Source organism: Erinaceus europaeus, chromosome 1 (genome assembly GCF_950295315.1).
Source record: "Erinaceus europaeus chromosome 1, mEriEur2.1, whole genome shotgun sequence".
Taxonomy (NCBI): domain Eukaryota; kingdom Metazoa; phylum Chordata; class Mammalia; order Eulipotyphla; family Erinaceidae; genus Erinaceus; species Erinaceus europaeus.
The window spans coordinates 134,121,864-134,410,221 of NC_080162.1; the positions used below are offsets into that span (position 1 = coordinate 134,121,864).

At 39.5% G+C, this 288,358-nt stretch overlaps 3 protein-coding genes and 1 non-coding gene across 10 annotated transcripts in view; 2 read left to right on the forward strand and 2 right to left on the reverse strand.

The window, feature by feature from the left end:
- Window positions 1–76,941: 76,941 nt before the first annotated feature.
- Window positions 76,942–182,160, forward strand: SYBU (syntabulin). Of its 7 annotated transcripts, none has more exons than XM_060195800.1 (8): window positions 76,942–77,202; window positions 78,963–79,164; window positions 107,208–107,405; window positions 163,568–163,670; window positions 173,450–173,653; window positions 175,942–176,025; window positions 176,663–176,812; window positions 180,370–182,160. In XM_060195800.1, exons 1-8 carry the CDS (start codon window positions 77,179–77,181, stop codon window positions 181,448–181,450), a joined length of 2,046 nt encoding a protein of 681 aa, XP_060051783.1. In that variant the 5' UTR covers window positions 76,942–77,178; the 3' UTR covers window positions 181,451–182,160. The 7 variants fall into 7 exon arrangements, with proteins under 7 accessions (XP_060051783.1, XP_060051775.1, XP_060051811.1 ...); XM_060195792.1 differs by having other exon boundaries at window positions 76,943–77,202; window positions 78,960–79,164; XM_060195828.1 differs by lacking the exon at window positions 78,963–79,164 and having other exon boundaries at window positions 76,943–77,202.
- A 10,932-nt stretch (window positions 182,161–193,092) lies between these two features.
- On the reverse strand, window positions 193,093–220,068 carry EBAG9 (estrogen receptor binding site associated antigen 9). The gene is made up of 7 exons (XM_007524229.3): window positions 219,846–220,068; window positions 208,439–208,536; window positions 205,165–205,243; window positions 204,279–204,437; window positions 200,338–200,445; window positions 199,482–199,573; window positions 193,093–193,629 (listed from the first exon to the last, which is right to left on the reverse strand). The coding sequence occupies exons 2-7, from the start codon at window positions 208,519–208,521 to the stop codon at window positions 193,509–193,511; spliced, it is 642 nt and encodes a 213-aa protein (XP_007524291.1). The 5' UTR covers window positions 208,522–208,536; window positions 219,846–220,068; the 3' UTR covers window positions 193,093–193,508.
- On the forward strand, window positions 203,273–203,359 carry LOC132542870 (small nucleolar RNA SNORD35). The gene has a single exon (XR_009553840.1). It is a non-coding gene; the product is annotated as a small nucleolar RNA SNORD35 (small nucleolar RNA).
- Window positions 220,069–232,521: 12,453 nt separating the features above from the next.
- Window positions 232,522–288,358, reverse strand: part of PKHD1L1 (PKHD1 like 1) — a 214,825-nt gene continuing 158,988 nt past the window's right edge. Inside the window, exons 55-77 of the mRNA XM_060202102.1 lie at window positions 287,669–287,798; window positions 286,739–286,857; window positions 284,147–284,276; window positions 280,632–280,805; window positions 278,882–278,985; window positions 276,551–276,680; window positions 275,770–275,891; window positions 271,801–271,891; window positions 265,787–265,935; window positions 265,584–265,706; window positions 265,025–265,136; window positions 264,826–264,942; window positions 263,521–263,686; window positions 260,195–260,427; window positions 259,834–260,001; window positions 256,079–256,236; window positions 253,489–253,624; window positions 249,697–250,041; window positions 244,930–245,081; window positions 244,253–244,399; window positions 243,201–243,354; window positions 237,256–237,506; window positions 232,522–232,760 (exon numbers count right to left, since the gene is read on the reverse strand). Of these exons, the coding sequence (XP_060058085.1) occupies window positions 237,268–237,506; window positions 243,201–243,354; window positions 244,253–244,399; window positions 244,930–245,081; window positions 249,697–250,041; window positions 253,489–253,624; window positions 256,079–256,236; window positions 259,834–260,001; window positions 260,195–260,427; window positions 263,521–263,686; window positions 264,826–264,942; window positions 265,025–265,136; window positions 265,584–265,706; window positions 265,787–265,935; window positions 271,801–271,891; window positions 275,770–275,891; window positions 276,551–276,680; window positions 278,882–278,985; window positions 280,632–280,805; window positions 284,147–284,276; window positions 286,739–286,857; window positions 287,669–287,798 (3,399 nt within the window). The 3' untranslated portion in view covers window positions 232,522–232,760; window positions 237,256–237,267. The remainder of the gene's footprint in view (window positions 232,761–237,255; window positions 237,507–243,200; window positions 243,355–244,252; window positions 244,400–244,929; window positions 245,082–249,696; window positions 250,042–253,488; window positions 253,625–256,078; window positions 256,237–259,833; window positions 260,002–260,194; window positions 260,428–263,520; window positions 263,687–264,825; window positions 264,943–265,024; window positions 265,137–265,583; window positions 265,707–265,786; window positions 265,936–271,800; window positions 271,892–275,769; window positions 275,892–276,550; window positions 276,681–278,881; window positions 278,986–280,631; window positions 280,806–284,146; window positions 284,277–286,738; window positions 286,858–287,668; window positions 287,799–288,358) is intronic.

Consider the following 288,358-nt stretch of genomic DNA (forward strand, 5'->3'; position numbering starts at 1 on the left):
GGAGATGGTGCAATGGATATAGCATTGGACTCTTAAGCATGAGGCTCCTGAGTTCAATCCCCAGGCAGCACATGTACCACAGTGATGTCTAGCTCTATCTCTCTCTCCTCCTACCTTGCTAATAAATAAACAGAGAGAGAGAGTCACTTGCAGCCCTGCTTCACCACTTGTGCAGCTTTCCCCTTGCAGGTAGGGTCCAGGAATTTGAACCTAGGTCCTTGTACACTGTAATGTGTGCACTTAGCCAGGTACACCACTACCTGAGCCCAACAACTAATTTTCTTTAAAGTGCTTTTCAAATAAAGTCTTTTTCTATGATTCTGAGTCACACAAGAGAGTGTAAATTGATGTTGATTATCAGTTACATAACATAAAAAGACATGAATGAGGGAGTCAGGCAGTAGCAAAGAGGGTTAAGTGCGTGTGGCACAAAGCGCATGGACCAGTATAAGGATCCCAATTCAAGCCCCCGGCTCCCCACCTGCAGGGGGTCACTTCACCAGCAGTGAAGGAAATCTCTCTCCTCTACCTCACCCTCCTCTCTCAAGATCTCTCTGTCCTATCCAATAAAATGAAAAAAAAAAAATAGGGCCACCAGAAGCAGTGGATATCGCTGGTATAGAGCCCCAGCAATAAAGTAAAATTATATAAGTATTTCTTTACCAACTGCATACTGTATATGAATATTGCCTTGTATAATTTCTACACATTTTAAAATATAATCTAATGAAAATTGCATGATATATGATTCTATAAGCATTTATATACATTTTATAGAAGGCAATACAACTGATCACTAATGAATTTCAGAGTGAAGCAGAATTCATTAGGTCAATATTTTGTCAGAGGCATGAGTGTCCACGTGTTCAATAAGAAAACATGATTTTGCTGCAGTCCTGGGATTCGATGAGGAAAAAGTACTTAGTTTAAAGGAGAAGGTGTTTTGCAGACGCATATTATAGAAAAACAAGAGATCATACCTATGTGCTAACAGTTGTAAACCATTAACCCCTGCCCCAATAAAATGGAGAAAAAAGGGGGGGAGCACTTCAAAATATGTATATATGTATGTCATTTTCCATAAAGTGGAATTATAACTGATAGGAATATACTTTAGCTTGAATACTGATCTAGTTGATAAATGAGTATACCATGTTAGAGTGAACATTTGATTGCCACAACACAAAATGATAAATCATTGGCATCAGTCATCAATCATCACGGGGAAACATAGGTGTTCACAATACCTCACTAGGCCATGTTCAAATGAGAAACTGAGTGCTGTGGAGACAGTAGATTGGGTATATGCAAAATGTTTTAAATGTATGATGCTCTGATGAGAAACAGACCATTTAAATATGCTCATCTCTCCCAAATCTTTGCAACAATGGGCAAACCATTTCTGGAAAATGAAATGCAAACAGAGGGCACCACTAGACACTTCTAGGACAGTCTTCAAAAGGTGATGGCTTTTCCAACAAAAGATGTATGGCTGAGTAAGTTGTGATCTATATACATAATGGAATACTACTCAGCTACTAAAAATGGTGAATTCACCTTCTTCAACTCATCTTGGATGGAGTGTGAAGAAATCATGTGAAGTGAGGTCAGTCAGAAATAAAAGGATGAATATGGGATGATCTCACTCATAGACAGAAGTTGAAAAACAAGATCAGAAGGGAAATAGGAGTTGGTGTATTGCACCAAAGTAAAAGACTCTGGGGTGAGGGGAAGGGTTCAGGTCCTATAACATGATGGTAGAGGAGAACCTAGTGGGGGTTGTATTGTTATGTGGAAATGTTATGCATGTACAAATCATTGTATTTTACTGTCAACTGTAAACCATTAATACCCCAATAAAGAAATTTAAGGAAAAAAAAAGGGGCGGGCTTCAACTGGGATGCATCTCTTGCCTTTGTCCTTCACCCAGTCTCCTCCATTTTCTAGTCTAGGATACAGAAGTTATTTGAATAGGCAGAAGAACTAAATGAAAACTGGAGGCATAAATTATAATACTCATCTGACACCTTATTGTTCCCAGTCATGGTGGCATGCATATAAACTCTCCTCACTATGATGAGAACAAAGCAGTTATTCAGTAATGACAGAATACAAAAACTATCCTAAATTATTTACTTCTCAGAACAATCACACAAGGTACTATGAGAAACTTAACACTGATAAGAAACTCTGGGTTTGTGATGCTTAAGTGGTTTATCAGAGAACTCACAGTTAATAGGTGGCAGAACATGAAGTGGAATTCAAATTAATCCAAGTCTTTGTTTAGAGTGCCTTGAACCATATTGCTCCCTAATTGAACAATTCATATGGACTCAGTGGTAAGGCAGATGGAATTCAAACACACACATCCAAACACCTTTAGAACATTCAATTCAGTGATTCCAGTGTTCTCCAGAACAGAGATAAATCTACAAAAACTAAGCTGATCAAGGGTAAATCTGACAGCAGGGAGTGAAAGAAGGGGTGTGAGCCCTGGGTTCCTGAGATTGCTTGATTTCCATTCCCATTAACTGGTAGCATCTAACACATTATTTAGGATAATTAACTGAGTCTCAAAGGAATATGTCTACCCCTTCTCTTCTTTCTCTCTGATGGACATATAGACAAGTTTAGGAGAAATGACAAAAGATCTTTATGAAAATTAATCCCTCAGTCTGAGCTCCCACAATATAATCCATTTTTAATTTTTTTCCCCTCCCATCCTCCAACACCTTGATAATGTCATCCTTTTAATATGCTTTCTGAGCATAAAGAGCTCTGGATGAACTTGTATTAAGCGGTTACCCCAGGGACCAGCAAATACAAACCCATGATATTTACTTAAAATTCTCAATTCTGTGGGTATGTCAAGGTCTTTATAAACAGAACTGACTTTTTCAGGGTTGGCAAATTAACATCGTGTCCAGAATAATCATTTCCACAAGGGAAATGGCATGTCCTTTTTTCTATCCTTGCTCATTGGTGATAGAAACCATTTCAAAGAATTTGCAAAATAAATTCTGAAAATGTTATGGAAATAATGTCTAGGATCTTTCTCATGAGCTAAAATAGTGATTATGTGTCATTAATAATGAAAGAGAATGGAGTCTGTGGTACTTAACATTCAAGAGATATTATAAAGAAACTATTTTCTTTGATGAATTTTTTTGATTCCAAATATTTCCCAAGGTGAGAATATGAAAAAAGAACTTGTAGTTTTAAAAGCAGGTGATCACAGGGACCACACAAATAGATATTAGAAGAGTTAGAGTAACCACCAACTCTATCTTTCCACGAGAAAAATTTACCTGATGTTGAGTAAAGACACTAACTTTAGATTTTTTTTTTAATTTAAAAAGAGGAGATCTACCTAACAACTTCACTCCTAACTATAAATCCAAAATAATCAGGAGCTCAAACAAATATTTGTACACCAATGTTCTTAATAGCATCATTCACAGTAGCTATAAAGTATATGTCTTCCCAGTATTCGTTAATAGATGTCCAGATTGTAAAATATGGCATATATGCATAGCAGAATATTATTGAGTCATAAAAAGGAATGAAATTTTGACATATGGAGGGCTGGGTGGTGGCACACCTGCCTAAGTGCATATATCAGCAAGCACAAGGACCTGGGTTCAAGCCCTGGTACCTCACCTGCAGAAAGAACCAACCCTTCATGAAAGATGAAGCAGGTCTGCAGGTGTCTATCTTTCTCTCCTCTCTATATCTTCCCCTCCCCTCTCTCTGTCCAGTCAAACAAAAAGTAGAAAGAAAAAAAGGAGAAAAAAAAAGACATATATTATAATAAAGATGACTTTGAAAATAGCATGGTTACTGAGATAAGCCAGATACAAGATAAACATTTATGAATCCACTTATATAAGATATCTATAAGAGGTAAGTTCATAGTTAGAAAGTATAATAAAGCCTAATAAAGGTTAAGGAAAGAACAAAGCAAGACTTATCATTTAATGCCTCTAAAATTCTGGGAAAAAATTTTCTGGAAAAAAAATTTAAAAGTTGGGGGTCAGGGGGATTGTGCACTCAGTTGAGCTCACATGCTACACTGCTCAAGGACCCTGGTTCAAGCCACCAGTACCCACCTGCAGAAGGGAAGCTTCACAAGTGGTGAAACAAGTCTGCAGTTCTTTTTCTTTCTCCTTCCCTCTCTGTCTCTTCCTTCTATTTCAATCTCTGTGTGTGTGTGTTCAATAAATGAATAAATTAATATTTTAAAAATTTAATGAAAAAGTTTGGGTATAATGATGAGAGTTACACAGCACTGTAAATATATTTCATGGCACTGAATGATGTGCTTAAATACAGTTTAGACGATAAGCTATTCTATGTTTATTATACTATAATATAAAAAAAGAGGCCTACCAATTTTATCATTAAAATCATTTCACCTACATAATGTTAATGCAGAGTCTCTAGAACTATAAATTCCAGTAAAATGATGGGTTTCAAGAACAGTTTTCAACCTTTCAAAAAATTAGTGGACCTTGCAAATCTGGACCCTACTAAGCCTTCTTCCAAAAGGTAAAAACATTCTGAACTTGGGAGACAGGATTATATGGTACTCTGAAGTACCTTTCCCCTTAGACTTCTCTGAAAGAGCAATTGCATGAGTCTAAACAAAATCCCATAGCCAGTTCTAAGGGCTAGCAACTGGTTTTGGCTAAAGACACAGGGAATCTCACAGGCATGTGATCTACAGTACAGTTCTAAGTCCAGAGAAGCACGAAAATCACATTTGTAAGAACAGAACAAAAGGACAACCATTATCAGCCCCAAAGCTCATAGGCTCAGGAGTCTAATTTCAGCTCTGTCTAAATGCCTTCCTCACTGTAATATAATCAGCACAAAGGGAAATGAATGAAGCAGTATGATTTCATCATGTTAAAATCTAGAATCATGTTAATAAACTATAGCATTCATCTTTGGGCCCATTTCTGAGACCTCTCTGCACACAGCTGCTTTTATTTTTTTAAAGGAAAACTTAATAACATCTTTTCTAAATAAAAAAGAGATTTTTGTATCCGATTGTAATTTGAAAAGGGACAACTAAAATTATACATTTCGGAGTAATGTAGGAAATAAATACCCCTTCATTAATGGTCACATAGTTCTATTTTTATGCTACTAGCTAATGTTTACTATTCTCTGAAATTTCTAGAATTGGCAGTATTTTTATGTAGTTAGTAGAAATTGGTACTTTACATTTTTAGGATGAGAAGTGCAACAAATTTTAAAAGTTTAAATAATAATTTTCTTTGTCTCTAGCTCTCATCTTGTGAAATATTCAGCTTCTATATTGTCATACTCTTAACAAATCCAAATGATAAAGGCATTTATTACCATGCAAATTATTTACCCTGCATTTCTATTAACTGTACAAATCAGTGTCTAAAGATGAATAGAAAAAGAGAATCATAAAAGTTTATATTGTATGTTTTAAACTTTTAATAAAAATAACAATGAATTTGGAGATTTTTAAGGGCAGAATGCTGTAAAGTCTAGTCTAGAACTAACTCTTGGCTATTCCTAAATTTAAATATGATACTGTTTTAGTCTAAGGTCATATTCCTTCTATGATAAAGCATGACAAATTCAGCCCAGCAGAGTTTTTTTTTAATGATATCTTCCTCCTCCTGAGGTACAAACAACAACTCATTTTCATTGCCCTGGGGGCGGTCTCTTTTCTCTTTGTTTATATTAAATATTTTCTCTCCTGAACTAAGGCAAAGGCCATAGAAAAGATGAGCAGAGAAACACTCTTAAAGCTTCTCGTTATACTATGTCTAGAACTCAGTTTGTGGATAATCAACCAACACTTGCTCCATTTGCACAAAGTTAAAGTGAACATTGTATCAATAACTAAAAAAAGTGATTGGGACTCCGGCGGTAGCACAGTGGGTTAATCGCACATGGCGCAAAGAGCATGGACTGGTGTAAGGATCCCGAGCCCCTAGTTCCCCTCCTGCGTGAGAGAGGCTGTGGCTTCACAAACAGTGAAGCAGTTCTGCAGGTATCTTTCTCTCCCCCTCTCTGTCTTCCCCTCCTCTCTCCATTTCTCTCTGTCCTATCCAACAACAATGACATCAATAACTATAATAATAACCACAATATCGATAAAACAACAGGGATAACAAAAAGGGGGGGATAGCCTCTGGAAGCAGTGGACTCACGTTGCAGGCACCAAGCCCTGGAGGCAAAAAAAAAAAAAAAAAGTGATTGCAATATTTGGTTAAGCCCTTTTGCATTTTTTTAATAGGTTATAATTGCACAGTGGTCTGTTAGCCTTCAGGAAAAACAAATCTGTCTTTAAAAGTTTATCTCTGAATAATTTGATACTGATACGGAGTACAGCTGAGGAGTGCTTTCTAAAAGGGAACAAGTGCATCACTATAGATGGACAACATGACTTTATAAAGATGGAGCATAACTAGATTTCTTTTTTTTTTTTTTTTGGATGAGCTTCATTTTATCTCCTTATTCAGAGAAAATAATTACTTAAAAAAAGTACTGTAATTACTTAAAAAAAAAAGTAAAACAAAATACTTTCCAAATCCTAATCTTTACAAAAACCTAAAAAAAAAAAAATAAATAAATAAAAAACACGCACACACATTTTTAATACAGATGTTGAACTGGGTGCCACAAGGAAAATACCACCTTTAGTCACACTAAGACAGCTGAAACACTAGCACCCTGGTAGACTAGGAAGTAGCCTGATACTTTATAATAATAAATATGATTGAGTGATATACAAGAAAGACAAGAAATGTGAAGAACTGTCAAAGGAAAACTAACCATTATGTGAGGTAGAAAAATAAACATTTATGAAATAAATAATAAAAGCAAATGTTGCTGTGCATTTGCCTGATTATCAAATAAAAATACATTATGTGGTGGTTGTTTTTTTTCCCTTTAAAACTACCATAAAAAATTGAAATCATAAAGAAAAATCACAGGGCAGAAAGAAAACATAATATTTAAATAGTCAACAAAGACCTAAGCTCTGGATATTGAAACCACTCTCTGGAATCTGACATCAGGCCTGGACTCCAATTTGTCTGGCAGTGCTTATTTAGTGAAGATTTTTTTTCACTTATTTCATTACAGTCATTGAAAATTCTCTTACTTTCTCTTTCCTTGACTCCTCTGTAGTGACTACATCCCTTAAGCTTTTGTGGTTTTATAGATTATTATTTTCCCCAAACTTAACTCTTCATGCATAACTAGATTTCTCCAGCAGGTGTGTTTTATTGTCTGTCTTCTCATTTTTATTGCAAGTAACATTGCACCTTCTTTCCAGCGGCGATGCAAAATTTCCCTTGTGGATGGTTTTATTTAAATGAACAGTGGATATAGACAATGCTCCAAGGTAAATAAGACTACAGGTACATAGTTATAGCAGCAGGAGTTAGGAAAACAGTACAAAATAGGGACAGATGCTACATGCAGACACAAAGAAAGGGATAGTTAACTGTGCTTGAGTCTGGAATAATAAGCAGGAATGAGAAGAGAAAAGAACAGGCATTCCAGAGAAAGCAACTGTGTAGGAAGACTTAAAACATGTTAAGTGGGAGTTAATGTGGTCGGTAGAAAGCAAATGATGAACAAAGACTCAGAAAGGCAGCCCAGAGAACAGCTTGTAAAAAACTTTTTTTTTAAGACTTTTTAAAAATTGTGTTTATTTTCCCTTTTGTTGCCCTTATTGCCTTTTTATTGTTGCTGTAGTTGTTGTTGTTGTTGGATAGGACAGAGAGAAATGGAGAGAGGAGGGGAAGACAGAGAGGGGGAGAGAAAGATAGATACCTGCAGACCTGCTTCACCACCTGTGAAGCGACTCCCCTGCAGGTAGGGAGCCAGGGGCTCGAACTGGGATCTTTACGCCAGTCCTTGCGCTTCGTGCCACGTGCGCTTAACCCGCTGTGCTACCGCCCAATGTCCCGCAAAAGACTTTTGCCAAGCTAAAAACCAATGTATGTGAGGCCCTGGGTTTGATTTATGGCACTCATAAGATGACAGAATGGTGCTATGATTTCTGTTTCTGTCCTTGTGATACATCTCTTTTTAATTTTAATTCAGAACAGGTCTGACTTTCCCCAGGTAGACAATGGTAACCGATTGAAAAAAAAAAATTAGGCCTAAAGTAACAGGAGTAATCTGTGTTGTGAAAAGGTGACTCTGGATATCAGAGTCCAGAGGAAAAGTAAAAGAGACCGTGAGAAAGAGAATAGTTGGACAATGAAATGGACGCATACAGGGAAAAACCAGGCAGCTACATAAGACTACATCCGAAAGACTTCTGAATGCTCAAGTATAGTTAAAACGTAAATAACAGAGAAAAAGATAAATTTTACCACACATACACCAGCTCCCCAGATAAGATTCACGGCTTAAAATTTAAAAAGGTCGTCCAAGTCAAGATAGTATTAAATCCTAACTATATTTTCCTGAGAAATCTATACGAAAAGGCAATTTATCTAGCAAATAAATAAGAAAGAAAGATAAAAGAAAGGAAAAGAAAAGATTGGAGCCAGGCAGTGGCACACCTGGTTAAGTGCACACATTAGTGTCCAAGGTCCTAGGTTCAAGTCCCTGGTACCCATGTGTAGAAGGGAAGCTTCACAAGGGGTGAAGCAGGGCTACAGGTGTCTCTCTTTCCCTCTCTTTCTCCCTCTCCCCCCTCTCAATTTCTGCCCATCTCTACCTAATAATAAATAAATAAATAACAATAAGTAAAACATTAACAAATGTATACAACGTTTGAAGTTACTGCTAATCATTAAAAATGACTCTGAGGAAATGAAATACAACTGGATGCCCTAAGATTGTCAAACTTATAATATTTAAGGTTGACAAAACATGCACAAAATGATACTTTTACACCATGCTTGTGGAACAAATTGATAAAAACAAATATGCCTTGCAGGTGAATGACTTGTTTTAACTCAATCAATTTTTTTTCCAAATCTGGGTATGAGAAAGAAAAAACAGAGTTACTAATATATAATGCCTACAAATTGTATCTTATATCAGTGAAAAATGTTTATTTACTTATTTACTCACTTCCTCCTTCATAAAATAAAGAAATTCATTAGCTAACTTTATGTGTGGAAATAGTCTTAGAAATCACAGATGGGGGTCAGGTGGTGGCCCACCTGGTTGAGCACACATGTTACAATGTGCAAGAACCCAAGTTCAAGCCTTCAGTCCCCACCTGCAGGGGGAAAGCTTCACAAGTGGTGAAGCAGGGCTGCAGGTGTATCTCTGTCTCCATCCCTCTCTCCCTCCCCCTTCCTCTCCATTTCTGGCGGTCTCTATCTAATAAACAGAAAGAAATGGGGAAAAAACACTGGCAGGACCTGAGATATAGTTAGAAATAAAAAATTATAGAATTAAGTGACCTAGAAGGTAGAGAAGACTAGAGAAAAATATAGTACAGCTTCATCTTTGGCATATGATACCATTACCTTAGATAAGAAACATTAAAGGGGGGGAATTGGGTGGTAGCACAGAGGGTAAAGTACATGTGGCACAAAGCCCAAGGACCAGCGTAAGGATCCCAGTTCAAGCCCCCAGCTCCCCACCTGCAGGGGGGTCGCTTCACAAGCGGTGAAGCAGGTCTGCAAGTGTCTGTCTTTCTCTCCCCCTCTCTGCCTTCCCCTCCTCTCTCTATTTCTCTCTGTCCTATCTAACAACGATGACATCAATAACTACAATCAACAAGGCAACAAAAGGGAAAAATAAATATTTTTTAAAAAGAAACATTAACAAAGAGAAGAGGATGAAGACTAGCAAAATAACTCACTTGTTATTATGTGCATTCTACCAAGTGATCCATTGCCCAGCCCTGCAAATACTTCATTTGGATAGTGTGTAGATTTGCCAAGTCCATGACCCAGATTTGAGTCCAACCCCCCAACCACACTGAAGGAAACATCTGTGCCCCCCCCCCGTCTTTCTATTTTTATCTGGAAATAAATATATGCAAAGAATGAGAAAAACAAAGTAAGACATTTGAGAACAATGATAATTCATTTTGATACCTGATGATTTTGAGGAACCAGTAGTATTTGCAAATTTATTATGTTGATATAAAAAAATCCAACACAACACTGAATGTTTGAATTTGGAATTCAGGAGAAAGTGTGTTCTGCTTATATGTTTTTATAGGCATCAAAAAATTATGAAAAACCAGTCCTGTGGAGAAGCAATTCCAGAAGCCGGAACTCCCACCTTCTGTACCCCATAAAGAAATTTGGTCTGTACTCCCAGAGGGGGGAGAAATGTTAGGGGAAGATGGCTAGAGGGCTCTGAACTCCAACTCCATCAAGACCCAGAGAGAAAAGAGGAAAAAGGGAATATAAATATTCAGATAATATAACCTATAAGTCTCCTCTCCTATGTGAACACACAAGAGTGTTTGCTATGATTCCAACAGAACACAATCATGATGGCACCCTGGTCTAGAAGTTCCCAGCCTCCAGACAGTGAGAAATAAATTTCTATTAACTATAATCCTCCCAGTCTGTTATGTTGTCATAATAGCCCAGGCAGACCAAAGCACTCACCATTCAAGTGTTGGAAATCCAGGTGTACCCATGCCTGTATCCAAGGACAGAGGGAATTTCCTTCTCTCAGTTAAAGTCCCTGGAAACTCAGGTTTGATTCTGACACCTAATAGCCAGGTGGGAGCATAAGTCTGCACTAGCAAGAAAGCACCTCGTCCCTGCTTAAAAAAAAAAAAAAAAAAAGTAGGAGTCCAAGGATTCCTTGATAGAGCCCCAGATGATAGGGTGGCCTGGTATTGACCAATGACAGAGATTCAAAGGTCACACAGGCTCCTAAACAGGAATATATATGGCCCCTAGTTCAGATCGATGGGGTAAATATTCAATGGTATTTATATACTTTCCTCATGTTTGGGAGCTACTTTTTGCCCTAATCCAGTTTTCTAGCTCTATTCTCAACTCTGACACCATCTTCCCAGATAGTAATTTTAGTCAACCTGCAAGTTAGCTATCAATCAGGCTCAGGCAAAAACTACTTGGAATATACCTAAAATAGACTTCCTAGCTTCTTCCCACCCAAAGCCCCCCTAATTTTATCTGCTCTATTCTTTCCTTTGGGTTCTTGTTTATTCAACAATTTGTCTTGCTTTATATCTTTCAGCCACCAACTTGCTGACATTACTATGCAGGTGACCCCCCATCAATGTGTCCCAAAGCCTCACCTCTCCAGAGTCCTACCCAAGTAGGTAGATAGAAACAGGCTGGGGGTATGGATCCACCTGCCAATATCCATATCCAGTGGAGAATCAATTACAGAAACCAAACCTCTTACCTTCTGCACCCCATAAATAAAATTTTGGTCCATACTCCTAGAGGGATAAAGAATAGCAAAGTTTCCAATGGAAGGGATAGGACACATAACTCTAGTGGGAATCGCATGGAATTGTATCCCTGTTATCTTACAATCTTGTTAATCATTATTAAATCATTAATAAAAAGTTTTTAAAGAAAAAATTTTAAAGTATGAGGGCTGGAGTCTGGAGAGATAACTCAATTAGTACAGTTAAAGCACTGTACTTGCATGCTAGTGGCTCCAGAAGTCCCAGAGACTATTTTTAACACTGCCATATGTCAGATCTGCACAATGCTCTTCTCTCTCTCTCCCTCTCCCTCTCCCTCTCTCTCTCTCTCATAAAAGCAACTAAATCATTAAAACAAAATAAGAAGAGGAGGAGGAGAAGAGGAGCAAAGGAAGAAGTATGAATTAAGGTAAGCTAATCCATCAGTGTACCACCCTCTTTCCTAGACAAAGAAAGAGGATAATCCCTGAAAGTCATGGAATTAGTAGTACAGGTTCTTAGCCCACAGACACTTTTGCCTCCAAATTCTGATGCAAAGAAGCTGAGAGAATAGCCATCTCTCTTTTCTCATATATTATTTAACAAGCCATGCCTTTTTGCATACACACATACAAAAATAATCATATTAGTCCAATTGGATTAGCTCAATGCATATCATTTGTAAATCTCCCAGGGAAATATGGGGAAAACGTCTCTTTGTTTTTCAGAAAAATCTGATTGAAGCAGATCAAACATATGTTTACAAAGGATATAGAGCCAGATTAATGTAAATAGATAAAGCTACAGGCAGCATTAGTCACAGGCATCATTCATTAATTAAAGCTATCTGAAAAATTAGAATAAAGAATACTCAATGAATCATTTAGTAAAATAATGCTGATTTAAAACTTAACATGGTAAATCCCAAGATAAACTTATTTATAAAATCAATCCTATCTCTAATAGCTTTTCACTGTAAAGCCTAGGTAAATCTTGTTATAAAAATCAAGCACTAATGTTAGCAAAATTAGTAAACATTGAAATTTAAGTCTATTAAATATGGAATTGTAGAAGTGCTAGATATCAAATGATGTATTCTAGCCATCCCTTTGTACCTGTTTTTTACTATTCTTAAAAATAAAAACAATAAATATATATAATAACAAATTCTCTATTTGCTGTTGAGTTAAATGGCACCTAAAAACAAAAGTTGTAGCATTTGAATCACTGTATCTATATATACTAACTGGTCTCTTTTGACAAATTATAGTAAAAATAAACTATGAAATCTTGAATGTGCTGGTTCACTGGATCAGATTCTGAAATCTCTTATTACACAAAGATATGTATTATGACGTTACTATATGAGTTTCAGTTGTTCATAAAAATAATTTCTGAAACTTCCTACAATTATATTTCTTAAAGCAAGAAAATATAATATTGCTAAATTTCAAGAAGGGAAGGCAATGAATTTTTGTCTAAGCTGAATGACATTTAAAACCTCCAAGTCCTCTAGGCCTTCCAAATACACATGGCTCACACAATATGAAAGAAAAAAATAAGAAAAGAAATAAAGACTGAGGAGGAAAAAATAAAGGCCAGATGACAGGCTCATTAAAATGTGCAGAAAGCAGCTCCTACTCCCTCGAGGAAGCTGTTATCTTGAAATAATCACACTGATGAACATGGGAAGAGTGGACTCCGGCAGGGACCTTATATTGCACCCAAGAAGTTGGTGATTATATCGTGGAAATGTGACCCCATGAAAGCCCAGATGCTTTGTTGCTTAATAGAGTTCACAGAAAACGCTTGTCTCCAAAATGAGATTTCTCCCTATTCACTGTGCAGTGAATGTGCAGTGGGCAGGCGGCCATTTCTCCTAATGGCTGGGGAGGCGGGAACCCCTGTGAGGGAAGATTGTAAGCAATCACTTTCAACTCTTGCAAAGAAGAGCACTTGCCTTCAGTTGTCAAGTGGTCATAAAAGAAGGGATTGGGATAGAATTTTGTAGAAGTAAGGATAATGGGTCAGATGGTGCCATTTTTCTTAACAGTTATCCCATTTCCTTCTCTGAGGCTATGAGAAATATTCCTTTGTTGACTAAGAAGCCTATGTATGTAGATTGCTTAGTTCTTAATTGAAATTACTATAAGTTTTTTCATTTCCTCCAGCACACTGAGTCAAAAATCGTAGGTACACTGTTAAGACATAATTAAGACTCTCTAAATTGTTGCCCTGAGTGCAATGTTTTCCCCCATGTGGCAGCTGGACTCTGAGACAACAGGAAGGACAGTGAGGGAATGAAATAGGACCATCAAGTCTTCGAAAATGTCAGTTTGGGGTTTGTAAACAGGAACATTTTCATATTGTTTCTATTTTCAGTATAATTTCTATTTTCAAATGAAAATACAAATAGCAAAAACTGTATATTCTATGATTACATTAATACATGCTAATCTATATATATGTCAGTGTTCAAATTAAAAAACATCCTGGGAGTCGGGTGGTAGTGCAGTGGGTTAAGCACATGTGGCGCAAAGCACAAGGACCTGCGTAAGGAGGTCCAGGCTCCCCACCTGCAGGGGAGTCGCTTCACAGGCATGAAGACACTTCACTGGCAGTGAAGCAGGTCTGCAGGTGTCTATTTTTCTCTCCCCCTCTCTGTCTTCCCCTCCTCTCTCCATTTCTCTCTGTCCTATCTAACAATGATGACATCATCAACTACAACAATAACAACTGCAACAACAATGAAAAACAACAAAGGCAACAAAAGGGAAAAAATAAAAAATAAAATAAAATATATATATTAAAAATAAGATCCTTTGCTAGTACTGATGACAGCTTTTAAAATGTGATCAGTTATAATGGGATTAGAGACAGAAATGAAGGTGACTTGACATTCATCCCAAATAGTTATTAATTTTATGAAATATTTCCACAAGGGGCCAGGTGGTGGCGCACCTGGTTGAGTGTACATGTTACAGTGCAGAAGGGCTGGGGTTCAAGTCCCCAGTCCCTAACTGAAGGGGGAAAGCTTCAAGAACGGTGAAACAGGTCTGCAGGTATCTCTCTATCTCTCTTCCTCTTTATCTCCCTTTCCCCCTCAATACTTGGCTGTCTCTACCAAATAAATAAAGATAACAAAAAAATTTAAATATGAAATATTCCCACAAGACTATTCATGTATTTCCTGTATAGACTAATAATTATTTCTTATTTTATTTATTATTTTATAGGACAGAGAGACAAAGGAGACAGAGAGGGAGAGAAAGAGAGAAAGACATTGCAGTACCTGTTTACTGCTCATGAAACATCGCTCTCTGAATGTGGGAACCCAGACACACAACCTATGTACCACCACCCTTCATAATATTTTTAAAAAATGAGATTAGCCTATGATGGCATCTAGAAATAGTTGTGAAATAAAATGTTATTATAGATTCTAGGATTCCCAGACATAATTAGAATCAAATGAAATTGTGCAAAATGAACATTCTCAACAGGGAGGGTTCTGTAACAATTCAAATGGGTTCCATCAAAAGCTCTTTAAAGTACTTAAAAACCGGGGATCCGGCGGTAGCACAACGGGTTAAGCGCATGCGGTGCAAAGCGCAAGGACCAGCATGAGGATCCCGGTTTGAGCCCCTGGCTCCCCCACCTGCAGGGAAGTCGCCCCACAAGCTGTGAAGCAGGCCTGCAGGTGTCTATCTTTCTCTCCCCTCTGTGTCTTCCTCTCCTTTCTCCATTTCTCTCTGTCCTATCCAGCAACGAACCACAACAACAATAGTGACCGCAACAAAAGGAGGAAAATGGCCTCCAAAAGCAGTGGGTTCATGGTGCAGGCACTGAGCCCCAGCAATAACCCTGGAGTAAAAAAAAAAAAAGTGCTTAAAAACCACTTGCCTTGGATATCTATTTAGACAGTAACCTGTATACATATTGGAGATCCTTGGGGAATAATGTTTTTCCTGAACCTTCCCCAAATTATACTGAGGCAATATTAAAATAACTCTTTGAAGGAATTCTAACACTACATGTAACGTGACAACATCTAAAAATCTAGACTCAACCTTGATAGGCTGATTGAGTTACTGCCAGAATGGTGTGGTTTCTCTTTATAGTTATACACACTATGCATACAAGAAGTATAAGAAATAATTTGAGAAAACAAATGACTTCATCCAAAAATGGGGAGAGGACATGAACAGAATATTCAACACAGAAGAGATTCGAAAGGCTGAGAAAGACATGAAAAAATGCTCCAAGTCACTGATTGTCAGAGAAATGCAAAGAAAGACAATGAGATACTACTTCACTCCTGTGAGAATGTCACACACCAGAAAAGATAGCAGCAACAAATGCTGGAGAGGTTCAGGGGACAAAGGAACCCTCCTGCACTGCTGGTGGGAATGTAAATTGGTCCAGCCCCCATGGACAGCAGTCTGGAGAACTCTCAGAAGGCTAGAAATGGACCTACCCTATGACCCTGCAATTCCTCTCCTGGGGTTACATCCTAAGGAACCAAACACACCCATCCAAAAAGATTTGTGTACACCTATGTTCTTAGCAGCACAATTTGTAATAGCCAAAACTTGGAAGTAACCCAGGTGTCCTACCACACAGATGAGTGGCTGAGCAAGTTGTGGTATATATACATAATGGAATACTGTTCAGGTATGAAAAATGGTTCTTTCACTATTTTCAGTCCATCTTAGATGGAGCTTGAAGAAATCATGTTAAGTGAAATAAGTCAGAAATAGAAGGATGAATATGGGATATCACTCACAGGCAGAACTTGAAAAACAAGATATGAAGAGATAACACTGGGGCCGAGTGGTGGCGCACATGGTTGAGCACACATGTTACAATGTGCAAGGACCCAGGTTGGATCCCCTGGTCCCCACCTACTAGGGGAAAGCTTCACAAGTGGTGGAGCAAGGCTACAGGTGTCTCTCTCTCTCTCCCTCTGTATCACCCTCTTCCCTCTCAATTTCTACGTGTCTCTATCCAATAAATAAATGAAGATAATTTTTAAAATATTTAAAAAGAGAGAAAAAAGAACATTAAGCAGAACTTGGACTGGAGTTGGTGTATTGCACCAAAGTAAAAGACTCTGGGGTTGGGGTTGGGGGAGAGTTCAAGTCCTGGAACATAATGGCAGAGGACCTAGTGGGGGTTGTACTGTTATGTGGAAAACTGAGAAATATTATGCATGTACAAACTATTATATTTACTGTCAACTGTAAAACATTAACCCCTCAATAAATTTTTTAAAAAGAAATAACTTGAAAATGATGAGATTCTTTATCCCAAAAGTTTTACAATCCTAACCAAGTTCTGATAAAGGAGACATTGAACAGCTCAAGGTACACCCTCAGAATTCAGGTATAAATACACTTCCTAGCATAAGTTAAAAAAAAATCAATCTACAGGGCTGGGGAGATAGCATAATGGATATACAAGTCTTTCATGTCTGAGCTTCTGATATTCTGAGGTCCCAGGTTCAACCCCCAGCATCACCATAAGCCAGAGATACACAGTACTCTGCCAATCTTACTCTCCCTCTCTCCTTCCTTCTCAATCTTTCATTAGAAATAAATAAATAGGGGCCAGCTAGGTGGTGGTGCACCTGACTGAATACACATTTTATAACATATAAGGACTCAGATTCGAGCCCTCAGTCCCCACCTGCAGGGCTGCAGGTATCTCTTTGTCTCTTTCTCTCTCTACCTCCCCCTTCCCTCTCTACCCAGTAAATAAAAAATGATAATAAAAATAAATAAATAAAATGTTTTTAAAAAACTACCTAACATGTGGTCCGGGAGGTGGCGCAGTGGATAAAGCATTGGACTCTCAAGCATGAGGTCCTGAGTTCGATCCCCGGCAGCACATGTACCAGAGTAATATCTGGTTCTTTCTCTCTCCTCCTTTCTCATGAATAAATAAAAAAAAAAAAAAAACTACCTAACAGATTTCATATAACAGTAAGAAATGCAAGCTAAGAAGTCAAATGAAATTCTAACTGTAGGTGTTTTTAGTCTAAGAAGTAAACTCTGAATTTAGCACATCCTAGAGACAGTAGCTTCCTATAGGTATTCATTAGTTATAGGTAGGCCTGCCCTAAACATATCTAAATTATCAGTGTAGAATTAGGTAGGCAATGAGTCCAAAAATGCTAATAACTAGAACCCAACATCCAGCCATTCATGCTGTGTACTCTCTAATCTCAAGGGACAGGCTCATAGTATGCCAAATGCAGCATCTAGAATAGAAGGCCAAATTCACCCAAATGTCTAAAATCCTTTTAGCTGAGTCCATTATACTAATATCTGACAATTATGAACTAAGTCTCATTTAGCATGCGTGGAATCTCTCACTTAAAAGCAATAATTATGGACAAGAATGAGTTGTATAAACCTGTTTCCCAGTGTGGCGGTTGACAAGACACCCCACTGGTTCTAATGTAACCATCAGGCTGAGCTTTTTATATTTAATGCTGAACAAATTATCCTTTGCAAATGGCAGGTTGAGTAGTCTCACTGTCAATCTTGCTTTCCACTGAGCTTACATTTCCATTTCACAGGACATCTTGATTTTTGCTAACCCTAAAAATACAGAGAAAAAAAAATTAGAAGAAAGAATTTCTGTGCTAAAACAAGAAGAGAAAAAGTAGCCATTTGGTAACTGATCTTTGAATAAGTGAATTTCTACCTTTAAATCAGTAAGTCTCTGCATCTAGGGCATGTATGTCAAATGGGAAAAAAATGGGATTGGGAATATTTCACCTCCAGAGAAAGAATTAAATTTGTTCTCTTATCAAACGTCTTACATTGCAAATAATAATAATAATAGGTTTAGAAGCTGTGAGACACTGTAGGAGGCTAGCTAACCTGACCAACATTGGAAATTTCCATCCAAGTGGAAATTCAAATACTGTGTGATCACTCTAGTTTACTCCTTGTCTCCTGAAAGGAATCTCTGCATTGCTGGATAACTTTCTCCCTGAATTTTTTTTTTTTGCCTCCAGGGTTATTGCTGGGGCTCAGTGTCTCCACCATGAGTCCACTGCTTTTGATGGCCTTTTTTTTTTCCCATTGTTGTAGATGATGATGCTACTGTTGTTGTTGTTGTTGTATAGGACAATGAGAAACTGAGAGAGGAGGGGAAGACAGAGAGGGAGAAAGATAGACACCTACAGATCTGCTTCACCACTTGTGAGGTGACCCCACCTACAGGTAGGGAGCCAGAGGCTTGAACTGGGATCCTTGCACGGGTCCTTGTACTTTGTACTATGTGCACTTAGCCCAGTGCTCTACTGCAGGAACCCCATCTCCCCCAGATTTTTAATTTTTTTTTGTATATTTATTTTCCCTTTTGTTGCCCTTGTTGTTTTTTCATAGTTGTAGTTATTAGTGTTGTTGTTATTTATGTCATCGTTGTTAGGACAGAGAGAAATGGAGAGAGGAGGGGAAGACAGAGAGGAGGAGAGAAAGATAGACACCTGCAGACCTGCCTCACTGCTTGTGAAGTGACTCCCCTGCAGGTGGGGAGCCGCGGGCTCGAACAGGCGTCTTTATGCTTTGCTCCACGTGTGCTTAACCCACTGCGCTACTGCCTGACTCCCTCCCCCAGAGTTTTTAAAGATCACTCAATTGGGAGAAAATGTTAATATACTAAGATTGTCACCACAGGTGTACAGTTTCCCATCCTCCCATGGCAGATGTCAGAACATCACACCTTCTACCAGAGGATGCTGGGTCCTCCTTTGCCTTTTGAACCATCTCAGTCTTCAGAGTCTTTTTATTCCCTGCAATAAGCCAGAGCTTATTTAAAGCTTCTCTTCAGACTTACGTGATTCAAAACACGAGCCTTTCCATATCTAACATCCAGAGCAACATTCCCGCAACAGATTTTGGACCTATAAGCCTCTTCTGTTAAAACATAAAGTCCCATAGTTGCCCTTTAAAATGTTATACACCATGCCATTATCTTATGAGGAGTAAGTTAAGAAGTAATTTAAAATGCTGCTTTAATTTGTGCATAAGGACACTATTAAGTTCACATTATTTAAACTGTAAAAACAAAGTAAACATATAAAAATTTGGTCTGATCTAACAAACACTATAAATTGGTAGTTTTACTATAATCATGTGAGAAAATGCATTCCAATTATGGTGTATATAGTTTGGTGAAAAATGGACTTTTGTTTTGAGTGAACTAACTTACACACACACACACACACACGTATACATGGTGTGAAGCTATAACTTTGAAATCTCAGAGTTTTGTGAACCACTGTTACAATGTACATAAAAATTATAAAAAGGAGACTACTCTTTGGAGTTACATATATAAAAACATAATAGATAGATTCACTGCCCCTCCACACCCAGGCCTGGGTTTTAGTTCCTTGTTCAGGAATAAAGTGCTGGCACTGGGATCTTATCAGATCTATTCCAGGAGATGCTGCTGAACACCAGCTTAACATTACTGATAGGGAGTGCATGTGGAATGGATACAGGTTAGAGATATTCACACATTTCACTCAGATGGTGTATGTAAAGAGACAGAACAAATGAAGGAACTAACACAGAACAAAACAAATGGGTGAACTAAACCAAAGCAAAATTTGAGATAGTAAGAATTTAAAAAGTACCCTCATATACAAATATTTAACTTTTGACAAGGAGGCCCAAACAATTAAATAGAGAAAGGAGAGTCTCTTCAACAAATTGTGTTGGGAAAATTGAAACATATAGAAGAATGAAACTAAACCACTACATTTCATCACACACAAAAGTAAACTCCAAATGGATCAAGGATTTGGATGTTACCAGAAACTATTAAATACTTAGAGGAAAATATCAGAACTCTTTTCCATCTAAGTTTTCTAGGCATCTTCAATGACATAAGTCCAATTGCAAGGAAAACAAAAACATAAAAAAGTCAATGAGACTACATCAAATTGAAAACCTTCTGCACAGCAAAATAAATCATCACCCAAACAGGTCTAAGCAGGTGTCTGTCTATCTTTCTCTCCCTCTCTCTGTTTTCCCTCTCCTCTCTCCATTTCTCTGTCCTATATGACAACAATAATAACTACAACAATAAAACAACAAGGGCAACAAAAGGGAATAAATAAATAAAATAAATATTAAAAAACAGAAACTAGACTGTGGTGGAAATTTTAAGCAGTTTACATAGGTGCTCATTGAAAAACTGTACATATGAAACTTATATACTATAACCTACTATGTCAATAAAAATAAGATAAGGAAAATTATTCAGACCAGAGATGTTTACAATGCTTATGTCTGACACAGAACCCATACCTAGAATATTTGAAGATCTACAGAATTTTGTAAGTGACAAACCCCATTTACAACCATGAAAATGCTGGATAAATATTTCCAAAAAAAAAAAGAGATTATCTAAGATGCTAATTAAAGGACATAAGTCCTCATTCTTCTCAGTTACTGTAGGAATCCAAATTAAACACCCTGTATATTAATTAGTGTACACTCCCTACTTACAAGATTAACTAAAATGAAAAAGACACATACTGTCAATCTTTATCTAAGATGAGCAGACTGGAATTTTAATTTACTAGGTGATAGGAGTGAAAATAGGGTTAACATTTTTGGAAGATAATTTGGGAGCAGCAACAATGACAACAACAATAATAACTACAACAATAAAAAAACAAAGGCAACAAAAGGGAATAAATATTTTTAAAAGTTCACTGTATCTAAACCATATAGCAATTCCTTTGTTGGTAATAAAGGCAACAGAACTACATATTATATATGCATCTTCTCCATAAAAATCAGAAAATATATATTGTTATACTATTCACAGTAGTCAAAAACTAGAAAGCAAAAACTGAAATATATTCATATAAAGGGGTATTCTACAGCAATGAGAAAGAAATTAACTCTTGCCCCACCTAAAACACACATATCACATAAACTGAGTGTTGGACAGAAGAAGACACAAGAGTATGCTCTGCTGCTATCATTCAAAGAGAAGAACACAAGTGTTGGAAACAATATGTCAGAAAGAGAACTCTCATACAATGTTGGTAGGGATGAAAATTGGTGCAATCATTATGGAAAGCAATATGGAGACTGCTTAAAAATTAAAATTGATGAGGTTTACAGTCAACAATATTTATACACCTTTCTCATATCTGGGAGCTACTCTCTTCCCTGATCCAGTTTTCTGGTCCTTTTTCCAGCACTGACATCATCTCCCCAGACAATAACTTGGATCCATCTGCATATCGGATTTCAGGCTCAGGGAAAAAAAAAAAAAAAAAAAAACTAGTGTAGCCACAGGCCCTTTGGAATATAACTAAAATATGCCTACTAGCTATCTACAAAACGGAGGACCCCCCAACTCTTTATCTGCACTATTCCAGCCTTTGGGTTCATGATTGTTCAACAATTTGTTTGGCTTTATATGTTGACTCTCTTTTCAGCCACCAGGTTCCTGATGCTAGCATGATGCCAACCAGACTTCCCTGGACAGACGACCCCACCAATATACCCTGGAGCTCCGATTCCCCAGAGCTCCACCCCACTAAGGAAATAGAGAGGCAGGCCTGGAGTATGGATCGAGTTGTCAACATCCACATTCAGCGTGGAAGCAATTACAAAAGCCAGACCTTCAACCTTCTGCATTCCACAATGACCTTGGGTCTATGCTCCCAGAGGATTAAAGAATAGAAAAGCTATCAGAGGAGGGGGTGGGATACAGAGTTCCAGTGGTGGGAATTGTTCGAAGTTGTACTCTACGGTTTTGTCAGTGTTTCCTTTTTATAAATAAAAAAAATTAAAATAGAAATCCTGGATGACACAATTATCCCACTCTGGATATTAACCTGAAAAATACAAGAACACTGACGCAAAGAGATTGGTGCACTTTCTGGTTCATAGCAGCACTGTGTACAACATCCAAGAGCCAGAAAAAGCCTGTGTCTATCAACTAACAAATGAACAAAAAAGATGTAGTACCAGTAATGAGTATTTAACAAAATGGGATGCTATGTAGCAATCAAGAAAGATGAAATCCTGACTCTCTATCTCTCCCTTCGCTCTTGATTTCTAACTGTATAAAATGAATAAAAAATAATTAAAATTTAAAAGGAGGCTGAGCAGTAGTGAAGCAGTGCTGCAGGTGTCTCTCTGTCTCTCTTCCTATCTTCTTTCTGTCTCTGTTTAAATTACAAAGATAATTTGAAAAATTTAAAAAAGAGATGAAATCCTCCCATCTACAATATGGATGAAGTTAGAGGGCACTCTGCTAAGCAAATAACCAGACAGAGAAATGCCAGATTTTTTCTTTTTTTCTTTTTTGCCTCCAGGGTTATCGCTGGGTCTGGGTGCCTGCACTATAAATCAATCCACTGCTCTTGGAGGCCTTTTTTTTCTCTTTTTTCATTGTTGTTGCTGCTGCTGCGTTGTTGTTGGATAAGACAGAGAGGAATTAAGAGAGGAGGGGAAGACAGAGGGGGAGAGAAAGACACCTGCAGACCTGTTTCATCTCTTGCAAAGCGACATGCCTACAGGTAGGGAGCTGGGGCTCAAACGGGGATCTCGGCATGGGTCCTTGCGCTTCATACTACGTGCCCTTAGCCCAGTGTCCTACCTCCTGGCCCTCTAGATGATTTTATTTACACATAGGGCATAAAAGAAGAAACTTATGAACTAAAGAAAGCAATACTATATATGCACAACTTCCCCAACGAAGAATGGAGAAGGCTGTGGTAGGAACATAAATAAAGACAAAGGTGATGCGTGCATTGATATTCAATAAAGCAAAGCTAAAACTGTTCTAATGTACTTATACTTCCTTTTTTTAAGGCTTCCAGGTGCAATGGATACTTTTTTTAGAACTATTTTCTTTCTTATTTTATTTATTTTTATTTTTTCTTATTTTTATTTTTATTATCTTTATTTATTAGATAGAGACAACTAGAAATGAAGAGGTTAGGGGGTGATAGAGAGGAAGAAAGACAGAGAGACACCTGCAAGAATGCTTCACCACTTGCAAAGCTTACCCCTTGCAGGTGGGGACCAGGGGCTCGAACCTGGGTCCTTGTGCATTGTATCATGTGCACTCAACCAGATGTTCCACCACCTGGCCCCTTGTACTGATACTTCCAGTTTGTAAAAGTGTATTCAATAGTGACAGTAGAGAGAAACAGGAACATAACTGTTGTTCAAAGCAAATAATATTCACAGCCATGCCTGTAGCTGCAGGTGTTTCTAAGATCAGGAAAGCTAAGGCACATTCAGAGGAAGGCAACTAAGCGAGGTGATGAAACAACCACCAAAGGTTTACAATGAATAGTACTCCATAGTCAAACACAAAGGATTACAATGAATAGTACTCCATATTCAAACACAAAGGATTACAATGAATAGTACTCCATATTCAAACACAAAGGATTACAATGAATAGTACTCCATATTCAAACACAAAAATGAATCACAGGCCTAGATGATACTGTAAAGCAGAAACCAAACCCAGTGGAAAGGAAGCCTGGGTGCCTGCCTGGAAGGTCAGAACAAAAAGCAGCTTAAGTCAGAGACAAGAACAGATAAACCTAAGAGTCTCAAAACTGAATGACAGACAGATGATCAGAAGCCCATATATGTACCTCAGTAGGAACCAAGAGATCTGTAAGGAAGATGGGCAAAGGGATACCTAGCAGATACCAGCAAAGATCAACTTGGCTATCGTGCTAGGAAGATAGCATAATAGTTATGCAAAAAATGCTTTCATACCTCAGGCACCAAAGACCCCGGGTTCAATCCCCAGCACCATCATAAACCAGAGCTGAGCAGTGCTCTAGAAATAAGAAGCAAAAAGAAGTAAGAAGGAAAAGGCAAAAATTGATTCTAAGGCAATAATCAGTCCCTAGCAGGAAGTTTCTTAACTACTTCTTGCTGCAGTAGGAACCATCCTAGGCCTTTAGATAGAAGCAAGTAGATGCACACGTAACTGGAGGAGGTGGAGCTTAAGGGAGCATGAATAACATGAGATCTCTGGAAAAGAATGCTAGACAGCTACAAGATGACAATGACATTTATGTATTATATTACCAAAATATAAATTTACCTCCAAGAAACTCTGAAAATAAATCAGTAAAGAGATCTAAAAAGAAAAATGGGATGCAGAACATAAATTCATTTTTTCATTCATTCATTTATATAACACTGAAAGTCTTCAGTTTTCAAACCCCATGCTAGGCATGATGTGTGTTGAGATAAAAATAGTGTTCCTACCTTACTAGGTAAAGATAGAAATAGACTGGGGGTATGGATAGACCGGTCAATACTCATGTCCAGCGGAGAAGCAATTACCTCTCAGCTTCTGCACTCTGTAAAGATCTTTGGCCCATACTCCCAGAGGGATAAAGTATAGGGATGCTTCCAATGGAGGGGGTAAGATGTGAAACTGTGGTGAAAATTGTGTGGAATTGTACCACTCTTGTCCCACAGTCTTGTTGATCACTATTAAATCAATCAATCAATCAATCAATAAAATCAAGATGATAAAAAAGTATGTCTCCACTGGGGTCCTCAAGCATGAAGATGGTAAAGGATCCAGATTGGGGTCTTGTTGTACTTACATATCAGCAACTACACTGTAATCCATTAACACCCCCAATAAAGTGGAAAAGATTAAAATATAAAGAAAGCAGGGGCCAGGAAGTAGTGCACTGGGTTAAGCTCACATGGAGCGAAGCACAAGGACCAGCATAAGGATCCTGGTTCCAGCCCCCTGGCTTTCCACCTGCCGGGGGGGGGGGGGGGGGGCTCCTTCGCAAGCAGTGAAGCAAGTCTGTATTATCTTTCTCTCCTCCTCTCTGACTTCCCCTCCTCTCTTGATTTCTCTCTGTCCTATGCAACAGCAACAACAAGGGCAACAAGAGCAACAAGGGTAACAAAATGGGAAAATGGCCTCCAGGAGCAGTGGATTTGTAGTATAGGTACTAAACTCCAGCAATAACCCTGGAGGGGAGAGAGAGAGAGAGAGGGAGAGAGAGGGAGAGAACATCCTGAAGCATTTTAGAGAGAAAGGGAGAAAGAGAGACTATCCCAAAGCATTTTATTGTTTGGCAGAAAGAAAAGATGGAATTATTATAATCCATGCATGGAGTCCTGTGTTTACTTAAGATTAGTGTGGCAGAAACGACAACCCAAGGTGATGCCTTGAAGAAATCACAGGCATCTTCCCCGTGTAAACTTCCTTGAATGAATAGCATATGCAAAGACAAGATGGTGAGATATAACATGGTATGTCTGAGGGTTTAGGAATGATTCCATATGGGGAGTCGGGCGGTAGCGCAGTGGGTTGAGCGCACATGGCGCAAAGCCCAAGGACCAGTATAAGGATCCCATTTGAGCCCCAGGCTCCCCACCTGCAGGGGAGTCACTTCACAGGAGGTGAAGTAGGTCTGTAGGTATCTATCTTTCTTTCCCCCTCTATGTCTTCCTCTCCTCTCTCCATTTCTCTCTGTCCTATCCAACAACAACAACATCAATAACTACAACAATAAAACAACAAGGGCAACAAAAAGGAAAATTAAAAAAATAATAAATGATTCCATATGTATATGTTGTGAGGTTAAAAAAAAATGAAAAGTTGAAACTGCAGACTTCCGATGAAAGAGCATAATAAAATGCTTGGGTTTTTATCCAAATTGTAATTTTCTCTCACTTTAGATAATCTTAAGGAACATAGCCATGGATTTATAACATAAAACATAAGAGAAAATAGAAAGTCAAATAACATATAACAATTTTTTCATTAATAAAAAATTATAATAAGGATTCAAATTAAAAGCAAAGCAGTTTAGGAGTTGGGAGGCAGCATAATGGTTATACAAAAAGACTTTCATGCCTGAGGCTCTTAAATTTTAGTTTTAATCCCCAGCACCACCATAAACCAGGGCTGAGCAGGGCTCTGGTCTAAAGCTCTCTCTGTGCCTTTCTCTTTGTATCTCTTTCTCACTAAACAGTATATATATGTAAACTAGTTTAGATTCAGTCTGGAAAATACAGGGAAATCTACCTTTTGGGGGAGGTGAAAACAAGAGTTTCAAATGTTTACAGTAAATGTATTTAGTTAGTTGGTTATTTATTTTTATTGTTTTAGGACCAACTAATATCATAACATGTAACATTTTATTTCCTTTATTTTAAAATTTTAAATTATTATTTCTTTATTTATTATTGGATAGAGTCAGAGAGAAACTGAGATGGGAGGAGGAGATAGATAGGGAGACAGAGAGATACCTGCAACCCTGCTTCATCACTCACAAAGCTTTCTCTCTGCAGGTGGGGACGAGAAGTTTGAACCTGGGTCCTTATGTACTGTAACATGTCTGCTTAACCAGATGCACCACCACCCGGCCCTCATAAAGATAATTTTATGAGACACAGTTATCTTCATTCATTTTGCACATAATTAGCTGCTGTCACACCACAACGACGAATTCAGCAGAAACAGAAATTATATAGTCCACAAGTTCTAAGAATATTTTTAGTTTTAAGCTTTTTAAATATTATTTATTTATTTATTTATTTATTTTGGATAGAGACATAAATAAATTGAAATGTGCTGGAGAAATAGGGAAAAAGAGAGACACCTGCAGCACTGCTTTACTGCTCATGAAACTCCCCCCTTGTAAATGGGGACTGGGAGGTTGAACCTGGGTCTTTGTGCACTATAATGTGTGTGCTCAACCAAGTGTGCCACCAACCAGCAACAAATTACACAATTTTTATTTATTTTGGGTAGAGACTGAGAGAAGTTGAGAAGGGAGGGAGATAGAGAGAGGGAGAAAGAGAGACACCTGCAACACTGCTTCACCACTCATGAAGTTTCTTCCCTGCTGGTGGGGACTGGAGACTTAAACCTGGGTCCTTGCATACTGTAATGTGTGCACTCAACCAGGTGAAGCACCATCCTGAGACCTTTAAATATATTTATTTGTTTATTTACTTATTGTCAATTAACTAATTAATTTATTTAATAGGATGGAGAGAAATTGAGAAGGAAAGAGGATATTGAGAGGGAGAGAGAAGCAGATATCTGCTTCAAATCAGGAAACTTCCCAACTTGCTATCCCCCCACCACCGCCACCACCACCTACAGGGGGGACCAAGGGTTTGAAACTAAGTCCTTGCGCATGGCAATGTGTACACTCAACTAGGTATGCCACCACTTGGCCCGAAATTCTAAAATCTTTACTGACTTAAAGGAAAAAAGTTGGCAAACTTTTGGTTTATCCTATTGAGTTAGAATAATAAACAGCCATGCACTGCAGGAGCCTATACTTCAGTTGGGTATGCAAGTTATTAAAACACATGGTGAATGAAATGTACTTTGCTAGAAGCAATTAAATGCACTCAAACTGGATTGTGTGCCTTCTTTGCCATGTTCACAACCCAGGATCCCAAGCTACTGGATGGAATTTCACTACTATGGTGTCATTCCCTCTCTATCTGCCTGTCTCTCTATCTGAAAAAGTCAGCCCAGACAAGTGAAGTTCCAGAGAAACAACAGCAAGAAGATACTAGGGAACACTGAAACATTTCATCTAAGTTTAGGGAGTACAGGGATAGCTTATGTTTAGGCATATGGTTGAGATATTCCAAAGGTCTACTAGTCTTTCTAACTAAAGGATCTAAATTAAGATCTTATTTAATTATCATATCCAGTACATTGTAAAGCCAAATTATCCTAATCTTTCAGGCATGTTTCCTGCTACAAAGAGATAAGACTCCAGCTGGTGTCTTCCCATCCATAAAATAAAAACTGGCAGCAGAGCCTGGACCAGAGAAGCTGACAGCTAGAGGACATGCATGGTCTTTGTATTCCTCTTCCAACTCCTTTCAGGAGGTATTGCCAAGCCTAGCCTAACAGTAAGACTGTACTATTCTCTTTACTTTATACATACAAATATAATATTATCAATATTATATCACATATAATGCATTTCTTCATATATGCATATACAGTCCATATATATGGATATATATATATCCCACACATTCTTCACATGTGACAGGTAATTTCATATCTTTAAGATGTACATAACTCAAATATAATACATATACACATTCTTATATACAGATTTATCCCACAGCAGAGATAGCAAATAGGTTTCATTGAGAGGTTGAGAAAGGCTGTGAGGAGACCTCTGAGCTCATACATTATTTCTCTAACTTGAGAAATATAAAGTCTTAATGATGGTGGCATTGGATACCAGTGGCAACCTTTTCGGCATGGGTCAACTTATTTGCCATCCTGGTCACCTAAAATTCTCACACATTCACAAATTGCTTAAATATACTCGTTTCAAGCTTACCACAGCTAAGTGGACAATGAATGGTCCTCTCAAAAGCTTAGACAGGAGGAAACCTCTTGATGGGGATGACCTTAATGGGGAAGATAAAAATAATAATAATAATTTACATTTACAAAGCATTTTATTGATTTCAATGTATATATCTAAGGATATTATCTCATTAAATCTTGGTCATCTCCTTTAAAGGAAATCCCATTTTAACATAATACATATACCTATATGGATGTGTAAAAAGCACCTATTTCATGGGGCCAAGTGGTGGTGCACCTGGTTGAGCTCACGTTAGAATGCACAAGGAACCAGGTTCAAGACCCCAGTCTGCAGAGGGGAAGTTTCAGGAGTGGTGAAGCAGGATGGCAGGTATCTCTGTCTCTCTCCCTATCACCCCCTTCCTCTTGGTTTCTGGTGGTCTCTATCCAATAAATAATGATAAAAAAATTTAAATCCAGTCATAAAAAATTTTTTAAATCCATTCAAAAAAGAAATGGGTAGGGAAAATGTCACCTCAAAAAAATGACATGCTATGTGATGTTTATATATTTTTACATTTATCTACTTCCTTTTTTAAAGATTTTTTTATTTCTCTCTTTTTTCAATATATTTATAATTGGATAAAGACAGAGAGAAATTGAGAGGGGAGAGGGAAATATAGAAAGAGACAGAGAGATGCCTACAACCCTGTATCACCACTCATGAAGCTTTCCCCCTGCAAGTGGGGACCAGGGGCTAGAACCTATGATCTTTCCCACTGTGAAGTGTGCACGTAACCAGGTGCAATCACTACCACCTGGCCCCCATGTATCTACTTTCTAAATTTGTATTATGTATCAGTTTATGATCTAGAAAAGGTATTGTGAAGATGTCACCCTCTGCATATTTTGATTTTAAAGTCCTGGAGGGCTTTGGAGAGGTAGCGCTGTCTATTCAACCACCAATGAACATGCTTAGGACTCTGCTTCACCACTCCCTGGTACCACATTATGCTATTACAGAGCAGTGTCCTTTCTTTCTCTCTCTTCTCCCATCCTCTCATATTAAATAAATATATAAATCTTAAAGAAAAATAAATAGCAGAGTGCTGACCTAATACAGTGGCTCTGCATATAGACTGAGGCAGAAGAGCTCCAGGTTCAAACCTCACTCTCACCAGAAGCCAGAGGTTCACCCCTCTGGTATATAATAATAATAATAATAATAATAATAATAATAATAATAATAATAATAATTGCATTTCTGTCTGTCTCGGTCCAGTAAAATAAAGATACAAAAAAACATAAATATTAGTATTATTTATCTTTGAATGAGTGATGACAAATGATTTTTTTTCTTCTTGGATCTTTTCTTTATTTCTATAACATAACATGCTTGTAAATGTTCACCTATAAATAAAATATAAGAAAAATTCAGTAATCAGAAAGTATTCTTTGAAATCTGGATACTTGGGTACATTTGAGGGCCTAATTGCAAAATTTATCATGAGAAAAGCTATGACTAAAGTCAATTTTGACTTCTTTTTTCTTTTTCATTTTTTTTTCCCAGAGCTCTACTCAGCTTAGGGTGATGCTGGGGACAGAATCTGGGACTTAGGAACCTCAGGCAGGAGAGTCTCTTTGCGTAATCATTACGCTACCTACCTCTTCAAGTTAATCATCTCTCGCCCCATTATTTTCTCCTCTAAAAGAACTTTTAATGGAAAATGACTTAATTTGGGCACTATAGTAAGTGTTAGCATAGTATTAAGCAAAGATTATGATGAAAGCAATGCATGATAAATTCTCTAACACCCTGAAAATTAAAAGGTAAGCAAAAACAGGCTCTCAAGACAATTTTTCTAAGAAAATCTAGTTTGATTGATGGATTTACATATATATATTGTTAAATGGTATTATGAACTTATTATCATCTAAGTTCAACACAGAAGGCAGTTATTCAAACATATAATAAAACATATTTAGACCCTCAAAGAAATTAACAGCAAGATTGTGAGCACTTTCAGTTTTAAAAGGCCTCTAAATGAGAAAATATTTCCTTTGCCCTTTGCCAAAACACTGTTGCTATGGAGACAATCGGCTAACCTGTGGACCAGCAGTTTTCAGAGGCCTTCATTTTCCTGTTTGTTGTTTGGTTTTTGTTTTAAAGAGGGAACAAGCCTTGGACTTGAATCATACTATTTATATAGCTGCTTGACCAAAGAAAACCCTTACATTCACTAATTATCCACTTCCCCATCTGCAGGGGTGAAGTTTCACAACTGGTAAAGCAGGTCTGCAGTTATTTATCTTTCTCCCTCTCTATATCCCCTTCCCTCTCAACTTCTACCTGATCTAACTAAAAAAAAAAAAAAAAAAAGTGGTGGTGGTGGGGAATTGTCCACTTAAGAAAAAATATCTTGTAAAGTATCTATATGACGATGACTCAGACCTTTGTTCCTAATTAGGACCTCTCTTCTGAGCTACAAACGTCTGCTCCAGAGTTCCATTTAGATGCCTGATTATTATTTTGACATTTCACATGGCCAAAACAGAGCCAGTCATTTCTCCCACCTCCACCATAGTCATCAACACAACCGCTTGCAGCAATATTGAAGTGAAATAACCCACTCAGTTATTCAAACTAATAACAGGCATCACTGTTTTATGCCTATTTTGCCATCTTAAAAATCACTTCCCAGTGCGTGAAATAGCCTTGTTCATTCACACAAATTCTATTAGGTCTTATAGCTGAAATGCTATTGTTGTGTTAACACACTATGCTCCACAATCTAAAAGCAATGCCTTGGGGTTCGGGCGGTAGTGCAGCGGGTTAAGCACACATGGCACAAAGCACAAGGACCGGCTCAAGGATCCCAGTTCGAGCCCCTGGCTCCCCACCTGCAGGGGGGTTGCTTCATGAGCAGTGAGGCAGGTTTGCAGGTGTCTTTCTCTCCCTCTCTCTGCCTTCCCCTCCTCTCTCGATTTCTTTCTATCCTATCCAACAACAATGACATTATCAACAACAACAATAATAATAATAACCATAACAATGATAAAACAACCAGGGCAACAAAAGGAAAAAGAAAAAAGCCTCCAGGAGCAGTGGATTCGTGGTGCAGGCACTGAGCCCCAGCAATAACCCTGGATAAAAAAATTAAAAAAAAAAAAAGCAATGCCTGATGGTGAGTGAGGAGAGAGCTCAACAGGTAGAGAAAATAGTTTCTATTCCCAGTACCATCTAGTAATGCCGTGAACATCATCAGAGAGATCTTCATGAATAACAAAGCCTTGCTTTCGTGTCTCCCTCTTTCTTTTCTCCCTCTCCTTCTCTCTTTCTCCTTCTTCTCCTTCTTCTTTTCTCTCTCTTTCTTTGCATATAGAATTTTAAAATGGGACCAGGACTGATTCTTGGCTATATCAGGCATGTTAGAGGTCCTTAGTTCATTACTTGGCATCACATAAAAATAAAGAAACGAATCAAGGCCTGTCACATGGTAGGTGCTAGGTATTTATTGACTGACATTGCCTATTCCTATGGTATCACGTTTTATTTTAATGTTTTCAACATCTTTTTTTTTCTTCTTTCCTATTTTATTGGTGGGGGGAGGTTAATGGTGTAAAGTACAGCTGTTGATATATGGGGGTAATCCATCTCTGTGTGATGGGTATCAGCAAAATATTCTTACCCCCAATTTAGGATCCCAAAGCACTGCCCCTTCCTGTCTGTCTCTCTCTTCCACTCTCACCCCAGAATTCTTTGCTTTAGGGCAGTCCAAGTTTTATGTTCAACAACATTTGTAAGTATGTGATGTGACTGTAGACAATTTACTTTCTCGAGATTTTATTTTTTAATTTAGAAAATGAAAATTAAATAATCTACAAAATTCCCATTTGTGCTAGAAGACTCATGATTCCGGGATAGGATGCTGTGATGTAACTGAATCATGATGCTCTTTGTCCACTCAATTCACTATGTGATCTCCATTTAACTCGTTTCTTCTTGCCACATGCAATGAAGCAATGTAGTGATAGTTCTCAAAGTCCTTTTGTGTCCTTTATTTCTTTTGACACCTCAAACTCCTACAGATTATGTTTATTGCTTCTCTGTTCCAGTCTCTTGGAAACAGAGTTGGCAGTCAGCTGAGGTAAAGAACAAACACCTCATCACAGACCCCTGCAAGCGTCAACCCGGCTTTGACCTAGCACGTTATGATTGGGCCCTCCTCAATCGCTATCGAACAGGCCATGGCCGGTGCGCCGCTATGTTCCATCGCTGGGGAGCCAGAGACGACCCAAACTGCCCCTGCGGCTACAGACAGACTATGACCCACATAGTCAATGACTGCCACCTCTCCAGATTCAAAGGAGGTCTCGAAACTTTACATCAGGCTCAACCTGACGCTGTTGGCTGGCTACGGAAGAAGGGCAAACACTAGAAAAGGAAGAAGAAATTGCTTCTCTAGTACAGATAAGGAAATAAAGGCTCATTAAGAATTCCTCACACAGTGCATTTCACTAGCTCAGTCTACTGTCAATAAAGGTTGCTGGCATCGTTGACACTTTAAATGTCTTTATAGTTACAGGGTATACCCAGGAATGACTGTGTTGTCAGAAAAGTCATGACACATTTTTGCATAGAAAAAAAATTCCATGACTGTCCCAATAACCCAATATAATATGCAGTCCTCCTTTAAAATATTAACAAATATTTTTCATCATCTCTGTGGTTTAAGGCAGTCTAACATGGTTTTTCTAAGGATTTTAATACCTCTAGAAATTTTGATAAGAAGATAGAAAGCTATTGGCATATTTGAGTTAATTGGACAAAAAAAAAATTCCATTCCGATTCCCTGTCCATCTGGTAATGGCCTCAAATATTTCTCTCATTTGACTTGCAATTTAAGTTCCAGAAAGTCCTTGCACAGAATAACAATACAAAATAATCAGATATACTTGGGTTCCGATCTCCTAGTCCACAATTTGTTGACTTTGTCACTGCAAATAAGTCATGAATCCTATTATCAGAAGCAGGAGAAGGGTAGCCAAATAAAAGTAAATTGGGAAAACAACAAAATCTATCGCCAGTTTAACATGGGCCAAGTAATGTGAGGTTGATGGATTTCTATGTTACCAACATTGCACAGCAAAGCTAAGTGTAAGGTATAAACTCTCAGAAATCTGGTGAGAAGAGGAGTTCTTGCTTGGCAAGGAGATGGGGAATCCAGGAAAGGTCAGAGATGCCAGAATGTAGCTAAGTAGCAACTTCCGGCTCCACTCAGACTGTCTCCCACATACACTCTGGGGAGCCCACCCTTGGCTTATCTTAGGCCAGAGACTCCAGAAGCAGTCTCCTTCACAGAAACTTCCCTTCAGGGATGAATAGGAAGATTAAGTTGAGAGTAGTCAAATAGTATAACAGCAAACACACCTGGTGTCTGCCTTTAACTGTGGTAGGAAAGAAGAGTATGACCAGTTTCACCAGGAAGTTTTCTAGTAAAATTCCAAGTTCTTAGTGGGGCTACCTGAGACTCTGGAAATTCTCTTTAAACCCTACCTCCCTAGAAAAGCAAGTAATGGCTATGCATTGGCATGGCATTTGGACTAACAAATTGTTGAGGGACAGGAGAGTACTGCTCAGAAAATGGAAGTGGTGACACATGTGGCTTAGAAAGGTGGAGGTGAGGCTTGGGTGTTAAAAGCTAAACCTGTGGGCTACTCTCTATCTTGGTCATCATGTGAGTACTAGCTCTGTGCTCGCCATCTCTCCATATCTCTCTCTCTCTCTCTCTCTCTCTCTCTCTCTCTCATATCCTAACATGTGAATGTTCTCAATTTTCCCAAATAAAATTTAAAATTCCTGAAAATCATATTCTCTCCTCAACTCCTTTTTAAATTTTTTCATTATCTTTATTTATTTATTGAATAGACAGACAGACTATGACCCACATAGTCAACGACTGCCACCTCTCCAGATTCAAAGGAGGTCTCGAAACTTTACATCAGGCTCAACCTGACGCTGTTGACTGGCTACGGAAGAAGGGCAAACGCTAGAAGAAGAAGAAGATTGAATAGAGACAGCCAGAAATCAAGAAAGAGGGAAAGGGAAGATGGGGAGAGAGACAGAGAGACACCTGCAGCCCTGCTTCACCACTCATGAAGCCTTCCCCATGCAGGTGAATAGCAAGTGTTTAAACTTGGGTCCTTGTGCCCTGTAACATGTGCGCTCAACCAGGTGTGCCACCACCCCAGCACCCTCTCCCCAATTCTTTGTTGAGATAATGCCTGACAAATATTTTAAATGTTGGAGAAACACACGCCTTTTCTCCCAATACAAAATCAAAACATTTTCTTCCAGATCCTAAGATTTCCAGTAGCATGAGCTATAGTCAATTTAAATGAAAGCTAGATTGTACTTCACACTAAGAGTTCTGCAGCTTTTTGGGTGTTTTTTTTTCCATAACAAAACTGCCTTGACCTCCTAGAGAGTGAAATGCCGCTTTTCTCCCCAGAATCAAGGAATTTCAGACAGAGACACCTTTTTTAGATACCCAAGGTCACAGCAAGACCAGAAGATGGCAGGTAAGTTTTTCTGCCAGTGTTTGGGGGCCCTATCGCCTTAGCTGCCCACCACCCGCCCCACCCCACCCAGCTCCCCCCAACAACCCTAGCTGGCTGTGGTCTCAAAAAGGAATTTTCCCAGGGTTTGCCTTAAAGGTCACCCCAGCTCCATGCTGAGGATTTCAGTGGTTTGCATCTGCAGCATAAGGTCAGGGTGAGTAAAGGCCAAAAGGTAGACTCCCTTGGGCCTCAAGGAAGCAGCAATCCCAGAAGAGATCCAGGTGATGCAAAACAGACTCTCCCGCCCACAATCAGAGCTTCTTCAATTGAAGAACCCTGAGACTCTGTCTGCAGTGCGCTGCAAGTCCCTGCCCTTGCTTAGGGAATCAGAGCCTGCAGCGCAGATTCCTGGGAAGCTTGCAGGGCGAGCCCCAGAAGCGAGGGCGCCTCTAGCTGCGCCCACGTTGCTGCACCTCCACCTACCGGTACTGGCCCTCTGGTCCCCGGCCCTTCTACCCACTGCTTCGCAGACATCTCGTGACACAACAGGCTTCAGAGGTTTAGGGGCCCGGGGACCCCACTGCGCTGGCAGTTAGGCTAGAGCACCATGTATTCCGCTAGGCTGGCGTGGGCGGAAAGGGCCAGGTTCTGCACCCAGCGCTGGAGCGCAAGCCCTCCGGGTCCCGCCCCCACCCCCTCCCCGACCCAGCAGGCTCCTGGGCTTCTGGGCTCCTGGGCTCCTGGGACCCTGAGCCCTGAGACCATGGGCTCGTTGATACCTGTTCCTGGACGGCAGCGCAATGGAGCTCCAGGAGCAGAAAGGTAAGAATATCCACTCTGTGGTGGGCTCTTCTGTCAGTGCCTGTGCTCACTGGAAGAAGTCTGCTCCCCTTTGGTCCAGTCAGGGAGCAGATGGGTGCTGGAGACTCCTGGACCTCCCCTTCCAGAGCTGGGTGTTTATGGTGCAGAGGATGCTGTTCAGAAGGAGGTGAGAGTGGAAATGCAATTAAGGGAGCTGCAGTAAATAAAGTCTTGGTGGTAACTGAGGCAATTCCGCTGACCAGGAAGTTTGGGATCTTTCTTTTTCCTAGTGGTCCTCTGGAGTGGGTTGTGGATAATGGGGCCTTTGGATAAGGAAGGTTCAGGAAAAATTGATGGTGTCAAAAAAAAAAAAGCGAGTCTGCCTAGTAAAGTGTAGTCATACAAATCACTAGTTAATTAATATGAGAGGGGGGAAATTAATTGTATGCCTCGAAGTTTTTAAAACACAGACTGAGTCTTTTAAATATATATGCTGTGTATTTGATATGCGGACTCTCTCAAAAGCCTAGACCAAGTAGATCAGAAGCAACCAATAGCACAGCTATATACAAGATACTGGGTACTATACAGCAAACCCCAAAAAAGGACTTTTCAAAGTTAACCCAATTACCAAATAATGTGATGATAACATTAACTATCATTGTCTTTTTGAAACCTAAGACAGCAGGAACCTCACATCTCCACTATAGAGCCTATATTTCCCTCAGTCCTGGAACCTTAGGATAGGGCCCACTTTCCCACATGCCTCTCCTAATCCATATCAAATAATATTGCATCAGCCTATCGCCACCTGATCAACGCAACAATTGCCACCTCAACATGCTTCAGCTCAGACTGTCCAGAGACTTCACGTGTGGAATGACAACCCTTCAGCTTCATTAATCTGGTGAGACCTTTCCTTTCATAGTATTCTCTAATTCCATCCCAGGTGGATTACTTTCTAACAAAGTCCCAAAACCTAGATATAGACCAGGTTCTGTGAAAGAGAGCATATGTTCACACGTATCCATAAACTACTGCAAAATGTATACCTGAAAGCAGAAGTAGACTAGAGTTTGCAGTGAGTACCCCCCCCCCAACACTTCCTCTCCACTATTCCAACCTTTGGGTCCATGATTGCTCAACAATTTGTTTGGCTTTGTATGTTAACTCTCTTTTCAACTACCAGGTTCCAGATGCCATCAGGATGCCGGCCAGGCTTCCCTAGACTGAAGACCCCACCAATGTGTCCCGAAGCTCTGCTTCCCCAAAGACCCACCCTACTAGGGAAAGAGAGAGGCAGACTGGGAGTATGGACTGACCAGTCAATGCCCATGTTCAGCGGCGAAGCAATTACAGAAGCCAGACCTTCCACCTTCTGCAACCCACAAAGACCCTGGGTCCATGCTCCCAGAGGGATAGAGAATGGGAAAGCTATCAGGGGAGGGGATGGGATATGGAGATTGGGTGGTGGGAATTGTGTGGAGTTGTACCCCTCCTACCCTATGGTTTTGTTAATTAATCCTTTCTTAAATAAAAAATAAATTAAAAAAAAAGAAATTAAAAAAAAAAACGAGTCTGGTTAAATTTCTCCAAAGACGTGACTGATCCAAAGTCTCCAGTGGAAACTAGCCAAGTTCTGCTTCCTTGGATACTTTTCATGTAGATTACTGGAGGTAAGAAGGAATGATGCATTTGGTTTTGGTTTTGGTTTGTTTTAACCAACATGTTGTAAGTGGGCTCAGTTGGTGAACTCAAAATGACCTCATGCTGTGTGGTACCAACAGGTTTAAGTTTAAAATTAATAAATTGTAGAAAGGAAGAGAAATAGCTACAATAAAAACATATTGGAGACTGGGAATGGAATCACCTGAGAGGGAGGGTTGGGCAAGGTGATTTTCTGTTGTTTTTATCTTATTCTCCCATGTCCAACAAGTAGTGACGTCAATAATCTCATTGAACTCCACTAGGTTCTTTGCAGTTTCTCCAGATCTGTGCAGAACAGAGCAAACTTCCAGCATCTGAATCTGCTTTCTCAAGAGACGGGCCACATTTGAACCTCCATTGTTCAATATTTTCAAGGTAAAACTTCTACGGCAACAGTGCCGGCAGCTATCTGTCAGACACATGTTAGGCATGTTTGCTTCTTCATTCTCAGAGGTGCCCATAGCACCAAAGGGAGTCAAGGAATAGTGGTGCCAATTTTTCTCCACTTGTACATTTGGGAGAATAGTAGCATTTGTTCCCCTGAGAGATAGATCCAAGCAAGTTCATGTTTTTTTACATGCTTTCCTCTTTTTCTTAGCAAGATTTTTTCTGAGTTTCAGATCTTTAAATAGATAACACAAGCAGAAGTGACAAGAGAAGTTGCTTCTTACAAAAGAATTAATGGTCAAAAAGAAGAAATCAAAGAAAAGGAAAAATAAAATAAATAATAAGATGAAAAATAGTGTAAATTAAGTGAATTACAATATCTGGAAAATGTGTCAAATGAATGAAAAGTCTTTTGTGAATTATTTTTACAAAGAAGTCCATTGTGAATTATTTTTAAAGTTACTTTCATCAAATTCTGGCTTTTCTTCTGTATGGGTGATTGCCCTTCAATGACAGTAGCTCAGAATACCAGAATAAATAGAGATTTAGAGTATCTTCAAAATATTTGGAGGAAACAGAAATAAAAGCTTTGGTTGTTTTATAGACTGAGGTCCTAGTTAAATTCTGACAAAGCAAAGAAAAGAAATATTCTTACATGTGCAGTACTGCAAAAAAAAAAAAAAAAAGAAAGAAAGAAAAGAAAAGAAATACAGAAAGAAAGCCTTTCTCCACAGAGAAAAGTATTACTTTCAGAACTTAATGTATTCTGGAATACTTCATAATTTTTGCCACCTCCAAATGCAAGTCACATTATTATTGATGTTATATTTCCATTTAAATTGATATGCTGTTACTTTTCACTTAGCCACAATCAGTGAGGCAGGCAAGCCTTAGCTCCCCAGAGCAGCTTGTCATCAGTGAAAGGGAGAACTAGGTCACCCCTGCCTAGTAGTCACTTGGGAAATGACCTATTGTAATTCTTCTAGAAAAATGAAATCAGTTTTCATCAATAAATTATAAAATATTCCTTAAATTACTTTCATACTTTGTCAGAGTATGATATCTTGTCAACTACCCTTAGCTCCAGAGGAACTAAAAGCTATATTTAGTTGTTATTTCTGTAATTTATCGTAATGGCAGTTCAAGCTGTCTCCCAGGCTTAATCCTCAAGGCGTATGTATTTAGACCGTTTGAGTGTCTCTTCTCAAGAGCATATTAACTCAAGTTTTCTTAGACTACATGGCCTTTTGCTTGACATGGAAAGTCATTTGAAACTGTTTCATGAACGATTGCCCTGCAGGTAGCACCATGAAAGAGTACAGAATTTGCCAGTGTGAAGTCCTGAATTTTTTTGTTTGTTTGTTTTGTTTTTTATTGATTTAATAATGACTGACAAGGCCATTGGATAAGAGGGGTACAATTCCACACAATTCCCACTAACAGAGTTCCGCATCCCATCCCCTCCATTGAAGGCTTTCCTCTTCTTTATCCCTCTAGGATTATGAACCCAAGATCATTATGGGGTGCAGAAGGTGGGAGGTCTGGTTTCTGTAATTGCTTCTTCACTGGGCATGGGCATTGGCAGATGAATCCATACTCCCAGCCTATGTCTATCTTTCCCTATTGAGGCATGGGTCTGGAGAGGTGGGGTTCTAGGGTTGTTTTTTCCAAGTCATTCTATACCACACAAGTGCTATACCCACAAATGTGTTATACTACTGCTCAGTTGGTTCCCAGGGCCAATTTTCTCCTTCTTATATTTAAAGAGAAGCGGAGTGAGAGGAGAGGTACTGCTATAGCACTGTTCCTGCATCTAGAGAGCTCCCCAGGTGCTGTCCATGTTTTTCCGTATGTGCTGGGACTAGACAGAATTCAGGGACATGCACACAACACGTTTCATGTCCCACTTGGTAAGCCCAGCTCCCTGCTTCAAAGTAAATTTTAAAATGTATGAGAAATTCCCCACCTGCAGGGGAGTTGCTTCACAGGCGGTGAAACAGGTCTGCAGGTGTCTATCTTTCTCTCCCCATCTCTATCTTCCCCTCCTCTCTCTATTGCTCTCTGTCCTATCCCCCTCCCCAAATGTATGAGAAATTAACAGGTAGAAGAATATAAACCATGGTGACAGCATTTCTAAACACATTTTTAAGGTATTTACCTCACTGTGCTGCTTTTTCAAAAAATAAGTTTTTATGACAAATTTCATTAAGAACATTCCCTCATCAGAAAGAGAGAAAAAAAAAACATTTTTTTTCCTACACTGTTGTGTAAATAATAAATGGTTCTTCAGGGCCATGACTACTTAAATAACCCCTTTTCCAGCATGAAAATAATCTACTGGCTAGTGTTTAGCTTTGCATCTCAGGAAAAATAAACATGTGCTGTTGGACAATTAAAAATATCTTCGTGTGGCTATGAAGGATCAACTAGTTAAAGCAATAAAAATAAAAAAATAACCATGAAAACTCACCAAAATACAACCAGGATTTCTTGAGAAACTCACTAAGCCATTTATGAAGTTTTAGTCTTTTCACTGACTTATTTTTAGAGAGCTGCGACTATGTATAAATGACTGCTATGTTCCTCTTTGTCATTCAGATACAGTGGCAGAGAGGAAGAGATATGGCACCACGGCAGCTTCCTCCAGCACCATAGAACCTCCTGTGTGGTGCCAGGCTTAAACCTGGGTTGCACACAAGGCAAAACATATTCTGTATCTGGTCAGGTGATCTGTCTCTTTCCACTTAAATCTTTTCCTTAAGAGAAAAAGAAAGGACAAAGTCCTGTCTTCATCAGTACTAAGTGAAATGCACCAAGTTGTGAGCTTATACTATACTTTTCTTTCTCTTATTCTAAAGGTTGATTAAAATAAATCTTTTAATTATTCTTTTTTAAATATTTATTTATTTATTCCCTTTTGTTGCCCTTGTTGTTTTATTGTTGTAATTATTACTGTTGTTGTCGTTGTTGGATAGGACAGAGAGAAATGGAGAGAGGAAGGGAGACAGAGAGGGGGAGAGAAAGATAGACACTTGCAGACCTGCTTCACTGCCTGTGACGTGACTCCACTGCAGTTGGGGAGCCGGGGGCTTGAACTGGGATCCATAGGCTGGTCCTTGTGTTTTGCTCCACCTGCACTTAATCTGTTGCCCTACCGCCTGACTCCCCAATCTTTTAATTATTCTTAACATTTCTGCAGTTATAGTTAAAAATTAGATTGCTTTCTTCGTGATAATTTTGTGACAGTTTTGTTCTGTGAAATGTTTCTGAGGCCAGAAGCTACGCTTTTCAATTTTTCATTTTTAATAGTAACAGTCTTTATCATAATATTTAACTCAAGAGTTTAAACTGATGGAACAACTACTTTGTGTAGTTCATACTGATAATGTGTGAAAGATAATTCAAAATAAGAATATGCTGAATTATCCTCTAAGTTGTACCTGAGAGAATAAAGAGAGGAGGAATTGAGAATTTATCTATTTCTCTGAAACAATAGAATAAAATAAAAATCTAATCTTACAAGGACACATATTTTCTTATCCCCTGGAGACAGCCTTAAACCTTTGGTGACCCAACCAGACAGTCATCTGAGTATAAAGTCATAAAAATCAATTTAAGCTCTACTTTATACGAGTGAGCATGTCTTTCCCATGGGCAGAGCTGACCTCTCTCTTATTCCTTGCTTTAACCTGTACTCAAGGAAACTCAATTTATAATTTCATCCATTTCCCACCACTAATGTACATTGAATTAACCTTAAAAGGTATATAATAATAGTCTGAGTGAGTAGCAACTATTAAACCCAATGGCACGTAACTACATTCATCATGGTGATACATGCCTTTAGAAGGACCACTGTGTTTTTCCATAAAATAGAAGGGGTTTGAAGATGTAAACTTTAGATTACCCATCTTAACATTCTTTACTATTCATTTGGTCCGTAAGACAAAAGAAAAAGAGGCATTATAAAATTATTTCTTACTTTTAACCTAAGGAAAACATTCTCTGTTGTTTTCAAGAGATGAGTGCTTTGGATGCTTTGTCCATGGTACTGAAACCAACTCCTCAGTGTTCTTTCTACAGGGTCAGATAGAAAAGGGGGGTTGGGGGGGGAGGTCAGTACTTCTTCCATTTAAAGACTTAAAAGAATAAAAATGTTCATTTACAAATCACTCTATAGTTCATCTTTATAATCAGCATAGCTAGAAAGTGTGTAGAAGAGCAAATTTGTTTGAGTAATATGCAACATTGAAGTTGATTCTGCAACTATTTGCTTTTTAACCTGTTGAAAGCACAGCTTGGGAATTTTCATCATTTTGTTGCTGTTATTCATTAAAATAGGCCACTAATAATACTATCTAATAATTGTCGCTTTATGTTTATTTTTCCAAGACCTTTACATTATGGATTTTCTTGAATCCATATTCTTTCTTTGACTTTAATCATATGACATGCTTTGGTCATTTTTCATGTAATTGCCAATTATAAAAAAAAAGTTTCTTCAAATAATGTACTGATATTTTGATTATATGTTATACTGAGAACATTAATTATCAGATAAAGTCACAAATACGTAGCACATTTAATTATGAGTATCACAGAGTTTTGATGATGGTTATTGCCCTTGAAGAACCTAAAATTGACTAAATTCTACATGTACATATAATTTATAGTAATATAAAATAGTATGTGTCACCATAATATAAAATATACAATATGTCATATATATCATTTTGTATAATAATATAAAATAATATGTCTCATACATGAGTATGTATCACTCACTGAAGAACCAGATCTTTTTTTTTAATATCTTTATTGGGGAATTAATATTTTACATTCAACAGTAAATACAATTTTGTTTGTACATTTCCCAGTTTTCCATATAGGAATACAATCCCCACTAGGTCCTCTGCCATCCTTCTTGGACCAGTATTCTCCTGACTCCAACCCACCCCAGAGTCTTTTACCTGGTGCAATACACCAATTCCAGTTCAGGTTCTACTCCTGTTTTCTCTTCTGATCTTGTTTTTCAACTTCTGCCTAAGAGTGAGATCATCCCATATTCATCCTTTAACTTAACATGAATTTTTCAAGGTCCCTCCAAGATCAGCTGAAAATGGGGAAGTCATCATTTTTATAGCTGATTAGTATTCCATTATATATATCACAACTTGCTCAGCCACTCATCTGTTGTTGGACATCTGGGTTGCTTCCAGGTTTTGGCTATTATAAATTGTGCTGCTAAGAATATAAGTGTACACAGATCTTTTTGGATAGGTGTGTTGGGTTCCTTAGAATATATTCCCAGGAGAGGAATTGCAAGATCATAGGGTAGGTCCATTTCTAGCCTTCTGAGAATTCTCTAGACTGTTCTCCACAAGGGTTGGACCAATTGACATTCCAGTGCATTGACAGTGAAGGAGGGTTCTTTTGAGCACACAACCTCTCCAGCATTTGCTGCTTTTACCTTTTCTGATGTATGACATTCTCACAGGAGTGAAGTGGTATCTCATTGTTGTCTTTATTTGCATTTCTCTGACAATCAGAGACTTGGAGCATTTTTTCATGTGTTTCTCAGCCTTTTGGATCTCTTCTGTGGTGAATATTCTGTCCATGTCCTCTACCTATTTTTGGATGGGTTTTTTTTTTAATTTGTTTGTTTGTTTGTTTGTTTTCTTGTCGAGTTTGGCAAGCTCTTTATATATTCTGGTTATTAGCCTCTTGTCTGATGTATGGCATGTAAAAATCTTCTCCCATTCTGTCAGGGGTCTCTTGGTTTGGGTAGTGGTTTCTTTTGCTGTGCAGAAGCTTTTTAATTTGATGTAGTCCCATAGGTTTATGCTTGCCTTACTCTTCTTTGTAATTGGATTTGTTTCATTGAAGATGTCTTTAAAATTTATGCGGAAAAGAGTTCTGCCAATATTTTCGTCTAAGTATCAAATAGTTTCTGGTCTAACATCCAAGTCCTTGATCTATCTGGAATTTACTTTTGTATTTGGTGGAATGTAGTGGCTCAGTTTCGTTCTTCTGCATGTTTCAACCCAAAGAAATTAACAGCAAGGCAGGAGTCTATAGAAAATACAAGTTTCAGAGCCAGGTCGCTGAGCACCTGGTTAAGCATACACATTACAGTGAGCAAGGACTCAGGTTCAAGCCTCTGGCCCCCACTTTCAGGGGGAAATTTCCACAAGTAGTGACAAACAAGGCTGCAGGTACTTCTGTCTTTATCCCAATCCCCCTCTCCCCTCTCAATTTCTTTCTATCTCTATCTAATAACAAAGAAAAATATTTTTAAAAAGAAAATACAAGTTTCAAAATGAACATTTTAAATTGTGGAGTTTATACAAGTTATAAGAAATTAACCATAACTTGTCATTTTAATAAAATACAGCTATTTTTAGTATATCAAGTCATACACAACTTTCTGTTTTCTTAACGATGAGTGTCTCTGGTTTAGTTGACAAGGAGAGAAATGCTAACTACAGTGGCATGTTGCCATTCCTTCACTTGCCAGCTAATTAACACTTGAGTGAGTTTCTAGCCAGAGTTTATTCCTATCTCAACTATTTCATTCTGCAGGCATTGCTTTAGAATGTCAGGGAGAAATAATACTTTGGGTCTGAAAAACACATTAGTAAACTCATTTGAATGTGATCTGCTAGTTGTTTTGAGGTTGTACTGCTTGGAATCTACATAGCCTAAAGAGTTCATGTATGCTATGCTGGTTGGGAGCTGTCAGAGATTCGGGTTAAAGTGTGGAGACTAAGCAGAAGTTGGACTGGAGTTGGAGTATTGCACCAATGTAAAAGACTCTGGGGTGGGGCAGGGGAGGGTCCTGGTCCTGTAACATGATGGCAGAGGAGGACCTAGTGGGGGTTGAATTGTTATGTGGAAAACTAGGGAATGTTATGCATGTACAAACTATTGTATTTTACTGTTGACTGTAAACTATTAATCCCCTGATGAAGAAATTTAAAAGAAAGAAAGAAAGCCTGTTTAAAAAAAAATAAAGTGTGGAGACAAGAGACATGGCTCTGCCCATAAAAGCATAGGATTTATGTGACTAAAGTCCTAGGTTCAATTCCCAGCACCTCACATATGCCAAAGCAATACTCTAATCTTTCTCTCTTTTCTTCTCTCTGTATTTCACATAAAATAAATAGTTCTGAACAACAACAATAAAAAAAACATAGATGCTGTTAAATAGAAGGGCTACATTATTTGTTGCTAAACTATCTAGCGTACAACTTTCCAAAATAACAACCAGGAGTCTGATTGTCTGGCTTTTCACTTGATGGCAAATTTCCAATGAAACTGGATTTCTACATAGTTGATACCTTGTCCATTTCTGTCCCAATGGAATTAAGTAGATACCTATTAAGTTCCTATCTCTGCAGAGGGAGACATGTTGGCTACTCCCCTAAACAGCGATTTCTCTGGCAAGATTGTCATGTTTCTGTAGAAGTTCAGAAATATAACCTGAAGTAATTTCTTAGGCATTTGACAGTTAGCTAGCTCATTTGACATCATAATTAGGTTTTTCTGGTTATATTTTTTTAATTTTATTATCTTTAATTATTGGATAGAGATAGCCAGAATCAAGAGGGAAGGGAGTGATAGAGAGGGAGAGACAGAGAGACAACTGCAATGTGGCTTCACCATTTGCAAGCTTACCCTCTACAGGTGGGGACTAGAGGCTCAAACCCAGGTCCTGCCACACTGTAACATGTGTGCTCAACAAGGTGCGCCACCACCTGGTCCCCATAAGTGAGTTTTTCAAAAAGGTTTACACTAGTCACTTTTTAACTCAAGTTGGAAAGAAACATGCCAGCCTCATGTCTTAAGACATATTAACTGACTCATGAGATCATACAGCTATACATTCTTTTAAGGATCATAAATCCAATATATACAAGTAAACAAAGAAATACAACAAAATTAATTAGACATTGTTTTAGTTGCATATATGAGAAAAATAATATTTCTGAAACACATTGAACAAAACTAATTTGAAACTTTTCTAACAATTGCCTCTAATTTATTTTTGGACAGAGTTCTCTTAGTCTAATTCTAAGGATCAGAAATTGAATTCCAGTGGGGCTTGAAATCCACTGGAGCAGAACTCTATGACTATATCTGAGGAAGGTTATTTGCTATGTTCACCAAGCCTTTCTTTGAGCTTTAGGTTGAGTGTACTGCTCAGAGAATACATCTCTGATGACTTCTATCTCTGAGAATATGAATAATGAATTAGAAGCTTATGAAATATGCACCTACACAGTTGTCTCCTTTTCAGAAAATGCTATGCCACACCCATAATAAGGAGAAAATCTGAGAATGTGTGCCTTGCATTGAAGAACAGAGAGAAGGGTTTTCTACATGTAAATATAACATTCTGAAAATCAAGAAGTGGGAGAAGAAACAGCACAACACATTTTCACAAGTTGAGAATTCATACTGCATGACTATACTACAAATTGTAGATAACAAATAACTTTCATTTGGAAGATTTGCATTTTTGAGAGTTGTCTCATTTAATCCTATTTTTCTTTTTAATTTTATAGGGTGGGGGTTAATGAATTATAGTACATCTGGTTACACATGTGGATGTTTCCCTGTTCTGCATAACAGGTATCTGCTGCACACTTTTATCTCCCCCCAGTCAGGGGCCTCCAACCCTCTCTTCCCACCACCACCACTGCCTCCTTTTCCTTTCCCTCCCAGAATTCCTTGCTTTGCTGTGGTATCTTTAAAAAGTACCTGTATTCCCCACACCTATGGACATCTAATCTTTGATAAGGGGGCCCAAAACATTAAATGGAAGAAGGAGGCTCTCTTCAATAAATGGTGCGGGAAAACTGGGTTGTAACATGCAGAAGAATGAAATTGAACCACTTTATCTCAACAGAAACAAAAATCAACTCCAAATGGATCAAAGACCTAGATGTCAGACCAGAAACAATCAAATACTTAGAGGAAAAGATTGGTAAAACACTTTCCCACCTACACCTCAAAGACATCTTTGATGAAATAAACCCAATTGCAATAAAGACTAAAGCAGAAACAAACCAATGGGATTACGTCAAATTGAAAAGCTTCTGCACAGCCAAAGAAACTATTAAACAAACAAAGAGACCCCTCACAGAATGGGAGAATATCTTCACATGCCATACATCAGACAAGAAACTAATCACCAAAATATATAAAGAGCTCAGCAAACTTAGCACCAAAAAAGTAAATGACCCCATCCAAAAATGGGCAGAGGATATGAACAAAACATTCACTACAGAGGAGATCCAAAAGGCTCACAAACATATGAAAAACTGCTCCAGGTCACTGATTGTCAGAGAAATGCAAATTAAGACAACATTGAGATACCACCTCACTCCTGTAAGAATGGCATACATCAAAAAGGACAGCAGCAACAAATGCTGGAGAGGCTGTGGGGACAGAGGAACCCTTTTACACTGCTGGTGGGAATGTAAATTGGTCCAGCCTCTGTGCAGAGCAGTCTGGAAAACTCTCAGAAGGCTAGACATGGACCTTCCATATGATCCAGTAATTCCTCTCCTGGGGTTATACCCCAAGGACTCCATAACACCCATCCAAAAAGAGGTGTGTACTCCTATGTACATAGCAGCACAATTCATAATAGCTAAAACCTGGAAGCAACCCAGGTGCCCAACAACAGATGAGTGGCTGAGAAAGCTGTGGTATATATACACAATGAAATACTATGCAGCTATCAAGAACAATGAACCCACCTTCACTGACCCATCTTGGACAGAGCGAGAAGGAATTATGTTAAGTGAGCTAAGTGAGAAAGATAAAGATGAGTATGGGATGATCCCACTCATCAACAGAAGTTGAGAAAGACGATCTGAAAAGGAAACTAAAAGCAGAATCTGACTAAATTGATAGTAGGGCACCTAAGTAAAAACCCTGTAGTGAGGGGTAGACATGCAGCTTCCTGGGCCAGTGGGGGGGTGGGGGTGGGTGGGTGGTATGGGACACAGTCTTTTGGTGGTGGGAATGGTGTTTATGTACACTCCTAGTAAAATGTAGTCATATAAAATACTAGTTAATTAATATGAGAGGGGGACAATTAATTGTATGTCTCGAAGTTTTTAAAACACAGACTGAGTCTTTTAAATATATAGGCTGTGTATTTGATATGCGGACTCTCTCAAAAGCCTAGACCAAGTAGATCAGAGGCAACCAGTATATAAGCACAGCTATATACAAGATACTGGGTACTATACAGCAAAGCCTAACAAAAGGACTTTTCAAAGTTAATCCAATTACCAAATAATGTGATGATAACATTAATTATCGATTGTCTTTTTGAACCCTAAGACAGCAGGAACCTCACATCTCCACTATAGAGCCTATATTTCCCCCAGTCCTGGAACCTTAGGATAGGGCCCACTTTCCCGCATGCCTCTCCTAATCCATATCAAATAATATTGCATCCGCCGATCACAACCTAACCAACACAACGATTGCCACCTCAACATGCTTCGCATCAGACTGTGTCCAGAGACTTCACGTGTGGAATGACAACCCTTCAGCTTCATTACTCGGGTGAGACCTTTCCTTTCATAGCATTCTCTAATTCCATCCCAGGTGGATCACTTTCTAACAAAGTCCCAAAACCTATATCAACCAGGTTCTGTGAGAGAGAGCATATGTTCACACGTATCCATAAACTACTGCAAAATGTATACCTGAAAGCAGAAGTAGACTAGAGTTTGCAGTGAGTACCCCCCCCCCAACACTTCCTCTCCACTATTCCAAGCTTTGGGTCCATGATTGCTCAATAATTTGTTTGGCTTTGTATGTTAACTCTCTTTTCGGTCACCAGGTTCCAGATGTCATCAGGATGCCAGCCAGGCTTCCCTGGACTGAAGACCCCACCAATGTGTCCTGGAGCTCAGCTTCCCCAGAGACCCACCCTACTAGGGAAAGAGAGAGGCAGACTGGGAGTATGGACCTACCAGTCAACGTCCATGTTCAGCAGGGAAGCAATTATAGAAGCCAGACCTTCCACCTTCTGCAACCCACAATGACCCTGGGTCCATGCTCCCAGAGGGATAGAGAATGGGAAAGCTATCAGGGGAGGGGGTGGGATATGGAGATTGGGTGGTGGGAATTGTGTGGAGTTGTACCCCTCCTACCCTATGGTTTTGTTAATTAATCCTTTCTTAAATAAAAAATAAGAAGAGTATTAAAAAAAAAGTACCTGTATTGTAAGTATTTTACCCATTGAATACAAAGAGAAGAATTCTATGCTAACATTCCATTCAATGACTACATATTGCAAACTATGTCTTCTTTGTTCTACCCCCTCTTCTTTTCTTTAGAGAGAATAATTATATTATATCCCTAGAACGTAGAATGAGGGAAAGAAATAAAGGAAAGGATCAGGCTTGTGTGAGAAAAAGAAACTGATAACACAGCAAAGAGTAGGTAGCTCTCCTTATATTTGAAATACTATTTAAAGGTATTTAAGCATGCATGATAAAAGTGAGCTAACAGTTATATCTTTATTCAGTGATACAGAAAACAAAAAACAAAAAATAACTACACAATAGGTTCACAAAAGTAAAATAGGGTGTTGGGGAGACAACATAATGGTTATGCAAAAGATTATCATTCATGCCTGAGGCTTTGAGGTTCCAGGTTCAATCCCCAGTTCTACCATCAGCCAGAGATCAGCAGTGCTTTGGTCTCTCTGTGTATCTCTCTTTCATTAAAATAAGTATTTTAAAAAATAGTAATATAGGAAAAAACAGGGAAAGGAGCCTGCATTTCTATTACCTGGTAAATTTTTTCTGCTTTCAATGTCTTTCCGTTTGTAAGCACTCAGATATTTGACATGTGGATGAATTTCAGTTCATGTGTTCCTAGACTCTAGCATAACTGAGACACACATGTTTATTTATCTGCACAAAATACACATCGTATAGTTAAGAGGCTCAATATTTTTCAATGTGACTCTTTTGGAGAACTATCTAGCTTGATAATAAAACCTTTATCAGGGCTGGCCGAGTAATGGCGCACCTGGTTGAGTGCAGATGTTACAGTGCACAAGGCCCTGGGTTCAAGAGCCCAGTCCCCACCTATGGGGGGAAGCTTTGGGAGTGGTGAAGCAGGCCTGCACGTGTCTCTCTGTCTTCCTCTCGGTCTACCCCTTTCCCTCTCAATTTCTGTCTGTCTCTATCGAATAAATAAGATAGTTAAGAAGTGGAAATAAATCAATAAAACATTTGTCATTCAGTATTCCTCTAGCTAGATAGGAATAGTATTCATCTTGATAATCTCTTGAATATGGTCATCTTGGTTAATGGTCTTTTTAAAAAAAGATGTTATTTGGGGCCAGGTGGTGGCACACCTGGTTGAGCGCACATGTTACAGTGCACAGGGACCCAGGTTTGAGCCCCCGGTCCCCACCTACAAGGGGAAAGCTTCATGAGTGGTGAAGCGGGGCTGCAGGTATCTCTCTGTCTCTCTTCACCTCTATTTCCCCCTTCCCTCTCAATTCCTGGCTGTCTCTATCCAATAAATAATAAAGATAATCATAAAAATTTTTTAAAAGATGTCACTTTGTTATTTTTAAATAATGTGAGAAATTGCATTTTGGATTTCATTTAAGTTATTGGAAAATTTTGAAGTCCTATCCCTCTAAAAATCCCTGCTTATCCTCTGTCCTCTTAGCACAGGTACAGTTGTACAAAGGTAAATGAATCATGTTGCATTCTGGATTTAGGTCTTAAAGAAAGTATACAAATTAAGTAATAATGAAAACAATATGCTCACATGATTTTCTGAAAATATGCTTTTATTTATTATTGGATAGAGACAAAGAAAAAACTGAGAGGGGACAGAGAGATAGACAGGGAGAGAGACAGAGAGATATCTGCAGATCTGCAGCTGGGGGACCAGGAGCTTGAACTTGGGTCCTTGCGCACCCTAACATGTGCTTAACCAGGTGTACCACTGCCTGCCCCATGAAAATTCTTTAAATATTCTAATAAACTCACTGTTTAGCCATTTTCCTCCTAACATCAGATAGTCTCTCTTTGTCAAATACCAGATAAATTTGTGAGTTTATAATTAAAACTCTCAAATCAAAGTATTTATATCATTGAGTTGGCAAGATAGCTCACCTGAACTTCATAACTTTGTCATGTGTGTGACCCAGATTCAAAAACTATGACCACACTAGAAGAAGCTTCCATTCTGGTTGTCTCCCTCTCTATCTCTCTCTGTCTCTCCCATTCTCTTTCTGTCTATAAAAGTCAGCCCAGAGCAAGAAAGCCCCAACAACAAAATGTAGTCATATTTGAAAATTATTTGTATCTTGAAACCTTAGAAACAGACAGTTACATGAAATGTGAGAACTGAATCAGTAAACATATTCACATCTCTAACTTCACTAAAACTCCAAGGCCTTAGTTGGATAATGCCTACCCTGTTAAAAGCCTCATCTCCCCACTCCCCAGTCATTCTTGTCTTCTCTCTCTCTCTCTCCCTCAGACTGAATTGTTGAATTTGATTAATTTAAATGAGAATATGACAAGACTCCACTGTTTTGCCAAAAAGTCTATTAGCCTCCAGGAAGCAAGCCAGCACTCATTAAGAGCTGCCCAGGAAGCAGTAAAGCACACAGAGCAAACTTGAGGCTTGCAATGAAAAGGTATGGATTTGAGCGTCATTTCTACAGATACAGCAGTTTGAACAAGTTATTTCCAAGTTATTTTGAGCTTCAGTTCTTTCTTTATCAAGTGTGGGTTCTAATACCCACTTCAAGCAACTGTCAAATGTTAAATGAAAGAATGTTCATGAAATGTACTCTATAGTGCTTTCCAATAAGTTACAGCTGCCAGTATTATCAGTAATCAGAATAAATGTTAAGACATTTTTCTTCATTTTAATATTTCTTATTTATTTTGGGTAGAGATAGAGAGAGATTGAGAGGGAAGTGGGAGAGAGATATTTGCAGTACTGTTTCACCACTCATGAAGCTTCCCTACCTCCTGGGGTTTGAACCCAGGTCCTTGCATACTGTAATGTGTGCTCTATCGGGCCCCTAAAACATTGTTTCGAATTTACTTTGTAAAAAAAAGAAAGGAAAAGAGGCTGAGTGATGGAGCACCTGGTTGGGTGTACATGTTACAGTGCACAAGGAGCCAGGTTCAAACCCCTGGTCCCCACCTACAGAAGGAAAGCTTTGAGAGGGGTGAAGCAGGGCTGTAGGTGTCTCTCTGTCTCCCTCCTTCTCTGTATTCCCATTCCCTCTCAATTTCTGGCTGTCTCTATCCAATAAATAAATAAATAAATAAAATTAAAAAGAAGAAGAAAGAAAAGAAACATCAGAGGGTAGTAGAGAGCAAATACATTGTACCCTTCCTTCCAAGTAGCCATAAAATCACCATGTTCCTTTTCCTCATAATACAGCTATTGAGCAGCTATGTCATTACTGAATAAACCTATAAGCTTAAAAATACAGAATGTGCTTTACTGATATAACTTCACCAAATTTTACATATCAGAAAGACTAGACTATACTAGATATGAGACTTTATTTGGGGTTCTGTTTTGAAGTATCAGTTGAAGTATCAATTTTACTTTTTTTTTTTAAGAAAGGATTAATTAACAAAACCATAGGGTAGGAGGGGTACAATTCCACACAATTCCAACGACCCAATCTCCATTACCCACCCCCTCCCCTGATAGCTTTCCCATTCTCTATCCCTCTGGGAACATGGACCCAGGGTCATTGTGGGTTGCAGAAGGTAGAAGGTCTGGCTTCTGTAATTGCTTCCCCGCTGAACATGGGCGTTGACTGGTCGGTCCATACTCCCAGTCTGCCTCTCTCTTTCCCTAGTAGGGTGGGTCTCTGGGGAAGCTGAGCTCCAGGACACATTGGTGGGGTCTTCAGTCTAGGGAAGCCTGGCCGGCATCCTGATGACATCTGGAACCTGGTGACCGAAAAGAGAGTTAACATACGAAGCCAAACAAATTGTTGAGCAATCATGGATCCAAAGCTTGGAATAGAAGGGAGGAAGTGTTAGGGGGGTACTCACTGCAAACTCCAGTGCACTTCTGCTTTCAGGCATATGTTTTGCAGTAGATTACAGATACGTGTGAACATATGCTCTCTCACACAGAAACTGGTGTATATCTAGGTTTTGGGACTTTGTTAGAAAGTGAACTACCTGAGATGAAATTAGAGTATACTATGAAAGGAAAGGTCTCACCCGAGTAATGAAGTTGAAGGGTTGTCATTCCACACATGAAGTCTCTGGACACAATCTGATGCGAAGCATGTTGAGGTGGCAATCGTTGTGTTGGTTAGGTTGTGATCGGCAGATGCAATATTATTTGATATGGATTGGGAGAGGCATGCGGGAAAGTGGGCCCTATCCAAGGGTTCCAGGACTGGGGGAAGTAGAGGCTCCATAGTGGAGATGTGAGGTTCCTGCTGTCTTAGGGTTCAAAAAGACAATGGATAGTTAATGTTATCATCACATTATTTGGTAATTGGGTTAACTTTGAAAAGTCCTTTTGTTAGGGTTTGCTGTACAGTACCCAGTATCTTGTATATAGCTGTGCTATTGGTTGCTTCTGATCTACTTGGTCTAGGCTTTTGAGAGAGTCTGCATATCAATTACACAGCCTATATATTGAAAAGATTCAGTTTGTGTTTTGAAAAACTTCGAGACATACAATTAATTTTCCCCCCTCTCGTATTTATTAACTAGTGATTTATATGACTACACTTTACTAGGAGTGTACATAAACACCATTCCCACCACCAAAAGACTGTGACCCATCCCTTCCACCCACTCCCACCCCCCCACTGTCCCAGGAAGCTGCATGTCTACTCCTCACCACAGGGTCTTTACTTTGGTGCCCTACTTACAATTTGGTCAGGTCCTGCTTTTAGCCTCCCTCTCAGATCTTCTTACTCAACTTCTGTTGATGAGTGGGATCATCCCATACTCATCTTTATCTTTCTCACTTAGCTCACTTAACATAATTCCTTCTCGCTCTGTCCAAGATGGGTCAGTGAAGGTGGGTTCATTGTTCTTGATAGCTGCATAGTATTCCATTGTGTATATATACCACAGCTTTCTCAGCCACTCATCTGTTGTTGGGCACCTGGGTTGCTTCCAGGTTTTAGCTATTATGAATTGTGCTGCTATGAACATAGGAGTATAGTATTTTATTCATGCTTCATTTTCTTGTGGCTGGAGATATTTTAAGTACTATTGAATTTTGGTGTGAATTTTGGCATCTTCTTTGTGGTACGACTGAAACATATCATATTCTTAATAATGAGGTTTCAATGCCCTTCTTGTTTACTGAGACATTTACTTTGTCCTAAGAGAACAGGTCAATATAAAAACAACTTCAATAAGGTTGGTGAAATAGCTTGCTTGGATAGTATGCTACTTTGTCATGTGCATGACCCAGGTTCAAGCACTGCCCCTATACATTGTAGGAACCATTGGTGCTGTGATCATCATCTCTATCTATCTATCTATCTATCTATCTATCTATCTATCTATCTATCTATCTTATCTATCTGCCTGCCTGTCTGTCTGTCTGTCTGTCTGTCTCTGTCTCTCAGCTTTTCTGTCTCTATCTTTAACAATAATAATGGGATTGGACATTGATGCACCTGATAGAGTACCTACATTACCACCCACAAAGTCTGAGTTCAAGCCCCTGGTCCCTACTGACGGGTAAGTTTCACAGATGGTGAAGCAGTGCTGCAAGTTTCTCTCCCCCCCTGCCTCTCCCCCTCTCTCTCTTTCTCTCTTCTCTCTCTCCCTCCCTCTCCTCTCAATTTATCTCTGTAACTATCAAAAAAAAAAAAAAGGAAAGAAAAGCTCGCTTTAAGCAGTGGGTTTGTTGTGTAGCCATCAACCCTCAGCATAACACTGGTGATATATATATATATGGAGAGAGAGGGGGGGGAGGAGAGAGATAGCTATATATAGTAACCACCCTTGACATTTATCTAAAGAGGTTTAAATTGTTACATCTTTTCATACTCTGTTGTTTGTAATAGCTGATTGTGTATGAAAGTCAGCATTATTGTCACCTACCATTCTAAATAACAATCAGATGGTATATTTAAATTTGAGGACAAACTAAGAAGATAATTATGACTGAGAAGGAGAGATAAAAAAGGATATGTGACTCTAATCTATTTTCCACAAATTATGAGATTATAGGAAATAATGATTATTAATTATAATAAGTTTATATACTGAAACTACAGTTTATACTTTAAATACCTTATTTTTTAGACTTAGAATTGTGTAATGGTACTTATTCAGAGGCATTTTTGCCCCGAGTGACATTTGACATTGATTGGAGACATTTTTGATTTGTCAAGATCTGGGATGGCAAGGAGGAGTTCCTTGGCATCCAGTGTACAGAAGCTAGAGCTACTGCCAAATACCATGCTAAAGACAGTATCCCCTTAACAAAGAATTCTCTGGCCCAATGCATCAATAGTACTGATGTTCAGAAGTCCTGGAATAAAGCCATAAACTTTGAAAGGCCATGTTGTGTATTCACTGGTTTCCATTCCAATTCTTTGCCCATATGGATGGATCCTTGAGAATAGAGCTTTCCACTCAGAAGCACAGTAAATGTCGTGGTGTCCATCTTTCATTTTTTTAGAACAACAGACTTTTCCAAGTTTTCATTTGAAGAGTGTGCTGTGTTCACTCATTTTCTGACGGGTATTCAATGTATTTTGGAAACTTTGCAAGTAATGTGTAAGCTCTCAGTATAAAGAATATGTACAAAACAAAAACAGAACAGCGGGTTTCTAGATTTTCATTGCTCAAAATGGATTTAGTGAATGTGAGAGAGGAAGAGAGGTATGTGACTAGAACTACATTGTATTATAAGTAGTAGCACTTGGACATACTGATACAATGCCTCAGAACATTAAATTATCAGTTTTCATGATCACTTACTTAGAAATATGATGAAGTGTGAAGAAATTGCAGCAGCAGGAAGAGTCACTTAAAATTTCAAAAACCCAGAAAATTGTTTCACAGAGCAACTATATGGTTATAAATCAGCAGGCATATGTGGTAGATCTTTGTATTTAATTGTCATAAATGCACTGACTTTCCCTAACTATTAATAGTAACAGAGAAAAAATTATTTACATTAATTAGATGATTTTATGGAAAATGAATCTTTTTGCTTTAATCTATAATTATTCAACATTTACTTATTTTAAATCCAGCCAAAAAAATAAAACATAAATTTTAAAAACTAGTCATGCAAATTTGTCTTACCCATTTAATCTTTAAGAGTGTAAACTTTTTTAAAAAAACACTTTGTTTATTTATGAGAAAGATAGGAGTAGAGAGAAAGAACCAGACATCATTCTGGTACATGTGCTGCCGGGGATCGAACTCAGGACCTCATGCTTGAGAGTCCAAAGCTTTATCACTGCACCACCTCCTGGACCACAAGAGTATAAACTTTAAGATACTAGATACAGGCTAGGACCTAAGGTATTGGGTGCAGGTGTGCATGTATCCATAAGCAAGTTCAATTATAGAACTCAAAGTAAAAGAGCTTAATAGTTCTCCATGATTAGACTTAGACCTAATAAGCCTGGGGTCTAGTAGAATGGCCTAAAGAAGGCATCATAAATTCTCTAACCAACCAGACTTAGAGCAAATAAACTTGGCAGTCTAGTAGAAAGTTCCAAAGAAGGCAGACCCCCATAAACTTAATAATTGTTTGGATACAACAAATGACACCAAACACTCTGAACAACAAGGAGAAAGTCTAAGACCATCAGATAAAGAATGACAACAAAAGCTGGATAAGAGCAAGGAAATTGCTCACTTAATGATGGCCTTATTTGGTTAATACCAGCCCAGCCCATCATCTAGGGGCCTAGTCATGGAATCCTTAGATTCCCACACAGATATGATGGGCCTAGACCTCTGATAGATCCCTCTCTCCACCATCACTGGTCACTTCCATCAGTAACATCATCATAAGCCCTCTTGTGGGCCACTCCAGGAACTTGTCCTCACTATAAAGTAACAATGGTAAGGATTGTCTCACTCTTTGAAGGGAGGCTGGGTCATCCTACCCTGCCATTCAAGGAATACTAGTCCTGGAATGAGTTCACTCAAAAATGTTTCAAACTGTTACCTGGACTGGGAGCTCAGACGGATGGGGACTCAGAGGTTATATGCTAAATATGAAAATATATGGGCCCTGGGTCTAGTTGATGGAGTAAACAGTTATTTTATTTACAGATTTCTTCAAGCTTGGGAGCTACTTTCTGCTTTAATCAACTTCCTAGTCCTATTCTCAACTCTGGCACCATCAATATTTTTGTCCCCTTTGTGTTAGTGATCAAACTCAAGCAAAAGCTATGAAAGTCATGGATCCCTAGGAACATACTACAAATAGACATTCCTAGCTTCTTTTTACTCTTAGATACCTATTTTCATCTGCTCTATTCCTACTTTTTTGTTCCTGGTCATTAATCATTTTGCCCTGCTTTATATCTTGCTGCATTTCAGTGATCAAGTTGCTGATGCTACCATGATTCCATCCTGACTTCCCTGGGTAGGTGACCTCACCAGTTTGTCCTGGAACCTCACCTCTCCTGAGCCCTATAGGGAAAGATAGAAACAGGCTGGGGGTATGAATTCACTTGCCAATGCCCATGTCCAGAAGAGAAGCAATTACAGAATGCAGAACTCCCACTTTCTTCACCCCATAAAGAATTTTGGCCCATACTCCCAGAGGGGGAGAAATGACAAGGGAAGATAACCAGAGAGCTCTGAACTCCCAACTCCATCAGCACCTTTAAATCATTGCTCCTTTTTGAATTTACTTTTTTCATGGTGATATGTGATAGTCCTATTTCATTCTTCTCTATATGGTCATTTTCCCAGCACCATTTATTCAAGAGAATTGCATCTCTATGTATTTTAAGTTTTGGGTCGCTTTGTCATAGATTGACTGTCCATAAATGTGATGACGTATTTCTGAACTTTCAATTCTATTCTATTGATTTGAGTGTACCACTTGGTTTTGATTTCTATGGCCCTGAAATATCTTTGTTAGTCAAGGAATGCAATGTTTCCTTTCTTATTCTTATTTCTCAAGATTGCTTTGGCTATTTTCAGTCCAGATAAACTTCTCTTTTTATTTCTTTATTGGGGAATTAATGTTGTACATTCAACAGTAAATACAATAGTTTGTACATGCATAACATTCCTCAGTTTCCCATATAACAATACAACCCCCACTAGGTCCTCTGTCATCCTTCTTGGACCTGTAGGGGGGAGAATACAGGTCCAGATAAACTTCTTTTTTTTTTTTATTTAAGAAAGGAGACATTAACAAAACCATGGAATAAGAGGGGTACAATTCCACACAATTCCCATAACCCAATCTCATATCCCATCCCCTCCCCTGATAGCCTTCCCATTCTCTATCTCTCTGTGAGTATGGATCCAGGGTCGTTGTGGGTTGCAGAGGGTGGGAGGTCTGGCTTTTGTAATTGCTTCCCCGCTGAACATGGGTGTTGAATGGTCAATCCATACTCCCACTCTGCCTCTCTCTTTCCCTAGTAGGGTGTGGCTCTGAGGAAGCGGAGCTCCAGTACACATTCTATAGCATTTGATCTAATCCACTGAAGAGGCTGACAGGGATTTTGACAGGAACTGTCTTGAATTGGTATATTGTGTTTGGCAATATAGCCATTTTAATTATATGACTTCTTCCAACCCACAAGCATGGGAAATAGCCAACAGGAGCTGTGGGTTCAACATGCTGGAGAGATAGTCTGGTGGCAATGAAAAATTAAATAAATAAATAACAGTCCTAGCATATGACCCAGAAATTCCTCTCTTATACCTATATCCAAAGAACACATAAATACATATATTAAATGATCTATGCACACCTATGTGCATGGTCATGCTATTTGTAATTAACATTTGGGAACAGCCTGTGCCCAGCGATAGATGAATGGTTAAAGAAGTTGTGGTATAAATAATGTGATGATAACATTAACTATCCATTGTCTTTTTGAACCCTAAGACAGCAGGAACCTCACATCTCCACTAGAGCCCCTACTTCCCCCAGTCCTGGAACCCTTGGATAGCCCTTGGATAGGGCCCACTTTCCCGTATGCCTCTCCCAATCCATATCAAATAATATTGCATCCGCCGACCACAACCTAACCAACACGATTGCCACCTCAATATGCTTCACCTCAAACTGTGTCCAGAGACTTCACGTGTGGAATGACAACCCTTCAGCTTCATTACTCAGGTGAGACCTTTCCTTTTATAGTACACTCTAATTTCATCTCAGGTGGTTCACTTTTTAACAAAGTCCCAAAACCTAGATATACACCAGTTTCTGTGAGAGAGAGCTTATGTTAACACATATCCATAAACTACTGCAAAATATATACCTGAAAGCAGAAGTACACTAGAGTTTGCAGTGAGTACCCCCCTCCCCCAATACTTCCTCTCCACTATTCCAACCTTTGGGTCCATGATTGCTCAACAATTTGTTTGGCTTTGTATATTAACTCTCTTTTCAATCACCAGGTTCCAGATGCCATCAGGATGCCAACCAGGCTTCCCTGGATTGAAGACCCCACCAACGTGTCCTGGAGCTCAGCTTCCCCAGAGACCCACCCTACTAGGGAAAGAGAGAGGCAGACTGGGAGCATGGACCTACCAGTCAACGCCCATGTTCAGCGGGGAAGCAATTACAGAAGCCAGACCTTCTACCTTCTGCAACCCTCAATGAACCTGGGTCCATGCTCCCAGAGGGATAGAGAACGGGAAAGCTATCGGGGGATGGGGTGGGATATGGAGATTAGGTGGTGGGAATTGTGTGGAGTTGTACCCCTCCTACCCTATGGTTTTGTTAATTAATCCTTTCTTAAATAAAAAAAAAATTAAAAAAAAGAAGTTATGGTATATATACACAGTGGAGTACTACACAGCTGTAAATAAAGGTTGCATATCTTCTTTTGCTACAGGATGGATGAAACTAGAGAGAATCATGTTGATAAGCTAAATCAGAAAAGAAGGACAAATATCATTGATTTTACTCTAGGATGGGATCAAGAAACAAAGCAAAGAACAATCTAGTGGGAATCCCTAGTGGACTGCATTCTGTTGCAGCAGATTTGGTAATTCCGAAGTGGTAAGGGAGAAACACTAGGGGAGACAGGGGACTTAGGGTCTTATAGGGGGAAAAGATGATTGGTTGAAGGTGCAAAGGATTGATGTCTATTCTAGGGAAATATGGAAATATGACATAAGTGATCCTGTAAGTCAACATATATTATATGTTTCTTTACTTTTTCTTATTTTGCATAGCTAAGACTTCTCACAGGCATGATGTCATTGTTGTTAAGCTACTTTTATTCAGAGAGAGAGAGAAAAAAAAAGAGAGAGAGATCGATCTACATCAGTTTCCACAGTGTCATGGTACTCCTTGCTTTTCCTGGGCTCAAACATGAGTGTTGTGCATGGCCTGACAGCTACATTACCAAACTAGCTATCTCTTTAGCCCAGGATGCTTATGTTTTGATAGATAAATTAAAATATATGGTTCTGGTTTTATTTTAAATTTGAAATCAATGTCAGAGTATGTCTTTCTACATATTTCTAATTTAAATAACTAGAACCAAATTGTTACTACCAGAAGAAGGTTCAGAGTTGAGCAGTTTTTAAAGTTTATTATCTTTACTTATTAGATAGACAGCCAGAAATTGAGAGGAAGGGGGGGATATAGAGAGGGAGAGAGACAGTGAATCACCACTTATGAAGTTTTCCCCTTGCAGGTGAGGACAGATCCCTGAATTGGGTTTTTTTTTTTAGAGTCAGAGATATATGGCTGTGACTTTTCCTCAGAATTTATCTTCAAATGGCTCAATCATCAGAGCTATCTGGCTAACTGTGTATTTTATTCATAAGCATGCAAGTTGATATAGAAATAAAATGTTTTTGCCTTTTGTCATGCAGCTTTTATAGTTTCATGACACAAGTGTTATCAGCACAATTTTCTAAAACAGGACTGAGACAAAAATACCTCCTCCATTTCTAAAATTAATGAATAGGGGCCAGCTAGTTGTACACATAGTACAGTGCACATGCTATCATGTACAAAGACCTAAGTTCAAGCCTATAGTCCCTCCCTGCAGGAGAGAAGCTTCATAAGTAGTGGATGATTGTTACAGGTGTCTCTCTTTCTCCCTTCCACCCCCCATTCTCTCCCTTTCTATTTCTGTTTCTATCATAAAGAGAAATAAAAAAGTGTGAAGAGAATTAGAATGTTAGGCAGAGATGCAGAGCGCCTGTGAGTCTGATATGAGGTTGCAGTTGTTAACATTTATCATTAACTATGTACATAAGAAAAAACTCGGGGGCTGGATGGTGGTGCACTTGGTTGAGCATACACTTTACATGTGCAAGGACCCAGGTTCAAGCCCCCAGTCCCCACCTGCAGGGGGAAAGCTTCACAAGTAGTGAAGCAGGGCTGCAGGTGTCTCTCTGTCTCTCTCCTTTTCAATATCCCCTTTCCTCTCAATTTCTGGCTATCTCTATCCAATAAATAAAGATATTTAAAGGAAAAAAAAAGAAGAAACATAGACCAGGCCATTATGAAATACAATTTTGCTTTTGCCATCAACATCCACAGGATCCTCATTAGGAAAGGACAATGTAAATAAGTACTTGGTAAAATGCAACAAATAACTTTGGAAGATTCCCTACCTCTGTAACATTTCAGATCTCTAACATGCCAATCTTGAATAGACTTTTTATAGGTACTGGGCCAAACGAAAAGCAGTTGATTGTGAAACTGTTACTGTTTATATAATAGCCAAACTGTTCATTATCTTGACTAACTTTCTTACATTGTCAGAATAGAGGTTCACCATGTAGCAGTCCTGAGTGAGGTAAGACTACTTTTCTGAAAGTAAGTATAAGGCTCAAACCCATCATTGGAAGAATCATCAGACATGGTTTAAGTGTAAATGTTTAGCAAGATTTCACCAAAGTGAATTACTGTGGGTAAGAAGGGGAATAGAGGGGTTGGAGAGGGTGTTGGGGTCCTGGTGCATGATCCTAAACTGGAAAATAACCTAAATTGGGGGTCAAAGTATTTTGCAGACACCTATCACAGAAAGATGAGAAATTAGATCCATGTGCCGATAACTGTACTATAAGTCAGTATCTATAAATAAAATTAGTTTGTAAAAATACACGGAAATATAATAATAATAATGATAATTATCTAGCAAACCTAGTACTTTTCCAGTATTTAGTAATGGATCTGAAAACACAAATGCTAGTGATCCAAAATGATACATGGATAAAGCTTGCTTTGCCAAAGGATAACATATTGAATTTAAAAGTAGTCAAGAACTGGGGGCTGGGTGGTAGCGCGATGGGTTAAGTGCACATGGCACAAAGCACAAGGAGTGGCATAAGGATCCTGATTTGAGCCCCCCTGGCTTCCCATCTGCAGGGGGGTCACTTCACAAGGGGTGAAGCAAGTCTGCAGGTGTCTATCTTTCTTTCATCATTTGTGTTTTTCCCTTCTCTCTCGATTTCTCTCTGTCCTATCCAACAACAACAGATATAACAACTACAACAAGGGAAACAAAATGGGAAGAATGGCCTCCAGGAGCAGTGGATTCATAGTGCAAGCACCAAGCTCCAGCAATAACCTTGGAGGCAAAAAAAAAAAAAAAAAAAAAAAAAGCCAAGACCTATCATCATAATGGTTAAACAGAAAAGACTGTCATGCTTATGACACCAGTGGTCCCAGACTTAATCTCCAATACCCACATAAGCCAGCAATGCTCTATTAAAAAGTACTACTTGATTAATTAGTTAATTAATTAAAAGAAGTCAATCAGGTAAATGCAGACAGTATGAAGGTTACCATTATTAATACAGTCTTAGAGCTTGTAGTAGGTATAAGTAACATGCATAGGGTGCAGTGATAAAAACTGACAGCTTTAGCTCTACCCCCCCAAAGAAAGAAAGAAGTGTCTATGATGGGCCTAGACCTCAAATAAATCCCTCTCTCCATTGTTACCAGTCATCTCTATCAGGAACAACAAAATAGACCCCTTTGGGGGCCCCCCATAGGATCTTGCCCTCAACTTGGATCAACAACGATAGAGAAGTTCCATCCTTCCTTCGGAGGATGGACAACATACTCTATGCTACACCTGAGGAAGATGAGTTGATATTGGGACATCTTGGAACATTCCTACTTATGAACACAGAATGTGAGCTCAGATCTACAGGGATGCAGAGGTCACATAGGCTCCCAAGCTGAATATGGGCCCCAGACCACATCAAATTGATGGGGTTTACTGCCGCAGGCGCCGCAATGCAAGCTGCTTGACATGGTACCAGCTTTGCAGGAAGTTCAGCATGACTGGACTCTCCAGGCCAAACTGAAACCATCTTGCCTTTTACCATGTATAGGGCTTGGGATTAAGCTCTGTGTAGTCTTAATATTTACCTGTGGCCAGGCTCAGAGCCTGATCAATGACAAAAATAATGACAAAAGCTGTACTGCACTCTGTAAAATTGATCATAATGGAACAAGCAATATCAGTAATGCAGAATTTTTCAAGAGGCTCCAATAGGAGAAAATGTTTCCCCCTTTATCTACACCACTTCCTTTAGTATTCCCCCTAAAATATAGAGAAAGATTGGTGGTTCCCACAGTGGAGGGGCCACCTTACATAGTATAATTAATAAACGGAAAGTTATGGTACCTGCCTAGATACAATGGGCCTTTTAATCTACCACCCACAAGTATGCTCCCACTTCCTTATACAGGAATAGTACACGAGATCCTGGGTCACATAGTGAGCATACACAGAAGATGGATTCTAGCTAGAGAGCTTAACTTTATGGAGAGGCTGGCCAGGTCAGCACCACCTTGGTGCCTTCTCAGTAAGGAACAAAACAAAACTCCTTGATCAAACAGTGGAACTGATTTTATGAAAAATGGGCTGCTCAAATTGTTTAAGGCCCCTAGAAACATAACAAGCTTGAACTTTCTATGAACCATTGGCTTCTTATACATAGGGGCAAGAGTATGGCATAAACATACAGGTAGAATATTAATCTTAATCAATAGGACATCTGCCTAGCACACAGGTACAGGAATAACAAAAGATATAGAAACCGTGATGTGATCTCTAGGGAGAAAAGTGCCCCTGGAATGTGAATGTTCCAGAAAGCAGAAGGTATTCTCTACCTGTGCTGTTCTTACATGGTGAGTTTTGTTTAAATAATCAAAGCCTTGGTGATTTTTGTATTAGTGACCAAATCCTTGGTGATTTTTGTTTTAATAATCTACACCTTGGTGATTTTTGTTTTAATGATCTAAGCCTTATGAGACTATAAAAAAAAAAGTTCTGCTTAAGTATGACAGAGATGTCTTCTTGAGCTTAATTCAGCATCAACTCACTCGTCTCTCATTCATTCTTTGCCAACACCCCTCCTCCTCCAGGATACCCTAATAACCTGCTGGGGCTGGCCTCCAGCAGTTTACAGTCAACAATATTTACACCCCTTTCCCATATTAGGGAGCTACTCTCTCTTTTGATCCAGCTTTCTGTTCCTTTTCCAGCCATGACATTATTTCCCCAGACAATAACTTGGATCCACCTACATATCAGACTTCAAGCTCAGGGAAAAAAAAAAAACTAGTATAGCCACAGGCCCTTTGGAATATAACTAAAATATGTCTACTAGCTATCTACAAAATGGAGGATGCCCCAACTCTTCATCTGCACTATTCCAGACTTTGGGTTCATGATTGTTCAACAATTTGTTTGGCTTTGTATGTTAACTCTCTTTTCGGTCACCAGGTTTCAGATGCTAGCATGATGCCAACCAGACTTCCCTGGACAGAGGACCCCACCAATGTGTCCTGAAGTCCCACTTCCCCAGAGCTACACCCCACTAGGGAAAGAGAGAGACAGGCTGGGAGTATGGATCAGCCAGTCAATGCCTATGTTCAGTGGGGAAGCAATTACAGAAGACAGACCTTCCACCTTCTGCATTCCACAATGACCTTGGGTCCATGCTTCCAGAGAGTTAAAGAATAGGAAAGCTATCAGGGGAGGAGATGGGATATGGAGATCCGGTGGTGGGAATTGTGTGGAGTTGTACCCCTCTTATCCTATGGTTTTGTCAAAATTTCCGTCAAATAAATAAATAAATAAATAAATAAATAAATAAATAAATAGAAGTGTCTACTTTCTCAAGCAGGAAAATCCCTTCCAACTATTTTCCCTGCATTCTGAGATCTCTCACATGCACAACTTCACTTCTCCCAGCTGATATTTTCAAACAGAGAGACAGTGGAGGGAGGATAGAGAGTGGTCGAAGACAGGATTTAGACATGTTAGGTTCTGAGTTCGATCTTTTCACTGGGTGTGCCAGAGTCCACTCCACTCAGCACTCTCACCCTCTAGGTTTTTTCTTCCTCTCGATTTCTCCCTTATAAATTAACAAATATTCATGGAATTAAGTAAAGATTAATTAAATGATGCATACAGTGATTTAGTATTGAAAGCAGAAGACACAAAGGTAGCATCTGTCTCTCAGATAAATCAGGCTAAATGGTAAATAAAACTGTGAGTTATAAGTCGAGGCAAAGCCCTCATTTATAATAATGCTGTTTAAAGCTGCGTGCATCACATTTTTGGCTCTCTAAAAAGATGCATCCTGGCATTTTAAATGATTGGATATGAAAATAAAATCAACAAAGGAGCAAGTCTTGGGAGAAGATGTAGGCAAAGAACTGTAAATGTTTATTAGTTCCTTTGAAGAGATGCTACAATTGGCCAGAGAATGGAATTGCTCAAAGATTTCACATTGAAAAGCTTCACAGCCTTCTAGGCAAGAAACTTGGCAGTGGTGCTGACAAAAACTACAAAGAAATTCCCAAATATTTATCATATGATTTGTATTCCACAGCCATTGCTAGTCTCAGTGCTAACAGTGGCTAGGAAAGGATGAAGTCAGGTTACAAGAATAGAATGTTTGCGAAAGGGCTTGAATATTTAATGCACATGCTGTGGAAGGTCCAACACCAGAAATATGTAACTCTAGCTTTGCTGCTTGTCTTTTTCTACCAAAGCTCACTAGAGCAAACAAATTGCAGTATGGCCAAAGAGTATCTGAAAAAAACTCAATTTTGAAGGTGACCTACGCTGCTTCAGATAATACAAACAGAATTTTCTGTCCAAATTCCCTCTATACGTCATCATTAACTCTAGCTATATTTGTTAATTATGAAAAAAGTATTGGTCTACAGCAAAGATTAGTGATGTAGTGTGGCAAAATAAAATGAATACCTGTGTGGGTAGGTAGGCATAATGGTTATGCATAGAGACTCTCATGCCTGGGGCTCCAAAGTCCCAGGTTCAATCCCTGGCACCACCATAAGCCAGAGCTGAGCAGTCCGCTGGTAAAAAAAAAAATAAATAAATAAAGTGTAATATAATATGATATGATATAATTAATATAATATATTTGCTTCCATTTCCTATCAGCAGAGAACTGTGTGCCCATTTCATATTTAATGTTTATAGGAATAGCAGCATTCTGAAAAAAGGAATTCCAGAGATTCAGCCGAGAGAAAAAAAGACTTGTTTGATTTGCGACTGAATACATTTCTCAATTACAAAGAAAAAATACAGTATGTGTTCTGTATTAAAAATGGGGCTATTTTGTTATGCACATGTATGTTTTCTTGTTTTATCTCTAGTATAGATTACAGCTAGGAAACAATGTATCTGCATGAAGTGCATCATGTCATTATCCTGTAAATAAAGCAATCATTTAATTTTAATTTTATATTATCTTTATTTATTGGGTAGAGGCAGCCAGAACAAAAATAGGCACACAGACCAGTGGAACAGAATTGAAAGCCCAGAAGTAAATCCCAACACCTATGGGCATCTAATCTTTGATAAGGGGGCCCAAAGGATTAAATGGAAAAAGGAGGCTCTCTTCAATAAATGGTGCTGGGAAAACTTTAGGAGAAAATAGAAATAAAAATATAACAAGGAATCAAGGGAATACGTTTTCAAAGAGAGTTCTTTGAATTCTCACTCAAAAGAAATGAATTTATTAAAATAATGAAGCTAAAATTAATATTTCATAATAAACAGAATGAAATGTATATATTTTCTCTGGCAGGAGCCTTTCAACTTATCCTAATTTGGAAGTAATTATTCCACTTGATCACAAATTTTCTTGTGATTTGTTCTTCTACTGAGGTTAGTTATATGCCTAAAAGCAAGCGTAGTTTCTTATCTCTTTATCTCTCCAAATACTAATATATACTCATGCAGTGCCCTGAGATAGCATTTTCAAAACGAGAAATTATTCTTATTTCAAAGATGTGGGGGTGGCTCAGTGTTAGTACATAAAACACATGGTGGAACTTTGGGGTTGATCTCCCACACTGAACTAAATAAAAAAGAGATGACTGTAACTACTGGCTGACTTTGCTCATATGTAAAATAGAAATAATCAAAGCACATGAACTGGCAAAATAAAAGCAAACAAACTGCTTCTCAGACTTTGGCACAGAACTCTGCTGGTGGCCACAGTGTGAAACTATACCCCTGAAATCTCACAACTTTGTAAACCAGTACCAAAACACTATATATAAACACTATATATATACATAGATATATATATACGCTATTGAAAATAGTAAATCCCCCTTCTTTACCTCATCTTGGAAGGAACTTGAAGGAATCATGTTAAATGAGATAAGTTAGAAAGAGAAGGATAGAAAAGGATGAATATGGAGTGATCTCACAGACAGAAGTTGAAAAATAAGAACAGAAGGGAAAAAACAAAGCAGAACTTGGACTGGAGTTGGTCTATTGCACCAAAGGAAAAGATTCTGAGGTGGAGGGAAGGGTTCAGGTCCTGGAAACATGATGGCAGAGGAGGACCTAGAGGGGGTTGGATTATTATGTGGAAAACTGGGAAATGTTACACATGTACAAACTACTGCATTTTACTGTTGACAATAGACCATTAATCTCCCCCAAGAAAGAAAAAAAAAGAATACAAAATCAGACTAGTTTGTCTACAGTGGTTCAGCAGACAAGGAAAGAAGAGTCTGAACACATTGTCTATAAGGTCACAATTTGATTATTATCCTGAGGAATATTGATTCTGTTCATTGATTTTCAATGATGAGAAACCTTAAAATTAGTTTTGTGAAAGTCTGAATAAAGGTACTCTTAACCTGCAAAGTTGCAAATCAAGACTGTACCTGTCAGGAGAATAATTCACTAAGGAAACAATAGGTGGCAGTATAACAATGTTGTAAAATTTTAATGTAAAAATTGCTAATCAACTATAGATTGAGGCACCAGATACTATGTTTGGTGCTATGCTAGTTGATTTACATTATGAGACAAAATCCATTTCTTCCAGAAAGTTACAGTTCAGAGAGTAAAGATTTCAAGGGGAGACCCAGCACCTCTTTGATCAGTCCACTGGGACTGTTTATTGAGGGCAAAAGTCCTTCAACCAGAAAAAAATAGTGGGAAAGAGGGCAAGAAAGGGAAAGGGAGAGAAACAGACAGAAAGAAAGAAGAAACTGACGTAAAGAGGAAAGAACAACAAAGGAGTAAAATAATAATAATAATAATAAAGTCTACTCATCTTCCAACATTCATCTCAAAACTCCCCTGGTAAGTCTGACATTCCAGTCTAGTTCAAATGCTGCTAAGTCCTCAGTGCTTTCATCTCTCTGGGTCCTGACACAATGGATAGTGGAACTATGATGGCCATGCCCCCCATCTCTGTTGGACTCACAACTGATGGCCATGACCCCCATCTCTGTTGGACTGTAAAATAATGGAAGACTGAAAACACTCTACATCATGAAGTAGTCCTGACAGTGCTTGAGCCAGTACCTGGCTCAAAATAAGAGTGAAATAAACATTAATGGATAGGTGAGTGAAGGACAGAACAAATACTAGATAGCAGACCCTTATAACAGCATGTACATTTTGGGGCCAGGCGGTGGTGCACCTGGTTAAGCACACACATTACAGTGCTCAAGGACCCAGGTTCAAGCCCCTGGTCACCACCTGCAGGGGGAAGCTTCACAAGTGGTGAGGCAGGGCTGCAGGTGTCTCTCTGTCTCCCTTTCTACCTCCCCTCCCCTCTCAATTTCTCTTTGTCTCTATACAATAATAAATAAATAGGTAAAACAAAAAAAATATTTTAAAAAACCCATGTACATTTAAAATCTATTTTTGAGGAAAATTAGTTATGTGGGCATCTTTTCTAATAAGAAATTCAGTTCCGTCACTACTCACAAGGTATCTGGAAGAAAATCTGTTACCTTTTGTGAAAAGTTAAAATAACAATCTTCGGAACATGAAAGCAGGAGATTATGTTTGATCTCAAGGGAGAGAGGATATGTATTAAGTCCTTACCATGTACCAGCTAAGTGATAGGCTTTGCAGATCTAATCCTTGTAACAGAATCATGAACTAATTACTGTTATTAAGCCCATTTTATAGGTGAGAAAATGAAGACCAGACAATTTACCCAAATACATTAGCTGGTGCAGTCTGATCTTCCTTCTTTCTTCCTTACATTCCTTCCCACTTTTTATTTTTCTTTTATTTAAACTAACATGTACTTAACACATCCAAGTCCTGGAGAAATTAAACAACTTGCCCAAAGTCATACAATCAGAAAGAGGCAAAGAATGACTTAAATGCAAGCCAGTGGAACTTGAGAATGTGTATCCTTTATTAAACCACATTTTTATCACTGATTTTTTTTTTCCACCAGGGTTATCGTTTGGGGCTCAGTGCCAGCATTACAAATCCACTGCTCCTAGCAGCCATTCCCCCCCCCCATTTTACTGGATAGGACAGAGAGAGACTGAGAGGAGGGGGAGATAGAGAGGGAGAGAGGAAGAAACATGCAGACCTGCTTTGCCACTTCTGAAGTATCCTCCTTGCAGGTGGAGAGCAGGGATTCAAACCTGGGTCTTTGCATGAGACCTTGCACTTAGCATTATATGCACTTAACTGGCCTGGCACCCTGTCATGCATCTTTCCACACTTTAGGGAACCCATTTCACTTTCCTGCTCTCCCTTGAGTTAGCAGTTCATTATAGCAAGTTCAATTTAATAGTAAGGGGTACGGATGTTTTTCTGTTGGCCTCTAAGTTAAGTCTTTTACCCAATCTTGGATTTGTTATTTCTCTACCATTGACAGTGCTGTCTGATACTTCTGACTGGGATTAGTTGCTACCAGGGACAGGGAATGGGGAAGCCATCCCTGTAATTTTCTCTTCTAGCAGCAATCCAGCTGTTTGTCAACAGAAGGATTGAAAGACTCTGATCTCAGACTAATGCTCAGAGGACAGAGGTGACTAAGTTTGTGGAAAGACAACAGACATGGAATTCTGCCTATCTTAAGACTCTGTAACTAGATGTGAAGACATCAATGGACCCAAAATGCCATATATCATTTGACGTGCCATTCACCTTTTAATAGTGCTGGTTTTTTAGGCACAAGAGACAAGCGAAAAAGCAGATACACTGAAAACATTAACAGGAGGAATATGGATCATGATGTAAAGAAAATGAAATGATGAGTAAATTTTTTCTTTCATTTTCCAAAATGTTGATGACGTGGTTGTAATTCCTCTAAAGATGTTAGGTTTTTTTATTTAACTTTCTTCTTTGAATAAACAACATTGTAAAAATAGCCATATTCATCAGATAGACAAAGAAAATAGCATAGGCTGGATTCTCACGTTCTGAATTTATTTTCCTGAAGGGTTTTCTCCACTACATTGGAGAGAAGCGCTATAATGGCATAGGAAGGGCTAAGTTTACTCATTAGGCCTCAAGATTTCAGACAGGAGGGGAAAATGATTCACAGAAATAGCTTGGGAAGTGGAAATAAAGCAGCAGTAAAAACTGTTCTCAGCTCTAGTTTCAGAAATACCCCTCTCCATCCCCCCATGCCCCTTCCCCCTTAGGCTGACTTCCTGTGGTGCTTCCCTGTGCTTCTATAGCTGCCATTTTAGTAAGTGGCCTCTAGGGGCGCTCCATTTTGCAATGTTGCTCTTTTCCCCACCCCAGCCCATACCAAAATATATCTCCCCCATCTTTTAGCAGAAATAAAGGCAGAATTTTTTAATTGCAAAGATGTTTACTAGAAAGTGGGGGGGGAAAGTGTAAGATCATGAAAACAGATGATGTAAAGAACAATATTTTTCTTATCTTACTATCACTCAAATCTAGCCTCAGGTATGCTTTCTGAGAAAAACAAGTTATCCTTTTTTTTTCCCCCTAAGCCTCGATTTCTGTGTATGATGAACGTATTCCTAAGAGCCTCTAACTTGGGGTACCTTGGTCTGACCTTGCCACTTGTTATCTTCTCTCTAGGTAGCTACCCTACTGGGTTCTGGGAGCTTTTCCCTGTTTTGTGTATCCCTTCTTGCTTCTTGGTCTTTTGGGAAACTAAGATGCTTTTCTTTAGATGGAGGTCTTCCTATGCCTACCTTGCAGATAACTTTTCTTTGCTCTTCCTGTAAGTTTGTTCAAACCCACATACCTTTCCCTAACCAGGCGCCTGACACATTTCAGTAAAAAACATGCCAAGACTCAGTTCTCTGATATGGATGGCAGTCTGCATATTCATACCTCCCAAAGCATCTTAACATCCATCATTCTTATCCATTCCCCATTCTGTATAAACCTACTTTTCCAACCAGGTGTGTCCTATTTGCTTAACACAATCACTGTACCTCTGTCTTTAGCTAGCATCTCCCCTTTTGTCAGATGTGGACAAAAGGTCATAAACAGCAGAAGCATTTTGAGGGAGTTACCTTGTTTCTGCTCCCCCCTCAGGACAGCAGGAAACTGTCCTCAGTACCCTTCAAAGCCCCCAACCCTCAACCTCTGCTTTCTCACCTTTCTCACTTCCTTTAACTCCTGGCCTGCATCTGAGAGATCTCTCTGAGTAAAAACTCTTCTGCAGAGCAGAGATCATTGACATACTCTGAACCCAATGAATGTTCAAGCTGGCCTTCCCTCAGAGGCTTCACTCCCCTATGCTGCCCCAGGTAGCCTCTGGGCCCCTTCCTCAGGGGAGTGACCTGATGGAATTCTACTCATTACAGTTTTATAGCATCAAAATCCTTTAACCATATAGTAACAACAACACAGGTACAATAAGAGGAGGGTTGATCACTCACACATGTTCTTACAGGATAACAGGCAGCTTTCTCCCTGGTAAGACAAATATGGGTCTCCACCCCATCACAAAAAAAAAAAAAAAGAAAAAAAGAAAAAAAATCCCAGAATGCCCCAGAATGCAGTTTCTTTTCTTCATGACGTGTTGTACAACACGTCAGCTGCTCCTTGTTGCTGTGCAGATCACCCAACATCGGGTCACTGAGACAGAAAGCAGCTCTTCTTCGCACAGCTGATAGGATTAGGAGGTGGTGCTTTGTCAGCCCTGAGTCCAAGAAAACCCCAGAATACCATACACAGGTGAGGAGTGAGGAAGAGTGGATGTGGGGGACCGAGATGTGTCCGGGTGTCTGATGCAAGCATTTTTCTATTTGGCAATGCATCTGTATTGTCTTTTCTGTAAAGTTTATAGTCTGGGGTGGAGGTTCCTATCAATAAAAACCTGCCCTTTTTATCACTTATGTGATTTCTGTGATGGTTACATATATCTAACAAGATTTTTTTTATTAGACTCAAATAATTCTATAGATGTGAAAGAGCTCTGAGGGGGGAAAATGGTTTTTTTTTTTTCTAATGAAAGCCATGAATCATTAAACTACAAACTACATATTTAAAAACCTCAAATAACTAGTCCACATTTGGGGGACAGAATTGTATAAACACATTCCTTTCATGCCAGTATAGAATAGTCTATCTCTCCTGTTACTTCCCTGGCCTTCTGAGAAGAGATACTATTTATAATCATTGGAGTGAATATTTTCTGAAAATCAGCAACCTTTTTTTAATTTTTTTAAAGGAAAATCCACAAAATGACAATACCAGACGATTAGATAAGTACTTTAAGTCAGAGATGAAAATGATGCACGAGAATATTTTCAAGCAGATGAAAGATGAATCTAATATATAATATTAGATTAAATCTCTTTGATAGTATAGTCCAGATGACGTTATAAAACATTTCTCTTAATGACATGAGAAGCACTTGAATGAAATTAAAGGCAGCATAGATATTATCATTTGTAAAACTTGCCTTATAGAACAGCAGAAAAACGGGCTTGGGTTCCAAAAGTACAGAGCTAAGAGAGGTTTGCTCACTAAATCACCAGCCTTTACCCAGGCAGGGTTGCTATGGTGACAGCAGGACTACTGCACAGCCTCTCAGTGCCTGCACTTCTGCAGTAAAAGCTTTCACTGAACACATGTTGGATTTTTTAGGCACACAACCTATCATCAAATACAAAAGACATACTGAAGACAGCTTTATCTGAGTCATTTTGAAAACTCAACTTGTGCTAATGCATTTCATCCCAACTCATGGCTCTCTCATGAAGGTTATAGAATTCAGCCATTTATTTGACTTGCATATTAAGCACCTACTGTGTAACAGGACCTGTACCAAGCACAGCCAAAGCAATAGGGGATTCTGATACAAGACAGTAACAGTTCTCCTCGGGTAAATTAAGTACAAGTGTCTAGGAAGGACGGCAGAGAAGGAACCTGAGGCTTCTTGTAGGGTGTTGGCCAGAGGAGGTTTCCTGGAAGAAGCTGTCTACAATGATATTCAATGTGCCTTTAATAGTTGAGGAGGATAGGTGTATAAAGTGTAAGGTGTACTCTAGACAAAGAGATCAGTATGTGTAACAGACTAAAAAGAGAGCACGATACCTCTAAAGAAGTGAAAGCTTTATAACTGAGGGGGGCGGCATTTCTATGTAGATAATGGCAGGAGTGAGGCAGGAGGTGATGGGGCAGTGGAGGGGAGATCAGAACAAGAGGAGTGTCAAGGAAAGAGGTGAGCAAGAGCAGATCATTGAAAGGAAATTTGCACTAAGAAGTATGAATATTACTCAGAGAACAACTGGGAAGTCATTAATAGATTTTAAGGAAGAAGCATGGCTTGCTTTGACCTTTAACTGACAGGAAAAGAATGAACCAAATTGACTTTATTTGGACCATCATTGGAATAATTCAAGATGTTTGTGGTTTAGACTTAAAAATAAAGAGGATGAACAGTGGAAAGAAGTAATCATATTTTGCCAGGTAGGCTTCCCTGGACTGAAGACCCCACCAATGTGCCCTGGAGCTCCACTTCCTCAGAGACCCACCCTACTAGGCAAAGAGAGAGGCAGACTGGGAGTATGGACCGACCAGTCAACGCCCATGTTCCACGGGGTAGCAATTACAGAAGCCAGACCTTCTACCTTCTACAACCCACAATGACCCTGGGTCCATGCTCCCAGAGGGATAGAGAGTGGGAAAGCTATCAGGGGTGGGGGTGGGATATGGAGATTGGGTGGTGGGAATTGTGTGGAGTTGTACCCCTCCTACCCTATGGTTTTGTTAATTTATCCTTTCTTAAATAAAAAAAAGATAATAATAAAAAAAGAAGTAATCATATTCAAGATATTAATACTCACTCAGTTAACATGGTGCTTTCTGCTATATGAGCATATGGAGGCCATTCCAGAGAGGAGTCAAGAATGACTCTTAGGGTCCAACTTGAATAGCTCAACAGAGATTTTTTTTTTTTACACATAGAGATGTACATGAGGTGGGGTGAGGGAGGGAGGGAGGGATATATAGAGAGACCACAGCACTGCAACTTTCTCCAGTGAGGTGGGAGTTGCGCTTGAACCTGGTTTTTGCACATGGCAAAGCAGTGCATTATCCAAATGAGCTAATACATAGGTCCACAAAGGGTTTATTTATTATCATTATTTTGCCATGTATTCTCAAGTTCAGTTCTCAGCTCTCACTACAGGAACTTGAAAAGACTCTTTGACCATAATGGTTCCCATAATATATAACTTCTCACTCATAATTTTGTAAAGAATAGACTATGAATCATTCTGGATCATCATTTTCCTGAAGTCCATATCTGAAAGAGTTGTGGATGTAGATGTGTACCCTCCAAATAAAGAACCCCAAATTTGCCTAGATGTATGTAACAAAATCTCCTAGGGAGTCCAGGGGAAAAAATGCAGCTTGATTTCACTAATCCTCTGATTTCAATCTCTCTAGACTAACTACACATACACTCCTAGACTTAATTGTTGAGAACTCAAACAAAAATGTTGAGGACTCAGAAAAAGGACTGCTTGGAGGGCAGACTGCTTAAAAGGGATAGTGGAGGTTCCAATACAACATCCAGGGAGTATTATTGTCTCATATACTGTCCTTGGGTGCAAGGGTGAAATGGTTCCACATCTCACATACTATTGAGAATATTCTCCAGTTCTGAATAAAGGATATATATTTGTACATATGTATACACACACACACATATATATACATTCCACATTCCATCTCCAAATAAGATTTAAGTACAGTAAGCAGAATAAATCAAGGCTCATGACCTAGCTGATGGTTCCCATCCTAAATTCTCAGACAAGTTTCTTGAACTTTTGTAAGCAAATGTGTCTGCTGTACAAATCCTTTTTCGACCTCTTCTGTTTGAGGCCTCAGCAAATACTGAATGGACAACCAGGAAGATGACTTAAGTGCCCTTTGGGAAAAAATTCTGTTCACATATTTAGTTTACCTTCCCTTATCCTCACAATATACTCTTGAGGTAGGTGTTATTATAGAGTACCCCTCAATTTAAGAAGGATAAACTAGAAAAGTCAAACACTTAAAGCATAAAAACGAGTAGTTTGAAGGGAGTGGTGTACCTTCCTGAACCGGGTTTTGAGTTCCCATGTTGGGTCCTTCTCAAAGCGGTGTGCCTGAGGCTCATTCCTGGAAGCCTGAGAGGTTGAGCTGGAGAGAAAAGAAAGCACTGGCCCTGGTCAGCCTCATCACCCTGTTTTGCGGGAATCGGCCTGGCCTACTATTCCTGCAGCGCTGCGCTGCCAAACCCAGGGCCCATCTTTGGGTTGCATATCCTCCGAGGAATCACAGCTTTGGAGATGCCAGGAGTTGCTGTGTCAGTTCTGCAGCATTGGCTTGACTGGGGGCCGGGTGGAGAGAAGCCCGCCCCATCTCTGTGTCTCTGAGGAGGTAATTGCAGGGGAAGCTGAATGTGGACTTAAAGCCAAGAGGAGCAGGGAATTGGGGGGCGGGAGGGGACGAGGGGGGGAAAAACTCCCCCCCCTCCATTTCGGTTCTCGGTGAGGTCGCAGCTTTCTCTTGTTCTTTCCCCCCCTCCACGTATCCCTTCCAAATCCGGGATACCAGGAGCCCCGAAGTTCGGGGGAGGCGTCCGGACACCTCCTCGGGAACTGGAGATCTGTGGAGCCTCCGCCCGTCCCTTTGAGTCTCGAGCTGCAGCGCCACCTGCGCAGCCAAGCGGGCGGGGCGAGTAGGGGAGCCGCCCCCCAGGGCTGGCAGGTGAGGGAGGCGGGGGTAGGGGTGCACCCCGGGATACGCTGCGGGCGGGCGGCGGCCGCACCACGTGTCCGGCAGGGGCGGAGCGGGGCGGCCGGGCGCGCCCTCCCAGCTGAGCTCGGTGCGCCGCCGCGGTGGCCACGCTCTGGCTCCCAGGGCAGCAGTAGCCGAGGCGCCGGCGGAGGGCGCAGCACGCGCGGGCTGAGCGCAGTCTCCGGCCTCCGGTGCCTGCAGGTCTCCGGCGCCAGCAGTTCTCGAGGGCCCGCAGGTGCCACTTCCTAGACGGCGGTGCAAGGGCTGGACCTGCAGCTACGCGATGGGGCCGCTCCGCCAAACTAAGGTAAGGAGCTCACTCTGTTCGGTCTTGGAGGGGGTTCAGGCAGTGGCCTTCCGAGGGGGGGTACTGCATGAAGGGTGGCCTTCAGAGTCCTGTGAAACGAGGACAGGGACGTGGCAGGGAAAGGCATGGGGGGACTTACTCTAGTGATGAGAACCGGGAGCCAGGGAGGTGGCCCTGGAAGAGACTTGGAAGGGGTGACAGGAGAATTAAAAAAGACTGACACTAAGGGTGAATCCTCTTTTCTGAAACTGGAGATTTGGGGATCTAACTCTGAAGAGATGCCTGATGTGCATAAAAGAGATTTTGTTGTGATTGTTGATGCTAGAGAGATGAAGATTTCATGCATGTCAGTGACCTGGCGGCGTTAGTTCAGGGTCTGCAGTGTACCCAGAGGGATGGCTGACTGGATACTTGCTGGGTGAGCGATGTGTAGAATAAACCCAGAGGCTGGGTGCGGCTTTCGCTCCCCCCTCCACCATGGGTGGATTCCTGAGGAACCTCAAGAGTTCCCCAAACTGGGGCTTTTCCCTTCCCTTCCTGCACTGTGCCAGCCGTCCAGAGGTGTTTACTTTGGCACTGACCCTTCCTGGTAAACTGTGTGGAAATGAACAGGAGGTCTTGTTTCAAAATAGTGTTTGTTACCTAATCCAAAGCCCTTTTCAACTGCAGAGGTTTGTTTGAGGGAGCATAGTGCGTGTGTGTGTGTGTGTGTGTGTGTGTATGTGTATGTGTGTGTAGGGGCTCCTCCTAGGAATCCATTTTAATGAGACAGAGTGGTGGTGACAAAAAAGAAACACCAGGCTCCAGGAGATTTCTGCTTCTAGGTGGATGTGCTGTGTTGGCTATGCTTGAGCTTTTTCAGCCTCAGTTACCACATCTGTAAATAGGAACACAAATTAGCATCCTCTCATGGGTGGGTTATAAAGATCAGACGAAATGGTTGGGAAATCGCTTTTAAAAAAACTGAAAAATAAAGAGCTAAAAGATCACTTACTATGCATTAAAAAAAAGACCCTCTCGTGTTGTGTTGCCAAGGAGAGAGAAAAAAAATATCTTCTCAGTGGTGTGCTTTAAAAAATAGAAATGCCTAGCATGATATAAAAGGTGGAGCCATTTTACCGAGTATTGGATTTTTGTTTGCTTCTCTGTTGGCAACAAGCCTTGTATACCAGGATACTAATGAATAATTAAGATCCTGGCCAGGAGATGAGGGATTTGAAAGACACTGCTGCATGGTCTATCAGAAAAAGATTGTTCCAGGTAGAGGTGTCTACTTTGTGAGGAGACAGGAAAACAGAAGTTAGATAGTCACAGCTAATTCAAGAAAAGCAAAATGGGTGTCTAGAGAAAATCAGGTAATAGCTAGAGTATGTTCTGAGAAATACTGAACCTTTGAGAGAGCCAAAATTTTGGATGTGATAGGAAAAAAGAGTAGGAAGGTAAGTTAAGAGCCAAGTGGAAGTATGGAATGAACTTCCTTCCTAATAAGTGGAACAGTGTGCATGTTTGTATATGTGTGTGCACATGTGCACATAGGTGTGGGCATATCTTCACTCTAGTGTGTGCTTTTTAGTAGATTAGAAAAGATAACTCAGTGGAATTGTTTTCAAACCTATCTCATTAATTGAGATAAGGACTGTTTTGTAAAGAGTCAGTGTTCAGAAATGTGATTTCTTAGCAACTGAGCCCAGGAGGAACAGACAAATGAGAAAGAGAACGAGTTTTCTTTTGTGTTCTTTCTCATCCCCAATTTGGAGAAGGAGCAAAGAGTGCAGCATCATGAAAAGGAGATTGCCAGAAGTCGAATTCCCCGCTTGATTCTGCGGCCCCATCTGCCCCAACAACAACACAAAGTGTCCCCAGCCTCTGAGTCTCCCTTCTCTGAGGAAGAGAGCAAAGACTTCAACCCCAGCAGCTCTGGGCACTCAGCAAGAACCATTAGCAGCAACAGCTTCTGCTCAGGTACAGTATCCATGGAAAGCCACACCCAGAATGACTATGTGCATGACTGTGCCTTGTGAATAGACCGAGGTTGGACCTCTCAAAGCCTAGACCTAGGTCTCTATTATTATTGATAGAGTGAATGCTTTTTCTTTTCTATTTTTGTTGTTGTTGTTTTTGAATGCTTTTTGTTTTCTGTTTTGCCTCACAAATACAACAGTTTCATATGGTTCAAATTAATGGAATCTCATACCTGTTTTTCATGTCATTCTAGTTTCTAGTTTAGCAGATGAATTTAACTTCTTGTTTATGTGTTGAAAGAAAGTGTATTCTATCATTAAATCTGGACAGTGGTGCTGGGTGATGGTGCAGCTGGCTGAGTGCACATGTCATAGTGCACAAGGACCTGGGTTCGAGTCTCCAGTCCCCACCTGCAGGGGGAAAGTTTTGCCAGTAGTGAGGAAGGTCTGCAGGTATCTCTCTGTCTCTCTGCCTCTCTATCTCCCCTTCCTCTCAATTTCTGACTATCTCTGTCCAATAAATAAAGATAATAAAAGAGTTAAAGCTGTACAATATGCTAACCTGTGTTTCACACTAGCAACTTGTCCAAGCCCTATGTACTTCTGATCATGGATTCCCTATGAGATAAAGCAGCTTCTAATTAATGAGGTTGAGGTGAAGGATGTACACATACAGGGACTGATTTACCTGAAAGTTGAGAGCAGAAGATCACAGATTTTGTAATCTGTCAGGCCTGATCTGGAATCTCTCAGATTTTCTCTTTTTACAAGCCATGTGACCTTGGACTTGTAACCCTAAGTTGCTTCACTTCCTAGAATCTCACTTGTAACATCTACAAGATGGAAGATAATACCTACTGGTAAAGTAGCTATAAGGTTGAATGTGACCACATACCTAAATGTACCCCCAGCACAGCACCTTGCTTATAGAAATGCTTAATGAATGATGGTTTTGAGTACAGACAACAGTAAATGTTACTTTTGGTCCAGGATTAAGGAAGCTTCCTTAAATAGTGAATTCATTTAGTAAAGAAACAAAATTCTTGATAGCACCTGAAGGTGTCACCTCTTAACAGAACCTCATACCCACTGAAGCTCCTGATATAGAAGGACTTTTATTTTTCAAGAAATATTAGGAATTTGTATAAAATTTAAAGGACTCACTTTTACATGTATGAGGTTTAAAGCTCAGTCCTCTAATCAAATATGCCAGAGTGTTGCTGTGGTGCAAGTGCGCGTGCAAATGTGTGTGTCTGACTCTGTGTATCCGTCTCTCACTCTGTCCCTTTATATTGGGGAATAAACAAAATAAATCTTAAAAAAAATAAAAATAAAGGAGGGTCTTTTATGATTAGTGCATAGGATGTCATAGTGACCAATTTTTATAACTTATTTAGGTGAAATGTAATGTATGAGTACATGTGAGAAGTCAAGTACATGTGAATCAAGATGCTAGGATGGATGCTATAATTTAACTGGATAAAATATTCCATTAATACAGCAACTTACATTTTGCAGAGTGCTTTTTTCAAAGTATAGTTCTGGGTTTGTTACATCATTTCAAAAACTAACTCCATCTTAAAGTGTATATCAGAATTTTTGTTCTCTGAAAAGAAAGGCTCAGATTCTCTGCTTGGTGCTGAATAAATATTACATATATATTTGCCTCCACGGCTATTGCTGGAGCTCAGTGCCTACACCATGAATCCACTGCTCCTGGAGGCTATTTTTCCCCCTTTTGTTGCCATGGTTTGTTTTATCATTGTTGTAATTATTATTATTGTTTTTATTGCTGTCGTTGTTGGATAGAACAGAGAGGAATGGAGAGAGGCAGGGAAGACAGAAAGTGGGAGAGAAAGATAGACACCTGCAGACCTGCTTCACTGCCTGTGAAGTGACTTCCCTACAGGTGGGGAACCGTGGGCTCGAACTGGGATCCTTATGCTGGTTCTTGCTCTTTGTGCCACCTGCTCTTAATCTGTTGCCCTACCGCCTGACTCCCTAAATTTATATTTTTAAATCTATTCATTGCACTTAAGTTGTAAGTATCAAGTTCAAATGGAGACCCACTGAGGGATTGCATATTCTCCCATGGGTGAAAAACCAAAGAATTTTTGACAGAGAGCAAGCAGTTAAGAGTCCAAGAACCTAGTCTTATTTGCAATATGTAATACTGTTTATTTGAACTCCATTATGGAATGCAGGGATCACCCTGGTTGAGTATGGATGAGCCCAGGGGATATCATTTCAAACTGACACATTGTCATACATAATTCACATCTATATTTATTCCCAATATTCTCTTATAATCACTTCCTCTGTGACTGAATGTTCGGAGTGAGTAGTAGTATCAGGAAAAAGAAGAAATGGTTAGTTGGACAAAAGAAGAAAAAAACTCCAAATGTCATTTAGAAAATACATGTGAAAAGTCAATAAAATTATTAATTTGGGGTTATAAATTATTCTCTGCAGGACCCATTTCCTGAATCATACCTTCTTCCCAGGAGGCCTGTCTCCCACTAAGGTCATAATGCTGTACATGAAAAATTGAAAGCAGATATTGATCCTTCTGCCATTAACTAGCTGAGAATTGAGTGCCAGAAGCATGGAATGATGGGTGTCTATAAACCTTTATATCTTTAGCATTGCATCTGGTCTCCAGATAGAAGTTCCATCTTTCCCAGGCCTCATCTTCCTGTGTTGGTTATTCCCCAAGGTTTGGATTGGTATCTTTTCTTTCTCTGCTTGCCTCTCTGGAGCATTGCTAAGCCCCAAGATGGGTTTTGAGTGCTGCACTGACTAGAATTGACAGGATCAAGGCCTTTGGGGGCATGTTAATTATGTTTTAGGAGGTCAGTTGGTGAATGTGAAATGAATGGATTTGGTTCTATGGGGAACATTAAGGCTGCAGGCAGTGAGGTAGAGAATGTAAAATGCATCCAACTGGTTTTAAACTAGCCACTTTTTAACACAGGCTGGGATATATGTTGGCTTCTTTTTTATATTTATTTATTTATTTTTTAATTTAAGAAAGGATTAATTAACAAAACCATAAGGTAGGAGGGGTACAACTCCACACAATTCCCACCACCCAATCTCCATAACCCACCCCCTCCCCTGATAGCTTTCCCAGTCTCTATCCCTCTGGGAGCATGGACCCAGGGTCATTGAGGGTTGCAGAAGGTAGAAGGTCTGTCTTCTATAATTGCTTCCCCTATTTATTTATTTTTTATTTGCCCTTTTGTTGCCCTTGTTTTTTATTGTTGTTATTGATGTCGTTGTTGTTAGATAGGACAGAGAGAAATGGAGAGAAGAGAGGAAGACAGAGAGGGGGTGAGAAAGATAGACACCTGCAGACCTGCTTCACTGCCTGTGAAGTGACCCCCCTGCAGGTGGGGAGCTGAGGGCTCGAACCTGGATCCTTAAGCCGCTCCTTGCGCTTCGCGCCACGTGCGGTGCACTTAACCAGATGCACTACTGCCTGACTCCCTATATGTTGATTTCTTAATCATGACAGTTAAGTCAGAGTTCACGGTACCTACACATATTTGAAATGCCATTCTCAGCTAGGACTAGACTTAAATAGTTTTAGAGATGTTACATAACCTTACCAGTGATTAGTATGCATTGGCTTGTCTTCTGTTTGTCAAGATTGCCCATAGTGTGAAAGGTAACATTCAGAGTTAGGTGGGTCTTATGGTCTGGCAGTGAAATTATAGAGGAAGATATTATTCAAACACATTATGCTGTCTGAACAATATACTTTCCGAACTGTAAACTAGAGACCTCCCAATCTGGCTTCAAATGCATTAATTATGAAGAGTGTCATATGTTTTACGGTATTCTTTCAAAATGAGAATGTAGTTCATTCTCACAGAATCAGATTTACTTAATATAAGGGATATGTTTTGAGAGTCTGACTTTCCTGTCATTTGTGTTAAGACAACACAGTCTACCTTCAGTGTCAAAAAGTAATTACAAATATTGTGAGTTATACTTCAGTGAAATAAATGGCAGTTGTATGTTGTGTCCTCCATGCTCACTCTGATGCTTTTCTCATGATTTTATTGACCCCATGATTCAAAAGACTAGAGTCGAGTTTCCAAGCAACTTATCCATTCTCACTTGCCTTCTCTAGTCCTTCCTGTACTCCACCGTCTCTTCTTTTCTTCCCATGAAAGCACTGACTAGGAACATTTAATGATTAGATATTCGGTATGCTAATTTGTATGTGGTAGCTATCTCATTTCAGAATTTTGCAATTCATTTGGGGTGTGTCCCCAAAGACTCTACTCCTAATAGCTTTTTATTAGCAGAGTTTCTTTGAAGATATACATGTGTCCCGTTTTTCATCAGTGCATGTGTTTTGGGTCATGGACACATTAAAACAGTCTGTTTCTTACAATTTATATTGAGTATTTATCACCATGACCTTATCTGAACCCAGTTAAGTTCATACTATTTTGAAGACAAGGCTCTATCTTATGTGCGTGGCATGGAAAACACTGAACAGTCTTAGTAAATGGTAAATCGTACTTTCTTCGTCTTCTCCTCCTCCTCCTGTTCTTTTCCCTCCTATTCCCCTTATTTTTCCAATCCCTCTTCCTCTTTTCCTTTGCCTTTCCCCCCTCCTCCTCTCCTTCTCTTTCCACCTCCTCCTTCTTTCCTTACCCATCTCCTCCTCTTTCTTCCCAGGGACTTACAGCTGCACAATTATGGGTGGATGGTTTTTCCTGTCCATATCAGATAGAGAAGGGAAAAGAAGAATGAGAGACACCACCACAGCATCACACCCCATGCATGGAGTTTCCCTTTGGTGTTTTATATGGTACTCGCATGTGGTGGCCAAGAACTTGAACCCAGATCCTCCCACACAGAAAATTGGCCATTCTACCACCTACACTATCTCTTGGCCTAATGCTTTCTTAAAGAACAGTACAGCTAGCAGTATACATGCATAGAAACTACACCCCTGCTTTTCTAGCCTTTTTTTTGCACTGTGGTATCAGAACCTCACACATGTACCATACCACATTCCCTGGCCACTGTTTTCATTATTTTTATTTCAGAAAGAGAGAATGACACCACTACTACTAGAGAATGACACCAACAGTACTCCATCTATGGAGTTTCCAATGATGCTGTAGCGTTTCAGTGTGGTACTGAGGTTGGAACCCAGGGCCCAGTACATGGCAGGATATTGTGACCTACCAGGTGGGCTATATTTACTTTAGATAGAGACAGAGAGAAATTCAGAGGAGAGGGGAAGACAGAGAGGGAGAGAGACAGAGAGACACCTGCGGCCATACTTCACCACTGCTGAAGCTTCCCCCATGGAGCCTGGGGGCTTGAACCCGGGTCCCTGAGCACTGTAATGTGGATGACCAACTAGGTGCACAACCACCTGTCCCCTCCCCAGGTGGGATATATCCTGGCCCCCATGTTCCTTCTTTTTATTATTATTATCTTTATTTATTGGATAGAGACAGCCAGAAATCAAGAGGGAAGGGAGAGAGATTGAAAAACACCTGCAGCCCTGCTTCACCACTCGTGAAGCTTTCCCCATGCAGGTGGGGACTGGGGGCTTGAACCTGGGTCCTTGTGCATTATAACCTGTGCGCTTAACCAGGTGTGCCACTGTCCAGCCCCCCATGTTCCTTCTTTAACACAGATTTTTTTTTTGCAAATAATGAACACTTATTATTTTCATGACATTGATCTTATAGTCACAAACATATGCCCCAAACTTAGTAGTAAAGACTTGAAATGTGTATGGTTTATTGCATGTCAGTTATACCTCAATATGATTTTTTGAACAAAAACACCTAAAATGATTAACACTACTTTCTGAGTCACCGATGAGTTCAACAAATCTTTATTTATTATTTTTTTTGAAGGGGGAAGGGAGACAGCGTAGTCCATGAGAGATAAGAAAATGATGTAATAGTGTATGGGAAAATCTGGATGGGAAAAATATCCTTTATTATAAGAAAAGACAAGAATGGAGATGGGGAAAAAAGTCAAGGATCATGTCACCTTAAAACATCAAGCTACAGATGCTGCCATGACTCCATCCCGACTTCTCTGGGCAGACAACCTTACCAACATATCCTGGACCCTTGCATCTACAGAGCTTTGGCCCTCTAGGGAGAGATAGAAACAGGCTGGGGTATGAATCGACCTGTCAATGCCCACGCTCAGCAGATAAGCACCTACAGAACTACCACTTTCTGCTCCCCTAAAACAACCTTACTTACTTGTTGATCCATACTCCCAGAGGGGGAGAAGTGATGGGATGAAGAAGATAAGAGGGCTCTGAACTCCAGCTCCATCAGCACCCAGAGAGAGAGAAGGAAAAGACGAGGGACATATGGAGGTAGTTATGTTGTCATAAGTGGCTTGGAGGGGAAGAGAGGATTGAATCAGGAAATAAGGGGACAATTATGTATAAATATGGTCACATAGTTGTAGAGATGATGGTTGACCCATATCTACCACCTTAGGGGAACAGTGGGTTGAAGTGGGGAGACTGAAGATTCAGAACTCTGGTGGTGGCAGTGGTATGGATTCAAACCCCTGTTGATGTATAATTCTGTAATATAAAAATAAATAAATTTTAGAGAGGGGGAAAAAAGTCAAGGAAAATAAAATAGGACCATAGAAATACACACTAACACACCAGCTATAATAAGCTAAATTCTACAGTTCAAACTACATGATAACAAAAATCCCATGATATGATCAATTAAAGCTATTTCCTTGAAGAAACATAGCTACAACGAATTCATCGAATTATTTGAAATGCAAAGATTGAAAAAAACAAAGAAGGGATTAGGTGGTGTTGCACATGGTTGAACGAATCGAATACATTACAGTGTGCAAAGACCCAGGTTCGAGACCTCAGTCCCCACCTGCAGGGGGCAGCTTTGTGAGTGATGAAGCATTGCTGCAGCTGTCTCTGTCTCCCTTCCTCACAATCGATCACCCCCTTCCCTCTTGATTTCTGGCTGTCTCTATCCAATAAATAAATAAATAATAATAAATGTTTAAAAATAAAACAGACGTTAATTCAGTTCTTAATTATTACAGAGGAAAAAAACTGATAGAGGATTAAATTTCCCAAGAAAGAATAATGTTTAGACTTGTGGCACAATTTAAAACATATGAAGTAGAACATATCTATAATATGAAATGATAAGTAAAAACTATAATAAAACAATTTAAAAGACTTCTTTTAGCAATCAATCTCTTTAAATGAACATGCACCAATTTTTTAAAAATTTTACTCATTTAGCTAATGAAAGAGCTAACAAGAAGTTACAGCCAGGCTGTCCCAAGTTTTTTTTTAACCTTTTTATTATTATTTCTATATACTTACTAGGTAGAGACAGAGAGAAATTGAGAGGGAAGGGAGAGGTAGAGAAGGAAAGAGACACAGGCACCTGCAGCCCTTCTTCACCACTTGTGAAGCTTTTTCCATGCAGGTGGGGACCCGGGGCTAGAACCTGGGTCCTTGTACACTGTAATATGAGCAATTAACCAGGTGAACCACCACCTGTGCTGCCTCACCCATTTTTTTTTCTTTTCTTTTTGTGTAACTGATGTTTTGACAAAAGAAAAAAAAAAAGTTTCTCTATCCTTCTCCCTCCCACCTCCATGTCCTGGACTTTTTGTTCTAATATGCCCATGAGAAGTGTAAAAGCCCACGATTGTGATATATATTCTGGTAAAACCCACAGAATCTAGGCCTCTGTCCATTTTCTTCCTTGTTGTTGTTGTTGTTGGTAGTGGATTGTACTCAACATTGTATGGTGACTCCAGCCACTAGTAGAAAAGCTGATGATGATTTGGGTAAGTCATACACCTCTGTCAGTCACCTGACCTGGTTAACAGCGTGCTCTGCATTCCTCTTGGCTTAACTGAGGCAGTAATTACCTGTAAGAACTGAGAAGCAAATGAATTCCTAGGGCTGGAGCTACTCCTTTTGAGGGTGCTTTGTAAACATAGCAGGTGGAATAATTGTGTATGTAGAACACTGATCATTTCATGGGAGAATAGTGACTTATCTCACTATTTCCATGTGTGTAATGTGCAGATACTGAGACATGGGCAACTTTATGTCCTAACTCATTAAACATGGTTAACAGGTAGAGAAACTAAACAGCCAATATATAAAATGCTTTGCAATCTAATCCTGAGTAAAGTTTTTATTTATTTATTTTTTTACAAAAAGTCTTGGGTTTTCACCGTGGGGATGAAGATCCTCTTTTCTGAGTGTCAGTCACCTAGAGGTAACATTGGTGCCAATTGTGGGAAGCACAATTAAGGTGAATTACAACCTGACTGAAGCTCCACTGTAGCATGACAGTGCCTCCAAGAATTTGCCATGCCTTGCCAAACAGGATTCTGCTGCTTCTTGTCCAGTTGAATAGACTTACTTGGTGTTAAGATTGGGTTAGCCTTTGAACACAATAATCAGAACTGAGATGACCCACTTAAAATGAATGAAGTGAGCTCCAAGGCCCAATGTGAATGTGGTAACTACAACTAGGAGAGTAAGAAAACTCTCTGTGCTATTTAGCAGTAAGAATAAAAATTACTTAGCAGTGAAGACTGTGAAAGGTAATCATGAAAGAAGTGGATATGCCCAACAGCATGATATTTTGCTTCAGGGGAATATCAGTGATACTGGGGTCAGGCGGTGGCATACTCGGTAGTGTACAATGCTCAAGAACCCAGGGTCAAGCCCCCAGTCCCCACCTGCAGGGGGAATGCTTCCTGAGTGCTGAAGCAGTACTACAGGTGTCTCTCTGTCTGTCTTTCTATATCCCTTTTCCTCGTGATATCTCTATGTTGCTATCTAAAATAAATAGAAAGAAAGGAAGAAAGATTGTTGTTTCTTCATTTCAAAATCTAGAGTCCTCAGAAAATTTGTTTATAATGCAAATGCCCTGACTCCTAAGCTGTCATCCCAGAGTGGGAGTACCCAGGAATCTGTTTTCCCAGGCTTTTCTGATGACTCTTATGCTGACTGGAGTCTGAGTCTATTGCTTTGTAGTCTGTTTTTGTTTGGGAATTTCATATGAGGGATGTGAGGGGTATGCCCAAAGTTATGTCACAAGATGATCAAGGGTCCAAGATGGTAGTGACCAGCCAAGCTGTTTAAAATCTATGGCATGGGGCAGGAAAATGCCTCCACACTCCATGAAATTAAAGCTTCTCTCTATGTATTTATACTCTCCTCTCCATGTCATTAATCTTAGCAATAAGATTATAATTAGTAATGTGTTTAGGTTTAAATGATAGGAAGTGAAAGGAGAGGAGAAAACATTTTCTTCCTTTATTTTCCTTCCTTTTCTCTCTCTCTCTCTCTCTCTCTCTCTCTCTCTCCTTCTCTCCTGTTTCTCACCAGAGCACTGCTCAGCTCTCGTTTATGGTGATGTGGGGAATTAAACTTGGGACTTTGGAGCTACAGGCATGAGAGTCTGTTTACATAGCTATTATGCTATCTATCCCCGTCCCTCTTTTACTCTTTCTAAATGTATTTTTATTCTCTTGCATTTTCTTTTGCTAGTGTTATAATGATTTGAAGTTCACAGACAGTGGAGGTGCTAAGTACGCTATATGAACCCAGTAGGAACACAAAGGGAGATTGAAACAGGAAACTGGGCCTAAGAATAGCAAGATATACTTTATAGCCTCTACAAAAACATACTGGCCAATAAGCATTAAAATTTTTTATTAGTGATTTAACAATAGTTAAGATTATAAGGTAACAGGGGTACAATTACACACAGTTCCTACTACCAGAGTTCTGTGTCCCATTCGCTTCATAGGAAGCTTCCCTATTCTTTTAAAAAATTTTTATTATCTTTATTTATTAGATAGAGACAGCCAGAAATCAAGAGGGAAGGGGGTGACAGAGAGAGACAGAGACACCTGCAGCACTGCTTCGCCACTCAAAGCTTTCCCCTGCAGGTGAGGACCAGAGGCTTGAACCCAGGTCCTTGCACATTGTAATATGTGCCCTCAACCAGGTGTGCCACCATTCGGCACCCTGCTTCCCTACCTATTCTTTATCCCTCTGGGAGTATGGAACAAAATTCTTTTTGAAGTGCAGAAGGTGGGAGGCCTGACTTCTATAATTGTTTCTCCACTGAACATGGACATTGGCAGGTCAATCCATACTCCCTGTCTGTTTCTTTTTCCCTAGTGGAATAGGACTCTGGAGAGGTGAGGTGATCTGTCCAGGGGAGTCAGGATGGAATCCTAGAGGCATCTGCAACTTGGTGGCTGAAAGACAGTAAGATATAAAGCAGAACAAATTTTTCCATAAATAACCCAAAAGTAGGAATAGAACAGATGAAACTAGGGGTCTTTGTGTGGGAAGAACCTAGGAGATTTAGGTATGTTCCAAGGGGCCCATGATTTTACTAATTTTTGCCTGAGCCCAACAGCTAACATGCAGGTGGGCTAAAAGTATTGTCTGGGAAGATGGTGTCAGAGTTGAGAACAGGAATAGATAGCTAGATTAGGGCAGAGAATAGCTCCCAAATGTATCAATAAGCATTTGTTAAAATCCTGCTAAATACCTGGAATTTTGCTAAGGATACAAAGAAAAATAAAACAGGATTAGAAAATTTATGTATTTACTGGACTAGCCCTGGTACCCAAATAAATAGGGGAACAAATCTGTGGGTGTTATTCCCACAAGATTACCCTTACTCACTTATTTCCCTGTATCTTTTACTGACAGACCCCTTCCTTGTAATTTGAGTTTGTTGATCCATTTATTATCTATATTGGCCTCTCACATTTCATAAGCTCAGTGATTCAAAGCAGTAACTGTAATTACTTGGGTTCAATAGATAAATATGAGCCTTGGTACCAGGAGACCTGTGTTAAAAGCATGCAATGAGATTAGAAAAGTGAGCTGGGCTAGACCAGGAAAGGCTTTGTATGCCTTGCTAAAAACTTGGTCATTGATATCAAGGATTCATCCAGGTACTAGCTCAGTAACATGAAGAGTGAAGCTTCCTAAACAGTCAGCAACAGAGTGGATTCTAGAACTGGGCAGTATTGTCCTTTATCATAGAATTCAGAATTTTTAAGAAAGGACTTTTTTTAGCTAACTCAGTAGATCAAAAGGTGTACAGAATTAGTTGGATATGCCTGATGGATTATCATTTTGAAACTCCTAAAAATCTTGCAGAGCTTAGTGAAGGATTTTCAGCAAGGAAGAGTAGTGGTCAGATTTATAATTTAGAAAAATATTTCTGATTACATGCTGGACAGTAAAAGGAAGGAAGGAAGGCATCATGGTGAGGGAACTGCATAACTTAAAGGTCATTGTCATGGTTTAAACTGAAGACTGATAAGATGACATGTATAAAAAATGGGGACTGGATCAAATGGTTCTTAGCCAACAAGTAGAGATGGCAAAAAATGATTATGCCTAAATTTCTGTTGAGTAAATACAAATGGAGACTCAGAATTGGAGAGGATAATGAATCAGATTAATGAGTTCAAATCTGGCTTTGTTGTCCTTAGAAGGTAAAGGTCTTGAATTCTGAAGACCAGTCAGAGATGTTGGTACATGCAGTCAAAAGAGTTGACATTGTTTAAAAAATTATTTCTAAAACAGAAAATATTGACAAAACTAGAGGATAAGAGGGACAAAATCCGACACATTTCCAACCACCAGGGTTCCTTATCCGATTCCCTCCACTGGAAGCTTTCCTATTCTTTGTCTCTCTGGGAGTATGGACCCCAAATCACGGGGTGTAGAAGGTAGAAGGTCTGGCTTCTGTGATTGCAGGGGTTGACATTTTTACCTAAGGGGAGAGAGTACATGGAAGAAGATTAGGGGACCATTTTATGAACTGGAAGATAAAGCTAAGGTAAGCATAAAAAAAAGGGGGGGAATCAGGACAGCTGAAAAGGAATTTTCAGAGAGGAGGAAAAGAAAGTGGCAGTATCAGTACCTCTTCTTCTTCTAGCATTTGCCCTTCTTCCATAGCCAGTCAGCAGCGTCAGGTTGAGCCTGATGTAAAGTTTCGAGACCTCCTTTGAATCTGGAGAGGTGGCAGTCGTTGACTATGTGGGTCATAGTCTGTCTGTAGCCGCAGGGGCAGTTCGGGTCGTCTCTGGCTCCCCAGCGATGGAACATAGCGGCGCACCGGCCGTGGCCTGTTCGATAGCGATTGAGGAGAGCCCAATCATAACGTGCTAGGTCAAAGCCGGGTTGATGCTTGCAGGGGTCTGTGATGAGGTGTTTGTTCTTGACGTCAGCTGACTGCCAACTCTGTTTCCAAGAGTCTGGAACAGAGAAGTTCAGTGTAGGCGTAGGAGACCAGATTGGATGACGAGACGTCAAGCGTTGAACAGAGAGATTTTCAAGAAGAAGGTAGTAGATCTGCTCAGATGTTGCATGAAATTAAGTTAAATATGCACTAAAAGTGCTGGGTGGCGGGGGGTGAGGGGGTGGTGGCTAGGGCAGGAGTTGGTCAATGATCTCAGGCAAAAAACAAACAAAAAGCCTCATAAAATTGTGGGGATGAATTCTAAATTACTGAGATGTGATGGGAGATAGCAAATAGAGCATAGACAGCTTGAAAAAAAAAATTGAACTGGGGCACGAGTCAGGGCGGTGGCGCCCCCAGCTAAGCATACAGAATACTAAGTGCAAGGATCTGGGTTTGAGTCCGCCAGGAGCAGTGGATTCATAGTGCTGGCACTTCTTCTTCTTCTAGCGTTTGCCCTTCTTCCGTAGCCAGTCAACAGCGTCAGGTTGAGCCTGATGTAAAGTTTCGAGACCTCCTTTGAATCTGGAGAGGTGGCAGTCGTTGACTATGTGGGTCATTGTCTGTAGCCACAGGGGCAGTTCGGGTCGTCTCTGGCTCCCCAGCGATGGAACATAGCAGCGCACCGGCCATGGCCTGTTCGATAGCGATTGAGGAGAGTCCAATCATAATGTGCTAGGTCAAAGCCGGGTTGATGCTTGCAGGGGTCTGTGATGAGGTGAGTGCTGGCACTGAGCCCCAGCGATAACCCTGGAGGCAATGAATGAATGAATGAATGAATGAATGAATGAATGAGCAAACTTACCTTCCTTGTATGTGGGTTGATTGCTTTCTTTTTATGGAAGCCATAAAATTGGAGAGCACTGAGTATATACCATCTAGCACTCATTCTTAGTTCCATCCAGAGAAACACATCCTTTGCCTTTGTCCTACTCATATCAGATGTTCCAGAGAGACTTTCTGTACTAGTTGACTCATTCATTTGCTGTTCTTTTACTGGCAGAAAGGATTCCTGTCTGAATCCATTTTAGAGACCACATGGCCTCTTACTCTCTTTACTTTTTCTATGTAATCTGAGAGGTTGGTGAGGCTTTTTTTGTTGTTGTTGTTGTTGTTAAGCTAATTATTATGTTTTTTGAAATCAGAAGCAATAAAAAATATACAGACACATAGGTCAGTGTGGTTATAATCACATTCATGGGGGTCATTTTATTTTTGCCTCAGTGGGGACCATGTTCTATTTACCTGTGATCCTTTTTGATCTTTTGTGAAGTAAATTTTTATTGAGCACCTATTGTGGGCAGTGTACCATCTTGGTAGCTGGACTAATGTGATGAGCGGTGCTGACAAGTCTGCTGTCCTTAAGGATTGTGTTCTTGTCATTACTTGTCAGCCCAAAGATGTCTCCCTCATCCATGTTAATTACAGCCTGCTCTCCATTCTACTGAAAATCTTTCTTTATTCTGTAGTTCATTTCATCAATGAGACTTTCAAAATGCAGCAGTTTATTTTATGAAAGTAATTTAGATTAGTTTATCCTTGTTGTCTTTCTTTCTCCCTTCCATTCTCTCTCCCTCCCTCCCTCCCTTTCTTTCTTTCTTTCTTTTTTTCTCTCCCACCAGGGTTATCTATGGGGCTCAGTGTCTGCAGGATGAATTCACTGCTACCAGCAGTAATTTTTATTTCCCCTCTTTCTTTCTTTTCCTTTTTTTTTTGTTTTTTTCTTCTTTTTTTGACAGGGCAGAGAGAAGTTGAGAGGGCAGGGGAGCTAGAAGGAGAGAGAAAGACACCTGTAGACATGCTTCAGAACTTGTGAAGCGACCTCCCTGCAAGTGGGAAGCCGAAGCTAGAACCTGGGTCCTTGCACATAATGATATGTAAGCGTAACCTGGTGCTCCACCACCTAGCCCCCTTGTTTTCTAAATGAAGTAAATATCATCTGCATATATTACCCAAACCATTTTTTCCAAAAAAACCCCACAAAAACCAGAGGTAGCAATTGCTTAAACCATCAAAATAAAGAAGCGCTGTCTTTTCCCATACCTTTCAATTTTCTTCCCTTATTCTATCTTCACCACCACTATGTCCAGGTTTCCATGTGAGAACAAGAAAAAAATTAAAGGAGATGGGAAATATTGACATTGCTAGACGACAGCTAATTCAGGTGTCTGTAGACTTAGTTGCTGTGTTTGTTTGCATACTTGTCTTTATCATCCTTGGGGCTTCACTGCATCAGGCTGATTTTTTTCAGATAGAAGCAAAGACAGAGGAGGAAAGCAAAGCATAAAAACTGTGTCCAATTTGCTGGGGTCCAGGCTTGAGCCTGAGTTACGAGCATGGCAGAGCAGGTGCATAGCCAGGTGAGCTACTTGGCCAGGCCCATTTGATGTTATCTTGTAAGATTTTCAATAGAGCATGAAACAGCTTCTTGGTTTCTGTCTCTCTTGCTTCCTTCCCACCTTATTAGCTCTCCTCCTTTCTTCTCTCTTTTCCCCTCATCTGTCCCCCCACACCAAGAAACCTTAAAATAACTGGACCTTTACCAAGCATGATTTAGAAACTGCAAATAAGCTCAAATTGCTAAGGAAAGAGATCAGAAGTATTAGTAACATGCCCATTGTGCAAGTCCTACAATTTACTTGTGTCTGTTTTGCTTGGATTTTGTTGTTGTTTTGGCAACTTCATGTAAATTAGATCTCTGGCTCCACATATGAGTGAAATCATCTGGTAGTTGTCTTTCATCTCTTGACTTATTTCACTAAGCATCATCACCTCCAGTTCCATCCATTTTGTCCCAGTGAACACAGTATCATCTTCTTTAATTGCAGAGTAGTAACATGCCTCTGAAGGGATTCACTGGCTCCCTTGGTCTGGGCTCACTAGTTTTCTGCAGGGTTAGAGCCTGCCTGCTTCCTGACACAGCACTGGCTTCTCCATCACCAAAATCCCTAGACTGATGTGTTACTCACACCCTGTTAAATATTTGATCCAGGACCCTTTCCTTCCCACGTTCCTTCCCCTGTGGCTGCCAGTGCAAAAATCAAACAGCTTGGCACTTGGTAGGAAACCAAGTGGAGACTCTTGATTCTGAGAGAGCACAAGTGCCCGCGAAGAACAGGCAACAGCTTTCTCTCCCTTCCTGTCCTCCTGTTCTGCAGAGGGCTGATCACAGTAACTTCCACAGAGTATGGAAACTGCAAAATAGCTCAGTGATCCCGGGAATGTTTACATGTGAAATGATTATTTTTGTCTCCAAGAAACCAGGGATATGCTAATTAAATACTCTCTCAGCTGGATTTTTATAGACGTAGGGCAACAGGTTTGAGTGTGTGGTGCTTCATTTGAATTACTTTTACAAGCTCATTTCTATCAACATATACATCCTTAAACAAGGTGGTGTGTGTGTGTGTGTGTGTGTGTGTGCGCGCTTAACCCACTGGTCTTGCAATTGCTATTTAATTTGGTTTCCTCTCGGCGGAACCCCTCTAGATTTTAACTCGCTATATAACCCCTCCAGATCTTAAGTTATCCTTGTCATGTCTGTGAGTTACTACATTGAGAATACCAAAATTCTTTTGTCTGTCCTCACTTTTTCTTTTTTTATAGAGACAGAGAAATTGACAGGGGTGGAGGAGTTAGAGAGGGAAGAAAGAGACAGAGAGACACCCGCAGCCCTGCTTCACCACTCATGAAGCTTTCCCCCCTGCAAGTGTAGACTGGGGGCTTGAACCCAGGTCCTTGCTCAACTATAATGTATATGCTTAACCATCTGGCCCTGTCTTTAATTTTTCTTAATTTCTTAGTAACACTGGATACTTGAACACTGCAGGGAAAATATCTCTTAGTAAAGAATTCCTTTTATAGTTTATATGGTCCGTTTCTCTGAGTAGTTAGTGTTCTTGCTTCTCAAGCTAGTCGTCAGTTCCTTTTGTTGGCTCAAGCTCCCATAGTCTGTATAAGTACCGCGTGCTTATTGATTGTACCACTGGAGCTGGAGCTCGAAGCTCCCATGGTCTAATGTCTCTCAGTCCTCTGCTTTCTTTTACTCAGCCTAAGAACTGGCATCTTTAAGCCCTCACCTCTGGAAAGGTCATGCTTCACCAATACTTCAGACTCACATACCCTACTGTCTTCTTGATTTCTTCAATGTCAGTGATTAAGCTGTGCTTCAAATTGTACATGTCAAAACCATGTTCACATTTTTTTTCCAATACAAAAATTAGTTCATTTGTGAATTGAAAAAAAAAAAAAAAAGGGAGGGGGGTTCCTTGACAGCTTACTTATTTTTCTTTTCTTTTTTTTGTTTTTTGTTTTTGTTTTGTTTTGTTCTTGTTTTTTGTTTTTTGCCTCCAGGGTTATCGCTGGGGCTCAGTGCCAGCACTACAAATCCACTGTTCCTGTGGACAGTTTTTCTATTTTTATTGACTAGGACAGAAAGAAACTGAGACAGGAAAGGGAGATAGAAAGGGAGAAAGACGGCACACCTGGTTAGGCACACATGTTACAGTGTGCAAGGACCCAGGTTCAAGCCCCTGGCCCCCACCTGCAGGTGGAAAGCTTCACAAGGGGTGAGGCAGGGCTGCAGGTGTCTCTCTTGTCTCTTTCCCTCTGTATCTCCTCCACCTCTCTCAAATTCTGTCTCTGCTCAATAATAAATAATAAAATAATTTTTAAAAAAAATTTAAAAAAGAAAGGGAGAAAGTGGAGTCAGGCAGAAGCGCAGCAGGTTAAGCACACATGGCATAAAGCACAAGAACTGGCCTCAGGATCCCGGTTCGAGTCCCTGGCTCCCCACCTGCAGGGGAATCGCTTCTCAGGCAGTGAAGCAGGTCTGCAGGTGTCTATCTGTCTCTCCCCCTCTCTGTCTTCCTCTCCTCTCTCCATTTCTCTATGTCCTAGCCAACAATGATGACATCAATAATAACTACAACAACAATAACAAAAAACAAGGGCAACAAAAGGGAAAATAAATGAAATTTTTTAAAAAGGGAGAGAGACAGATACCTGCAAACCTGCTTCACCACATGTGAGGCAACCTCCCTGCAGGTGGGAAGCCAGGGGCTCAAACCTGAATCCTTGCACGGGTTATTGCACTTAGTACTATGTGTGCTTAACCCGGTGTGCCACCGCCCCCTTGACAGCTTACTTATTACAGTATCTTCCCACCTTTCACCTGGTTGATCTGTTGTAACAGGTCATGGTTAGTTTCCTAACCAGATCATTATAATTCAGATATCTTCCATATGCATTTGTCACTTGTTTAGTAACTCTCTCCACCATTCATACTGAACTGTTTGAGAATGAGGAGCCTCGAACTTCATCACACTCCTAATAACTAGGAAATACCTGACACACAATAATAGAAGTTAGTAATCATAAAAAGAATGAAGGATGGATGGGTGAATGGATTAATAATATTCTTATATATCTAACATTTGCAATTAGGCAGTGTCATCTTGTGTAATGCTATAGCAAAAAAAAATAGTGTAGAGTGCTGTGGACTTGTGAATTCTCACTCCAGAAAGGTGCATTGACTAGGCAAAGGAATAGAAATTTGAAGTTTGCTGTTTAAATCCTAGAATGAAGAACTAAGTGCCAAACGCTATATAGTTATTGGTGTTGAAGCAAGGATATTAGAGAAATGAGAACATGTAGAAAGTTCTCCTGCCTCAAAGTTTTATGGCCTGTTTTTTACAGGATGACTTCATTCTATCAGCTTTTTTTTTTTCCTGTTTTTAATTTGGACCTTCTCAGAATTACTGCTGTCTCCTTTTGGAACAAACATAAGTTTGAAAAAATAGAAAACAGCTATCTTGTCATGGTGAGAAAAAAAATAAACTTTAATTTTACAGTTAAACTTTTCTGAATTTGAATGCTGCCTCACTAATTAACTATGGAATCCTTAGCCTTAGTTACCTCAGTTTTCACAGCCTACAAAATAATATACTATTAAAATTATATATTAATAGTAGAGTACTTGTCACATGAATACTGTCTAATAGTTGTTACTTTGCTCGCGATGAGACCTGTCTTTGTCTAAAACATAGGGGGGGGGGCAGGTGGTAGTGCAGTAGGTCAAGTACACATGGTGCGAAGTGCAGGGACTAGCAAGGGGATCCCGGTTCGAGCCCCCCAGCTCCCCACCTGCAAGCCTGGGTTGCTTCACAGTCGGTGAAGCAGTTCTGCAGGTGTCTTTCTCTCCGCCTCTCTCTCTTCCCCTCCTCTCTCAATTTCTCTCTGTCCTATCCAACAAGGACAGCAATAACAACAATAATAGTGACAATGGCAATGATAAACAACAAGGGCCCCCAAAATAGCCTCCAGGAGCAGTGGATTCATAGTGCAGGCACTGAGCCCAGCCATAAACCTGGAGGCAAAAAAACAAAACAAAACAAACAAACAAACAAACAAAAACATGGATGGAGCTGGAGGGGCTGAGGCTAAGGGAAATAAACCTGAAGAAGAAAGACAAATGCTGGATGAACTCACCCATATCTACGTTTTGAAAAATGAAGCCAGGGAATGCACAAGGTGAAATATTAGCAGCTGATCTTTACCTGCAGCTGAGGTTACCTGTGAGGGTGGGGGTAAGGTAGAGGTGACTAAAATAACAACAGGAAACAGTGAACTACAGTGGAGACTCAGAGAAACTTTGATGGAGGGTGAGGTATACTAACACATATTAAGGGGAGAGGAATGGGAAACTCTACTTCCAAGACAACACATCCTTGTAAACTTGCATTTTTGTAGATAGGTAGCTGCTACTTTTCTTACCTTACTCATAACCTTTCATAATTATCTGTGGTAGGAATGTCACAGAGATCATCAGATTCATCGTGAGTTTTAAGCTGTAATGTTTTAAGTCTCTATCCTTAGGTTATGCTGTCTTCAAAAAGTCATTTGCTAGACCATAGAATAATAACACCTATAGCAATGTTTGGAACCTAGTAGGGTTTTAGCAAATACATTTTAGAAAGGAAAAATATGCCATTTGTAAAGATTTCTGTAACTCATGAGGTAACTAGATTTTCATAGAGTTTAAAGTCACATTTTCTCAAAATCAGTAATTTTCCCTCTAAATTAGGCAGCATTGAACAATGTCAAACCATAACTGAATGGTTCAAGACATTATAGCATAAAAACTATGTTTTGTTCTGCCTGATGTTATTTTTAAGTATGTCTTCTGGAATTGTTTAGTTCAGTGTTTTGGAAAAGCAATTGAGGTCACAGATCTAAATTAAAAAAATGAATGAAAACATGTAGCGATGTTTCTTGAACTTTGAAGAAATGTTTTACTAGTAATCCTACAGATTTTTGCTTTTATTCATGGATGTCCTGTGTGCAAGGATGTTGAAGTGAAGACTTAGTTATCCTAATGCCATCTGTGTGTTTGATGGTTGTTAACCACTTTAGTTAAATATCAAGAAATAACTTAACACACACATACATTTTGGTCTATTATAGTATTTATTTTATTTATTTATTTATTTTAAATTTTATGATTTTTATTGGATAGAGTCAGAAATCAAGAGGGAGATAGGGAGAGAGAAAAACACCTGCAGCCCTGCTTCACCACTTGCAAAGCTTTCCTCCTGCAGGTGGGGACCAGGGGCTTGAACCTGGGTCCTTGTGCATTGTAACATGTGCACTCAACCAGGTGCGCCACCACCTGTGTGTGTGTGTGTGTGTGTGTGTGTGTGTGTGTCTGCATTTGTGCTCTCTGTTTAAATATATACTTGGCAAAAACCATTACTTTCAAAATTTCATAAGAGAACCATTGCAAAACAATGTAGAAAGGGTAGTTTTTCTCAAAATAGAAATAATATCAGTATAGTTGATATCTAATCTCACACTACATTTTAAAATTAATCCCAGAAGTTTTGTTTATTTTAAAAGAATTAAATTTTTATATTATATTATATTTATTTATTTATTTACTGGATAGAGACCATCAGAAATAGAGAGGAAAGGGGAAGATAGAGTGAAGAGAAACAGAGAGACACCTGCAGCACTGCTTCACTACCTCAGAAGCTTCCACCCTCCAGGTGGGGACTGGGGTCTTGAACCCAGGTCCTTTCACATTATAATATGTACACTCAACCAGATGTGCCACCACCAGAAGTATTTAATTTAAATTTAAAAAGTTAACATTAAAAAAAGGGTCAGGGTGGTGGTGCACCTGGTTGAGCACACATGTTACAATGCTCAAGGACCCAGGTTTGAGTCCCTGGACCCCACCTGCAGGTAAAGAAAGCTTTGTGAGTGTTGAAGCAGTACTGCAGGTCTCTCTCTCTCTCTCTTCCTCACTATCTCTCCCTCCCCTCTCAATTTCTGGCCATCTCTATCCAATAAATAAATAAAGATAATAAAAAAATTTAAAAAACAGAAATACATAGGTAACTATGTTGTTCATTTGATAGTAAAGAAATGCATTCTAAGCATTTCTAACATTGGAGGGAATAAAGAGACATATGGAAAGATATAATAGAAAAATATGAATATGGGAGTCGGTCGGTGGCACAGCAGGTTAAGCGCACATGGCACGCTGAGCGCAAGGACCAGCGGAAGGATCCCGGTTCAAGCCTCCAGCTCCCCACCTGTAGGAGAGTAGTTTCATAGGCGGTGAGGCTGGTCTGCAGGTGTCTGTCTTTCTCTCCCCCTTTCTGTCTTCCCCTCCTCTCTCCATTTCTCTCTGTCCTATCCAATAATGACATCAGTAACAACAACAATACGAACTACAACAATAAAACAAGGGCAACAAAAGGGAAAATAAGTAATATTTTAAAATTTGTAATTTTCATTACAAAATGTAATTCATTACTTGGCAAAGATGCAAACAAAAGAGTATTCTGTGCTGGCAAGAATTTTAAAAGTGGGATACTCCTATTCAGGAAGCAACATACAAGTTATTTCAGACACTTAGACAGCTTAATGATTCTACTCTTAGAGATACCTTCCATGAGTATATCAAATTTTTAACTAAATATTTGTATATTTTTCTTTCTACACAACAGAGAGAATTGAGAGAGGAGGGGAAGACAGACGGGGAGAGAAAGACACTTGCAGACCTGCTTCACTGCTTGTGGAGGGACCCCACTTGCAGGTGGGGAGACAAGGGCTCAAAACCAGATCCTTGCACAGTTCTCTGTGCCATAGTTCTGTGTGCACTTAACTGGGTGCACCACTGCCAGCCCCCCCTAAATATTTATATGTAAAGTGTTCTTTAAGCAATTTTAGTGATACTGAGAAAGCTGGAAACAATCTAAAATATTCTACAAGAGGGAATTTGCTTTTTAAACAGTGTGTTAATATCTGCCCAAAATAATCATTTAAATTGCTTTTTGAGTAAAAGATTTTGAAACTTTAAAAACATATGTGTGAACCATGAACCCAGTGTGCTGCTTGTTCATCATGTTCAGTTAAGTAGCTTAAGTTTGTTATATTTGCTTACATCTATCACCTTTCTTTCTTTTTCTTTCTTACTTCCTTTCTCTCACACTCACTCTTGCTCTTTATTTTCCCTCCCTCCTCTCTTCCCTCTTTCTTTCTTTCTCTCCCTCTTTCTCTCTCTCTTTCTTTCTTTTCTGAAGCCTTTGAAAGCAAATTCCCACACATCATGTCATTTTATCTCTACATACATACTTCAGCCTGTATTAAAGTGGACGTTTTCTTGTATAATCATACTATCACTTTCATTACAAATACAATTAGCTGTAATTCCTTATTATGACAGAATAGTGATATAGCCTCAATTATTTTAAAAGTATCTGTTCCCACCCTCAAGGTATGATTTAAGCTAAAGGCAAGAAAACTTTTTCATAAAGGATCAAATAGTAAATCTTTTCAACTTTGCTTGCTAGGTGATCTCTGGTGCAGTGATTCAGGGCTACCATTGACACTTAAGGGCCACAGTGAACAGTAACAGGGAAAGAGTGGCTAGCTTCCAAGAGCGTTTTACTGATGTTTACAAAAGCATTCCATTGAATTGGAAATGAAAGGAAATTTTCTCTCTTTAATTTTATGGTTTTATATACCCAATAATTACCAGTCAGTTGTATTTATTATTTTTTATTTCATCTTTTGTCAGTGGAGACCTTTTTGAGTTGATGCCTATTATTCTTTTACTTGATGGTATTGTTTGTTTGCTTTTCCATAACATATACTAGGGAGAAATTCAGCAAGTAAACCACGTACATAAAAAAAATAAATAAGGAATAGGGACATTACTTTTTTTTTCTGGACACTACAGTTATAGGAAAATATGACCCTTTTGTTTTTTCCTTTCTTTGTATTCTTTTTTAAATATTTACTTATTTATTTATTCACTTTTGTTGCCCTTGCTGTTTTATTGTTGTAGTTATTATTGTTATTGATGTCATCATTGTTAGGGTGTGAAGAACACAGCCCAGGTTTGAGTCCTAGCATCATATGGAATAGTTATGGAGGCACCAGTGGAATCTCTGGTGCTATGCTGTCTCTCCCTGCCTTCTTTTTTTTATTTTATTATTTTTTATTTTATTTATTTATTTTTATTTTTTTATTTTTTTATTTATTTTTATTATTTTTTATATATTATTTTCTCCCTGCCTTCTATATGAATGAAATAGTCAATCAGGAGCTATGAAAATCATTTATGTGTAAGGCCCTGGTGCAAAAAAAAAAAAAAAAGTCAACCCCAGCAGAAAGTCACTCTATTTTCAAGTGAATATTACTAATTGTGTGAAGCAAGAAACCCTGTGTGTGTGTGTGTGTGTGTGTGTGTGTGTTTTAGTGACTTTTAGAACTAAGACTCTTCTGCTAATATCCTTCTACATCACCTTCTCTTTATTTTTTCATTGGGGGGGGGATTAAGGACTTACAGTAAAAACAGTTGTTGGTACATATGTACAATTTCTCAGTTTTCTGCAAAATACTTAGTCTTGTTAATAATCATTATTAAATCACTAATAAAAAATTAAAAAGGCGGGGGCCAAGTGGTGGCTCACCTGGTTGAATGCACATGTTACAGTGAGCCCCCAGTCCCCACCTGCAGGGCGAAAGCTCACAAGTAGTGAAGCAGTGCTGCAGGTGTCTCTCTGTCTCTCTCCCTCTCTATCACCCCCTTTCCCTCCCGATTCCTGGCTGTCTCTATCCAATAAATAAAGATGAAAGAAAAAAAAACAGTAATTAAAGAGCCTACAAACACTTCTTCAATACTGAACAGAGGAAAATGCCTCAGGGCCCACAGATATACAAAGCTTGTTCTGTTACTTTTACTTGGATTTTTACAGACCTTAAAGTGAATCCTCCACAGTAGGAAAATTAATGGGCCTGACCTTTTCCAAAATGAGATTTCTTTGTTAGTATCAGTCCCATTAGACAAAACAAGCAAACTAACAGGTTTTCCTGAGAACTAACAGGTTTTTCTGAAGGACAGATCTGCCTTAACAGACTTGCGAATTTATAGGAACTATAGAATATTTACCCAGCTCCTCTTATTTATAAGCTCCATTAGTATACAGAGACTGGAGATACTGACTGCTAGTTCTGTGGCTTGATTCAGGGCCAAAACTTGATACATTCTTGTTTAACCACTGAAAAATATTGACATATTCCTGTTCTTTCTCTCTTGATATGAAACTCTGTACTGTAGTTACTTAGTGCTGAAGACTGTTAATATATCGATTCATACCTAATATGAGCTAACTAAAGGTAAAGATTTAGCCCCCAAAGATATTGGCAGTAAATACTGATGACAAGCAAAGCACGTTCTTTGGGTGCTACGTTGGTTGGTAGTCTTCCCATAACTGCTACCTAGATAACTACAGTTCCCAACTCTCTAAGACCCTAGTATGTATTCCTAGAAATTACCTGTATACCTGTAAGGATATGGTATGTACTTAGTTTTTCTTATTTAACTTATCGAAATAATAATAGCGCCAAATAAAAATACATCTGGTTTCCACTTTAAAATGTAATTTTGACAATGTTTCTCAATACTGGAATTGTTTGATTTTTGTCTCTTCGAGTCTGAGTAATTAAAAAAAAAAGTTGCTTTTTTAGGGTAGATGACCTGAAGCAAGGATTTTTATTGTTCCTGGCCATCTCACTTTCAAAAGCCATGATTTATGAAACTGGTTCAAACAGGAATAGTTTTAAAGATTATCAGTAGTTTTAAATGGTTAGATTTCATTGCTTTGGGCCTATCTGCTTTAAGATAGGGGACTTTCCTGAGGTAGTGTGCAGGCCTGTTGACACCTTGCCAAAGTACTGGAATCTAAAGTAATTAGCAGCTTTGAGCCTTCAAAGAAGAACTTGGATCTCTTTGGACTATAATTTGGGACATGCAATTGCAAGAGAAAGGCAGGAACAGTAAGTGATGAAATAGTTGGGCAATAGCTGTCAAGAAAGGTTCTAATCATTCTGTACTTCCCAGCCAAAGTGTCTTAAGGAGTTTAAAGAGCGTAGCACATTCCAAAGAGCAGCAAAGATGGAAAACATAAACATGCACAGAAATTTAACTATTTCCAGGAATGGATCAGTGAGGTTCTCTGTCTACTAGTCCAAAAGTAAACAAATATCATAGAAACAAATCATTTTACCAGTGTCGTGTTCACTTTGTTCTAGAGACAGGGAAATTTCATTAATAAAATAAAAGCCAAAAATGAACTAATGACAATTCTTTTGTAGGTGAATTTTAGTCATTAGGCCTTGTTTTGTTTCTGTATTCAACCCACAGAGTTTTCTGAGAGCTTTTTACAGATTACAAATCATTTTAGCTCTTTTAGCGGTCATAAAATACAGTAGTCCTCAAAGTTATTAGTATCAAATGTCTTTAATCATTTGTGTATAATTAGTTTCTAAAATAACTCTTTTTTTTTTCTTTTTTTTTTTTTCTTTTCCTCCTCCAGGGTTATTGCTGGGCTCGGTGCCTGCACCATGAATCCACCGCTCCTGGAGGCCATTTTCCCCCCCTTTTGTTGCCCTTGTTGTAGCTTCGTTGTGGTTATTATTATTATTGCCCTTGTTGACGCAATTCGTTGTTGGATAGGACAGAGAGAAATGGAGAGAGGAGGGGAAGACAGAGAAGGGGAGAGAAAGATAGACACCTGCAGACCTGCTTCACCGCCTGTGAAGCGACTCCCCTGCAGGTGGGGAGCCGGGGGCTCGAACCGGGATCCTTACGCCGGTCCCCGCGCTTTGCACCACATGCGCTTACCCCACTGCGCCACCGCCCGACCCCCCCTAAAATAACTCAACATCAAAATAGTTCCATATAACAAAGGATTTCTAGTAATGAAAATTGTTTTGATGTGGCCAGGCAGTAGAGAACCTGGTTAAGTGCTCACATTATAGTGCACAAGGACCTGGGTTCAAGCCCCTGGTTCCTACCTGCAGGAGGAAAGCTTTGAAAGTGGTGAAGCAGGCCTGCAGGTGTCTCTCTGTCTCCCTCTATCTCTCCCACTCCTCTCAATTTTTCTCTGTCTCTATCCAATAATAAATAAATAAATAATTTTTAAAAAGGAAAAATATTTACTTTTTTAAATTATTTTGAGTAGACATACTTTTTATTTAACTTTTTATTTATTTTCCCTTTTGTTATCCTTGCTTTTTTTTCTACTGTTGTTGTAGTTATTGTTGTTGTTATTGATATCATCATTGTTGGATAGGACAGAGAGAAATGGAGAGAGGAGGGGAAGACAAAGAGGAGGAGAGAAAGATAGACACCTGCAGACCTGCTTCACTGTCTGTGAAACGACTCCCCTATAGGTGGGGAACAGGGCTTAAACCAGGATCCTTATCCCAGTCCTTGCGCTTTGCACCACCTGTGCTTAACCCGCTGCACTACCATCCGATTCCCCCAGGTAGACATACTTTTAAACAATATGATTTGCTTTAAATTGATTTTAAGTTCACATGAATTATCCAGTCTTCATGCATATTTAAAAACTATGCAAATAGTTTCTGGGGTCCAGTAGTCTGATTTTCTTATTTGCTTAGTAGGCATCTATACAGGTTGATTTTTTTTTTTTTTTGCCTCCAGTGTTATCCCTGGGGCTCAGTGCCTGCACTATGAATCCACTGCTCCTGGAGGATATTTTTCCCATTTTGTTGCCTTTGTTGTAGTTGTTAATGTTGTCATAGCTGTTGTTATTGTTGGATAGGACAGAGAGAAATGGAGAGAGGAGAGGAAGACAGAGAGGGGGAGAGAAAAATAGACACCTGCAGACCTGCTTCCCCGCCTGTGAAGTGACTCCCCTGCAGGTGGGAAGCCAGGGGCTCAAACCAGGATCCTTATGCCAGGTCCAGTTCTTGAGCTTTGCATCATGTGCACTTAACCCTCTGAGCTACTGCCTGACTCCCTACAGGTTACTTCTTGTCATGCATAACTGGTAGTAGTGACTATGGTTAAAAAAAGAAAATTTTCACTTGAAAATTAACAAGCATTTCTATTTTGAACATCAGCTTAGATTGACTAGTTTACCCCAGACAGCAAAAGCCTTGATTTCTTTTTTCTTTTCTTTTCTTTTCTTTTCTTTTCTTTTCTTTTCTTTTCTTTTCTTTTGTGTGTGTATAATAAAAAATGATTATTTCTTTCTGCTTCCTTGAATTAATGCCTGGTCTCTTTCTTTCCCTCTCTAATGTGAAACTGAGCAATGAACTTAGGTCCTCACATATGTATGGTACCTCCACACAGCCTCCCAGACCCAATTTCTACATTTTTCTTCTGTAGAGAGGGGAGGGGAGGGGCGACCCCTGCAGCAACAACTCACCCAAGGTGCTGTCCATAGTGTTCCCATGTCATACCAAGGCTCAAACCCAGGGCCTGATGGAGAGAAAGGCACATGTCTGACCCATTGAGGCCCTCCGACACCTTATTTCCTTATTCAGTAGTTTTTTTTTTCTCCAAACACAAACAACTATTAAGTGTTCACATTAGTACATTAGTAATCTAATGAATTATTTAAAATTACTAATGCCATCAAATGTCTGTGAACAGTTTGATCTACGTAAAATATGAAACTACATAAAATATTAAAATAGGGCCAATAGATATCTTGGGGTGGATCACACAACAGGCCTGAGGCCTAGAGTTCAAGTCCTAGCAACACATGGGGGTACCAGGAATAACAGCTGAGGAAATACCATGAATAGTGGAGCAGTGCTTTGGTGTCTCTACTTGTGTCTCCTCTGCTAGTCTGTCTCTCTGTCTCCTTTTCAAGATAAAGCATAGATAAATTAGGTGGGACAGATTGCTCAGCAGTACTATGCATGCATGAAGTCCTCAGTTCATTTCCTGGCATGGCATAACAAAATATTAAAGCAGACACTTAAATTTTTGACAACCTATCAGAAAAATATGAATGATCCTTAAAAAAGGACTTTTGTAAGGACTTAATTATCTATTTGTCATGGTCAGCCTTCTCCTTGTTAATGTGATTGGTCAAAGCATGAAAAACAAAATGACTCTTTTTTTATGGGAATTCACTGGGTTGGGGGGTGGGGATGGGTTGTCAAAAGCAGAGGCCATGCATGTGAGTCCACACACACGTGGGACTCATCCATGGCTTCTTTCTGCATCATTAGTTTCCTCCTCCTCATTATACACTGATATTTTTCATTTTTCCAGTTTTATTAAGAAATAATTGACATACGTCATTGTGTCAGTTAAGGCATGCTGCATGATGTTTCATATGCATGTATTGTGGGTTTGGCCAGCATCCCTCTTCTCATTAAACGCTTATTGATTTCTGTCTTTCAGATGACACAGGCTGTCCCAGTAGCCAGTCAGTGTCACCTGTGAAGACACCTTCAGATGCCGGAAACAGTCCTGTGGGCTTTTGCCCTGGAAGTGATGAAGACTTTACCAGAAAGAAATGCACAGTTGGAATGGTCAGTGAAGGAAATATCCAGTCAGCCCGATATAAGAAGGAGCCAAGGTCAGGCCTTGTAAAGCCAGGTAAGTACACTTACTCTTCATAGTTTTGTCCCACCAAAATGACTGGAGCAACTTTGCATTTGAAATGAAGGACCTGCATTTCAAGACAGAACACTCATACTGTACTCAGAATATCAAGATGCCTTTCTTTTTAGTGTTGGACTGTAGTGTCAGATATATTCTGTAGTGGTTATAAATAATTGGGTGAGTGCAGTGATGTGCCTGCCCCTTCTAAAAGCACTGAAAGAAAGAAACAAAATTAAAGAAACGTGAAGTAGGTGTCCTAAGAAACATTTAAACTGTGGTCTGGGAGGTGGCACAGTGGATAAAGCATAGGACTCTCAGACATGAGGTCCTGAGTTCAATCCCCGGCAGCACATGTGCCAGAGTGATGTCTGGCTCTTTCTCTCTCCTCCTGTGTTTCTCATTAATAAATAAATAAAATCTTTTTTTTTTTTAAAAAAGAAACATTTAAACTGTGTAATTATTCAGTAACAAGTTATACTATTAATTGGTACCGTGCTGGTTAGACTGGCTAAGCTACTTACTTTGTTTGCTTTTAAATATTTAAACATGAATATTATTCTATAGTTAGGTAGATAGTCAACAATTGCAAAATATTAAAAACTCTAAGACAAAGTGGAGATTATTAATTGTAATAGATAAGATGCCATGTATAACTTTATATGATTAGAGCTAAGGCTTGGTCCTGTATGCTTTTTTATCTTATACTATTTTTGTTCTTCCTGAATAATTGATAGTCACAGCATATCTTAAAGGCTTATTCTTTATCTTGCTCTTGGTCAACCAAATACAGTACGTTTAAGAGCAAAACCTAAGCTATGAAGAAGTTCCCGTATCTTCTTAATAGTTCCTCATACATATTAGTCATGATGAAATTAGCATTAGTCCTGTGGAAATAATGTTTTTTAAAAGGGAATAATACAACGGGAAAGACATCATATAGTGAGAAAAGTAAATATTATAGTAAGGGTAATATTGGGCACCCTCAATTCTTAAGAAAGAGATAGTTTTAAAGTGTCATGTGATTATAACCAAGAAATTAAGTGATTGTTCTTGTATGTCTAAGGACTAGAAATACCATCCACCCCCAGTCAATTGAAATATAATATATATAAAATATAAATATAATTCACATGCCATAAACCCCCCTTTTTGAACAGTACAATTTAGTGGGTTTTGATATATTCAAAAGACTCTGCAAAATCCACTGTTATTTAATTCCAGAGCATTGTTATCACTCCTTAGAAGAAGCCTTCTACCATTTAGAAATCATTTTTCTCTTTCCTTTTCCCCCAGCCTCTGGCAACACCTAATTCTCTATCTCTATGGAGATGCTGATTCTGAACATATCGTATACTTGGGATTACATAATATGTGGCCTTTTGTGTTTTAACTTCTTTCACTTAACTTGAAATTCTCAAGGTTCATCAATATAGCATGTATAAGTACTTTATTATCTTTATGACCTTTTACTCCACACAGCCCACCTTATTACACACTTTACAGATGGGACAACTCACATAAACACTAAAACAAGTGACACGTTTTTGGTGCAGCAACAACAAACCAACAAAGTATTTCACATATGGAGAGAATACATTTTTAAGTATATTTTTTAAATTATTGCTATTGGATAGAGACAGAGAGAAATGGAGAGGGAAGATAGAGAGGGAGAGAGATAGAGAGACACCTACAGCCTTACTTCACTACTTGTGAATCTATTGTTTATGCAGGTGAGGACCAGGGGCTTGAACCTGGATCCGTGTGTACTATAATGTGTGCACTTAACCAGGTGTGCTACTACCTGCCCCCAACTTTTTTTTTGCCTCCAGGGTTATTGCTGGGGTTTGGTGCATGCACTGCAAATCCACTGCTCCGGGAGGCCATTTTTTCCCATTTTGTTGCCCTTGTTATTATTATTATTGTCATTGCTGTTGTTGTTGGATAAGACAGAGAGAAATCAAGAGAGAGCGGGGGAGAGAAAGACAGACACCTTCAGATCTGTTTCATCGCCCGAGTACAAGGCAACTACGTTTAACTATTTGAGGAACTACCAAATTGTTTTCCCAATGGTGACATCATTTTATATGCCCACCAGTAAAATGTGAGTGATCCAACTTCTCTGCATCCTTGTTGGCAGTTGCTATTTCATGTTATTATAACCATTCTCAGAGTATAAAGTGCTATGTTGTGCTTTTGATTTACATTCCAGCGATAGCTAATGATGATGATCGTCATCTTTTTGTGTGCTTAACTGGTCACTTGTATGTCATTTATGGAGAAGGGTTCTTAATTTTCTTTTAACCTGGGAGTCATCAGCAATGGAAAGTGTTCCTCTAATATACGAGATATAGGACAGAAACCTTATAACCTCTTTATGTATCACTAGGCCACAGGTCTGATGCCTAAAAGAAAGTACTCTGTTGACATTTGTTGATCCAAACAGCAAGGGCAGGGTATGTGATTGAGGAGATGAAATGATACAAGAGAGAATGCCAGCTTCCTGGACGACATAGAAAAAGTCCTTGCTATTGTGATGGTATTGTAGTATTCGGATGCAACCAGAAGCTGCTTTGTTTCTATTACTCACCTTTAGCACCACATTCCACAAACTTGTTATAGAGGTGACAGTTGAAATAAGCACTGAAACTAGAAACAAATGTGTTTGGTGCACTGGAAACAAAGTAAGGTTAAATGGGTGTTAAAATAAATAACAATTATTCAACAATTATAATAAGAATAGTCATAAGACTCATGTGTGACATGGGGAAGTAGCACAGCAGTTGAAGCAGAAAACTTTCATGTCTGAGGCACCAGAGCACCGGACTTGCATGCCTCTCAGAAATCCCAAGTTCTCTCTCCTCACCACATGTACCGGGGTGGTGTTCTGCTTTGTCTCTCTGTTTATTTCTATTTCATGTGAAATTTTCTCTCTCTTCCTCTCCCCCCCTCCTTCACACACACACACACACACACACACACACACACACACACAAAACTTAAAAACAAAACTGCATAGGCATATTCACAAAATTTACACTGAGCAAGCTCATAGGTCTATAGAAAGTATTAATTTAAGATGTTAAGACTTGAGAAAATGTGGGCCAACCCCCCCAAAAAATTTTTATTTTTAAAAGACACCCAGGGAGTTGGGCAGTAGTGCAGCGGGTTAAGCGCAGGTGGCGCAAAACGCAAGGACCAGCCTAAGGATTCCAGTTCCAGCCCCCAGCTCTCCACCTGCAGGGGCGTCCCTTCACAGGCAGTAAAGCAGGTCTGCAGGTGTCTATCTTTCTCTCCCCTTCTTTGTCTTCCCCTCCTCTCTCCATTTCTCTCTGTCCTTTCCAACGATGACATCAATAAAACAATAATTACAACAATAAAAAAGAAAGAAAAAAAGACACCCAAATGTTTTTCTTGCTTTATAGTGCATGAATCATGCACTATATGCAAGAATCATAAAGGTCAAAGATCCATTTACATGAAATATTATACACCTTTTTTTAACCTCCAGGGTTAATACTGGGGCTCAGTGCCAGTCCACTACTCTTGGCAGTCAATTTTTTCCCCCTTTTTCTTCATTTTATTGGCTAGGACAGAGAGAAGTTAAGAGGGAAGGGAGAGACAGAGAGGAAGAAAGATAGAAACTTGCAGACCTGCTTCATTGCTTGTGAAGAGCTCCCCCTCTCCCCTGCAGGTGGGGAGCAGGGTCTTGAACCTGGGTCCTTCAACATATTACTATATGCACTTAACTTAGTGCACCACTGCTTGGCCCCCTTCATATTACTATTTCTAAGCACTCACAGATCTCTTTACTAGAATTTATGAATTCTAGTTTATTGAACCTGAAACACTACTTTTATCAACTGCTTCTGATTCAGTTGCTTATAAGCATGTATATAATATATCTGTATGTACATATATAATATATATTATATTATGCATATTATATATGTATATACATATATATTATATATATATATATGTATTACCTAAGGATGAGCTTTTTATTTATTTGCATTTAACTAACATAAAAGTGATCCTTACAGCTTATCTCTCAGTTACCTAAATTTCTAATAGCATCATCAGAATAAAAAATGCTACTTAAGCTTTTGAGAAGGACCCAGTTCTGTACAGTACAGTCTTCATATTTAGAAACATATGCAGTGTGACCTATAGTTCTCTGAACTCAGAGAAGAGTAAACCTGTCAGTCTCGTAAATGTGAAAAGAGGAAATCCTGGAAATGAGACCCTTGGATGACTTCAAATTTTACAAAATAAATAAAATCCATAGACAAAAGACATAAGGCAAAGACATAATGTGTTACATCCTAGGAAGATGCTACTGTCAGTTGAGTATCCCACCTCCCCCATAGCTCTAAGTCACCCTCTCTCCTCAGCCCTAATTGATCTGCAGCTCTTAAGGCTGTTCTACTTTATTTTTAGTAAATCAACTCGTTACCCAATACCAGCTTATTAAAATAGCAGGCAATTAGTGCGTCTTGCACAGATGCTAGCTGACTCTTTAACATTAAATAACCTGGACCTAAATATAAATTTCAGTTCAGTTGATTGAGATCCTGCAAAAAAATGCTACTCACTACAGAAAGGAATTATGGAAAGACCCCTTTGGTCATTACGATAAAGAGCTAATCATTTTCACTGAGTTTCTGCTTCCGAAGAAGGAGAAAATGTCACGGGATGTCAAAAAAAGGTGCCTAAAAAGGTGAGCTGAAGCCAGCCTGCCCCGTCCCTGTGGGGCACAGGGTTTCACAGCATGAAAACCTTCCGCTAAGTAGGACATGTTCTGGAACTTGGAAGCAGCAAGCCTTCTGTCATTTTGGCTTCTCACACAGTGACCATGCAGATTTTATTAAAAATTGCCACCAGTCCTATGAAGAGTGCCTCTCCGCTTTTCACCTTTTCCTTTTGTTGCCAAGTTAGTACAACAAACATGTGAACTTAGTCACCAGAACATACTACACTACTATACTATCTGCCACAAAAGTGAGTGTCCACTTAGTTTTTTTTTTTTTGGTGTGTTTGTGTGTGTGTGTGATTTAATATTGATTTACAAAATTTCAAGATAACAAGGGTACGACTCCTCACCGCTCTCACCACTAGAATTCTGGACCCTCATTCCCTCCATTGGAAGCTACTACAGCAGTTCTCCCAAGGTTGAAAATATGGATTAATTATTATTTCTATCTGTCTATATTTGTATATACTTGCCTCCCCCTCTTTTTTTTAAATTAATTAATTTATTTAAGAAAGGAGACATTAACAAAATCATAGGATGCGGGGGGTACAACTCCACACAATTCCCACCACCCAATCTCCATATACCATCCCCTCCCCAATAGCTTTCCCATTCTCTATCCCTCTGGGAGCATGGACCCAGGGTCATTGTGGGTTGCAGAAGGTGGAAGGTCTGGCTTCTGTAATTGCTTCCCCGCTGAACATGGACGTTGACTGGTCGGTCCATACTCCCAGTCTGCCTCTCTCTTTCTCTAGTAGGATGAGTCTCTGGGGAAGCGGAGCTCCAGGACACATTGGTGGGGTCTTCAGTCCAGGGAAGCCTGGACGGCATCCTGATGGCATCTGGAACCTAGTGGCTGAAAAGAGAGTTAACATAAAAAGCCAAACAAATTGTTGAGCGATCATGGACCCAAAGGTTGGAATAGTGGAGATGAAGTGTTGGGGGGTACTCACTGCAACCTCTAGTGTACTACTGCTTTCAGGTATATATTAGCCCTAGTTTGTGGATACCTGTGAACATATGCTCTATCTCCTGGAACCTGGTCTATATCTAGGTTTTGGGAATTTGTTGGGAATTGAACCGCCTGGGATAGAGTTAGAGAATACTATGAAAGGAAAGGTCTCACCCGAGTGATGAAGCTGAAGGGTTGTCGTTCCACACCTGAAGTCTCTGGACACAGTATGAAGTGAAGCATGCTGGGGTGGCACTCATTGCATTGATTAGGTTGCAATCAGCGGATGCAATATTATTTGATAAGAATTCCTCCCCCTCTTTTTTTAAGGTTCCATCTTCCTTCCTTTCCAAGTCACATTACTATTACTACATCCAACTGTCGTTCCCTTTTTCTTCCTCTCTCCAGTTCCTGATGGAGTTCAGAGTCCTCTAGTCATCTTCCCCCTATCACTTCTTCCCCCATTGGGAGTATGGATCAAAATTATTTTGGGGATGCAGAAGGTAGGAGGTCTTCTGTAATTGCTTCTCCACTGGACATGGGTGTTGACAGGTGGACCTCTACCCCCAGCCTGTTTCTATATTTCCCTAGTGGGGTAGGGCTCTGGGGAGATGAGGTTCCAGGACACATTGGTGAGGTCATCATCTGCCTAGGGAAGTCAGAATGAAACCATGATGGCATCTGCAACTTGGTGGCTAAATTTGCGGATACCTCAGTTGTGGTTGGTGGATTTTGTTAAGGTCTATAGTTATAGTTCTTTGTTGTTTTGGTGGGAGACCTGATCTGTTCCCTGTTACTCCATGGCCAGGCCTCCCAGAAGTCCCTCCACTTGATTCTGACATGAGAAATAGAGCTCTCTTTGTGCAAAGAATTATATGTGATGTGTGGAGAGTGTGGAAAGGGTAGGGCAAAGATATCCTCTATGTCACACTGCATCTAGGCAGCTTATGTAAGACAGGACACTACCATAAACATGGCTTATAGTAAAGATTAAAGGAATTTTTACACTTATGTTCCATAAATATGGCTTACAGTACAGGTTAAAGGTAAAAGAATAAAAACATTCATTTTGGGATTTTTTAGTATCATGATAACAACCATTCCTTTTCCCAGATGTTCCTGGGAGTTTGTAGTCAGTTTACCTACTGAGGAAGATTTATTTTTCCTTCCCTAGGAAGGAAAGCTTAATTGAATTACTGCACCTAATATTTTAAATAACATTCCTGGACCTCTGTAATGCTAGATTACTACACTACTTAGGGAGTATCATTTTTTATTAGCGATTTGATAATGATCGACAGGATTGTGGGATAAGAGGGGTACAATTCCATACAATTCCCACCACCACCAGAGTTCCATATCTCCTTGCCTCCATTGAAAGCTTCCCTATTCTTTATCCCTCTGGGAGTATGGACCAGAGTTCTTTATGGGGTGCAGAAGGTGAAAGGTCTGTTTTCTGTAATTGCTTCTCTACTGGACATGGGTATTGATAGGTGGGTCTTTACTCCCAGCCTGTTTCTTTTTTATTTTAATTTATTTTCCCTTTTGTTGCCCTTGTTGCTTTTTATTGTTGTTGTAGTTATTATTGTTGTTGTTACTGGTATCATCGTTGTTGGATAGGACAGAGAGAAATGGAGAGAGGAGGGGAAGACAGAGAGGGGGAGAGAAAGACAGACACCTGCAGACCTGCTTCACTGCCTGTGAATCTACTCTCCTGCGAGTGGGGAGCCAGGGGCTCAAACCGTGATCCTTATGTTGGTCCTTGAGCTTTGTGCCACATGCGCTTAACCTGCTGCGCTACTGCCCGACTCCCTCCCAGCCTGTTTCTTTTTTTTTTTTTTTTTTCCCTTGCCTGCTTCTGTCTTTCCCTAGTGGAGTAGGGCTCTAGAGAAGTGAAGTTCCAGGACATAGTGGTAAGGTCATCTGCCCAGGGAAGTCAGGTTGGCATCATGGTAACATCTGCAATTTGATGGCTAAAAGGCACTAAGATATAAAGCAGAAAAAAAAAAGTTTAATAATCAGGAACCTAAAGGTAAGAATATAGCAGATGAGATTTGGGGATTTGGGGTCTTCACGTTGGAGGAAGTTAGGAAGTATATTTTAGGCATATTCCAAGGGGCCCATGACTTTACAGATTTTTTCCTGAGCCCACTAGCCAATATGCAGGTGGGTTTAAAGTATTGTCTGGTGTCATAGTTGGGAACAGGACTAGAAAGCTGGATCAGGACAGAGAGTAGCTCCTGAATATGGGAAAATTATCTTAACCCAAGTAAGAAAAAGACCCAGAGTCATTGTTTTGCAAATAACAAACAAAAAAAACAGAAGTACTGAATTCTTTCTTCACAGGTCAGTTGGAAAGTTAGGGAAATGGTTATACAATTTTAAATAGTTGGAAATACTAAAAGAAAAAAAAAAACTTTAAACTCCTTAAGAAGATAGGTAAGTAGCAAACTGGCAGGACCACTGTAATTGGAAAGAAGTCCAGGTTTCTAAACAGAAATGTTGAAATCTGCATTTGAAAAAGATGTCACCCTACCCATTAGCATTCAGGCTAAGTTAGTATTCCCTTGTCATCAGATACCACTCCCACTATTGAAATTGGAAACTGGGCCAGATGAACTTTAATAACCTTATGACAATAAAAGTGGAATTGTTACTTTTTAAAGCACTGTTTCCCACATTCAGAAGTGTATGACAGAAAACTCAGAAGACTAGGTTAGAGGTTAATCAATACCAGTTGCCTTAATAAATAGAAACTCTTTTATACACAGCCTATAACCAACAGATGCCCCTGTGCTTATCGCAAGCATTACTTTCACTTCAAAGTTAGTCCCTGAAATGAAAGCGATAGCCAGACAACATGCCTGAGAAGCGTCATTCTCATAACTTTAGTGACCTAGAGGAAAGGTTTTCCTGTTTACCCATCTTGTTCCCTTGGAGTAAGGGCAGGCTTGAGGGAAGGAAGTGATACGGGGGACATTTTCCATACCAGCAGTCTCTGGAGTACAGCATGCTAGGTTCGTGTCTTCATACTTTATATACTATATAGAATCATTCCAATACTTTATAGCTCTGTGCTCTTCAAGTACTTGTTCTCTTTTAGAAAAGAGTGTGTTTAGCATCTATGAAATGGGTTCTTATGAAAACTCAGTAAACTAAGAAATATAAAATACCCAGCCTTGGGCCTGGCACAAAGCCTCAGTAAATGTTAATGGTTGAGCTTTTGTCACTCTTAGAGTCGATTTTACTTATTATTATTATTATTATCATCATCATTATTATTATTATTATTATTATTATCATTATTAGCTGCCTCCTGGCTTATCTCTGGGGCTCAGTGCCTGCACCATGAATCCATTGCACCTGTAGGCCATTTTTCCCATTTTTGCTGCCCTGGTTGCTAGCATTGCTGCTGTTGTTGGATAGGACAGAGAGAAATTGAGAAAAGAGGGGCAGGCAAAGAGGAGGAGATAAAGAAAGACACCTGCAGACCTGCTTCAATACCCATGAAGCGCACCCATCCCCCCCACCCCCCACCCCCTACCCCCCCCACACATACACCCCACCCCCCACCCCCCACAGGAGGCAGGAGCTCAAACCGGAATCTTTAAAGTAGTCCTTGCACTTTGCACCATATGCATATAACCTGCTGCTCTACCGCCTGGCCCCCTAACTTACTTTATTTACAGGGAAGCCCTTAAACCTCTTAAGTACAACTTAAGTTGACTTCAACTTAAACTCAATCAAGTACATCAAGAAGAATGTTTGCTCTAGAAGGACACATACAGGAGTAGAAATTGACAACTGGTGGCTTGACAATGAGAAAGGAGATAGGAAAAAATGAAAGCGCAAACAGAAGACCAATAGAAAGCATCAGAAGCATTTCAGAATTTTAATCTTTAGGAGCCAGAAGTGTAGCTCAGTGGTAGAACATATGTTTCAAATGTCTGAGGTTATGGATTTGGTATCTGGCAAGCAAGAGAAAAGGGAGAGGGGGTAGGAAAGGGGAAAATGGAGAAAGAGAAGGGGTGGGGGTTGATAACATAATTGTTATGCAGTGAGACTCTCATGCCTGAGGCTCAGAAGTATCAGTTCAGTCCCCTGCACCACCATAAACCAGAGCTGATCAATGTGAGAGAGGGAGAGAGAGAGGAAGAGAGAGAGAGAGAGAGAGAGATGAAGAAAAAGAGGAGGAGGAGGAAGGAGTAGTTTTAGATTTTATATGTTTTTAGTACTTAGTACAGTAATTAATATTTAAGAAACACGCTGAGTCTTTGTGATGATGGAATTGACAGAAAGTTGTTTCTTAAGCATTTTAGAAATATCTTCATAGGATGGCAAAGATTAAAAAACTTTGGCTACATGAGAAGACTTAGATTACTAGGAAATGTTCTCCATTGTCGGGCAAGGCTTTATTTGTCTGCTAACTGAAGATTTCCATCAAGCATATTGCAACAGCAGAACCCGGGTGCAAATGTAGGCTATGATCTATTTTTGGATACTAAAAAGCTTTATGAACATATCTAGATGAATAGATGAGAAGTGATTATGCTCTTGGGTGACAGGCTGAAGCTAGATTTAAAATTTTTAGGTTTTAGGGTTGGAGGGGTTCAGGTCCTGGTTCATGATGATGGAAAGGAACCGACCTACCCTGGGGGTGAGAGTGTTCTGCAGAGTCCTATCCTGGCGAGATGGGAAACTGTACTCAGATGACAACAACTGTACTCTATATAATTCTTTTTTTTAAATATTTATTTATTCCCTTTTATTGCCCTTGTTTTATTATTGTAGTTATTGTTGTTATTATTGTTATCACTGTTGTTGGATAGGACAGAGAGAAATGGAGAGAGGAAGGGAAGACAGAGAGGGGGAGAGGAAGATAGACACCTGCAGACCTGCTTCACTGCCTGTGAAGCGACTCCCCTGCAGGTGGGGAGCCAGGGGGTCCTACCAGAATCTTTACTCTGGTCCTTGCGCTCGCTTTGCGCCACGTGCGCTTAACCCACTGTGCTACTGCCTGACTCCCAACAACTGTACTCTAAACCATTAGCCTCCCAATAAAATGTTTTGTTATAATTTTAAAATATTTATTTTTATTTATTAATTATTGCACAGAGACAGAGAGAAATTGACTGGGGAGAGGGTGATGGAGAGGAAAGAGACAAAGCAACTCCTGCAGCCCTGCTTCACCACTTGTGAAGCTTTCCCTCCTGCAGATGGGGACCAGGGACTTGAACCCAGGTCCTTGCACACTGTAATGTGTGAGCTTAACCAGGTGCAGCACCAATTTTTTTTTTTTAAAGCTAATGGTGACTGAGCAATCACCACCTCAGGCAAAGTCCCAAGCATTTCACTCAATCAGTCCCAACATCTGTCTGTGCAAAAGGGACATTGTTATTTTATTGATGGAGTAGTTGGAGTGTACCGAGGTTAAGTAATTTATCCATGAATATACTACTTGTAAATGGAATGTAAACAGTGGAGCCTTGCTCCTAACTTTTAACATCCTGAGGACTGCCTTGAAAGAAGTAATTTTGTTTATCTGTGCATTTACTGATGAGGTAATGTTGGTTTACAAAAGTGTATATGTTTACAAGCCATTCACCAAGGTGTCAGCATCCATCCACCATTGTCCACTAGACCTCTTCCATTCTTTTAACCAAACTGCCCTCCAGCCCCCACTCCCACCCCTTTGGTAACTAACGAGTTCCATCATCAAAAACCAAAGGTTTTTCCCACCTGCAGGGGAGTTGCTTCACAGGCAGTGAAGCAGGTCTGCAGGTGTCTACCTCTCTCTCCTCCTTTCTGTCTTCCCCTCCTCTCTCCATTTCTCTCTGTCCTATCTAACAATGACGACCTCAATAATTACAACAATAACAAAAAATAAGTAAATAAACAGCGATAACAAAAGGGTTGTCTGTTCATCAGTTTTAAGTCTTTATACCCCACATATGAGACATTCTCTGGTATCTACCTTTTCCCTTCTGACTTACATTAGTGTTTTTATTTTTTGACTCCAGGGTTATCGCTGTGCCATCACTATGAAGCCATTGCTCCTGGAGGCCATTTTTTTCCATTTTATTAGATAGAACAGAGAAATTGAGAGAGGGGAAGAGAAAGACAGACACCTGAAGACCTGCTTCGCCACTTGTGAAGCTTACCCCCTTGTGAAGCTTCGCCCCTGCAGATGGGGAGTTGAGAGATTGAACCCGAACCCTTGCTTGCAAGGTTCCTTATGCTTCATACTATGTGCATTTAACCTGGTGTGCCACTGCCTGGCCCCTCAGTTCCTATCGTTGTAATATCAAAAGACAGGTTTTCACACACTTGATGGTGTTCAGTGTATGTGTTATTCATCCGTCCTTGAGTGCTTGTGTTGTTCTGATATACTGGCTATTGTAAGTAGCACTATACTCTACATGGGTGTGTACATATCTCTTGAGGTGTTTCTCTGATTTTTAGATAGATACTTAGGAGTGCAACTGGAAATAGTTGTTCTAGTTTTAATACTTTGAGAAATCTCCATGCTGTCTTCCATAGGGATTTGACCAATTTACATCCCCACCAACAGCACATAAGACTTCTAAAAGAGTTAATGTTAATTGCAACTGGGGAGTGTGAGAATTGAGAAGGAGGTATTGATTAAAGACAAGGATTATCTTTCTTTAATGTCTGGAAAGCCCATTACTTTCTATAAATTAGCTGATATACTCCATATGTAGATGATGATGGAGGGTTGCTGATAATAAACTCTGTGAACCTTAATATGACTTCAATGAAATACAGAAAGTTGAACACATGAAGCTGTTTGGATGCAGATAAGTAAAACAAACCATGAGGATGTGAACATTAAAGGAATGTTAGGGATTTCCACACAATCATGAATTATTCTTTCTATTTGTCAAAATGTTTTATGTGCTGCCCTGCAGTCCAAACAACTGTCACTGGAGGTGGGGGCTAGGGATATGTGTCTCCCCACCACTAGGGAGGTGGGTCTTGGTGCTGCCTCCACAGGAAAAAATCCAGAGGGGCTCATTGCTGGTGGATAAATAGCAGTTTGCATTGAGAGGAAAGTGTAGTCAAGCCTAAAAGCAGGGAAAAGTGACCGACCAGATCAGGGGAAGTTCTTGAAGGCACAGTAAGTTTAAAGTGTATAAGGGAGTCAAGCAGTGGTGCACCTGGTAGAATGCACATGGACAAGGGTTCAAGGCTCTATACCCTACTGTAAGAGAAAAGCTTCACAAGCAGGGAAGCAGTGCTACAGATCTCTCTCTCTCTCTCTCTCTCTCTCTCTCTCTCTCTCCCCAATCTCCCTCCTGTCAATTTCTCAATGTCTCTACCCAGTAAGTAAATAAATAAACAAATATTTTACATATTAAAACATTGTTAATATTTTTATTTGTTTATAATTGGGTAGAGACAGAGGGAGATAGAGAGACACCTGCATCCCTGTTTCACCACTCATGAAGTTTTCCCCCTGCAGGTAGAGACCAGGGACTTGAACCTGGGTCCTTGTGCTCTGTAATGTGAGTGCTTAACCAAGTGTGCCACTGTTTGGCCAACAAAATATTTTTAAATGAACAAAGTATATTTTAAAAGAGAGTAATTACCTGCCTGCAGGGGCCATGCTTCATGAGCAGTGAAGCAGTGCTGCAGGTGTCACTTTCTCCCTCTGTTTTTCCCCCTTCCATCTTGATTTCTCTGTCTCTACCCAATATACAAATAAAATTAAAAACAAACAAAAATATTAAATGAGTAATTAGAAGTCAAAGAAAATAGCCAGCAAGACAGTTCATTATTCAAATATCCAGTGTGCTGTTTTGTCATGTGTCTGATCCAGGTATGAGCTCAGCCCCTAATGCACTGAAGGAAGCTTCATTGCATTCATCTCTTTCACATTCTGTCTCTTTCTGAAAAATAAAAATAAATACATAAATAGTTTTTTAAGAAAAGGAAAATACATTATTATTATTATTATTATTATTATTATTTAAAGATAGCATACTTAAAGAGTGGGAAGAAACTTTAGATTGCAAAAGAGCTGCAGTGTTCCCCTCCAGACAAGAAAATTTTATGGGATTTCCATCTGATTTCCCCGAAGTTCAGTTAGATGATTTAGTTGAGTCAACATTCTTAGACTAGTCCGGTTCTGTATTGGATGGTATTGTCATGATCTGTAGCAGTCATGGTCTTATGTGGTCAGTCCTGCTGGTAGGTAACCCATGATGGCTTCAGCTAGTCACCTCTGAGCAGGTAGGGCTCCTCTGGTTTGTGTGTGTTGCATTGTGTTGCGTTACTTTGCTTTGCTTTGTCATCAGTAGAAAGTTTCTCAACATTTACTTGCTCAGAGTGTCTTCTCTGTTATTATTGTTGTTCTGTTCTTTTAGAGTGAGGGAATCTGTTGTCATAGACCTAGAGAAATTACATCTGAGGCTGTACAACTTCAGAAAGTTTACCATACACTAGGCTTGTCATCTTATTAACTTTTCTGTCCACCTTGGCAACCCAGCCACTGTCCCCAGAGCAGAATATCTGGACTGTGATACAGAGCTAACTGGGCTTTGTCAACATAAACAATAACTTTTGCATATAAACTGAAATGGATATTGGGAACATTCTTTCTCCTGGGAAAAAGTGCTCAGCCAGGCTACGGCGTGGAATGTTTTGCAATGGACCATTATAGTATCTATCACTTCTCACCAGCAGAGACCAGATAGATAAGGTGGGGTTTATACATGATATTTAGTTTAAGCTTGAGTGTTTTTCTATACAACAGGGTTCACTTCTGTGCTTTTCTCCCATCTGAGTTTTTGATGGTGCACCTCGTAAATGCAGTGGTTCTAAGTGTCCTGTAATGATTTTCTCTCAAAAATTAGTGAATTACAAACTTCTTCTCAAAGGTAACTGCCATTCAAATCCCAGATCTAATAGAACTTACTACCTATACAGTGTTCTAGCTACCTATCTGGAGAACTATCAGATCACTACCAAGTGCTCTAATGTGTGGAGAATGAGACATGATAGGTCTCTCATACAAACAGTAGGTGGTTCCACAGATAACGCACCCCTTATTAAATATATCTGCCAACATAGGAAAAATGAACCCAGAAACTGCTTTTATACACAAGAATTATAAATCATACAAAATATGCTATGGGTTATATTTTTCCTGTAATTAAGGTGTTTTTTTTACAGTATTTGTTGTGTATACATAAATATGTAATATTTATCATAATAAACAGTGATCTAATAATATTAGTGGTATTGGCAATAGAAAATTTAGATAGCTTTTACTATATGACTCTCACTGTACTAGTGCTGCCATTATTCTCATAAATCCTCCAAATACTATGAGATACGTTGAATTACTGTTTTTTATTGAGGGGATTAATGCTTTACAATGCGGTCACTGACATATGCATACAGTTTCATTATGTCACAGCCACCCCCCCCCCCAGAGTTTTCTTCCTATCCTTCTCCCTCTCCCTCTCCAGAGTCCTTTGCTTTGGTGCAATATACCATATGCAGTTCAGATTTCACTTTGTGCTGTCCCTCCCTCTTCCTTTTAATGTCAAAGATCAAATCCAGGGTCTTATGCATGCTCTCTACCACTGAACCACCTCCCTGAATCAATTATTTCTTTAATTTTTTTCTTTATGAAAGATGGAGAACTTCCACAGAAAGCACTATGACACTATCGAGGTTTTCTCATTATGTCTTCACTGCTTCCATATTGTGTGAGGTATTGAATTTAGGACCTCACACATGTAGAGCAGGACCTCTCTACTGAATCATCAAGGAGGACTTTTGAAGAGCTTGTATCCTAAAGTATGGGCATAGATCAAGGGGAAGCAGCAAACTATGGTATAGCTCTGACACTTCATCAGCCAGGTGACTTTCCCACTTTGTGAAGAAGCAGAGCAGAAGTTTCCTAGGGCCAGAGGGAGAAGTGGTGTGTGAAAGTACTGCAGTGGCTGGGCAGTGCCACACCCAGTTATATGCACATATTATCAAACGCAGGGACCTGGGTTCCAGCCCTTTCTCCCCACCTGCAGCAAAGATGCTTCACAAGTGATGAAACAGGTCTGCAGGTGTCTCTTTCCCTCTCCGTACCATTCCCCTTTCAATTTCTCTCTGTCCTATTGAATACAGTAATTAAAAAAAAAAAAAAAACTTAAAAAAGGAAATACTGCAGTTGCAGTTTGGTCGATGACAGGATGGAGAAGGGAGACAAGGATAACACTCTGGCTTCTCTATCTTCTATCCTTCTTCTACTTTTTTTTTTCTTTATTGAGGAATTAATGTTTTACATTCAACAGTAAATACAATAGTTTGTACATACATAACATTTCCCAGTTTTCCATATAACAATACAACCCCCACTAGGTCCTCTGTCATCCTTCTTGGAGAATACTTTTTTTATGTGGCATGTTGGTGTACTCAGGAGTTGACAGCATAGTATGCTTATGTGTGTGATCCACTGAATGAGTCTGCTACCACCTAAGTCTGCTTCTACTAACAGCAATCAGGGAGCAGCAGGAAGCTAGGTGAACATGGCCTATCATTAAGTGAGGTAATACTTCAGGAAATTGACTGCTGAGGGCTTCCATTTCAGGATATCTGAGTGAGAATGTTTGTGGTATTGCGGGGAGGTGATTATTGTGTAGAATCCAAAGTAAAAGAAGGGAACCCTCACTTCACCATGTATATAGAGGTCTCTGCTAAACTTCATTTTGAATCCCAACTAGCTTATATGCATTCATTCACTCATCCATTCAACAAATGAATTTATTAAGTTTTTTTTCTGTGCTGACATCGTTGTTCCAGGCATTACAGATAAAAAGATGAAAAAGAATGAACAAGAGACCCATTCTTGTAGAACCAATCTCTAACATGAGGAGAGATAACTGATACACATGCAGACAAATTAAGTTCAGATAACGACAAGTAAACCAAGCAGTGATGGATACTCATTTGACTGGGACATGGTATGCTAGGCTAGCGTGGGGGTGACTCTTCCCAGGCATGTGCTCTCTGGGTTGGAGAGAGCTTGACTGGAGTCAGCCTGGGCTGCTACTCACTCAGTGATACGAGGGAGATGACTCAGGAACCAAACACATGGTGAGACAATGCAATGTCTTTTTTGATCAGAGAGCCATGGCTTTTAAAAGTCTAAACCCGGAAGTGGCAAGTCAGAAAAGGAAATGCCTAGGAAAGGGGTGGAGAAAAGCAAAAGAGGCTGGGAAGGTAGAAACTTTCTTAGCAACTGTTGTGAGGGTTTTAACCGGTAGGATTAACATTACCCTGCAGGCAGGGAGGGTCTCGAGAGTAAAAAGAAGATAGATGAAAGGAATGGTAGGGGTGGGGATCTTTCAGGCAAAACAATGATTATGTAGATGGGCCACAGCATCAGGAATGCAGGCTGCTTTGTGAGGCTCCTCACAATTTCCTGACAATGGTAGGGAGATGACATTTTGTACTGAGAGCTTAACCATGTTTCTTCATCCTTGGGGAGGGTAGAGTGCCAGGTGGGTGAATAGTGAGTTAAGGAAAGGAGTGGTAGCAGTTGAGGTAACATGTAATAGTAGTGGGAAACCAGTGGAGGGGTTTAAGAGGAGAAACCTAATTTCACTTCTGTGTTTGAGATTCTCTGGCCACTCTTGAGATTGGGTTATGAAGAGATGCAATTGGAAGCAGTGGCTTAGGCTAAGAATAAGATTGTGAAAACAAGAAAACTTGTGTGAATCCAGTGTAAATGACTAGACTGGACTTTTAAGTAAGACAAGTGTATTTTATGTTATGCCAAAAACTGAATCCAGGAGGCTGGGTGGTGGCACAGCTGGTTAAGTGCACATAGTACAAAGCACAAGGATCATGCAATGATCCTGGTACCCTACCTGTAAGGGGGTTGCTTCATAAGCGGTGAAGCAGGTCTGCAGGTGTCTGTCTCTTTCCCTCTCTATCTCCCCTCCCCTCTCAGTTTCTCTCTGCCCTATCCAATAAAGAAAAATGGAAAAAATGGCCACAAGGAGTAGTGGATTCATAGTACAGTCACAGAGCCCCTATGAAGCCCTGGAGGCAATAAAATAAAATTTAAAAAAGACTAAGTCCAGGGTCTTATGCATGTATTCTACCACTGAGCCACCTCTGGGGCCCAATTAATTAGTTAGTATTTTTATAAAAGAAAGTTTGCGTCCAAAGCACTGCTCCACTACCTACTGACTTTTCCTCACTTTATCTTTTCTACTCCCAGCATGTAGTCTCCCATTTTGCAAATGAAGTTCTAAGTCTTATTTTTAACTCAAGTAAACCTTGAGATACGGATGTCATTTATTATTTATGTCAAATATACTTTTTTTAACTCACTTAATTACAGGCACTGATTTTCTTATTTACGGTTAATAAAAGACATTTCTGTAGGGAGTCGGGCGGTAGCGCAGCAGGTTAAGCACACGTGGAGGCGCAAAGTACAAAGACCAGCATAAGGATCCCCACCTGCAGGGGAGGCACTTCACAGGCGATGAAGCAGGTCTGCAGGTGTATGTCTTTCTCTCCCCCTCTCTGTCTTCCCCTCCTCTCTCCATTTCTCTCTGTCCTATCCACAGCAACCACATCAATCATAACTACAACAATAAAACAACAAGGGCAACAAAAGGGAATAGATAATAAATAAATATTTAACAAAAAACATATTTTAAAGAAGATATTTCTGTGCATGGTTTCTCCTAGAGCTACATTTCAATGCATCTCGCTTTTTCTCAGAGAAAATTATCTCCACGTCTATTTCATTTATTTCATAGAGAATTATTTATGTATTTATTTATTTACTATTGGATAGAGACAAAGAGAAAGAAATTGAGAGGGGAGATAGAAAGAGAAAGAGACAGAGAGATACCTGCATCAGTAGTGAAGCTTTCTCCCTGCAGGTGAGGACCAGGGACTTGAACCCAGGTCCATGTGCACTATAGTGTGTGAGCTTAACCAGGTGCACCACCACCTAGACCCAGAAAATAATGTTTGAATCTATGTCCAGTGTTCAGCTCTGGGTTATGGTGGTGCAGGGGGATTGAACCTCAGACTTCAGAGCCTCAGGCATGAGAGCCTTTTTGTATAACCATTATGTTATTTACCCCTGCCCCACCATTAGCCAGACTTTAAAACCTATAAGTACTGGAGTAGGTGAGTTAAGTTGTAAAAAATAATAATAAAATAAATACCCCCAAATATAGGAGTTAAAACAAGACAGAAAATTGTATTGTGCAAAATAGGACATAGGTATTTGGGTGATCCAGGCTGGTAGACAGTTATGTCAGACTGGCTGGTAGAAGGGAGAGGAATCAGGGGCACCCAGTCATAAGTTCAGCATGTAAAATGACATGTCTTTTTTTAAAAAAATTTTATTTGTTATTGGATAGAGACAGAGAGAAATTGAGAAAGGAGGGGGAGATAGAGAGGAAGAGAGATAGAGAGATGCCTGCAGATGTCGGACTAGCTTTGCGGGTGGAGACGGACGACCATGGCTGGGCTGTACGCAGTATCTCTTTATTCATGCAGAACACAGCACAATCTAAGCCAAGCTAAACTAAACTAAACTAAAACTAATATACTTGCCAAGTAGGGTGTAAACAGGATGTGATGTAGAGAGGGTGGAGAGAAAAGTGACTGGTGAAAATCAGGGTGTAACAAGGAGAGGGGGTGGAGCAGACGAGAATTCTACCACAGAACCACCAATGCCCTGGAGGGAGGGTGGTGCTTAGTTAGTGATTTATGTAAATAGACAGCAGCTTTGAGTGGGATCAAACCAATGCCATACAAGCATGCCGGAGCTTAGTTAAGCAGGATTAGAGACAGAAGCCGGGGGAGCTGGCATACTACCCAACATGCAGACCTGCTTCACCATCTGTGAAGCAACTCCCCTGCAGGTGGGGACCCTGGGGCTGGAACCGGGTCCTAACCTGTCCTTGCGCTTTGTGCCATTGGCGTTTAAACTGCTGCGCTACTGCCTGACTCCCAACACACATGTCTTTTTAATTATATCTAAGGACACCACAGTCAAATGGACACCTGCTATGAAAGGAAGAGGAGGGCGTGGAGTGAAAGGTGGAGGATAAAGTAGCAGGCTGTCACACCTACCAGGTAGCCTGAATTCAGCTGAGATTTCTGTTTTCCTTCAGTTTTATAGAGTACACGTCACTATCCAGATTTATTCAGTTCTTTTTAAAAAAATTTTTTACATTAACTTATTTATTTTCCCTTTTGTTGCCCTTGGTTTGTTGTTGTTGTTATAGTTATTATTGTTGTTGTTATTGATGTTGTCATCGTTAGATAGGACAGAGAGAAATGGAGAGAGGAGGGGAAGACAGAGATGGGGAGAGACACCTGCAGACCTGCCTGTGAAGGGACTTCCCTGCAGGTGGGGAACCAGGGCCTCAAACTGGGATCTTTGCACCCGTCCTTCCGTCCTTGTGCTTCATGCCATGTGCTATTAACCCACTGTGCTACCGCCCGACTCCTGATTTATTCAGTTCTTGAGTAATTCTAAGGGATGTAAGTTTTCACACTCTCTACAACTTAACGATCATCTGTATTGCTACTTCAAGTGATTTTAAAAAGCCTGATGAAGTCATAATAGAGGAATGATTACTAAATCTTCTTTGGAATTTTTTTCTTTTTTTCTTTTTTCTTTCTTAACCAGAGCACTGCTCAGCTCTGATTTATGGTGATATAGGGGGTTGAACCTGGGACTTTGGAGCCTCAGGCATGAAAGTCTGTATATAATTACTATGCTATCTACTCTCTTCTTTGGAATTTCTTGTTTGGATTTTTTTTTTTTTACCAGAGCACTGATCAGCTCTGGTTTATGGTGGTGCAGGGGATTGAACCTGGGACTTCAAAGCCTCAGGCAAGACAGTCTGTTTGTAGAACCATTATGCTATCTACCCCTGCATTCTTTGGAATTTCTTGACACACACACACTCCACCTTCATTTCAAACCATCCCACCAGATGACCTCTTAGAGGCAGCTCAAACCAGTACTGAGTGAGGTCAGTCCAGACAGATGTGTCTTTTTCAAAGGACGCATTTGGCTCAAAGAAGGTAATTGCAAAAGAGAGCTCTATAATTAGGCTTTATAGAGGCTGGAGCATTGGAGATTTCTTTCTGGCGAAGTAGCATGGGAGGAGGAGGGGCACATTACCTTATATTTAGACACTGAATAGGGTGGACCAGGCCTACTTGCAGAGCAGTGTAGGGAGGGAGGGGTTCTCAAATGGAATATTTTCTTTTGTGATATGATGACATGTTTCTATATTTTTCTCCAAATGTAATATGGAGGATTCATTCATACTTAGCTTTCTGGGTTACTGTGAAAATGGTAAAATGCATTAGGTACATAGCCAAAGTAAATGCCTCACATCATGGCCACACAGCATTGAGAGGCAGACATGTACATCCTGTAGCTTTGCAGGATACAGATGGAAGGAACCGGTCTTTAGAGTGACAGTATATATCAGTTATCAAACATGATGTGTTCAGTAAGTGGTCATTGTCATTTGTCCTTGTCACTTATCTTGTGACACAATGGGGAATGAAGGACATTTACACATATTTGCAAATTTCAAGGCATTTGAATGTCCATTCACATCTTGTCTGCTAGTAATGTAATGGTGGGGGACTCTGATGAAAGCTTAGTAAATGTTTCTACTCTCAGCAAACTCCTCTTTGGAAGAAATCTGCCATCAGTTGTCCCTGAGTGTCCTCAATTCCATTTTCTCCCTTCAGAACAATGACTCTCTGCTTAAGGTCTCTCCAGGCCAGCCCTGGGAAGTAAGTGCCTTGCATATTTAAATAGCTAGGATTCATGGAGTTCACCAAGCATTTCCCTCAAAGTGTCATTTGTGAGCTTTTCAATTTAGGAATGGGTGAAGTGTTTCTGTAATTCCTTCTTCGCATCTTGGGAAAGAAGCATTGTAGAAAGACATAAAATGTTTTTGCTTCAACAATGTCCAAGGTTTAGCCTTGAAGGCTGTATTGCTATTCACTTCTCTCTGATAATTTGGTGATTCTTTCAGTGCTTTGTGTCCATTCATGAGGGTGATGGTTTTATTTGAAATGCTGCAGCCACCAGGGAGAGGCTCTGTGCTATTTTCTGATTGGCCTGCCTTTCCTCTGCCTCCTGTTGCTATGGTGCCCAGTAGAGTAACTTCCTTGCCCTGCACGGGCAGGAGGCTCGGTCTCCATGGATACCTCACTCTGAGACTGTACCCCACCAAGAGTTGAGCAGCACACACTGCATTTCTGCACAAGACATACCCCAGCCTTTGGTGGGAGGCTGTTTGCAGAGGCAGTGTTTGCCATGAAAGTCTACGGAGCTTACCTTCTAAGTAAGTAGCATTCATTAGTCACAGTAAGTAAATAATTATATTGGATCACGGAGGGGTGTGTGTGTGTGTGTGTGTGTGTGTGTGTGTGTGTGTGTGTAAAGTTATGTAGTCTAACAATAAATTCTCAGCATGGCTTTGGAGATACTATAAATGTTGACTCCACAACTAAACTTGAAGGGGTCATGCCTATATTTTAAGTACCCCCTTGTCATTGGTGAGTCTATTTGTGCAATCCAAAGCCCAAACAAAAAAGATGGATCACAGATGCTTTAGAATGCTCTAGTCCTAACTCCGAGTAGGACACACTGCTTCTTACAAATGCAAAGCCTGTGCTGTGGGAATAGGAGAGTACAGCCTCAATTACTGCTAATTGGCACTTCACATAGTGTTCAGTGGGACTATGTGAAGGCCAAGGCACAGTATATGTATTATCAAGAGAGAACTTGCTCTTGTGATCATGTCTGACAATTCACCACAAAAAAATGATCTGGAGAACATCTTTGGGCCAGTTTTAATTTACTTTTCTCACATGGCATTCAGAAAAAAAAAAAAAAAAGCAAGTCTTCATTTCATGAAATTGACCCGTGGAAGAATTTTAATTAGTCAAGTTGATCTAACATGTCCTCTTTTACTGTACATTCCAAGAACATAAGGGTTGTGTCTGCAATATTGTAAAACACATGAGTCATCTTAGCGAGTTTCATCTGGTGGGCAAGTAATTAATGCCTGTGGTGTCATATTTCATTAGTAGAAACAAAAGGAAGACTCTAATACCCCTAATGCTACTTCAGTCACTTATATAAAATTAAGATTCAGAGGTTGCGAGGTGATGTTGAACTGGGTAGAGTACACACGTTACCATGTACACGAACCTAGGTCCGAGCCCCTAGTTCCCACCTGAATGAGGGAAGCTTCAGGAACAGTGAAGCAGTACTGCAAGTATCTCTTTTTCTTTCTCCCTTTTTATCTCCACCTTCACTCTTGATTTTTCTCTGTTTCTATCCAGAAAAGAAAGAAAAGGAAAAATGGCTGCTAGAAACAGTGGCTTTGCTATGCAGGCACTGAGCCCCAGCAATAACCCTAGTGGCAATAAAACTAAACTAAAATACAATAAAATAAAATATTAGAGTCTTTTGGGCTATCCACAGTAGGTAAATGACATCTAGAAGGTCTAAACAAAAAGTGAAATATGACCTACATTGATACGTTAGATTTACTTTTAATCATATAAAAGAGAGAATATAGAGTATTATGCTAGATTGCTTTTTTTTTTTTCTGTTCCAGCAAGGGACAAACTGTGAGATGCCATATTTTCCAGCTGTTACTCATGGCTGAATTTTAATTCCCCCAGTTGGTGAAAAGATGCCACCCTTGGGGACTATGAATGTACTAGTGACTACTGACTCTTAATTTTTCACTTAATCAATCTAGGTCATTGCTTTAGTATTTTATATATGTAATTTCCATCTGTCACTGTAGCAGTAGACAGCAGACAAATGACTGTGCATGATAGATACTATAGAAACCATGGTTTGGAAGTCTTGGAAACATTGTCAAGAGCCCTTGCCTAAAGTTATTCAGCACAGTATTATCAGCTGTTCTATATTTTCTTGTGTAGTAGAAGGACATATTTCCCTTTCTAAATGTATCTGTGATCAATTCTTCCCATCTCTAAAGTCAGAATAGTAAGAGACCTTTTATTCTGAATATCTGAGCTCCTCTCTCAAGCTATTTCCACCTCTGTGTGCTAGAATAATATTAGTACTTATAAAGACAGTTTTGATTCAGTGATATAATCAGTGGCACATCACACAATAAATATTGACTACTATTGTATTATGATTCTGTAAGCATACTATCACTTTACAATACCTGGTAGTCCTGGGAGACTGTAGCTAAAAGCCTGAATAATCATCTTCTTGGACTTCATTTAGACTATTCCATTTCCTACACTTACTAAGAACCTCACAATGTGTTTGGCTCTCTGATGGGAATCATAGTATTCAGCATCCATGAAGATGTAGCTAAACATAATATGAGGTATACAGCAGATTTCCCCTTTTTCAAATATGTGGCTTTACGATTTTTCTCATTAGCTATACAAATGTCAATTAAAGTGCTTGAAGATTAACTTTACCGCTGCCATCGCAATGAGCATGTAAGATCGAACAATAGGACAATAACAAAAGGCCATAACATTGGTCTAGTTGACTTATAATTGGAATTTAAATGATTACAGTTACAGATCTAGGTTTGACATTTAGGCTCACTTCCTTTCCTGAAAGAGTTCCCACTCAGACTGTAGTAGATGGCTTATTTTGAAATGAGAGCAATTTCATTAAGTTGAGAGTTGTTTGGGAAGAAAGAGAGATGGGAAATGATTGATTAATCTGTATAAAAATAGACCCCATGCTGGGATTTTTCCTTTTGCACTAATCCTATATGACATCTGAGCCAAGGAAAATCTAAAACCAATGCCATATGTGCATAGCCTGCTGGTGCTAATTTACAAATGCATGAAAAGTTGACCCAGATCATATTGTGCAGCTTTCTTTTCGTTTTAATGTCATTTTCCATTTCTTTCTGGCATATTGTCTTCCTTCCATCTGTTTGCCCTGGAAAGAACATGGTACATGTAACAAGGACTGTTATCCATTTATTTTGGTGGAAGAAAAAGGCAAGAGCTATGTGTGTAAGATGTGGTTTAAAATGGGGTCTCTCAAGGTTAGGAATTTGGAATTGATGTATGTCAATCAATACCTAATAAGTTTTTCTAATGATGATTTCACGTGCAATAGGATTCATCACTTAGCCTTTTGTTTTCACGTTTCAAGGCAAAACATTAGATCCTTAGCAACATTCCCACTGGCTCGGTGACCTTTTATTTATACTTTATTAGTTTGTGACTAAAACAGTGCCCTGTTTTAGTTTTCTGTCATTAGTCATGCAAGCACACGCTCTGATGTGCACAGTTTGTCAAGTGTTTGCTAGATGTGAATTGTGGGTCATATCCTTTTGTTGACATAGGATATGTCAACAAAATGTCTGAAGGATATTTTTGAGGTCTCCTTGGCACTTCTACCTGCTGCATCCTCTTTTGTTAAGGGAGTTTGTGGCAGCTTCAGAGGGAGGAATGTTCCCCTGTCTTGGCTGGCAGCAACATTATTCAAGGAAATTGGATCTTCCTGCATCTTTTGGTTCCTGGTAGCTTACCCCAGTGGAAGAGATAGGCAGGTTTTGCAGTCCTCTGCCAGAGAGATCTAATTTCTGTCCATATTACAGGTTGGCCCTAGTGATTTTTGAGAGCTGGAAACTGTGCCTGAATTGATGCTGAGCTCCCTCCTGACATACTATACTTTTTCCTCCTAGTTAGTAGCAGAGGTGAAGGGTCCCCTCTGGAAAGCACTAGTACACACGAGCAGTGATTTCAGATCTGCAGTTGGTGTCATCCCCTTTTATTCTGCTGAGCCCAGCTGGCTGGAGTCAGTGAAGGACTGTTGTCTGTGCAAAGCTGGACCGTAATTGTGTTTTGCCCGGGTTTCTCCAATTTAGCATTTCTACCCTTCTTTTTCTCCTCACGTGTTAGCTGCCACTTAACAAAACCGAGTCTGGCAATGCTGCTTGTTTGTTTTCTCAGCAAATATGTACTGGTGTGCCAGACTGTGAGCTACGCAGCAGGATAAGACAGTAAATGGGGGACTCCCTCTATGTGTATGATGTGTTCTGGGGTCAGTACAGGGTCTTGTGAGTGCCCATTGGACACAGGAGTATCTTGGGGATAGGGAGGGGGTAATGCTATACTGACATTTTAAAAAACTGAAATCAGGGACTGGGAGATAGCTGCCCTAGAAGACTACAAGCTTAGCTGTGCATGAGACCTGGAGTTTGAGCCCCAGCATCCTATGGAAGCACTATGAATCCCATGTATAATGATGAAGTGCTGTTATATCTCTCCTTTGTCTCTCCCTCTCTGTCCATAACTAAAAAAAAAAAACCCAACAAAACAGAAGGTTAATCAGTGTTATTGTTTGTGCAGAGCCCCTAGAGAAAGATAGAAACAGACTGGGGGTATTAAATAACTTGCCAATGCCCATGTCCAGTAGAGAAGCAATTCAGAAGCCAGAACTCCCACCTCCTGCACTCCATAAAAGGATTTTGGTTCATACTCCCAGAGAGGAGAAAAAATGTTCCTCCCAGAGGAGAAGATGACTGGAGGCCTCTGAACTCCAACTCCATCAGGACCCGGAGAGAGAAGAAGAAAAAAGGAAAGACATTTGGAAGCAGTAATAGGGATAGCTGTGACTTAAAATGGAAAAGAAGCAGGACCATAGCAAAAAAGAAAAAGGGAAAACATGGATATATATAGATAGATAAATAGATAGATAGATAGATAGACAGACAGATAGACAGACAGACAGTTATAGAAATAATAGCCCATATTTGTGACCTTGGGAGAATCACTGCAGTTTCCAGTGGAGGGAATGGGGACACAGAACTCTGGTGATGGGAACAATGTAGAATTGTACTCCTGCTATTTTGTATATCACTAATAAAAAAATAGAAAGAAACAAAAATATAACTTAAGCATGGGTTGGAGAAATAGCATAATGGTTATGCAAAAAGATTTTCATAGCCAAGGCACCGAAAGTCCTACATTCAATACCCAACACTGCCATAAGCGAGAGCTGAGCAGTGCTCTGGATAAAAAGAAAAGAAACCAGGTTTTAAAGTGCATGAATACTTTAGGATATGAACGTCACATGCCATTGCTGTTAAGTACTGTACGCTTTCTTAGCATTTAAAAAAATTGTATTGTTACGGTATAATTAACAATAAATTTAAAATGGTTATTTCTTCTTTTAGCACGTCTCTATAATAAACTCTTCCCTTATGTTGACCATTCTTCTCCCCATCTTCTTCCTTCCATCTATCCTTCTGTCTTCTATCTTTTATTTTATTATATATTTATTTATTATTTCATTATCTTTTAGTTTATTTAATTTTACTGTTTCTCTTCTTTTTAAATACCATGAATAAAAATATGACACACTGAAATGTATACCATATGCCTACTATGCTGTATAATAATAAAACAAACACTTGTGGCCCCATTTTCCACCAGAGTTACCACTAGTGCTCATAGCCTGCATGAATAATTCATTTCAAGAACCCCTTTCTTTAATAAAAAAAAAAAAAAAAAAAAGGAAAGGGAAGGAAGGAGGAAAGGAGGGAGAGAGGGAAAGAGAGAGAGAGAATAGCAAGTCGCAGCACTGTGTCATCATTCCTAAAGTTTCCACCCTGCAGGTGGGGAGGCCAGGGACTTGAACCAGGATCTTCTTCCATAGTAACATGTACTCTACTGGGTGAGTCACACTTCCACTTTAAACATAACCACTGCCATAGTTATCTGCATGGTTTCCCATTGTTGTCTGCATAATCCTATTCTCAGCACCTTCCCCTATCTCTGAGGTAACCATTCTACTGAAATGTAGTTTAAATGTATCTATCTGAACCTGAATAATAACTATTACAACAATAAAAAACAAGGGCAGCAAAAGAGAAAATAAATAAAATAAAATAAAATAAAAAATATATATAGAGAAAGTATTCATTATTTTTTATTATTTTTTAATTTGAAAAAGGAGATATTAACAAAACCATAGGATAAGAGAGGTACAACTCCACACAACTCCCACCACCAGATCTCCATATCCTATCCCCTCCCCTGATAGTCCTGTTCTTTAATTCTCTGGGAGCATGGACCCATGGTCATTGTGGGATACAGAAGATGGAAGGTCTGGCTTCTGTAATTGTTTCCCCACTGAACATGGGCATTGACTGGCCAATCCATACTCCCAGCCTGCCTCTCTCTTTCCCTAGTAGGGTGAGGCTCTATTCATTATTTTATTGTGCATATTTCCAAATTACCATTCTCAATTTATACTCTCCATTTTATTGCCAAGGATTTCTAGTGATTCTAAAGAGAGTAGTCTTTTAACATTTTCATAACGGTATGCTTTGCTTTTATACTCTGTTTTGATTCTTCATATAACATTGGGAGTAAAGGGGTGAAGAGAAGAAAGAACGTTTAAGTACACTTGTATTTAAAAGTTAACTTGTGTAAGGGGTGGGACAGAGTTACTGGGCAAGCAAAGAACTGGCCTGGGATTATGAACTTCCTGCCAGATGTCACTGTGGATCCTGGGGAAGGTTGCTTTAGACAAATCTATGAAAATACAGAACCCAATTTGTATGCAAAGCCTAATATAATCCTGAATGTGCTTCTTTCATTTCTCATGCAAGAAATGGCACAAGGGTCATTAGAAAGCCTTTTCAGGGGGATGGTTTAAAATATTTTGTTCAAAAACTTAGAGAGTTCAATTTTTTCTGTGTGTCACCTCCAGAGCTTCCCTACTCCAGGCTTCAGATATATATATATATATATATATATATATATATATATATAGAGAGAGAGAGAGAGAGAGAGAGAGAGAGATAGAGAGAGAGAGAAGAAGAAGGAGGAGGAGGAGGAAGAGGAGGAGGAAGAGGAGGAGGAAGAGGAGGAGGAGGGAAGACATCCTGTAGCACTGAAGCTTCCCCCAGTGCAGTGGGCACTGAGGGTCCACCCATGACAAAAGCAGGCAATCTCCCAAGGGATCTATCTTGCTGACCATTGAGTCATTTTCAATTGATAAATAATGCTGTTAAATGAGGGTAGAACTTGCTACTGGAAGTTCTACCCCATCTCTTCCAATGTGTACACAGTTCCGAAAGGCCATTTGTGGGAATGATACCCCAGCTGATTTCCCTTCCCTGGGTATTGCCAGACTCCACAGGCTTTGAACAGGTGTGCCAGGTTGTAAATAGAGGAGCAGGTGCACTACTCACACTGCTTTCCTCCTATTCAGAATTTTCTCTGTTGTGCTGCCAGGCTTTCTACTGGAAACATTTCCTTGTGACCTCATCAGGTTGTCCCCACATCCCCTCTTCTGTGCCTCAAACGCACATGCGAATTAAATCAAACCATACTTGGTCTTCTATTTCCCGAATTCTTTTGTTCTAACACTCTATTCAAATTCCAGAAACTCCCAGAATTTAATCCTGTTACTTAGTTTTTGATATTCATGTTTATGCTGGCAAAGAGAAATATATTTGCGTTAAGGTTGATTAGTGCATGGTAAATCCAACATTACCTTTGGAGCACCTCAGTCCATCTTGATTTTCAGTTTTATCACATAGTTCTCAGTACGAAAGACATTTTTTCCCTTCTGTGTGACTGAGTTGATTTCTGTTCTGTTTGTTTTTCTGCTTTATGGATGGTTGGAAAAAACAAATGAACATACAAATATCTGCACTGTCATTCTTTTATGTTAGTAAAACTGTGGTTAAATGTATCACACAAGGCAAAGGTATTTGTTAATGTTTAACTTGCTTTATGCTTTTCCAGTTTTATATTCTTGTGTTTACCTAGAATTTTTAGATTGACTTTTTTTGCTTGTTTAATATGGTGCTATAGGTCCCACTTGTACTATGCAGATAGATCATTCACCCTGATATATTTTTATGAGCTAGTGAAATAGAGACAGAGAATCCAAAGCACCATTCTGTCATTCATGGAATTCCACTCATTTGTGTCAATTGCTGTCAAATAGTCCTGCAGATTGAATCTGGGTCCATCTCCCAAGCTTTTTCTTTTCATTCTTTTTACTTTATTTTTTCCCTTTTGTTGCCCTTGTTATTACTGTTGTTGTTATTGCTGTCGTTGTTGTTGGATGGGATAGAGAGAAATGGAGAGAGGAGGGAAAGACAGAGAGAGGGAGAGAAAGATAGATACCTGTAGACTTGCTTCACCACCTGTGAAGTGTCAGACTCTTTGTGGTGAGACACAAACACCTGGCTTACCTGCTTTTCCTGGGCAAACACCTGCTTACCCACTCTGTTGCGAACCAGATGTAGGGGCCCAGAAGGAATGTTTTGGGGCAGTAGGAGTGAGCTGACTGGACCTCTCTTTGTGTTCATAGCTAGAGACGCAACCAGAGATCACCAGGGGAATGTCTTATGCACAATCCATTTATTGAACAGCAAGGTAGGGTTTGTAAGGGATTGTAGGAGGAAGTAAGTTATCCATTCCATATATGGTTTGGGATAATAGGGTCAAAGAGAAGTAGGGGGTTGGGTAAAGGTCAGAGCATTCCTAGTAAATGTTGAACAAGGGGTTTAGTTGATCAAAGGAGCAAAGGAACTAGGGTTATCTATAACCAGCAGACAGAGAGGAGCCTTAAGAGAGGAGATGGACTATGTAAGATTAGAAGGTCCGGAGGGGGTGGAGAAGTAAGGAGAATGTCCCTGCTTATAGTTTGACAGAGCAGAACAATGATGTGTGAGCCATATATGATCAGGGAAGATGGACTTCTATTAACCTCTGAGTAAACGAACCAATTGGTTTGAGAACAAGGAAATGGGCTGCATGTAGAGTCTTTCGTGAGGCAGAGACTGACAGAGGGAACTTTTTCCTGGTGGTCATTTTCTTCCATGCCCCATCTCAAATAGAAAGAGACTGATAGAAAGGTCATGCCATCCAGGCACCCACTTTTCAGTAGGAGGTCCCACACCATGTTCAACCATGCTTCACAATTTCCCTACAGTGAAGCAAACCCCCTGCAGGTGAAGAGCCAGGGGCTCGAACTGGGATCCTTATGCAGGGTCCACGTGTGCTTAACCCGCTGTGGCACCACCTGGCTTCCACCATCTCCCAATTTAATGGTCACTTCAACTATCTTCTGCTCTACAGTTCCTCTTCCAATTGTCAATGCCACATCTCCATGAAGCCACCCACCTTGTGTCTCCACCACCTTGCCTTCAGATTGCATGGCCTTAACGTGGCTTTCACAATTCACTCTTTTTTTAGCTGAATTTTCAGTACATCCCAAATATGTTTGATCAGTCTTTGCCTCCCTCCATGAGTTTGTTCTTGCTATCTCTTTGATTTACAGACTGCTTCCTTGCACCTCCACCACTTGTTCATATTCTCCCATATGATTGAGGCCCATTTCATTTTTTACTTTTTCTTTGCCTTTTTAAATTTTATTTGATAGGACAGGGAGAAATTTAGAGCGAGGAAAGATAGAGAAGAAAAGAGACAGAGAGACACCGATAGAACTGCTTCACCCCTTGTGAAGCTCCCCTCCCCCACACTAATGGAGACGAGAGGCTTGAACCCATCTCCTTGTATATGGTATTATGTGTCCTCAACAGGGGCACCAATGTCTGACCCGTACTCATTTTTTTAAGATGTATTTATTTAATGAGGGAGAGAAAATATCAGACCATCATGCTGGCATATACAGTACCAGGGATCAAATTTAGTAACTCGGGAGGGGGTGGGTTATGGAGATTGGGTGGTGGGAATTGTGTGGAGTTGTACCCCTCCTACCTTATGTTTTTGTTCATTAATCCTTTCTTAAATAAAGAATTTTTTAAAAAATTTAGTAACTCAAGTATACAAGTTCTTCATTCTGCTACTGAACCATTTCCTACCTACCCAAGACCCATTTCAAAGGGTGTTGCTTTCAAGACATATGTCCCTACCTACTTCCCATCACCCTAGCTAAGAGTAGCTAAGAATACTTCTTCCTTTTTTTTGACCACAGCACTGTTCAGCTCTGGCTTATGGTGGTATGGGGAATTGAACCTAGGACTCTGGAGCCTCAGGCATGAGAGTCTGTTTGCATAACCATTATGCTATATACCCTTTTTTCTTTTAGTAATTGCATTTTTACTTACTTATTTTTATTAATGGATTTTTTTATTTTAAATATTTTATTTTTATTTATGAGAAATATAGGAGGAGAGAGAAAGAACCAGACATCACTCTGGCACATGTGCTTCCAGGGATCAAACTCAGAACCTCATGCTTGAGAGTCCAAAGTTTTATCACTGCGCCACCTCCCGGACCACATTAATGGTTTCATATTGATTTATCAACTGATGAGATAACAGGGCTATCACTCCACGAATGTTCCCACCATCAGAGTTCTATGTCCCCATTCCCTCCACTGGAAACTGCTATAGTTATACCAAGGTTGCCGATATGAGTTGACTATTATGTCTATAATTATCTATCTATCTATCTATATTTGCCCATTTTTCTATGGCTTTGCCTTCCTTCTCTTAAGTCACACCTACTCCTGTTACTACTACTTCTGAACGCTTTTCCATTTTTCCCTCTTCTCCAGGTACGGATGGAGCTGGAGTTCAGAGCCCTCTGATCATCTTTCCCTAATATTTCTCCCCCTCTGGGAGTGTGGACTAAAATTTATTATAGGGTGCAGAAAGTAGAAGGTCTGGCTTCTGTAATTGCTTCTCCACTGGATGTGGACACTGGCAAGTGGACCCATACCCCCAGCCTGTTTCTGTCTTTCTCTAGTGGGATAGAGCTCCAGGACACATTGGTGAGGTTGTCTACCCAGTGAGTTTGGGATGGAATCATAATAGCATCTGTAATTTGGTGACTGAAAGGCAATAAGGTATAAAACAGGACAAAAATGGTTAATAATCAGGAACCATTAAGTAGAAATAGAGCAGATGAGAATAGGGATTTTAGGGTGGAAAGAAGCTAGGAAGTCTATTTTAGGTATGTTCCAAGAGACCCATGACTCTCTCTTTTCCTAATGCTGTGCTTTGCTTCTTATCATGGGTCAGCCATCATCTCTACAACTATCTGTCTACACTTATGCATCTACACTTATGCCCCATTTTCCTTCCTGATCCAGTCCTCTCTTCCACCCCACACCACTCATGACAACATTTACTACCTCCATATGTCCCCTCTCCTTTTCCTCTTCTCTCTCACTCTGGGTGCTGATGAAGCTAGAGTTCAAAGCCCTCTTATTTTCTTCCTTCTATCACTTCTCCCCTGCTGGGAGCATGGATCAAGGTTGTTTTTTGGAGTGTAGAAGGTAGGAGGTCTGACTTCCGTAATTGCTTCTCCACTGGACATGGGCATTGGCAGGTCAATCCATACCCCCAGCCTGTGAAACTTATTTCTTCATGACTTGTCTCCCCTCTAGTTCAGTGCCTTTCTTTACAAGGCTCAGCACACATTTGATTTGAACTAATTGAATGTAACTAGTTTGGTTTCTAGCACTTAGATCACTGTGAATGCTAAGCATGGGATAATCAAGCTGACTAGGCAAATGAGAAAGACTCTGGAATCAAACTTACTAGCTCTTCTGTTTACCAATTCTGTGTCTTGCAACAATTCGCCTCCTACTCAGAACCTCAGTTTCCTCAGATATCCCTTGTCTTTGGGAGAAAAATCTAAAAGATGTATTGTTCTTGACTCAGGCCTTTAGGACACAGGGAGGTAGCAAGCTGAGAATGTGACTGCTGTTCACTGTATTAGTTATCCCTTCGGGGCTTGTGTAATCTGTGGTCTGCTGTCAGCACCATGACTTCCGTATTTTTATTCCTGTCATTAATAAAGCATGTTAAGTATGGGAAGGACAAGGACCAAGTCAGGTGACACAGTACTGGAGATTTCCCTGGAGGTTGACAACCAATCCATTTGTCACCATCCTTTGGGGACTGGACTGTGCCATCTTCAGTGCTCATGTCAGCCTTGTTTTTAAGACCATTCTAAGTGTTTTTGACTAAAAACATTCTGAACTTGATAGATTTGTATGGCAGGCTGCAATAATAACTATCAGAAAAAAGAAGTGAAAATTGTTATATATATATATATGAATCTCAGTGGCCTTTTCCTGGCTCTGGCTCCTACTTATCATGTAAGGTACATTTTCTACACTTTCACTCAATGTTAGTGCTAAACTTGGCAATTTGTGATTTTTCAGAATTCTTTTTTAATGTTTTATTTTAATTTTTATTTATTTATTAGATCAAGACAGAGAAAAATTGAGATGGGAGAGGAAGATAGGGGAAAAAACAGAGAGACACCTATAGCCCTACTCCACCATTCATAAAGTTTCCCTCTGCAGGTGAGGACCAGGGGCTTGAACTCGGGTCCTTGTACACTATAATGTTTGAGCCTGACCAGGTGAGCTACCCCCTGGCCCCCTAATCCTTTCTTTTCCCTCTGCTTTGGTGACCTGTGTAGTTTTTTGTCTTTGTCCAATCTTCTATGCTTTTTTTTCTTTGTGTTTTCCTCAAAATATTACCATAATCATGTTGTAATATCTTCCAATACCTTTCTATCCCCAGCCAATAAATACTCCTGCATCAGGGGCTAGGTGATCGCACACCTGGTTGAGCACACTTCCCATTCCCTGTCAGTTTCTCCCTGTCTCTATCCAATAAGTAAATAAAATATTACAAAAGAAACCACCTCTCACGAGCCAGGCAGTAGCACAGCGGGTTAAGAGCATGTGGCGCCAAGCACAAGGACCGTAAGGATCCCAGTTCAAGTCCCTGGCTCCCAACCTGCAGGGGGTTCCCTTCACAGGTGGTGAAGCAGGTCTCCAGGTGTGTATCCTTCTCTCCCCCTATCTGTCTTCCCCTCCTCTCTCCATTTCTCTCTGTCCTATCCAACAATGACAACAACAATAACTACAACAATAAAACAACAAGGGCAACAAAAGGGAAAATTTAAAAAAAAACACCTCTCATGAGTTTAATTCTACTTTATGCCAGGAACTGTTCTTGACTTTGGAAATCCATTAATAAACAAGCCAGAAATCTTTTCGGGCTATGTGCCTTTTGCATGCAAAGTTTGGGATTGAAAGCTTGTTTGTTTTAATATTCTCAGATACCAGAAAGTTTTATTTCTTTATTTACTTTTATTGGGGGATTAATGGATTAGAGTACAGTTGTTGATGCATGGACTTAGTCTCTCATCTTGCTGTGTTAGGTGTCTGCAAGAGAGATTTGGGTTTATTGTATGGGCCTAGAAATGAAGAGGATGATTGTCCTAATCATAGATAATACTAGTCTACTCCCCTCCCCCACCCCGCCCCGCCACACACACCTTAGTGAGAGAAATAGGAAGGTAGCAGGACACAGAACTCTCCCAGGAGTCATTGCCAAATGTCAGGAGTAGAGGAACCTATTAATCCTGTGAAATCTTCCAAGACAACAGCACCTACCATGGTTTGAATGCTGCATTGAAACCAGTGCACAAAGATGCACAGAACCTCAGGGAGCTGCCAGCAGTGTGTTGAAAAGTTTGCAGTGTAAAGTGATAAATACTTGTTAAATTCTAGGCTGGGTGGGGCCTGGTCATGGCACGTTCAGTTAAGCACACATAGTATGAAGCGTAAAGACCCACACAAGGATTTGGGTTCAAGCCCCTGCTCCCCACCTGCAGGAGAGGAAGCTTCAGAAGTGGTGAAGCAAGTCTGCAGATGTCTATGTTCCTCTCTCCCTCTTAATCTCCCTCTTCTCTCTTAATTTCTCTCTGTTCTGTCCAATAAAATGGGGAAAAAATGGCCACCAGTAAGTGCCATCATGAAAGGAGCCCCAGTAATAACCCTGGAGGCAAAAAAAAAAAGGAGAGAAAAAAAATTCTAGGTGGGATGAGATCATTATAAAAGGGATGCCTAATCATTTTTCTGAAGGAATTAAAGGTCAAGACTGATGTGAGACTTGAAGACAGGTGATGGTTAACCAGGCTCAAAGTGACAGGGAAGTAACTCTGGTAATGTGAGCGTGGCATGAGTGAAGATGGGAGTCTAAAGGGTATTCATTGTGGCACCTTAAATGGTTCCTGGTGGGGAGTGCAGGAGAAGCAGCTTTAAGAGATTATGGAGGATTTGTAAATTATGCAAATCATTTGATTTTCAAATTAGTAAATCATAAGGAATTTGAATTTTGTCTTTAAAATGGTATGGGACACCAACTAGAGGGTTTCAACAAGAGAAAGCCCATAATCAGATTCATGCTCAAGTACATTCTGGAAGATGGGGAGAGCTTGTGGTCATGCTGAGACTCTAGGACTCTATGTTGTATTTGTGTCAATAATTCCAGGAGGAGGAATGATAATGGTTGGGAGTGGAACATTCAACATGAGCAGAAGCAGATTACTCACAGAGGTAAAGCACTAAACAGATTTGAACAGGTGACTAACGTTTGTAGGTAAATATTGAAGACAAGAACTTGCTGCAGTAGTATCTTTGTTCTTTCTTCTTGGGTTATAGCTGGGGTTCGGTGCAGGGACTGTGAATCCACTGCTCCTGGAAGCCTTTTTTTTTTTTTAATAGGAATTCTTGAACTTTATGTGCCTAGAAGGTCACCTGGCAATTTTTAGTAGGGTTGATGATGGGAATGGCCTGAAACAAAATTTAGCACATCAGGAGGAATCAGGAAACCCTGTCTATTTAGTGAGTTGTGCTGATAACACTGATACAGATGAGTGCCCAGCCTCATCAGATGTTTTTAAAGGACAACAGGCTTTATTTTTCTTTACTGGGGAGATTAATGGTTTATAGTCCACAGTAAAATACAGTAGTTGGTACATGTATAACATTTCTCAGTTTTCCACCTAACACTCTAACCCCCGACCTAGGTCTTCCTCTTCCATCATGTTCCAGGACCTGAACACCCCCACACACACCCCCACACACACACCAGTCTTTTTACTTTGGTGCAATACACCAACTCCAGTTCCAACTTGCATCAGGGACACTTCATGAGTAGTGAAGAAAGTCTTCAGGTGTCTGTCTTTCTCTCTCCCTCTTTCTCTCCCCTCCCCTTTCAGTTTCTCTTTGTCCTATAGAATAAAATTGAAAAACAAAAAGGGGGTGGGGGATAAAAATGGCTGCCAGGAGCCCCAGTAAGAACCTTGGGGGCAAAATAAACAAACAAAATGGATATATATATATATGCAATTTAGTAAGACATTATTTATATTAACATAAATTAGCTTGTATATAATGTGCATATAAAACATGATCAAAGTTATAATAACTACTATTCTCTGAGATGAGTATCTGTACATTTTACAAATAAATAACTTTTGTTACCAATTAACAGGTTACATTAAAACAATATCTAGAACAAAAAGCTTTTGTAGGTTCTGTTTTGAACCATTCAAATAATACCTCTTTGGGAAGCATCAATTAACTACCTAGAAATAGTCATGATTTATCTTTAGTTTTACTATCTGCACTATGTGCTAATTATTTTTTTTTCTCAATGTAATTGCTTTTAATTTAAATCTCCTAGCTTGGAATCTGTGAACTTGTGTGTCATTCTGTATATAGGACACTTATGTGCCACAATATTAATTTCATCCACTTTTTTCATCTTTTCTTCACATTCTGCTCTGGTTTCTTCTTGTCATGTGTGATATGTATCCATAACATCTGTTATGTAAACACTGTTTCCTGTGTGCCACCTGCTCCTTCAGCCACGCCCCACAATGTTTATAATTACTTTTTCTAGCAATGTTTGAAATGAGTGACAATGGAGAAAAAAGTGTTTAAGCTGGATTCCAATGTATGTTATTAATTTCTATACATTAGTGTGCCTGTGGGTTGTATACATGTATGTATGTTTAAGTATATTCTTACTTGGGGATGAAAACATTTTGGAGAAATTTTAGAGTAACCTATTTAATTAAAGGCCTTCACCTTACTAGAACAGGTATTTGGTGGTCAGCTAATGTTTGTACCCTTGTCCTGCCATTCCAAATATATCATCATTTGGTTTGGAATTTTCTGTGAGCAGTTAATGATTGATGTAGGCAGGATCTTGATGCAGCCAGTGCTAGTACAGGGCCCAGTATCTAAGTGTTATAGACATGCTCCCTCTTCTAGAATTAGAGGGGAGAAAATGAGTCACTTATAAGCAAGATGGAGCTAATGCTTGCAACATAATTATTTCGCTGAGCTTGGCCTCCTTTCTCTCTTTTTAGTACATTTAAAAATGTTAGATTCTAATTAAATATATTAAACTTTAAAGATTAAGATGCTCTCTGATTCATTTCCTTGATGAGCTCTTTGGTTATATACTTCCCTTTGATAACCTAGGTACTAGTGACTCAGTCTGTGGTAAGAATTAACAACTGGATATTTATAAACATTAAATATAAATTGAATGCCCTCCTCTTCCCCCTCACGTTCGGGTTTACCTTCAAGTAGAGACATCCAACTCCAGGGATTCGATCATGGGCCTCTAGCTTCACATCCAGTGACTTAACCTCTCCACCACAGCCGTCAGCTATGCTGGGGGAAGGTTTCTAGTTATCTTAGCTTCTATCTATAATCATGAAAACCTGCAAGGACCCCACTTCCTGCTGCCAATCACACCTTTCAGATGTATTTATAATTTATAATGTATTTATATTTATAAACATTAAATATAAATTGAATGTCTGGCAATGCCTTACCTGAAAGAATGTCTGTGTTTGAGCCTCAGTATCACATGAGATTATCATGGATGGCTGTGAGGAAGATCTACAGATGCTGAACCTTGCTGTGATGTCTCCACACTCTCTCTCTCTCTCTCTCTCTCTCTCTCGCGCGCGCGCATCTCTGTCTGTTGACTTCTCTATCAGAAATTTAAAAATAATAGTTAAAAGCGGTGGAAACAAACATCTACAGAGGCTCAGTGCCATACAAAATCGTCAATTATTGTGTTCAGAAAAATTAGGAGTATTTTTAATATTACCTCTTCTACTTTTCCTCTCTTCTATCAAATACTCACACGCATCACATACACACATCTCTTAAGCCTAGAAAGTGCCTGCCTGACTGGGTTCTGGTGAGACTTTTCTTTGCTTATAGAGGTTATCTTCTTTCTGAGAGAGAAGACACAAGAAAGAAAGGTGTCTCTTCTTCTTAATAGGTCACTGACCCTAGCATATTAGGACTCCACTTTTGTCAAAGTATTTGATTATAACCATCCTCTAAGAGCCCTTTCTTCAAGTATAGTCACAACAGAAAATAAGATTTCATCATATTTAGTGGGGAGCATATGATGCAATCTATATTAGATATCCTGTTAGCTCTCTTTTTTTATTTTTTATTGATTTAATAATGATCGACGAGACCATAGGACAAGAGGGGTACAATTTCACAGAATACCCATCACCGGAGCTCAACATCCCCCCGAAAAGCAAAAATATCATCCCTTTTAAAAAAGCAAAAATAGCAAAAGCATTAATAAGGAAAAAGAGGAGAAAATAAAATGGTATGTAGGGATGGTTCAAAAAAGTGGGGGGGAGGGGAGAAGAGACAAAAAAAAAAAAGGTAGTTTTCTCGCTCATTTAGTTGGCCTTCACTAATTATTTGCTCTCTGGAAAGGGGTACCCAGCAGGGTGTTGATAATCTTGTTAAGACCCCTGCTGCAGGTTGCCTGTAAGCTCATCTACAAAGATGTCAGCACATCTTTTGAAACAAACAAACAGAAAACAAGTAGGAGGGGAAAAAATTCTCCACACTTGAAGTTACATCATGCAAGTGTGTTCTTAGTGTTTTGGGCTTATTTTGATACATATATTATTGGGATATTTCTCAAGAAAAAATGCCTAACTTCACATCCCATGATCACCACTTATGAACTGTGAAACCTTGAAAGTTGCCAGTTTTCTCCTCCCAGGTGCAAAGTGTGAATACAATTCCACCTGTCTCATATGTTTGATGTGTTTGCTTATATGATGTTGGGCTCTCATGGGGGCCTGTCTCGGGTCCACACCTCTAAGCGAGACCCTTCCATTGGCCACCAGAGACAGGCGCCAGCGAGAAACTGGCCCGAGGCAGCAGGGGTGGTATGCTGGGATAACTTTGCAATCTGCAGCAAGAGGTGAGACCAAAGATCGCCCCAGGAGACTATGGCGGTGAATAGTCTGTTTATTGAGCAGCAGAGCAGAGCTTTTAAAGGGTGGTAGGGGGAAGCAGTTTGTTTATACCTAATATGGTTAAGGCACCAGGAGGTTGAGAAAGGGTGAGGGTTTTTCCAGTAACCACTGGGTGGGTGGTCTAGCAGGTACAGAAGATGAGGAAGTGAGATTATCAGCAGGCACATGGAGGGGGTGTGTCTTTGCATGGCATATATGGACAGGGAAGAGGTGAGGGGGGTTCTAGTAGATGAGAAAGCTGACTAACCGGTTTGAGAACAAGGAAGTGAACCTTTGTGCTTAGAGAAGTGGAAGGAAGTGAACCTTTGTGGCGCCAGGGAGACTGATAGGGAGACTGAACCCAGAAAGCCAAGGTCCTCCTCTGCTCAACCCTGAGGTTGGGGAGACTGACGAGGTGGCTGTACTTTCAGGCACCCATTTTTCATAGGCAGTCCACACCATGCTCAACTTCAGCTTCACAGTTCCCCACAATATAAGACCTACGTGATGTGACAATTGATGGAAGTAGAATTTTGTAAAGCACATTGATCAAATTGAACTTAAGACCTGTGTCTAGACATAAAGGAGAGAAGTGAGGTAATCTGTCAAAGTTATCACTTGTAGTAGAGTTTAGTTTTGTAATAAATACCTCACATTTGTAACATGAAGGCATGTTACTTAAAAAAAAAAAAAAAACACACAGTGCCCAGAGGTAAAAATTCTTAGAGAAACTTGACACATAGAATGAAACACATAGACCAATAGACCAATAATAAAAAAATAATAGCTATCATATATTTACAGTAGTATATGTTGTATAATTTATTTCTTTTTTTAACTGTTTATTTATTTATTTTCCTTTTTGTTGCCTTTGTTTTTTATTGTTGTTGTAGTTATTATTGTTGTTGATGATGTTATTGTTAGATAGGACACAGAGAAATGGAGAGAGAAGGGGAAGACAGAGAGGGGGAGAGAAAGATAGACACCTGCAGACCTGCTTTACCGCCTGTGAAGCGACTCCCCTGCAGGTGGGGAGCTGGGGCTTGAATCAGGATCCTTATGCTGGTTCTTGTGCTTTGTGCCACATGTGCTTAACCCACTGGGCTACCGCCCGACTCACTTATAATTTATTTCTAATAAGAACCTCATATAGTGGGTTCATTCATGCTCCATTTGGAGTCAAAAGAAAGATTAAAGATTTTAGCTTTAGGTGCTAGGTGGTGATGCTTTCAGTTATGTGCACCTGTTACAAGACGCAAAAAGGTGCAACCTCATAATCTTCACTTGTGGGGAAGGGAGGAACTTCACAGGTAGGGAAGTAGTGTTATGGGTCTCTCTCTCTCCCTACCTACCCCCTTTCACCTCAGTTTCTCTGTCTCTACCCAATAAATAAATAAAATATTAAATAAGTATAGGAGCTGGACATTGTTGCAGTCAAGTGAGTGCACTTTTTTTTTTTAATTGGAGGATTAATGTTTCACAGTTAACAGTAAATAGTTTGTACATGCATAACATTTTTCAGTTTTCCACACAATACAACCCCCACTAGGTCCTCTGCTATCATGTTCCAGGACCCAAACTCTCTCCCACCCACCCCAGAGTCTTTTACTTTGGTATAATACACTAACTTGATTCCAAGTTCTGCTTAGTATTTTCTCTTCTGATCTTGTTTTCCCCAACTTCTGCCTGTGAGTGAGAGCTCTGGAGACCTATATGTGAACCACTGACACCTCACCTTAGTGGAGAGATTACCTTCTGCAATGAGTATTTGTGATCCTATGAAAAGATCTGATAATTAGTTCTCTGCTGGGAATCTGTACTTGAGGCACTCTGGTGAAATTGGGAAGTTCAATCAATAAAGCCCAAGTTAGAGGATTTACAAGTTGATTTCTAAATGATTCTGTTTCAGAGTGGTTTCTGCTCATTTATTTTCATGCCTGTCTTGAATCTTTGCTTGTTACCCCACATAACAGCCTCATCTCACTGTTAGTTCCATGTACTTCATAGAAAAGTAGTAAAATGAAAAATAGCAGCAACATTTTAAAGTGTTTGCTGAGTACTCGATACTTCTTTCTAATTATTATTTGTATATTGACTTACAAAACCCTTACAACTAGATTTTGTGTGATAGATGCTATTACCATTAAAATTTAATAGGGGGTCGAGTGGTGGCACACTGGGTTGAGTGCACATGTTACAATGTGTAAGGACTCAAGTTCAAGCCCCCAGTCCCCACCTGTAGGGGGAAAGCTTTGTGAGTGGTGAAGCAGTGTTCCAGGTGTCTCTCTGTCTCTCTCCCTCTCTTATCACCATCTTCCCTCTATTAAATAAATAAATAAACAAATAAATATAATTTAAAAATTTCTAGAAAAAGTGAGGCCCAGCAAGACCAAGTGCCTTTTCCAAGGTCACACAGCTAGAATCCAAAGCTCCTAAATCATAACACCTTACTAAAAAAAAAAAGGAAAATCAAATTCCTGGGGATTGTGAGAGAGGGAAAACAGGAAAGGATGGTAAAATGTTACCGGGGATGGAACTCTGCTGATAAACTGGTTTTCTTTCTTTTTTTTTTTTAAGTTTTTATTTTTATTTATTTATCATTTATTGGATAGATACAAAGAAATTGAAAGGGAAGGGGGAGATAGGGAAAGACATTTGCCTCCCTGCTTCACCTCCATTGTAAAGCTCCCCCCCAAACCCTACAGGTGGGGGCAAGGGGCTTAAACCTGGATCCTTGTACTTAGTAACATGTGTTCTCAATCAAGAGTGCCACCACCCAGCCTCTGCTAGACTGTTTTTAAGTCGAGTGAAGGGGAGAGTCAGTACTCCTGTAAAGTCTGTAGTCAGTACTCCTGTAAAGTCTGTAAGCAGGCCCGCGAAATTAACAGGACTGATCCAATTCTCTTGGCGGGGGGAGGGCTAGGACAAACCAATGTAAAGCATATGACAGATAGTGAGTCAGGCGTAAAATGTGACTGGGTTAAATTGTGGCCCATAACTTCTTTCTCTTTCTTTCTTTCTTTCTTTCTTTCTTTCTTTCTTTCTTTCTTTCTTTCTTTCTTTCTTTCTTTCTTTTACTTCTTACTTTCTTCCTTCTTTCCTTCTTCCTTTCTCTCTTTTATTTATTTGTTTGTTTGTTTGTTGCCAGAGTACTACTCAGCTCTGGCTTATGGTGGTTCTGGAGATTGAACCTGTGAGCCAGAGCCCCAGGCATGTGAATCACTTTACATAGACTATCTCTCTCCAGCTCTCCACTCCATTCTTGCTTTTTCTCTTACTTTCTTTTTTTTTCTTTTCTTTCTTTTTTTTTTTTTTTTAATTTTTGGACTTTGGTATTTAGGGTGCTGCAAGGAACCTCTACATCAAGAGTTGACATTGTAGGTAATTAAGGTAAAGAAGAGAGGACAGCAGGGGCGAGGTGGTGGTGCACTTTGTTGAGCGCACATGTTACTATGGGCAAGGACCCGAGTTCGAGCCCTTGGTCCCCACCTGCAGGGAGAAAGCTTCACAAGTGGTGAAGCAGGTCTACAGGTGTCTCTCTGTCTCTCTCCTTCTCTACCTCCCGCTTTCCTCTCAATTTCTTGCTGTGTATGCTATTTAATAAGCAAATAAAGATAATTTTAAAAAATCAAAAAGAAGAAGAAGGGAGGACAGCTAAAGCTGTGGAATCGTAGAGTTGATTAAAAAAAAACAGTTAAATACAGAAGTGAATTTTTTCTTTTAAATACTTTTTTTTGTTTAGAGTCCAGTTGCATGCCTCTATAGGGAGTTATAAATCACACCAAATTTTTTTTATTAGATCAAGTGGCTGGTTTTTTTTTCTTTTTGTTGTTGTTGTTGTTGCCACTTCATGGTCTAGAGCTGCTTATAGAAAACATGACCTTATAGGGGCCAGGTGGTGATGCACCTGCTAAGCACACACATTACAGTGCACAAGGACCCAGGTTCAAGCCCTCTGTCCCCACCTGCAGGGGGAAAGCTTCAAGAGTGATGAAGGAGGGCTGCAAGTATCTATCTCTCTCCCTTTTTACCTCTCCCTCTCCCCCTCAAATTCTGTTTCGCTCTATTAATAAATAAATTAATTAATTAAATTTTTAAAGAAAGTCTAGGGAGTCAAGCGGTAGCACAGCAGGTTAAGCGCACATGGCGCAAAGTGCAAGGACAGCATAAGGATCCTGGTTCAAGCCCTGGCTTCCCACCTGCAGGGGAGTTGCTTCACAGGTGGTGAAACAGGTGTGCAGGTATCTCTCTTTCTCTCCCCTTCTGTCTTCCTGTCCTCTCTCTATTTCTCTCTCTCCTATCTAACAATGAGGACATCCACAACAACAATAACTATAACAACAATAAAACAACAACAAAAAAAAAAGGTCTTAAAAAAAAAAGAAAAGAAAACATGACCTTATGGAGCTGTATGAGAAGTGAGGTGATTCTAGGAAAGAGTCGTCCATCCTTATCCTATCCTTTATATTCTGGGCATCACATATAATTTACAGACATTAATCTAGTCCTGTCCTGATGTTTTAGTACTGCTGGCTTCTCTGTCCCTGTTTCTCTCGCCTACTTTTTCATCACTTCCTTCCCCCTGCATTCACTCTCCCCATCTGGTGACACCCTTGCTTCAAATTCACCACCTCCTCAAGTGCTGGTTTTCCCTGATTTAGGTTTTCCTGCTAGACACAGAAGGTGGGCAGCCCATCTATCTAGGAATCAGTGGAAAAACACTTCACCTTAAGTAGAAGCTGTTGGATTTCTCGCTAGTTCCTTTGTTTATTTTTAATTTATTTTTATTTTTAAAGGGGGCAGAAATACAGTTTAGCAAATTTTGTAAGAAGTTGTAAATGACTCAGGAGGTGGCACAGAGGCCAAAAGGGGCCTAAAAGAATTTGGTCCCTTACACCAAAGAAAAGACTCTGGGGGAAAGGGGGGAGAGGATTCAGGACCTGGAACATGATGGCAGAGGAGGACCTAGTGGGGGTTGAATTGTTATATGGAAAACTGGGAAATGTTATGCATGTACAAACTACTGTATTTTACTGTTGACTGTAAACCATTAATTCCCCCAATAAAGAAATTAAAAAAAAAAGGAATTAGGTCCCAACTTCAGTCCCTGACATTATTATATGTGCCAAAGGAATGCTCTGGTTCACTCTCCTTTCTCTCCTCACCTCTCTCTCTTTTTTACTCTCTTTTTCTGTCTCTCTCATGCAACAAATAAATATAAAGAAATTAGGTCTGGGTGGTGGTTGAGTGCACACATTACAGAGTGCAAGGACCTAGGTTTGAACTCCCAGTCCCCACCTACAGGCTTTGCAAATGGTGAAGCAGTGCTGCAGGTGTCTCTCTGTTTCTCTCCCTCTCTGTCTCCCCCTTCTCTCCCGATTTCTCGTTGTCTCTATCCAATAAATAAAGTTAATAAAAATGTTTTTAAAACCATTAAAAAATAAAGAAAAATAAAGAAAATGCAAATCTGCAAAAGCTGCTCTGAGGATTTTCTCTGGACTACCAGATTGGCAAAATAATAAATTAGGATTAATCACATGAACACCGTGGAAGCGACCCTTCCCAGTCCTGTTCCATGAAGGGCAGTTAAAGAGAGTGAGTGCAGTGCTCCACGGAGCCCACCTGCCACAGGGCTGGTTCAAGGTGTCTGTGTGATTCCTTTGGTGCTTTTCAGTGCATCAGCCTTACATATTTCAGCTCCACCAAACCTAGCAGGTTGTGGTCCGTAGCATAGCCCCAGTGAAGTGGATATGCTTTATTGGGAGGGGTTTCTCTCTGCTGAATAGTGTTTGACATCTTCACTCCAAACCAGTCAGATCTCATTTTTCAAAAATGTTTTGATATATTTATTTATTTACTTTCCCTTTTGTTGCCTTATTGTTTTTATTGTTGCTGTAGTTATTATTTTTGTTGTTATTTATGTCATCATTGTTGGATAGGAGAGAAATGGAGAGAGGAGGGAGAGAGAAAGACAGACACCCACAGACCTGCTTCACCGCTTGTGAAGCAACTCCCCTGCAGACTGGTCCTTGCCTTTCGTGCCACGTGCACTTACCCCAACCCCCCCAGATCTCACTTTTTAAGAGCATATTAAGCTCCAGAAAAGATAACCTCACTAAGTAAACCAAACCTTATAGAACTTTCGTTCTTTTTTTCATTCTTTTTTTTTTAAATCATCTTTATTTATTTATTAGATAGAGACAGACAGAAGTTGAGAAGGAAAAGAGTGATAGAGAGGGAGAGAGAAGGGGATGGATGGTGGCACACCTGGTTGAGTGTATATGTTACAATGCACAAGGACTCAGGTTCCAGCCCCCAGTCCCCACCCGCAGAGAGAAAGCTTTGTAAGTGGTGAAGCAGGACTGCAGGCGTCTCTCTATCTCTCTCCTTCTCCATCTCCCTCTTCCCTCTTGATTTATGACTATCTCTGTCCAATAAATAAATATAACAAAATTAAATTTTAAAGAAAGTTTAATTATAAAAGAGCAAGAGAGAAGAAGAGAAACAGACACCTGTAACAGGAAAAAAAAATGCACATAGGTTTACAGCAGCTCAAGTCTTGGCAGAGACCAAGTCCCCTAAGCCAGGCAGTTTTGAAGGTCGGACACAGGGATTGTGGGAGATGACTCCTTCTAATTCATTTCTTTATCTTTATCTGGCTCAGCTACTTATCCTTGTCGAATATATACATATACATATACATATACATATACATATACATATACATTTGTATATGTATTTCAAATCCACTTGCTGTTATGAAGAGTGGATAAAAGAAGTAGTAAGCAATGAGAGTGCATTGGAATCTTCTAGAAAGGAGGAGGAGGTCAATATTAGAATTAGAGCTGGAGATAGAAAATGCACCATTTAATTGTGGTATGTGCTATTAGCAGTGATTGAACCTGGGTCTCTGGAGCTTCAGCATACAAGCCAAGTCCAGTGTTCTAACATTGAGTATCTCCCTATCCCTCGGGGGATGTATGAAGGCAGGATACTACCTTAGGAATTACTCTAGACATTTTTGATAGAGTTTATAGGGAGTTTGTTTTAGAAATAAGGATATTTAGACATACTTCATGAATACACACACTATATACACATATATGTAAGTGGACTTGTAGAAACAGTCCACTGGAAAAAAATGGAAGTGGAAACCACCTTTTCGAAATAATGATTATAATAGTATAAGTTGTAGGGGCCAGGTGGTGGTGCACCTGGTTGAGCACACATGTTACAGTGCACAGGGCCTAGGTTTAAGCCCCCAGTCCTCACCTGAAGGGGGAAAGCTTTGCGAGGGGTAAAGCAGGGCTCAGATGTCTCTCTGTCTCTCTCTCCCTCTCTCCCTCCCCCCTTCCTGTCAATTTCTGGCTGTCTCCATCCAATAGATAAATAAAGATAATAAAAACTTTTAAATGTAAGTTGCATAAGAATTTTCCACCATGGGACCACTTAAGGAGAAAGACCTCTTCTAGTCCTCTAACCACTGTTGCCAGAAGTTCTAGCTAGATGTAAGAGCCAACAAATATTGTATGCTTACAGTGTGGTGGACACTATCAAATGTCTTTCCTAGTTTCATTCAATTTCCATAATTCTTTATCAATACTTGTTATTAACATAGTGGCTCCCCCATTTGACAAATAAGGAGATTTAGGCAGGAAGAGGGTCAGTAACTGTACTGGAATTTTATAAAATTGTAAATTAATGGTAAGTCAATAAAAACTGGTTCAAAATTAAAATGATGAAACCTTTCTGAAGATATAAACAGAAACGTAACACTCGGGGCTATTTCTATTCTGAAATGCAAGAAGTCATGTACGTATACAAATATATACCTTTACTCTGTGTATTGATCATTTAGTCAAACATTGTGTTCTATCTATGGGTGTGTGATTGCGGGGGGGGAGGGGGCGAGAATAGGGATCTAGATGGTAAAAACAAGAATCTTTAGGCTGTGAAGCACTTCTTAGATTCCTTAACTGGGTCTCCCAAAGCTTTGCATCTCAAAGTTAGTTCTAGTAAATTTGCTTTAGAATAGCTTTCTTTTAGTAGTGTCTTTCTGTAATTACATGTGTCCACTACTCCAGCTGCTCCTTAATAGCTTTGCTTGGCTTCAGTGAAAATGTCTCTTCTCCCCTCCCTGGAGAGCTTTAAATAAAATATCTGTATGGGAGGGGGGAGGGCTGGAGGTGATATGATGGGATGAGTGACTATTTTTCCCCCTTTTTTTAATTTGATGCTTCTGTTTGAGGTTGGAGATAGAGGTGACCAACCTGAATTAATTTAATAGCTTCAAGGTAACAAAGGATAAAAGAGGGATAAAAAAGGGATAAAAAAGGATAAAAGAGGTTGTTTAGAATGACTTGCCGTGACTTCGTAAATTCTAGGACTGCCCTGTTCTCTGAGACTAATGTAATATTCTTCACAGTGTCTTGAAAGCAAAAAATAATAATGTCCTCAGAGACCAGATTGCTGGTACTATTTGGAAAAAAAAAGTCTAGTTATCAGTTTGCACATATTCCTTTATTTTTGATTGTCTTCCTCTAAATCCTGGTTTTAACACCACATGCACAGAACTCTTATCCTACAATTATGAATTATGAATTAAGGAATTAAGGAACACCTTTTAAAAATATTTTATTTATTTTATTTTCCCTTTTGTTGCCCTTGATTTTTATTGTTGTTATAGTTATTGTTGTTGTTATTGATGTCTTCATTTTAGAACAGAGAAAAATGGAGAAATGGAGAGAGGAGGGGAAGACAGAGAGGAGGAGAGGAAGATAGACACTTGCAGACCTGCTTCACCACCTCTGAAGCGACTTCCCTGTAGGTGGGGAGCCAGGGGCTTGAACCAGGATCCTTATGCTGGTCCTTGCACTTTGCGCCACATGTGCTTAACCCGCTGCGCTACCACCCGACTCCCAATGGAACACCTTTAAAAATTTTTATTTATTTATTTATTCCCTTTTGTTGCCCTTATTGTATTATTGTTGTAGTTATTATTGTTGTTATTGTTGTTTATGTCACTGTTATTGGATAGGACATAGAGAAATGGAGAGAGAAGGGGAAGACAGAAAGGGGGAGAGAAAGATAGACACCTGCAGACCTGCTTCACCACTTGTGAAGCGACTTCCCTGCAGGTGGGGAACCAGGCGCTCAAACCATCATCCTTGAGCCAGTGCTTGCGCTTTGTGTAAGTGACACCTTTTAAGAAAGTCTAGGCATACTACCAGTCAAACACCACCAGAATTCCTGGTAAACAGTGAGTGTAGTTTCTTAAAACAACTTCTGTTGCAGGACAGTTACTCACCAAAACTCTAGTTGCTATTCAAGGTATCTGTTTTTTTAATTTTGTTTATTTATCATTGGATAGAGACAGAAAAATTGAGAGGTGAGGGGGGAGATAAATAGGGAAAGAGACAAAGAGACACCTGCAGCCTTGCCCCTGTAGGTGGGGACCAGGGACTGGGTCATCAAGCTCACTCTCCTTGTTCAGTGCTGGAATGCTGTTCCATCGACCCAAGCAGCTAATCAAAGACAACATTGGTGAGAAAGGAAGAGAGCGTGCATGAGGATGACTTGGCTAGGCCTATTTTCAAACCCCTTTAAGCTTTTTTCTCTTTAGTAGTCCAGTGTTGTTTCCTATTACTTTGGCAAAATGTTCCTTCCTTCTGATGTCTGAAATTTATCAGTTGTGAATAGGTTTACACAAAAACTTTTACCACAAAACATCTTCAGGCTGAGACCATCCAAAAAGTGCCCATGGAATATGTGTTGAAAGTCTTAGTTGAGAGGGCCAGGAGGTGGCTCACCTGGTATAGTGTACACATGCACAGGGTTTTGGGTTCAAGCACGAAGCTATCACATGGTAGTACCTGCAGAAGAGACTTCACAAGTGCTGAAATGATGCTGTAGTGTCTCTCCCTTCTCTGTCTCTCTCTCCCTCTCTATATTTATTTCTCATCCTCTATCAAGGGAAAGGAGGGAAGGAGGTATGCGGGAAGGGAGGTACATATAAACATATATACATATACTAGAGAGAGAGAGACAGAGAGAACACAGCATCTTCCTCACAAGATTATTAATCCTCTTTTATAATGTCCATTTAATAGATAAAAAAATCAAGGCACAGCGAGGTAAAATAGCCTATAAGTTCTTTGTCCGGTAGGTAGAAGAGAGGGATTTTGAACCCCAACTCTCTAACTCAGGGCTTATATTTGAAGGTTAGATAATCTGTAAATTGGTTTTTTTTTTAATGCAAAAGAGCTTTAATAAGCACAATAGTAGCCTGGCTACACACATCATTTAAAAATATTTTTATTAATTTATTATTGGACAGAGACAGAGAGAAAGTGAGAGGGAGAGAGAGACAGAGAGACACAAAGAGACCTGCAACCCTGCTGCAGTACTCGTGAAGCTTTCTCCCGGAAGGTGGGAACCAGGGACTTGAACCTGGGTCCTTGTGCACTGCAGTGTGTGCACTTAATCATAGCCTTGACCCGACACACTATTTTAAGGAAGTTGATAAGAGTACTTGGGGACTCTGGAGGTATCATAATGATTATAAAAAAGATTGCTCCAGGCAGATGACCTCACCAATGTGTTCTGGAACCTCACCTCTCCAAAGCTCTGTCCCACTAGGGAAAGATAGAAACAGACTGGGGGCATGGATCCACCTTCCAACAGCCATGTCAAGTGGAGAAGCAAATACAGAAGCCAGACTTTCCACCCTCTTTCCACCCATAATGAACCTGGGTCCATACTCCCAGAGGGATAAAGAGTAAAGTTTTCACTGGAGAGGATTAGACATGGAACTCTGGTGGTGGGAACTGTGTGGGATTGTACCTACCCCTGTTACAAAAATTTTATAATCTAGTCAATCATTATTAAATCACTAATAAAAAATTATACAAATAAAAAAAAGACTTTCATGCCTCAGGCTCTGGAGTCTCATGTCCAATCCTCTGCACTACCCAAAGATGAAATGTACTCTGGTAAATAAATACTATTTGTATCTTTTTAACATTTTTCTTGCCAGCTAACAGACAAAGAGGAGGTTCGTATCTCCACCATTCTTCTTAGTTGCCTTACTTAAATGGAGAGACGACATTAGAGGATATCTTAAAATTGACATACCTATTTATTCATTAAAAAGATTACATTGACTTGACATTGCGTTAACCAAGGTGGAAGTCATTTATACTTTTAAGAGCAATAACTGAAATAGTTGACACAACTTACTCAAATGGTCTGAATGTAGCTACTGGGGACCAAGCCCTTTAACCTCTTTCAGATGTTCAAAAAAACAAATTAGGAAAGTACAAGAACAAAGCAACCTTAGGCCCTGCATATACAAGAGAGTCAGTATATCAAATTCCAGCAGACATAAAGTATAGAATGAAGTTGGAAGTTGTCCCTTCTGTTCAAAGTACATAATGGCCCCAAATCACCTTGCAGTAACAATAGATTTCAGTTGTTTTCTTTCCTGGTCTTGCTTTCTGTTTTCTTTTTTTTTTTTTTTAATACAGGTATTTAAAATGTGGTGGATGGGTTCTTTTTTTTTTAAGATTTTATTTATTTATTCATTAGAAAGATAAGAGAGAGAAAGAACCAGACATCACTCTGGTACATGTGCTGCTGGGGATTGAACTCAGGACTTCATGCATGAGAGTCTAATGCTTTTTCCACTGTGCCATCTCTCAGACCACGGTGGATGGGTTATTAATGTATTTTTTTAGGAATGAAAATAGGCATTTTAGAGTAATAAATTTACATTAGAATAATAACTTCATTGCCGAGTCGTCGGCTGTGTGGCAACGGCGGCCTGAGCCCGGGTCCGGCGTCGAGATGCTGCAAAGCTTTATGAAAAATGTTTGGACCCCCCTGCGGCCCTACTACACCCAGGTTTACCAGGAGATCTGGGTAGGAATGGGCTTGATGGGCTTCATTGTTTATAAGATCAGGAGTGCAGATAAGAAAAGTAAAGCTTTGAAAGCCTCTAAGCAGACTACGGGCCATGGCCATCACTAGCAGCTGCCCCGGGAGTGTGTGCAGATGGTGGGACATCCGCCTGGCTGTGCCCTGCGGCACGCCGCGTTAGACGGGGGCCTGGGTATTGTACAAGAGTGAATAAAGGTTGTTGTGAGTCAAAAAAAAAAAAAAAAGAAGAATAACTTCAATTTTGTGATTACCAGCCACGGCATTTATTTATTTATTTATTTATTTATTTATTTATTTATTTATTTATTTTAAAGTATCTGCCATTATCATTTTATAGCCAACCTCATCATTTACTGGCAGGCCAGGCTGATTGAATTAGGCTGTCAGGACCGGTATCTTGCTGGAGACCACTATTGATCATGAATTCTTGAGACTGTAAAATACTGTGATTTAGCCAGTGCATTACTCAGAGGAAACCAATTAACTTCAGGGAGTTTCTGGGAGTTTATTACATCAAAAGACAAAGTCTCTGAAATCCAGAAGGTCTTGGTGCTGACAAATTGTCACCCTAATCATCCCAGAATTCTGCTGGGAGTTGACATCTAATGATGCCCTCTGTGCTGGCAGCTAATTCTTGATCTTTTGCCCAGAAGAGGTTGAACTTTCTGAGAAGTCCTGAAAGTTGGGATTTTTCTGTCTTGCCCATTGCCTTTTTTCTTTTTTCTTTTTTTTTTTTCCATTGCAGGCACTTGCTTCTCACTTTTCTTTTTTTTTTAATTTTTTATTCATAAAAAAGAAACATTGACAAAACCATAGGATAAAAGGGATACAGCTTCGCACAGTTCCCACCACCAGACCTCCGTATACCAACCCCTCCCTTGATAGCCTTCCTACTCTTTAACCCTCTGGGAGTATGGACCCAAGATCATTGTGGGATGCAGAAGGTTGAAAGTCTGGCTTCTGTAATTGCTTCCCTGCTGAACATGGGCGTTGACAGGTCGATCCATACTCACATCCTGTCTCTCTCTTTCCCTAGTGGGGAAGGGCTCTGGGGAAGCAGAGCTCCAAGGCACATTGGTGGGGTTGTCTGTCCAGGGAAGTCTGGTCGCATCCTGCTAGCATCTGGAACCTGGTGGCTGAAAAGAGAGTTAATATACAAAACCAAATAAACTGTTGGACAATTATGGACCTAAAGGCTGGAATAGTGCAGGTGAAGCGTTGGGGGGGGGGGGGAGTCCTCCATTTTGTAGATAGCTAGTAGGCATATTTTAGTTATATTTCAAAGGGTCTGTAGCTATACTAGTGTTTTGTTTGTTTGTTTTTGCCTGAGCCTGAAATCTGATATGCAAGTGAATCCTAATTATTGTCTGGGGAGATAATGTCATGGCTGGGAAAAGGACCAGAAAGCTGGATCAGGGAAGAGAGTAGCTCCCTAATATGGGAAAGGGGTATAAATATTACTGTAAACCCCATCAGTTTGATGTGATCTGGGGCCCATAATTAGCTTAGGAGCCTGTGCAACCTCTACATCCCTCTAGATCTGAGCTCACATTCTATGGTCATGAGTAGAAACATTCCATGCTGCCCCAGTATCTCCAGTATCGACCCATCTTCCTCAGGTGTATGTATCATAGAGTATGTTGTCCATCCTTCCTTCAGAGGATGGAACATTCTTTACCATTGTTGATCCAGGTTGAGTTGCCCATTGCCTATACACACACACACCCCACCCCGACACACACACACACACACACACACTCCCTCTCTCTCTCTCTCTCTCTAGCAAAACTAGTAAAACCCTTTAGTGAGAGGGAACTGCTCACCAGTGGGCCATCTTTTGTTTTTGACTAGTCTACACTGTTAAAAAATAGTTATATAGTTTATTCAAAAACCTTTGCTTTGTCCCCACTTCTCCCACTAATTTTCCTGAGGACACAACATCATATCACAGAAGTGGTAGAGCAGTTTAATCGGAGAGAAGCATTTGTTACTCATAAGCTTTGGAGAAATCAGCTTTGGTTCTCAATAGGGAACAATAAAATCAATGTCTGTCTTATGAATTATAGAGGCTAAAACATAGGAAGCATTATTTTGGGACCTAGTGTCTTGTAGACGCTCAATAAGTAGTTGTTATTCAGAAGATAATTATTGTTCATTGCTTATTAGAAGCTTACATAGTTTAGGTATGTTTCTTCAGCTCAGAAATGTGAATTGACTCCAGGTTCAAGACTGGAAGAGCCCATATATCTAGATTTTACTTGACTGAATTAAAAATACATAGTGTCTTTATTTATTGGATAAAGACAGCCAGAAATTGAGAGGTTAAGGGGAGATAGAGAGACAGAGAGAGAGACACCTGAAGCCCTGCTTCACCACTCGTGAAGTTTTCCCCCTGCAAGTGGGGACTGAGGCCTTGAACTTGGGTCCTTGTGCATTGTAACATGTGTGCTCAACCAGATGAGCCACCACCCCACCCCCGCTTTTTTTTTTTAATTATCATTGTTGACTATTCAGTTCCTACAATGTGATTTATGCTCTAGGGCCAGATAGCCTAGACTGTGTTTTTAAAATAATTTGTAATTTTGTCTTTTTTTTTTAATCTGCTTTCTTTTGCTCTCTCTTCTCTCTGCCACTCCCTTCTCCTCCCCATGAAGTTCATGGGATATTTCTATGACTGCTTTGTGGTTTATAAACATAACTTCTGAGCACTGTATACTTTGTGTTACAAATGAATTTGTATTATTATTGCCCCACACAGTGTGTTGCTACGTGCATACCCAATTCTAGTCTATATCCAAAATGTACTGGTGATCTTTGTAAACCTATAAGCAAACCCCACATTGCTCCAAAACAACGATTTCCAATTTCAATAGAATTCACAGTATCCACCACTGTCACTGTGAACTTTATTTATTCTGTTTCAAAACCTCCAATTCCCACCTACTAAGGCTCTGTTCTTTTGGAGAAGAACTGCAGCTGCTATCCGAGAAAGTCAATAATCAGTGCAGAATTCAAGCACTTACCTGCAGTCTTCCCTTTCCTCCAGGTTGCTTCTTTTTTTTAATTTTTTTTATATTTATTTATTCCCTTTTGTTGCCCTTGTTGTTGTTTTTATTGTTGTTATTGATGTCATTGTTGTCGGATATGACAGAGAGAAATGGAGAGAGGAAGGGAAGACAGAGGGGGAGAGAAAGACACCTGCAGACCTGCTTCACCACTTGTGAAGCGATTCCCCTGCAGGTGGGGAGCCGGGGCGCAAACCAGGGTCCTTATACTGGTCCTTGCGCTTTGCGCCACATGCACTTAACCTGCTGCACTACCGCCCGACTCTCCTCCAGGCTGCTTCTAACTAGTTGATTATCCCAGACTTTTTTTTTTTTTTTTTTTTTGCCTCCAGGATTATTGCAGGCGCTCAATGCCAACATAATAAAGCGACAGCTCCTGGAAGCCATTTCTTTTTTCTTTTCTTCCCCGCCCCTTCCTCCCTCCCCCAATTTATTCAATAGGGCAGAGAGAAATTGAGAGGGAAGGGAAGATAGAGAAAAAGAGACACCTGTGGACCTGCTTCACCACTTGTGAGATATCCCACCATTTGGGTGGGGAGCAGAGGCTCGAACCCAGATCCTTGCGCTTAGTACTATGTATGCTTAACTGGGTGCACCAACACCCAAACCCCTTGTCCCCAGTCTTTAATGTGCAATTTCAAGTGTGGCTAGCTGACTGCTAAAGACCAAAGATAAACTCTTTTGGAATAGCTGCTTTTGGACTGATGATTATGCTTTCCGTGTTACTCAGACTTTAGGTTAGCACATTGATGTTACAGAGACCTCCCTGTTTAGGTCGGTGTTGATAGATTCTGGAAGACTACATCTTTATAAAACCATTATACTTGAGGCTGGGTGGTGATGCACCTGGTTGAGCACACACGTTACAATGCACAAAGACCCAGGTTCAAACCCCCAGTCCCCTCCTGCAGGAGGGAAGCTTTATGAATGGTGAAGCACGGCTGCAGGTGTCTGTCTGTCTCTCTCCCTCTCTGGTACCCCCTTCCCTCTCCATTTCTGGCTGTCTCTATCCAATAAATAAACAAGGATAATTTTAAAAAATATTTTAAAAAACCACCATACTCTGCTCCTAAGCTCTGCTTATAAAATGATATCCCCAGGCTGTGTCTTCTGTTGTCTGCGTTGAGGAAAACACTGGGAGCCTGGAAGCTCTGGAATCTTGCCACTTGTTGAAGGTGCCACGAGGAAGGGAGCCAGAGACCTTGGAGGCTCGGTTCTGAACAGCATGTTCTCGGGTTTCTTTCCTTCATGCTCCTCTCTCCTCTTTGTTTTTCAGGCAGTGAGGCTGATTTTAGCTCCTCCAGCAGCACGGGCAGCATTTCCGCTCCAGAGGTCCATATGTCTGCTGCAGGAAGCAAGCGACCCTCTTTTCCACGCAAGTAGGCAATGACTCCTGCTCTGTCATTAATGCAATACTCTTCACAGGAACTTATCTGTACTCTGTGTTTCTCTAAAACCATCTGGGTTCAGCCTTGAGGACTTCATTATTCATCAGTGAATGTTTTGTTTGTTTGTTTGCTTGTTTCTATTTCAGTGACTTGACCTCTATGCCCACTCATTCTCTTCTTCTCTCATTCCCTCACTCATCTGTATACTCACTTGAGCTAATCATACCCCATTTCACTGCTTCTTCACCAGCCTGTCAACTCTCAGCTGTGAACACTTGCTTTACTCTGCAAGGAGCAGTAGAGCAGAGTAGCTAAGCATGGAGCCTGGCCACTTGGTTTAAAGGCCAGTCCTCCATCTGCAAGCTATGTGGTCAAGAATAAGTAGCTTAACTTCTCTATGTCTCTATTTCCACATCTGTAAATTAGAGCTGTTCTCATAAGCACCTTGCAGGGTTTATTGTCACAGTTGAATTAGTTAGTACAGGTGATAGGCGAGAGTGATGTTTGGAGCATAGTAAACATCAATGAATATTCACCGTAGCTGCTAAGTGGATTGTAGGAGAGAAGGTGTGGGAGAGAGATAGGTAACATCATTCATATTTGATAAGTTTGACTGTAAGCCCTAGAAATCTCTCTTACCATCAACGACAGTATTCATTCATGGCACTAGTGTTTACTGGTTGTCTACTTTGAGACAGGTTCTGAAGATATGATAATAAAGAATACTCCATGAAACTTATTTGCATTCTGGTGAGGGAGGGAGAATACATACATAAATAATATCGTGCCTTGAAAAATATCCACAGGAAGGGTCCAGGAGATAATTCACCATGGGATCACACACTTTGTCATGTATAAGGAACAAAACATAAAAGGGGTAACTTCATGAGGAGTGCTATGGTGTCCCTTCTCTCTCTGTCTCTCCCTCTCCTATGTCCCACCCTCTACCAAAAAAAAAAAAAAAAAAAAAAGAATCCTTTTAAAGCAGTGTGATTGTGCAAGCATGGAGTCCCAGTGATAACTTTGTTGGAAACACACACACATACACACAGCTCACCTGGGAAGGTGACTGTTTTGCTGTGCATGGAACTAGGTTTGAACCCAGCCCCCAAAGCAATGAGGGAAGCTTTAGAGCTATGGTATCATTTCCTCTTTCTCTCTTTCTATCTGGAAAAGAAAAAATAAAGTGAACCTGGAGCAGTGAATCCCTAGTAATAACAAAATAGATTAGGTAGGTAGATAGAGAGACAGACAGACAACACACAGGGGAACACCATATATGGTAATGGAATGTGTGGAGTATTTCTACTGGACTATTTTTTTTTTACATTTATTTATTTATTTATTTATTCCCTTTTGTTGCCCTTGTTGTTTTATTGTTGTTGGATAGGACAGAGAAAAATAGAGAGAGGAAGGGAAGAAAGAGAGGGAGAGAGAAAGATAGACACCTGCAGACCTACTTCACCCGCCTGTGAAGCGACTCCCCTGCAGGTGGGGAGCCGGGGGCTTGAACCAGGATCTTTACGCCAATCCTTGCACTTTGCACCATGTGCTCTTAACCAGCTGTGCTACCACCTGACTCCCCTACTGGACTATTTTTTTAAATTTCTTTATTGGGGGATTAATGGTTTCTAGTCAACAGTGAAGTACAATAGTTTGTACATGCATAGCATTTCCACAAAGCAGTACAACCCCCACTAGATCCTCCTCTGCCATCATGTTCCAGGACCTGAATCCTCACTCCCACCTCAGAGTCTTTTACTTTGGTTTGGACTAATTCCTGTATGACCTCTGTGAAGAGCTGAACTGTGAGGAGCCAGATGGTGGTGAACCTGATTAATCACACATATTACAGGGCATAAGGACCTGGGTTCAAGCCCACAGTCCCCACCTGCAAGGGGGAAAGCTTTGTGAGTGGTGAAGCTGTGTTGTAGGTGTCTCTCTGTCTCTCTCCCTCTCTATCACCCCCTTCCCTCTTAATTTCTGGTTGTCTCTATCCAATAAATAAATAAATAGAATAATTAAAAAAAATTTTTTTTAATTAGTTGAACTGTGAGAGGGACCTTCTGAAGCCCAAACAACACAATGAAGGACCCACAGGACACTTAGGGATAATTTCTCTTTAGACTTTGGTCAAGAGTCTTGACTACCCTAGGCCCAGAGTTTCCACATTTGTGAAAATTGGATTAGACCTCATTTTTTAAAAAAATATTTATTTATTTATTTATTCCTTTTTGTTGCCCTTGTTGTTTTACTTTTGTAGTTATTATAGTTGTTGTTATGCATGTCGTCGTTGTTAGGACAGAGAGAAATAGGGAGAGGAAGGGAAGACACAGAGGGGGAGAGAAAGATAGACACCTGCAAATCTGCTTCACCGCTTGTGAAGCAACTCCCCTGAGGGTGGGGAGCCAGGGGCTCGAACCAGGATTCTTACGCTGGTCATTGTGCTTCACACCACCTGCGCTTAACCTGCTGCACTACCACCTGACTCCCAGACCTCATTATTTTTAAGGTTCTGCTCTATGGGGTAGAAAATGTCTGGTTTCCAAAAGCTTCCATTTCTAGGGGTCAGTAAGTAGATATTTCCCTTTTCATATGGAGAGGGATGGGGCAAGTTTGGGGAACTGAAACTTAGTCCCCTCAACCTCCATTGTAGTTTCTTTGTTTAAAAAAAAAACAAACCTGAATTCAAACATATATATATTCAAATATATATATATATATATATATATATATATAGTCCTTAATGACAAAGCACAGCTCTATCTCCAGATGTCATCTGTTTTGGAAATAAAGTGGCTATAGGATCAAGCACAGGGATATACACCTTGTCTTTACAAATCAGTAGCTTGCTCTGAAGGGAAAGCACTTACCTAACTCATTCAGGAAATTAGCACATAACCAGGGTACAAGGTACCAAAGAGCATAGAGACAAAAGAAAAGGAAAGGAATGGCAGAAAAAAAAGTCAGTTTTCTTAAGCATCCCAAAGGAATTTGTGGTTAAATTCCAAGGTAAGGTCAGTAATAACTAAGTGACTTAAAATGTTCTTGTCTGGAATTCTTGATTTTACTTAGCAGTCCATTTCACTCTAGCATATTCAATACTGGGGGTTGAATTGAGGACCTTACACTTTTAAGTTCAACACTTGACCCTGTCCACACCCTGAACCACTGATCTACTTGTTTTTCAGCCCTAGATAGTATGCAGGTTCCTCCACACTTTGAACGATGCCACTTTCCTTTATGAGAGACCTACATTTCCACATTAAATCCTCTGTAGAAATCATTACTTGGTTCTTGGAAACTGACTTGTAAAAAAAAAAAATGTATCGGGGTTGGGCAGTGGTGCCCAACCTGGTTCAATTCACATGTTACATTGTGCAAAGACCTGGGTTTGAGGCCCCCCCCCCACCTCACCTACAGGGGGGAAAACTTTTTAAGTGGTGAAGCAAATCTGCAAGTATTTCTCTGTCTCTCTCCCTCTCTGTCCCCCTCCTCCTTCCCTCTCAATTTCTGGCTGTCTATTAAATAAAGTAACTAAATTTTTTTAAATTATATATTTTGAAACTAGGTCGTGGAATACTATTCATTTCATGTCTGTGGGGTTTCTTTCTATACTCGTTGGTAATTGTTATGAAACAGTTTTTGAAGAACCTGCTGTACCTGTTTTTGAGGATTGAAAGAAATCCAGAGTTGATTTTTCCTTTGTGATAAAAAAAAAAAAAAAAGTGTGGGCTGTTGAGATAACTCACTTGGGCTGGAGCCGGGTTGGACCCCAGAACTCACCACTCTGGGATGAGCTTCAGTGCTGTGGTACTTTCTCCTCTCTCTCTCCCTATATGAAAAAGTCAAAACAAAACCTGGTACCTTCTCTCTCTCTCTCTCTCTCTCTCTCTTTCCATATGAAAAAGTTAAAGCAGAACCGTGAAGCCCCACTGACAACAACAACAACCAAAGCAACAGGCAGAGACTGTTACTAGAACAGTTCACTCTCCCAGCAGCAAGTGACACACCATCAAACTCCTTCCCTGGCAGCTAGTTTACCTAGGCTGTAAATCATTTTCATATTCTTCTTGCTTTTACACTATGTTAGCCTTGCTTTAGGTTTTTCTGTGTTATTTAGTAGGGTTTGGTGAGTTTTCTGGGAACACAAAATTCTTTTCTAATAAGTTTTATGCCTTTTTTTTTTGGTATACAAAAGCTTTCGTACAAACACTTTTTACTAACTTTCAGATAATAAGGGAAACCTGTGTTTTATTAGCGTGAGATAGGAGATATTTCTGTAGAGTTAAAAGGTCTACACTTAAATTAACTTTTAGGGGGCTGGGTGGTAGTTTGCTCAGTTTGACTCAGGCTCAAGCCCCAGGCCCCCATATGTAGAAAGGAAGCTTCACTAACAGTGAAACAGGGTTGCAACTGTTTCCCTTTCTGTCCCTATCTCTTGCTCCATCCCCTCTCCACTTCTCTCTGTCCTAGCACATAAAAATAATAATAACATAAAAAATAATTAACTTTTCAATTGTGTATTCTTGAAGCAGTTTTATCCCAAGTCTCAGTCATTGTACATAGCTGAATATGCCACATAATAAAAAAGGCAAGTAATAATTATGTCAACATGAGAGCATGTTGGTCAAAATTAAGTGAAAGAGTGTTTATAAAATTTCTGGGGGTGAGCAGGGGTAGATAGCATAATAGCTATGCAAAGCGACTCTCATGCCTGAGGCTACAGAGTCCCAGGTTCAATCCCCTGCACCACCATAAGCAAGTGCTGAGCAGTGCTTTGGTAAAATCAAAATAAAACAAATAATAATAAATTTTCTGGGGTCCAGACAGTAGCACAGCACTCACTATAGTGTGCAAGGACCCAGATTCAAGCCCTTGGTCTCCACCTGCAGGGGGACAACTTCACAAGTGGCGAAGCAGAGCTATAGGTGCCTCTCTGTCTCTCTCCCTCTCTATCTCCTCCTCCCTCTCAATTTCTCTGTCTCTATCTAATAAATATTAAAATTACTGCAACAGAGCTAGAATCATAGATTGAGTGAAGATTAACTCAAACTAGAACTCTTAGATCAAAATTAAGATGAACTTCTTTACTTTCTTCCCTAACTTGTAAGAATTAAGCCTCCATATTCCTCATAGTCACATGAAGAAATAGGCCCTTTGGTTCCAGACTCAGAAGTAAAGTCTTGAAAAGCCAGTCCGAGTCAGAGAACATGTTGCTTTCTGCCATGTCCTCCCCACCACTGGGCTGTCAAAGTTGCCTTGTCAGAAAGCCACTAGCCAATTTGTTCCATGTAAAGCTTCCCCTTCTCATGAAAATGAGGCAGAGCCCATTTGGACGATTTCACAAGGAAAGAACTTTTTAACTTGAGGGTTTGGAAATGTTCACTTCTGAGTGACTTGTTGGGTTGACAGTTGAAATTATATCTGGTGGAAAGCAAATTAATGTGACTTTAGAGCCAAGTCTACCACACACAAACACACATTCACATTTTACATGTGAATCTGCCAGTTGTCACAGTTCTAATTACAGTTATCAAAAAGCAGCACTGCTTTCTGAAAGATATCTTGTTCTCTTTTGTTCTCTTGTAATGTCATTAAGAAATTACCTGGCATAGAACCCTTATCCTGTTGAAATAATTTCAACTTTCTCAAGATGTTTCCTTACCCTAGAGGGTGTCAAATCTCTGAAACTAAATGAACAAGGAGTCTACATGTTTTGGTCTGTAACAGTAACGAACAGTTGAATTGTCCTTAGCAGCTTACTGAATGTACTGACATGCATTTTGTTGCTTTGATTTTCAACACTGGCTGCGCAGAGGACAGGAATGTTTGCTATATAAGCCATGTCTATTTCTTCCTGTTTTTCCCTTCCCAGATTATGTTTTGGGGAGTTAATGGTTTATAGCACAGTTGTTGACACATGGGTACAATTTTTCAACTTCCTTTGATAGATGTCTGCAAAACATTCTCATCCCCAATTAGGTCCTTTTCTGCCATCATGTAACTAGACTCCCAACACCCTCTCCATCACACTCTCCCTCCTCCCCCAGAGTCCTTTGCTTTGGTGCAATACACCACACTTAGTCCAAGTTTCACTTTGTGTTTGCACTTTTTGTCCTTGTTTCTTAAGTTTTCCCTATAAGCATCATCATCCAGTATCTGAACTCTCTTTCATAACCCTATATGTTAACTGAATTACTTGCCTGAGATCCTGGAAAGTGGCAGTGGCAGGACTCAAGCTGAATTTATTCACCAAATCTTCATCTAGGGAGCACCTATCAGGTCGGAAAAGTTTAGACTGGAGGGCGAAAGGAATAGCTCACCTGGTAAAGTGTCTGACTCGCCATGGGCATGGCCCCTATTGGAGCTCTGGCACAACAAGGGAGGTGTTTTGGCATTGAGGGCAGCTCGAGAAATGTTTTCTCTTTCTGTATTTCTTTTTGTTTGTTTGTTTGTTTTGTTTTCCTCCAGGGTTACTGCTGGGCTCAGTGCCTGCACCATGAATCCACCGCTCCTGGAGGCCATTTTTTCCCCTTTTGTTGCCCTTGCTGTTGTAGCCTCGTTGTGGTTATTATTATTGCCATTGTTGATGTTGTTTGTTGTTGGATAGGACAGAGAGAAATGGAGAGAGGAGGAGAAGACAGAGAGGGGGAGAGAAAGACAGACACCTGCAGACCTGCTCCACTGCCCGTGAAGCGACTCCCCTGCAGGTGGGGAGCCGAGGGCCGGAACCGGGATCCTCACGCCAGTCCCTGCGCTTTGCGCCACATGTGCCCAACCCACTGCGCCACCGCCCGACCCCCGTCTTTCTGTATTTCTATCTGAATCAGGGGAAAGAAAAAAAAACCGAGCTGGTAGCAATGAAATAGTACATGCACAAGGTCTGAGGCCATCAAAAAGTATTTTAAAAATTTGAGACTTGATGCATTTTTGGTGTCTCATATTTATCTAACCTTCTTTGCTCCTACCCTATGGTTTTGTTAATTAACCCTTTCTTAAATAAAAAAGAAAAAAAATTTAAGATTATTTATTCCCTTTTGTTGCCCTTGTTGTTTTGTTGTTGTAGTTATTATTATTGTTATTGCTGTCATCATTGTTGGATAGGACAGAGAGAAATGGAGAGAGGAGGGAAGACAGAGAGGGCGAGAAAAAGACATCTGCAGACCTGCTTCACCACTTGTGAAGTGACTCCCCTGCAGGTGAGGAACCGGGGGGCTCAAACTGGGATCCTTACGCAGGTCCTTGTGCTTTGCACCACCTGCGCTTAACCTGATGCACTACCACCCAACTCCCTTCTGTGCTCTTACTTAACAGTGGTGAAACCCCTTCTTCCCGATCCACTGAATGACTCACCCTCTGTTGGTATGCATGAGACCCCTTCTGTTTCATTTGGTTTAAATCCCCCCTGCTTAACACTATTCTATTTACATAACCACTTCATTCTATTTATATAACCACTGTTAACAAGCACCTCCCTCCAGGGCATTGGTTCAATCCCCACTGTTTCATGATATGTTTTTGCTCCACCCCCCCTCCTTGTCACACCCTGATCCTCTCCTTGTCACACTCTGATTGTCACCAGTCACTTTTCTCTCCACCCTCTCTATGTCACATCCTGTTTCCACCCTACTTGGGAAGTATATATAAAGACAGCCTTGTGAGTTTTAGAGTACTGAACTTTACCTTGAGTTTAGCTTAGCTCATCTTAGATTGTGCTGCGTCCTGTATGAATAAAGAGATACTGCCTACAGCTCAACTATGAGTCCCTGGTCATCTGTTACCTGCCCGTGAAGCCAGCCCGGCGAAAACAACATAACCCGGTGAAAACAACAACCCTCCACTTCTTTTTTTCATTCCTTCATTTGTATATTATAGTCATTGAGATCAAAAATATTTATTTTCTTTGGGGATTAATGTTTTACAGTTGACAGTAAATACAATAGTTTGTACAGGCATAACATTTCCCAGTTTTCCACATAATAATACAACCCCCACTAGGTCCTCTGCCATCATGTTCCCTGACCTGAATCCCCCCCCCCCCCCGCCAACCCACCCCAGAGGCTTTTACTTTGGTGCAGTATACCAGTTTCATTCCAAGTTCTGCTTAGTGTTTTCTCTTTTGATCTTGTTTTTCAACTTCTGCCTGTGAATGAGATCATCACATATTCATCCTTCTGTTTCTGACTTATTTCACTTAACATGATTTCTTCAAACTCCACCCAAGATGGGCTGAAAATGGTGAAATCACCATTTTTAATACCTGAGTAGTATTCCATTGTGTATATAGACCACAGCTTGCTCAGCCACTCTTCTGTTGTTGGATACTTGGGTTGCTTCTAGGTTTTGGCTATTACAAATTGTAATGAACATACACAAATCTTTTTGGATGGTTGTATTGGGTTCCTTAGGATATATCCCCAGGAGAGGAATTGCAGGGTCATAGGGTAGGTCCATTTCTAGCCTTCTGAGAGTTCTCCAGACTGCTGTCCATGGGGACTGGACCAATTTACATTCCCACCAGCAGTGCAGGATGGTTCCTTTGTCCCCACAACCTCCCCAGCATTTGTTGCTGCTATCTTTTCTGATGTATGACATTCTCACAGGAGTGAAGTGATATCTTATTATTGTCTTTATTTGCATTTTTCTGACAACCAATAACTTGGAGCATTTTTTCATATGCTTGTCAGCCTTTTGGATCTCTTCTGTGTTGAGTATTCTGTTCATGTCCTCTCCCCATTTTTGGATGGGGTCACTTGCTTTCTTGTTGTTGAGTTTGGCAAGTTCTTTATATATTTTGGCTACTAGCCTCTTGTCTGATATATAGCATGTATAGATCTCCCATTCTGTGAAGGGTCTCTTTGAGGACCCACCCTCAATTTCTTACCTGCCCCATCCCAACCAAATCCAAATTATTTTTTGCTGTTTTGAGTTGTTTTATAAAGTTGTTTGTATAACAAATATGCCTGAAAGACAGAGTTGTAATTCTTCTCCATAGCAGATGGCAGATTAGTTTAAGATAAGAAAGATAATTGCCACCTTCTGAGGAAAATGTTAATGGAGTTTGCCAGTCATTCCTCTCCTCTTTTTTTTTCTCTGAATAATTTTATTGGAGGTTTAATGGTTTACAGTACACATGGATAAAATTTCTCATTCCCTTCCCTCCGTGATAGGTCAGATCAACAGGGGTTACAGTTAATGGTATACTTTTCCCATATTTGGGAGCTACTCTCTGCCCTTATCCAGTTTTTAAGAGTCCTATTTCTAATTCTGACACCATCTCCCCACACAATACCTTTAGCCCACCTGCATGTTAGCTGTCAGGCTCAGGCAAAAATTAGTAAAGTCAGGGCCCCGTTGGAATATACCAAATATTTTAAATCTGAAACGAGTGTACTGGAACTAAAACTTCATCTTCAAAACAGCTGCCAAAAATGGGCTGAAACCAAATCTCTATTTTATATGACTTTTCTCTTCAGCAGGCAGATACATTTAATCCAAACCAGACTGGTCAAAAACGATTGGAAACAACAGCACAGAGAGAAATTGCTTGTGCTGGTAATACAAGAGAGAAAATATTGAGCAACAGGGAAGAAAATGGATTAAGTGGACAAATAATTAAGTTTGCACAAATAATTGTCTCGCTCCTTACAACTACTCAAAATTTAAATGTCTTTAGTGATAGCTGAAACTTTAAAGAGGAGTAAAGCATTTGCATCTGGACACCAGTAGCCCCAAAGCTCTAAACATTTTTCATGTCTTTCTCAAAGTCGAGGTCCTCATGGGCGAAGTAATGGAGCTTCCTCCTACAAGGCTGGTAACAGCCCCCCGTCCCCCCGGACAAAGGATCTCCTGTCCATGCCATGCAGGAATCAGCTGAGTCCCGTTAACATCCATCCCAGTTACACGCCTTCTTCTCCTAGTAGTAGCAACTCTGGTTCTTACAAAGGAAGTGACTGTAGCCCAGTCATGAGGTAAGTACTTGCTATCCACCCTTAATTCATGACTCTTATTTTGTCTGGGTAAGGAGAGGAGAAGCCAGGCAGTGGTGCATTCAGTTAAGCACAATGTTATGATGCATTAGGACCCAGGATCGAGTCCTTGGTCCCCCACCTGGAGAGTGGAAACTTCAATAGCAGTGGAGCAGATCTGCAGGTGTCTCTCTGCCTCTCTCCCTCTCTCTACCCTATCAAATAGAATAAAGAAACAAAACAACAACAACAAAAAGAAACAAGAGTGAAAAAAAAAGAAAGAGGGAGTGAAGGTGGTAGAGAAGAAAGAAAGAAAGAAAGAAAGAAAGAAAGAAAGAAAGAAAGAAAGAGAAGGAAAGGAAGAGTCGGGCAGGAGCGCAGTGGGTTAAGAACAGGTGGTGCAAAGCGCAAGGTCCTGCGTGAGGAACCTGGTTCGAGCCCCTGTGTCCCCACCTGCAGGGGAGTCACTTCACAGGCGGTGAAGCAGATCTGCAGGTATCTTTCTCTCCCCGTCTGTGTCTTCCCCTCCTCTCTCCATTTCTCTCTGTCCTATCCAACAATGATGACAACAATAACAACAACAGTAACAACTACAACAATAAAACAAGGGAACAAAAGGGAGTAAATAAATATTTTTTAAAAAAGAAAGAAGAGAAGGAAAGAGGGAGAGAGAGGAAAAAGGGAAAGAGAAAGAAAAGAAAAAAGAGAAAGGAATATACGATTCTTGATCTCCTTTCTGCTTTTTTTTTGGGGGGGGGAACTTTTTCTTTATTGGGGGGATTAATGGTTTACAGTCAACAGTAAAATACAGTAGTTGGTACATGTGTAGCATTTCTCAGTTTTCCTTCTGCTTTATTCTTCAGTAAGATAGCATCTTTCTTTCCCACACTCAGCTAATTTTTTAAGGTCCACTTTAGAAAGAGCCTGAGCTGCAATTTCTAATCAGATCCAGCAGTCTGAACAGTGAATAGATAGGGAGGAGAAATGCAGGAAGAGGATTCTGTACACTGACCCCAATACAGCAAAAACCATTTGTGTGTTCATTTATTCTTTCATTCAAACACCACATGTGTATTGAATACAAGTTTTACTGGGTAACCTGTAAAGCACTGGAAATAAGAGCAGTGAACCACAGTAATGGTCCCTGTGCTTAGTACCCAGAGGAGAAGAGAGGTTATTCAGCTAAGGAAAAACAAACAAACAAATTAAAAAAAAAAAGACATTAGGGCAGTGGAGATAGCATAGTGTTTATGCAAAAAAAACTATCATGCCTGAGGCTCCAGATTCATAGGTTCAATTTTCTGCACCATCATAAACCAGAGCTGAGCAGGCTCTAGTGGAAGGAAGGAAGTTAGGAAAGAAGGAGAGAGAGAAAGAAAATGAAGAGGTGAAAGAAAGGAAGAAAAGAGAAATTAAAAAACAACATAGGTACTATATTGTAAACACCTGTTGCTACTATATGTGTACATAAAAATTAGGAATGGTCCAACTTGGTCCAGAGGGCTTAGAAGAGGTCTCTCTGAGGAAATTAATCGGAGAAGAAATCTGGAGGTCAGGCAGTAATCCATTGGACCCTAAATGAAGGTAGGAATGATAAGAAGCAAATAAGTGCACATTGAAATGGACCAAGACTGGAGGCTGGACACAAACCATCTTGGATGAAATGTAGACTCAGGGGAAGTAAGATGGCTTGGATGGGATCCAGAGCTGGAAAGCAAGTTGCCAGTCCTCCTCTCTCAGCTTTGTCCCTTCTGGGATCCCTGTGGCGGTCATGAGTCAGCCTTCCTCCAGCAGGGATGCCCAGCTCTCAGCCCTGCCTGAAAGGGGTCAAGTTTTTCATCTGGGTAAGTTACATAGAATCCTGGAAGCTTCTCTTTAAAAACCTGCTAATGACAGTGTAGTGACTGTTTTCCCTTCAGAAGAAGGAAAAATTCCACCAAATCACTCTCAGTAGGAATTGATTTTGGGAAACATCAGAATTTGCAGGAGTCCAGCTCTTCAGGGGTTTGAAGAGGGGGAGGGAAATGAGATACTCAGGCAGGGAACCTTGGAACCTTTCAGGGAATGGAATGGAACACCAGACACATTTATTGGGGCATATTTATACAGCAATTTTTGGCAAACTTCCACATGAATTTGGATCCTTCACACAATTATGTAATTATTTGTCTTTTTGGTCCAAGACAGTTTATTTCTATAATGTAGTCTGAGAGAAAGTCAGGAGCAGCTAGTGGAAGCCTTTACTACAAGCCTTATAGAGCTGTGTTTTTCCACATGTATTCACCACTGAGGTCTGCCTCTGAAAGCTGGTTTTTGGCACTTAAGAACATGGAAGAATTGCCTCTAAAAGCTGATTCACAGCGTTCTGCGATGAGGTTTGTCTCAGAATGCTGTTTTAAGAGATTTTCCACCATTTCTCTCATGACCTGGTCTCCTACAAGAATTCAGTAAAAACAATTAATATCTCTAGGCAGTGGCACACTGTGGAGAAACTTAGATCACATGCCACCTCCCTTCCTTTCCACTGGCCTTACTGTTCTGTAGGGTGACAGTGTTAGGCTACACTCACAGGCAGCTGAGTGGACAATTGTTTATTATTCATATGAGAATTTCTAAGCCACAGAAAATTATCCTTCCCCACTTCTCTACTCTCCACACACACACACACACACACACCACTTCTCTACTTTCCTACACACACACACACCACTTCTCTACTCTCCTACACACACACACAAACACACACACACACACATACCACTTCTCTACTCTCCTACACACACACACACACACACACACACACACACACACAATCTCAATATCCCCTCCTCTCTCTTTCTCTCTGCCCAATCTTGCAAGTAATAAAAAATAGCAAATATGCTACATTGGCTTCCCCCCAAAATCTAAGACACCCACACACATAGTTGTCATTTCTTCTCAAGTTGTTGTCTTAATTTTTCCTTTTTTATAGAAAAAGTAAAATAAAAAAATTCATTCATTGGATTATTTTAGACGATCTGGAAGGTACATGTCCTGTGGAGAAAATCATGGCGTCAAGCCCCCCAATCCTGAGCAGTATCTGACTCCTCTGCAGCAGAAAGAGGTGACAGTGAGACACCTGAAGTCCAAGCTGAAAGAATCTGAGCGCCGACTGCATGAGAGGTGAATCTCTCTACTCTTTGCATGTGGTGGTTTGCAACAATCTCCTGAATCCTAGAACTCCACCTCTCCAGAGCCCTAACCCACTAGGAAAAGATAGAAAGAGGCTGGGGGTGTGGATCTTCTTGCCAATGCCCATGTCCAATGGAGAAGCAGTTAAAAAGCCGGAACTCTCACCTTCTGCACTCAAAAAATGATTTTGATCCAAACTCCCAGTAAGGATGAAATGATAGGGGAAGGTGACCAGAGGGCTCTAGACTACAACTCCATCAGGACCTGAAGAGGGAAGAGGGAAAAGAGAGGGGCATTTGGATTTAGTTATAGGATTCCATATCGCTTGGAAAAGAAGAGAAGATGGAACCTTTAACAAGGGGGGGGGGGATATATATACAAATAAACAGATAATTGTTAACCCATGTCTGCAACCTTAGGAAAACTGCTATAGCTTCCAATAGAGGAGGATTCAGAACTCTGGTGGTAAGAATGGTATAGAATTATACCAGTTGAGATGTAATTTTGTCAATCAATATTAAATCACTAATCTAAAAAAGCAAAAACAATAAAATAAAATAAAATAGGAGCCCAAATTGTGTGTGTTGGGGGTGGAGAGACAAAAAACAAAAACATTTTCATGTCGATTTTGTCAAATTTCTTCCATCACTCTTTCAAATGCATCATTTTATAGTCCTTTGTGGTTTAATTGTTTCAGGAGTTCAGGGGTCGTTCTTCAGCTAGAAGGATTTCTGCTTTTTTCTTTTCTGGGTGTGTGCATAACTATTTTTAAATGATAAGAACAATACCATATTTCTAATAGAATAGGTCACCACAATTGGGCCCTGTTAGGTTTTGTTTATCTTTGAAAGAGTGGGTGGCTTTGTGCACCAGTGATTCCTGTAAACTATTTCTGCACTGAAAGAAAAAAGTTCCTTATTCTTGGCAAATACTTCAGGTAAAATAAATAAATAAATAAATAAATAAATAAATAAATAAAATCAGTCCTTACTTAAGAGATCTTATCTCAAAGAGAAAAACCTTTGACATTTTAGGGCAGACCAGATTTTCTGCTAGATCATTTTCTTCTGGAACTTTCTGGAAGTGACACACAGAACTCAGATCCAGGTCACTGTGGGCTCAGGGCGAGAGTGGCCTAGGTAGACCCTAATTTCTGAAAGTTTTCAGTTTATGATTTGAAAAAATCCATGGGAAGATTCAAACAATCTTGGGGGGTAAAGTACAAGACAGCAGTGAACCTGAAAAATTATTCAAGTCTAAACTTAACAGTTAGGAGCAGTATTAATAATGTGTATTCATTATATATATGGATTCTGACTATCTGAACTTCATATACTCAGAGGTTACAAAAACATAACATTTTATTTTATTTTAATTTCTTTACTGGGAGATTAATGTTTTTCTTTACTGGGAGATTAATGTGGCCAGCAAATACAGTAGTTTATACATGCATGACATTTCCCAGTTTTTGTGGTCCGAGAGGTAGCTCAGTGGATAAAGCATTGGACTCTCAGGCATGAGGTCCTGAGTTCAATCCCCAGCAGCACATGTACCAGAGTGATGTCTGGTTTTTTTCTCTCTCCTCCTATCTTTCTCATAAATAAATAAAGTCTTTAAAAAAAAAAACATTTCCAAGTTTTCATGGGGTCGAGTCGTGGCACACCTGGTTGAGCGCATGTGTTAACATTTCCCAGTTTGCCACATAACAATACAACCCTCACTAGGTCCTCTACCATCCTGTTCCAGGACCTGAAACTCTCCCCCCCCCACCCCCACTCACCCCAGAGTCTTTTACTTTGGTGCAATACACCAGCTCTAGTCCAATTTCTGCTTAGTGGAAAGCATAACATTTATGTTGACTATGTGGCTAATATATGTGAGGGAGAATTTTTTGATTGAGGACTTGAAGTATGGTCTTATAAAGCACCTAGAAAAATAAAATAGGTTTACTTCAGTGTAGGAGCTCCAGTGGCCCAATTGGTTAGCATGCAGTACTTATACAGATTTACGTCAGTGAAGAATAAATTTAAGTGGGACTGGGTGTTGATGCACTTGGTTGAGAACATATATTACAATGTGCAAGGACCAAAGTTCAAGCCCCCAGTCCCCACCTGCAGAAGTTTTGCAAGTGGTGCAGCAGGGCTATTGGTGACTATCTCTCTTCCTCTCTATCTCTCCCTTCCATCTCAATTTCTGACTGTCTCTATCCAATCAATAAGTAAAGATAATTTTTAAAATTTTGGAATAAATATTCTCTTACCTACATGGAAAAATGCACCATGTAGCATTAACATTTTTAATTGTCATTGGAATATGATCATAATAATTTTACAAGGCTAAAACTTCTCAGTCTGCCATCTGTTTTGATATGTAATTGAAAATGAAATTGAATTTCCTTCCACAAACTATTTATATTTGAAAGGATGGATTATAAATATCAAAAACGCGCTAAGATACTCTACTGTGTCCTAAAAATAAAAATTCAAATAATGACCATTAATTAGAAGATAATACTTGTAAAGTACTTATTACAATGCCTGTAATATAGTCAATACTTAATGAAATAGTTTGGTATCTTACACCAAAGCAAAGGACTCGGAGGAAGGAAGGAAAGACAGGGGTTAAAGGGGGTGGGCTGGGTTTCTGGTACAAGAAGTTGGGGGTGAAAATCCTCAGCAGACACCTACACAGGGAATGAGAAATTGTACCCATGTATCAATAGCTATACTGTGATCTATTAAACCTCCCTCCCAATAAAGTAAAAGAAATAGTGAGTGTCATGCTAATTCTAGTTACTATTATTATTTCAACTATTTTTTAATTAACAGGGAGTAGTACCAAAGAAAACCATTTCAAAACTAATTTAATGTCTGTATTTCAAGGGAAGAGCTTGGGTTCTTGATGGTGTGTTAGAGTTGCCTGCTTCCTGGTTCAGATTTGACTTTTTATTTATTTATTCATTTATTTGCCTCCAGGGTTATCGCGGGGGCTGGGTGACTGCACTATGAATCCACTGCTCCTGGATTCCACTTCTTCCTTTTGTTGTTATTGTTGCTGTCACTGTTGTTGTGTTGTTGCTACTATTGTTGCTGTTGGATAGGACAGAGAAATCCAGAGAAGAGGGAAGGACAGAGGGGGAGAGAAAGATAAACACCTGCAGACCTACTTCACTGCTTGTGAAGTGACCCCACTGCAGGTGGGGAGTCGAGGACACAAACCAGGATCCTTACTCTAGTCCTTGTGATTCGCATCATGTGCACTTAACCCGGTACTCTACTGCCTGCCCCCGCTTTTTAAATATATATATATATAATTTTTCTGGGGTGGGGTAGAAACAGAAAAATCGAGAGAGGAATGGGAGATAGAGAGACACAGAGAGACACTTGGAGCCCTGCTTCACCACTTGTGAAGCTTTCCCCCTGCAGGTGGGGGCTAGGGGCTTGAACCCAAGACCTTGTGCATTGTAGTATGTGCACTCAACCAGGTGCACCACCACCTGGCCCCCAGATTTGACAATTTTCTTAACCATGTTGTTCTTTTTACTCTAGGGAATCTGAAATCGTGGAGCTAAAGTCTCAGCTGGCCCGAATGCGAGAAGACTGGATTGAAGAAGAGTGTCACCGGGTAGAGGCCCAGTTGGCCCTCAAGGAAGCCAGGAAAGAGATTAAGCAGCTCAAACAGGTCATTGAAACCATGAGAAACAGCCTAGCTGACAAAGATAAAGGCATTCAGAAATACTTTGTGGACATAAACATTCAAAACAAGAAACTGGAGTCTCTACTTCAGAGCATGGAAATGGCACACAGTGGCTCTCTGAGGGATGAACTGTGTCTAGACTTTCCATGTGGTTCCCCAGAGAAGAGCTTAACCTTCAGCTCCCCCTTTGGCAAGGTGGTGGACGGACTGTCTCTGGAAGAGCAAATCACAGAGGAAAGAGCTGATGGTGAGCTGCTGGTGGGAGAAAGCATGGCTGATGGCGCATACTTGTTCGATGAGATGTTGACAGCCAACCCCACAGATGCTGGCAACCTGGAGCTTCACTCCACTCCTGAGGCCAAAGCCTTTGGTCAGGAAGAGGGCAGTGTGGTGGTGGAGCAAGCCGTGCAGGCTGATGTGGTGCCCTACAGCCCTGCTGTCTCAGAGTTTATTCAGCAGATGCTCAATTTCCAGGACCCTTGTCCCTCCAACTCAACATCCCCTGATGAATCTGGGATAGATTGCAAAGAAGTTTCCCCAGAGTCCATCGCTGCATTAGTGGTGGATTTAACTCCAAGAAATCCAAATTCAGCTATCCTGTTGTCTCCTGTGGAGACGCCGTATACCAAGGGGGATGTAGTAGCTCATGAGAACCGCCTCATGACAGAGCTGGATTTTGCAGGTTTCCCAGAAGAAAGGTCGGACAGTATGATCCCATTGGCCCCGGGGGCTGTTGGGAGGCAGTACTGGAGCAGCAGTTTCCTAGTGGATCTGCTAGCTGTGGCTGCCCCTGCAGTCCCCACGGTTCTGTGGGCATTCAGTACTCAAAGAGGGGGGACAGATCCCATCTACAACATTGGAGCCTTGCTCCGGGGCTGCTGCTTGTTTGCCCTTCATTCCCTTCGCCGTACCGCCTTCAACATCAAAACCTAAATGGGAGTCGTGGTTTCCTTGTGCCAATCTGTCCTGTGTGGCCATTGGGCCAAGTGGAGAAACAGCAGGTTGACCCTGGGCGACCTCTGTCCTGTCATTTTTGCTCCTCGGTGTTTGATTTGCACTATCTTTAGTTGAAACCTGTTCACTGTTTAAAACGGAAGGTATCTTTAAAGGCATGGAGGCCTGGTGCAAGTAAATGTCCCTCCAGTGTGACTAGAAAGCATGCTCAACCCTGCCGTGTCGTCTCGAGGTACCCATTCTTATACTAGTGGTTCAGGAAGAGAAAATGCAAACTTTGCACTTTCAAGACAGCTTCTGTAAGGCTGGCATGTTATCTCCTTGCTTTGCTTTGTGCCGTTTAAAAAATGTGTAATTGTTCCAGCATTCCAATGGTCTTGTGCATAGCAGGGGACTGTAACCAAAAAATAAAAATGTACTCTTGTGATTGATATGAAGAAGTCTTGAATAGCTCTTTAGTATCTAACTTGGAGTTGTTATGGTCTGAGTGTTTGCAATTTTTTTTTTTTTTTTTTTTTTTACTAAATGTAGCTGCAAAGTCACAAATGACTTATTCTTAAACCTGTTCATTAATGGCATTGTAAGTTTACAATGTATTAACTTATTTTTTGCTTATTATCTAGTGTTTTACTGAAAATTGTAACTCTAAACTTCAGCATGATGAAAATAAACATTAGTTTTCCCTCTTAGATGTTCTGTCCTTGTGTAAAATGATTGTCTTCTTTATTTTTCCCCCCTCTACCCCTGGACCTTCAGATAAGACAGTTTACTTTATAAATCTGGTTCACTTTAACTTCACAATATTCTTTAGAAAAGACATAGGTAAAGCCATGCTTTTCGTGTAATATTGATAATGGTTATCTTTGAAGCTTCATTTCTATATAGCATTAGTCAAACTAAATGATTAGCATCTCCTTTCATCAGCTATAAAATGGTATTTGGGGCGCAGGGCAGTGGCACACCAGGTTAAGCGCACACAGTACAAACCTAAAGAACACACAAGGACCCTAATTCAAGCCCCCAGCTCCCCACCTGGGGGGAGGTTGCTTCACAAGTGGTGAAACAGGTCTACAGTTCTCTCTCTCTCTCTCTGTCTCTCTCTGTCTCTCTCTCTCTCTCTTCCCCTCCCCTCTCAACTTCGTTCTGTCCTATAAAATGGAAGAAATAACTACCAGGAGCAATGGATCCATAGTGCCAGCACAGAGTCCTAGTGATAAACCTGGAAAGCAAAAAGAAAAAAGACAATATTATTCTAATAAAGAGAGAAAGTAAAGAAAGCAGAGTATGTCTCTGACTTTAAATAAACATGGTTTCTGAATAAAAACAACTTGATTATCTGTTCTGAAAGCACTCATACACTTAATCGTCATACTTAACCAGTAAGTACATATTAAATATTTTTAGGAATGTCAGGTTGATTTTATTTTTTTTAAACACCTAAGGGATGCAGAGAGAATGTGCTAGTACCATATGCTCTCCTCCCTTGGAATACCATGTTGGGTGGCTGCAAAGAAATGAGGTAATATTTTAATTGTATCCCTCTGATTATTGTGTGCATCAACCTTGCTAGATCAGTATATTTGAATTTCATAGATAATGGAGTTGAATCTCAAGTGAAGTACTCAGGATAGCTTAAACTCAGCATTACAGGAGTCTGCAAATGCCTTTCTCATTTTGCCACTCAGATGCAAGAGACTGGAAAATATCCCAGGTTCTCCCGAAGAGACTCTTCTTCCAAGACGCTTATCACCTTGAAATAGAACATATTTTTACTTAGATATTTTGGCTATTACCCATCTCCTCCACTAAAATATCAGCTCTCTGAGACTAAGGCTCTGTGTTCTATTTTGTTTTGTTTTTCTTACCAGAGCACTGCTCAGCTCTTTTTTTATGATGGTGTTTGGAGGATTGAACCTGGGATCTTCAAGCCTGAGAATTCAAGGCATGAGAATCTTTTTGCATACCAATTATGCTATCTACCCCACCTATGTTCTGTTATGGTCACAGATTTATGACAATAGTTTAGAACAGCTTGTGGCATATAATTAGGGCTCTAAAAGGAAATCTTGAGTGAATTTATGTATCCATCCAACAAAATACTGAGTATAACCCTGGAGGCCAAAAAAAGAGAGAGAGAAAGAGAGAGAAAAGAAAAGAAAACTATGGCTGTAGTCTTATGAAAATCAAGAGAGGTTGGTCATAAAAGTGTGGTATAGTCAACTATGTTGAAATCCTGCCAAGAAATTAAGTCATATGAAAACAAGTCTATGTCTCCTAAGTTGACCACAAAGCTTTCATGACTGTCAGGTTCATTTTCTTTGTTGAAATGGGATCTAAGTCAAATTGGAGTGGGTTGGAGAGTGAATGGAAGAAAGTAAGAAAGCAATTTGTGCTGTATTTTAAGTTTTGTTGTGAATGGGGAATAGAGAAGTGGGTGGTGGTTACAAGGGAATATGAAATAAAAAAAAATTGGTTTTACTTTTTAATATAGAAAAGAGATAGAACACCTTTGTGTGCTTCTATAGTAGAGCCATAAAAGAAAGAGAAATTGAGGGTATGAGAAAATGGATTCCTTGTAGAAGAGAAACACTTAAGATAGAAGTGGGGGCCCAGGAGGTGGTGCAGTGTGTAAGACGTCGGACTCTCAATCATGAGGTTCCAACTTTGACCCCTGGCATCAAGTCTTTCTATCTCGTTTTTCCCTCTCTCCTACTCCTCTTTCACCTCTACCTTCTCTTCCTTCCTCCACCTCCTCTTTCTCTCTCATAAGTAAATGAATGAATCTTAAAAAAAAAAAAAAATTGCTGTATAGCAGGTGGAAAGAGGTGGCTTGCTTCTGGTAGGTCACTTCTTCCACTGGAACACAAATATATTTCAGTCACATACATGGCCTCTTTTACAGCACACTACCAGCAGTAAAAAGACCTGGATGAAAACAGAAGGGAAACTATTTCTGGAAGTGTCCCAAAATAATGAGCCGTACTGACTCAGGTCCCTTCCTGTAGTATCTAGATGCTGTTATCTCCATTGTATTTATTTTTAGTTGTTGCTGAATTAAAGTATTTTTACTTTAAGAAAAACAGTAAGCCTGTTTTGAGTATCAGCTTGTTGCTACAGAACCAAATGTAAGCACACAGCCTCAGCACTGTCGTTCATCAATTCAAGATGGATGGAAATGGGCTCCAGTGAAGTAGTCTCTGTGAACCACAATTATGTATGTCGATTATCAAACTAGTGGCAACTGATCACACATAGCAAGATGCCTTGTGTTAATAATCTGTATCCTTCTCTTCATAAGCCAAAAGATTTAAAGAAAGTTAACTCAGTTTGGATACTGAACTCTGCCTGTCCCATCTAGACAGATCCAGGAACCATTTTCTTTTCTTCCCCCATTTCCCTTCCAGCACCCCACCCTGACTCCCTCCTTCGCCAGAGTTCCAATATGCATAGTCCATGGAAAATTACTGCCTTATTCAGAACAAAGTCTCTCACAAATGAGTCCCTTGGAGTAAATGAAAGATGGAACATAGTTCTCTTTCGGAAGCCTAAGGCGTTGGCTGCCTTTGTGGACAGGATGATCTGGTTGTCTTGAAAGAAATACCCAAAGTTCCTTTTAGTCATTTGGGTGCCTGCCTATGACATACAGGCAGGAAAATGGAAACAAGAAGGAGAACAATTCTAGTCTGTTGAGCAAATTGCTGTCTCATGAAAGCAAACATTGAGCATTTCCCATTGTGTTTTGCGTGCAAACATTCCAATTTATAAGGAAAAAAAAAAAAACTTTTTCCAAAGGGATACACTGACCTTTCCATGTTGAGCTGCTCACAAGGGGGAAAATGCAACAAACTCAGATGCCAAGATTTTTGACATTTGTGGCAGGAGAAACAGGAAGTCTGCGATTTGCATTGATCATAGTGCCTGCCCAAGTAGTGGTTGGGTCTCATGTTTTTCTTTTGAGAATTTTTTTCAGTTTAAAAGATTTGAGGGAACTTTCCAATTTCCATTTTAGCTCAGTTTGCAGTTTTGCAAAGTTCACAAACTCCCTGTATCCTCAGGCAAAATGTGCAAAAACTAGTAACCTAGGAAATTAAAGCTTACAAATCTTGAGAGTGTCAACAAATTTCCAATTATCCTAAACAAAAATAATTAGAAAGGGGCAGGGGTAGATAGCATAATGGTTATACAAAGACACTTATGACTGAGGTTCTGAAGTCTCAGGTTTAATCCTCAGCACCACCATAAGCCAGAGCTGAGCAGTGCTCTGGTAAAAAATAAACATATTTTTTAAAAGTTAGAAAAATAATTAGAAAGTACAAGTAGTATAAACCAAGTTCATATCAGCTTAATTGTATTTAAATCACTAAAAAACAAGTTTTGCTTTAATTTCTGATTCTCCCACAAACAATAATTGTTATAGTTACTAGTTATTATAGCAATAATCCCAACGAATTTTAAAATTCAAGAAAGACTTGAGCATCAGAAAAACTCCATAGTGAAAAAGTACTTTTTGTCTTTCCTTCTCTCTTTCAGATATATACAGTTGGGGGAGGGGGGGCAGGCAGTGGCACACCTGGTTAAGCACACACATTACAATGCACACGGACCCAGGTTCAAGCCCCTAGTCCCCACCTGCAGGGGGAAAGCTTCAAGAGTTGTGAAGCAGAACTGCAGGTGTCTCTCTGTCTCTCTCCCTCTCTATTTCTCCCTCCGCTATCAATTTCTCTTCATGTCTATTTATCCAATATTAAATACATAAATAAAAGATAAACAAAAAGATAAGTCTGTTCTGTCTCTTTCTCTCTTTAAAAATAAGTTGAAGTTGTCACTTAACAGTATAAAGATGACACAAGGCCCTGGATTCATTTGGGGGGAGGGAGAAAAGAAGAGGAAAAGAAAAAAGGAACTAGTAGATAGCTCATCCAATATCCAATATATGCAGATTTTGTCATACAAAGGACAAACCTCTGGCTATCACAGGGGAGTCACATGGACAAAGGGAAATTTCACAAGGAATAGGAAGGTGCCCTGGGGTTTCCTTTTCTCTGTCTCTAGTCCTCTCTGTGGCAGAGAGTACCTATGAAAAATAAAGCCCCTCACACCAGACACCTATATCCATCCCCCTACTGTATATCCTTTCCATGCTTTTCTTTAAAGGATTTTGTTCCTCCAGCCCGTCTATTCACATACTCACTTAGACTGGGACAATCTAGATAGATGAACAAATGTAGCATGTGCCATTTTGTGATGCTGGAAGAAAACTGAAATATGTGGAGAAAGCCCATGTAGATGTGGGAGAGAACATGCAAACTGCACACAGACAGTGTGACCAGGCTAGGAATAGAGTTTTGTGTGGTTTTTTTTTTTTTATCAACATTCTAATAAAAGGACATTGAAAGGAAAGATACTACTGAAGAAACCGCTGTACATACAACACAAAAATGTTAGGAACAGAGACACCAGGTTCAGAATCCTGCCATTTGCCTCAGTCTTGTCCTCTGCAGTGTTCCCAGTATCACTTCTGAGAACAATTTGAAAACACTTAAAAACTACTTCACTCGATGCTAGGTTCTTTGAAAACTGCCAGTTCACTCAAAATCTCTTTCATGGATTAGCATTCTGGATAATGTTCAAAGATTTTCTCTACCCCCCACACTTATTTATTTATTTACAAGAACAGAAAGAAATTTAGAGGGACTGGGGGTAGAGAGGGAGGGAGAGTGAGAGAGATCTGCTCATGAAGCTTCCTCCCTGTAGGTGGGGACTTAGAGTTTGAACCTGGGTCCTTGTGCACTGTTAACATGTGTGCTCAACCAGGTGCACTACCCTTCACTCCTTTTCTTTCTTCTTCTTCTTCTTCTTCTTTTTTTCTTTTTTACTAAAGCACTGCTCAGCTCTGGTTTGTGGTGGTGCTGAGGATTGAACCTGGGACTTCTGAACCTCAGAGGTCTCTTTGTATAACCAGTATGCTATCTACATCCACCACTGCAATGCTAAAAGATTCTCTACTGTCCTAAAGATTTCTAAAGGGTGCATACTGACGTTGTTTTCCAAGTTTTTCTCAGAAAATTTTATTTGTCAATGCTAGTGGTTTGGCTGTGAAGAGGGTCTCTTTCTGCAAGTACAGTGGCCAAGTAGGATTTGGGGAATATGGTTGTGTAAAGCTGAAGCCCCTCCTAGGGGGTTCCTATGTGAATTCTGTTGAAACAGGAAACTTACTGCTTACTAAGACCAGGAAGCTTCCCTCTCATTTACTGAAAGTCTCATTTCTACTTAAAGCAACTTTGAAAAATCTTTTTTTTTCCCCATACTGGAGCTGTAATACACTGACACATATATGTAGCAACTGAAATATTTCTCTAATTCAACAGTGCAATGAAGACCATATTCCCCACCCTTGGCAGACAAAACAGTTCAGAGTTTGAAATGGTTGGCCAGGCTCTTTCTAGTTCTACAGTAAACAATAGGTGATGGCATTCTAAACTGACCTTTAATTCTTCTGAAGCAGCACATTATTTTTCATTTGTTGGTTGCATAGAGAAAAAGAAAACTGAAATCAGTCTCAGTAATTTTCCCATCTCCCACAGAAGGCAACGCATGAAAAATTTATATATATATATATATATATATATATATATATATATATATATCCTTTTGTTGTCCTTGTTGTTTTATTGTTGTAGCTATTATTGTTGTCATTGTTGTTGGATAGGACAGAGAGAAATGGAGAGAGGAGGGGAAGACACAGAGGGGTAGAGAAAGATAAGACACCTGCAGGTGGGGAGCCAGGGGCTCAGACCAGGTTCCTTACACCAGTCCTTGCACTTTGCACCACCTGCGATTAACCTGCTATGCTACCGCCCAACTCCGAACTTCTGTTTGTTTGTTTGTTTGATTATTTACCTCCCACCCTCCAGACAGGAACTATGTAACTACTGTTTTTCTTCAGGACTTGTCAACAGGTGTAGGCATTGTATTATTGTATGAGTCAAGGATTCAAATCAGGGGTTGAGGTTTTTGTTTTTTTTTAAACCAGAGCACTGTTCAACTCTGGCTTATAGTGGTGCAGGGGATTAAACTTGAAACATTGGAGCCTCAGGCATAAGAGTCCCTTTGTATAACCACTATGCTGTCTACCCCCACCCAAGGGTTGAGTATTTTAACAAATGAAACCGGGGGATGGGTGGTGGCACACTAGGTTAAGTGCACAAAGTACAAACACAAGGACCCACATTAGGATTTCAGTTCCAGCCCCCAGGTCCCCACCTGCAGGGGGTCACTTCACAAGCAGTGGAGTAGCTCTGCAGGTCTCCCTCTCTATCTACCCCTTCCCTCTCAGTTCCTCTGTCCTATCCAAAAGGAAAAAAGAAAAAACAGTGACTATGGGAGAAGTTTTATAATGAACCACAACTAACCTAAGAATGAAAAGTCATCACAATTTCTCTCAAGGTATCATTGACGCAGAGTATGCATTCAAATTTCCTGTGCATGGATATGATTTTCCATTTTTCTTTTCACTCTCTCAATCATATCCTAACAACACACCTAAGAAGATAACTAGACAAAATCAGAGACAAGTTTGTAGTGAAAAGATCTTTGGGTATGGTATCATCTGCACATATATGAAACTCATGGCCTTGGCCTCAAAATTAGAACTATAACTTAATTAAGAAAGCTAATTGGCCTATTTTTGCAAGTGTGTGAATATAAACTGCATTTAATTTTACCTTGATTATGATATCAGGCCCAAGTAAACTGGAAATTCATGACTATGTACTATAGACATTCAGCTACATTTAGTAAAAATAAAAGATAAGTAGAACCTCACCTCTCCAGAGTCCCACCCCACTAGGAAAAGTCAGAAACAGGCTGGGGGTATGGATCCACCTGCCAATGTCCATGTCCAGTGGAGAAGCAATTACAAAAGCCAGACCTCTCACCTTCTGCTACACATAAAGAATTTGGTCCATATTCACAGCAAAGGAGAAATTATAGGGGGGAGATGAGGGCTCTGAAACCCAATACTGTCAGGACCCAGTGTGACTTAGAACAGAAGGCAGGACCAGAGAAAAAATGGACAAAAATATAGACAGATAGCTGGGAGTCGGCAGTAGCACAGAGGGTTAAGTGCATGTGGTGCAAAGCGCAAGGACTGGCATAACGATCTAGGTTCGAGCCTCCGGCTCCCCACCTGCAGCGGAGTCACTTCACAGGTGAAGCAGGTCTGCAGGTGTCTCTCTCTCCCGTCTTCCCCTCCTTTCTCCATTTCTCTCTGTCCTAACAACGACAACATCAACAGTAATAGCTACAACAATAGAAAACAAGGGCAACATAAAGGGGAAAATAAATATATTTTTAAAAAATTAAAAAATATATAGACAGTTATAGAAATAATAGACAACCCATATCTATAATGTTGGAAGAGCTACTGCAGTTTACAAAGTAGGAATGGGGGTACAGAATTCTGGTGGTGAGGGTACAGAATTCTGGTGGTGAAAATGGTATAGAATTTTACCCATTATCTTGTAATTTTGTAAACCAGTATTAAATCACTAATTTAAAAACAAACCAAGACTTTATACCACATGCGGTTTCTATGAGACATGCCAAAACAAGAAATAAATGAAAACCAGACATATCAAATTGTATATGTGGAAATATTGACTTTCTCACTAAAGTCAAACTAATGTTAGTATTTATTTTTAAAAATATTTATTTACTCCCCTTTGTTTTTTTATTGCTGTAGTTATTATTGTTGTTGTTATTGATGTCATCAATGTTGGATAGAACAGAGAAAAATGGAGAGAGATGGGGAAGACACAGAGAGGGGGAGAGAAAGATAGACAGCTGCAAACCTGCTTCACCACTTGTGAAGTGACTCCCCTGCAGGTGGGGAGCAGGGGGCTCCAACCGAGATCTTAACACCGGTCCTTGCGCTTTGTACCACCTGTGCTTAACCTGCTGCACTACTGCCTCCCATGTTAGTATTAAATAAGCTACTCCAGAACACAGGTGTTCTACTACAGGTGTTATGTACCATAATTTGTAACATCTTCAATCAGTTTCGTAAGAGCTAGAGAGGTGCAGCCGAGGCAATGGAACAGTAGCCAGAAAGGCTGACTTGCAAGCATGAGGTCTTGAGTCCAGTCTTCCCTCTCACATATGCCAGATTCATGCTCTGGTTTTCTCTCTCATAAATAAAGCTTATTTATTTATTTGACTTAATAATGATCGACAAGACCATAGGATAAGAAGGGTACAATTCCATACAATTCCCACCACCACCACAATTCTGCATTCCCCTCCTCTCCATTGGAAGCTTTCCTATTTTTTATCCCTCTGGGAGTATGGACCAAAGATATTTATGGGATGCAGAAGGTGGAAGGTCTGGCTTCTGTAATTGCTTCTCTGCTGGAGAAAAAAAAAGAAAAGAAAGAAGCAAAAAAATTTAGAAGCTGAAGCAGCCATTTTGCTAACATGAAGTATTTTCATATACATTCAGTTACATGATTTCTCTGGAGTCAGTATACCAAATTTAATACAGGAATTTAATTTATATTCCAAGAGGTTTAAAATTCAGATTATTTCTTTGCAAGAAAACTCTTTGCTCCTGGTTAACCATACAAATTCTCATTCCTAACCCATCTTGTGTTTTTAAATATACACAAAGCAAACAAAATCCAAAATCTCACACATACGGTGGTCAAAGTAGACTTTAATACTTGTCAACTATTGGATCAAATAGCACAATCCACTGTACTAGTGGAAAGATTATCTTCTTTTTAATTTTTAATTTTTTAATATTTATGTTCCCTTTTGTTGCCCTTGTTTTTCATTGTTGTTGTTATTATTGATGTCATTATTGTTAGATAGGACAGAGAGAAATGGAGAGAGGAGGGGAAGAGAGGCGGAGAGAAAGATATACCTGCAGACCTGCTTCACCGCCTGTGAAGCGATTCCACTGAGGTGGGGAGCCGGGGGCTTGAACCAGGATCCTCACGCCGGTCCTTGTGCTTTGCACCACCTGTGCTTAATGTGCTGCGCTACTGCCCGACTCCCGGAAAGATTATCTTCTATGATCCTCAACCTTCAAAGAAATCATAGAGAACTTCCTTGAGAACCAAAATTAAAGCGGTTAAGCGCAGGTGGCGCAAAGCACAAGGACCGGCATAAGGGTCTCGGTTCAAGCCCCCAGCTCCCCACCTGCAGGGGAGTCGCTTCACAAGCGGTGAAGCAGGTCTGCAGGTGTCTATCTTTCTCTCTCCCTGTCTCCCCCTCCTCTCTCCATTTCTCTCTGTCCTATCCAACAACGAAGGCATCAATAACAACAACAATAATGACTACAACAATAAAACAACAAGGGCAAAAACAAAGGGAAAATAAATAAATTAATTAATTAAAAAAAAAAAGAACCAAAATTAAGGAGACTCATCTTACCATGAAGCTCTGGGGTCAAGCCCAAGCACCACAAGGAAGCTCTTTCTTTGGCACTGGGGAGTGCCTTGAATAGTGGCTGTGCTGTGGTGTCTCTCCTCATATCCTGTCTGCCTCTTCTCATTTCCTTTCTCTTGGATGAGAAACCTCTAAGCAGTGGTGTCCTGATGTCATATTATTAAAAGGTAAGTCTACTTCCATTTAATTATAAGTTTATTGGCAGAGTCATTTTAAAATATGAAAATTGAAAATGTAGCTTGGGATAACAAGAAAGCTTTTTAATCAACATTAAATTTCAGCTGACTCCATAGTCACATTTAGTTTGGAAGCTTAGGCTAAGGACTTAGCTCTCATTGTAGTTTGCTGCTGCTGCTGCTACTACTACTGCTACTGCTGGTGCTGCTGCTGCTGCTGCTGCTGCTGCTGCTGCTGCTGCTGCTGCTACTACTACTACTTAACCACACAGCACTGCTCAGTTCTGGCTTATGGTGGTGCAGATAACTGAACCTGGGACCTTCAAACCTCAGGCATGAGAACTTTTTTGCAAAACCATTATGCTATCTACCCTGCTCTATTCCAATTATTGTTATAGAATAGTACTTTAATTAAAATTTATTAGCAGTATTTGGTCTGCAGAATGCCACTTAAAAAACCCACACTAAGTTATTCTGGGGCAACTACTTTTACTGAAGTAAAGACACAGAAAATTAGGCTGGATACATTTTAAAAGTATAGAAAAAATTAATGGGATTTTAAATGAAATTGAACCTACATCCCCCCCCCCCCCAGTGAACACAATTTCCATCTACTTCCTTGAAACTATTTGGAGGTAGTCAACACTTCCCCCCAATAATATTATTATGGTCTTAGTTTATAATTCAATAACCAGTGATGTTCTTATTGAACACAGGTAGTGTACATGCAATATAAACCACACGTATACGTAACATTACATCACCACCTAAAAGAAAAGAATGATGTGCAAAGGTTTTATAATTTAAGTAAAATTATTGCATTTAATGTCATTTTCTTGAAAAGTCAAACCATCAGATCCCTAGATATTATGTACCACACATAAACAATACCAACTCAATCTGACGAACTGTAGAGCAGAGACTTCTGACAACAAAAGGATAGAAATAGCCCTGCAAGTCTGTTTGATTTAGGTTAGGTAATCATGGAAACGGGAGCATATTTTTAAATGATTTATTTTGTTGTAATGCACATTGAAGAAAGCATTGTATAGACAGAAGAGTTCTTTTCCCACCATAAATTATTTACACCCATTTATATAGCTAGAAACACTAGCATGAAGAGGTACTGGTATATTCCACTTGTAATAATAAATTTTCTACAGCAAACAGTTGTCTTATAGTTGGAGCATGTTGAAGAAAATATCTCATAGTCTTTGTTGTTCTCTTGCATCTCAATCACTTAAGAGTTCAAGACACTTGGAGAGAATCCTGGTGTCCCAGATGGTTGATGAATACATTAGAATCTAGCAGTGTGTTGTAATCTTGAAATACTCTTGAATTCATAGAAATGGTGCTTGTGTTGTGGAACTCATGATTCTTCTACTGGCACTATGACATGTGAAGAACATTTGTTACGAAAGTTTCACACCAATTTTGTTCTGTTCCTTCTTCATTAGCCGCTGGGCTTCTTTTTCCATTTTCTTCCTTTGTTGTTCTGCAGCTCTTTTTTCTCTATCTGCTATCTTCTGCTGTCTGAAAAGAAGAATTCATATTTTTAGAATGACAGCACCTGAGTATCAACTGAAGTCTTCCCTAGCCCCTGTCAAAACCCATGGGCTCAGCATCACTAACCATTTCTGCCTTCACTTACTAATTTATGTGGAGGCTGGGGTGATGTAACAGGAAAAATCAGAAAGAAGAGAGCTTGGCCCTGGGTTTTAAAGGGTTAGGATGTGAGAACGGAAGTCAAGAAGTATGCAACACTGAAGAAGGAAGTGTTGATCATAGTTGGGCATGGGATAGGAAACACTAGGTAACATACGGTACAAGTAAAAACTAACAGAGGAGAACATGTATGCCATTCTCAGTTAAACGCACAAACAGGAGTAGGGAGAATCATAGATGGCTAAAACTGAAGAATATGGAATTATATTTTAGATGGCATTTTGATCTTTATCATCAATTAACTAAAGTATCTAAAGAATAGCTAAGCAAGTCTACTTTTTACTAGTCCTGCACACTTTCAGGCAAAACTGATAATATGCACAAAAGAAGTAAAAATGGGGCTGAAGAAATAGCTCAGCCTGTAAGTGAGCCAAGCTGCATGCCTTAAGCCCTACAGGCCACAGATTCAATCCTTGGAACTACCTATGCCAGAGCTGAGTAGTATTCTGGTACCTTCTCTCTCCCTTTCTCCTCTCATAAATAAATAAATACTTTTAAAACGTCAAAATGCTACAAGTGAAAAAGTAGATAGACAAATAATTGCAAAAGACGAGTTAGGTTATAAGCATGTAAAATAGTCAGGCTTTGATCTAATTACTAGCTGAAATGTCGAAACCAACAATGAATGCTACTAGCACAAAAGGCTATTTAGAGATTACCATAGACAAAATATGTATTTCCTGCTCAGATATATGCTTGAAATTACTACAGCAACCACCCTACCTGCAGGGGGGGTCGCCTCACAGATGGTGAAGCAGGTCTGCGAGTGTCTCTTTCCCTCTTCCCTCTCTATCTTCCCCATCTTTCTCAATTTCTCTCTATCCTATCCAAAAAAAGAGCACCAGGAGCTTTCTTAATGATCACAATATTGAGCTTTCATGAAAGTGGCAAATCCTCTGACCAAGTTAGAAGAGGACGTAATGTGTGAATATACATTTAAAATTCTGAATATTCTCCTGGGAGTAGTAACAATGTGTGGAAGTCTTCATGTCTGTTTATACAATTTATGGTATGAAGTATGTCTACTACTGACTAATAAATTCTCTCCCAAGCTGTGATACCTGTCAAAGTTCTTTTTCTTTCTTTTTTTTTTTTTTGGGGGGGGGGGTTTTTGCCTTATTTTGCTCCTAGTGCAAGAGGACAGCATAGAAAAAAGAGTGGTTTTGTACAATGACTACTAAGATTCTTGTGAGCTCATACACTCTAGTGTGCTATCATAAAGATTACTAGATTTAAAATGAGCAATTGTTCATTTAGCACTGTGGCTAATGAAACTGATAATCACTAGACTCCCCAAAAATTCAGAAACACTCCAAATTCTATCTCTATGACTTATCAAATTGAATTTAAAAAGATGAATTCTCCTCTTTGATAATGTATTAAATACAAAAGCTACCCGTTGTAATTTTAAAGTTATTTCCTTTATACTGAATAATGACCAAATAGGACCTAGTTATTATAAACAACCACAGTTTTGCTAACCCCTTCCCTATTTAAAAAAATGCTAGGGGCCTTGCAGTGGAATACTCAGTTCAGTTTACAGATTACCTTGCATGAGGATGAGAGTTCAAGCCCCTAGTCCCTACCAGCAAGAAAGCAGCCTCACAAATGGTGAAGCAGTACTACAGGTATCTCCCCTTCTCTCCCTCTGCATCTCCTCCTACCTTTCAATTTCTATTCTAGAATAAATAAATAAAAATGTTCAAAACACTGAGAAGGAAAAATGACAAGAACCCCAACACTCAGTTATTCAACTGCACCCTCTGCTGGCTGTCCAAGGGAGTCATAATAAATTCATTCAAGAAAGTCAGGGGGAAAAAAAAAACTAGTATAGTCATGGGCTCTTAGGAATATAACTAAAATAGGCCTACTAACTATCTACAAAACGGAGACACCCCCCCCCCAACTCTTCATATGAATCATTCCAGCCTTTAGGTTCAAGATTAGTCAACAATTTGTTTGGCTTTATATGTTAACTCTTTTTTCAGCCACCAAGTTCCAGATGCTAAACATGATACCAACTAGACTTCCCTGGGCAGATGGCCCCACCAATGTGTTCTAGAGCCTCACTTCCCCAGAGCCCCGCCCCTCTAGGGAAAGAGAGAGACAGGTTGGGAGTATGGATTGACCTGTCAATGCCCATGTTCAGAGGGGAAGCAATTACAGAAGCCAGACTTTCCACCTTCTGCATCTCACAATGACCTTGGGTCCATACTCCCAGAGGGTTAAAGAATAGGAAAGCTATCTGGGGAGGGGATGGGATACAGAGTTCTGGTGGTGGGAATTGTGTGGAGTTGTACCTCTCTTATTCTGTGGTTTAGTCAACGTTTACTTTTTATAAATAAAAAATTTAAAAATAAAAATATAATATTTTAAAATAAAAGAAAACTTACATCAATATATTTTCATCATTTTTAGAGTGCACAAGTAATTGAAATACATTTAGGCTAGTAAGAGTTGTAATCAGTGATGACTGTGAATCACAAATTCTAAGATAATTTTTTGTAAACTGTTTGCCTTAGTGCAACAGCAACAACAGTCAAGCATATTACTAGCAAAAACAAGGAACAGAAAACAGCAAACAATAGAACTTGAAGTTCTCTGGAATATTTTCTTTCTATAATATGTGCTGGTGAGGGGCTGGGTGATGGCACACCTGGTTGAGTGCACATGTTACAGTGCACAAGGACCAAGGTTCAAGTCCCTGATCCCTACCTTTAGGAGAGAAGCTTCATGAGTGATGAAGTAAGGCTGCAGGTAATCTCTCTGTCTCTTTCCCCCCTTAACTCCTCCTCCCCTCTCAATTTCTCGCTGTCTCTATCAAATAAATAGACAAAATTTTTTTTAAAAAAATGTGCTGGTGATTACTTAATTATCTACTTGACAGTGCTTTCATGTGCATCAACTGAGATATATAAAAAGATATAGGTACTTTATGGCTTTTTTTTTTTTTTTTTTTTAACCAGAGCACTACTCAGCTCTGGCTTATCTTGGTGCAGGGGATTGAACCTGGGACTTTGGAGCCTCAGGCATGAGAGGTTTTTTTGCATAGCTAATATACTATCTACCTCCACCCCTGTAGAGTATTTTAAAACTTGCTTTCCTTCTGGAGTCAGGGAGTAGCACAGTGGGTTAAGCGCAGGTGGTACAAAGGGCAAGGACCAGCGTAAGGATCCCAGTTCGAGCCCCTGGCTCCCCACCTACAGGGGAGTTGCTTCACAAGCAATGAAGCAGGTCTGCATGTGTCTTTCTCTCCCCCTCTCTATCTTCCCCTTCTCTCTCCATTTCTCTCTGTCCCATCCAACAATGATGACATCAATACAACAAGGGCAACAAAAGGGAATATATATATATATATAATATAATTATATAATGTATATAACATATATATACATTATATAACAAGGGCAACAAAAGGGAATATATATATATAATATAATTATATAATGTATATAATATATATTATATATATATTCCCTTTTGTTGCCCTTGTTGTATTGATGTCTAAATATATATATATATATATATATGCCTTTAGTTATATATATAACTAATATATATATATATATATATATATATATATATATATATATATATATATATATATATATGCCTTTAGTTAAAAAAAAAACTTGCTTTCCTTCAAACATACTGGCCTGGTGTTGGTAGTATATCGGTAAGCATAGCTGTCTTCTAAACACACCGGCCTTTGTTAGTCCATGGTGGGGGTTGGAGGGTGGGGGGCAAAGGTCTAACTTTTACTTTGTGAAATGTACATATAGCAGTGGTTCAAATCTCATAGTAAGATCTGTCAAGAGAATAAATACATTTCATAGAGAAGAAGGTATAAATCATAGAATGCAGTATGTTGTGTATATGTAAAAAGATTTCATTTGCAGTTAATAAAACTATTATTACAAACAATAAGATTATTATCCAGTGTCTATCCATGGGGCTTTTGCTTATTTATCAGAGCACTGTTCAGTTCTGGCTGAAGGTGGGGTGGGGAATTGAACCTTCAAGCCTCAGGCATTACACACTGTTTGCAGAACTACTAAGCTATCCCTCTCAACTTTTATCACAATTTCTATAGTGATTTCGATTCTGTAAGGATGATTATGACTGTTAAGAATGACTGTTTTTCAAAAAAGGCAAGAAGTTAAGTGTTGACAAGGAAGTTGCATACTCTGTTGGGGTGGATTTAAAGGCATGTAGCCACTATAGAAAACAGTATGGAGATTTCTCTGAACTACTGAACACAGAAGTATCACATTATCCAGCTACTCCACTTTTAGGAATTTATTTGAAGAGTATGAATCTATTTGAAAAGGTATGTGCACCCTGTCTATAGTTAATGCAACACTACTCACAACTGCAAAGTTATGGAAGCAAGCTAAGCATCCGATATAGGTGGGTGAGTGGAGAATGTAGATGTCTAACAGTATTCAGCTTCCAAAAACAAACAAACAAGATCTACCCATGTGCAACAATACAGATGAAGTCTGTGGCTATTACACTAAATAAAGCCAATCAAACAGAAAACTATTATTTGATTTCACCCTATGTGGAATACAAAGAAACCCAGATGGTGTGACACACATGGTTGAGCATATATATTACAGCATGCAAGGGCCCGGGTTCAAGCCCCCCAGTCAGTCATTCAGTCTCTCTCTCTCTCTCCCTCTCTCTCTCTCTCTCTCTCCCCTCTCCCTTTCCCTCTCACTCTCTCTCTGCTGCTACTCTATCTTCCCCTTCCCTCATAATTTCTCTGTTTCTCTTTGAACTAAATAAAAAAAAAAATTCTTTTTAATTATATAAAAAAGAAAGCAAACAAAGACACAGAAGAACAGATTAGAGATTTCCAGAGAAGGGAGTCAAGAGTGAGTGAAATAAGCAGAGGATGGCATTCTGTATGGTAGACAGTGTGAAGCTTGACCTCTGATGATGCCCATGAAAGAGTATTTAAGTTCCAACATGTGATTATAGTGCTTTATAGCTGAAATTTACATAATGTCAAAAATTTAATTATGGTCTTAAATTAGAAAAAAAAAAAAAAGAGGGGGATTAGAAATCATCAGCCAGGGAAAAAATTAGAACAAGTCCTCAAAATAAAAAGATGCCACTCCTAAATCACTGGGAAGAGTGATTTAGCTAAGTAGTGATTTCATGTTTTACTAATAAAACTATCTGAATCCTTCCATAATGTAAAAGGGTTGATGGCAGAGGTACAAATGTTTGTACGCAGGCCATAAGACTGCAAGAAAAACACAATTTCCCCAACTGAGAAAAAAAAAAAAAGGTTTAGATTATGTAGCCAAAAGTATAAAACAAAACAAAAAAAACCCCAAAAAACCCAACACCTACATTATGTAAGGTTCAAATGAGAAAACAAAAAACACTATCTTAGCAAAAGAAACTTTCTTGACCTTAAGACAAGAGGAGTTTCTCTCTCTTTCCCTCTCCCTCTCTCCCCCCCTTTTGGCTCATCACGTATGTCTCTTCCTTTGCTCTCGCTTGCTCTCTCCTGGGACCATAAAGCTTGCAACTCCTCTCTTTCTCTCTCACTATCTTTATCTAACATGTTTTGTTTTCAATAAAAGTTTGAAAAATAAGAGGAAATCCAGTTCTTGTACTCATGTAGCAATGTACACACTACTCACCTCAGGACTTCCTCTGCTTGCCAGGCGGCGTCTTCTTCTTCTTCCCATGCATTGGTATTTTCCTGCCAGGTGTCTAGGTCACCTAACTCAGGCTTTAACAGCAACAACAAACATGATGGTAAAGAGCTATCCTCTCTCCTCCTAGCAGTCTAGAAGACTATCTTTGGAAAGCAAAGTTCAGACTTTTGTCATTCATTCCCCTGTTTGAACCTTCTCGTTTTGTTTTGCAGACACCTATCACAGGGAGGTGGGAGATTGTACCCATGGATCAACAACTGTACTAGAAGCCATTAGAACCCCCATCACCTGCCCCAGTTAAAAATAACCTGCTATCAAGGTTAAATCTCTCATTTTGGTGGTACTCTCTTGGAATGTCACATTTTTTAAATACCATTTTTGTCTCTTTTATCTGCCTGATGGCAATCTGATTTTAGTGTTTATATTTTATAATCTCATAAATGGACAGGATTGAGTAACATTCCAGATTAATCTTTCTCAAACTTCAAAACCTGCTTGAAGGACATAGAAACAAAAATACTATCTTCAATTCAACTAAAAAAATTTTTGAATACTTTCTTTTAAACATTTATTTATTTATCAATAGACACAGAGAGAAATTGAGTAGGGAGGGGGAGATAGAGAGGGAGAGAGACAGAAAGACACCTGCAGCCCTGCTTCACTGCTCCCGAAACTTTCCCCTTGCAGGTGAGGACCAGAGGTTTGAACCTGGGTCCTTGTGCACTGTAATGTGTGTGCTTAGCCAGGTATGCCACTGCCTGGTCCCCAATTTTTTTTTTAACTTTTAAAAGAAAATATAAATTAAAAAAAAAAAAATTCCTTGCTTAAGCATACTTACAGATTGGTGAATGAAAGGTATGTCTTGTGTAGCTGCTAATCTACTAGAGAAACCTGTGCTACCATCTGGGGTGCCAAAATTTAATGGTTCTCTCTTCTTAATAATGATCTGAAAGATTAATTGAAGTAGAATTATAAAAATATCTTATAAATTGTATACATATGGACACAATAATGTTTAAATTACTTAAAATTAGCTTTAATTGCTTTTATAGTTTACAATGTAAAAACCAAAACTACCTATAAAAGTATCTAAATTCCCAAATAATTAGCACACAAATTAGTTACATACTAAGAAAGCTTATTTTTCACTGAAAAAAAAAAATTCTCAGGCTGAGAAGACAGTTTACTTGGAAGGTGCCTAGTTTGTCCCAGTCTGAACTGGTTCAAGCCCACAACAAGGCAAGTTTTGGTGCTGTGGCAGATTTTCTTCTCTCTCCATCTCCCTTCTACATATGAAAAAGTTGGTCTGGAATAGTAAAGCACCAGCTTCAATGAAACAAAGTGGAAGGGAGTGAGGGAAGGAGGAAAGAAGGGAGGGAGGAAGGGGAAGGGGAAAAAACAAAAACTCCCATCTTCCACACTTTAGTGAGGCACTTTTGGTTACTGTATTAAACTAAAATACTCATCACTTCCTGCAAAAATAAAGATCTGTCCTCTATGCATTTGTGTACCTATGAATACAGTAATTTTTCAGAATGACCTCTCCAGCTCAAAAACATTTTCATGGGCAGGGGAGATAGCATAATGGTTATGCAAACAGACTCTTATGTCTGAGGCTCCATGTTCAACCCCATTTTCATCCTAATTAATTTACTAAGGCACTACACTGTAATATATTAGGTTTCTACTAAGAAGGATGATATATTTTAACAATACAGAATAGTTTTCTACTAAGAAACTCACTTATAGGATATCTGAACAATAAACAACTTTATACTTGTCAGCATTGAGACTTTGAGTAACCAAACAAAATTATGGCTAAGGAATGTGAATGTTGCTGACCCTGAAATGGTAAAAATAAATGTGCAGCTGAAACTGGCCTAAAGTAGAAGAATACAAGTAGCTATTAGAAAAGTGTGGACTAATTGACCCCTCTGTGGGCCCCTACAGGACCTCGCCCTCAATGTGGATCAACAATGATAGGGAGTGCCCCCATTCTTTGTAGGGAGGTTGGGCCAAAATCCTCTATCACTCAAGGAAGATGGGTCTAGCAATGGGTGTAGTCTAGAATGTTCCTATCTATGAACACAGAATGTGAGCTCAGATCTACAGGGATGCAGAGGTTACACAGGCTCCTGCACTGAATATAGGCCCCAGATCAAATCGATGGGGTTTACAGTTAATGTTATTTATATACTTTCCCCATATTTGGGAGCTACTTTCTTCCCTGATACAGCTTTCTAGTCCTTTTTTCAATCCTGACACCATCTCCCTCAAATAATACCTTTGGTCCACCTGCATGTTAGCTGTAGGGCTCAGGCAAAAATGAGTAAAGTCATGGGCACTTTGGAACATAACTAAAATAGACTTTTTAGCTCCTTCCAACATGAGAACCCCAAATTTCATCTGCTATACTTTTATCTTTAGGTTCCTGATTATTAAACATTTTGTTCTTCTTTATATCTTAATGGTTTTCAGCCACCTAACTGCAGATGCTACCATGAGGCCAACCTGACTTCCCTGGGCAGACATCCTCACCAATGTACCCTAGAATCCCAAGTCTCCAGAGCCCTACTTCACAAGGGAAAGACAGGCTGGGAGTATGGATCAACCTGCCAACGCCCATGTCCAGCAAGGAAGCAATTACAGAAGCCAGACCTTCTATCTTCTGTACCCCATAATGACCCTAGATCCATACTCCCAGAGAGATAAAGAATAGGAAAGCTTTCAAGGGAAGGGATGGAATATAGAACTTTGGTGGTGGGAATTGTGTAGAATTTTACCCCTCTTATTCTGTGGTCTTGTCGATATTTTTTATTTTATAAATAAATTTTTTTTAAAAAGTTAGTGGACATCTGTAGTTGATAAATAAAATAAAAATGACAGTATAGGGGCCGGGGTGATGACATACCTGGTTCAACACACACATTACAGTGTGCAAAGATCTGAGTACAAGCTTCTGGACCCCATCTACAGGGGGAAGCTTCATGAATGGTGAAATAGTACTCCTGGTGTCTCTCTGTCCTTCTCCCTATCTTCTTTTCCCTCTCGATTTCTCTATGTCTCTATCCAAAATAAATAAAGCTGTATTAAAATGGCAGTATTATTATACATGTAGATGATTTTAAAATTTGAGAAAACATTTTTTAAAAAATCCCAAAGAGGAAAAGCTGTCAGTGAATGCTTTTAAGACAGAGGATTGGCTATGAAGAGTGATGAGGAATAATGCTGCTGCTTTTCCTTATATGTTCTTCTCTATTTATTAATTTAAAAAAAGTTAAATGTATGTGTACTATCTTAAGAAAACAAAATATTCAATCATTGTTCTTTTCCCAGCAATTCTCTAGATTTTTAAGTGGTATTCCATATTCATCTTAAAAGAGATTAAGTAAAGTATAGACAACTAACATAAATGCAGTAACTAATTACTTTATCTCAGAGACAGGGCAGTTTTGTAATGTTTACAAACAAGGGAAACCACTTATCAGTTCACACACATCACTAAACTGGACTCCTTCACAGTTAGAAAGATATCATATTTAGTTTAGTCTCTATTCCAGAGACTGGAGTCTAGAATTGATGAACAGCAGAATTTCAATAAATGCTCAGATAAAATTTTTAGGAGCGCGAACTAGAGCATTAATCTGCTGCATGCAATGCTGGCAAAAGAACTCAGAACTGACTGCATTATTTTTAAGCCCAAAGCTCTAGATATTATGCCACCTCCTGGTCACAACAACAGAGACTTTTCTTGCTTAAAAGCGTACTTCTCTGGCAGATGATGGTTTATTCTCACGATGGTCTGCGAATGCCGCTGAAGGCGCTGCCGAAAATGCCAGTGACTCAGCTGATGCCAGGAGGGGAAGAAAAAAAAAAAAAGTACTTCTCAGGTCTGGTTTTATGCTAGTACTGGGGCTTAAACCTAGGACCTTACTCAGTATATAAGTCTTTTTATTTTATTTATTTTCTATCTATGTATGTGTTTATTTTATTGCCACCAGGGTTATCACTGGAACTCAATGCCAATTTTTCCTTTTTCTTCTTTCTACTTTTGCTAGGACAGAAAGAAACTGAGAGGGGAGGATAAGACAGAGAAGAAAAGAGAGAGACATCTGCAGATCTGCTTTATTTATCATGAAGCATCCTCTTTGCTGGTGGGGAGCAGGGTCTTGAACCTGGGTCCTTGCACATGGTAACCTGTGTGCTCAATGAAGTGAGCCACCACCCAGCAGCCAGGCATAGAAGTCTTATTTATAACCACTATGTTATCTCCCTAGCCCTAAAATATAATTTTTTAAAACCCAAGCATACAAAATACTAGATCTGTGTTGAGGACCGTGAATACAGAAATGTCTTTTTTTTTTGCCCCTATTGTTGGGGCTCAGTGCCTGATACTATGAATCCATTACTCCTGGTGGCCATTTTTTTTTTTTTCCATTGGCTAGGACAGAGAAATTGAGAAAAGATGAGGAGATAGGGAGAAAGAAGAGATACCTGCAGGCCTGCTTTAACGCTTGTGAAGTGTCCCCCCTGCAGGTAGGGAGTGTGTGTGTGTGTGGGGGTGTGTGTCTTGAACCAAGATCCTTGCACTTTGTACTATGTGCATTTAATCTGATGTGCCACCACCTGGCCCCCTAAAGAAACGTCTTTAACATGACAGAAACCACAAGAAATTGATGAGAAATTGACATTCTAACAAACACTGCCTATATTGGGTCAGTTTAAATACAGGAATCTGAAAAGCAGTTCAATCTCCAAGTGCACAAATCTTTAACGTACTTTCTGAGTTTTCCTTATAGTTGGTGTCATGTCCTTAAAATAGTCAGGTTCCAGTTGTTCCAATGAGTTTTGCTGTGCGGCCACATTCCCATTCCCTCCTTCAATCTTTATGCTGGTAGGCGCATCTTCATCCCAGGAAGTCCATTCTTCAATATCTGTCTAGATTTAATTGATCAGTACTGTCAGTCACAAGCAAATTAAATGTCTCATTTGCCATTCCTTAATAAATGGGCTTCCTAAGACATTATCAACTTTTTCTTTTTAACTATAAGGGGAATAAACAATGTCATCACATAGCAAAACTAAATTAAAGGTCTTCAAAATATTTCCACTATGAGCTCTTTCCATTCATTAAAAAAAAAGGGGGTGGAGGGGGTATTCTGAAAACTAAAATGACATTAGAACTCTATAGTCCACAGAAGGACTGGAACTTGTGACTAAGCTCTGACTGCCTTTTAATAAACAAAACATACCAACATTCTTAATAGGATTCGAAGAAGATAAGATTCTCAAAACATAATATTCAGAATGCCAATGAAACAATGCAAAAGCATTTAGCAAAGACTCAAGAAATCTCAAGTCACATGGATAAGGTCTACAGACATCAACACCAAGATAACTTAGATATCACTAGAATCTAAGATTTCAGAATTGCTTTAAAAATGTTCTAGTGGGGTGGGGCATGAGTATAAAAAAAAATCTCAGCAAAGAAACAGGAAATAAAATGAAGAACCAAATACAATTTTTAGAACTCAAAACTACAGCAAAATAATGACTCTGGCAACCCAATCAATTAAATCATATGCTAATAGAATGGTGTAAAGTATCATTTGGAAAATGTGGCGCAAGACATTTTGTCAGCTTTTTTTGTTTTGTTTTAAATCACCTGTTTAGGAACTGATGAGTAATCAACTGTAGTTGGTAAAGTAATCTGGTCTCCACTTAATTTCCGTCCTCTCCCAGATCTAAAACAAAACATATCATCCATTTCAAGAACTACCAAATCAACAGCAATGAAAGCATTAAGGATATAAGTATCCTTTGTAAAAGCAAAGATGTTAAAAATATGTATAATTATTTTTCACTTTATATTTTATAAATATATATTTAATATACATAGCATAGTTAAATCATTTTAAATTATAAATTTCATTAAATTATTTTATAATTTTATAAAATCATAAATTTTATATTTTTAAATTGCTCACTTTATAGGTTATTAAAGTTTTTTACTGTGAAAGATGAGAATTCCATTCTATTTCTACCTTTATTGTTTTTTTCTTTTAAAGATTTTATTTACTTATTTTATTTACTTATTTATGAGAAAGATAGGAGAAAGAGAAAGAACCAGACATCACTCTGGTACATGTGCTGCTGGGTGTGTGTGGGGGGGGGGGGCACTGAACTCGGGACCTCATGCTTGAGAATCCAATGCTTTGTCGTCCACTGTGCACCTCCTGGACCATGTCTTTATTGTTTTTCTAAGATTTATTTATAGGAAAGTGAGAGAGAGACAGCGGAATACCACTCAGTTCTAGCATATGGCACTGCTAGGGATGAGATCTGGGGCTTCAGAAAATGCAAGTTCTAGGACCAGGCAGTAGCGCATCTGGTTAAGCGCACACATTACAGTGCATCCTTACCTGCAGGGGTAAGGAAAGCTTCACAAGTGGTTTAGCAGGGCTGCAAATGTCTCTCTCCCTCCCTTTCCCTTCTCAATTGCTGTCTCTATCTAACAATAGATAGCTAGATAGATAAATATTTAAGAAAAGAAAAGAAAAAAAGAAATGCAAGTCCTATGCTGTAATGCTGAACCAACTCGCTGATCCTTTTTCCCCCTTGTGGAGATAAAGCCTGGTGTACTGCTCCAGGCTGTTTTATCATTCACTGTATCCAGAGAGGGGGAGAGGTATGAACCCAGGCCACATGTGCTCTACCCTAGGAGCTCTCTCTCCAGTGTTATTTATAAATCTTTTTTACTGTACTGCTGGGGACCAAAACCAGAGCCCTCCATATGCAAGGAATGTGCTCTACCACTGACACAGCTTCCTGGTCCAGAACTATTTATTTTAATAAATAGCAGCTTTCTATTAAAATATGAAAAGACATGTATCTTTTAGATATTGTTCTTAAATCTTGGCTAGGACAACCACTTTTTGGCTTGGGCCTTAATTATAAACAAAGGAGGAATACATACTCAAAAATAAAAATGCAAAATGGTCTCACACTCTGTAGGTGGGAGCTGTGGGGTATCTAGGCTGTTTTAACCTGGGTAGCCTGGTATCTATTTGTTTTACAGATTCCACTTCTAGATGAGATTAAACTATTGAATTACTACAAATTCTACAAAATCTTACAGATTCCACTTCTAGATGAGATTAAACTATTGAATTACTACAAATTACTATAGCCACTAGTATGAACTAAACTATAGATAAGTTTTAAGGGTTAGTAGGAAAAGTAATCTATCAAACAACATAGGTATTACAACTCAGCTGTCAAGTATATGGACTATGAAATTGGTGTAAACTATTTTTTTCGATGTTAACTTTATTAATTCTGATTCCAGTTAAAATCACCTACCCTCTTAGTTTCAATATGCTCATTTGTAAAATGCAGGCGATCAAATTTAAATTTGTAAGAGTCTAATTAAGTAACATATTCAAAGCACCTACAGAATATAGGGAACAACACACTCAAAAAATGACTGCTATTATAAATGGTTTATCATTGAACTTTATTCAAGAAAACAATAAAGCACCTACTTACAGCTAATTGATAAAATCAGCTACTTCTATTGTAAGGCTGGAGATCACACTTTATTTAAAGAATGAATAGAAAAGTAATAACAATCTACCACCAAACTTATGACACAAACCTGGTATTTTAGAATACAAGGCTTCTGTTCCTTCTGACATCTAAGGAAAGATTAACCTAACACAAGAGTAGTATTTTTTTAACAGTGAACATACAGTCAATCATAAATATGCTTATATCAACAATAGAAATATATAGTGACATAAACGCCTTTACCATATTCAAAATAAAATGAAGTGTCTTTCTCTAAACAATTTTTAACAGGAGTTTTAGAGAACACAGATACAAAGAAAAAAAGATCTATTATTAATCACCACTGTTCACACTACTTGTAGCCTCTTTCTGGCAATCAGAATCTATTCCATTCATACCCGATGTTACCTAATCAATTACTGACCACTCTTCATGCTCTGATGATTTGGGCACTAAATCCACTGATCTTCCTACGTCTCAAACCCTGTCCTCTTCCTGGGTGATTTCAGTGCTAACCTAAAATTTCTATTTCTTTCATGGTCATCTCTACTCTTTTTTTTTTTTAATCATTCCTTTCTGCTTCCATACTTTGGGCTGTTCGTTTTTCTTTCTTTTTTTCAATTCCAGATCATTCTACAAACAATAAACTGAACGCTTAGTTTTGGAGGCTATACCATGGCTAGTCAGAGAATACATTTCCTAACCTCCATTGCAGCTGGTGACCATCTGTGAGCAGTAAGTTGTGAACAAATTTGTCAGGTATAACTTCTCAGAAACATCCATTTAGAGGCATGTTAAAGGTCAGGGAGGTGGTTCAGCAGGCAGAGTGCAAGCTCTTCATGCATATGGCCATGGAGATAGTTCCCTCCATGTGAGAACAAGAGCAGGAGCAAGTGGAATTTCATGAATGACAGAACAGTTTTCTAGTCTCTCTCTCTCCCTCTCCCTCTCTTTTAGAAATATAAAAATTGGGTCATCACAGTGGCTCAGGAGTGCTGTGCATGAATGAGGACCTGGGTTCAATCCCCAACAATCTAAAAAGAGTGTGGAGTTGATTGCCTTCCACTTCCTCTTCTGCTGCACCCTAGTTTTAGTGTGTTAGTACTTTAATCATAACACCACGAGGAGAAAAGAAATGCCTAACAGTTCCATTAACTAAGTAGACTCCAAAGAATTTTATACTTTTGCCCTATCTGCTTAGGAGTTATTTGAAAACAAACAAACAAAACAAACCCAAAAATCACGTGTATAAATTTAAAGGAAAAGTATTATTTTGATTATTTTATATATTCTGCCTTCTTGCAATTATCAAAGGTGTTCATAGCTAGCAAGGAGATTAAAAAGTCAATTTGAACATAAAATTTGTTTACCTGCATATTAATCGCTTTAGGAATGAGAACACAGTTGCTAGGCAGGTACAAACTTTAAATAATCGAAACTGTGTGATAGCCATGATGGGAAACAAAACCTGTGAAAAGTGCATAAAAATAAGTGCATTAAATTGAGTGTATGAACTATCCTACTATTCTGAAGTTGACCTGAAAAGCCCTATTATAAGCTGAGAAAAATCAGACATATATTTATTTCCCTTTATAAAATACAAATGTAATAGAGTAAATTTAAAATTGAAAAATTTAGCAATTTTAAAAGTAATAAACTAGACTTTTTAGAATTTTCAATATTTGAGAAGACCTTTAAAAGTACTCTTACAGTAATTTCTAAAACTAATTGTATTTATTATTTTACAATTTACAATAAAGAATAAGAAAACAATACATACTAACTCCCTTTAATCTTTTGAAACTTGAACTATGTAACCATAACAGTGTTTCAAAATATTCTTAAACATTTTAAACTTTTAGATAGATACTTTCATGGACAGGAAATGGAATGGAAGATCAAATAACTTTCCCAAAGTTTTGGAGCTAATAAATTGGAAATAAATATAGAAGTCATACAGTCCAGTGCTTCACATTACTGGAGATCCTTTAAAGAAATAGTGATAACTGGGTCTACCCCTAGGATTCATTATCATCTAAGGGACAAGGTTCATCTGCAGTTAATAAACTTAATGGGGCGGGAGTAGATAGCATAATGGTTATGCAAACAGACTGTCATGCCTGAGGCTCCAAAGTCACAGGTTCAATCCCCCGCACCACCATAAGCCAGAGCTGATCAGTGCTCTTGTAAAATAAAATAAAATAAAATAAAATAAAATAAAATAAAATAAAATAAAATAAAATGAAAAAAATAAACCTGATGAAGGAAGTAAATGAAGGAAGTTTCTTATGCCAGTCCTTGAGCTTTGTGCCACATGCGCTTAACCCACTGTGTTATTACTGCCCGACTCCTAGAAGTTTCTATAATAGAAACTGCAACCATAAACAAAGGGTGAACAAATAACAAATGGGAAAAGAAAAAAGAAATAGCAGCATATAGTTAAACCTACCTATATCAATAATGTTAAATGCAAGATATTTAACATCCAATTAAAGGCGTAAGTTGTTAGAAAACACACACAGGTACATATATACACAAACTCCTCACTATAGATGCTGGCTATAAGAAGTGTACTTTAAATATAAGTTGATTAAAAATCAAAAGAATGTGGAAGAACACACCATACCGACACTAATTAAAAGAAGTTAAAGGTCTGGGATGCCAACCTTCCAGCTCCAATACTCTGGTGACACTTTTCCTAGCTCATAGGACTCCTTAGTTCCATTTTGGATGGTGCACTTCCTAACAAAGTTACAGAACCTAGATATAGACCAGGGCCCATGAGCTAGGGCACATGTGCACATGTATCCATAAGTGCGGGGTAAATATAGACCTTAAAGTAAAAGTGTACAGTAGCCTACAGTGACTCAATAAGTGCAGTAAGCAACTAGAAGGACCTAAAAGACTTAAAATTATTTAATTAAATATTTTAGACTTAAAAGTACTTTTAATCAAGTATTTTCTACTTAGACCTAGATACCTTCTTCATCTACTTCATATTTTACTCCCCTCAACCACTCAAAGTCCAACCATGTCAGATAAATCAAGGACTACAAAAGCTGGATAAGGGCAAGAGACCGGCACACTTGAATGACGGTCCTTGTGGTCACTACCAGGCCACCCCATTATCCAGGACCCTGGTCAGGGAATCCTGGGATTCCCACATGGACATGATGGTCCTAGACATCTAACAGATCCCTCTCTCCAACATCATATATCATCTCCATCAGGAACAACATCACAAACCTTATTGTAGGCTTCTACAGGACCTTGCTCTCAGTGTGGACACTGCCCCACTCTCCAAAGGGAGTCTGGGTCAACACACTCTGTCACTCCAGGAAGACTGGTCCTGAAATGAGTGCAGCCTAGAATGTTCCTAGCCATGACGGAATGCAAGCTCTGACTGACAGGGATGTAGAAGTTACACAGGCTCCTTTGCTAAGTATGAATAGACATGGACCCCAGGTCAGATTGATGTGGTTTACAGTGAATGTTACTTACATACTTTCCCCGTATGTAAGTAACATATGGGGAAAGCTTCTCACTGCCCTGATCCAGCTTTCTAGTCCCATCTTCCAACTCTGAAAACATCTTCCCAGACAAAACTCCTAGCCCACCTGCATGTTAGTTATCGGGCTCAAGCAAAAAAACAGTAAAGTCATGCGCCCCTTGGAATATACCTAAAATAGACTTCCTAGGTCCTTCCAGCATGAAGATTCCAAATTTCATCCACTATAACTTTAGGTTCCTGATCACTAAACAAATTGTTCTGCTTTGTACCTTAATGATTTTTCAGCCACCAAGTTGCAGATACTACCATGATGCCAACCTGACTTCCCTGGGCAGACGATCTCACCAATGAGTCCTAGAACCCTACCTCCCCAGAGCTCTGCCCCAGTAGGGAAAGACAGAAACAGGCTAGAGGTATGGATCCACCTACCAACACCCATGTCCAGCAAAGAAGCAATTATAGAAGTTAGACCTCCCACCTTCTGCACCTCATAAGATCTTTGGTTCATACTCCCAGAGGGATAAAGAATAGGAAAGCTTTCAAGGGAGGGGATGGGATATGGAGGCCTGGTGGTGGGAATTGTATGGAATTGTACCTCTCTTATCCCACAGTCTTGTCAATCACTATTAAATCATTAATAAAATAAAAAAAAAAAAAGAAAGAGAAATTAAAGCCGGCCACGTAGACTGGTAAAAACCAAACAGTGCTCCTGCTTTACCATAAATAACACCCAGGTTTGAGCCTGGTCCCATGGCACTGGAAGAAGCTTGTTTTTCCCTTCTGTCTCTCTGTATTTGAAAAAGTCAGCCCAGAGAAGTAGGGCCTCAGTAATGACAAAAATAAATAAGAAAAAAGAAAATAAAAGTGATACTGATTTCAGCATCAATAGATAATATATTAGCAGATATAAAAAATGCTCATTTCACCATGATAAAGAGATCGTTACTAAAAGCACATTAACAAACCAAAACATAAATATCCCTAATACCAGATTTCCACTAATACCATAAATAAAATTACCAGAGTATCTGCAGATATTAAAAGGATACTGAGGGGCCTGACAGCTAGTTTAGGCCTTGCCATCTATGTGACTCAAGCAGGAGGCCAGCTACCATGTGGGAACATCACAATACCAATACTGTGGTGTCTTTCCCTCTGTCCCTGTCTATCTCTGTATCGGAAAATGCAAAAGTTGGCCTGGGAAAAGTAAAATCACACATATGTGAGTGGAAAGAAAGAACCACCCAGTGTTGCTTTGAGCTTTGGGCAACCATGTGGAAATGCCTGAAAAGGGGAGGCATCATGACTGGTGTGCTGGTATCTCTTCTGTCTTCCTATTTCTGCCTCTTACCTTCTATCTGGCCTCTGTGGAGCAAAGAAAAAAAAAAAAAAAGGCTACTGGGAAAGGGGGTGTCAAGCAGACACTAATCACTAGTGATAATCCTAAAAAAGTTAAGTACATAATCTGAAGACCCCCACATCTTTTTTTTCTCCCCTTATTGCAGTACAAGAAATGAACCCAGGGGCCTTGTGAAAGTGTTATACCACCGCTGAAAGATCTTCCTAGGCTGTTTTCTTCATTCTTTATTTCAGAGAGAGGGAGCGCTCCCCTGAGTTCTGACCATGGTGCTCCCATGTAGGGCTCGAACCAAGTGTCTTACACACACACAGTAAGGCACAAGGTTCTTTGGGGTGAGTGATCTCACAGCTCACAAACCTTTGTATCTATTAAAGAATTTGAATTCGTAGTTAAAAGTCTTCGCAGACCCAGGTGGTTTCACTAGTGAATATTGCCAAACAGTCATGGAAGAAGTAAGTAATGCCAGAACACTAAGGAGGGATTACTTCCCAACTCATTCTTCAAAGCCCTTTTACACCAGTAAACATCCAGAACAAAGCCTTTATCAGAAAGAAAACCAGAGCAGTATCTTATGAACATAGATACAAAACTCCTTAGCAAAATATTAGAAAATTGGAATCAATGATAGATAGTACATTAAGACAAGCAAGGGTTTATCTCGGGAATGCGGCTGGTTTAATACTTGACAATAAATGGACATCACCATGCTGACAAATTAAGAGAGAAAAGTCCTAAACTCACCTTAGTAGAGAAACAAAACACACTTAACAAAATCCCAAATCCAAAACTGACAAGCTAATTTTAAATTTTATATGGCTATGCCTGCTTCTGTAGCACATATACTAAAATTCTTAAGGAAAATCGAATGGCCTACAGAAGCCAGTATTAAAAACAAAAAAAGTACGAGTTAATATAACCCTATTTCAAGATTTGTAAAGCCATAGCAATCAAAATGGTATAGTGTTGGAGTAACAAACAGGTGGTAAAAAATGAAAGGTAGAGAAATGGACCTATATAAACATGGACAACTAAAATTTGACAAAGACATGAAGGCACTTTAGTTAAAAGGATTTCTTTTTAATTAGTGTTTATAAAACTGAATATTTATACGCAAAAGCAAAATCATATTTTCCACTATGGAAAGGTGAAGTAGAGGGGTCGGGTAAGTGGTACACCGGCCTGAGTACATACATGACCAAGCACCAAGGATACAGGTTCAAGTCCCTGGTCCCCACCTGTAGGGGAAAGAGTGGTAACGCAGGGCAGCTGGTCTGCCTGTCAGTCAATCTGTCTGTCTGGCTGTCTGTCTGTCTATCTATCTATCTATCTCTATCTCTTTCTTCCCTCTCAGTTTCTGTCTATATTGAATATACAATAGATAATTTTTAAAAGGTAAAGGAGAATATTTATTAAGTCACAAGAAATTTCAGGCATACATACAGCAAAGTGAAATGTTTCTGACAATAGTTTCACATTTCAGTTTTTTCTTGACTCAGTTGTCAAAGGGAGGAATTAGTATGGAGGCATTTAGAATCATATAATTCCTGTGTTGGAGTACCTTGAATGTTACTCTAACACCTAACCTCTTAAAAAATTAAGTTAGCAAACCAGGACATACCTAGGTGACATTTCTGCTCAAAATAAGACAAACAGGTAATAACAAAGTCACAATTTAAACCTGTTTGTCTCAGTCTGTAATAAGAATTTTCTTCAGGAATGACAGTAATTTTTAATTATCTTTAATTTAAAAAAAAGTATAAACAGCATATTTTAGTTCTGTTCTGTACATATTTATAAAAAGTCAGGTATAGGAGCCAGGTGGTAGCGCACCTGGTTAAGTGCCCACATTATAGTGCACAAGGACCTGGTCCTCACCTACAAGGAGACAGCTTAGGAAGTGGTGAAGTAGGGCTGCAGGTGTCTCTCTGTCTCTTCCCTCTTTCTATTTCCCCCTCTTCTCTCAATTTTTCTGTCTCTATGCAATAAAAAAAAAGATCAGGAATAGCTGAATATAAAAGTCCAATACAAAATAAAAGAAGAAACCTTAAGTGAAAAGCATATAACCATACAAAGCAACAACAGGAACAACAAAAATGGGGCTTATACTCCAAAGTAAAATGCTTACTAGTTTTTCAAAACTATATAATAGGTGGCTGGCCAGATATGGGGTATTGGAAAAGTCATTACATTGATTTCTGTGTGTCTGTGTGTTTTAATATTTATTTATTCCCTTTTGTTGCCCTTTTTTAAGAAAAAATTATTGTAGATAACTATTGTTGTCATTGTTGGACAGGACAGAGAGAAATGGAGAGAGAAGGGGAAGACAGAGAGTGGGAAAAGAAAGACAGACACTTGCAGACCTGCTTCACCGCCTGTGAAGCGACTCCCCTGCAGGTGGGGAGCCAGGGGCTAGAACCGGGATCCTTAAGCTGGTCCTTGCGCTTGGTGCACCTGCGCTTAACCTGCTGCACTACCACCTGACTCCCAATTTCTGTGTTTTTCCATGCAAAAAATGTAGCATGACTTTTCCAACAAGCCCAATAACTTGGAGCTCTGTCATGTGTGCCACCTGAGTGGGAGTCTGGCCCCCAAGGCATTGAAGAAAGCTTCAATTCACTGGTCTCTCTCTCTATGCCTATCTTGAAATAAATAAATAGTGAATAAACAAATAAGCTAGTAAGGATAATTCCATAAAGATTAAGCCTTTCTCAAAACGTTCACATAGCCCCCCCCCAAAAAAAAAATGTCTAGGACAGGCTTTTCCCCAATATGTGTCATCTTGGCAAAGAAGTGAGTCAACGCCTCAAGAGTAACTGTTCCCATTACTTTAGAGAATGAAGATTACAAGGGAAGATAGTATAATGGTTATGCAAAGAGACTCTCATGCCTGAGGCTTCAAAGTCCCAGGTTTATGGTGTACTGCAGGATTCTGGGACATGGTGGCGGAGGAGGACCTTGAATTGTTATGTAGAAGACTGAGAAATGTTACACATGTACAAACTACTGTATTTTACTGTTGACTGTAAACCATTAATCCTCCAATAAATACTACTTTTTTTAAAGTCAAAAAACAAGACAAGAACAACAAAAACAAAGTCCCAGGCTCAATCTTCAGCACCACCAAAAACCAGAGCTGAGCAATGAAACTTTTTTCTCTCACCCTGACAATCTAGGCTTCTATAATTGATTCTTTAGCTCAGAATAAAAGCTCAAGAGCTTGTCTCATTTATTCTAGAATTTGAAGTTATGCTAATTCTCCAGAAACATACAATAAAATCTGGTCTTTCTCCTTACTAATGTCTCTGATGATTATAATTCAGCCAGCTCCAGAAGAACCAACAAGACTGGACACAGTTTCCAGCTAGCTAGCACTCATATCTACATCTACCTATAGTTATAATCTTGTTACTGATAACATGCTAAATTAAACTGAATTTTTTGTGGGGTTAAAGCAGAGAAAACTGTTCTGTTTGTAGTTAATCCCAGCCATACTCTCAGGAAGTCTTGAAAACAGCATGTAACAGTTTTTCTCAGCTAACACACTGTTACACTGAGTTGGATAAAATTATATAGCAAAAAAAAAAAAAAAAACAGTGATCATTTCTGATGTGAGAAGGCGATATGGAACCTTAAGGGAGAAGCTCTACATCCAAAATCGGAGTGGTAGTTATCATTGGTATACTCTTACTATTATTGGGCTGTCGAGAAAATCCTGACACATTTTTGCATGGAAATAAATGTCTTTTCTGACAACACAATATATACATTGTTTATAAGGTTTACCTGAAAGTGAAATTCAAAACAAGATAAAAATACAGAAAACAAAACAAACAAAAAACCAACAACAACCAAGAAAGCAAGGAAACATAGCTCTGTTACCTGATTGTAACTACTCTGTACAACCAGTGCTTTCTAAGAGCAAAACACTCAGCTAGTCCTTTCATTTTCCAGGGTTGGTTTGAAAAGTAAAAAGGGTAAACATTATTAAAGGTGCAGCAACAAAGTCCAAAAAGGTTCCCTTAGCAAAGCTCATATATTTTTATATGTGTGGAGGACGTACCAATAGCACCACAAGAGCTGGCTGATTTACTGAATACTTAGGCCTGTAACCTAGGGTATAGAACAGGAACTCTGAACAGGGAGTTAAATATTAAGAAGCTCATTGCTCAAATAACTCAATCATCTGTTATAAACATTTTCAATCAGTGATTAATGAGGGCTTCAAAAATGTAATAAGTCTCAACAGAAGAAATACTTTTAAATCAGAGCACAAAACTTCCATGCCTGAAATCCCAGAGACCCCTGGTTCAATTCTCTGGTATGTCTCTCTCTCTCTCTCTCTCTCTCTGTCGTAACTAAATGTTTAAAGAAATTAAATAATTTGACCCTTTTTTCTTTTAGTCCCTTAATCCAAACTGTCAAAAGACCTTTGTCCATTTCCTAATATTACCCATATTCCCCCATTTCCACTGCAAGTTTTCTATCATAAGCCTTATTCTTGCTGGACTAGTAGTCTTCTGAAGTCCAGTATATTCTTACTTTACTTACACTTTCTCTTTTGTAGTATAGTTACTTCTATATGGTTTACCAGACCTGTACAATCCTTCCCCAGAGAATTTTATTCTTCTTCCAGTATATCCACTAATTGTTTGCAAAATAAGACTTGGAAGAATGATTAGACTGGGTGTAATGACATGAAAAATTAAGATGGACAAAACTTTCCTTTTTAAAGATGACTTGTCAAGAATAAAATTCTTTACCAATAAGAGTGCAAACTTCCTTACATAAATTTTTTGTCTAAATTTCCAGAAAAAACAAAAGATAAACAGAGATAGTCAGACAGACTGCTAAGCACATGGAACTTGAGGAGATTCAGTTAGGAGAGAAATGAGAAGATAATGTTACCAGGATGTTTTGAAGGAGAACATATTTATGGACTGGAAAAGAACCGTGTATTTTAGGATACACATACATGTGAAGATTTGAGAATTTCACAAGTCCTGATAACCAGGGTCATCACCTTCTACAAATATTACTGCATGCTCAGAATGTATTTGCCAACTCAAATGACATCAGCAATTATGATAAAAACAGAAGGGGGACATCTGTTAATTAAGAATATCCTCATTCTGTGGAAAATTTGCTTTCATGGTTAATGAAATAGAGGAGTTAATATTCATCAGACAATAACTACTGGATGCCAAGCACTATCTAAATATTACCTCACTTAACACCTGCAAAAAAAAAATTCTTACGATAGATGTTGTTCTTATTCTTAAAAATAAGTAAATGTCGGAGTCGGGCGGTAACGCAGCAGGTTAAGCGCACGTGGTGCAAAGCACAAGGACTGGCATAAGGATCCCCATTGGAGCCCCGGCTCCCCACCTGCAGGAGAGTCAATTCACAGGCGGCGAAGCAGGTCTGCAGGTGTCTATCTTTCTTTCCCCCCCTCTCTGTCTTCCCCATCTCTCTCCATTTCTCTCTGGCCTATCTAACAACAACAATAATAATAACTACTACAACAATAAAAAGACAACAAGGGCAACAAAATGGAAAATAAATAAAAAAAATTAATAAGTAAATGTGCGCTCAACCAGGTGTGCCACCATCTGGCCCCTGAGAAACCTTTTCTTTAATGTTATATGCACTGATTCAGTGTGAATTTTGTACTACCTCTATCTAAATCACTAATTTGTTAAGTATGCATCTTACACTAAATTGTCCTGTGGTTGTTTCAAAATACTCCCCCAGCCCCTCAGACAAAGAGGTGGAGAGAGAGAAAATGAAAGAGACCATAGCAGCAAAGCTTCCTTCAACATGGTGGGGGCTGGGCTAGAACATGGGTCAAGCACATGGCCTAACAATACACGGACCTAGGGAACAATTTCACCAAGCCCACAATACTTTCCATATTTTAAATATTCAATTAATTTACTTTAATGAGAGAGCTACACAGAGAGAGAGAGAGACAGACAGACACAAACAGGAGCACTGTACCCCTCTGGCTTCTGGTGGTGCTGGGCACTGGACCTGAGACCTCATAGCCTCGGGCATGAAAGTCTTGCAGAGCCATTATGCCATTCCCCCAACACTTTTTAGAATAGCGAAAGATCAATAGTCTGATATTTAATTGGATACCCTTAAGTACCAGGAAAATACAGAAATTTGAGATATAGCAGAATAAAGTTCAGAACCATGAAGCAGCCCATCCTCAAAGGGTTTGAAGCAAGAACGTTTTTAGGAATAGAAATGGCTTCTACTTACTATGTCGAAAGAAAATGACTCACCTACAATTTTTTTTTTAAATAATGCTACGGGGTGGGGGTGGGAGTGTTCAGGTCGGTGGAAGAGGACCTAGGTGGGGGGTTGGAGTGTTATGCGGAAAAGTGAGAAACGTTACACATGTACCAACTACTGTATTTTACTGCTGACTATAAACCATAATCCTCCCAAATAAAGAAAATATAATAATGCTACATTAGAAACTAGATTAACCACATTTTCCCTCTTAATTTTTACATCAACATGAGCACATGGGATCCTTTTCAGTGGCCAACAGTTGGCATACCTAGCTCCTTAAAAAAACAAACAAAAAAGGAGACAAACTAGAGTACAGGAATCAGCAGAAGCTATCTACTTCCAAAGTCTATTTTTGAAATTTGAAATAAAGCAGAAAAAAAAATCTTTCTAGTAAAGCACATAGTATCCTCAAGTTAAATCTGAAACTTAAGAGATAGGTTGGGGAGGATCTGACCCCTGTCCAAAAATTAGGAGGTCCCTGAACTGACTTTTAGGTTGAGAATAAGACAAAACGGGGCCAGCTGATGGAGCACCTGGTTGAGCGCACATGTTACAGTGCACAAGGACCCAGGTATGAACCCCAGGTCCCCACCTGCAGGCGAAAAGCTTCGCGAGTGGTGAAGCAGGGCTGCAGGTGTCTTTTCCTGTCTCCCCCATCCCTCTGGCTGTCTCTACCTAATAAATAAAGGTAGGGGAAGAGAGAGAAGAGAAGAGAAGAGAAGAGAAGAGAAGAGAAGAGAAGAGAAGAGAAGAGAAGAGAAGAGAAGAGAAGAGAAGAGAAGAGAAGAGAAGTTCAGCAGCCGCAAGAGAAAGGATTCCAGGAAGTGGGCTGTGCAGAAGTCAGTGCAGCATCGCTGGCACCTCTGGCTCCTGCAAGGCAAGGAGCTCCAACACGGAGACCACTGTGTCCTCCATGGCTCCAAAGAAAAGTCGTTTCCTAACTCAAAATGCCCTAACTTCAGCTTATCCACCAGCAGTGGGTGAAGGTGGACAGAAAGATCTCATCCCCACTGCACAGGTGAGAAAGACAAGTCACAGAGCCCGACACATGTGCTGAGCTTTTGGTGAAATGTCCTCAACTGCTGGAGCTGCGAGCTGGATGACCCAGGACTTGAGGACTTGATCCTTTTTTTTTGGGGGGGGGGGGGAGTCCTGTCTGCGGGGGGGGGGGGGAAGCAAGAGCAAGGCCTGTACAAAGCAGGCAGGAAGAAGCGGCGAACGTGCCGGGCTGGGGCGGGGTGCCTGGCGGTGTCCACAAGAGCTCCTCGTAGGACGCTGCCCCTAGGCGAGCACGCCGCAGACTGAACGCAACACGGCCGGGGCCACGCTCTCACCCCAGAGGTCACCGTGACCCGGAAACAGTTCCTTCGAGCTGCAGGCGGCCACTGTGGTGAGGCGTGGGGGGGGGAGCCGGGTGGAGGGGCGAAAAGGAAGATGGGAGGAAAAGTCGCAGGCGACGGAAAAGGCCGAGCCCGAGCCGGGCCAGGCAGAGGAGGCCACCCCCCCCCGCCCCGCCACCACCACCCTTCAAGACCCATGGGGCGGTTAGGGTACAGGGTGGGGGAGGGAAGCCGATCCCGGGCGCGCGCGAGCCGCACACACTCACCTGCCCCTCCCCCTCCCCGCCCGGCGGAGGCTCCGAAGTGCTACGGGGCGCGCGCGCGCACACACAGCTGGCGCGCGCAGGCGCGCTGCCGGGGGCTTCCAGGAGCTCGCGCTCCGAGCGCCCGTTCAGTCCCAACCCCGCTCATTCAAAGCGGGGCGCGCGCTCCTCCGCAGCCTGCGTTGCCGCCGCGCAGCTGCCATGGCCACCCCCGTGGCTGGGGATCCCCGCCCCCGGATCCGCCCCCTTTTTTTCCCTCCTGGAGGGAGGCTCTGGCTGGTCTGGGACCTGCCTTTTTCTTCACCCCGCCCCAGATCGAGTTTGACCCAATAGACGAGAGGCTGCGGGGCCGTTGCCAGGGCTAAGAGGCAATGAGCGCCCGGGGGTGGGGCGAGGCTGATGCAGGCGGCTTTGCTCCCCACCCTGCTGCGCTCACTTCGCTGGGCCCGAGCTGTGGTGCACCTGCTTAACGCACCCCTTACGGGGTGCAAGCATCAGGGTTCAAGCCCCGGCTCCCCTCCTGCAGAGGGGAAAGCTTTATAAGTGGGAAAGCAGGGCTGCAGGTGTCTCTGTCTCTCCCCATCTCTTTCTCCACCTGCCCTCTTCAATTTATCTATGTCTATCCAATAAATAAAATTGGGGCCAAACGGTGGCGCACCTGGTTAAGCGCACACACTACACTACACAAGGACTCAGGTTCAGACCCTTGGTCCTCATCTGCGGGGCTGCAGGTGCCTCTCTGTTTACCTTTCTATCACCCCCCCCCCTCAATTTCTCCCTGTCTATCCAATAATAAATGGTTTGGTTAGAATGTATCTACGCACAACAAGTCCCTTTTCCTTCCACCCACAGACAGGACTGAGTGGGATTCAGTTTTTAGCTTGCAAAGCATGAGTTCCTCATGTTTAGCTGCTGATAGTCACAATCATTCTACCACTTGAGTGGTGCAGAATGGATGGAACTCAAGACGAGCCACCTCTATGTATCTTTTTTTTAAATTTTCTTTCACAGGAAGTTAAAAATGTCCCTACTGAGCAACGCCTCTGCCCTTCTCAGTTTACCCCAGCGAAGTGGTGGTGGTGATTTGGTTTGGTTGTTTGTTTTAAATTGGGTGTTCTCTCTCTCTCTCTCTTTTCTATCTTTCTCTCTTTCTCTCATTTTCTCTCTTTTTTCAAAAGCAAGAGTCCTTTGTAGGGGCCCTTGAAACTGCCCTTGAAACTGCTCCACTGTGGCACCTGCTAAAGATAGTTTCTGTGATCAAAAACTGAAAGCAGCACATGCAAATGGTTCTTCAACCTGTTTCTTTCCCTCCTCCTCCTCTTCCCTTTTTTCCTGCCTTTGTTCTGTCACTCTGACCAGCACCTACTTACTCAATTTACCACCCCAATCCAACCAGTTCCACATTTTTTACTAAGAATTTGAACTCGTCTCTGAGACAGTGAGGAAAAAAAAAGAATGTTTGCCTACCTGCAGGGGGAAAGCCTTGCAAGCTACCTTCAGGGGGAAAGCCTTGCAAGTGGTAAGGCAGGGTTGCAGGTGTCTCTCTGTCTCTCTCTCTACTCCCCTCCTTCCTCTTGATTTCTGGTTATCTCCAATAAATGAAGATAATACAAAATTCTTTTTCAAAGAAAGCCTTTAAAAAAGAAAAAAGACTGACTTTTGGTACAGAGTAATTCTACATAGCTTTGTATAGGCTATTTCATCTTTAAAATCAGTTTCCTTATCAGTAAAATGGCCAGAGTACTGCTTACCTCATAAAATGGTTAGTGTTTACAAAGTTCTTAGGGCAGAACCTTTGTATAACAAACATTGATAGATAAGAACTGTTTTAATCACTGCTGTATCAAAGTTCCTAATATCCAGAAGGCACTGTAAGTCCACGGCACTGGCTGCATGCAGTCTTTTAAAAATTTGCTGAACTGTTGTTGTATTTTTTTTTCTCGAAAACTAAAAAATGTTCAAGTTATCAGACCCCCACCAAATCTGTATTCCAAAATAGCCTATATTTTTTACTATATTAAACAGTTTTTTTCAAAGTGTTTTACTAAGAGATATATATCTTTACTTCAAATAGTTAAACTTGTGTGGTAGTTTCTTATATATTTGCTTGTTTTGTTTTCTCTATTAAACTTGTCATTTTCAAGTGAAACCAAAAATTGCCTCTTTGGGGTGGGGAGTAGATAGCATGATGGTTATGCAAAGAGCCTCAGGCTCTGAGGTCCCAGGTGCAATCCCCTGCTGCAATACCATAAGCCAGAACTGAGTAGTAATCTAGTTAAAAAAAAACAAAAAAAACCTCAATGGCTGTGGCCTTGGAGGTGGCGCAGTGATAAGGCTTTGGCCTCTCAAGCATGAGGTCCTGAGTTCAATCCCCCACAGCACATGTGCCAGAGTGATGTCTGGTTCTTTCTCTCTCCTCCTGTCTTTCTCATTAATAAATAAATAAAATTCTATAAAAAAAAAAAAAAAACTCTCTTACCACTCTTACCAGAAACAAGTAAATCTGTTTTTTTTTCCCAGACAGACAAAACATGTAGAGAATTTTCAAACTTAAGTCCACTTGTAAAATGCCTGTAAAGGAATATATTAATCATCTCTAAATGTTTAGTAGTAATCCCGTAATTGGGGATCTTAGGTACTAATATTCTGTTTTTGGGGGGCTTCTTTAAGGGGGGGAGGTTCACCTCTTGAGAATGTATGATTTTGAGTCCTGTCTTCTGCCAAAGGGTTGTGTGTTCTGGGGTTGGGGGCCCACTCAATGTAGAAAGAAAGATGTAGGAGGCAAAGCTATAAAAGAGTTCTTTCTGGTCTGCCTCTACTCCATAGGTTACAGTTAACTCTGCCTCCTCTGTATCCAGACCATTTTTACCCACTTTGATTGAGTCTTCACATCTGTTCTGCTCTTTATCCCCTATTGCCATATTGATTTATTCATTTAACTTTTTACCCCACCTCTTACTCTCCCAGTTCAGAGTCTGGATAGCTTAATAGTTCTAAGTTCTCCAGTGAGGCCTGAACATTGTCTTATCAACTATCAAATCTTCCCAGCCCAGGTAGTAGGACTAAACCTCTTCCAAATCCATTTACAAGGATTTCTGTTTTTTTTTTTCCTTCAAGTATTCTGACTTGAACTTTAATGGCTTTTTTTTTTTTTTAATGAGCAGCCATTACTTGAATACATATCACACAGTCACATTCTTTTTTTTAATATTTATTTATTCCCTTTTGTTACCCTTGTTGTGGTTATTATTGTTGTTGTTATTGATGTCGTCGTTGTTGGATGGGACAGAGAGAACTGGAGAGAGGAGGGGAAGACAGAGAGGGGGAGAGAAAGACACCTGCAGACCTGCTTCACCACTTGTGAAGCGACTTCCCTGCAGGTGGGGAGCTGGGGACTTGAACCGGGATCCTTACGCCAGTCCTTGCGCTTTGCACCAGTGCACTTAACTCGCTGTGCTACCGCCAGACTCCCTTTTTTTTTTCTTTTCTTTGTAGAGGCCTCACTTTATGGGATTGCTCATTACTCTTGCTCATTTTTGCTTGTTTTCTTGAAGAACTTTCCACAGAGCATTTAAGTCTTTTATTAGATTTCTCCATTAGTTTTATGAGAGTGAGACTAGAGTGTTGTTCAACCACACATGTGTGGTACTAGGGCTGAAGTCTGCCCTATTGATGTATAACACTTGCTCTGCGTGCCTAACCACCTCCTCCGTCACCCTAAGTAAATACTTTCCATTATAATCATTTCTATAACACATCTTCAGTTTAAATAGTTATTAGTAGTAGTCCTTACTGCTAAATACATGATGGTCCATGACTTGAGAACAATTTAGAGTTAGCCAAGTTCCTTCAGAACAAGTCTGGATAGCAATGGGGAAAAAAAAATCTCTATCTTCACGTGTATGTGACGTTTAGCAGTGGACTACTGCTTGGTTAATGTCCACATTGTCATTAGAACTAATGTGTAAGTCAGTTAGCATGTTAAGTTAAGTAGACTTCATCTGAGAAGACGTCAGTCTAAAGCCATTATTTCTAAGGATAAGTATATCAACATTCATATAACCAATATGAAACAACCATTTTTAACATGTGCTATGTATGTATTGTGTATGAACTGAAATCTTAAAAACAAAACATCAAAAGCCTAATCATTTAGCATTTCAGTGCACATATCCCTTCTCCTTGAACAAATTTAAACTTTAGTTTTCTACAAAATTTAGTGTATAATTCCTACTTTACAGACTTACTTTGCAAAGTAGCATAATGTATGTGAAAATGTCCTGGAAGCAAAGCAGTAAAAAAAAAAAAAATCACTGAAAGTGGGGGGTGGGTGGTGCACTTGGTTGAGAGCACATGTTATAGTGCGCGAGAACCTAGGTTAGAGCCTCTGATACCCACCCGCCTGTAGGGGGAAAGCTTTGTGAGTGGTGAAGCAGGGCTGCAGGTATCTCTCTGTCTCTGTCCCTCTCTATCTTCCCCTTCCATCTTGACTTCTGGCTCTCTATTCCAATAACTAAATAAAGATAATTTTTTAAAAATTTAAAAATCACTGAAAGCTTTCGGACACAGAAGTTTATCATCCTCAAGTGTAGCAAAATTCATAGCAGGGAATGTTTCTAATGAAAATAGAGGCAGATTTTCTTTTATCAGTAACCAGAAATAGAGATTTTTGTTTGTTTTTTTGAGATTTTTGTTAGTAACACATTAAAAAAGAGAGAGAGAGAGAGAGGGAAAGGGGCCAGGTGGTGGTGCACCTGTTAAGTGAACACACTACAATGCTCAAGGACCTGGGTTCAAGCCCCTGATCCCCATCTGCAGGGGGAAAGTTTCATAAGTGGTGAAGCAGGGCTGCAGGTGTCTATCTCTTTCCCTGTCTATCTCCCCTTCCCTATCTTCTTTCCCTGTCTATCTCCCCTTCTATTTCTGTCTCTGTCCAATGATAAATAAATTTTTTTTTAAAAAAAAGGAAAAATTAAACTCCAAGCTACGGGTCTGAGTTCTAGCTTTCCCTTCCTTGCCCACTTTGCTTTAAAGGCAGAGAGTAAAAGCAGCAAATAGAGTGAAAATACTTAAGACCCTTCCATTTCCTTGTTTTTCCCCCCACAACTTATGATGTTTTTTTTTCATGACATGTCTTTGTCAAGTTTCTCCCATTTTCATTTCTTAACATGTACCATTATAGCATATTGCAAGTACCATAACGATCTCCTTACTAATCTATTGCATTTTATTTTTCATTCTCTTACATCTATCTATTCTGTTACTATTTCATTATTATATTTTCTTTTTTAAAAAATATTTATTTATTCCCTTTTGTAGCCCTTGTTTTTTTTATTGTTGTAGTTATTATTGATGTTGTTGTTGTTGGATAGGACAGAGAGAAATGGAGAGAGGAGAGGAAGACAGAGAGGGGGAGAGAAAGATAGATACCTGCAAACCTGCTTCACTGCCTGTGAAGCGACTCCCCTGCAGGTGGGGAGCTGGGGCTCAAGCCGGAATTCTTACCCCGGTCCGGTCCTTGTGCTTTGCACCATGTGTGCTTAACCCGCTGTGCTACCGCCTGACTCCCTCTTACTATTTCATTATTTTTAAGACAGACTTCTTCCTCACAATGATAGACATTTACAATTATTCAATATTTCAGATTCACTTGGGAGGATACTTGTCTTGATTGTTGTTTTTGAAATCCTTCAGTTTGAACACAAGAAGTTTCAAAGAAAAAAAAAGTGGCCAACATGTCTTGAAGAGACATGAGAGAACTGTGTTGGTGACCATTGGGGAGTGGGGAGGGGCACAGAACTTTGGTGGTAGTTGTGGTATGGAACTATGCCCTTGTTACTTTATATTATAAACCACTATCACTAAATTAAAAAATAAATTCTTCACTTTGGACTACTCTTCCATAATTCCCCACTGACTACCTTTGACCCTTTAAAATACTGGACATATTTTCACAATTCTTGCTAAAGGTACTCATGTAAACTGTACATTTTCACACTGTACATTGTATGTTGGAAAATTAACTTGCCTTTTTCATGGAATACAGTTCTTGGTTAAGAGAACTTTCACCAATAAGGGAGAGTTAAATCTACATTATAGTTACACAAGAAACTTTCAGAATAAAAGACTTTGTATGTTTATTTTCTCCTTTCCTAGGGAGAACTGAGATGTACAAGGAATTGTATGCCTAAGAGATAAATTACTATTGCTTACTATTTAAAACTTGGGTTGTCTGAAAAGTCATGATGTATTTTTCAGTTTTTCTTGGCAAAAAATGTGCCATGACTTTTCCAGCAACCCAATATAAAGACAAATCCAAGGAAAATACTCCTGCCAAGTCAACATCCTCATAAATATCTTATCCAAAAAAGTCTTCCCCCATCCATGGATAGGCATTGAGCGTATCACCATAGCAACCATTCTAGTTGGTCTATAACTGAGTGTGAATTTTACAAACTGTCATTTTATATGTTAAGGCTATAATTTGGGGTAAAGTGCAATTTCTATAATATTTTGGAAGGATTTCTTTATATCAAAAACTCTGTACAGGGAAACTATTTCCTTGAGATGCCTGTTGCTGTGTTACTTAAGCAGTTTATTCAATACACAGGTACAAGGTGTGCTGAGCGCACAAAAGAAGTCAAAAGAACCCACAGCCCTTAAAGGAAGTTCACTGATAAAACCAGTAAATAATGGGTAAAACAGAATCCCTGGAATAATAGGTATTTTTAAATTTTATAAAGAGCTTTCTAATTTCAGAATGGTTTGATCACAGTTACTAAGTTAGCATATTAGAGTCAGCAGGTAAGTTGGAATGAGGTTTATAGCTGCTCAAGTTTCCACTATGACCCCAACACAAGCTGCTTGTTTTCCTCCCTTCCTTTCTTCCTTCCTCTCTCCCTCCATTCCTTCCTTCCTTCCTTCCTTTTTTATTAGTGATTTAATAATGATTGACAAGATTATGCATTAGAGGGGTACAATTCCATACAATTTCCACCACCAGAGTTCCATATCCCCTCCATTGGAAGCTTCCTTATCCTTTTTTTCCCTTTTGTTGCCCTTTTTTTTCTTTATTGTTGTTGTAGTTATTGTTGCTATTGATGTTGTTGTTGTTAGATAGGACAGAGAGAAATGGAAAGAGGAGGGGAAGACAGAGTGGGAGAGAAAGATAGACACCTGCAGACCTGCTTCACACACTTGTGAAGCGACTCCCCTGCAGGTGGGGAGCCAGGGACTCTAACCTGGATCCTTAGCCAGTCCTTGTGCTTCGCGCCATGTGCACTTAACCCTCTGTGTTACCTCCCAACTCCTTGTTCTGCTTTAAACCTTAACTCTTTTTCAGCCACCAGGTTCCAGATGCTACCATGATGCCAACCTGACTTCCTTGGGCAAAGGATACCACCATGTGTCTTGAAGCCCCACCTCCCCAGATCTCTGCCCCACTAGGGAAAGAGAGAGACAGGCTTGGAGTATGGACTGACCTGCCAATGCTCATATTCAGTGGGGAAGCAGTTACAGAGGCCAGACCTTCCACTTTCTGCAACCCACAATGATCCTGGGTTCATGCTCCCAGAGGGATAAAGATTAGGGAAGCTATCAAGGGAGGGGATTGGACATGGAGCTCTGGGTGTGGGCGTTATGTGGAAATGTACCCCTCTTATTCTATAGTCTTGTCAATATTTCCATTTGATAAATAAAAATTAAAAAGAAAAGATGGGTACTAAGACTTCTGGAAAAATGTTAACAGTAAATATATTACCGAGATAAAAAAAAAAAAAAATTAGGGCAGAGGAGACTGCACAATGGTTATGCAGAAAACTTTAGTCCCTGAAATTCTGATGTGCCTGGTTCAGTCCTCTACAGCACCATAAACCAGAGATGAGCAGTACTCTGGTGTGGGAAATTATCGAGCATGGTGTGGACCACTCTTGGGGACCACCCATGAGTGCCTGGAAGTACAGTTGCCAGTCAGTTTCCCCCACCTCGGGGTCCAGCAGGGGAACCTGACTAACAGGTTCTAATCCCCCTATCAGTCTCTCTCACCGACACAAAGACCCACCTCCCACCTCTGTACTAGCTAGCGGTTTCACTTCCTCATTCCCCAAACTAGCTCGACCACTTACCCAACAGCTACTGGAAAGACCCTCACCATTTCTCTATATAAGGTATTCCTTAACAGACCTCTCTTTTCCCCTACCACCCTTTAAAAACTCTGCTCTAATGCACAATAAATGTACTATTCCAGCAATGGTACCCTGGGTGATTTCTGATTCCATCTCTTGCTGTGGTCTCCAGAAAGAGAACCCAGCGCACTCTCCCCTGCTGTCCTTGGCTTAGACCTCCTTGGCCTCCACCTCTGGTGCACAACAGAGTGGATTATCTGACCAGGTCTGACCGAGGAGAGGGTCCATGAAGGATCCTAACACTCTGGTAAAAATAAAGAATAATGATAATAATAATAGTAATGATGTCAGGTTTTCTAAGGCATCTAGTTTACTTTCCATTTGAAAATACTTCCTTTCTCTTATGCAACTAAACCCCAAGAAATATAACTCTAGCATCTATAAATCATTCAGTTTCCAGTATAAATGCAAAAATGTTCTTCATAGCAGAATACCTGAAAATCCACAAAACTGGCCACCATGAGCAGCCTGCTTTCCTTAATTTAGTTTATGATTCTGTTCACTTGAATGTTCCATCAAAAAACTTTTAGAGATTTTATTTCAGTACAAAGCTTTTTAATTATTTGAGAGTAAGAAAAAATTCTGACTTTTTTTTATAAGCCACATACCTTGTAAAAAAAATGTACAAAAAAAAAAAGTAAAAGAAAAAAAACTTAATGGGGCTAGTGATGGTGTACCTTGTTGTGCACACTAATTAGCATGAGCCAGGACCTGGGGCCAAGCCTTCAGGAATGGAAGCTTCACAAGTGGTGAAACAGGGCTGCAGGTATCTCTCTGTCCCTCTTTCTTTCCCAACCTTTTCTTCTAATTTTCTTTCTCTATCCAAAATAAATATATTTTTTTAAAAAATAAATAACTTCTTTAGGATTCTAGCTACTAAGAAATCTACCAGAATTACTATAGTACATATCCATGAGTGTTTATGCGAAGTAAATTACAAGTTTACTATTTTTTTTTTGTAAACTTAAATTGTAGGGAATTTTTGGGCAACATGACTTCACATAACTTTCACTTATAATCTGGCTACTTAAATTAAAACTAAATAATGCTGTCTTAGAAATTTATGTTGCAATTTCTGTAGCATATCTTTTATTGTGAGAAGCGGCTATTTAGCTATTAAATAAGATGTACAAATACTGTATATGAGTACTGTTCTATAAAAGATCTGAAAAACTTACAGAATAAATTAGGTAAATATAATGTTCCCATTTGGTCAATGAAAGGAACAGAGAAGGAGATAATATGAATATTGCTCTCTGCTTCTGATAATAAGTAAAATGTTTGTCTTGTACTATTGTCTCCACTCACTTCTGAATTCCATTATTTTCTGATAGTTCATTGACTTCATTTCTCCATTTGTATCCCAAAGATTATCTTGAAAATGATGAGTATGGAATGATCCCACTCATTAACAGAAGTTGAGAAAGAAGATCTGAAAGGGAAACTAAAAGCAGGATGTGACTAAATTGAAAGTAGGGCACCAAAGTAAAAACCCTGTGGTGAGGGGTAGACATGCGGCTTCCTAGGCCGGTGGGGGGTGGGGTGGGTGGGTGGGATGGGACACAGTCTTTTGGTGGTGGGAATGGTGTTTATGTACACTCCTAGTAAAGTGTAGTCATATAAATCACTAGTTAATTAATATGAGAGGGGGAAAATTAATTGTATGTCTCGAAGTTTTTAAAACACAGACTGAGTTTTCTTAATATACAGGCTGTGTATTTGATATGCGGACTCTCTCAATAGCCTAGACCAAGTAGATCAGAGGCAACCAGTGGCACAGCTATTTACAAGATACTGGGTACTATACAGCAAACCCTAACAAAAGGACTTTTCAAAGTTAACCCAATTACCAAATAATGTGATGATAACACTAACTATCCATTGTCTTTTTGAACCCTAAGACAGCAGGAACCTCACATCTCTACTAAAGAGCCTATATTTCCCCCAGTCCTGGAACCTTAGGATAGGGCCCACTTTCCCGCATGCCTCTCCCAATCCAAATCCATATCAAATAATATTGCATCAGCCGATCGCAACCTAATCAACGCAACGATTGCCACCTCAACATGCTTCAGCTCAGACTGTGTCCAGAGACTTCAGGTGTGGAATGATAACCCTTCAGCTTCATTACTCGGGTGAGACCTTTCCTTTCATAGCATTCTCTAATTCCATCCCAGGTGGATCACTTTCTAACAAAGTCCCAAAACCTAGATATACACCAGGTTCTGTGAGAGAGAGCATTATGTTCGCACGTATCCATAAACATAGGTAGAGAAACAGAGAGACATCTGCAGGCCTGCTTCACCATTTGTGAAGCTTTGCCCCTGCAGGTGAGGGCCAGGGGATTGAACCTGCATCCTTGCACATTATAATGAGTGTGCTTAACCAGGTATGCCACTGCCTGGCATCTCTCTCCCTCTCATTTTCTTTCTCTGTCTTGCTTGGTTCTGGCCAGCAGAAGTCAAGGTGGTGATGAGAATGGTTACCTGAGACTCTGATAGAGAAATGGGCGAAATGTGTGTATCTGTATCTATATCTATATCTATATCTATATCTATATCTATATCTATATCTATATAGATAGAGAGAGAAAGCCCTCAATTAACTGATGTTATGTTCTAATCAAATATTAGTGATCTCTGACATGAAGCTGTTTCTTATAAATGGATTCTCATACATTGTTTGGTAGATCTCATTACCAGGGACCTCTCACCTCAAATTATCTTAAAATCTGAGATTCTCTTTGTTCCATCTATCCACTTTAACTCTGTCCAAGGTCATGGCTCCCTTATAGTTTTCAGCATCCTGTAGTTCTACTTAACTCCCAAGCAGCCCACCTGCACATTTCATTGACTAAGCTCTGACTAGGCCTCATAAGTGTTATTTTTTAATAGTATGTGAATTAATAAGTAATTACTGTACATAAATCAATTATTAAACAGAATAATTATATTACCCTGTGGCTTTTTAAAAAATTCTATTCTCTAATTTTAACCTTTTGATAATAACAAATCCTATTGTTGTGGAAGGTTATTTATTAGTAGTACTGCTCTTTTTAAAAATAAATTTATTTGTCTATTCTAATCAGAAAGAGGTAGCAGAGCATTGCTTACTTCTTGGTTATAGTGATGGCTGGGGTTGAATTTTGCACTTCCAAGCCTCTGTCATAAAAGCCTAGTATCTAGCTGTGTCTTACATCTGTACCCAGTAGTGGCAGTTTTGAGCGGGCAAGTGTAGAAAAAAATAAATGGGTAAGCTGAGAACGGGTTTAGACTTACTCCAAACCATAGTTATCTAAGAGGAGTACAAAAACCTCTTCTTAGAATATGGGCCAGAGAGGCTGGGTGGTGATGCATTTGGTTGAGTGCAAATGTTAGAATATGGGTCAGAGTGAACCATGTTCAGATATCCAAGACAATTTTGAGTGTCCTGTGAATCTAAAAGAGCAACTTAGTTTGAAAAAGATCTAAAGCAACCCCCCACCCAAATCCTTAGAAATAGCATGACTTGGGAGTCGGGTGGTAGCACAGCGGGTTAAGCGCAGGTGGCGCTAAGCACAAGGACCAGCGGAAGGATCCCGGTTCGAGCCCCCGCTCCCCACCTGCAGGGGAGTCACTTCACAAGCGGTGAAGCAGGTCTGCAGGTGTCTATCTTTCTCTCCCCCTCTCTGTCTTCCCCTCCTCTCTCCATTTCTCTCTGTCCTATCCAACAACAATGACATCAATAATAACTACAACAAAACAACAAGGGCAACAAAAGGAATAAATAAATAAATAAAAAATAAATAAATAAAAAATAAAAAAAGAAATAGCATTACTTAAATCACTGAGAAACAGTCTCCTCAGTGGATAAAGAAAACCAGGTTCCCCCCATTTGATCTCAAGAGTTTAGGCTAAAACAAGGCAAGCTCTATGAATAACTAAAGGCATCTATGATTTGTAAGTACAGCAACTTGGAAGTGGCATATATCTACTTTAAAATCAGATACTTCTTTGAGAAATAAGAACAGAAAAAGAAACACAAAGCAGAACTTGGACTGGGTTTGATGTATTGCACCAAGGTAAAGGATTGAGGGTGAGGAAGGGGTGTTCTTTCAGATTCTCTGGGGGCTGGGAGTAGTAGGTGTAGGGTATTAGAATGTTTTGCAGAAAACTGAAATTTTACACATGTACCAACTCGGTGCCTGCATTATGAATCTGCTGCTCCTGCAGGACATTTTCTCCATTTTGTTTCCTTTGCTGTTGTTGTTATCGTCATTGCTGTTGTTGGATAGGACAGAGAAAAATCAAGAGAGGAGGGGGAAAAGAGATGGGGAAAGAAAGACACCTGCAGACCTGCTTTACCCTGCAGGTGAGGAAGGGGGTGCTCGAACCTGAATCCTTAAGCTGGTCCTTAGGCTTTGCAACATGTGCACTTAACCTGCTGCTACCCACCCCCCAACAACTCTGTTATTGTTGCCATTAATCCCTCAATAAAATAATTAAAAAAACAGATACTTCTGAAGGAATTTTTTTAATGAAGTAAGAACATACACATAAAGGATCAAGACGTTTGTATTTTGAAGAAATTTGATGTTTGTGATGAAAGGAAATGAACACATTTTATATATTATAAAAATATTTTAAGCACATATTTTTGAAAATACTACTGACTTTTATTTTTGTGCAGTAAAAATAGCTAAGTAAGCAGTTCTTGCATTTGTTGTCAGCCTTCACAACAGAATTTCTGTTGCTTCCTGAAAAGTAAAAGCAATAATATATATTTTAAAGTAGCAGTAGTAACACATCATAAAAATTAAAATTATCTTGATTAATTTAAATTCTTTACTATTTCATGATATGAGTAAGGGGGGAGTAGTATTTCAAAATTCACCAACTTACTCTTATAATAACTAACGTTTGGGGGGGAACTAAGAATAGCAGTGATTATACATTTTATTTTTCATATTCAAGTTTTGCCATTTAAATTCACAATACAGGTTAAATTTAAAGAGCAGCATTATTTTAATGCTTCGAAGTAGAAGACATGCAATAAATTTAAACTACACCTAGCTTATGCTAATTAGATCACATATCTATACAATTTATCAAAAGTTAGTACAAAGCAGACAGTTTTCAGTTTATTTTGAATTCCAGAGGCAAAGAAACTGGCATAAAAATACACTGTCTATGCTTACCCTTCACTGTTTGTTCCTGTGCCCCAGGCCTACTTTCAGTGCTCAGCTGTACAAGACTGGAGCTGGGTCTCTTCACAACATGTCTCTCCCATGGGAGCTGACTCTTAATTAGTCACTGCCATTAGGAAGGAAGAAAGTGTAGTTCCTGCAGCCTCAGCCTCCAGATGTTCCGCTACTCCCAGATCTAGTTTTATTGTGTCCCTTCCTACCGACTTAATTTGAATTTAAAATTGAGTCTTGGGCAAGTGAAATAGATCACTAGGGTAGGGTGTTGTTTTGTCTCATGCGCAACTTGTATTTGAGTCCAGCACCCACCACATCTCAGGAAGTTTTGGTGCTGTTTCCCCGCCACCCTCACTCTGCCTTCACTGTCTCTATCTGAAAAAGACATCCTAGAGCGGTGAAACTCCAAAGTGGACCAAAAAATTATTTTAAAATAATAAAATCAAATCTAGTCTTGGTTTTTACTACTTGAAATACCTGTGTTATTTTAATTCTTATTCCAACTCAGTTTTTTCCTAAATCTTTTCATTTTGAGTTTTAGTCAAGTATCAGAAGTAGATGTCTTACAACCTATAATATTATTTTTTTTTGATATGTAGGTGTTTATATTGCTCTATCTATTGTTAATTACAAAATATTCATAATAAACCTTTTACAATCTTTTTTTAATATTTATTTTATTTATTTATTCCCTTTTGTTGCCCTTGTTGTTTTATTGTTGTAGTTATTATTGTTGTTGTCGTTGTTGGATAGGACAGAGAGAAATGGAGAGAGGACGGGAAGACAGAGAGGAGGAGAGAAAGATAGACACCTGCAGACCTGCTTCACTGCCTGTGAAGTGACTCCCTTGCAGTTGGAGAGCCGGGATTCGAACCGGGATCCTTATGCCGGTCCTTGTGCTTTGCGCCACCTGCGCTTAACCCGCTGCGCTACAGCCCGACTCCCTACCTTTTACAATCTTATGCAGACAGTTCGGTAGTGTCAAATAGGTTCAGTGTTATTGTGTAACTGATAGATATAGCTATTTTCATTTTTCTATCTCTAGTCAGCACTTATGTGATTATTTTTACTAGCCTGCCATAAACTCTCCATTCACACATTAGATTGTTAATATCTGCCAGTCAAAGCTTACTCCTACTCAACATTTTCCCTAAGTGAGAGGCATATCTTTTTTTTTTTTTTTTAATTTAAAATCACACAAACTACATTATGGTACCAATCATATGCAAGGCCTGTATTCTTCTAAATGCTCCTGGTTTAGTGAGAAAGACAGACTTGATTTGTGTATAGTTAACACAGATACAACTATGGAAGCGTCATAATACTAGTACAAACAAAGCACAACTGAACAAAGAAGAGGGTAAAAGGTGGTATGAGTGGGAGGAATGGAGGGACACAGGATGGAGAAATGGATTTTTAAGTAGGATAGAGGTAGACTTGGTGAGTTGTAAACGAAGTTAGTCAAAGAGGGAAGTTCTGTTGCTCTTTTCTTTTATCTTTTAATTGTCTTTATTTATTTATTGGATAGAGACAATCAGAAAGTAAAAGGAAGGGGGAGAGGAGGAGAGAAGGAGAGAAACCGATAGACACCTGCTGTCTTGCTTCACCATTCATGAAGCTTTCCCCCTGCAGGTGAGGACTGGGGGCTTGAACCTGGGTCCTTGTGTACTGTAACATGTGTGCTCAATCAGGTGAGCCACCACCCAGCTCCTAGGAGGGAATTTCTGAAAGGGGACTCTTCTGTAGAAACAGTTTGGTCTCAGGGAGCAATCTTTAAGACAGGCTTTAGGACATTTGATGTTGATAATAACTTGCATACTGTCCTGACGGTATGAATTGTTGAGATAGCCATATCACCGCATAGCCTTGTGCATTAAGAAGAGATACATGACCAATATGGAGGATATGCTTTGAGGAATTTGGAAGCAGAATTTTCTGGAGCCTGTTATAACAGATTAAGTGAGATATAAAAAAAACAACGAAGTAGTGAGACTTTAAAGGAGGTGCAGATATAATGCCTTAAGGTTGGATGTAGGTGTGACAGAGTACTTGAAAGGATGTGGTGTTTGAAGGAAGGGAGAAGTGGAGAAGCCCAGGAAGTGCCTACCCAGAAGACAGGAAATGAAACATTAGCATTAGCATTGTCATTAACTGAAATGGGGTAGCAGGAAGAGAAACATGTTTGGAAGAGGAGGAGGAATTTCTCATCAAATATGTAAAGGTGAAGATGTCTTTTTCACTCTCACTTTTTAATTTGAACCTACCATTGCTGTCCTGGAAGACTTCTTCCTCCATTTCCATATCTTACTAAACTTTCTTTTTTTTTTTTTTTTTTTTTTTAGCTCCATCCACTAAATGCTGCTGATGCAGATATCAGCCATCACCTCTAACTATCCTAGCCCATAGAAACCTATTAATTTCCCTAATAATCACTGTCTCAGTCTACTGCCACTTCTGGTAGCAGCCCTTTAGTTACTTTTTATAAATCTTTTTTTTTTAGTTTTCTTATTATTACTGATAGACACAGAAAGAAATTGAGAGGAAAGGAGGAGGGGAAATAGAGAAGGAGAGAGACTGAGAGACACCTGCAGCCCTGCTTCACCATTTGTGAAACTTAACTCCTGCAGGTGGGAAGAAGGGACTGGAAGCTGAGTCCTTGCATGTGCTAACTTATGCACCACTACCTAGGCCCCCCTTTAATTGTTATTATTCTTATTATTACTAGTTTTGTGTGTGAAGCCATAGTTTCACCATTCTTAGCATCTTACCCCATGTTATCCAGACCAGCTTAATTTGAACTTAGCACCTGTGTCCATAGTGATTAACTGGTGAATGGGATGTGCATGGCCCAAGCCAGATAAGCCACATAGTTCTGGGATTGGGGCTGCAAATGTTGGGAAAGTGGTTTATTTTTCCCACAGTAGCTGCTGGCCTGGTAGGATGTGAACATGAAGATTCTGGCAGTGCCTTTGTCCTAAGAGTTAAGAGTTTACGAGAGGGTGAATCTATCACAGAGGAGAATGAAACCAAGAGATGGAGAGAGAGAATACCTGAATGACCTCATCTGAGGCCATTCTGACTATTTCCAGGACTCGCTCTCCCTCTCTCTCTCCCTCTCCCTCTCCCTCTCCCTCTCCCTCTCCCTCTCCCTCTCCCTCTCCTCCCCCCTCCCTCTCCTCCTCCCCTCTCCCTCCCCCTCCCCCCCTCTCTTCAGGGTTATCGCTGGGGCTCGGTGCCAGCACTACAATTCCACTGCTCCTGGTGGCCATTTCTTCTATTTTATTGGATTGGAGAGAGAGAAGTTGAGAGAAGAGGGGGAGATAGAGAGGGAGAGAGGAAGACAGACATCTGAAAACCCACTTCACTACTTGTGAAGCATCCTTCCTGCAGGTGGGGAGCTGGGGGCTCAAGCCTAAATCCTTTCAAGATTTGTGCTTATTACTATATGCACTTAACCTGGTGTCCCACTGCTCAGCCCCCCTTTTTTTTTCAAATTATCTTTATTTATTTATTGGATAGAAACAGTCAGAAATCAAGAGGGAAGATAGAGAGGAAGAGAGACACTTGCAGCACTTGTTCAGCACTCACAAAGCTTCCCCCCTGCAGGTGGTGACTAGAGGCTTGAGCCAGGTCTTTGTGCACTGTGACATGTGTGTTCACCTAGATGCACCAGACCCTATATTTTCAGCTCACTCAATTAAGAGAGCTCACTTTATTGTCTAAACCAAATTAGAATTGAGATTCTAGCTTTTACAAATAACAAAAGAGTTCTGACATTTCCTGTATCCCCCCACCCCCATCCCACTTCTACCACCCCACCCCCCATTTTTGTATGTGAATACACCATGAAGTTGCCTGGTCTCTGCAGCTGAGGTCATTCTATCCTCAATGGCCAAAGCCAAAAAGTTTTTGTGTTCCCAGTGGTGCCATGCTCATGTACTATGCACTTAGTCTCGATTTACTAAACTTTGACCAAAAACAACACGAGCGATAGGTAGACACTGTATTAAAAAAAAAAAAAAAAACAAGCAATAATAAAAACAGCACTTACCTAAAGTGATGTTCAAAATGGGCAGTACAGCATAAATATTTCCAAGAGCAACACCTTTCCCATCAGACAGCTAATTACGACGGTCATTATTTGAGCCTCTGTGCCCAGAGTTGATGCTTTGCTACTACTGCTGCTGCTGCTGCTACCTCCGCTGCTGCCACCACCAGAGACAGCTTGTGCTGGTAGACTGAAGGGCCTAGATTCTGCCTGAACACCATTTTCCAGTATAAATTCAATCTTAAAGTTTTTTCCTAGGGAAAAGAAAACATCTTAGTAGTGACATCTTTTATTATTGTTTGTTTTCATTCAGGTCCAAGTGGGTATACACTGACTTAAAAAATTGTGCTTCAGGAGTTGGGCAGTAGCGCAGTGGGTTAAGTGCACGTGGCACTAAGCGCAGGGACCGGTATTAAGAATCCAGGTTCGAGCCCCCCCACTCCCCACCTGCAGGGGAGTCGCTTCGCAGGTGGTGAAGCAGGTCTGCAGGTGTGTATCTTTCTCTCCCCATCTCTGTCTTCCCCTCCTCTCTCCATTTCTCTCTTTCCTATCTAACAACGACAACATCAATAACAACTACAATGATAACTACAACAATAAAAAATAAGGGCAACAAAAGGGAAAAATAAATAAATATAAAAAATGAAAAAAAATTGTGCTTCATTCCTTGTGAAACAGTTTTGGTAACAGAGTCAAGTGAATTAATATAAGTATTAGGGAGGGGCAGTGTCACATGTAATAGAATGAATGTGTGACAATGTGCCAGGACCCAGGTTCAAGTCCCCAGTCCCTACCTGTGAGTGGAAAGCTTCATAAGTGTTGGAGCAGTGCCACAGGTGTCTCTCTTTCTCTCTCCCTATTTTCCCTTTCTCTACTGATTTATCGCTGCCTGTCTCTATCCAATAAGTAAAGAAGGAAATAAGATATTTCAAAAATAATTAGTGTGAGTAACAATAAGCATAGAACGTGTCTCAGAGTTGGGAGAGTTCAGTCTGACCATCAACCACTCAGAGGGAACCAGGCTGGATTTTCTTTTAATGACCAGTACTGGCTCTTAGGTATTCTTTTCTGGTGTGCGGGATAGGGATAGACTGAAAACAAGAAGGAAGATAATGGTATTAAACCTCCAGTTGATCCTTATTTACTTGGCTGAGGAGTGGAAAAAAAGTCACAGTTGGAGGTAGGAGGGATGAGTGGATGCTGAACTTTTCATTTTGACAAAAAGTCAAATCTATAGAAGAACTGAATAGTATGACAAACACCCATATGTTGTGCACTGTTTCAGCAGTACTTAATATTCCCATATTATCTTTAAATAGATGCTATTTTTGTACAGCAAGTTTGTGCCCTTTTCTTTCTGCTTACTCCAGGTATTCAAGCTTGAAGAAACACCTGTTAGGTGTGTTTAGAGTGTGAAACATAAAAAAAAATACACATGGGTATTTTAAACCCATGTGGTTAACCTTCCCACATTTGTGAGTATGAGGTAAGCAATACCTTTTCCCTGGGCAAAATTTCCTCTGGGACTTTTGCTATCATTACTAGCAATTACTGCAGACAGCAGTCTGTAATACTTAAATAACTTTTTCAGATTTCACTTACTATTTTTGTACTATATTTTAAATTTTATTTTTATTAGAAGGTTAGTGGTTTACAGTATATTGTTGGCACATGGGTCCCAACAGTTTTTTTTTAAGAGAATAAGACAAAAGCTATACAAGTTTATCTGGAATCAGAAAGCACCTCGGATCACCATAGCAATCTTTAGAAAAAGAGAACAAGATTAGAGATATCATGCTTGCAGATTTCAAAATATATCATAAAGCTGTTGTATGAAAACTGCCTGGTATTGGGCCAGAAATAGACACAGTGACCAGTGGAATAGAATTGAGAGTCCAGAAATAAGCCCCACAACTATGGACATTAATTTTTGACAAGGGGCCCAAAATATTAAATGGAGAATAGAAAGTCCCTGAAACAAATGATGCTGAGAAAATTAGGGTAAAATATGCAGAAGAATGAAACCGAACCACTTCATATCACCACATGCAAACGTATACTCCAAATAGATCAAGGAAACAAAACATACCCATCCAAAGAGATCTGTGTATACCTAGATTCATAGCAGCACAATTTGTAATAGCCCAAACTTGGAAGCAATCCAGATACCCAACCACAGATGAAAGTTGTAGTATATACTACCCCGTTGTTTAAAATGACAATGTCACCTTCTTTGCTGTATTTTGGACAAAAATTGAAGGTTTCATATTGAGTGAAATAAGCCAGAAAGAGAAAGATGAATATAGGCTGATCTCAATCGTGGGAAGAACTTAATAAACAAGACCAGAAAGGGGAAACGCAAAGTAAAACTTGTACTAGTTTGGTATATTGCACTGAGGCAAAGGACTCTGGGGAAGGAGAGCAGGGACGAGGGTGGGGTGGGGGTGGGGGGTGTTTCAGGCCTTCCTGCATGACGCTGGGAAAGGACCCAAGCTAGAGGTGAGAGAGCTTTGCAGATACACACCTATCATGGCAAAATTGGAAATTGTACCATGTGCCAACAACTGTATTATAAACCATTAATCTCCTAATAAAAAATCATTTATTGGGAGTCGGGCGGTAGCGCAGTGGGTTAAGCGCAGGTGGCGCAAAGCGCAAGGACCAGCGTAAGAATCCGGGTTCCAGCCCCCGGCTCCCCACCTTCAGGGGAGTCGCTTCACAGGCGGTGAAGCAGGTCTGCAGGTGTCTATCTTTCTCTCCCCCCTCTGTCTTCCCCTCCTCTCTCCATTTCTCTCTGTCCTATCCAATAACAACCACATCAATAACAACAACAGTAATAACTACAACAACAATAAAAAAAGACAACAAGGGCAACAAAAGGGAAAATAAATAAAATTTAAAAAATCATTTATTTTCATCTTTCTTTTCCTTTTTGAGAGAGGGACCATTATTTTATCTTGAATAGGATTTTCATTAACAATGGCAATGCATTCTATGACTTCCAAGATGGGGGAACATTATTTAGACTATTCCACCATTGTTAAAATTTTTTTCTCCCCCCATTAACATTATTAAAGCATTTTCTTTTATTCATTTTGATAAAACCAAAATATTGATGGCATGTGGATTTTCCACCCCTGAATTACCTGATACATAACTATCTTGTTGTCTGTTTGTTTCCTCAGTCTTGTAAGGAAATGCTTACAAGTTTACAAGCCAGGTGGTGGCACTAGTAAAGTAAAAACAAGTAGTACTAGTTAAGCGCACTAGTACTAAATGCAAGGACCCATGCTAGGATCCAGGTTTGAGGCCCCCCTCCACCCCACCCCGAGCCTGCCCCCTCCTCACCTCAGGGGAGTCGCTTCACAAGTAGTGAAGCAGGTCTATAGGTGTCTCTTTCTCTCTCCCTTTTCTGTCTCTTCCTCCTCTCTCAATTTCTCTCTGTTCTATACAATAAAATGAAAAGAAAAAAAATGGCCGCCAGGAACAGTGTATTCTTAGTGCTGGCACTGAGCCTGAGTACTAACCCTGGAAGCAAAAAAAAAAGCAGCAGCTCACTTGTGCTATATTTGCAAAGAGTCACTCCATGGAAAAGTGATGGACACACAGCCTTTACTGACAGTCCCCAGCTCAAGTCCCAGGCATCCAAGAACAGAGATGACAGGATGTGAGCAAATAAAATGGTGGTTGTTTAGTCATTTGATTTGGGGCGCTTACAACAAATATTAATTATCACATAGGTTGCTGAATGTAATATCCTAAGTATTATCCAATAGTAATTTTATCTTTACCCATGTTGATCAGATTAATTCTCAGCTATTTACTTTCTCTCTCTCTCTCTTTTTTTTTCCCTTTGCCTCCAGTCCCTGTGGTGTTAGCACTATGAATCTACTGCTTCTGGCAGCTTTTTTTTTTTCTTTGCAAGGACAGAGAGAAATTGAGAGGGGAGGGGATAGGGAGAGAAAGACAGACACCCTCAGACCTGCTTCACTACTTGTGAAGCGACCCTCCCTTGCCCCGCAGATGATGTGGGGGCTCGAACCCAGATCCTTGCACTGGTCCTTGAGCTTCATACTATGTACACTATGTGCATCACCACCTGATGACCCCTGCTAGCTATTTATTTTCTTCTTTTTCTCATCTAATTCTCACATCCTCAAAGAAGCCACGCCCCCCTCTCTCCCCTACTGGTGGTGCCTCTGCTTGGCTCTTTATGGAGCTATGCAAGTAGAAAAGGGTGTGGAGGTTATGCATTCATGCTATTCTAACCTGCAAGGGGATTTCCCACTGCTCAGAACAGTGGAAGGTCCCTACTAGACAGAGTTACAAGAAAAATGCTTTGTTAATTTGCTCACATATGCTATGCTGTTACTGCAATTTCAGAATGGTTTATCTAAAAACACTGAAGCGATAGATGGCCCTCCTTACTACTTACTATATATAAGTAGGAAACTGAGATCATATACTTGGGGGAGGGAAACGCAAGGGGGGGGGGCAGAGAATGGCAAATCTGGTTAAGTGCACTCATGGCAGTGCAAAAGGACCCGGATTCAAGCCCCTGGTCTTCATCTGCAGTGGCATAGCTTCATGAGTGGTGAAGCAGGGCTGCAGGTATCTCTCTCCCTCTCTGTCTCCCCCTCCCCTCTCAATTTTTCTCTGTTTCTATCCAATAATAAATAAACTTTTTTTAAAAAAAAATAGCAAGAACACAGAAGAGGTGGAGGATGGATGAAAGGAAGAAAAGAGGAGAAGATAAAGTATAAAGATAATAAAGATAAATAATAAATAATAAAATCCAGGGAAAGAATAGAAGAGAGGAAGTCAAAGAAATTAAGTAAAAGAAGAGAAATGGAGAGGAAAAGCAAAAGCAAAAGAGATGACATAGAAGAATAAGAGAGGGGGTCGGGCGGTGGCGCAGTGGGTTAGGCGCAGTGGGTTAAGCGCACGTGGCGCAAAGTGCAAGGACTGGCATAAGGATCCCGGTTGGAGTCCCCAGCTCCCCACCTGCAGGGGAGTCGCTTCACAGGTGGTGAAGCAGGTCTGCAGGTGTCTATCTTTCTCTCCTCCTCTCTGTCTTCCCCTCCTCTCTCCATTTCTCTCTGTCCTATCCAACCACGAACAACATCAACAATGGTAATAATAATAACCACAAGGAGGCTACAACAACAAGGGCAACAAAAGGGGAAAAAAATGGCTTCCAGGAGCGGTACAGGTACCGAGCCCAGCAATAACCCTGGAGGAAAAAAAAAAAAGAAGAAGAATAAGAGAGAAGGAAAGAGCAGTAGCTTTTTCCACAGTAGGTGAGATAAATACTCCACGTGAAAACAAGCAGTTACAAAGAAAAATCTACTTTGCAAAAGGAGATTGTTGGACCCTGGAGATAGAATAGCTGTTTACACATCAGACTGTGATGCCTGAGACTAGAAGATTCACAGCTTCAATCTCTGGCACCGCCATAAGCCAAAGCTGAGGAATATTCCGATCAAAATAACAAAGATAAAGAAGAGGAGAATATTTTCACTATTATTTCATTATCACCATAACATGCCCAAACTTGTCCTGCTGCTTCCATACTCCAGATTCCTTTGGAACATTCGATGTGGAAGTGATAGTTGAAGTCCCTGGCTTCAATGTTAGGCTTTTACCCTCTTTTATTTACATCAAGTGTAAGGCAAGTAGCTGAGGAAATAGCTCAGCTGGTGTTGAACTTGCAAGTCTGACATCCCCACTTTGATCTCTTGTGCTTCATATTCCAGAGTGGTGTTCTGACTTGCCTCTTTCTCTGTTTCATGTTAAGATCTCTCTCTCTCTCTCTCTTTCTCGTGTGTGTGTGTGTGTGTACATGAGAGAGAAGGGGGAGAGAGAAAGAGCCAGAAAAACAAGAATCAACCCCAGGTGGTGGAGGTAAGGACTGTGAGGATTCAAAATAGTATACTTTTATACTTTACCTGTTTTAAGAAGAGTGAGGTCAGTGTAGTTGGCCCAGCAGCTGCTAAATGGAATGGTTGTATTTCCACCAAGACCACTGATTTGGTTATTACTAGGGTCCTTTAATATGGCTTTCAAAGTCAATGAAGTAACACCAACTGATACACAATTACCCTAAGAAAAAAATACCAGAGAATTATAATTGTCCTGTTTCATGATTAAAAGAAAAAGATATGCAAAACTTTATTTTTGAAATGTTTCAGTAGGGCAAGAGAACTAACTCACCGAGTAGGGCATGTGCCTTGCCATGTGCACAGCTCAGGTCTGAGACCTGGCACTACATGGCAGGTGCAATGGGACTGTATTAAGTGCTGGTCTTATGATATCTCTCCCTCTCTTTCTCTACCGGAATGAATCAAGTACCCTAGGAGAGGTGAAATTATGCTTAACACACACACACACACACACACACACACACACACACGTACACACATTTACTTTACTATAAATTAAAAAAAACTGTTGAGGATCCTTTTTCTACAAAGAGAGTTTACAAATACTTGTCTATTAGAGAAAGCTCACTGAAAAATGAATACTTTTTAAAGATAGTAGACAAAATGAGGGCCCCATGGTGGTACAACCAGTATAACACATATGTTACCATGTGCAAGGACCCACCTCAGTACCCACCTGTATGGGGGGAAGCTTCAGAAGCAGTGGAACAGTTCTGTAGGCATCTCCCTTTTAATCTGTCTCTATCCTACCCCATCTGTCTCTCACTGTCTAACAAGAGTAAAAGAAAAAGGAAGAGGAAACTACTGGAAACAGTGAAGCAAGCCAGTGTGAAGGCACTGAGCCCCAGCAATAAGATTGGTGGCAAAAAATAAAATGAAAGTAAATAGCAGACAAAATAGATACAAGAAAAGTTGATATTCACAGGTGCTAGTCCAACTTCCAAGGACAGTACAGTTCTCCAGTTAGTGGTATACTGATATCCATGAAGTAGGTTCACCTGTCAGCATTCACAGTTTAATTTAACCTTCACTTAAATAAGCTTTGAGTTATAACTTACGTCAGAATCTATTGCCTTTACTGAAGGCTGATGAGAAAATGGCTGTCCTAGCTGTGCTGTTACTGGCTGGGTGATCACAGAGAGCGAGGACACAAGGGCCACGTGATGAACAGGAAATGCAGACCTTTCAACAGGTTGGGAAGTCACCTGTGAATTGTTATGAGCCAGGATGAAGTGATTCTTACATAATAAACAGCATTCAGCAGCAAGATGATCTTAGCCAAGCTAAGTGGGAACACTGTTTATTTTAAAATGCTTTCACTATTGCATACCCATGTTCAATCAATAAAACAAAATAAGATAACTAGTACCCATGAAAAAGGAAACACATTATTAAATTATCACATTATTATTAAGAAAAATACAATAATAATATCACAGACGTTACATATTCTATAAGTTAATATCATTACAATAGTTCCTCTAAGTTGCATTCAGAAAACATTGTTAAAAATATTCAAAGTGAAGCACATTTTTTATGCCTGTAAATACTTGAGAAAAGGTATGCCCCCTTTTCAAATACTTTATCATTTTATTGATACAAAACTTAGTCAACAAAGAATTAGAAAGATAGATCTTCTAAAGTGCTGCCTTGATATGGAGAAAAGAGTTGAAATAAGAGATAAGTAACAACATATTAAGTAGTTTGCATGTTTTTTGTAGTTGCATTTTCTTACCTTAATCCAGCCAGAATCACTTGGGTGGGGGATAGGATTAGTAATAGACATTGAAGAGATATTAAATCCAAAGATACTACTAGATTTTCCTAGAATTACAGCTTGTCCAAGAGAGCCAGCAATTTCTTGGAGTTCAGATATCTTCATCTGACCTACAGGGATAGAGCAGTATGGCATGAGGGTTATAAGAGTGTAAGAAAGATTGTGAGAATTTCTCACTTAAATTTTGCACTGCTCTATCCACATACTAGAATTTGATGGTTTTCTAACATGTGTGTACATGTGCTAAACATGGCAAGGCCATCTTAAGGAGGCTAGGAAAATGATAAACTCACTAGAATGCTTTACAGCTAGACATAAAGAAAAAAGTAGATAAAATTTACACAAGATAAGGCATATTGAAAAATGTATCTTCTGGGAGTTGGGTGGTAGCACAGTGGTTAAGCACAGGTGGTGCAAAACACAAGGATCAGCTTAAGGATCCTGGTTCGATCCCCTGGCTCCCCACCTGCAGGGGAATCGCTTCACAGGTGGTGAAGCATGTCTGCAGGTGTCTATCTTTCTCTCCCCCTCTCTGTCTTCCCCTCCTCTCTCCATTTCTCTCTGTCCTATCCAACAACAATGACATCAGTAACAACAACAATAATAACTACAACAATAAAACAAGGGAAAATGAATAAATAAATATTTAAAAAAAAAAAAAGAAAAATGTATCTTCTGTTAGAAATGGACCTACCCTATGATCCTGTGATTCCTCTCCTGGGGATATATCCTAAGGAACCCAACACAACCATCCAAAAAGATCTCTGTACACATATGTTCTTGGCAGCACAATTTGTAATAGCCAAAACCTGGAAGCAACCCAGGTGTCCAACAACAGATGAGTGGCTGAGCAAGTTGTGGTATACACACACACACACACACACACACACACACACACACACACACACACAATGGAATACTACTCAGCTATAAAAAATGGTGACTTCACTGTTTTTAGCCAATCTTGGATGGACCTTGAAAAATTCATGTTAAGTGAAATAAGTCAGAAACAGAAGGATGAACATGGGATGATCTCACTCTCAGGCAGAAGTTGAAAAAGAAGATCAGAAGAGAAAACACAAGTAGAACCTGAACTGGAACTGGCCTATTACACCAAAGTAAAAGACTCTGGGGTGGGTAGGTGGGGAGAATACAAATCCAAGGAGGATGACAGAGGACCTAGTAGGGGTTGTATTGTTATATGGAAAACTGGGAAATGTTATGCATGTACAAGCTATTCTATTTACTGTCGAGTGTAAAACAGTAATTCCCCAATAAAGAAATTTTAAAAAAAGAAAAATGTATCTTCCATTTTCACACTTTACCTTGTCATTCTTTAGAATTACTTAGAATTAAAAACTATATTTATGTCTGTCATCATATATACTTAAAAAATATATAGTGTGTAGCGTCAGGGAACTTTACATCAGGCTCAACCTAACGCTGTTGACTGGCTACGGAAGAAGGGCAAACGCTAGAAGAAGAAGGGAAATGGCTCAGCTAGTAGAGCTCATGCTTTGGATGTGGAAGGTACCCAGTTTGATACCTGGCACAGTGTATGAAAGAGCATTGCTCTGGTCAGTCTCTATTAAATAAATTAAAATTGAAAACAAAAGTGTGAATTGTGGAGTGGAAGGAAAACTAGCACAGTTAAATTTGAAGTATATATTAATAAGTTGTTGTCATTAAACTACTAGCAAATTGTTACTTGAGCTAGCCATAGACAGTTTGCAAGGTTAATTTGAACACTGCAGTTTTGCTTTCCTTCTCTAGTTTGGCAGGGCCGTTTGATACATCCTGGTCCTGTAATGTCCCTTCCCATATGAAGTTGCATCTCTTGTTCATTATGCTCTTTTTTTTTTTCCCCTTTTGGTCAGAAACCAGCTACATTTCCTTGGGAACTTATTTCTATTTCACCTTTCTCTAATACCATAAATTACCAATTTTTCTGTGCTTACTGTCAAAATTCTAGTCAATCAAGGGATCCACCAAGGGATTCTGGAGCCTTACCTCCACAGAGCCCTACCCCACTAGAGAAAGATAGAAACAGGCAGGGAGTATGGATTGACCTACAACACCTATGTCCATCAGGGAAGCAATTACAGAAGCCAGAACTCCCACCTTCTGCACACCCGAAAGAATTTTGGTCCATAGTTCCAGTGGAGGAGAAATGTTAGGGAAAGATGTCCAGAGGGTTCTGAACTCCAGCTCCATCAGCACCCAGAGAGAAAAGAGGAAAGAAGGACACTTGGATGTAGTAATAGGTATATGTGTGACTTGGAAAGGAAGAGAATATGGGATGATGGGAAAAAATGGGCAAATATATACAGATAATTGTGGAGATAGCTTGTATTTGAAGCCTTAAGAGAACTGCTCTAGCTTACAATGAAGAGAATGGGGATACAGAACTCTGGTGATGAGAACAGTGTGGAGTTGTACCCCTGTTATCCTTTAATTTTGTAAATCAATATTAAATCACTAATGAAATAAAAAAATAATTCTAGTCAATGTCATCATCGATGGTTTACTAAAACAGTTTTCAAATGGTTTTGTTGCTTCCATCCTTTCCTCCTCCCACTCTGTTCTATAAACACTAGAGGGAGTGATATTTTTATAACAGTTCTAGACAGAATAATGTTTTTGCTATACTTTAGATATTGCTAACTCCTTCCTTCCTAAATGCCAGCACTTTCCATACTCAGGGTCATGCTTTGAGGATGCTGATCTGTTAAGGCCAAGTCTTGGAGCTTGGTGTGCTTTGGAAGAAGGAATCCTAGAATGGCCAGTGTCAGATGACACTTGAGACTCAAATTTTTAAGGAATTTCCATTCCCATCAGTTCAAAGAGTCTTGATACACTAGGACTCTGGGATAAATAATCAATTTTTTAAATTTCTTCCTTCTCCTTTCATTTCCTCTACATATTCTTCTTCAAGATGGCTTCCTAGCTGTGAAATTTCATGGAGCCAGTGATCACAGAGGCATCATGTCCATATGCTGCTACTACTACCATTTGTCCTCAACTGTTTTTGTTTGTTTGGTACACAGTGGTAAGCCTGACCTAGTCTCCATGATTAGTGGGATCTCTCTGTCCATTTGACAGATAAAGACATTCATTTCAACTGATTCATCCAGAAACCAAAGCTTTAATTTGAAGGGTTCTTATTCTAGACCTCAGGATACTACTCACCCTGTACCCTCAGTACTTCAGTAAGCCCTTTCTAGGATACTGGGAAACTCCTGGATACCCTATGTGAAGGCTGTTGGGATCCAGGAACATGACTACATGTACCTTTTCTTGCCATTTCACAATATTTTGCTGTATACAATCACTCTGACCTAAGTTGTAGGACTTTCTTTGAGACCTGAAACCCTATGTCAGTTTATATGTGGAAAACTCATCCTTTCCCTCCTTCTAATCCATATCCACATCTCCATGGTTTTAGGTTGTATTACATCTGTTTGGATAACTCAGAATGTGAATATAACAGCAACTTAAAAGGATAGAGAGTTGGGAGAGTTTATGAGGAAATTTAGATAATCTACTATGGAAAAACCAGTTTCTTTTCAAAGAGGTTTTTAAAAAATATTATATATATTTATTTATTATTGAATACACAAAGAAATTGAGGGGAGAGAGAGAGAGAGAGAGAGAGAGAGAGAGAGAGAGAGCGCCTAGCAAAGGAAGGTAGATGGGGCAGTTGAGTTTCTTTTTTGAATAGTACCTAGAAAATTAGAAGTGGAGAATGAGGGACAAAGAAAGCCATGATGACTGGTGAGGCTGACTAGATCAGAAGGATTAATGACAGAACATAATCTGGGATTTAGTCTTGAGAAAATCAATCTGTGACTTTGCTGTATAAATCCAAACCACTAGTTCACTGCTCAGACATTCCAAGGGTCTACTCTTTTCCCTAGGAAAGCATCCATAGTTCTTTTGATTTACAAAAAGGAACACTGCTTTTGCTTTTCCACAATCTCTCCTTTTCCTATCTCTCAACCTCATCTTCAGTGGCTTGCCCTACTGGCTGCCCCACTGAAGACCTATCAGATTATTTTTAGCTATTCAGAGGTACCAACTCTTACAAATGGTTTCATAGTCTTGAACATTCTTTTTTTTTTACTTCCTTTTTGTTGCCCTCATTGTTTTTATTGTTGTAGTTATTATTGTTGTTGTTGAAGTTGTTGTTGGATAGGACAGAGAGAAATGGAGAGAGGAGGGGAAGACAGAGAGGGGGAGAGAAAGAGAGACACCTGCAGACCTGCTTTACCGCCTGTGAAGCGACTCCCCTGCAGGTAGGGAGCCGGGGGGCCTGAAATGGGATCCTTACCCCAGTCCTTGTGCTTCGCGCCACGTGAGCTTAACCTGCTGCGCTACCGCCTGACTCCCTGTCTTGAACATTCTTATCCATCCCTATTACTATTGAATTCATTTTTTCTTTCTTTTTACTCTTTCAGCTATCTGGTCACCATTTTCTAGAGTTAAATCTCAAATCTTTTATATTAGGTAAAATTATTTTGTTCAAGTTACTGATTTCTACAACAGTGAAAGAGAGCTTAAAGTTCCTTCATAATTACAAAATAGTTTTGTACTGTATGAGGTCCTTAAGTGTTCGGTATGTGGGATTGGTGGAACTTCCCATGACCTACCTAGGTTCTGTAGGGTTATTTGTTGATGTGAATTTGACCATTTCATTCCTTTATCTCAAATGCTCATAATTCGTACCTGCAGTGTCATTGCTTCGGAACTGAGGCGGAGGGTCACCGATCTCCAGTTCAACCAGGAGTCCCAGGGATCTCTTCCTCTGCAGATTTTTCCTCTGCATTATTTTGCTGATGCGGATTTTGTCACTGGGTATATTTAAGAACAAAGCAAGATTTCGAACCAGAGTATGAGAACTATAAAAATCATCCTCTGTTATAGCAGGTAAATGGAAAGAAAGAAATATGACTGCAGTGGTATGGATTTCAACAGGCGCAGTTCCTTGAACCAAAAGGTAAAGCATCTGGTAGGTTCTGTCAAAGTAGTTTTCACCAGGGACAGTGGAATTAAGGTTGAGCAAAAATTGTTCTGTGAAGGAAAGAAGAGCACACAGAACATATTTATAGTATCACAATTACTATGGAGTCTTTAATATTTGTTTAAATTCAGGAAATTCTGAAAAAGTTCAACACATATTCCTTTGTGATAGCATCCATTTTATATAGAAAAAATTATTTATGGAACTGATGTGCAAAACTAAAGTCAATCCTCTACATGATTCCTCTAATAATAAGTCTACATTATAATAGCATTCAAAATTTAGAAATATAGGTGAGAAATAAAATCTAATTATGATCCAGAAGCCTATATTTAGCACATTTACATATGCAGAATTTGTCTGAACCAATGGAAAACAATATATATCAGGTTTATGCAGTTATATACTACCTTTTATTTATTTGAATTTTGTGCTTCAATCTTTTGCTTCAATCTTTAGCATGGACAGAGATGTAGATAATATTTTATTTCAGGTAGTGTGTGTGTGTGTATGCTTATTTATTTCCTCAAAGGTTATCAATGGGGCTCTGTGCCTGCACTATAAATTCACTGCTCCTGTGGCCATTTTCTTGATTTTTTTTTTTGGTTTGTTTTTGGATAGGACAGAGAGAAATTGAAAGAGGAGAAGACAGGGAGAAAGAAAGATAGACACCTGCAGACCTGCTTCACTGCTTATGAAGTGATCCCCCTACAGGTGGGGAGTTGGGGGCTCAAACTGGGATCCTTGAGCAGGTCCTTACACTTCATACTATGTGTGCTTAACCCTATGTGCTACTGTCCAGCCCCCTATACTTAATTTATATATAAAATCTATATAATATATATATTTAAATCCAGATATATTTTTCTGTAATCCAAGTGCTGAAAAATGTTTTTTTTTTCCTATTCTTTCTTTCTTCCTTTCTTTCTTCCTTTCTTTCTTTCTTTTCTGCCTCCAGGGTAATATTTAAGTATTTCAGACAGTCTATACATACATACATATAACATATATACAATATACATACACATATATATTTAAATCCAGGGACATTATTCTGTAATCCAGTGCTGAAGAAATAAGTTTTCCTTCCTTCTTTCCTCCCTTCCTTCTTTCTTTCTTTTTGCCTCCAGGTTTAACGCTGGGGCTTGATGCCAGCACTAAGAATCCACTATTTCTGGCAGCCCCTTTTTCCATTTTATTGGATAAGATAGACAAAAATTGAAAGAGGACAGGGATATATAGAGAGACAGAGAAGATGGACACCTGCAGACCTGCTTCACAGCTTATGAAGTGCTCTCCCCGCCCCCCGCAGGTGGGGAGCTGGGGGCTCCAATCCAGATCCTTGTGCGGGTCCTTGCACTTTGTACTATGTGTTGTTAACTGGATGCACTACAGCAAGGCTCCCTAAAAATAAGTTTTCTTTAGAATAATGCCATTTCAGGAAAAGAAAAATCCACAAGAGATGATACTGTTTTTTGGGAACTAATTTCCTATATTAAATTTTGCCTGTTGGAATAATTGCTATTCTCCTGACTTTAAATCAGAGTACTTGGTAAAAATAAAATAAAAACTCCAAAAGTTATTTTAATTATGTTTAGATATGTGCCACCATTTTCATAGGAATATGATAACACTGACTCTTCATGTTACAAAGTAAAGGACATAATAGTTAAGTGCACAGGTGCTAGACTTTCTATGTTCAAGCCCTTTCTCTCTCTTACCAAAGTTTATACTACTATACACTGAATTGTATCTCCCCCCAAGAAAATTGTTGTGTTGGAGTCCTTACAGCCAGTGGGATGCTGTTTAGAGATGGAGACTTTGTGAGTTAATTAGGTTGAGACGAGCTCATGAGGGTGGGGATTTCATGATGGATTAGTGCTCTTATGAAAAAGGACAGAAGAGAGTTTGTGCCCTATACCCCCCACCAGGAGAGGGAACACTGAGAAACAGGCCATCTGCAAGCACCAAGACAGCTCTCACGGGAAACTACCATGCTGGCACCCTGACCTGATACTTGAGACTTCCAGAATTGTAAGGTAATACTTCTCCCTCTCCCTTTCCCTCTCCCTCTCCCTTCCTCCCTCCCTTTCTCTCTCTCCCTCCTTCTCTCTCTCTCTCTCTCTCTTAAGATCATCCAGCTTCTGATTATTTTGTCATGGCAGCCTAAACTAAGGCAGAAGCCTTAGCAAATCACTTCTTCTTGTGTTACCAATTTACTCATCTTAACCTACCTCGTAGGGCTATTACTTGGATATAGTAACAATGAATTATTATACACAAAACCCTTAGAACAGTGTCTTATGCCTAGTATTGTCTCTGGAGACATTATTCATAGAAATAGGCCATGTTCCATAGAAAGGAATAAATATAGGTTATATGTTCATAGTTTTGTGTTTATCGTATGGTTTACAGTACATATTTATACAATCAATCATTAGCCAAGATTATGGAAGCCATCTAAAAATGGCAATAAGCACACGTGGAATGGAATGGATTGGCTGATTAGTCCGTGGTTTAACGCAAAGACTTCAGTAAATAGAGATAAACTTGGGCTTTGCAGAGTCAAGAAACAGATGAGTTCAGCTTCATAAGGAAGTTTTAGCTCCTTATTTCACTTAAATCTGTTTACGTCACGATATTTAACTAACATGCAAGCTTTCTTGGCAACACTTCTGTCGACTGCCAATCGATACAGGTTCTGGTTTCTAGGAGACAGAACTAAAGTGGAAATAGGGTTAAAAAGTCCAAGAACTTCTTAGGTGTAACTGAACTCAATTTGTAAAAAAGTAAATGTTGTTAGGGGATAAAGGAATGCCTTTTATACACAAAACATTTGTTGTTGTGGTTGTTGTTACTGTGGTTTCACCACTCCAGGCTGACTTTTTCAGATAGAAAGACAGAGAGATAGAGATAGACAGAGGCAAAGAGGGGCCTGGTGGTGGTGGCACATCTGGTTGAGCTCACATGTTACAAAGTGCAAGGACCTGGGTTCACACCCCCCCAGACCCCACCTGCAAGGGGAAAGCTTCAGGATGGTGAAACAGGGCTGCAGGTGTCTGTCTCTCTCCCTCTCTATTATCCCTTCCCTCTTGATTTCTAGCTGTTCTATCCAATAAATAAATAAAGATAAAAAACTATCTTTAAAAAAAAAAAAAAAGGCAGAGAGAGAAACACTACAATAATAAATCTCCCGCATCTGGGTCATCATGCCCATGGCAAAGCAAGCACACTATTCAAGTGAGCTATCTTGCCGGCTCCATACACAAAAACTTTTATCTGCATGTGTGCACAGGTAAAGAGTTCCACCACTAGAAATATTTCAGGACTCATGTTAAAATCTGATATATCTTAGTATTTGGCGGGCTATGACTAAAAAATTATTTTCTCTTGCTTGTGTTAATGGCTAAGGAATTAAAAATAGTAATAACAAAACATTACAAGGAATTTTATATATCATTACATATGTTTATGAAGCATATTTCCTGGGGAAGTACCTGGATACAGATGTCTCTTAAGTTTGCAGTGTTTTTGTTGGGAGTTCCATATCGTATTTTTGGGGCAGACCAAAACATTATTCACATAGACATCCAAACGCTGAAGTGTAGGGAAAAAAATTCCCACCAGTACAGCCTATTAAAAAAGAAATAATATTTTGGCCTTAGGAGATCAATGAAGTGAAATGTATAGAGTTATGCCCTTAAATATGTCAAGTACTTACACACACATAAACATGTATATGCCAACTGTAAAATATTACAGCTAAAGTTATGTGGACTTAAGTAAATACTGAGCTAAAAATGTTTAACTAGACTTACATTAATCCACTAACACAGATATCACAACTTAATCCTTAACTTTTAGTAGAAAACTGTAATATAAGCAAGTTAGAGAGTATCTGCAGTTTGTTTTTTTTAAGGGTTTCTTTAAAGAGTAAAAAAAGTGCAGTTCCAGATGTGGGGGGAAATGAGGAACTTGCAGTGCTCTGTATAACATAACGAAAAAATCAGGCATTAATACTGGTGACATTGCTGCTGTTCTGAAAATTTTAATAGTAAAGATGAATAAAATCAGTAAAAAAAAAATCACCATTCAGTTTTATTCATTTTTTCATGTCCATATCCTCTACATTTCATGCTACCAGGCACAATCATACAGTTAAGAAACTGGTTTTTGCATAGACAAGGAGGAATTGGTAAGGAAATTTTTAAAAACTTATTTTATTTTTTTATTGCTACCAGGGTTATTGCTGGGGCTCGGGTGGATGCTGGCACTGTGAATCCATCGCTCCCCAGTGATCATTTCTTCCTTTTTAATTTTATTATTATTATTTTTTTAGATAGGACAGAGAGAAATTGGCAAGAGAGGGGAGATAGAGAGGGAGAGACAAAGACATTTGCAGACCTACTTAATGGCTCATGAAGAGCCACTCCACCCCAACCCCCCATAGGTAGGGAGTCCTTGACCTTGGTAAAGCATGAGCTTAACTGAGTACACCACTCTATACCACTGCTCAGCCCCCAGGAATTTCAAAACTAAATGGAGTTTTAGAATTTTCTTTTTGAGATTATGTTTGAAATTTCAGAATGTTAATAGTTACATTGCTTTGTAATTAATAGTAATTTAAAATATCCACTTTCATATAAAACTTGAGTTCTTTTTAGAAGCAGATAAACTACAAAAAACTGTCAAAAAAAAAAAAAAGCCTGCCAAAAGCCTCTCTGAACTTTTGAGTAAGAAAGACAACACATCAAAAAGTAATATTAAATACATGATAAAGCATGTTAGAACATGCTGATTGCTAAGGATATACAGAAAAGGTACAGTAGAAGTTGGATATTTGAGAAAGCTAAGTGGGGTGGTGTGATCAGAACCATCAAGAGAATGGGAGTTGAAATGGGGATGGAGCTACCTAGAGGAGCTCTAGGAAAATTCAGGTCCTCAGACCTATGTAGTTCTAAGCACAAGTACCCACAAACATATGGGTTCAAGCTCCTGCTCCCTAACTGTAGTGGGGGATGCTTCACAAGTGGTGAAGCAGGTCTGAAGGTGTCTTTCTTTCTCTCTATCTCCCCCTCCTCTCTCAAATATCTCTGTCCTATCTAATAAAGGGAAAAGTGGCTGCAAGGGGAGTGGATTCATAGTGCTGGCACCTAGGCTCTAGCCACAGCAATAACCCTGGAGGGGGGTAGAGAAAACAGAAAGAGAGAAGATAGGAGAGATAAGAGAGAGGGAGAGGGAGAGGGAGAGAGAGAGAGAGAGAAAGAGAGAGAACAGCACGACTTCACCATTTCACAGAGTTCTTCTGATATCATTAGAAGTCAACACCAATTTTTTTTCTTTTCCTTTTTTCTTCCTCCCCCCTTCTGCCCTCCCTCCACCCTTCTTTCTTCCTCTTCTTCTCCTCCTCCTTCTTCTTCTCCCCTCCCCTCCCTTCCCCTCCTCTCCCCTCCCTTCCTCTCCTCTCTCCTCCCTTCCTCTCCTCTCTCCTCCCTTCCTCTCCCCTCCCCTCCCTCCCTCTCCCCTCCCCTTCTCTCCTTTCGCCCCCCTGCAGAGTCAGAGCCTGGCCCATGAGCAATCTCATCACTCTGGTCAACTTTATTCAGATAGAGACAGGGAGTGAAGAAGAAACACAACAGCACTGGTGCTTCCTTTGATGCCATAGCATCTCTAATGTAGTATCAGGGTTTGATCCTGTTCCTCATGTATGACAAGTATGTGTCCTATCTGTTGAAATATCTCTCCAACAACAACTCTTTTTTTTTTTTTTTTTTTTGGTAACACTAGTTCTCCTTCTTGTCTCCCCCCTCCTCCCACTTTTCCCTTCCTTCTCCCTCTTCCATTCCTCTTCTTCATCATCACAGGGGATTCACAGCTCTGGGCTGACTACTTCAAATAGAAAGAGAGAGAGAGAGAGAGAGAGAGAGAGAGAGAGAAAGGGAGAAAGAGAAAGACGCCACAGCACCTCAGCTCCTCCCCACAGTGGGGGCCAGGCTGTGCCTATGATGAAATAAATATACTCTGTGGGTGAACTGTCCTGCTGACACCACCAAGAATTTTAAAGAAATTATTTCTGTCCGGCTTTACCTTGTTAGGGTCAACATTTAGCAACATCAGTCGAAGATTCTGAGGACTGGTGCCAGTGAAGTAAACTTCATAGGATTTGTTCAGAGCCACGATGCTATGAAACAGGGACAGTCTTTTCTGGCACGTGTATCCAGCACACCAGCCATGATCTTGTGGCCCTAAATCCACATACAATGAAAGTTCGTGTTCTATATTACTGTATTATTAGTGTGATAGTACATTACTACAGAGTAATGGCTTAAATAATAAATTACAATGAGCAAATTCAACATGTCTGCCCTTATCTCCCCATCCAGTTATGACCTATTGATTTTTTTTAAACCATGACTTAAAAAAGAAGATGCAAGTAACTTCTTGCTATTCTGATTACCATTCTGACTAGAGTAATAAAGGTAAATTAGGGGGCAGCCAGTGACACACCCAGTTTAGCACACATGCTACCATGTACAAGAACCCGGGTTCGAGTCCCTGCTTCCTAATTGCATGAGGGACACTTCACAAGCAGTGAAGCAGGTCTACAGGTGTCTATCTTTCTCTCTCTCTCTCTCTCTCTCCCTCCCCCTCCTCTCTCAATTTCTCTTTGTCCTGTCAGATTAAAAATACAAAAGAGGGTGGGGGTAAATAGCATAATGGTTATGCAAAGATACTCTCTTTCCTGAGGCTCCCTAGTCCCAGGTTCAATACCCTGCACCACCATAAGCCAGAGCTGAGCTGTGCTCTAGTTAAAAAAAAAATACAAAAGAAAAAAAAAGTAAAGTAAAAGCACTGAGGATTTTCAATGACATATCTAAATGAAAATTTACTTTACTGATCATATTTAAATTCTGGCCACATAATAAAGAGCATTTTCCATATTTTTTCCTACTTAATAAAGGTAAATTTGAGTGAATAACTGACTTTCTCAGACTCTGCTGAGGAAAACAACTTCATTGGTTAAAAACAGGGCCTGTGCCTGAAAAACCCAGGTATGTCTGAAACACTGATCCATTAATTTTGTACCAGTTACTTATTTTTATGAGTTCATGAGTTAATCTGTACAGTAACAAATTTTCATTTTGCAATTTTCTTGTTCATTGGCATTTTAATTATTTTTTGTTGAAGACTGTGACTCTTGGTAACATTGGAGGGTCAATGACATTAATGAAGAGAAGTGGTCTGTTTACAACACTTTACTACACACTAGGAAGTCAAAGACACATGTTTTTCTATCTAAATTTACCAGAATAGGTAAAATCTAACTTTTTTAAATATTTGTTTATTTTCCCTTTTCATTGCCCTTGTTGTTTTTCATTGTTGTTGTAGTTATTACTGTTATCATTGTTAGATAGGACAGAGAGAAATGGAGAGAGGCGGGGAAGACAGAGAGAGGGAGAGAAAGATAGACACCTGCAGGCCTACTTCACTGCCTGTGAAGTGACTCCCCTGCAGGGGGGGAGCCAGGGGCTCGAACCTGGATCCTTAGGCCGGTCTTTGCGCTTTGGGCTACGTGCGCTTAACCCGCTGTGCTACCGCCTGACCCCCAAAATCTAACTTTTATAGCAAAGCTCTCTGTCTCTTAGTTTCAAAGTAAATGGGTTTATAAGTATATGACACTGTGGGAGATATCAATGATCAAGTTCTTTTCTATTCTTTTCTTTCCTTTCCTTTTCCTTCTTTTTTTACTAGAGCACTGCTCAGTTCTGGTTTATGGTGGTGTGGGGTACATAACCTTGGATTTAGGAGCCTCAAGCATGAGAGTCTCTTTGCATAACCATTATGCTATCTCCCCATGCCCAAAATGATCAGTTTTCTTGATGTATTTATTCATTAGCTTCAGTCAGTTTTGTATTTCTCAGGATTATCATTATTTCTCACTAAATTTGATGTTTTAAATCAATATTCACTTTACAGCTCAAGTAGAGCATATCTTTCCCTTTGCACCCCAGATAAAACCCTTACTTTTAAATAAATATTTTTGTGATATTTGGAAACAATTAATATATTTATTCTTATAAAATAAAAAGGGGGGTTGGGTGGTGGCACACTGGGTTAAGCACACATAGTACAAAGTGCAAAGTTCAAGCCCCTGACTCCTCACCTCCAGGGGATGGGTCACTTCACAAGAGATGAAGCAGGTCTGCAGGCATCTTTCTCCTTCTATATCTACCCTCCCCTCTGAATTTCTCACTGTTCTATCCAAAAAAAAAAAATTGGAAAAAATGACCACCAGGAGCATTGGATTTGTATTACAGGTACTGAGTCCCAGCGATAACCCTGGAAGCAATTAATTAATTAATTAATTTCACTACAGATTGAACTCAGGACTAAATATGTGCAAATCGTGTTGTATGACACTGAACTACATCCTGGACAAAAATGAAACATTTAGTGACAAAATTCATATTTTAAAAGTGAATTAAAATTGGGCAGGGGTAGATAGATAGCATAATGGTTATGCAAAAAGACTCTGAGGCCCCAAAGTCCCAGGTTCAATTCCCTGTACTACCATCAGCCAAATCTTAGGAACTTTTTTCTCATCTTGTATAGCAGATCTCAAATTTAGGTGATTTCTCTAATACCACCACAATTTTTGCCATGTGACTATAATTTTCTTAAGACTTTTGTTTGAATTAAAAATCACCTTTTAAAATGGATACATTTTAAAGAGTAATATGTCACTACTGTAAATGGGAGACATATTGCTTTTCACAATAGAAAAATGTCAAAATAACTGGAATGAAATCTTTCTCTACTACATACAAAAGTAAAACTCATTATTGCTGGTATAAATTACTCATGGACTAGTGTGATTTTATTCCAAATCTCTCTGCTTTGTAGGATCTGAAAGATAGCATTTGAAATTGAATAAACTGTAAGTTAAGGAAACCAGACAGATTGCAAAAAAAAAGTGGGGGAGAAACTTAAGATTATGTAACTTAGATCTTTGATTTAGTTCATTCTGTTGTTTAATAAATGGTTGTAAGATAAAACTGCATTTTGGAGAATCTTAGAATATTTTAATAGATGTTCCCTTTTAGCAATGACTTTACAGCTGATTAGGGACAAAATCTTTGAGATACTAATGCCCTATGTGCTTGCCCTTTGTTTTCAGTAGCTTCTAGAAATTCTTTAAATTTTTCCCCCCATTCAACAATGGTTTGTTCTACCAAGTCAGTTGATTTTGATGGAGATCATTGCCTCATCTCTGCGTTAGTGCCGCCTGTGACTAGAAAGAATGGAACCCAGACTCAGGAATGTGACAAAGATTTCCTTGACAGAACAAACAATTAAATAAAACCAAACCAACAACCTGTTATTTCAAGAGTACACCATCCAAAGTTTCATTAAGTTGAAAAAAAAAAAAAAGAGTAGTTTGACAATATTTGTCCTCAATCATTCCATTCATATACACACCAAATTATACATGCCATGTTACCTGTTTCTAACAATTTATGTGAACCACAAACTTTTGTGTAGATAACCAGACCAATTAAAATATTTATGCCACTTCATCAGTGTAGACAAAAATATCACTCAGAGAATTACTTTCTTCCCTTTGTTCTTTTAATGTTCAATTTGGATAACTTTCCTGGTTTTCTCATTTGGAGAACTTCTGAATAGTCAAGTCTCTGTTCTGCACACATGGATATTTCTTATAAATGGAAAGCAAAGACGTTCTGGTGTTTGCTAGTCTAATGTGAAGAGTAATTAGGAACTATCTCTAAGCATCTGTGATTGCTTGAAGTAACTGTAGTTTGTTTACAATGACCACCTACCATTAATAAGATCAACATAACCACTGCTCACGATTGCCACTGGAGAAAGTCTTCTAGTTTCTGAGTCAGAATCCAGACTTTCAATGACCATCATTGCATATTCCATTCCAAAGCACTGATAACTCTGCCATTCTGGAATGTATTTACAGGTTGAATCTCTAATAATTCCTAGAAACAGAGGCAACAAGATCTTAGCAATGAAGCAGAATCTCTTTGTAAAAGCATCCACATAGGGTCTTTTTTCTTCTTATGCATGATTAATAAGTAGAAAACAAGTATGAAGTGAGTAAATCAATCACTGAAAACAAAAATCTGTTTTGGTTCATGACCTTGAAGACTGACAGAATAAAATTCAACAAACCTTTATGAGGTGCTTTCTCAGTAACAGGAATCCTACTTCCGTTGGGCAATGTGAGCATCACCTTAGGAATTCTGTAATCTCCAATTCCAAACTGGCTATTTCCATTCCATTCATATTCTGCTTGAGGTATCACTGAGCCAGAATTCCCCAGAAAAGAGCCATCTAGATCTATGAACAAAGATTTTCTTTTGGCATCACAAACCATGTCTACACAGTCAGATGGGTTCACTTTGCTGTAGGGAAGAGGAGACATGTATGACGATTCTGATTTAGTTTCCCTCCTCACTTTCTAGAGAACATAAATATAACTGAAGTATTTCATGAGATTTCATCAAGATTGATTGATTGAATCTCATTTCAGAAAGGATTCAAAGTGGGACCTAGCAGCATATGTAATTAGCATAATAATGAGGCATATTTTTCCATTGTGTTGATTTGGCCTATTAATATGAATTCATTAACATTTCAAAAGGACAAGTTATACCTGTGGGATAGGAAATTAGAATTCTGTTTTGCTGTGCCATATTTTGTTGAATAATAGATTTCATATTTGTGCCTTGCTCACAATACAGCATTAACCAAAACAGCAGGTGAACAGCTACTCTATTGTGCAGGACAAATTCCCTGTGTTGGCAGGGAAGCCTTTGTTATTTTCCCTTTATCTTTCTTTAGTGACTTTTAGTGATTATAAAAGTATTGTATACATACTGGAAAATAATGTAAACATTTAATAAAAGTTCATTCCCCATTTATTTTCCTATCTCGGAACTCAACACTGATTACTGAAATTTATGTATATTCATGAAGATTTTTGTTTACTGTATTAATAAAAAACAGGTATATTTGTATTATGGTACATACTTAAGTGGCTATTTTGTATTTACCCATTTACACTATTTCATGCTCTAAACTTATCATGCAGTTCAAATATAGGCAGAATTCTGCCCTCCTGGAATTTTGATTGCTGACTGGATATTATAAAGAATTTTCTTTTTAAATGCTTACTTGAAATAATTTATTATATTTGTTTTTGAGGTGACCTTGGTTTACAAAACTATAAATGTTTCAGAAGTGCGATTTCATACATATTTAAAATGTTACCACACTAAAACCACCACCAAAGTACTGGTATCTTATCTACCAAAGTCTGAAGGACACTTTCCATCCTTGCAACCAGCTCTGCCTTCTCCAATCCGGAGTGGTAACCTTAGTTCTACAATATTTATATATTTTTAGTGAGGGAAAGGGAAGCAGAGCACCATTTCACCCCAACAGATGTGCTTGGTGTGAAACCTAGGAACTCACATGTTACTTTCTATGCTCTACCTGCTAAACCATCTCTTGGCTAACTTTCAATGCACTACACATTCCATAGCATGCACTATATAAAGTATTTTTACAGAGCACCATGCCATAATATATTCTATAGGAAAATATAGCTTATTCTAGAGTTATAACAACAAAATGACAGTGGAAAAATTAGGTTTACCAGGTAGAATTTTAATAGATTCTTCCCAAGTATCAAGCCTAAGATCTTATACATGCAGGACATATTCTACTTAGTTTTTAAATTGTGTTTATTTACTTGATAGAGATAGCCAGAAATTGACAGGAAGGGGGATATAGAGTGTGAGATAGGTAGAGACACCTGCAGCACTGCTTCATCACTCACAAAGCTTTCCTCCTGCAGGTGGCGACTGGAGGCTTAAACCTGGGTCCTTTCGCACTGTGTCATGTGCGCTCAACCAGGTGCACCACCATCCGGCCTGCCCCCAAAGATGTTATGGTTTTTTTTGTTTTTAACTTTTATTTATTTATTTTCCCTTTTGTTGTCCTTATTGTTTATTGTCATTGTTGTTGTTATTGCTGTCATTGTTGTATAGGATGGAGGGAAATGGAGAGAGGAGAGGCAGACAGAGGGGGAAAGAAAGATAGACACCTGCAGACCTACTTCACTGCTTGTGAAGCAAAACCCCTGCAGGTGGGGAGTTGGAACTCGAACTGGTATCCTGATGCCGGTCTGTGAGCTTTCCACCGTGTGTACTTAACCCGCTGCGCCACCACCCGACTCCCTAGATGTTACGTTTTTAACATAATATTTTATTCATGATCTAGATATTAAAATTGATAGAGTCTATAACAGCTAAATAGAAGCCAATAGCTTTCCAGTGGGGAGAAGTTATATTGAGGTGAAAATCAGAGCAACTCAACACTTATTAGAGAAGTTGTGTGGGACTAATATTGCATCAAAATAAAATGAAATCAACCTTATCATGAAATGTATTTTTTTAAGAATTGTATATCTCTTCAGATGGCATTATCCCTTGGCATCTCCCTATGATGAAAATGGTCAAAGATCACTGGCGAAAAATTGTTTTCTTGCAAAATTGTCTCATCTCGGTTTCTGGTCTGTACCTTTTAGTAACAGCAGTGCTTGCTCCATATTTTCTAGCAATTATCGTATATAAAAAGAGTGATGTACTCCTTCAAGATTGAGAATCTAGTGGGTTTAGCTTCTGGAAATCCCATAACACCAACTGACTTTTGTAATTGAAAAAAATTAAAAACCATCCTGCTAAGTTTTTGCTTATTCTCAGTCACAGTGATTATGATGGCTAACACTTAACGTCTATGTACAAGTGCATGTGGTAAGACATTTGGAAAACAACAGGAAACAAAGAGGTGAGAGAGAGAGAGAGAGAGATGGAGAGAGAGGGAGAGAGAGGGAGGGGGGCGCAAGAGAAGTCTCAGGCAATAAAGACAGACAGAGCTATCACAAGCTCAGTTGCTAGATGGAACAACTTCAGACCCAAGTCAAAGAGGGCCAGGAGGAAAGAATAAAAGGGGGTAAAGAGAGAAAGCACTCCTAAGGTAGAGCCAGCAAAATTATGAATTAATATAAAAATCAAAATTCTAGCATGTCCATCATTTTTCTATAGAATACTGACAGAGTGAAATAAATTTAGCAGATAATAAAGAAACTATCCTCCCTGGGGGTGGGGGGAGGTGGTAGGGGAGAAACAAAAGAGAGAGAAGTGAGAAAGTTTTCTCATTCTTAATGACTTTTCCTGACTAGATATGAATGAATAATATGTTTCCAATTTCCTATTTGTCTTTTGTGCTTACTGAAGTTAATTTTAATGCAGGGAAAAATACCAATATGAGCATTTTTTCTTAACTTACTTTAGTCTTAATTTGCATAATGATGACAATTTTACAAAAATCAACAGTTTAGTAGAGCAAAATTTTTAGGCCTAATCCAGAGAAAGAAAAATGGAAAGCCATGAAGACAGGAAAGAATAATACTGAGTTTTCATGTGTTTTACCTTATATCAGGTCTGTGTATAAATATTTTTGCTTGTTCAATAGTATCAACCAGCTGTATGTTTTTCACATGGATTGGATGTTGTAAATCTTCATTTAAAGGGTTAGTAATGAATATCACATTTGTTTCACCTGAACAAACATTCTTAAACCCAACAAATGTTGAACCTAAAACACAAGTAATTAACAAATTATTTTCTATTGAGAAAATGATAAAAATCATTTTCATTTCATATAAATTCCTTGAAATACCAGAAGGTGTAAGTTATATAAACTAAAGTTTCTTCAGCTGTAGAAAGGGATAATAATTACAATGCACAAGGATCCAGGTTCAAGCCCCAGTTCCCACCTGTAGGGAAAAAGCTTCACAAGTGGTGAAGCAGTACTGCAGGTGTCTCTCTCTCTCTCTCCCTCCCTCTCCCTCTCCCTCTCCCTCTCCCTCTCCCTCTCCCTCTCCCCCTCCATTTTTGGCTATATCTATTCAATAAATAAATAAAAAATAATAAAAAATTAAAAAAGAAAGGGATAATTGTATATCACTTTAACTTTGTAAGAGATTTTTACAATTGATAAAAATTAACTATTATTAAATTATAAGGCATGTGTTTCTCTGTTGTTTCAGGAAGAGAATCAAATATCAATTCTAAAGTATGTACACATTTTTCCAGCAAACCTCTTTTGAAATTGACTTCTCTCTTGAAATTTGCTCTTAATACTGAGCAGAATTATTTCAACCACGCCTTCTTTAGTAACAATAAGACATTACTAATTATACTGCTAATTTTAAATCATTAATAATATGTAGCACTACATATTCTTTTATTTATTTATTTATTTATAATTTTTAAATTTAGTTATTTTCCTTTTGTTGCACTTGTTTTTCATTGTTGTTGTAGTTATTATTGTTGTTGTTATTGATGTCCTCATTGTTAGATAGGACAGAGAGAAATGGAAAGAGGAGGGGAAGACAGAGAGGGGGAGTGAAAGACACCTGCAGACCTGCTTCACCGCCTGTGAAGCAACCCCACTACATGTGGGGAGCCAGGGGCTCAAACCAGGATCTTTAAGCGGGTCCCTGTGCTTTGCGCCACATTTTTTTTTTTTTTTTTTTTTTTTTACCAAAGCACTGCTCAGCTCTGGCTTATGGTGGTGCCGGGGGTGGGGATGGAGGTTGAATCTGGGACTTCAAAGCCTTAGGCATGAGAGTCTCTTTGCATAAACATTATACTATCTACCGCTCCCAGTATTATACATTTTTCATAGAACTTAGTTAGAATAGTGTTGTCAAAGGCTATATTCGAACTAGCCTGAGATGTCCAAAAGGCCACTGATGGCATTGTAACTCATGATTCCTGCATGGGGTTTCCGGGGTGCCATGTTGTGTGCAGAAGCAAAGGTAGGCCAGCAAATCCCACTTCTCCCACCTTTAATAAAGAGAAGAAAAAAAGGTTAAACTTGAATATGAACTTATAAGAGCACCATAATCAAAATGTAAAACAAATTTACCGGATGGAGGTCTAGAACTTCTGTGGGCAGCAGAAAGTTCAATATTGGGATCATCATTAGTTAGGACATCAGAGCAGTTAAATTCAGGGCTACTTCCAACAATTAATGAGTTCTGTTGAAAATTTCAAACAGTAATGACTATTAATAAAGATTTCTAATGAAAACATAAAAATGTGCAATGATAAATTTCATTTAGCAAAACTCAACTTTTAAGTTTGACTAGTGGATCATTAATTAAAACGAAGATGAAAATATTTGATTTGCAAGGGCCAGGTGGTGATGCACCTGATTAAGCACACACATTACAGTGTGCAAGGTCCTAGGTTCAAGTCCCCAGTCCCCACCTGCAGGGGGAAAACTTCATGAATGATGAAGTAGGATTGTAAGTGTCTATCAGTCTCTCCCCCTTCTTATCTTTCCTTCCTCTCTCAATTTCTATGTTTCTATCCAATAATAAATAAACAGTATTTTTAAAATTGCATTTAAAACTATTTGATTTGCCCTGAGTGGAATGATGTTGTAACTGTGAAGGGAAAGACAGGTTTTATTCACTTATTACCTTAATTTCTACCATTTTATTGGAAATTTTGTGAGATACCGCAGTTGGCATATATATCATTGAGGAAATAGCCATCCCATTGTCCACCAGGGTCACGTTGTAGATATGCACACTCTCAGTGGTCTGTAACACAAGTGTTACACAGTACAATAGACAGTCATGAAAGAAAGAAAAAAAAAGTCTCTGTATTGTATCATATTTACCTGAAAATAAATTCCATAATCCCAACATTTCCAAATGGTGAATCCTTGTATAAGAGAGCATCCAGGAAGGCCATCTTGGTTCATATAGATACCATATAAACCTCCATGAGCTTCATTGTTGAACCACTTTTCTATAGAATGAGACTGACCTTGGAAGGAAATTCAGAGTCAATGAATTAACAGTACAAGTTACAGTCTATATATATTTTTAAAAGCACTATTGACTACAATCGAAATTCTCATTAAACTTAAATATTTTAATGGAAAATTTAGCAGAAGACTGAAAATATTTTGTGGCTTGGTCATTTACATTCCAATTTTATTTACTCAGAATAACTGCATTGTGACTCTGAATATTTTATATGTAACTCATTTGTAAATGTTTGGTTTATTAAGGTTTTCTCCCTTTCCTTATTTTTTATTATTTATTTATTTATTTATTTTTTTAACCAAAGCACTGTTCAGCTCTGGCTTATAGTGGATGCAGGAGATTGAACCTGATACTTCAGAGCCTCAGGCATAAGAGTCTGTTTGCATAACCATTATGCTATCTACCTCTGCCTCCCCCCCCCCCCTTTTTTTTTTAACCAGAGCTCTACTCAGCTCTGGTTTATGAAGGTGCAGGGGATTATCTATACTAGACTGGACTGGGTGTCTACTATAGATTCTGTTCAGCCATTTTCAAGTTCGCTGTCACTTTCATAGCGGGTCTTCTCTAACAACTCAGTTCCAAGTAGCACCTCAGCTAGTTTGTATGGTAACTAAAGTTACATTCAGCTTTTCGTTTTTAACTTTTGTGCGAGTTATCCATCTTTTCTCTTCTTCTAGAATGTAGATTTCATGAGACAAAACACTGTATTTACTTCATCCCTACCACAGTTCCAGCATTTATGTGGGAATGCAGAGATTAAGTACTTCACATAACTGAGTCAATAAGTGGAAACTAGTCATTTTTAGTCTACAAAGCCACTGAAATTGACTTATGAAAGTTTTATTTATATCTGAGTCAGCCCAGTAACCCGTCACAAGTACACACAGAAATAAATGTTTTCCTTTAAAAGTAGCTAACCTCCCAAAGTGTGCTTAGAACCCATTCTCTCAGCCATGCCCCTCCTACCTTCCTTTTACTGACTCTTGGTTTTTTTTTCTCCTTCCTAATCTTTTGAGATTGACATGTTAATAATGGCTTAACTGGTCTCCACTTTGTTTCTTATGTAAGGAGCTGTTTGCATGTTTTTGCTTTGACTCCACACAACGTGGTCCATGGACATGTGTGACTCTACCTCTGGACCAAAGTGGGTCATGTTTTCTTTCTGAGCATCTCCTATACCTGGGAAGTGGATATACTGATGTCCCATTTTATTATAGGAACATAAGCCCACGATTTCGTTGTGATGTCTTATATTTCAATTGTTACAAATTCAGAGCTTCTTTAAAGACATTCTCAGACTGACTATCAATATAACCAGTAAAAATGCATTCCTCACCGATAAATTTAAAAAATATTATTATCTTTATTTATTAGATAGAGACAGTTATAAATAAATAAGGAAGGGGAAGGTAGAAGGGAAGAGAGATAGAGAGACACCTGCAGCACACTGCTTCACCAGTTGCAAAGCTTTCCTCCTGCAGGTGTGGACCAGGGACTCGAACCCGGGTCCTTGTGCATTGTAACATGTGCACTCAGCCAGATGCAGAACCACCCAGCCCCCCCCAAATATTCATATTCATAGATTATATTTGAATTCTCAAAGTGCCACTATAACACTTCAAAGGAGCAGTAGAAATTAGGAGTTTTTTTAAGTTTCCAGATGAAGTTATTTAAATTTGTTCAGTTAAAATATTTAATAATAGTGGGAGCCAAATGACGGTACACCTGGTTGAGTGCACAACACATTATAGTGTTCAAAGACCCGTGCTCAAGCCCCTGGTCTCCACCTTCAGGGGGAAAGCTTTAAGAGTAGTGAAACAGTGCACAGGGTGCTCTTTCTCTCTCCCCTCCCCCTTTCAACCTCCCTCCCCAATTTCTCGGTCTTTGTCCAAAATAAATTAAAAAACATTTTTTTAAAATTTAAGAAAAACACATATATGGAAATAGCTTATTGGCAGTTGTTTTATTCTGTCAAATATATTTTATAAGAATTAGCATAAGAAGGTTGGTTCAATATACTTAAATCAATCAACATGACCCACCACATCAATAAAAGCAAGACCAAAAAACACATGGTCATATCAATAGATGCAGCGAAAGCCTTTGACAAAATACAACATCGCTTTATAATCAAAACACTACAAAAAATGAGAATAGATGGAAAATTCCTCAAGATAGTGGAGTCTATATACAGCAAACCTACAGCCAACATACTCAATGGTGAAAAACTAGAAGCATTTCCCCTCAGATCAGGTACTATAGGGCTGCCCAATATCACCATTATTATTCAGCATAGTGTTGGAAGTTCTTGCCATAGCAATCAGGCAGGAACAAGGAATTAAAGGCATACAGATTGGAAGAGAAGAAATCAAACTCTCCCTATTTGCAGATGACATGATAGTATACATAGAAAAACCTAAGGAATCCAGCAAGAAGCTTTTGGAAATCATCAGGCAATACAGTAAGGTGTCAGGCTACAAAATTAACATTTAAAAGTCATTGGCATAACTCTATGCAAACACTAAGTTAGAAGAAGTTGAAGTCTAGAAATCCTTTTACAATAGCAACAAAAACAATAAAATATCTAGGAATAAACCTAACCAAAGAAGTGAAAGACTTGTATACTGAAAATTAGGAGTCACTACTCAAGGGAATTGAAAAAAGATACAAAGAAGTAGAAAGATATTACATGTTCATAGGTTGCAGAATTAACATCATCAAAATGAATATACTACCCAGAGCCATATAAAAATTAAATGCTATCCCCATCAAGATCCAAACCACATTTTTTAGGAGAATAGAAAAAATGCTACAAATGTTTATCTGGAACCAGAAAAAAAAAACTAAAAATGCCAAAACAATCTTGAGAAGAAAGAACAGAACTGGAGGCATCACACTCCCAGATCTCAAATTGTATTATTGGGCCACTGTCATCAAAACTGCTTGGTAATGGAACATGAATAGACACACTGACCAGTGGAATAAAATTGAGAGCCCAGAAGTAAGCCCCCACACCTGTGGACATCTAATCTTTGACAAAGGTGCCCAGACTATTAAATGGGGAAAGCAGAGTCTCTTCAACAAATGGTGTTGGAAACAATGGGTTGAAACATGCAGAAGAATGAAACTGAACCACTGTATTTCACCAAATACAAAAGTAAATTCCAAGTGGATCAAGGACTTGGATGTTAGACCACAAACTATCAGATACTTAGAGGAAAATATTGGCAGAACTCTTCTCCACATAAATTTTAAAGACATTTTCAATGAAACGAATCCAATTACAAAGAAGACTAAGGCAAGTATAAACCTATTGGACTACATCAAATTAAAAAGGTTCTGCACAGCAAAAGAAACCACTACGCAAACCAAGAGACCTCTCACAGAATGGGAGAAGATCTTTACATGCCGTACATCAGACAAGAGGCTAATAACCAGAATATATAAAGAGCTTGTCAAACTCAATAACAAGAAAACAAATAACCCTATCCAAAAATGGATAGAGGACATGGACAGAATATTTACCACAGAAGAGATCCAAAAGGCTGAGAAACACATGAAAAAATGCTCCAAGTCTCTGATTGTCAAAGAAATGCAAATAAAGACAACAATGAGATGCCACTTATGTCATACATCAGTAAAGATAGCAGTAGCAAATGCTGGATAGGTTGTGGGGTCAATGGAACCCTCCTGCACTGCTGGTGGGAATGTCAGTTGGTACAACCTCTTTGGAGAACAGTCTGGAGAACTCTTGGATGGCTAGAAATGGACCTATCCTATGATCCTGCAATTCCTCTCCTGGGGATATATCCTAAGGAACCCACCACACCCATCCAAAAATATCTGTGTACACTTATGTTCTTGGCAGCACAAATTGTAATAGCCAAAACCTGGAAGCAACCTAGGTGTCCAACAACAGATGAGTGGCTGAGCAAGTTGTGGTATATATACACAATGGAATACTACTCAGCTACAAAAAATGGTGACTTCACCTTTTTCAGCAGATATCAGATGGACCTTGAAAAATTCATGTTAAGTGAAATAAGTCAGAAACAGAAGGATGAATATGGGATGATCTCACTCTCAGGCAGAAGTTGAAAAACAAGATCAGAAGAGAAAACACAAGTAGAACCTGAACTGGAATTGGTGTATTGAACCAAAGTAAAAGACTGGGTGGGGGGGGGAATACAGGTCCAGGAAGGATGACAGAGGACCTAGTGGGGGTTGTATTGTTATATGGAAAACTGGGAAATGTTACGCATGTACAAACTATTGTATTTACTGTTGAATGTAAAACATTACAAAAAAATTAAAAAAGAATTAGCTTAAGAATTCACAAAAAATATTGATCCAAAGAACCTTTAAAAATAGTCACTAAAGTTAGGTAACAGAATCAACTACAGGCTATATATATTTCAGAGAAAATACCATTTTCTCTAAATTTTTCAAGCAATGAGGCCATGTAGTGACGTACTTGGTTGAGCATATGCCTTACAGTGTTCGAGGTCCCAGGTTCAAGCCCCTGTTCCCCACCTGTAGGCGGAAAGCTTTTCATGAGTACAGTTGTCTCTTTACCTCTCTACTTATTCCCCCATCTGAATTTCTCTGTCTTTATCCAACATAAATAAAAATATAACTAAAAAATAATTAAATTTCTCAAACAGCAAAACCAGCAGTTTAGTTCCAGAAAGCACACTACACACAAAATCAATATTAGATATTATTCTGTAGCCACCATCTTTCCCAAAAATATCCAAGAGAGTTTTCATGTGAATATGTAGCTTTATACCTCCTTTCCTTTCTAGAAGGGACTAATATTCCTATACTTGGCTTTCATAATAACTCGTTCTCCTGTTAATGAGTACAGAGTAGATATGAGTGAGTTTTCACTAGCACAGATAATGCTAGGATGGTAAAGTTTGCTCATAACCTATTGCTTACAGTTTGTAAAAGCAATTGTTAGCCTCCTTAGAAAAGGACATGCCGCATCAAAGGGAAATGCCCTAATAGATTTGCCAGATTTCCCTCTGAAGAGTAATAATTTTTATTTTAATTTTCATTTATAAAATGGAAATATTTACAAGACCATAGGATAAGAGGGGCACTACTCCACACAATTCCCACCACCAGAACTCCCTATTCCATTCCCTCTCTTGAAACTTTTCCCATTTTTTAACCCTCTGGGAATATGGACCCAAGGTCATTGTGGGATGCAGAAGGTGGGAGGTCTGGCTTCCGTAATTGCCTCCCTGCTGAACATGGGTGTTAACAGGTTGATCCAATCCCAGCCTGCCTCTCTCTTTCCCTAGTAGGGTAGGGATCTGGAGAGGTGGCACTCCAGGACACAATAATCATTTTGTGCTTAAGCTAGCAATGTGTAAATGTCTTAGTCTGCCTTAATAAGACAGTAGATCTGCAGTTAGTTACATTTTCACTACTTTTCTGAGGAGGCATATACTCAGACCTTAGACATTTATGTCCTTCACTTTTGCCATGCTACTGGGCTTTAATGTATATGTAATGAGAAAACAATCCTTGAGAGAAGGATAAAATAGAGGCATATCTCTACAGGCATGTATTTTTATGCTTACAAGTGTTGCTTGTGCGAAAGTGGTGGTAGGGTGAGGTGTTTATAGTTTCAGTATCAACAAAATCAAAAATAGAAAACAGTTTTGCTTAAAGACTAGTCTTTTTTTTTCTTTCTCTAGAGCCCTTGAAATAAATATTGAGTTCTTTCAGTGGCCAGGAGGAAGAAGTCTTATATATTCAATTGATAAAAATATAATCATTTTTAACAAGTTCTGACAAAATTATTTCCTAGTTTTAGTAACTCCATGCAAAAAAAAAAAAAAAAAAAACTTACTTGAGCAGGGTTCACCATCAATGCGGTATCCCACCCTTCCGAATCCAGCTACCACGTTATTTTGTAAGACTGTATTTGTCCCTCTATTTATCTAGTAAAATGACGGGGAAAAAGAGAGTTTGAGTCAGGCTCTTACACAATCATATAATCAGAGAAAGTATGCAACACACACACAGGAAAAAGTAGTTATGACTATATTTTTCAGAAGACAAAACTCATTCATTTACCTCATTCAAAGCTTCTGTACTATACATTAGACTTTACTAGAAAAGCTATTGCTGGGGCTGGGCAGTGGAACACCTGGTAGAGTGCACATGTTTCAATGTGCAAGGATGAGCCTCCAGTCTCCATCTGTAGGAGGAACATTCATGAGTGATGAAACACTGCTGCAGGTGTCTCTATTTCTCTCTCCCTTTCTATCTCCACCACCCCTCTCAATTTTTTGTCTCTATCCAGTGAATAAAGAAATAAATATAAAAAAGAAAACTCCATTGCTGTGAGAATGTCTTACATTAGAAAGGACATTAGAAAGTGCTGGTGAGGGTGTGGGGAATGTATAACACTTTTATTTATTTTTTTTTTAATTTTTAAAATTATCTTTGCTTATTGGATAGAAACAGTCAGAAATTGAGAGGACTCAGTAGGGAGAGAGACAGAGAGACACCTGCAGCACTGTTTCACCACTTGTGAAGCTTTCCCCATGCAGGTGGGGGCTGGGGGCTGGGGGGTAGAACCCAGGTCCTTACACACTGTAACATGTGCGCTCAAGCAGGTGAGCCACTACCCGGCCCCCGTGTAACACTTTTCTACTGCTGATGGGAGTGTAACTTGGATCAACCCCTGTGGAAAACAGTCTGGTGACTTCTCAGAACTCTAGAAATTGACCTACACTACAACACAGCAGTTCCTCTTCTGTGGATATATTCAGAGGAAGCAATTATGTCCATCTAAAGAGATCCATGCATACTTACACTGAGAGCAGCAAAATTTGTAATAGCCCAAACTTGGAAGCAACCCAGATGCTTAGCGAAAAGTGAATAGCTAAGAAATTGGTGACATACATACTCAAATACAAATACGAAGCAGTTAATAAAGATGAAGTTATCTCCTTCACCTCATTTTGAATGGAACTTGAAGGAATCATATAAAGCGAGATAAACCAAAAAATTAAGAAAATTAAGAAGGGATCATCTAATTAATGGATGGAACTTAAGAAACAAGATCAGAAAAGAGAAAATACAAAGTAAAACTTGGACAAGGTTTGGTTTATTGTACCAAAGCATGGAACTGTGGGGAAGTGGAGAGCAGGAGCGGTGTGGAGGATTTTGGGGTTCTGATACATAATGGTGGAAAAAGACCTAAGTTGGAGGTGCAAATGTTTTGCAGACACTTATCACAGGGAGAAGAGAAATTATATCATGTGTCAATGACTGAGTTTTTATTCATTAACCTTTCAATAAAGTAACAATAAAGAAAATATGAAAAATGCACTGAAATATTATTTTGTATTTTCATTACAAAATCCATTGGGTGTAGTCCCATATTTTTAAACTATATTCCAAATTTCAGCATTCTAGCAAGGGTATACGAATTTTATTCCTCACTTTTGGTTATAGCCCGTTTTCCATTTGACTTACTAAGAAACAGATAAATGGGTCTGGGTGGTAGCCTACCTGGTTGAGTGTACATGTTACAGTGCACAAGGACCGGGAGTCGAGTCCCCAGTCCCCATCTGCAAGGGGAAAATTTCACAAGTGGTAAAGCAGGGCTACAAGTCTCTCTCTTTCCTTTTTTCTCTCCCCCTTCTCTCTTGATTTCTGGCTGTTTCTAGCCAATAAATAAATAAAGACAATTTAAAAAGTAAAAAAAAAAAAAAACATGACTAAGATGATTGAAGTGAATTAATTGTTAGATTCAACAGAAATGTCTATTCATTAATTTAAATAAAATCTGCTATAATAAAAATATAGCTTTACACATGGTTAAGCAATTATTAAATATGTTTACTTTTATAAGCCAAGTTAAAGTGGTAGAAATAAGATAAGTCCCTTTTCTTTCTCAAGATACAGAGAACTTCTAGGATGCTTGATTACACTCTAACTTCTATAAGTAAACATAAAGAGAATCAAGTGCCTCAAAAATTTATATTAAGTGCTAGATTCTCAGATATTTAACCTTGAGGTAATTAATATTAGTTACACAAATATAAAACTTAATTCATTTTCTCTTTCAAGGAATAATTTTATTTTTCTTCATGCATGGTATATAGGGAAATATATAAAAAATATTTCCTGAATCCCTTCTCTGTAGTTGCTTGCTATTTCCGTCTATGTTTATATAAAGACCTATAACAACTGAAGGAGTTTCATGGGAAAGAGGAAAAGTTAGATTAGTAATATCTGGTAAAACTAAGTAATGTTGTGGTGCCAGATAGTGGTGCACTTGGTTAAGCACACACATTACAGTGTGCAAGGAGCTGGGTTCAAGCTCCTGGTCCCCACCTGCAGGGGGAAAGCTTCACGAGTGGTGAAGCAGGGTTGCAAGTGTTTCTCTGTCTCTCTATCCCTCCTTACCCTCTCAATTTCTCTCTGTCTCTATTCAATAATAAATAAATAAAAACATATAAAAGAAAATAACTTAAAAGATAAATAATGTTGCATAAAGAATTAAAAGATAAATAATTTCTCTCTATTCAATAATAAATTAATAAAAATATAGAAAAGAAAATAACTTAAAAGATTAATAATGTTGCATAAAAGAATTTTCATAAAAAAGATCTTATAAAGATTATATAGTCTTATTTTAATTCCCCATATGAAGGAGGCAATAAAATTTAGAGTTAAGTCATAATACCTATAAAGCATTTATAGTCAGTTAGTGAGAAAACTTGTACTGCAACATGAAGGGAATAATGTTGGAAGGGCAAGTTATTAAGAGAACTTTTAAAAAAATATTTATTCCCTTTTGTTGCCCTTGTTTTATTGTTGTAGTTTTTATTGATGTCGTTGTTGTTGGAGAGGACAGAGAGAAATGGAGAGAGGAGGGGAAGACAGAGAGGGGGAGAGAAAGATAGACACTGCAGACCTGCTTCACCACTTGTGAAGCGACTCCCCTGCAAGTGGGGAGCCAGGGCTCAAACCGGAATCCTTGTGCTTTGTGCCACGTGCGCTTAACCTGCTGCACTATCGCCCGACTCCCAAGAGAACTATTTAACCAATGAATATAAACACAAAATAAAACCTAAAGGCTACTGGAGCTCAAACCATCTTTCACGAAAGTTCATTCACTCTTTTAATTAATTCATTTTATTAGTTCACCAGTATTTATCTAAAGAAGAAATGATTATTAATAATATTTTGAAATCTGCATTTTTTTCTTTTTTTGCCTCCAGGGTTATGGCTGGGGCCCAGTGCCTGTACTATGAATCCACTGCTCCTGAGGCCATTTTTCGATTTTCGACAGAAATTGAGAGGGGAGTGGAAGATAGGGAAAGAGAAAGACAGACACCTACAGACCTGCTTCACCGCTTGTGAGGCGACCTCGGTGCAGGTGGGGAGCCAGGGGCTGGCTCGAACCAAGATCCTTGTTCCTGTCCTTGTGTGTTTAACGTAGTGTGCCACTGCCTGGCCCTGAAATCTGCAATTTCTACAAAAGTTACAATCAATCGGGAAATTGCAAATTATAATTTTTTGTAGTTGTTGTTCTTATTGATGTCATTGTTGTTGGATAGGACAGAGAGGAATGGAGAGAGGAGGGGAAGACAAAGAGGGGGAGAGAAAGATAGACACCTGCAGACCTGCTTCACTGCTTGTGAAGCGACTCCCCTGCAGGTGGGGAGCTGGGTGGGGCTCGAAAGGGGATCCTCATGCCGCCGGGTCCTTGCACTTAGCGCCACTGTGATTAACCCGCTCGATACCACCGGACTCCCGAAATTATTATTTTTTTAAATGACAATTTTGATCACATTACCTCAATTGCAGCATGCCAGAGAGTTGAACTTAAATCTTTTCTGTTCTGATAGGTTCCTGGCCAAACTGAAAATGTAACCAAATTTCTTCTGACTCGGTTGGCATCCCCCCATATTCTTATGCCTGTGAAAAGAAATCCCAGTACAAATATATCTACAGTGAATATTATCTATAATGTTTCACATGAAATTAGTTTTTTTAGTTTGGGTCTGACTAATGAAGCTCTTTCAAGCATCCTCTGAAATTACCCCTTTAATAAACTATCAGAATTGGGTTCTTTTGGGGTCACTTTTTAAATACGTGGATTCAGAGACCCCTCTTCAGACTTTTACAAACCTACACTTAAGTTTTATACACAGAAAAAATGTATTAAGCTTTATACTGATATTTAAAAAAACATTCTTAATAAAAAATATTGTGAATAATATTTTTGAATGATATGAAAAAGTATTTTAAAGTTATGGTTATTTAAACTATGAATGGCTAGACAGCTCACCAACTCATGGTCTGGTAAATAAATATGAACCTATATCATTCAATATGATAGCAATAACTGCACGTGTAAATACCACTAGACTAGAAACAATTAAAGTGAAAATTTAGACAGTAGGTCACACTTGTCACATTTTAACTGTTTAGTGGCCAACAATGATTATCACCACAGAAGCATGGAGAGAAATAACATCATTCCTGCAGAAAGATTAGTTGACAGCATGGCTCTAGAGTTTACAGACAAAACTGTTGCTGAGAGACAAATTATTGGACCAAAATATTACTGTTACCTTCTCCCACAGTAAAGTAAATGATGTTGTCATCTATGTCCAATCCATCTGTCCCAAACACACCAATTGCTGGGGAAAAGCCACTGTGAAATGCGCAGCCCCGGATGTAAGACGAGCCATGTTCTTGACTCTATAGAACATTGGGATTCAGTGAGCATTTTCAAAATAAAATGAAAATGTGATTTTTCTTTCTGTATTTTTTAACTTAAAATATTTTTATGTATTTATTATTGGATAGAGACAGAGAAAAGTTGAGAGAGAAGGGGAACAAAAACAGAGAGACACCTGCTGCATTGCTTCACCAGGGGCTTTCGTGTAGCTTTTTCCCTGCAGGTGGGGACCAGGGGCTTGAGCCTGGCTCCTTGCACACTGTAATGTGTGTGCTTAACCAGGTGCATCACTGTCTGGACCCCAAATAAAATAAAAATGCACTAAGAGAAAAAAAATGAAGCTGATGATTTTCAGGAGACAAAATTTGAAAAGCAAAATACTCAATTTATATTCCATTAAAGGAAGTGATTTCCTATTAGGCCTTTTAATCTTGCTTGGAAGATTCATTTATCTTGAATTTTTGATTAAGGATAAAGTATGTATACTGAAAAGCAACTTTAAAGTTTTCAAGCACTTTTTGCTTATTTATATTTCTGTAACTACCTGTCAAACTATATTAAAATTGTTTTTCAGGGCTGGGGAGACAATATAATGGCCATGCAAAAGACTTTTATGCATGAGGCTCTGAGGCCCCAGGTTCAATCCCTAGTGCCACCATAAAACAGAGCTGATTAGAGCTTTGGTCTTTCTCTCCATGTCTTCCTCTCCATGTCTCTCTCTCTCTCTCTCTCCCTCTTTCTCCCCAAAATAAAACAAAACATTTAGTAAAATAAAATAGTTTTTCAGAGTAATTTACTATATGATTAGCAGGATTTTTTTTTTCTAAATTATAAAAAAATATCCTGGGTGAACAGAAGCAACCGGTGGTATTAATTTATAAGATACAGATATATATATATATATATATATATATATATATATATATAAATAACATCAAAGGATATAAATTATGGTGAGGTTGTGTATGAAACAGCAAATCCTAACAATGGGATTTTGAAAGTTAAAACAAATGCCAAATAATTTGATTATAGCAATAACTAAACCTTCTTAAACCCTAAGACAGCAGGAACCTCCCACTTCCTCTATAATGCCCATAGTTCCCCCAGTCCTGGAACCTCTAGGGTGGGGCTCACTTTCCTGCATGCTTCTCTCAATTTATACCAACTGATACTGCATTTGCAGACCCCAACCACAACCTGAGCATGCTTCACTTTGGACTGTGTCCAGAGACGTCAGGTGTGGAATGTCAACCCTTCAGCATCATTACTCGCCACCGGGTTCCAGATGCTACCATGATGCCAACCAGACTTCCCTGGGCAGATGACCTCACCAATATGTCCTGGAGCCCCACTTCCCCAGAGCTCTGCCCCACTAGGGAAAGAGAGAGGCAGGGAGGGAGTATGGATCGATCTGTCAACATCCACGTTCATCAGGAAAGCAATTACAGAAGCCAGACCTTCCACCTTCTGCACCCCATAAAGACTCTAGGTCCATTCTCCCAGAGGGATAAAGAATAGGAAAGCTATCGGAGGGGGTGGGATACGGAGTTCTGATGGTGGGAATTGTGTAGAGTTGTACCCCTCTTATCCTATGGGTTTTGTCAGTGTTTTCTTTTTATAAATAAAAATAATAAAAAAAAAAGAAAGTAAAATAACAAAAAATAAAGCTTTGTGTCAAGATAGATGATGGGAACTCATAGACTACAGCAACATATCTTTCTCCTGTGTCTCAGTAACTCCCATGTGGTGTGTGAGAGATTAGGGCCTAGGTGGGTCACTTGCATGGTACAACAGGAATTCACTCAAGTGATCTATTTTGCTGAGTCCTAGATATTAATTGTTTCAAAACTTTATTTGTTTTTATTAAAAGGGAGTGAGAGAGAAAGAATTAGAGCATCACTCTGGCACATGTGATGCCTAGAACCAAATTTGCAATCTCAGGCTTGATAGAATCCAAAGCTTCATCCACTGTGCCACACATTACTTTTGTCTTCTGTGCTCTTTTTTTAAAATACTGCCCATAACTAAAAACATGAAATAGATAGAATCTAATACTCAATGAGTCTACAAAAGTAATGGAGACATAGCTAGAAAAAATTTATTAGGCTAGATTATAAATTTAACAATTCAACTATATGGCTAATTTGTAAAGTTGAACAAAAAATTCAAATCACAATAGATTATTTTGAGTATATGCAAAAATTAAAAGTAAAGTACGAACCTGTCCTAGGTTGAGAAATGTCACAGCATATCTGGGATCTGTGCTATCCCTGAAGCCTTCTTGACCACTGTGATAGAATTCCACATTACTTATTTTTGCATTTCCTGTGGGGAGGAAAGAGGTGGCGGAATTGAAAGCATTAATACTTTTTTTTCTTGAAACAATAAAAAAATTGTGCAAAGCTATTACAGTTGTTGCAGTTTTTCAGTTAAAAACTTTTTTTATTTGTTAATGGGAATATTAGTTTTTTTATTCTTTTTCTTTTTTCCTTGAGGGTTATTTCTGGGGCTCAGTGAATCCACTGCTCCTGGTGGTGAACTTTTCCATTTTATTGGATAGGACAGAGAGAAACTGAGAAAGGAGGGGGAGGTAGAGAGTGAGGGAGGAAGACAGACACCTGCAGACCTGCTTCACTGCTTGTGAAGTGTCCCTTCTGCAGGTGGGGAGCCAGGGGCTTAAACCCAGATCCTTATGAAGGTTCCTGTGCTCAGTATGATGTATGCTTATTTAATGACCAGTCTTCTGAAAGCTTTTAAATTTTTCTTTGCTCCTTTAATCCAAATAAGGCAGTATTTTTTAACTTTTAAAAATTACTGCACAGCTTGGTGTATTGCACCAAAGTAAAGGACTCTGGGGTGGGGTGAGGATGGGTGCTCAGGTTCTGGAACATGATGGCAGAGGAAGATCTAGTGGGGGTTGTATTGTTATGTGAAAATGTTATACATGCACAAACTATTGTATTTTATTGTTGAGTGCAAACCGTTAATACCCCAATAAAGAAAAAAGAATGTAAAAAAAAAGAAAACCAAGAAATGTTATATCTGTAGCAACTACTGTAATTTTGCTGTTGACTGTAAACCATTAATCTCCTCAATAAAGAAAAAATATATATATTGCAGGTCTTTAGCAAGTCACAAACCACAGTTTAACAAGTGAACTTTTACTCCTCAATAATGAATTCTCATCTTCCTGATGGTGGTGCATGTTATATTTCATTTAGAAAAATTGCAGGGGGGAGGTGGTTTGACAGGTAGACTGGACTTGCATAGGTAGGGCTCTACATTTAAGCCCTGACATTGACTGAGCAGTATGGTACTCTGGCCACTCTCTTTTTAAAATAAAATAAAATAAAATAAAATAAAATAAAATAAAATAAAATGTAAAGTAAAATAAAATAAGATAATATAAAATAAAAATCTAAGAAAAAAAAGAATGGAGCTGGGTGGTGACACACCTGGTTGAGTGCACATGTCACAATGCACAAGGACCCAGTTCAAGCCCTGGGTCCACACCTGCAGGGGGAAAGCTTTTTGAACGGTGAAGCAGATCTACAGGTGTTTCTCTGGTACTCTCTCTCCCTTCCCTTCCCTCTCCATTTCTGCCTATCTCTGTTCAATAAATAAATATAATAAACAAAACAAAATAAATACATATATGCATATACATACATACATACACAACACACACACACACACACACACACACACACACACACACACACACACGGAGAAGTAAGGTATTGGCAAGAAAGCTCAAATGCCTTGCCATGTGTTTGGCCCAGGCTGGAACCCTGGCACCAGACGGGAGATGCTGTGCCACTGGAGGAAGCTCTGGTGCTGTAGAGTGTCTCCCTTTCTCTGTCTCTCTGAATGAAAAGCAGCCCGGGAGCAATGAAAAACACATGCACGACGCCCCAACTCTGCAAAAGGAAATACAAGAGAAAAGGCAAGCACAGTGAATTTATACCAACCTTTAAATGTCACCATGTTTTCAGTGAATGAGCTGACCAGGACCCGTGCACCGAAAGATTCTTTGAACCAACCTGGATAATCTTCACCAATTATTTTGATGTTCCTGCTCAGTATTCCAACATCGGCTGCTAATCTGTAGCTCTGACCTGTTCCGGGAACCTGGTATCTTTCAGCTATAGTAGAAATACAGCTAGGTTATTACCAATGTTGAGAACCACCTGTCTTCATTAATTTCTTTTTTTTTTTTCAAAGAAGGAAGGCGAAGTGCTCTCTCTCTCCCCCCTCTCTCTTTCTCTCTCTATATATGTATATATATATACTATATATATATTTATTTATTATTGAATAGAGACAGAGAGAAGTTGAGGCTGGGGGAGATGGAGAGGGAGAGAGAGAGACAGAGAGATACCTGCAGCCCTGCTTCACAACTCATGAAGCTTTTCCCCTGCAGGTGTGGACCAGGTGTGGACCTTGTGCACTGCAATGTGTGCACTTAGCCAGGTGTGCCACTGCCTGGCCCCTCTTTATTAATTTTTTTTGCAGTTCACAGGTCACATAATTTTCAACTATACCTCAAATCAACACAACAACATGAATTAATTAAATTTCCATGCAGAAAAGTACATGATGGCAGAATGAGTTGATCTATTTATTTATAGAGATGAAACATAACCAAAAGTGTTTCTTTCATTTCTACCAAAAAGACTCATAGCAATTGTGAAGTTATATCTCCATAGATAGCTTATAATCACAAATTTTCCTGTAGACAAAATTGCTGTAAAGGAAGTTGAGAAGCTCATTGAAATTTAACTGATGAGTACACAAGTTCAAGAAGTATTGAATAATCTCTTCTTTGGTGAAGATTCAGCCCATGGCCTCTCCCTATTTTTAATGTTTTGTTGTTACTGTTGTTGTTGCTGCCGAGTTTTGTGATTTCTCTATATATTTTAGTTATTAGTCCTTTATCAGATGTCTGGAATTTCAAGATCGTCTCCCATTTTATAGTTTTTTTTTTCTATCTCTGTGATGGCTTCTTTTATTATGCATAAGCTTTTTTGACATAATCCTACTGGTTTATTTTTTCTTTTGTTTTCCTTGCTGTTGGATTTGACACTTCAAATATGTTTCAGGAGCAAACATCACGAAGTATTGTGTGAATGTTTTCTTCTATAGTCTAGTGTCCATATCTTTGATTAAATGATATTTATTTAAGCCCTAGGTCATACTGATGGGTTTTACAGTTAATGGCATTTGTATATATATATATATTTTTTTATTTGGTATTTGTATATATATTTTTTATTTAAAATATTTAATATTTAATATGTGTCTGCAGAAACCACTACCTGTCTGTCACCAGGTAAAAAGCCACTCCTGCATCCTAACACCTGGTGTTATGTGAAGAATTACTCAGCTGTTGTCAGGGTCAAAAGCAGATGAGCTCATGTGCTTTTTCCTTTGGCTTTATAATCATGGTTGGTATTTGTATATTTTTCCCATATTTGGGAGCTACTTTCTGGTCTGATCCAGCTTTTTAGTTCTATTCTCAACTCTTACACCATCTTCCCAGACAATACTTTTAGCCCACCTGCATGTTAGCTGTGGGGCTCAGGCAAAAATGAATAAAGTCATGGGTCCCTTGGAATATCCCTAAAATAGACTTTCAGCATCTTCCAACATGAAGACCCCAAATCTCATCTGCTCCATTCTTATCTTTCGGTTCCTGATAATAAAACAATTTGTTCTGCTTTGTTTCTTAAAGCTTCTCAGCTACCAAATTGCAGATGCTACTATGATACCAACCTGACTTCCTAGGCAAATGACCTCACCAATGTGTCCTGGAATCTTACCTCTCCAGAGCCCTGCCCCACTAAGGAAAGACAGAAACAGGCAGGGGGTATAGATCAACCTGCCAACACCTATGTCCAGCAGAGAAGCAATTCCCACCTTCTGCTCCCCATAAAGACCTTTAGTCCATATTCCCAGAGGAATAAAAAATAGGAAACTTTCCAATGGAGGAGACAGGGTGTGGAACTATGGTGGTGAAAATTGTGTGGAATTTCACCTCTTATCTCACAATCTTGTCAATCATTATTAAATCACTAGTAAAAAACAGAAGCAAAAATGATAATTAAAAAAATAAGCCCCCATCAATGTGTACTAGAGCTCTGCTTCCTCAGAGCCCCACCCTACTAGGGAAAGGAAGAGGCAGACTGGGAGTATGGATCGACCAGTCAACGCCCATGTTCAGTGGGGAAGCAATTACAGAAGCCAGACCTTCCACCCTCTGCAACCCACAACGACCCTGGATCCATACTCCCAGAGGGATAGAGAAAGGGAAGGCTATGAGGGGAGGGGAGGGGAGGGGATATGGAGATCGGGTTATGGGAATTGTGCGGAATTGTACCCCTCTTATTCTATGGTTTTGTTAATGTCTGCTTTCTTAAATAAAAAAAAAAATTTTAAAAAAAGCAAGAACTTTCCTGAGTCTATGCTGAGATTCAGTAACACATAGGCATGATCTCTCCTAATGTCTAAGCCTTGGTCTATTCTACTTATAGCACATTCAATAATAATATTTATTTATTTATTTATTTATTTGTTTGTTTATAGAAATATGGAGTACCATATTAAGCACAATTTATAGGACCCGGCAAAAAATAGTGTGCTGCTTTGCTATGTACACAATCTAGGTTTGAACCCTATCCCCACTACATTGATAGAAGCTTCTGTGCTATGGTCTCTCGCACTCTGTTTCTGCTGCTTAAAAATTAAAAAGTAGGGAGTCGGGCTGTAGCACAGCGGGTTAAGCGCAGGTGGCACAAAGCACAAAGACTGGCATAAGGATCCCGGTTCGAACCCCGGCTCCCCACCTGCAGGGGAGTCGCTTCACAGGCGGTGAAGCAGGTATGCAGGTGTCTATCTTTCTCTCCTCCTCCCTGTCTTCCCCATCTCTCTCCATTTCTCTCTGTCCTATCCAACAACGACAACAACAATAATAACTACAACAATAAAAAACAACAACAAGGGCAACAAAAGGGAATAAATAAATAAAATTAAAAAAATAAAATAAATAAAATAAATAAATAAGTAATCTATCTTTAGATAATAACACTTTGCAAAATATTGCCTCAATTACATCCTATGTTTTAGGAAAACTTACTCAAAATTTTAAGACAAGTATATACGTTTCTTCTTCTTTTCTATCTCCTTTTCTTCTCTCTCTCTCTCTCTCTCTTTTTATTCAGGGGGTTAATGGTTCACAGCACAGTTATTGACACTGTCACTCCCCTCCCAACTTAAGTCCATTTCCACCATCACTCACCAGGACCTGGAAATGACCCATCCCCTCCACCTGCCTTTTTTCCATCTTCTTCCTCAGAATCCTTTGCTTTGGTGCAATACAAGTATGAAATGGTTTTTCTTATATAAAATAATTGTAAAAGAGAATTAAAAATATGACAATTTCAAAATATTTGAATTACACATCTTGCTGGAAAGAACAACTACTTACCAAGGTGTGTATAGGAAAGAGTCTCACTGAGAATGAGAACTTTCTGATCATGCAGAACTTTAATGATCCTTCTGGTTTCTGTCTGGTGGAAATTATAGCTTGTGGTTGTTATCACAACCTCTTCTCCTTCCTTTGAAAAATCCAAGTGGAAAAGTTCAAGAACAACTTCAAAAGCATTGCTTTTATTCCTTAGTAACTACTCAATAATTCTGACTTGATAATTATCTAATTAGTAATTATGCATTATAAAGAAGAAAAACTATTCACTGTCTCTAAAAATAAATATACTTTTGTTTGATTTAAAGAATTCAGTATTTTCAATCATCTCAACATTCCTTTTCTTTAAATTTCATTCAGTCATTTAGCAAAGTTTTTTAAAAATAAAGAAAATATATTCATGTTTTTATTAAAAACTGGTAGGAATTCATATTTATATATATTTGTGATTGTCTGTTATTCACCATTCCAGACTGACGTTTTCTAGGTGTATGTGTGTGTGTATCCATACACACACACACGCACACGCACACGCACACGCACGCACGCACAGTAAGTGTGCGCATACTAGCTCTCTAGCCGTTAGTGGCGATGATGACCCGGGCTCAAACCTGGATCCTACAAATAGAAAAGTATGTGACCCTTTCAGGTTACTTATCTTGCTGGCTCAGAATAATATTATTTCACCACCTGCATGGGGGTCGCTTCACAAGTGGTGAAGCAGGTCTGCAGGTGTCTGTCTTTCCTCCGTCTTCCCTTCCTCTCTCAATTTCCCTCTGTCCTATCCAACAACAACAACTGCAACAACAACAACAAAATAGAAAAATTGCTGCCAGGAGCAATGGATTCATAGTGCATGCACTGACCCCCAGCAATAACCGTGGAGGCAAAAAAAAAAATCATATTCTTATAACTTGAAAGATTTACCCAGATTCATATTCTCTCTCTCACTCTCACTCTCTCTTTCTTTCTCTCCACAATTAACTATCAGTTGATATTCCCCTGAAAGCTGAGAAAGGCAGAATATAGTTTATTAAGATAAAGTCTCAGAACCAACGCAACGATTGCCACCTCAACATGCTTCGCCTCAGACTGTGTCCAGAGACTTCACTTGTGGAATGACAACCCTTCAGCTTCATTACTCGGGTGAGACCTTTCCTTTTATAGTACACTCTAATTTCATCTCAGATAGCTCATTTTCTAACAAAGTCCCATAACCTAGACATACACCAGTTTCTGTGAGAGAGAGCTTATGTTCACACGTATCCATAAACTACTGCAAAATATACACCTGAAAGCAGAAGTACACTAGAGTTTGCAGTGAGTACCCCCCTAACACTTCCTCTCCACTATTCCAAGCTTGGAATCCATGATTGCTCAACAAATTGTTTGGCTTCGTATGTTAACTCTCTTTTCAATCACCAGGTTCCAGATGCCACCAGGATGCTGGCCAGGCTTCCCTGGATTGAAGACCCCACCAATGTGTCCTGGAGCTCAGCTTCCCCAGAGACACACCTTACTAGGGAAAGAGAGAGGCAGACTGGGAGTATGGACCGACCAGTCAACGCCCATGTTCAGAGGGGAAGCAATTACAGAAGCCAGACCTTCTACCTTCTGCAACCCTCAACGACCCTGGGTCCATGCTCCCAGAGGGCTAGAGAATGGGAAAGCTATCATGGGAGGGGGTGGGTTATGGAGATTGGGTGGTGGGAATTGTGTGGAGTTGTACCCCTCCTACCTTATGTTTTTGTTCATTAATCCTTTCTTAAATAAAAAATTAAAAAAAAAGATAAAGTCTCAGAGTCTTCCCATGTTAAACTTTTCCTTCTTATTCAAGTCTTTCCTCAAATGTACTGAGAGAGGAGGAAACAAATTTCTTCCATCCTTCTAGGAACACTTAGAACAAAAGACAAATCCACTAAAGAAAGGAATACACATTTATTTAAGGTAAGTGTTATGTGACACAGAAGACTTGATAAGGAAATTGATAAGAAGCTTTGATAAGGAAGCCTGAAGAAATTATTGAACCTGAACATTTTTTTTTTGGCCTCTAGTCTCAGCTGGGTGTTGGCACTATCCACGACTCCTGGTAGCCATTTTTTCTTTTCTTTCTCTCCCCACCCTTTTAAAAAAATCTTTATTTATTATTAAATAGAGACAGAGAGAAATTGAGGGGGATGGGAGTTAGAAAGGGAGAGAAATAGACACCTGCAGCCCTGCTTCACCCCTCATGAAGTTTTCCCCCTGCAGGTGGGGACCAGGGGCTTGAACCCAGGTCCTTATGCATTGTAATATGTGTGCACTTAACTAGGTACACCACGACCAGGCCCCCTAAAACACAACTACTTTTACCTAAAATCTTTCATATATTTGATTTATGACTAATAAATGTATGTAGTTCTTAAATATTCTGAGGGACCTTTGAGACCATAGCTTTAGTTGTCTGCTGGCGAGTCAGTTTTTTGTTCTAGTTGAGATTACTGTAAAACATACATTCAGCATCTTGTTAATCAGTGTCTATGAGTAAAGAGAGGAAACCTTTTCAAGTTGACCCATTGTGTCTACTCACTGTCCATCACATAGCTTTTTCCTTACCTGCCAATCTACAGAATCCACCAGAGAGAGGATTTTGGAACCTGCCTCCGCAGTTTCTGAGAGTTTAGTTTTATATATTTCTCGTGGAATTCCATGAAGATCCAGCTCCCCAAATACCCCTAAGGGAGAAAAACATATTCCTATTTATTTATCCTACCCTACTGAATTGGGTACAAATGAAATAGTTCACTGATATATTTTAATAAGTAGTTGAATATTTTCAAATAAGTGATAAGAACTGAGTTATTTGCCTGGAAAGGCTTTGTATAGGAAGGCTTTGAATTTTTTGACCATTTAAAAAAATTTCAGTCCAAATCTGAGTCTTATAAAAAAAAAAAAGAGGGGTAATCTTTTATCTTTATTATTTTGCATAAAATGTTACTACCCAAAGAACAAACAATGTGCAAAATATAATAAAAGAATTTGCTTTCCTAAAAGAAAAGTAAAAAAAGAAGTTATAACAGAAATTAAAGCCAGAGACAGGCTGGGAGTATGTATCAATCTGCCAATGCCCATGTTCAGCAGGGAAGCAATTACAGAAGTCAGACCTTCCACCTTCTGCATCCTACAAAGACCTTGGGTCCATACTCCCAGAGGGATATAGAATAGAAAAGCTATCAAGGGAGGGGATGGGATACAGAGTTCTAGTGGTGGGAACTGTGTAGAGTTGTACCCCCTCTTATCCTATGGCTTTGTCAGTGTTTCCTTTTTATAAATAAAATAATTAAAAAAAAGAATAGGGAAGCTATCAGGGGAGGGGGTTGGATATGGAGCTCTGGGGGTGGGTATTGTATGGAAATGTACCCCTCTTATCCTATGGCTTTGTCAATATTTCCATTTAATAAATAAAAAATTTTTAAAAAGAAACATTAGAACGCTACAATACATCATCGAAACTGATACTCTCTTTTGGTATTCGGAACTACATACCTAAGACCTTTGATCCTTGATTTGGTCCTTCTGGAAGAGCCCACTCTGGAGTGGAATGATTCCCTCTAAGTACAATCTGTAATTCTCCTTTGAAAGGATTATCTTCCCAGCCACCGATTAATCTGCCTCCCTGCAGCGAAGTTGAAAATTGTTAAGACTTAATGATGGATTGCAATGAATTTTTTCCCATAAAAAAGGAATTAGAAAGACACTGGAAGCCTTTTTTCTTTTTTCTTTTTTTTTTTAGTAAAAATGAGTGAGCTACACAGAGAACAACTATTATAACTGGAAGGGACCTTAGTTTCATCCATTTTCTTGGGTACAGTCAAAGGATTTTTTTTTCAAAGATCAAGGTCAATATATATTAATGACCAGAACTGGATATAAAACTGAGGTTTCCTAAGCCCTCATTTAATACAATTTGATTAGGTCACATGATATTTCAACATAATATGGCATGTATAAATCAGACTCTTCATACTCCTACCCAAAATATACCACCATCAGTGTCCATGTTTGTTAATTCTGTCCTGAGTAATGTGTGTGACTTCACATAGTTTGCATCATGTCACCTTTACACTAAAACCAATGAACTGATTATGCTACCAGAGAAAACTGATATGGAAGAGGCTAATTTCTTAAGGTGAACCAATTATCAGTGGGGTCCGAATTCAACCATAGCCTTAATTT

What these genes read in the sequence shown, in the direction of transcription:
- SYBU (XM_060195792.1), top strand. Translation starts at nt 77,179, where the DNA reads ATGGGGCCGCTCCGCCAAACTAAG. An exon ending in CAGCAACAGCTTCTGCTCAG is followed by an intron (nt 79,165 to 107,207) that starts GTACAGTATCCA and finishes TCTGTCTTTCAG; the next exon opens with ATGACACAGGCTGTCCCAGT. An exon ending in GAGCGCCGACTGCATGAGAG is followed by an intron (nt 176,813 to 180,369) that starts GTGAATCTCTCT and finishes TTTTTACTCTAG; the next exon opens with GGAATCTGAAATCGTGGAGC.
- EBAG9 (XM_007524229.3), bottom strand. Translation starts at nt 208,521, where the DNA reads ATGGCTATCACACAGTTTCGATTATTTAAAGTTTGTACCTGCCTAGCA. An exon ending in CTAAAGCGATTAATATGCAG is followed by an intron (nt 205,244 to 208,438) that starts GTAAACAAATTT and finishes GTTTTGTTTTAG; the next exon opens with ATCTGGGAGAGGACGGAAAT. An exon ending in CTATAAGGAAAACTCAGAAA is followed by an intron (nt 200,446 to 204,278) that starts GTACGTTAAAGA and finishes TTAATCTTTCAG; the next exon opens with ATCATTATTAAGAAGAGAGA.